Raw genomic sequence first — 288,358 nt, 5'->3', positions numbered from 1 at the left:
TTCAGATACTGTTGTCTCCCATCCTGGGAGCTTGTTTTTGTTTTTGTTTGCCTATTTGTTTAGTAACTAGGCTGGACTATATTAATCAAGTCTATTTTCCTACAGTGTGAAGCCTGTGATGTTGCCCCTCAGAGGGCATGTCCTTGAGCATGTGAGCAGTCCCTGGGATGATAGTGGGTTTAGCAGTGCACTCCTTAACTATCTCTTCCCTTGATCTCTCTATTGCACCATCTGCCTCTGTCAGTATCACACCTAGCTGTTAGGCTCCGTTAATTTCTGGCTGACTGCTTTATTGTTTTCAGCAATATCCTGGGGCATAAATTTCTCCATAGTCTAACTCAATTACATCCAAGATCCTTTGCAGAGGTAGTTTTTGAGACCAATTTTTGAAATTTTTTATGAAACCTAAGAGTTCATAACTGTGGTTTTCTCTGGTAAACCAGCTGGCCAAGATTTAGCTTCTTGCTCTCATGGAGCTACCAGCTTTCTCCTAACTGTTTACCACCAAATTGTCTATTGTTTTCAAGAGTACCCATATGCTCTTTGTTTCAAATAAAGTTAGTTCCTTTGGGCAGTACTTCAGAGCTCTCTTTTCTTATGGACTGTCTACCTCCTAGGCAAAATGTCTAAGCCACAGCTCCAGAGCTGGGGACAGGGGCAGGGGCCCACTTTTATCAGAGTGACACTCCTAATTTATGAGTAGGGCATAGAGGGAGGGGATATTCTCCAGTGAAGTCAATTGGAAACCAGTATTCTCGGCTTGCCATCATCCCTCGAGTAGAGCTTCCACCATATATGTGGAGGCTGGATGGAAGAAGGGAGCCTTCACTCTCTTAGCCACACTCACCAAGGAACTTGAATCTGGGAGGATTAGAAATTCTGGTGGGCCTGCCTCTCCCAGGGAGACACTCAATCCCTTAACTAGTTGCTGAAGGTAGGGGCAGCCCCGTCTTCTTGACCATACTCACCTGGATTGGAACATCTTGCTGGAAGGTGGGAGTGTGGAGGAAGGGAATGAGTCATAGTTCAAGTGTCACAGACTTGCTGTTCTTATGGCGATTCAGTAGATTTTCTTGAATTAAGTGTTTCTTTGCTGTATGCATTTAGGGCAATTTCCAAAGACTTAAAATGGCTGTTTATTTTATAATTTTCATAAGATATAGCTGTTTTTCTGGGGCCTGGGTCAATGGAGCAAATTCTTCCTCCATTCCAGAAATGGAACTCCCAACAGTCATCACATTTATGAAGAATATTTTAATTACATAAGAAAATGGTCATAATATAACAGCTGATAAAGGTACAAGTTAAAAATATTTTCAGTATAGCCCCAAATTTCTATATCATGCATATGTACAGGGTTTTTTGAATACATATATTTTATATATTAAAAGAGAAAAGACTGGAAGAAAATAAGCAAAGTCTTAACAACTGATCTTTTAGTTATTTTCCAAATTTTGTTTAATGATTATGTATTGTTAATATAATAAAAAAATTAAAATACAACACAATACAATATCTTAGTAGTTTTAGCTTAAGTATGTTTTCCCTGACATGCCCTCTTGGCTGCCTATAGTAATATTGGAGGAACAACAATATTGTAGAAAAGTTTACACCAGTACATTACACCAGTAAGTACCAATACGTTATAATAATGGGTCACTGGTATAATTGTATGAATCAAATGACAGAGACCTAACTTTAGTTTACTTTGGGCAGTCAGAAAATAGAATTATATTTCAAACACTTTCCACATGGTGATGATGATGATGATGATGATGATGATGATGATAGACAACTCTGTGCACTTACAATGTGCCAGACCCCTTCCCTTTATTATTTGATATAATCTTCATATTCTTATGAGATACATACTGCTATTATCTTTATTTCATATGTGAAAAAATTAGGGCATAGATAGAATAAGTAATTTGCACGTTTCAATTAGGAAGGGGAATGGGAATAGAAACCAGTAACAAAAAATCAGATTATCATGGGCTGAAACATTTAGCACTTAATTTTTTTGCATATTAACAGAAATCAAGAGGACTGGTACTCCTTGCATTTTTGTTCTTTTCCATGCTTAGTGTGCAGCATTTAGTCTCACAATTACAAGATCCTTTTAGGCCTCTAGACATTGTTTCTTGGAGGAGAGAAGAGTAGAAGATGGAATGCAAAGGGTAAAGGGGATATATGCCAAGTTTATCCCTTTAAAAAATCTTTCCCCAGAATATCTTCCTTGTAAATTGCATTTCCTTCTCATTGGCCAGAACTCGGTCTGTGATCACTCTCATCTTCAAAGGAGGTTGAACTAAATATCTTAGTTCTGGAGCTTCTATAGTTGAAAAGACAAGGGGGAAGACAATGGCTTTTGGACCATCAATCCATTGTGTTACACAGCCCAAGGTCATATAGCTAGTAAATGGTGCTAGTAAATTCTCTTAACCTCTCTAATAATCTTCCTGAAGGTATTCAGAGATTCTATTTGGAATATAGAAATGATTATTATAAAATTTTGCCATTGGTATGACTCTTAGATTTGTAGTCACAGACCCAGGCAGAGGATTGAAAAGAATTTATGATCTAAGAGATGACATCAGCAGGGCTGGAGAACTGTTGTCTACAAAAGATCTAAAAAGAATGTAAACTTAATGATGCAATGAAAGGATTAGTTTAATTCAGACAGGGTTAACAAAGGAATGGAAAAGGTGGTTTGTAGAATTCTATCTACAAAAATCAAGACATAATGATGATTAAAAAAAAAAAACTGAAAAAAAATAAAAAACAAACCCAGGGAACAAGTATTAGAATTCTCTTTTGTCACATTTCTCTTTGCAAGTGTGTATCCTCAGGTTTGTATCCCTGTCTTGGAGATCTGGTTGATAAGCAACCATCTCAGGGTCTCAGGGCCAGTGCAATCACCTCAACTTTCCTGGGATGTTACAATTCCACTTTTGTCCAGTTAAGTGTCCTTCCAACCATATGGAGTTTTAGAATGCAATTTAGATGTAATAAAATTAACCATCCCACAAATAATACTTTTATGTAACGTATAGGAAGAAGTTATCACTGGGTAATATCTTTTATTTGTTAAAGTGTAATACTTAAGACAGATTACCCATGTGCTTTTGGCTTTACCCACATTATTGATTTCAGACTTATAGTTTTAAATTGATAGGGATAGAATTTGGCTAATTTTATCAATAGATCTTAAATTAAAAAAAAATTTTTTTAACATTTATTTATTATTGAGAGACAGAGAGAGACAGAGCATGAGCAGGGGAGGGGCTGAAAGACAGGGAGACACAGAATCTGAAGCAGGCTCCAGGCTCTGAGCTGTCAGCACAGAGCCCGCCGCGGGGCCTGAACTCATAAACCGCAAGATCATGACCTGAGCTGAAGTCAGATGCCCATGATGGAGGCACCCAGGCGCCCCAATAGTTCTTAAATTTTTAAGAATTATTTGAGATAACTTTTGAGATTCACTGTATATATGCGTATGTTCCATTTATTAACTTATGGAATTGTTTTGCTCGTAAGGATTGTTGGGTTTACCCTGCCAAGCATTTGAAGTTGTAAAAGAGAATAGTAAATACATGAGATTTGTGAATGTAGTTAAGGAATGTATTTAAGAAAGTAATTAAGGGAGGGGCGCCTGGGTGGCGCAGTCGGTTAAGCGACCGACTTCAGCCAGGTCACGATCTCGCGGTCCGTGAGTTCGAGCCCCGCGTCGGGCTCTGGGCTGATGGCTCAGAGCCTGGAGCCTGTTTCTGATTCTGTGTCTCCCTCTCTCTCTGCCCCTCCCGCGTTCATGCTCTGTCTCTCTCTGTCCCCCCAAAAATTAATAAACGTTGAAAAAGAAAAAAAAAAGAAAGTAACTAAGGGAGGATACAAGATGGCAGAACAGCATGGAAGTTTTTTGTGTGTCTCACGTCCATGAAATACAGCCAGACCAACACTAAACCATCCTACACACCTAGAAAACTAACTGGAGGATTAACAGAACAATCTGCACAACCTGAACCACAGAATTCAGCAGAAAGAGAAAAAATTCATTTTTATTTTCAATTTTTATTAAAAATATTTTTCTTTAATTTTTATTACCATATTTTTTACTTTTGTGAATTTTTTTTTCAAATTATATTTTACTTCCATTTTATTTTATTCTACTTCAGTGTATTCATCTTTTCAAATTTTCAAATGATCTCCTTTTCTTTTTTTTCTTTTTTTCATTTCTTTTCATTTTCTTGAATACAGAAAGAGAAAAACTTCCTTTTTACCTTCAATTTCTATTAAAATATTTTTCTTTAATTTTTTACTATATTTTTTGCTTTTATGTAAATCTTTTCAAATTCTATTTTACTGCCATCATTTTATTTGTCTACTACAGTGTATTCACTTTTCCAAATTTTCAAACGATTTCCTTTTTTCCCTTTTTCCCCTTTTTCTTTTTTCTCTTTTTTGTTTCCTTTCTTTTTCTTGAATATAAAAAAGAAAAATTCATTTTTATTTTTAATTTTTAGTAAAAATATTTTCTTTAATTTTTCTACTATATTCTTTACTTCTATGTATATTTTTTCAAATTCTATTTTACCTCCATCATCTCATTTTAGTCTATTTTAGTGTATTCATTTTTTCAAATTCTCAAACGATTTCCTTTTTTTTTCTCCTACCCCCCTTTTTTTCTCTAATCTGTCAAACCACTTTCAACACCCAGACCAAAACACACCTATGATCTAGCATCATTTATTTGATTTGTGCGTGTGTGTGTGTTTAATTTTTTAATTTTAATATTTTTAAAATTTTAATATTTTTAAAATTTTAATATTTTTAAAATTTAAAATTTTCTACCTCGTTAATTCCTTTTCTACCTTCAAAATGACAAAATGAAGGAATTCACCCCAAAAGAAAGAGCATTTAGAAACGACAGCCAGGGATTTAACCAACACAGATACAAGCAAGATGTCTGAACCAGAATTTAGAATCACGATAATAAGAATACTAGCTGGAGTTGGAAATAGATTAGAATCCCTTTCTGCAGAGATAAAAGAAGTAAAAAATAGAATGAAATTAAAAATGCTAAAACTGAGCTGCTATCACAGATGGATGCAGCGGCAGCAAGGATGGATAAGCCAGAACAGAGAATCAGTGATAAAGGGGACAAACTTATGGAGAATAATGAAATGGAAAAAAGAGGGAGATTAAGGCAAAAGAGCACAATTTAAGAATTAGAGAAATCAGTGACTCATTAAAAAGGAACAACATCAGAATCATAGGGGTCCCAGAAGAGGAGGAGAGAAAAATAGGGGTAGAAGGGTTATGTGAGCAAATCTTAGCAGAAAACTTTCCTAACCTGGGGAAAGACACAGACATCAAAATCCAGGAAGCACAGAGGACCCCTATTAGATTCAACAAAAACCGACCATCAACAAGGTATATCATAGTCAAATTCATAAAATACTCAGGCAAGGAGAGAATCATGAAAGCAGCAAGGGAAAAAAAGTCCCTAACCTACAAGGGAAGACAGATCAGGTTTGCAGCAGACCTATCCACAGAAACTTGGCAGGCCAGAAAGGAGTGGCAGGATATATTCAGTGTGCTGAATCAGAAAAATATGCAGCCAAGAATTCTTTATCCAGCAAGGCTGTCATTCAAAATAGAAGGAGAGAAAAAAGTTTCCTAGACAAACAAAAATTAAAGGAGTTTTTAACCACTAAACCAGCCATGCAAAAAAATTTAAGGGGGACTCTCTGAGGGGAGAAAAGAGGAAAAAAATATATATATAGTAATTAATTAATTAATTAATTAATTAATACCAAAAGCAACAAAGATTAGAAAGGACCAGAGAACACCACCAGAAACTCCAACTCTACAAGCATCATAATGGCAATAAATTCATATCTTTCAGTACTTACTCTAAACGTCAATAGACTCAATGCTCCAATCAAAAGACATAGGGTAACAGAATGGATAAGAAAACAAGATCCATCTATATGCTCTTTGTAAGAGACCCACTTTAGAACTAAAGACACCTTCAGATTGAAAATAAAGGGATGGAGAAACATCTATCATACTAATGGTCAACAAAAGAAAGCCGGAGTAGTCATACTTATATCAGCCAATCTAGACTTTAAAATAAAGACTGTATCAAGAGATGCAGAAGGGCATTATGTCATAATCAAAGGGTCTATCCACCAAGAAGACCTAACAATTGTAAACATTTATTCGCCAAATGGGGAGCACAAAAATATATACATCAATTAATCACAAACATAAAGAAACTCATTGATAGTAATACCATAATAGTAGGAGACTTCAACACCCCACTCACAGCAATGGACAGATTATCTAATCAAAAAATCAACAAGGAAACAATGGCTTTGAATGACACACTGGGCCAGATGGACTTAACAGATATATTCAGAACATTTCATCCTAAAGCAGCAGAATATACATTCTTCTCCAGTGCACATGAAATGTTCTCCAGAATAGACCATATACTGGGACACAAATCAGTCCTAAGTAAGTACAAAAAGATCGAGATCGTACCGTGAATATTTTCAGACCACAACGCTATCAAACTTGAAATCAACCATAAGAAAAAAATTTGGAAAAGTAACAAATACTTGGAGACTGAAGAACATCCTACTAAAGAATGAATGTGCTAACCAAGAAGTTAAAGAGGAGATTAAAAAGTACATGGAAGTATCAATGAAAATGATAACACCACAACCCAAAACCTCTGGGATGAAGCAAAGGCGACGGTCATAAGAGGAAAGTATATAGCAATCCGGGCCTTCCTAAAGAAGGAAGAAAGATCTCAGATACACCACCTAACCTTACGCCTTAAAGATCTGGAAAAAGAACAGCAAATAAAACCCAAAACCAGCAGAGGACAGGAAATAATAAAGATTAGAGCAGAAATTAATGCTATCAAAACCAAGAAAACAGTACAACAGATCAATGAAACCAGAAGCTGTTTCTTTGAAAGAATTAACAAAATTGATAAACCACTAGCCAGTTTGATCAAAAAGAAAAAGGAAAGGACCCAAATAAATAAAATCAAGAATGAAAGAGGAGAGATCACAACCAACACAGCAGAAATAAAAACAATAATAAGAGAATATTATGAGGAATTATATGCCAATAAAATGGGTAATCTAGAAGAAATGGACAAATTTCTAGAAACATATACACTACCAAAACTGAAACAGGAAGAAACAGAAAATTTGAACAGACCCATAACCAATAAGGATATTGAATTAGTAATCAAAAATCTGCCAAAAAACAAGAGTCCAGGGCCAGATAGCTTTCCAGGGGAATTCTACCAAACATTTAAGGATGAGTTAACACCTATTCTCTTGAAGTTGTTCCAAAAAATAGAAATGGAAGGCAAACTTCCAAATTCTTTCTATGAAGCCAGCATTACCTTGATCCCAAAACCAGACAGAGACCCCACTAAAAAGGAGAACTGTAGACCAATTTCCCTGATGAACATGGATGCAAAAATCTTCAACAAGATATTAGCCAACCAGCTCCAACAATACATTAAAAAAATGATTCACCACGACCAAGTGGGATTTATACCTGGGATGCAGGGCTGGTTAATATCCACAAAACAATTAACATGATTCATCACACCAATAAAAGAAAGGACAAGAACCATATGATCCCCTCAACAGATGCAGAAAAAGCATTTGACAAAATACAGCATCCTTTCTTGATAAAAACCCTCAAGAAAGTAGGGATAGAAGGAGCATTCCTCGAGATCATAAAAGCCATATATGAATGACCCAATGCTAATATCATCCTCAGTGGGGAAAAACTGAGAGCTTTCCCACTAAGGTCAGGAACAAGACAGGGGTGTCCATTCTCACCACTGTTATTCAACATAGTATTAGAAGTCTTAGCCTCTGCAATCAGACAACACAAAGAAATAAAAGGCATCCAAATCGGCCAGGAGGAGGTCAAACTTTCACTCTTTGCAGATGACATGATACTCTATATGGAAAATCCAAAAGAGTCCACCAAAAAACTGCTAGAATTGATTCATGAATTCAGCAAATTTGCAGGATATAAAATCAATGCACAGAAATCAGTTGCATTCCTATACACCAACAATGAAGCAACAGAAAGAATTCAAGGAATCAATCCCATTTACAATTGCACAAAAAACCATAAAATACCTAGGAATAAATCTAACCAAAGAGGTGAAAAATCTATACACTGAAAACTATAGAAAGCTTATGAAAGAAATTGAAGAAGACACAAAAAAATGGAAAAAGATTCCATGCTCCTGGAGAGGAAGAACAAATATTGTTAAAATGTTGATACTACCCAAAGCAATCCACATATTCAATGCAATCCCTATCAAAATAACATCAGCATTCTTCACAGAGCTACAACAAATAATCTTAAAATTTGTATGGAACCAGAAAAGACCCTGAATAGCCAAAGCAATCTTGAAAAAGAAAACCAAAGCAGGAAGCATCACAATCCCAGACTTCAAGCTATACTACAAAGCTGTAACCATCAAGACAGTATGGTACTGGCACAAGAACAGACATTCAGATCAATGGAACAGAATAGAGAACCCAGAAATGGACCCACAAACGTATGGCCAACTAATCTTTGACAAAGCAGGAAAGAATATCCAATGGAATAAAGACAGTCTCTTCAGCAAGTGGTGCTGGGAAAACTGGACAGTGACATGCAGAAGAATGAACCTGGACCACTTTCTTACACCATACACAAAAATAAACTCAAAATGGATGAAAGACCTCAATGTAAAACAGGAAGCCATCAAAATCCCAGAGGAGAAAGCAGGCAAAAACCTCGTTGATCTTGGCCACAGCAATTTCTTACTCAAAACGTCTCTGGAGACAAGGGAAACAAAACCACAAATGAACTATTGGGACCTCATCAAAATAAAAAGCTTCTGCACAACGAAGGAAATAGTCAGCAAAACTAAAAGGCAACTGACAGAATGGGAGAAGGTATTTGTAAATGACATATCAGATAAAGAGTGATTATCCAAAATCTATACAGAACTCACCAAACTCAACACCCAAAAAACAAATAATCCAGTGAAGAAATGGGCAAAAGACATGAATAGACACTTCTCCAAAGAAGACATCCAGAAGGCCAACTGACACATGAAAAAATGCTCAACGTCACTCATCATCAGGGAAATACAAATCAAAACCACAATGGGATACCACCTTACACCTGTCAGAATGGCTAACGTTAACAACTCAGGCCACAACAGATGTTGGGGAGGATGCAGAGAAAGAGGATCTCTTTTGCATTGTTGGTGGGAATGCAAGCTGGTGCAGCCCCTCTGGAAAACAGTATGGAGGATCCTCAAAAAACTAAAAATAGAACTACCCTATGACTCAGCAATTGCAGTACTAGGCTTTTATCTACGGGATACAGGTGTGCTGTTTCGAAGGGACACATGCACCCCCATGTTTATAGCAGCACTATCAACAATAGCCAAAGTATGGAAAGAGCCCAAATGTCCATCAATGGATGAATGGATAAAGAAGAAGTGGTATATATATATACAATGGAGTATTACTCGGCAATCAAAAAGAATGAAATCTTGCCATTTGCAACTACGGGGATGGAACTGGAGGGTATTATGCTAAGTGAAATTAGAGAAAGACAAAAATCATATGACTTCACTCATATGAGGACTTCAAGAGACAAAAGAGATGAACATAAGGGAAGGGAAACAAAAATAATATAACAACAGGGAGGGGGACAAAACAGAAGAGACTCATAAATATAGAGAACAAACTGAGGGTTACTGGAGGGGTTGTGGGAGGGGGGATGGGCTAGGGCTAAATGGGTAAAGGGCACTAAGGAATCTACTCCTGAAATCATTGTTGCACTATATGCTAACTAATTTGGATGTAAATTAAAAAAATAATAATAATAAAATTAAAAAAATATAAAAATAAAAATAATAAAAAAGAAAGTAACTAAATAACTTGGGGAATAAATGGGAATAATTATTACAAAGAATTTAGCCTCTTTGTCTACCATGGATATATATCTACTGTGGTAGATAAAAATGTGGTATAGGGGCGCCTGGGTGGCGCAGTCGGTTAAGCGTCCGACTTCAGCCAGGTCACGATCTCGCGGTCCGTGAGTTCGAGCCCCGCGTCAGGCTCTGGGCTCGGAGCCTGTTTCCGATTCTGTGTCTTCCTCTCTCTCTGCCCCTCCCCCGTTCATGCTCTGTCTCTCTCTGTCCCAAAAATAAATAAAAACGTTGAAAAAATAAAAATGTGGTATATATATACAATGAAATATTACTCAACAATCAAAATGAATGAAATCTTGCTATTTGCAACAACTTGGATGGAACTAGAATATATTATGCTAAGCAAAATAAGTCAGACAGAAAAAGATAAATATCACATGATTTCACTCAGATGTATAATTTAAGAAAAAAAAACAGATGAACATAGGGGAAGGTAAGGAAAACTAAGCTAAAATCAGAGAGGGAAGCAAACCATAAGAGACTCTTAAATACAGAGAACAAACTGAGGGTTGTTGGAGGGGTGTTGGGTGGGGGAATGGGCTCAATGGGTGATGGGCATTAAGGAGGACACTTGTTGGGATGAGCCCTGGGTGTTACATATAAGTGGTGAATCACTAAATTCTACTCGGAATTTCATAACCATTATGACACTATATGTTAACTAACTTGGATTTAGATAAAATTCAAAAATAAATAGATAAAAATAAAATATCTCTTGTAAAAAAATAAATAAAAATAAAGAAGTAAAAACAAAGAGATAAAAAGTAAAAAAACAAAAAGAATTTAGCCTCTTTAGCTTGAGTCAATCAAATATTAGTAAAAAGAGTAAGTAAAAATGATTCATATTTTATTAGAATTATAAATAGAATTACATGACTGGTAGATTGCACTTAAAATGTAAGGAAATTAGATTTTGAATTTTATAATGTTAATCAGTAAATATTAGTTTAAAACCAAAGTGACTATAAGTAGTTCTTTCTCTGCACAAAGGCCCCTCTTGGACCTTAAAAGGCTGCACATTGACACATTTTCATTCTGGATGAATAGAGGCTTTATGTAGCAATTCACTGTTTACACAGCCCATAGCACTTGTCTAGACAAGGACAATAAGCTGGTTAATGCCAAATATGAAGGGAGCAGCAGGTTCCAAGAACTCGTGTTGTACTCTGGTTATTGGAAGGGATCTTTTTCTAAGATGCCTGCCAATTCTATCCCTTGCATAGAATTTATTTTAAATGATTTTTTTCCAAAAGAATAAAATAAATATAGAAAATAAAATGATTTTTTCTTACTATAAAGAGAAATCTAGCCTTGGATTAAGGCAAACAAAGGGTGTCCCATTCAGCATGTTTGGTTACTCTGACAATGGAGCCAACCTTGTACTACTGCTCACAGGATCCCTAACCACATGAATTTGGGCCTCCAGAAAAGGGAGAGTTTTATATTTTCTGTAAAACAAATGATTTTAAGTTGTGTCAGCATCCCTCCTTGTCCAACAGAACTTCAGTTTATTTATCTTGGTTATGTCAAAATTGCTGGATTGGGAATTCATCTGCTGAAGTATCATTTGATTAACTGTCCTGTGTAAAGTTTTCCCCTTTCTATGTGTCTAAAGTAATCATCAGTAGAATAATATCCTGTTTTGTCAGGAGGAATGGAGGGCTCACTTGTTTGTTCTTATTGGCATATCCCTTATACAGGGCTGCTGGAGAAGGCAAGGGGATTTCAGGAGTTTCAGGTTTATTGGTAGATGTATCCATTGGAGGAAACAGCAGTGGCCCTGTCTTTGACAATGAGTTGCCTATTCCTCTGTGACAATCTGCTTCTCAAGTAGTAGTAAAGAGCCCTCTAATGCACTCCATTCTAAAATCTCTGTTACTTCAGCATAGTTGCCTTTGTTAACTGGCTTTATTTTAATTTTAAAAATTTCACCTGATACTTTCAAGAGTAACCTCAGTTCCAAAGCCCTTTTGTGTGAGGAACAGAATTCACAACAAAATTGCTTCTCTGATAACCAGGCAGACACACAGGGAATGTATTACTCAGTCCTTCAGCTTCCAGAGGTGATTTCTAACCACAGAGTCCTCAGACCAGAAGGGATTTGGGATTGGTTTCCAGCCACATCTCTGGGCACAGGCTTCAGTCCCATGGCCTATGCCTTCTGTTGTGCCTTCCATGTAGCCAGGATATTGCCTATCCTGGGCCCCATGCCTGTGCCCTCTCTCAGCTCTGTTAACCTCCCTGCCTCCTGAGTTTGGCACTTAGCCTAGGCTGTCTTTGCTTTCTCTAGCTGGGGCACTAGATCCCAGTGTGGAGGAGAGTGTGGCTGAGGCCCTGCCACCGTCTGGCCTTGGTACAGTTCTGAAACACAGTGCTGTTCATATTTTAATACACTACAAAACAACTGGATGATGTTATGAAAATGCAGATTTGAGGGTGCCTGGATGGCTCAGCTGGTTAAAGAGCAGACTCTTGATTTCAGCTCAGGTTATGGACTCGCAATTGTGGGATCTAACCCCACACTGGGTTCGGTGCTTAGCGTGAAGGCTGCTTGGGATTCTCTCTCTCCCTTTCTCTCTGCCCCTCTTCTGCCTGCTCGCTTCTACTCTGTCTCTCTCTCTCTCTCTCTCTCTCTCTCAAAAAAAAAAAAAAAAAAAGGCGGATTTTGATTCCATAGGTCTGGTTGTGGGTAGAACTAAAAGTTTGCATTTTTTATCAAGTCCCCAGGGATTTGAATTCTGCAGTTCTTGGACCAAATTTGAATAATAGAGATTTAAAAGACATTTAAGGTATAGGCCTTGGAGATACTGCAGGTTTGGTTCCAGACCATGATAATAAAGCAAATATCACAATAAAATGAGTCAAATGAATATTTTGGTTTCCTAGTGCATATAAGAGTTATGTTTATACTTTACTGTAGTCTATTTAGTGTGCAACAGCATTATGTCCAAAAAATAATGTACATACCTTATTGAAAACTACTTTATTGCTAAAAATGCTATCATCTGAGCTCTCAGCCAGTCATACTCTTTTTGTTGTTGGTGGTGGGGGGGTGTCTTGCCTCAATGCTGATAGCTGGTGACTGATCAGCGTGGTGGTTACTGAAGGTTGGAGTAGCTGTGGCAATTTCTTAAAATAACAGAGCATTGGGAGTGCCTGGGTGGCTCAGTCAGTTAAACATCCGACTCTTGACTTTGGCTCAAGTCATGATCTCACAGTTTGTGAGTTCGAGACCCCCTTCGGACTCCACTGACAGTGTGGAGCCTTCCTGGGATTCTCTCTTTCCTCTCTCTGTCCCTCTCTCTCTCAAAATAAATAAATAAGTAAAAATAACACAGCAATGAAGTTTGCTGCATCAGTGGGCTTTTTCTTTCATTTGAACACATAGAGACCATTGTAGGGTTATTAACTGGCCTAATTTCAATATTTTTGTGTCTCAGGGAATAGGACGCCTGAGGAGAGGGAGAGAGACAGGTGAATCACCTCTGGGTGTGTCAGAACACACATTTATTGATTAATCTCACCACCTTAGGTGGGCACAATAGTGGCACCCCAAAATAATTATAGTAGTAATATAAAAAATCATTGATCACAGATCACTATAACAAAGATAATAATGAAAACAAAAAAAACAAAAAAAACCCAACAAAGATAATAATGAAAAAGTTTGAAATATTATGAGAATGACTAAAATGTGACCCAGAAAGACAAAGCAAGCAAATGCTGGTAAAAAAAATGGTGCTGATAGACCTGCTCCACGCAGGGTTGCCACAGTCTTTCAATTTGTACAAAATGCAACATCTGTGAAATGTAATCAAGTGAAGCACAATAAAAGGAAGTATGCCTGTAATTAATTAATTAATTTCTGTCTTCTATCTCTTTTCCTTTCTTCATTCCTTCCTTTTCCTCCCTCTTGTTAGCAAGAAACCTGTGCCTGATTAAGGTTAATGTAATTTCTGTCTGTTCTCCAAACTTGAGTTCACTTTAAAACATCCCCTTCTACACCTTACACCAACATTCAGGAAAAAAGATGGACCATGATGGTGGTGATGGTGTGGGCTTAAAACTCATTTTGTCATTTAAATGGAAACCTTTTAAAATGTCTTTCAATTCAAGTCTTCTGCCTAGATTCACTGTGGAAACTTGTTTGTAGTGTGTCAAATAAGACTCTGAAGATAATTTCTTTATCTCACTTCTTGTCATTACTTCCTTTTGAAAAATAAGGCTTAGTATTTTTTTTACATACTCTTTAGAAAAAAGAATTCATTTTCCTACTAAATTCTGGAGACACTACTGCTTTCAGATCTCAGAATTCCCATCGGTAGTTGTCATTTATAATAAGACTTATGTGGGAAAAAGCTTGCCTTTTATGCTGTGATAGGGAACAAATGTTTTTCAAAACTAATAAAAACAACAAAATCAAAAGGACATTAAGTTTCTAGTCCTTAATTTTAAAATTAAAAACACCACAGTAATTATTTTGTGTGGTGTATGCTCTGTACATTAGGGTGGCTTTTTATTCTATCCTACTAATTTTTTTTTTTAACTCTTGTAGCAGCAGCTGGCCTCATGAACACTTACCAAAGGAACCGAATTTCCTCTCTGTGTTGTCATGTCAGATGTGGTCAATGATATCCTGTTTCTGAACGAACCAGTACAACTTCCTTCGTACTGCAGAAGCAGGAGCTGCCTCTGAGAATGAATAAATTCCACACAGAAAAATATTCACAAAACTATCATTCTAACTTAACTTTAAAAGAGAGGAAGCCCTAATGACAACTAAACATTATTATTACTTCATGTTAACTTCCAAGTTCCCAACCTTTGCTAGGAGAGCTGTAATAAGATCAAAAAGATGTTGATAACGTTGCTGGGGCTGAGGCTTCAGTTTACCTGTTAGGTGCGGTTTAGCTTAAATCTGCTCGGCTGACTCCTATTAATTTCAAGGATGGGGAAGATGCTTGCTTGGGTTTGGGTGTTCACTAGAGGCAGTGGGGTGATCCCGGACCCTCATAGAAACATATATTCCCCAAAGTGAAATAGTAGGTCAAAATTGCACACGACACTTTGTCACACATGGCCAGAATTCTCTCCTAAAAAAGGACCCATTTATTATGCTGCCAGTTTCTGGTTCTGACGACATTTCTATCACTTCCCTGGCTTAACTGATGTCATGGCACCTAAATATCATTTATATGTTAATACAACAATAGCACTGCTAAGCATTTACTACCTGCCTTAGACAGTTTTTCTTTCAACAACTCCATCTCCATCTTGTGAATAAGGAAACTGAGACTCCTTCTTGGAGTTACTTAACTCCAAGAGGTTAAGTAACCTGCCCAAAGTCCAGGAGAACAACAAGGGATGGATGTGGATGTGGTTTGCCCTGCATGTAATTTAAATATAATAATAAAACTAGCTAAAAATCAGAGTACCTTGATTGCTTTTTTAAATAAAGCATTTGAAAAATTTGTGATAAAAAGATACATGACAAATTTACTGTCTTAACCATTTTTAAATATACAGCTCCGTGGTATTAAGCACATTCACACTGCTGTGCAACCATCACCACCATCCACCTCCAGAACTCTTTTCATCTTGCAAAATTGAAAAATTGAACCCATTAAACAATAACTCCTCATTCCTTCCTGCCCCCAGTCCCTGACAAACACCATTCTGCTTTCTGTCTTAATGGATTTGACTACTCTAAGTCCCTCAGATAAGTGGGTTGTCCTTTGTGACTGGCTTATTTCACTTAACATAATGTCTTTAAGGTTTATCCAGGTTGTAGCACATGTCAGAATTTCCCTCCTTTCTCAACGGCTGAATAATATTCCACTGTGTAGATGTATGACATTTTGTCTATCCATTCATCCATCAGTGGACACTTGGGTTGCTTCAACTTTTTGGCAATGGTGAATATGCTCCTATGAACATGGGTGTATGTGTGTGTGTATCGTGGGTGTATGTACTGTGTGTGTGTGTGTTTAAATCATTACGTACCAATAATTCTAAATAATGGCAGCAATAAAATAATCCTTCCTGAAAAAAACATTTTTTTGGTTCAAGTTTTAAGCAACTATTGTGGGAATTATTGCATTTTAAAAACAGTGTATGCTTCAAAATTAGGACATTTTACAGATTATTTTTCCTTTAATAAACACTGGATTCTACACAGAAGTTAATTCCAATAACAGGAGTTATGGAGTCCATCCTTATTCATTTAGAGAATAAATTTGTGAGGGTTTGAAATTTTTTGACCTTGCTTTGACTGCAATTCATATCTTGAACCCCTATTATGCATTCCTCTGTTTAAATAACTAAATTTAAAATAAACAACGATAGTAAATGATTATAAAGACAAAGAACAGAACCTGAGTTACCAGTGCTATCATTCTATGTGAATAATTTTGAGTTTTGTTTTTCTTTAAGATTTAAATTAATAAAACAGCGGTCAACTGTGTGGTATAATCTTTTTTATTAAGTACAAATATTTGGATGAGTTTGAATACCTCTCACTTTGAAACTTACTTTGTAAAATTGTTAATTGTTTTAAAACTGAAGAATTAATTTGAGAAAATAATGGTCATTTACCAATTATTACATGAGGATTACTGAATATAACTGTTGTATGGAGGAGAGAATGTTAAAGATAATGATTACTCTGGTTGTCAAATGCTCTGGAAACATCAAAGTCACAAGCTTGTAAATAGCAAGGCATGTGTGTTCAAATCCAGATTAGTCTATTTCATGCTATTTACCCCTACTTTATGCTATTTAATTATTAGCCAGTTTGCCCATTTTCTAAAGACAGTTTGTTATCTACCAGTGCACTACAATGGTCAAAATAGCTACTACAGAGCAAGTACTTCAAGGTGAACATGGTATTCTCTTTCTCCTCAAGAAACTTCTACTCTTAGTGAGGAAGAAAACCTGTATCATAGGTTGAGTGTTTTCAGAAAATTAACTGGAATTTTATTTTTTGTATTGCTCTTGTTTTGCAGCTTTGGAGAATGTGCAGTAATGAGAATCAAGATCTTTTTCCATTTCTACCTAGGTGAGAGCCCTATGTTGTGCTTATAAAATCCAATCATGTTATACCCATCCTATGCCATGTGGTATTAAGGGCAGTTCCTTGTTCTCCAGAGAATCAGTACCCAACAGGTCAGCATGCGCCTTTTCTGCTGCTAGTGGACTGAGGAGGGATATTTTGGTTTGACTCAGGGCAAGGAATAGAGACTTAAGTGGGAAAGACAGGAATGCTTAGCTGTATATGCGTGCAAGGAGAGAGGAAAGAACAGAGGTTTCCCTAGAAGTAAATGAAACTAAGGAGTTTGAGGGGTTTCTGTGTATGATGAAGTGAGCCATATAAGGTGGGGTGAATCTCTGCTTTAGTAGGGAGTCAATGAATCCTGGCCAATCCATGCTAAGGCTTTGAGTGCCTATGAAGGCTCTGTATCCTCCTGCAGCTGGTGGAGGGGATTGCTATAGTGGGGGTTGGTCCCTGAGTTCACCAGATGACCAGTACCCAACAGGTCAGCATGCAACTGCTACACCATGCAGCTGGAGAACCGGTTTTCTGATATTGCCTGAATTCAGAATTCTTGGGTGATCTCATGGGAGGAAGGAAGGGAGGCAGGAAGCCCATAGACTGAATTCTTATGATTCAAGAGAATGAGAATGAGAATGAGAATGAGAATGAGAATGAGAAGCACATTTAGTTTAATTTTAGAAATAATGGAATGTGACATTTTCTGCACCTGAGTAGTGAAGAGTAAAATCCCTACTTGCTACACAAATAAACAAGCAAGTGCAACAAAGGGATGAGCAATGCTGGGCCAAACAGTGAATGCACAGAAATCACTTGGGGATTGGGGGAAAGGGCTCCTGGGAAGAGATTTCCAAGTCAGGAATGAGATGCATTAGCCAGGAGAAAGGATACTGTGATGCACCAGGAAAAGAGGAGGAGGAAGAGTGCTCCAGGCAGAGTGCGTAAAAGCACAAAGGCCAAATGGGAGAAAGAGCAGGAGCACCCAGAAACATAGATGGCTAGAGGGTTGGCACCAGGTGCGGTAAGTTGGGGGTAGATCTGGAAGACCCCACGATGGGAAATTGGGGTTTTATCCTGAGGGTTATAGGGAAAACAATTGGTGTGTTTTATGCAGAGGAATGAAGAGATGAGATTTAGGCTTTTAGAAAGATCATCTTGGCTGCCAAGAGGAGAACAGATTGTAGTGGGGCAAGACCAGCCAAAGTGAGGCAAGATGGGAGGCTCTATCTGTTATTCTGTGAAGCCTCATCAGATCTTTATGAAACCCTAGGGGCACCTTGAATTTTTATTTTTCACAAATTCATAAGATAAATTATTCTCCATAGGCACCTCAGGTTTTATATTAGTTTCCTAGGGCTGCAGTAACAAAGTATCACAAAGTGGATGGTTTAAAGACAATAGAAATGTGTTCTCTCACATTTCTGGAGGCCAGAAGTCTGAGATTAAGGTGATGGCAGGGCCAGGCTCTGTCTAGGCCTTTAGGAGAATCCCTTCCACTCCTAGCTTCTGATAATTATAGCAATCCTTGGCATTCCTTGGCTTATAGATGCATCGCTCCAATCTCTGCCTCTGTCATCATGTGGCTTCCTCCTTGTGTGTCTCTGTCTTCACATCATCTTCCCTCTGTGTGCATGTCTGTGTCTCTTCTCTTCTTAGAAGAACATCAGTTAGCTTGAATTTAGAGCCCACCCTACTCTAATATGACCTCATCTTAACTAATGCTTTTTCTAGATAAGGTCACAGTCTGAGATTTTGGGAGAGACATGAATTTGGGTGGGTTGGTGGGTGGGGGAGGTCATTATTCTACCCATTATAACTTTCATGTGAGCACACAAAAGCTGATCACTACTGGCTTTGAACCAATAGGCCTGGACCACCACCTCAACAGTTACTTTTCCTTCAGAAGTTAAACCCACTGTAAGGATTGTTTATGCATAGATTATTGTGTAGATTCACTTGGCTTTTTCATGTTTGTAATGGCTTTTATCGAGATTCCAAGAGTAGAAAGATTGTAGCAAGTATCTGCCTCACTGAAGTACACCCTATATTCTCCATTGACACAACATATATTTTCAGCTCAGCATAACCTGTCTTCATGAAAACAGAATCAAAGACATTTTTGTTTAAGGCATAATACTATGCAATCATCCATGTCAATTTTATTAAACACTAAAAGCAAAGTTTGAGTAATCAACTGGTTTAGGAGAAATACTTTTAATTTTGAGGGTAAAGTCTATGTATAATTTCAAAGATTATCAAAAAATTCAAAGACAAAACTTATATTTTGTTACCAAAATGTAGCTTTAGTTATTTACCAAAGTGATAAAACTGGGACATCAAGAAATTCTTATTATGAGTTAAATTCTTATTATATCACATGCATATTAGTATAACATAGTGACATAGTGTAGGAGTTGCAGCATGGTCTTTGTGTAGAAGGAATACATCTCTAATGTAATGTGAGATGGGTAGTTTAACATTTTCCTTGCTTTTAGTCTGTAGTAGAGTACTTAAGATTTATTGTTTTTTCTATGAATCAGACCATGGAGTCTACAACAATCATGACTATTTTGAAGATTACACATAGGCAAAAAATTTAAGGATCCTAGATTTGTTTTTCTGGTCTATGGAGAGGGCTTCTTTGGGGTCCTGAACCCATCATGGAACATATTACTTATCTCTTCTAATGAGAAGTCATATTTTGTCAGACTACCATCAAAGGTCTTTTTAAATTTGTTCATAAAATATTGAACTGGAAGGGCAAAACAATGGCCATATACACTTCTCTTCAGGTTTATATCACTCTTTGGTAAGAGTCATCAACCACAAGCAAAATCCATCTAGCTGTACCATCACCTGGCTTAACCTACTTTTCCCAAATTCCTCACGGAGTAGTACAGGAGACTTTGCTGTGTGCTTTGTGAAAAGCTACTAACACTATGTTCACTTCTTTTTTTTAATGGTCATTTATTTATTTTTCAGAGAGAGAGAGAGAGAGCGAGCACGCAGGCATGTGCAGGTGTGAGTGGGGGAGGGGCAGAGAGTGAGGGAGACAGAGAATCTCAAGCAGGCTCTACACTCAGTGCAGGGCCCAATGCAGGACTTGATCCCACAACCCCTGGGATCATGATCTGAGCTGAAACCAAGAGTCAGATGCTCAACTGACTGAGCCACCCAGGCATCCTTTAAGTCTATGATCTTAACTACAGTTCTGGTCACCTGATGGTATCCTGTGCAAATCAATATCATTGTACTTTCCAAATGTTTCTTATATTAGTTAAGTATCTCCCTTCTTTAGGAATCATGTCTTACTTCTTTTTACCCCCAGTACTTAGCACAGTGCTTATTACATAACAAGGTTCTCAATAACATTTTGCTAAATAAATGCAATAAAATATCTTTCTATTATCCATGATCTTCCTCTGTTTGAAAAACAGGAGACCATTTGCCCTTATCTAACACCTATCTTCTTGCTCACAGTGATTATAGATAGTGGCACAATTATGTCTGTGTTTCTGGCAGTCAGGGGTTCTCATAATATCCTCTCTTAACTAAGGCTTAAAGAGAGTCTTTGTATTAGCCTTTCCAGTCTGATGATCATTACCTGGGCAGAGAACACAAAGCTAAATGGAAAATGAGTAGTTCCCTTTTAAATCTGTGAACTTTTTACCAACTGCCAGATATGAACTTATAACTGCTATATTCTTTATCTCTTATCTCTAAACATAAATTACTACTCTTATTGCCCTTAATATTTTTCTTTATGAAATGGAGTCTGTCTTTAGATCAATACTATGTTGGGGTAATACACTTAAAACTGAATACTTCTAGGCCTAAGGTCTCATTCTTTCATTTATTCATAAAATCACATTTAAAAAACAATTTTAATAATGTCAGAATACTGAGAGAAGAGTAAGTTAATAAATGTTCCTTAATACTTTAAGAATTTTGAATTATTTGTGTATGTGTGTGTATACCTATATATATAGATATATAGATATATATCTATATATATATGTGGCAACCTCAGAAATGGGGAATAAAGCAAAAATAATGATTTTAGTCTTTAAAGTGGACAGATATTCTATTTTGGTTTTGGCTAACATCTGCCAATTCTTGCTCTTTTGCCTATTCTGCCTACAACACACACACACACACACACACACACACACACACACGTACCATACTATACCACACCACACCACACCACACCACACCACACCACACCACACTGTAATACATGCTCAGCGAATATGGTTTGGTAGTTATCTCTTCTCAGCCAAGAAGTCTATGTTTTGGTCAATAATTTGGAATGGGCTTGACATTCAACTAAATATGGTCCCTAACTTATTAGTCCCAAGGGAGGAAACTGAATGGCAGAAGTCAAGATCTTTACCTACTCAAGGGTTGCATGCATCAAATAGACTTAGCAAGTGCCAGAAAACAAGGTTGAACTTGATAGGAGAGCCATTTGCTGAGATCCCCAAGTAGGAAAGAACAAGGCTGGAACATCTCCAAGTCATAGAAGAGCTGGATTAAAGCCAGATGTGACTCTGGGTTAAAGAAGATACCACAGCTCACAAATGGAATGAGATGTTTCTAGACAGGATCTGTCAACTGATCTCATCAGGAAGGTCTGTCCTTTTTGTCCATACTGTATATTTCATAAAGTTCATTGCCTCCTTTTAGTGCTATTTATACAGCTTTTCAATTCATTTAGTTAATTCATTCAGCATCATTAATAGGACATTATTAGATGTTAAAGATGCAAAAATGAGTTAGGTCAATATGTTTTCAGGGTACCAAGTGAATCAGGCATGCCAACCAGCACACGTCTTCTGTACCATAACATAAAATGAAGCAATTAGCAAGTTCTATCTCTAAATCACCAAAAGGAAAAGGGATACATTATGACATGGTATGCATGCTTATTTAAGTCCTTATCAATGTAGCACAAAGTGTTATAAACATATGACTAAGTGTATACCAAGATGTGATTACCAAATGAAGTTGTCTGTATGTCCCAGGCTTTGCTAAGATGTACTTAGCAAAGTATTTTTGCAAAGATGCAAAGTATTTTGCTAAGATGTACTTAGCAAAGTATTTATTTGATGTATCAAATAAAGTCACACTTCTGATAATAAATTATTTTGCATTGAGTTCTCACTCATGAAATTATTGCTCTTCAGTGCCACATTTGATTTTTTTCTCTCTCCTTTTCTATATACATACACATATATATGTGTGCACAAACACACACACATTACTACTATTAATCTTGTGGTTCAACCATTTGAGAATAAGTTGTAAGTATCATGACCTTTCACTTCTAAATACCTGATAATATCTCCTAAATACCTAAATACCTCCTAAGGACAAGAACATTCTCTTACATAACCACAATTCACTAATCAAATTCAGGAAATCTAATAGTGATATATTACTATTATCCAACATACATCCCCCTTTAAATTTCACCAATTATCCCAATAATTAAATGTCCTCTATGGTATTTCTTCCTTTTTTTTTAATGTTTATTTATTTTTGAGAGAGAGACAGAGAGAGATGGCAGTAAGGGCAGAGAGAGGGAGACAGAGGATCCGAAGCAGGCTCTGCACTGAGAGCAGAGAGCTCAATGCAGGGCTGATACTCACAAACCATGATATCATGACCTGAGCTGAAGTTAGATGCTTAACTAACTGAGCCACTCAGATGCCCCAATGGCATTTATTTTTTTGATCCAGGAGTCAATCCAGAATCACACATTTCTTTGGTTGTTAGGTCTCTTGTCTCCTTTATTCTAGAATGGTTTCTCAGCCTCTCTGTGCCCTTTATGCACTTCACATTCTTGACTATAGGCTAGTTGTTTGTGGAACGTCCTTTAGTTGGGTTTCTCTCATTATTTCCCCAGTTATTTTTCAGAGTACCCCAGGGCACTGCCTCATGTGTGATCTGAAGCCAGTCCTTCCAGTTCTGTCTGTCTGTCTTCAGAAACTTCACTGCCCACCACTTCTGCTCCTGCATGCTTCGAAAGAAGGCCCAGCTCTCTCTCTGCTGACAGCCACCATTCAGATCCAATCAGACCTCTGAGAAAGTGCACTGCAGCCCCATGGCCTGTCACTCCAAACCCTGAATGGTCATTCCTTAATTCCTCACAGCACACCTGAGGCCAGGTAGTAGCTTTTCAACAAAACTTTATTCAATGCTTGAGGGTAACACAAACATAACACAGAGAATAAACTGCTACTAAAAGTTGGCTACTCTTAGAGCCCACAGGCTAAAACGTGACCTCAGGGTCTTTAAATAAAATGGTTCCTGCTTCCATATGGAAGGGTCAGTTCACTCCATCACAAATGCTCCCATAATGTCCATGGTAGGGAGTCCAGAACCAGGGGGTACCCAGGCCTGGAGGGAGTAAACCATTGTCCGCGATATCCTCATTTCCTGATTTAGGATAGGAGGATTGTCTTCCCATGTTAAGAGATACTAAGGACATCCATCCCCTTACCTGGGAACCTCGCTTCTAAGTATTAATCAGGCTCAATGGCTCAGCAGGTCCAATCTTCCTAGACCACATTTACTAAAGTTAGACTGTCTAGTTTTATATTACCACAGGTGGGCCACCAAGAATGCAGCCTGGAAGCATTACCGCAAGCCAAATACAATTCCTTTACAGCCTTTCCTCCAGCATGCAGTGACGAGAAGAATGGTCCTTCATACCCCTACTACAGCCAGGTTTTCATTCCTGATCTCCTGTAAACTAATGCTTGGGTAAGAATCAATCACCACATCTCCCAAGACCAACCAGCAATTTTCAGACATAAGAAATTCTAAATCTAGATTGAGAAAAAAATTATAACTCTGCAGGAGCATAAGTGAGTTTAAGATACACCCAATTTACATTACTAAATAGACTATTCAAGGCATTTGCATTTGGGTCACTTCATCGCATTTTGGCCTTAAGAAAAACAGTGAATACTTACTTGCCCTTATACCTACACAATTAAAAGGCCCATTGAAGTGATGTTTACAAAACCTGATTTAGCAGTTTGGCCCCAAAGGTAAATTCCAGTGTCTATCCCAGAGGTGAAACTGCTTATAACGTCAAGACTGGAAGGTTTTCCACCCTCAACTATTTTTACTATTTTAAGGCAGATTTTCAGCATCTTCAAATGTCTTAACTTTCCAGCCTTTTCACCCAAAGTCCTCTCTCAATATCCTGTGTTCCTGACAAACAAGAGCACTTTGCTGATCTCTGATTCTACCCCTTACTTTTGCGCTTCCCCACTCTTGCTTTTGTGGGCCTCTCATCTTGACTACTCTCCCCATCATCCTGAACTCTCAAACTTTTACTTAGCCTTTAAGGACTGACTCTAATGCCGTCTCCCAGTCTTCCCAACTGGATGTGATAGATCTTTCCTCTTAAATCTCATAGCACAGTATTTGTAACTTTTTCTTTCTTTCTTTTTTTTTTTTTAATTTTTTTTTCAACGTTTTTTATTTATTTTTGGGACAGAGAGAGACAGAGCATGAACGGGGGAGGGGCAGAGAGAGAGGGAGACACAGAATCGGAAACAGGCTCCAGGCTCCGAGCCATCAGCCCAGAGCCTGACGCGGGGCTCGAACTCACGGACCACAAGATCGTGACCTGGCTGAAGTCGGACGCTTAACCGACTGCGCCACCCAGGCGCCCCTGTAACTTTTTCTTTCTTTTGGCAGCTATGTTCTACCTTATTTGCAGTTACTAGGTTCATGTCTTATATGTCCTACCCTAGGCTTCCTTCCAGAGCCATACTGTCTTCGTATCTCTCCCATCATCTGGCATGGTGCCTTGCAAATAGCAAGCATTCAAAATATTTGTAGAGTTGAATTGAATTAAAGCCTAGTGAATACAATATTCAATTGATAGCTCTGACCTAAATTACATCACATGGCAAATCTGAAAATACTAGTTCAAGAGTGAGAGATGAAATGTTTCAATTTGTTGTTAATTTGCCAACCAAGGCATTGGTTAATCATTAACAAAGACAGGCACTGTAAATGAAGCCCTGTTTAAGTGAAAACTTATGGACATTTGATGACACAGGGTAGAACAACTAGTTATGATTCCTAGGCTGTAGAGTTTGAGGTTTATGAGAAAAGTACACTCCCAGCTAAATGAGAAGTAAGAAATTGCTATTGCTGTCTCTACTATTTGGTTGGCTATACTGAATGGAAAGTTAAAAGTAAGAAAAAAAAAAAGAATGTAATAGACTAAAAGATCTTTAGTGACATTTCTGGTGATGTTTTAGTCATTATATTACTGTTCTCAAATATAGTCACTGAAGGCCTATTAGAACATGCTGCTAGTCAGGTAATTCATCACAATATAATGAGATGGAAGAAACAGGTTTCCCTTGGGGGAGACCCACTTTTCTTATGGATAAAGCCTTGAGAAACCTGTAAAGAATGAATACTTCCTTGCAGAGTATAGATTCAGATGGTTTGAAGTCTTCTGAGGAGGAAGAGAGACAAAAAGAGAAATTTGCATTTGGGGTGGGGCAGAGGGAGAGAGAAAGGAAAAGGAGGACAATAGACATGAGCAAATGTCATGTTAGGTGGAATACCATGAACTAAGCAAGGTGAATCTTGTCAGTGATCTCACGCACATTCAGGAAATTTTACAAAATCACAAAAAGCTTGAGGTGGATTGGATTTCTTCTGAAAACCAATAAAGTGGTCAAGTTCTGCATCATGGTTTTTGTGGTAAATAAAATTAAGACAGTAAGCTTTTGTGCAGGGGCCTGAGTCAGAGAAGAGCTGGAGGCCTTAAATTGGTGAGAGTCCCCAGAAATCCGGGGGACTTCCCCACCCCTTGGAAATTAGAGGCTTTGAGAAAATTTCCCCCAGAGAACAGAAATAGAGAGGCCCTTAGATAAATTCAGCATTACAGCAAGTTTGGTGGTCACAGGCTTATAATCTAATATTCTAGAAATAATAACCCATGACTTATTTACATTACCTCAGTTTATTTATAAGAAAAGCAAATAATTCTTGAGGTGGCATAATGTAGCATTTATGAGGATAGATTCTGGAGCCACATGCCTGGGTCTGATCCTTGGCTCAACTTTTTACTAGCTATGTGATACTGAGTATGTTATTTGGCCCTTTGTGCCTCAGATTCTTCATTTGAAAAATGGAGGAAATAAAAGTACTTACCTGTGAGCAAAGGGTTTAACAAAACTTATTATTCCTCTGTGAGACTTAACCATTGGTTGACTACCCTGCTCTGTTCTGCTAGCAACCTGGAAAAAGTAGAAATGTCATCTATGTTACTAGACGTTGTTTATGGTAAAAATGAGTCCTGAGTGGTAAACTGCATCTGGACTGAGAGGAATTAGAAAGGAACTATAAATAACTGAAGGGGATGCCAGGCTTTGGGCTTCTGTAAGTATGGTGACTCTTAAAACTAGGCTTGTACCTTGCAGGGTCCTTGTATCTATAACACAAAAATCCCACAGAAGATATTAACATATGACCCAGCACTTGTGCTGCTTGGTATTTACTCAGATGAATTGAAAACTTATGTCCACCCAAAAATCTATGCATGAATGTTTATAGCAGTTTTATTCAAAATTGCCAAAACTTGGAGGTAACCATGATGTCTTTCATTAGGTGAATGGATAAACTAACTGTGGCACATCCATATTATGGAGTATTACTCAGAAATAAAGAGTAATGAGCTAACAGACCTGGAAAGACATGGAGGGATATTAAAGGCATATTGCTAAGTAAAAGAAGCCAGGCTAAAAGGCTGTTATATGACTACAACTATATGACATTCTAGAAAAGGCAGAACTTTGGAGACAATAAAAAGACTAATGGTTGTCCGGGATCTGGAAGAGGGAGGGAGGGTGAGTAGGTGGAATACATGGGGTTTTTAAGACAGTGAAATTATTCTGTATGATACTATAATAGTGGATATGTGACATTACTCCTTTGTCATAATCCACAGAATGTACAGAACTAAGAGTGAACCCTAATATAAGTTATAGACTCATTGGTTCCTCCATCAAGTGTAACAAATGTGGCACACTAATACAAGATTTTAATAATAAGGGAAACTGTGTGTGTTTAGAGCGTTGAAGAGGTATATGGAAACCTCTGTACTTTCTGCTCAATTTTTTTCAAAATTGGAGAAAGAGGCTTCTAAGCCAGGTGGATCCTGAACGTACCCCATGTGGGTCTTTTTCCTGCCCTGAGCTATAGGCCTGCTTCAAGAATTGCCACTGAAAAGAAATTTCTGAAGCTGACCTGCTGGCAAGCTTTGGTTCCTCTCCTATATCTTTCTGAATAGGCTGGTGGCTCATGGTCACTTGGTCTGAGCATTTGTTGGAGCCTAAGATCTCTTGGTGGGCTATGCACTAACTATCTCATAAAATTGTGAAAATTAAATGAGGTTAACGTTGGTAAAGCACTCAGAGCAGGGTTTGGGACTTATAAATGCTACATGATTGTTAGTTATAACTTCTTATAGGAGTGGTTGTCATTAAACATTTTAATAATTACATCCAAAAATTATGAGTAACACATGCCATCTGTGATATCAGATCAATAAACACTGTATATGTGGATCTATCCATATGGATACATATGTGATAACATATGTATAGATACAACATATGTAATCATTATGTAATGCTTTGCACATAAATTGGTGTTTGTTTTGTATTTTTTCTGAGGTGGTCAGTCAGGCGCAGCCACAAGAGGAGACACAGGAAATGCTCAGGAAAAAACAAAGTCTATTATACTCAAAGTCCTAGAGACAGAAGACCCAGCACACCATGCAGAGTCACAAGGGTACCGGGGTGGTGAGGAGCCAGTAGACAGGAGCAAGGAGAAGGTTTAGGCCAGGATCTTTGTTGGGATTTTCCCGGGAAAGGTGAGGCAGAGCAGGGTAACAGTTTAGGATTGGCTAGTTTGAATATTTTCATGGACTTTGGGCTACAAGGATGGTTCTTAGTTGCCTGATACCTGGCCCTGGGATGAGTAAGGCAGAGGAAAATTGCCTCTTGAGGTGCCAGGCTAGATATATGAGGTCTGACTCTAGATTGGTTAGTTTGCACGTGAAAGACATGCTTCTGGCTGGGCCCTTTGCTATCTCCAAGAATTGGCTAGGTCAGAGAAGAGCAATCTCTCCCCTGCTAGAAAGGTTTTTTAAGATGTCAAAATATTATAACAGAAAACCAAAAATATATATACAATACAGTGATCTTCAGGCCATCCCCCAAATTCTATTATGTGGAAATGTTTCAGTGATGACAGCTTGGAACCCAAGTCAGGACTATATCTTCAAAAACTCCAGCCTGCCCTCAGCCCAGTTAAGCTCCCTCCAAAATGAACTAACTGATCCCTGACCTTCCTAAATGAATTTATCTGCTTGAAATCTATGCTTTCCTTGCTGTTGTGTCCCCAAACACATAACTTAATGTCTTGCACTTATTCAGTCACTTATTTATCTACATTTATAGAGGGCCTGCAATGTGCCAAGTACAGAGCTAGCCTTGCAACTTCTGGGCCCTCTGTCACTTCTCTTCAGCTGTTTCTGTAGCAGTCAGCTCCCTCCCTGAGTTCCACTCAGTCTATACTGTTTTACTGCCTGAGGCCAACGTCCAGAATCTTTGCACCTCCCACTACCTCCCCACATGCACATGGATGAAACACCATGCCATAGGTTAGATAAATCTCGCTTCACACACTGAATGGGCCAGGCAACATCACAGAAGTTTAGGGGAGTTAACTCTATGGGGACACACTCTGAAGGCAGATAAATTTCTTCTCTGTCCCTCCCTACAATGGACTGTTCTGAGCTACGGCATTCCAGTGCAGTATAAAGGAGATGTCCCCTTTATAGAAGAGGTCCTCTGTGTCTCTTCACAAAGAGTGACACCTCTTGTGTCGGCTCCTATAGTCACTTCTGTTCTCCCTTACTTTTGCTGCCTGGTGATTGCATCTTCCAATGAAGCATAAGCAATTAAGTGTTGCCTTAGGCTCTGTTTTCTGGCGAACCTGGGCAAAGCCTTACTCACAGATCCATGCCCTTAACAATCCCAGTTACCAACCCTTCTGCTTATTGAGCTATATATGGGTCCTCTCCTTGCCCTTCTTATTTGATTCACGTTCCAATTTCACTCAGCTCAGTACCATGACTCTCCTGACTGTATCTCTATTTTGGCCCCATGTACACCCATCTTTATCCCAGTTCCCTTGTTATCTTGTATTTCTTTTTCCAGGCTTTGTTCCTCCTTCTCACTATAGTTAACAATATTTTAATTTTTCTTTTGGGAAATTACTCTTCTCCTTTCCTTAGGCCATGGTTCAGGTGAAACAAAACTTCTTTCCTATACTGTTCAGGATTGGCCAACCAGTGTATTCCATACCCTTAATCATAATGATTAGTTTGCCCATAGCCATATGAGCCATAAGTCCAAACAGAGCCAGTCTTGAGAACTTTGTTGGAACTACTGAGAAATAAAAGCTCTTTTTTCTCTTTAGAAGAGAAATGAAGTAAGCCTGGACATGGGGACAGTCTGTGAATGAAGGAAGACCCAAGGAAAAGAGGCTGGCTTTTGATGAGGAGGTTTGAGCTGTAGAACATTCATGCCTGAAGTTTTCTACTCTGAAACCTTATAGTTTTTTGAGGGAATAAATTGTATTTTTGCCTTTCCATTTGTTTGAGGTCTACAAACAAATATAGTTCTTTTTCTTTATAAATGCCAGGGTCCTGGGCATTAATATAAATACCTGGGGTATCCAACATGATATAATAGCAGACCTCCCTAGAACCTTGTGATCTCTATATATCTCCACTACAGTGTTGGGGGATGAACCTAAATGAATCATTTGGTAAAGACAAGGATTGAGTTACTGGCCCTGAGGGCAGACACTCCACACCTGGTACTCATGTAGCCATTCCACAGTATACTGTCTTGCCACATCTTGCCTTTCCCCTTTCCCTCCTGACCTATGTTTCTATCTGAGTGCCTTGCCAGAAATCTGATGCAACTTCTTAAATTCTTAAAACTGCAGGGGAATTTTATGGCCATTCAGGCACATAGTTCTTAAGTAGAGCAGAGCAGGTGGAATTTCTGGCACCCTACCAGACTGGAGGTACAAAAGCAGGTATCCTGCCCTGGGATGTGGAGGCAATTCTAGGAGAAACTTCCCAGCTTGACCACATTGCACCTTGCAAGGCTGGCCCATGTTTACCATTTCTACTTGACTCATGTTCCTGTCTCTCCTGACTCTTCATTGATTGGGCCTCTCTTCCTAAGATGATTTTACTTCAACACTTTGCATATACTCTCATACTGCTGTAGGTAATATTTCCTTAGCTTCCCTTGATGCTTTGGACCCTCCTCCTTCCTTAAGTTGCCCCTCTGAGAAGGTAGGTCTCATCAATTCTGTTCCAGTCTCATGTATGGGACTCTGACACTCTAATTACTATGGAGTAGAGCTGTTCACTCTACTCTGACTCAAGCTCAGGCTGTACCAGTGTGTCCCCAACCAGCACCAAAGGACGCTTTGGGAACTCTTTCTACCTTACCAAGCTTCCTGCAGACCCCCAGGATTTATGTATGTCCTGCTGTGTTCTCAGAGGAGGGTCTTCATGCAGTGATCAGATATGCATTGAGCAAGGTCTAAAACATATGCAGGGGATTTCTCCTCTTACATGATGAGTAAATTGCTAATGAATGAGGTCTTGAACTACAGACTGAAAAATATTCCCACTTATGTGTGGGGCAGTTTTCTCTAACATGTAAACCCCTTCAGTCCAGTACAATTTCTGGATATTTTCTTGGTGACTCTTGTAGAGGCCATACCCTCAGTCTACTGAACAGACACACTCTAGACAATCAGGTGACTTTTTGGCAACTATGATGTTGGAATTCAAGTATAATACAGATGGAACAAACAATAACAATAAAACATACTGAGTGTCTTCTATATGCAAGGCACAGACTAGGCGCTAGTAGTTCAAACAAAAAAACATTGAATTAAGACATTATTATAAATTGTGAAATGTACTTTGAATGAAATAAGCAAGAGGCTGAGACAGAATAATAGGGGTGAGTGACCACTCAGGAAAGGCCTTTCTGAGGAGGTGACGTAAGTAGGACCAAAAGAGGGAGAGAGAGCAAGAGAGACAGAGAGACAGAGAGAGAGAGAGAGAGAGAGAGAGAGAGATCATGCAGTGATCACGCAAGCAGTTGAAGGGAGAGTGTTACAGCCAGAAGGAACTGCATATGCAAATTTCCTGGAGGTCAGTATGTTAAAGAAATGGAAAGAAAATCAGGGTAGCTGATGCATAATGAGCAAGGGGGAGAATAGTATAAAATGAGAACTGAGGCACCTGGAAGCCGTGGGTCTGATCTGGAGGCAGGGATCTGGGGGTTGTCAGCATACAGGGGGCATTACAAGCCATGGGAATGAATGAGGTCCCCAGGGCAGTGTGTGGTAGGGAAAACAGAGGACAGAAGGCCCTCCACTCAAATGTTTTCCAGGAGTCCTCATCCTCCCTTCTTTAGGCTTCATAAGCAAGATGCAGTACACTTTTTTCTTCTCACTAAGAAGCCTAATGGCCTTTGTGCAAAGTGAGCCAACTCCATTTGTCCTCTCAGAAAGCCCAGTCCTTAAGCCTGTCCCCACACCTCTGTCTTACACTTTCAGATGAGTTTCCTACCCCTACTACCCAAGTAAATGAATGATCTTCGTGCTAAGATAAAAGGAAGGAAGAAACCCCGAACAACACTACCATCACCACCCAGCCAAGCAATGTAATCAACAAGCAAAACTATTGTGTGAGCTCTCAGGAAGGAGATTACCCTGTTAGCCAGGTCTTGAGAGATAATTTGCTCTACTGCTGTTAGCTCTGGACTGAATAATGCTTCCAGACTGCTCTGCTTTGCCTGGGCCAACCACAATCACTCCTGGATGAGCATGTGCTCCATTGAAAATGGGTCACGAAGCCAACATGCACCTGTAAAGACATCACATATCTTTCTGGGTGGTGCGTGAGCTTCAAAGACCTCATGTGTAATTATCTGCTCTTTTAATATGAAATGGTCAAGATATTCTCTCATCTCTCTGTGAATACTCCCTACTTCTGGCAGATTTATCCTCTTACCTTCTCTCACCAACAGCTTCCAGACTAAGCTGGGAACTAATTCCTACACCAGAAAAAAGCAAACAGGAAGTGTCCTTGTTGTGGCTGTAGATTACCCGCAACATTGAGGTTTCCTTTTAGAGATTTGCACCTCTCCTTTTGTTCATTTTGCCCTGCCCTTTTCCTTCCGGTGCAGTGTCAGGCCACTTTCCTGGCCTTTCTCTGTAGTGCTTAAGGCCACTTGTTTGTTACCTTCCTAACTGGTGTTTAGCCCACTATTTTGCCAGACTAATAATTGCTGTGCTGCTCAGACTGGTGGTCTGATTCACAACATTGCCCTGAGGCTTGATTTGTACATGCATCTGGGCCCCTGCCTCCCCATCAGGTTGCAGGCCTGCTGTGCAGCCCAGATCCACAACTTCTGCATGTTCTTTGCTCTCCTAGCCCAGCTTCCTGCTTGTCTTTATGCTAAGTCACCACACCCACAGTTCCTCTGCCGACATATAAAGCACACATGCAGTCTGCTTTTTGTTTCGTGAGTGCTTTAAATACCTGGACGCTGTGGTTTTATGTCCTTATTTATATACTTCATGACATTTTGGCTCACCGATATCTATTCCATCTCTGATTGCTCCCCACCAAGAGAGTCTGCCTCCTGCATCTTTTACCCTGTAGTCAGCATTAATGTGTACCACTGCTCCTAAGCAGGTTTGCAGTTGATTCTTAAAAGTGTTTCTTTGTCTTGTCCTAGGAACATCTGTTTCACATTAGCTCATCAGTCAGAGTTTCTCAGGAAACCTGCATTCGGCCAGAGGATGTAAAGAGTAAGGCAAGGGTTGAGAATGATAAACTGATGAGGTTCCAGCCTTCACTGACATTTAATATTAAGTCTGTTGCATAGAGAGAATTAATAAAATTGTTTAAGGAAGGAATCCGTGGCTGCCATTTAGTGCTGTAGACTAAATCATTCTGGGTCTCCTGAGTGCATATGGTTCAGATATACTTCCTCTTTTCTAAAAAAGTCAGGTATGACCATGTGACTTGTTTTGGACAAAGAAATATAAGCAGAAGTTATATGTATTACTCCCAGGTACAAACTTAAGAATGAGTGTACACTTTGGCACATTTCCTTTTTTCTGGCCAAGACCAGCACCATAAGAAACATATGTAATGCAAGCTATATATAGAAGTTTAAATTTTTTAGTAGTCACATCAAATAGTAAAAAGGAAAAGGTAAAATTAATTTTAGTGATAGTTTTATTTAACCCAATATATAAAATATATCATTTCCATAGGTAATCAATATTAAAATTACTGGGGCCTGGGTGACTCAGCTGGTTAAGCTTCTGGCTCTTGATTTCGGCTCAGGTCATGATCTCACGGTTTTGTGGGTTCGAGACACATTGGGCTCTGCGCTGACAGCACAGAGCTTGCTTGGGATTCTCTGTCTCCCTCGCTCTCTGCCCCGCCCCACTCATGCTGTCTCTATCTCTCTCCAAATAAATAAACTTAAAAAAAAAATTACTCTTGGGGCGCCTGGGTGGCTCAGTTGGTTAAGCACTGACTTCAGCTCAGGTCATGATCTGGCAGTTCACCAGTTCCAGCCCTGCGTTGGGCTCTTTGCTGACAGCTCAGAGCCTGGACCCTGCTTTGGATTCTGTGTCTCCCTCTCTTTCTGCCCCCTCCTCCACTCACGCTCTCTTTGTCTCTCAAAAATAAATAAATGTTGGGGCGCCTGGGTGGCGCAGTCGGTTAAGCGTCCGACTTCAGCCAGGTCACGATCTCGCAGTCCGTGAGTTCGAGCCCTGCGTCGGGCTCTGGGCTGATGGCTCAGAGCCTGGAGCCTGTTTCCGATTCTGTGTCTCCCTCTCTCTCTGCCCCTCCCCCGTTCATGCTCTGTCTCTCTCTGTCCCAAAAATAAATAAACGTTGAAAAAAAAATTTTTTAAAAATAAATAAATGTTAAAAAAAATTTTTTTAATAAAAAAATAAAATTACTCTTAAAACATTTTTACATTCCTTTTTTTTGATATCAAGTCTTTGAATCTGGTATGTATTTTACACTGACATCTCAATTCAGACTAGCTACATTTCAAGGACTCAGTAGACAGATATGGCCAGTGACTACCATACTGGATAGCACAGACTTTAGCCATCATGAAATCACAGAGACAAGGCCTCTGTTTACCTGGCTTTCTAGAGAGGGTGACAGAGAAAAGGCCACAATGACACACAATGGATATTTAGGCAAAAGTGATAAGGAAGCCTTTGTTGTTTTTAGTCCTTGAGACTTGAGGGTTGTCTGTTACAGCATAACCTATCGTGACTGATGTAAAAGTTGGGGAAAGGTCTGTAGTACTGGTGTAACAATATATTGAAATACACGGTGTTATCTCAGGGCCCAAGCAATAGATAGCTAAGAAATTAATATCCACTAGAAGGATAGTAATTCATTTTATGTAATGGCAAAACATTTGGTAAATCTCTTACTTTTTTTAAAAACTTAGAGGATGTATGACATGCACTTAAAGTTTTAGGGAAAAAGGTTGGATGACAAAATGTTAGTAGCATGTGTTAATTGCTGTCGACTATATTTATTAAGGTATTGCCAAAAAAATGAGCTCAGAAGAGACTTGAAAGTAGAAATAAAAGGAAATAAAGATTGCCCAAATTTTGGAGACTTATATGGCAGAGGTTTATTAACTGCTTATCAATACCAAACATAGAGATAAATTTAGGAAATGCATTTGACAGGGAAGATTCATATTCAGCCTTACCATAACTAGCATATCAAGGCACAAACAAGACACAAACACAACATATCAAGGCTGAAACTAGTTTTACAAGCTTGAGATCAAACAAGGTTTCTCTTTTCTGTCTCTCAACTTGCTTATCATGAGATGAAACAAAAATATGCATGTGGGGGCACTCGAGGGGCTCAGTCCATTAAGCATCCTACTCTTGATTTCATCTGAGGTCATGATCTTGCAGTTCATGAGTTCCAACCTCCAAGTCGGGCTCTGCACTGACAGTGTGGAGCCTGCTTAGAATTCTCATTCTCTCCCCCTCTCTCTCTCTGCCCCTTTACCCCTCCTGTTCTCTCACTCTCTCAAAATAAATAAATAAAAACTTAAAAAAAAGCGGGGGGGGGGCAGTGTGGGGAAGAGGGGAAAATGGGTGGTGGGCATTGAGGAGGGCACTTATTGAGGTGATGACTGGGTGTTGTATGTAAGCGATGAATCACAGGAATCTACCCCCCAAACCAAGAGCACACTGTATATACTGTAGGTTAGCCAATTTGACGATAAATTATATCAAAAAAAAAAAAAAAAAAAGCACATGAAGCCTGCTGCACACTCCTGGCCATTGGTAGGCAGCTACTGGATTCCCTTTCCTGACCTTCCCTGGTGCTCTGACTCAATAACGGCTATAGCTCTCATGTCCACTCCATCATTAATCCTACAGCTAGTTCATTTAACCCGTTCAGCGTTGTTCACGTTAGCAAGGCCATTGTTCCCTGGTTAGTGCAATGCGAAGCGTGTGAGATACAGAAACTGATTGAGAAGCTGGAAACAGCATCCACTTTTCAGAAATCTCATCACATCTTTGAATGTCCCACTTCTTGACAGAGGAGTTCTGCCAACGAGTGTCTTGGACTTCAGGCCTGCTGAATCTTCCGGATGCTTCCATCGGAGCCTTCTCGGGGGCAGGGGGGCCCAATTCTCATTCCTGTTTCCAGACTCATGCCGCACATATGTCATGCACACACGTGTATACATGGGTACAGTTATGGTCTCTTCAACCTCATTTAATAAACTGTCCTAAATTTGAATTTTTTTCTGCATCTGTCTGTACCCTAATGTGTTTGATTATTCTAGCCTGACTGGTCCGCAGTCATGTCCTGAGCCCATTTCTTTAGAACCCCCTTCTCTTACGTCTGAAATCCAGGTACTGACAGAGATGAATAAGTACACATTAAAAATGATTTCTTACAGCCATCTGCGTTCTCTCGGGAATGCGCCCTAAACAGCCCTGTACTTGAGCAGTGTTCTAAACTTTCAAGTTCAGATCACAAAACACTCATATGTAAAGGAACTTTAGAAGATTAAGCATTAGTTTTCTGGTCACTATTAGGATTTCTTTGTTTCCATTTAACAGGAGCATCTAGTTGGACTGGTTTATAAGACTTGATAATGGTTGGTGAAGGTTTAATCTCCTTAATATGAACAATCTACTCACCACCTCTTTTTTTATGTAGATCCCCCTCAAAGGATTTTCCTTATTGAAATAAAATGCTGCTTCCAATTGGTCTAAGCAAAAATATTACTTTATACTGCTCACATAATTTTTCCAGGTCACAGTGAATTATTTTCTCGGGTCAAATGCCCTGAACAGCCAATAAAAGCCCTCCTAGTACATCTTACTATTGGAAGCATAGACTCTGAAACCTGGAAGTTCATACAGATGCCACGGCAGACCAGCCCCTAAGCCCAAAAGTGAGGAAACCAAGATTTCACAGCTAATAAATGGTGAAGCCAGAGCTGAAACAGAGCTCTCATAATTCCTGTGCGATGCTCTTTCTATCAAAGAAAGGTTATTATTATCACCAGCTTAAATCCCAGAGAATTTAGGCTTTATGGATGCATAAAAGCATAAAAGTATTTTTATACAATTGATTTTTAGTGCACTGGAGAACTCATTTACCTAACAAATATTCATTGAGGTGTATGTGTCTGGCATTGTACTGGGCACAGGGATAGAAAGGTGTGGAAGACACCACCCTCAACCTAGGAAAACTCCGGGTCCTCCTGGATCAGCCTGTAGAACACAATGTTACCAGGCCCGTCTGCATTCAAGGCAAGGAATGCACAGATGAGGTGCGTCATCACTGCAGACCAGTGGAGATCATGGAGAGAGTAGAATGCACGCACCATGGTTCTGGATCAGAAGACCTAAGTTGAGTCCCAGCCTCCCACTTGCTAGTTATGCGACCTTGAGCAAGTCTCTTAATTTCTCTGTGTCACAGTTTCCTCATTTGTAGAACAAGGGTCAGAGTAGCCAAGTGCTTCTGAGGGCTAAATGACATAATACATGCAATGTACCTTGACCAATGTCTAGTACTCAATAATTGTTACTTACCTTCCCTGATGTTGAAAAGCAGAGGTGGAAATCACATCTACCCTCTGCACCTCAAAAGACTTCTTACAGAGATTGAATGAAACAATGCATTCTAAAACAATTTGTAAAATATTATTATGTTTCTTTTACCACAATATTATCATGACTACTATCTTACTCTTTGTTTCTTTCCAGTTCAAGCATTCCAACACACTTAAACAAAACCCATCTGTGTGGTCCCAACCAACTTCCAAAACCCACAAAGACCAGAGTAAGGAGAAGATAGTTTAAGGAAGAAGTTATGTTTCTGTGTGCCCGACCCCACTGGTTCACTTATTTTTGCATTCATTAAGCTCCCAGAGAAGTTAGTAGTAATTCCAGTCTTTAATTGTATCTAGAGGTTGTTTTTGTTATATCTATCTGTCTCTATCTTTGCGTCTCCTACTAAATTTTAACTTTTACAGCTAGAGAACCACAAGCCAGAACTTTAAAAGTCTGTGACTTTCAAGACTTGGAATGACTTAAAAAGACCTTCCCCACTTTTTGATAGGCAGGAGACTATGTCCAAGGAAAGCATATTCTCCAATGCTTACTTCAGATATGGCCAAGGAAGAGGATAATGGAATCAAAATACATTCTTTGCCCCTGTGTAGGAGACCTTTACATTGATCCAGTAAGATTTCAGAATCTAAATGACTTCTGTGTATCTACCACACTTTCCCAAATTTTAGTGGAGCGATAATATTAAGGCATAAAGAGAAAATATTAGAGCAGCAGAATGATGGTAGAGATATTGAGAACAAAGGGGATGAGAAGTTATGGGTAACCAATTAGATTCTCCTTGGAATTAGTTAAGGATTAAAATTTGGAATTACATTTAGGTACACTGTTATTGGACTATTTCTCAGAACATAACCCTTTATGGATACTTCTCTCACCAGGGACATGACACTATGTGTTATAGTAAAACAAATCAAACCTGGTATAGGTCATTATTAGAATATGCCATATCTGTCCTCCACATATCAACCAGACTGATCAGACCTTGCTACTGAAACAGTTCTGTAGCCTCCCATTCCCTCTAAGATAAAATTTAAGCTCTCTTAATATGGTATCCCAGGCTATTCATGATATGACTCCTGTTTTCTTTTGCAGCCCCATTTCTTGCCACTTTCTTATGATTTATGTTTCAGGAACACCAAAGTATTTTGAGTTTCTTGCTCATACCATGCTGCTTCTCTTTATTCATAGTTTCCTGCAATCACCTCCTTCCTACTTTTTGCCTGGCTAACTTCTACTAATTATTTAAAACTTAATTCAAGTGTCATTGCAGAGAAGTCTGTGCTGACTGCATGGACGATTAAACATTCCTACTTGACCCACCTCCAAACCTTGCACATCTATCATCCAGCTTATCACTTTTTTAAAGGTTATCACTTTGTATTAAAATGATTTATACGTAGTTTGGTCTTGAGGGCTTAGGAGATGCTCAATAAATGTTTCTTGAATAAACATTGCTTAAATAAATGTTTCTGGAAGACAGAGCCAATGATCACACAGCAAAATGGATGAGGGAATCCTTCCCTGAATGCAGGGCTTAATAAATGTTTCTTGAATAAGTGACAGTTGAGTGGTTTGTTGCTAAAACAGCAAAATCTAACTATAGTTTACAGTCCTCACCTGTATGGCAGTGGTATTTTTGTGCCAATAATGGGTCATAATTTCCAGAATTTCTTCTTATTTTTTTTACCTAATAGGCCATTGAAATTCTGATGTATAAGCGAGTCAGCTTTTCCTTGCCAGAACATCAGAGAAGAATCCTAAATGCCTAATCTTTTACCATAGCTTGCTGACTTCCTAGCCTTAGAGATAGAACAGTGAGACAGGGAGATTAGAAGCCCAGGCAGTAGTTCCTGTGGTGGAGGGAACTAGTTACGTGGTAACTGTGATAATGTCTTGTCTGATTGTGCAACCAGTGCTAAGGTCTTAATGGTCCTTGACACAGATATGACATTAAGAGTATATTTTTATGAGGCACCTGGGTGGCTCAATTGGCTGAGTGTGTGACTCTTGATTTTGGCTCAGGTCATGATCCCAGGTCATGGGATCAAACCCCACATCGGTCACCATGCTGAGCATGGAGCCTGCTTGAGATTCTCTCTCTCTCTCTCTCTCTCTCTCTCTCTCTCTCTCTCTCTCTCTCTCCACCCCCTCCCTCTACCCCTCTCCCCTGCTTGTGTGCTCCCTCTCTCTCTTATAAAAAAAAAGTATATTTTTGGGCTATGATATGAAGTAGCAGACACTTGTTAAGTAACTTTTTGTCAAATACCTAGATTATTAGATATTTATAGGATTGTCTTCTTGGGAAACCACTTCCAAATCTCTTTCTCATCTTATTACTTACACTGTGTCTTCCTTGTGACTACTTTGGAAATCTACAATGCTTTTACATGACCTTCTGGCCATGTTGGATTGGTTTGTCAGTGGAAGCATGAACCCAGCTGGACCAATTAAAAAACTCCTCAACTTCAACTCATATTTGATTGCTACAGAAATTGTCAACTGACCTAAGATTGACAAATAAAATCCAAGATTTTTGGGCTTGGAAAAAGAAATATTGAAAGTTGTGAGACGCAAGACTTGGAAGATGAATGCAATCATTTCAAAGAGAAAAGAAATGAAAGATGTAGTTCTTCGTAGATATGAGCATTTCCAGCTATTCCTTTGATACAGCTGCTCTCCCCACAGTTGTATCACACTTTCATGGATACAGTGAGGCAAGAAATTCCCATTCTTGCTTATGCTTATTTGAATTGGATTTCTTTCATTTTCAATAAGAAAATTTTATACTAACATGGGCCAAGCAGTATGCTTTGTACTAGTGACACAGACAAAAATACTATGGTTCTTGTCCTGAAGAATCCACATTTTAGTGAAGCAATAGTGTTTTCAGTTAACTGATTACTTTTATATACATTTTAGCAACTCACACATTATCTCAATTTTAATTTTAGATGTATCATTTTAGTAGACCCTTTCATTCACAATAAATACATGTGGAGATCTTTGTGAATTCCAAAGTTGAAAATATAGTAGAGAAATAGACTCTTCATTATATGTTTTATCTATCTATCTATCTATCTATCTATCTATCTATCTATCTATCTATCTATTTAAGAGAGAGAGCATGTGAGCATGGGAGGAGTAGAGGGAGGGGGAGAGAGAGAACCTCAGGTAGGCTCCATGCCCAGTGTAGAGCCTGACACATGGCTTGATCTCTTGACTGTGAGATCATGCCCTGAGCCAAAATCAAGAGTCAGATGCTCAACTGACTGAGCCATCCAGGCACCCCTCTTTATGTGTTTTAAATTAACAGACAAAAATTTTCAAAAAAATTTGTATTTTATTCTATTTTTCCCTTTTTATTTAAATTTTAGTTAGCTAATGTACAGTGCAATATTGGTTTCAGGAGTAGAGTTCTGTGATTCATCACTTACATATAACACTCAGTGCTCATCACAACAAGTGCCCTCCTTACTGCCCATTACCCATCTAGCCCATCTCCTACCCACCTCCCTCTGTCAACCCACAGTTTATTCTCTCTCATTAAGAGTCTCTTGTGGTTTATTTCCTTCTCTTCTCTTTTTATCCCTGACTTCTCATATGTTTATCTGTTTTGTTTCTTAAATTCCACATATGAGTGAAATCATTTGGTATTTGTCTTTCTCTGATTGAATTGTTTTGCTTAGAATAATACATTTTAGCTTCATCTATGTCATTGCAAAAGACAAGATTTCATTCTTCTTGATGGTTGAATAATATTCCATTGTATATATACACCACATCTTTATCCATTCATCAGTCAATGGGCATTGGGTCTCTCTCCATAGTTTGGCTATCATTGATAATGCTGTTGTAAACTTTGGGGTGCAGGTACTCCTTCAAATCTATATTTTTGTATCCTTTGGGTAAATGCCTAGCAGTGCAATTGTTGGATTGTAGAGTAGTTCCATCTTTAACTTTTTGAGGAACCTCCATACTGTTCTCCAAAATGACTGTACCAGTTTTCATTCCCACCACCAGTGCAAGAGGGTTCCCCTTTCTCTGCATCCTCACCAACACCTGTTGTTTCTTGTGTTGTTAATTTTAGCCATTCTGACAGGTGTAAGGTGCAATGTCATTGTGGTTTTGATTTATATTTCCCTGATGATAAGTGATGTTGAACTTCTTTTCGTGTGTCTGTTAGCCATCTGGATGTTTTCTTTGGAAAAGTGTTCATATCTTCTGCCCATTTCTTAACTGGGTTATTTGTTTTTTGGGTGTTGTTTGATAACTTCTTGAGAGATTTTGGATACTTACCAGATATATCATTTGCAAATATTTTCTCCCATTCTGTGGGCTGCCTTTTAGTTTTGTTGATTGTTTTCTTTGCTGTGCAGAAGCTTTCTATCTTGATGAAGTCCCAATAGTTCATGTTTGCTTTTGTTTCTCTTGCCTTTGGCGACGTGTCTAGTAAAGAAGTGTCTCCAGCTGAGGTCAAAGAGGTTACTGCCTGTGTTCTCTAGCAATTTGATGGTTTCCTGTCTCACATTCATGTCTTTCATCCATTTTGAATTCATTTTTTTGTATGGTGTAAGAAAATGGTCCAATTTCCTTCCTCTGTATGTTGCTGTCCAGTTTTCCCAACACCATTTGTTAAAAAGACTGTCTTGGGGCGCCTGGGTGGCGCAGTCGGTTAAGCGTCCGACTTCAGCCAGGTCACGATCTTGCGGTCCGTGAGTTCGAGCCCCGCGTCGGGCTCTGGGCTGATGGCTCAGAGCCTGGAGCCTGTTTCCGATTCTGTGTCTCCCTCTCTCTCTGCCCCTCGCCCGTTCATGCTCTGTCTCTCTCTGTCCCAAAAATAAATAAACGTTGAAAAAAAAAAATTAAAAAAAAAAAAAAAAAGACTGTCTTATTCCCATTGGATACTCTTTCCTGCTTTGTCAAAGATGAGTTGACCATATAGTTGTGGGTCCTTTTCTGAGTTTTCTATTCTGTTCCATTGATCTATGTGTCAGTTTTTGTGCCAGTACCATACTGTCCTGATGACTACAGCTTTATAATGTAGTTTGAAATCCAGAATTGTGATGCCTCCAATTTTGTTTTTCTTTTTCAGGATTGTTTTGGCTATTCATGGTCTTTTGTGATTCCACACAAACTTTAGGATTATTTGTTCTAGTTCGTGAAAAATGTTGGTGGTATTTTGATAGGGATTGCATTAAACGTGTAGATTGCCTTGGGTAGTATGGACATTTAACCATGTTTGTTCTTTTAAACCATGAGCATAGAATGCTTTTCCATTTCTTTGTGTCCTCTTCAATTTCTTTCATAAGTGTTCTATAGTTTTCAAAGTATAGATCTTTTGCCTCTTTAAAGGTTTATTCCTCAGTATCTTATCATTTTTGGTACAATTGCATATGGGATTGATTACTTGATTTCTTTCTCTGCTGCTTCATTATTGGTGTATAGAAATACAACAGATTTCTTCACATTGGTTTTATATCCTAAAAGTTTGCTGAATTCATGTATTAGTTCTAGCATTTTTTTTGGTGGAGTTCTTTGTTTTTTTTTGTTTTGTTTTGTTTTTTACATAGAGTATGTCGTCTGCAAATAGTGAAAGTTTGACTTCTTCCTTGACAATTTTGTTGCCTTTTATTTCTTTTTGTTGTCTGATTGCCAATGCTAAGACTTCCAGTACTATGTTAAATAGTAATGGTGAGAGTGGACATCCTTGTCTTAAGAGATGAAATATTGAATTTGATGGCATATTCATTCTTGTCATAGCACTAGAGACTCTATCAAATTAAACATCCTTCTGTTTCATGTATTCAAAACTGTCAAAAGCTGAATATTTTATTTGTCTTTGGTTTTTCTTCCATCACCAGTATAACTTAAAAAAACTTTTCGTCCCTAAGGAACAATGTTTTAAAATTAACCATGAAAATTACTGCTTAAGTGACATCAAAGAGAAAACAAAGCTCTAACGAGTTGTATGTAGATTTTTGTAAGTTGACCAGGATCAGCAGCCTCACAATAAATATGATTTAAATGGATATTTTGAACAAGTGACAAAACATTTCATGTCCTGAACCTTCAGGATGATTCTAATATGAATGTAGCCATGAATATTAAATTATGGAATATTCGTGTCTTATTGTATTTACAGATGAGAAGACTGAGAATCAGAGAAGGAAAATGGAAGCAAGATAATAAACACATCAGTAAAGGAGACTAGGTTTGGGCATCAAGAATATTGGCTGGTCTGATTTCAAATCTCCTGGTTTGTTAAAGTATGGAGATCAATAGATTCATCTTTATGGTAGATTAAAGATGGTTACAAAATCTTTGACACTTCTCCCATTGAGAGGTGGAGTTTATGTCTTCTCCATTTAAAACTAGGTGGGCTCCATGATTGCTCTATTGCATAAAATATGGTACAAATGATACTCTGCTAGTTTGGGGGCCCTGGCCATAAGAGACTGACAGCTTCTACTTCCTGCTACTTGTAACACTTATTTGTGGAAGCCAACCTCCATGAAAAAGTATGACCATCCTAAGAATAATGTGTTGTGAGAACCCAAAGCCTATGAAAAGGCCCTCAAGGATGAGATACCCTGTGGAGCAAGAGAGACAAAGGAGCACTGAAGTGTTAGATGTATTCATGAGACATATGTGCCATCTCTGAAATGGATTGCCAGCTCCAAGGACCCCAGCTGATCAACAAATGGATCAGACACAGGTTGCCCAGCTGAGATCATCCTGAAGGTGCCTGAATTCTCAACCTCCAAAATTTGAGCAAATGAAATAGTTGTTTGGGATACTAAATTTTGTGCTAGTTTGTTAAGCTGCAACAGATAATAGGGAAAGATATATAGGTACCTAGAAAAGGTGTGTCACCATTATAAAAACCTATAATTTATGGCATGGATTTTGAGACTAAACAGTGGGCAGAGACTAAAAAGGGCTCAAGGAGATTGTTAATGGATACCTGAAGGACAGGAGGTTATTATTGAGGCTTGGCATAAGGGCAACCCATTTGTGTAGTTGCAGAAGGTTTAGCAAAACTATCAGCTGAGGTATTTTGGAAACATAAAATGGACCTGACAAGCCAATGGATCCTGATAAGTAGGTTATTAAAAGTGACAACAGGTTCCTGTATCTGCATATGATAAAATATGCATAGGGAGAAATAAGCTAAGGAAGTTATTCAATTTTTTTGCAGAACTTATAAGAAATATATAGGAACGAAGACTTGCTGGCTTCGAAAATGTAATTATTTCTTATCTGTTTCCCAGCTAAGAAAACATTTTTAAAGCACAAAATAGCCTCAGGTAAAGATCAAAACCAGGATAGTAAAGCAAAGACTCAGGGCAAAGGTAAAGTCAAAGCTGTAAGTATAAATATCTTTGATAAGATCTCGGAAAAATTTAAGTTGATGTGTCATATACTCTATCAGCTAGACAAAAGATTTTAACAGTATACCTTTATAGGCCCTCTGTTAAACAAAAGAGTTTCTAATAATTTTAAGGATATTGTCTCATCCTTAAGCAATTTTGCAGAAGGCCAAGAGAATCCAAAGCAGGCTCGGCACTGACAGCAGGCTCTACAGAGGGCCTGATCTCACAAACCATGAGATTCTGACCTGAGCCAAAATCAAAAGTCAGATGCTTAACCACCTGAGCCACCCGGGCACCCCTGAATTCACTATTTAAGCAAAACCGTTTGCTCTTCACATTCATAAAAATTATTATTTATACAACATTTGAATCTATTTGACCTTATGATTTCTGGCCAGTAGAGGTGACAGAAGTGATGTCTAAGTTCTGACCCTGGGCTTCTACTTTCTCTTCAAAACCCTGGAGCCTGAAGAAATGAGTCATCCCAGGGGCACCTGGGTGGCGCAGTCGGTTAAGCGTCCGACTTCAGCCAGGTCACGATCTCGAGGTCCGTGAGTTCGAGCCCCGCGTCAGGCTCTGGGCTGATGGCTCAGAGCCTGGAGCCTGTTTCCGATTCTGTGTCTTCCTCTCTCTCTGCCCCTCCCCTGTTCATGCTCTGTCTCTCTCTGTCCCAAAAATAAATAAACGTTGAAAAAAAAAAATTAAAAAAAAAAAAAAAAGAAATGAGTCATCCCAGATGACCTTCTAGCTGAGCTCCTGGCTAACCACAAACTTATGAACAAGCTCAACTGAGATCAGCTTAGCCCAGCCCAGACCAGAAGAACTCTCCCAGTTGGACCCAGCCTCAATTGTCAACTCAAAGAATCATGAACTAAAAAAGGGTTGCTGTTTAAAGCTGTAAGTTTTGAAGTGGGTTAAATAGCAATAGCTAACTGGTACAATTGCATTCCACTTGATTTACTGCTAATTAAGAATGAAATGAAAAAGTATTGGTTGTTCTGCCCACTTTTAGGTACTTTTCTTTATTCTTGTTTATAAATTTGAGGATGAAACCAATAAACTAACTTCTAGTATTTCTCTGTGGCATGATATAATGAAAACACAGTGACACTGTGACATTCCTGCCCCCAAATCAAAACCTGAATCTAATTATAAGTATATCAGGCAAACCCAAATTGAAGGAAATTTTCCAAAAGTGTCAAGGTCATGAAAGACCAGGAAACATTGAGAAACGATTCTAGTTTGAAGAAAATTAAAGAAAGGACAACAAAATACAACATAATTCTGGATTGGATCCTTTTGCTGGTGTAAAATAATGGATTAAAGAGTTTAAGAGTATACCTTTATAGGCCCTCTATTAAACAATAGAGTTTCTAATAATTTTAAGGATATTGTTTCATCCTTAACCAATTTTGCAGAAGGCCAAAGGCAGAGAAGAACTTACCTCAAAATGATTTGTGGGAATGACTATTATCTAATAGAATGGATTATAGTTTTACACAATGGACAAAATTTAGATAGAGTCTATGGATTAGATGGTAAATCAGTGTTAATTTACCAATTTTGATGGTTGTATTATGGCTATGTAGAATATGTCTTTGCTTATAAGAATTACATATTAAAGTATTTGGAGGTTTGGAGGCATCATGTAGGAAACTTACTCTCCATGGTTCCGTTTTTAAAAAGCTTGAAAAAAAATTTAAAGTAAAGAATATTAATGGTAGGGGGCAGTTCCGGTCCTAGAAGACCATAAAGAGCAGGTACCTCCCACTTAGGTTAATGATCTGTTCCTGATAATCAGACTTACTGCCCCTGAAGTGCTGAACAGGAGCCTATTTTCCATTATTTTAGATGAGAAAAATTATATGGTCGGCACATCAACTTAACACCCAACTTGAATGCCTGGCTGACTCAGTCAGTAGAGCATGCAACTCTTGATCTCAGGGTTGTAAATTCAAGCCCCACATTGGTTGTAGAGATTACTTAAAAATAAAATCTTAAAAAAAAAAAGCCCACCGAAAAGCACCCAACTAATTTACTTAACAGGGAATCAAACACAATAAAGTGTGCATCTCTGTATAAGAAACATGTTAGTACATAATACGGTTAAAATGTCACTTTCTGATAACAAATTAATATAGTTATTAACAAACTTTTGCTTTGTATGTGACATCCAAGATATAATCCCCTTTGCTGTCACTTAGTGTACTTTAAAATCATCTATACATTATGATGATGATATTCTAATTGTATTCGATTCAAGACTTATTTATTTTTATTACTTCACTAACTTAAGACAGTCTATCTAGACTTTTGTTAAAAATGTCGTATTGAGTTTTGCAAACAATATGAAGTTTTTCTATAAGCAGTGGTGAAAAAATATTGTACTGATAAATAAGTATGTTCAATGAAGTTTGTGTAGTAAAATTCAAGAAGCATTCTTTTTTTTTAAGATGTATAATACGTTAATTTGATACATTTATACACTACAATATGATTATCACTATAGCATTACCTAACACTTCCATCAGGTCATATAATTTATCATTTCTTTTTTTTTAATGTTTGTTTGTTTGTTTGTTTGTTTGTTTGTTTATTTATTTATTTATTTATTTATTTTTAATATATGAAATTTATTGTCAACTTGGTTTCCATACAACACCCAGTGCTCACCCCAAAAGATGCCCTCTTCAATGCCCATCACCCACCCTGCCCTCCCTCCCACCCCCCATCAACCCTCAGTTTATTCTCAGTTTTTAAGAGTCTCATGCTTTGGTTCTCTCCCACTCTAACCTCTTTTTTTTTTTCCTTCCCCTCCCCCATGGGTTTCTGTTAAGTTTCTCAGGATCCACATAGGAGTGAAAACATATGGTATCTGTCTTTCTCTGTATGGCTTATTTCACTTAGCATCACACTCTCCAGTTCCATCCACATTGCTACAAAGGGCCATATTTCATTCTTTCTCATTGCCACGTAGTACTCCATTGTGTATATAAACCACAATTTCTTTATCCATTCATCAGTTGATGGACATTTAGGCTCTTTCCACAATTTGGCTATTGTTGAGAGTGCTCCTATAAACATTGGGGTACAAGTGCCCCTATGCATCAGTACTCCTGTATCCCTTGGGTAAATTCCTAGCAGTGCTACTGCTGGGTCATAGGGTAGGTCTATTTTTAATTTTTTGAGGAACCTCCACACTGTTTTCCAGAGTGGCTGCACCAGTTTGCATTCCCACCAACAGTGCAAGAGGGTTCCCGTTTCTCCACATCCTCTCCAGCATCTATAGACTCCTGATTTGTTCATTTTGGCCACTCTGACTGGCGTGAGGTGACATCTGAGTGTGGTTTGGTTTGTATTTCCCTGATGAGGAGCGATGTTGAGCATCTTTTCATGTGCCTGTTGGCCATCTGAAAGTCTTCTTTAGAGAAGTGTCTATTCATGTCTTCTGCCCATTTCTTCACTGGATTATTTGTTTTTTGGGTGTGGAGTTTGGTGAGTTCTTTATAGATTTTGGACACTAGCGCTTTGTCCAATATGTCATTTGCAAATATCTTTTCCCATTCTGTTGGTTGCCTTTTAGTTTTGTTGATTGTTTCCTTGGCTGTGCAGAAGCTTTTTATCTTCATGAGGTCCCAATACTTCATTTTTGTTTTAATTCCCTTGCCTTTGGAGATATGTCAAGTAAGAAATTGCTGTGGCTGAGGTCAGAGAGGTCTTTTCCTGCTTTCTCCTCTAGGGTTTTGATGGTTTCCTGTCTCACATTCAGGTCCTTTATCCATTTTGAGTTTATTTTTGTGAATGGTGTGAGAAAGTGGTCTAGTTTCATTCTTCTGCATGTTGTTGTCCAGTTCTCCCAGCATCATTTGTTAAAGAGACTGTCTTTTTTCCATTGGATATTCTTTCCTGCTTTGTCAAAGATTAGTTGGCCATACATTTGTGGGTCTAGTTCTGGGGTTTCTATTCTATTCCATTGGTCTATGTGTCTGTTTTTGTGCCAATACCATGCTGTATTGATGATTACAGCTTTGTAGTCGAGGCTAAAGTCTGGGATTGTGATGCCTCCTGCTTTGGTCTTCTTCTTCAAAATTACTTTGGCTATTCGGGGCCTTTTGTGGTTCCATATGAATTTTAGGATTGCTTGTTCTAGCTTCAAGAAACATTCGAATGAAAAACTGTTACCTGTGGATACATATGGGTTATGTCTGTATTTAAAGCTATAATCATTTCAGCTTTAGTCTTAAATTGATAGTTCAGTAAAACAGAATGGATTGAACCTCAGATGTAAGAATTACATCTATACTATATAATTTTATAAATATTCAAAAGAATGAGATCACTGGCTAGTAATTGAGAAAATAGTTTAGATCTATACATCTACATGAACACTAATTCAAGATAAATTAAAGAGCTAAACACTTTAAACAGAAAATCTAGAAGAAATGGAATCACATTTGTCCATTTTGTGTGTGGAGTAGAGTTTCCTAAGTTTAGACGAAACAGAAGTCAGTAAGGGGAAAATACACAGATTTTGCTACAGGGAAATTTGAAAATTCTGTGTGTATAGTTTAAAAGCAAAGCAAATGTTTATAGCAAATAAGGATACCAAAGTTTTAAATAGTAAAAGCTCTCACAAATCTATAAGAAAAACATGAAGACACTGATAGATATGTGGGAAAGAGTTCAAAGAGGCAGTTTATATGAGAAGAAATACAAATAGTAAACCAAGTTTTGAGGAAAAATAACTTTGCTAGTAGCCAAATTATGGAAACAATAACTTTGCTAGTAGTCAAAGAAATGAAAATCATAACTGGGAACTATCACCAATATCTATTAAATTAGATAAGTCATTAAAAATACCACAAACTCCACTGGCAATGAAAGGTGTGGTAAACTAACTGGGTACTCTGCACATAACTAGTGTCTGTATAAAGTAATAGAACCCTTTTGGAAAGTTATTTGGAATGCTGACCCAGGAACTATAAATATAAATATTTTTTGGCTCATTATATTTTTGGAATTCACTATTCTTTTTGCATAGAGACAATCATTACAGAGTTTTAATAGCAGAAACAAAGTGTGTTGGAATTGACAGCAAACTAAATAGCTAATGGTTAAGTAAGCTATGGTGCCACCACTTTATACAATAGTATACAGTCATTAAAATAACTAAAAATGAACAAAAGTGATGAGAAAATGTTTTTTTTTTTTTTTAAGTAGAACACAAAATCGTATACTGTGTGTAATTACTCAGCATTGTCACATAGGAACTAATGCATACAAGTGGTGAGATTATATATCAGGATATTAACTGTAGAGGTAAGCAGTGATGAGGTGATAAAAGTTTCTTTAAAAAAATCTTTTTTGGGGCACCTGGGTGGCTCAGTTGGTTAAGTGTCTGACTTCGGCTCAGGTCATGATCTTGCGGTCTGTGAGTTTGAGCCCTGTGCTGGGCTCTGTGCTGACAGCTCAGAGCCTGGAGCCTGCTTCAGATCTGTCTCCCTCTCTTTCTGCCCCTCCCCTGCTGATGCTCTGTCTCTCTTTCCCTATCTCTCTCAAAAATAAACATTGAAAAAATTTTTTTAAATAATACCTTAAAGAAAAAATCTTTTCTGTGGGTGGGTGCCTGGGTGACTCAGTCCGTTGAGCATCTGACTCTTGATTTCAGCTTAGGTCATAATCTCATGGTTCAAGAGTTTGAGCCCCACGTGGGGCTCTGCACTGACAGTGCAGAGCATGCTTGGGCTTCTCTCTCTCCCTCTTTCTCTGCCTCTCTTTCTCTCTGTCCCACAAAAATAAATAAATAAACATTAAAAAAATCTTTTCTGTGTTTTTCCAAATTAAAAAAAAGAATATATATTGTCTTTATAATTAAAAGGAGAGGAAGGAGGAGGAGGAGGAGGAGGAGGAGGAGGAGGAGGAGGAGAAGGAGGAGAAGAAGAAAGGAATAGAGGGTCCCTGGTTGGCTCAGTTGGTACAGCATGCAACTCTTGGTCTTGGGGTAATAAGTTTGAGCCCCACGTTGGGTATAGAGTTTAATCAAGTAAAATCTTTAAAAAAAAAAAAAAGGAGAAGGAGGAGGAGGAGAAGAAGAAGAAAGGAAGAGAGGAGAAACTATATTCTGGTGTTTGTAGTCAAATGAAAAATTTTCCCTATATAAGTACTCAATAAGCATCACCATAAATCCGTGAAACAATCATACGGATGCTGGTGACTGCACTCTGGAAAGCATAACTGGATCATAGACCGCTCTTCAAAGCCAGAATCCTACAAGGAGTTGATGACAACACTACTAAGACTGAGGTCATGTACTAACATGCCCAAGGAGACTTTCCATATAGTCATAGCTGCTGTAATACTTTACAAGGCTTCATAAACACATCAAATGCTTATTGGCCAGGAAATAAACCTGGTAGTCAGGTATTTTTGTTTATGCTCAATATAAAGTGTGTCTGTGTTTTTAACTTTTCAAAAGGTTAAGGTCACAATGTTTTTCCATTATAAAATTGCTCTTGGAAGAAAAAAACTAGCAGTCCCACCATTCAGTGTGTTTTTAACATAGGAGCAGTCAGTACAAGGATCCATTTTTCGTTTTTCAAAGATCATTTAAAAAGTTTAAATTGAATTTATGCTGACAGTATTTTAAATCAAGGAAGTACATTGGTGATATCATTTTACTTGCAGTTTTGCTATTCTTCAAGTGGAGGATGCTTAAAATGAATGTAATATAGTAGGGGGTAATCTTCCATTTAGCTTTACAATTCTATCAGCAAAACACCAGGGGAGAAGGAATATCATGTTCTCTTTGAATTGCGTTTTTGCAACCTGAGCTTCCAGTTCAGGTTTCTTGACGTACCCCTGGGCATTGAATCTGAATTAATTATTGTGTCCAATTTCCTCTACCTAGCCCCCAAGACAAGTGCAAACAAGCCAGCAATGGTTACCCTCATGGCCACTAGAGATCATATCAAAGGAAAGTGCAGAGCAGTACAATGCTCTACTGGTAAGAATTCATCCATTGAAAAAGATCGAAGGGAGAATCAGGTTGGCACAAATTGAAAGTTATTGGATACACTTAATATTTTCTAGTTTAATCCACACCTTCCAGGTATAGATTAAAATACATCACAAAGAATTTTGCTATAATGACTGAAGGAACTAGTTTCCTTTTTTTTTTTTTTTACTCTAGGAGAAATTAGCTGGCCACTGTCTCCAATGTGGAAGGCAGGCCTCATGCCAGCTTGTATGTATGGCAGTCAGGATACCACTCATTCTTATGGGGAAAATGGTTCTTCAAGACAGGTCTAAGATTTGGCCACCTTAAAGAATGACTCATGAAAACAAAAAGTAGATGAAGGCTTTTTTGAAGCTTCTGCTTTTCTTAATATTAGAAGGAAAATGTTACCAATCCTCAAAAATGTGATTTCCTATGGTATAAGTTCCCCAATAAATAATGAGTGGATTAATAGAGGAATTTCATAATTTTGTCCTCTAAAAAGCATGTACTTGCTCTCCGATGTTCTTTTTGTTTTGGCTGTTAATCTTCATAAAATCTATTAAGTCCTGAAAAGACCTATCCTAGGGGAAGTAAAATAGAATAGCTTTTCTTATTCTGTTTATTAGAGACATAATTTCCTCCAGTGTAATTCAAGTTTTGGGGCAAATATTTGAGAAGGACTTTGCAAATCACCTGTGAATTAAAGAGAATGCCATATTGAGTTTAATTTTGTACAAGGGAGTATTTTTATTTTTTTAATTTTATTTTTTATTCTATTTTTTCTACAAGGGAATATTTTTAAAATAAAAAATAAGTAAGTATTACAATTAATAAATAAAGTAATAAAAGTCAACTACTGGTAGTGAAGTTAGTCCTTGAAACCAAGTCTCTGGGTAGTACATTTTAATAAAGTTACAAAACATTGTGTCTGTCAGTTGTGAGTTAATAATACCTATGATATTTTCTTAAAAAATAATTAGAACAGATTCAAGATTAACTCTATACTAACATAAGCCTTGCTTGTGTTCCAATGTTGCCTTCTTGAATCACAGAGAAAGGCTCTTAGCTAATATTCTGGGGAATTGTGACTAATCTCAGATACAACCATTGTCATGAGTTGCATTGTGTTCCTCCAAAAAATTCTGGTTGTAGTTCTAACTTCTACTACTGCCCAATTCGATGACCTCGTTTGAAAATAGTCCTTTTCATGTAATTGGTTTGATGTAATTGATGTAATAGGATAGAATAGGGTGGGCCCCTAATTCAATACAACTGGTGTCCTTGTAAAAATAGAATGTCATATGAAGAGATAGGAACACACAAAGGAAGACAGGTGTGTAAAGACAGAAGCAGAGATTGGAATTATGCTATCACAAGCCAAGGAATCCCTAGGGCCACTGGAAGCCAGGAAGAGGCAAGGAAAGATTCCCCACTTAGAAGGCGTGGAGGGAGCACAGCCCTGCCAACATCCTAATTTCGACTTCTAGCCTCCAGAACTGTGAGATAATAAATTTCTGTTGTGCTAAGCCAAGCCACTGAATCCATGACACTTTGTTCCAAATGCCCCAGGAGATTAATAAATCTGTAGGGGTATGTCAATGCTTGGGTGAGTCCCATGTAGTATCCAGTATGAGATACGTCTTCTGCAGAAAGAGAATGGAGATAAAGAAAAAAAAAAACATCTATTTTTTTTCACAGCTATATAGAAATTTGGGTTGCTGACTGTGAAACTTTGTGACTGGCTAGACATCTGCAAAGTTCATCACCAAGTTTCCTAATCTTCACTAAAGGTCCTGATGTCTTAGCCATGTAATCTGTGTTTTGATAAGATTGTTTAAGATGGAATGTATGACCAGAGTGACCAAGGCACTCATGCCCTAATTAAGGGCCTGAGTCAGGAGCAATAATTGCTCACAGGAAATCATGATTGGGCCCTTGTAGGGAAATGATTCCTGTGTTAGCTCTGGCCTGAGGATTCTCAGTTGGAAGTGGGGCCCAGGTGTTGGCCTAGGATTCTTGGCTGTTCCAGCACATCCTATGCTGTGCGGATGTGTCCTGGGCATGACAGATATCAAGACAAAGTGAAGGACTGGAAGATTGGTTCTGCTTTGGGGTTAATGCCAGAGAGGCACACAGTTGACTGTTCCTGACTGCTAAGAGCTGGGCTGTGTTGGAAACTGTTCTGGTGCTGTGCCAGGCCCTGTGGACAGAGCAGTGATTGATGGGCTCTCATTAGGGAACGCATACAAGGGTATGGGAATGAGAAATGGTCTTGAATTTGCTGACCCTGGGCTAAGACTGGTCTCTTAGGCTAAACTGAAAGATTGAGAATTCTTGTTTCAAAGTTGAGTACTCCAGAATATTTAGCAGTTTATTTTTAATTTAGATACTTAGATCTCAAGAGTCCTGGTCTAGGAAAGATTCACAACCCTCACCAATCACCTGGGAACTTGTAGCAGTCAGAATTCTGAGAGAAAGGATTCTCTCTAGCTGAATAATTGAGGTGATTTTAGTAAAATGACTATTTGCAAAGGGTGTAGAGAGGGAAAAACAAAAGATGTGGCTTACTTTATGCTAATTAGAATAGGGAGCCATTTCTATACTTCAGTGGAAAGGGTCAGGGAAGGGAGCAGTTGCCAAAGCTGGGAGATTGTTGTGTGGACACAGCTCCTGATAGAAGCCATGAGTTCAGGAGAGGCTTGCAGGCAAACTGCATGGGCTTGGCCAGAACACAACCAGGGGAATAAGTGACAAGCCTCACTCTTTTCTCTCCATCCATCTCTTGCATGACTCCCATTGGAAGCAGGAGGATAAAGGTGCCCATGGATGTAAACCACACAGTCAGCCTTTGGGGACACAGAGCTGAGTGAGGCCATGGATTGAGGGACTGCCAAGCACAGACATCATTTTGTCAGGATCCTTCTGATTGTAAGTAACAGAACCTATTCTTATTTAACTGAGACAAAAGAGATTTATTGGAAGTCTCAGTGGAAAGTGCATGAGTGCATTTGAACCTCAGGAAAACCCACATTGTCATTTGGGTTCTTAGCTCTACTCCCCCCATGCCCAATTTCATCTTTATTCATTCTCTCTCTCTCTCTCTCTCTCTCTCTCTCTCTCTCTCTCAGGAGGGGCAGGGAGAGAAGGAGAGAGAGCGAATGCCCAGTGTGGAGCCCAACCTCACAACCCCATGAGGTCATGACCTGAGCTGAAATCGAGTCAGATACTTAACCGACTGAGCCACCCAGGTGCCACTCAGCTTTATTCTCTTAAATCAGTTTCATTCATTAGCAGCAGCTTCTACCTTTATACCTTTAACACCAAAGAGCCAAAATCCCTTTGCCTATGTCCAGTGTGAAAAATCTCAGGACTGGCTTGTCTCACATTTGCGGAGTTCTAACAAACCAGCTGTGCCCAACACTCTGGAGTGCTGGGACTGGCTGACTCCATTAGATCCACGTGCTTAGAGAGGTGGGAGGAAGAATTCCCCAAAGAGAAGGAGGAAATCCCAGAAAAAAGGGCCCTGGGCAGAAAAAGAGACTAGGTGTCCACTGCAGGAACAACATGGAAGCAGCAGTGAGGATGGGGAAACTGAGGAGGTGGAGGGACATTTTGTGCTATATACCATAGTAAGGGCTCAGGCTGAGACCACAGAGAAAGGGCAGGGTAGGGCTTTAACCAGAAGCTGTAACCTTTGCTCAAATTATTCTCCTTCATGCTGAAATGGCAGACACCTTACCTTTCAGGACAAAAAAGGATGAAAGTCTCAGCCTAGCATCTGACTTGAGCCTGGCTTTCTCACTGGATCATTATCACTTTCATGTAAGTTGTGGCCCAGTTTGACAGTACGTTTGCCGTTCTCCAGGAATGACCCACACAGCCATGTCTGGCTGATTGCTTTTCATGTATCTCCAGCTTTGATGATTCTGCTCATCATTCAAGACCCTGCTAAAATTTCACCATTGCCATCAGAACATCCTTGCTCCCACCTGCAGGAAGGAAACTTTCTGTTTTCTGGTTCTTCTGTTACCATCAGAAACCTATTTAAATATTTATCAAGGCCAGTTCTCCATCAGACATCTCTATCTAGGTCAGCCTCCCTCACCAGATGGTGAGACCCTAAAGAGAAGAGGTCATCCCTTTAACCCCCATACACTTGTGCCTGGCACAGGGCTTATGGATTTTTGAATTGATGAAAGAACTGCAGGAGAAGTGGGAAGGAATGGAGATTTGAGCACTGCTTTGTGCTTTTCCCTCCTACTTTACATATCCCCAGTTGCTTTCTCCTTCCTCCCCTTCCTCCCTTCTGCCCTTGGTTCTTCATTTGTTGGTTATAAATATGGTCACTTTCTTATACACAATGGGATATATTTAAGATTAGAGTTTGGCTTGAAAAACAATTTTTTATTTGAGTATAGCTGACACACAATTTTACATTAGTTTCAGGTCTACAATATAGTAATTCAGCTTCTCTATACATTATGCTATGCTCACAAGAGCAAGTACCATCTGTCACCATACAACACTATTACAATATAATTGACTACATTCTCTATGCTGTGCCCCTTATTCCTGTGACTTATTCATTCCATAATGGGAGTGGGAGATAGAACTTGGCTTTTAAAAGGATGCACTGCCTAAAACACTGAGCTCCTAACTCTACCATGGTTAAATGTGTGATGAGTGTATAAAGGAAACGTATTTCCTTTTAGAAGATGCTGTGCCTCACAAATGCCAGGGTTGAAATCTTTTAGGGAATATTTTTACAAGGACTTTTAGAAAAGTATTGATCATTAAGCCAAATTGGTCAAATGTGCAAAGGCACCAAATAGTATTTGCCTATCCAAAGGGAGAGCTTGATCAATTCTTGTATTTGGACATTTTACTCCAAAACTGGTTTATACTTTACAGTTAAGAAAGAGAAGTAAAACTGTTCATTGAGTGGATTGAAGGTCAATGGGCTTTCCTTCTTTCTTCTTTGGTGTTAACCACAGGTGTCTTTAACTGTACATAGCATTTCCAAATGACCCTTTCAGTTTCTATAGCTACTAGTTTGTGAACTAAAGTTCAACAGTTTGTGTATTTGACAATTTGACTTGGTAATCCCCTAAGCAGAATCTGAAAAAAAACAACTTAACATCTCTGTGATGATCTGCTGAAATTTAAGTAAATAAGAAATCTTCAGTTTTATGACTACAAGTTAATAGCACACCTGTGCCAGGCCATAATCAATTAAATAAAATGTAGCTTCTAGTTATTAAATTTGACATTTAAAAACATTATCAAAGGTAAAGGAGAGGACTTAAACTTTTCTGTTACTTCTAGGACATCAAACAAATAATCTCACCTCCCTCCTCTTTTCCCCATCAAACTAAAGAAGGAGAAAGGAAGGGAAAAATAGAGGGAGGGATGGAGGAAGGAAGAAAGGAAGGAAAGAAGGGTGGAAGGAACTAATGATTGAAGAAAATGCAAACATTTTTAACAGTCAAACGAGGAACAATTTAACAGTGTCTCAAGAATAGGTACCATGTTTCTTAGATGAGAATCTTTAATCAAGCTGAGTAAACTAGAAACTGTAACACTACTCCTCTTCTGGTTCTAAGCCCCATCATGACATTTCATTGAATCCATATTTTTATGCTAATTACTATAATTTCTCTTGAAGTAAAACAGAACAGTAGTACAACAGTGTGATGACATTCAAAGAGTTCAACTGTGACATATAATGACCCAAGTTATAAGTGAGGTTGGCAAAAAGGATATTAAATGCTTTCATCTTCTATAGCAAAAGATGACAAAAGAAAAAAGGAAGTTAGGAATACAACTCGGTTAGCCAATCAGGTGAAAGAAATGGTTTGGGGGTGGAATGTACAGGTATGTTGGAGGAAGGGCAAGTAGATGATATCTCACTGGAGCTGAGGGTAGAAGAGAATTAAGAGATGAGATTAGAGAAGACAGGCTGGCACCAGGACCCCACCTGCCAAATGGAGTTTGGAATTTATCCTTTTAACAACGGGGACCCACTGGAAATTTGAGTAGAAGAGTGACATGCTTAAAGCACTGTTTGAGCACCAATAATCTGGCCAGAGCATTGAATGTACTGAAGGAGAAGGCTAAGGGACCATGGCAGTGGTCCCTTCATGATGTGGACATGAATGGGAATAGTAGCCCTCATATGGAATAAAAAGTATGACTATGGAAGAGATCATAACATATGAATGGCCAGGACCTGTTGACTAATAGAGGACCAAGAAGAGGGAGCATCAAAGATCACTTTTCAGCTTAAAGCCTGGATAACTGGGAAGATATGTAATAGATACAGGAAATCAAGAATGGAGCTCATCTTAGCAAGAAGATTAGTTAATGTTTAGATGTTGAGTTTGAGGCAGAGGTGGAAGGATGTGCAATGGAAACATATAACAGACATAATATACAGACCACAAGACACTGGACATTGAATAATCATCTCTGGTGCTGGTTCCCAGGTTGTATTTGGCAGAGGAAATGTGATAGTGTTTCCTTGGGGAGAGTTTACAAAGTGTTGCAGAGAGAGGCAAATAATTCTCCATATAGTCTGTACTCAGTACAAGTGAGGCCTGAAAACTTTTTGAGATTAGTAATAATGGCCCTCAAAAGAAGTGGACATTTCATGACAGTAGGATGAAATATCCAGAAGTATATCCCCAAACTAGGGAGAGGAGAATCCCTATAACAGCTGAGACAATTCTCACAAACACACCAACTAATTGTTATCACCAATTTCTGAGTGAGAAGTAACTAGAGAGTATTCAGAATCACCTGTATTTTTATATCTAAGTTACTTGCTTAGTAAACTTTAGGAGTAGTTCTCTTTCTAAAAGGTATCGTCATTCCAACAGACTGTCAGATCCCTAAGTCAAAGAACTTCTATATTAAATTGTTACAGATAGATAACCAATCTGGGTAGAAGGGAACTAATATAGTCAAGATGTGCCAGAATTGACACACTCAGAACAGACATCTCAGAATGCTTTCTTTACAAGGCCTATTTTCATCTGTCCATGCCTGTTGCTGCAGAGGTGATGCTGCCTGAAGCTTGAGTTGAGCTAAAGATGATCTCCCTGCATGGAGTCATTAGGTTTGAGGTTGAGAGGATTCAGTTAAGAGGTAGAGGAAATATACGTGTTCATCAAATTTTCTGTATAAAGTAGGATTCCCTTTTTACTTAGAAAAAGAGTTAATAAGAAAAACTTCTGAGCACCCCAAATAAGAATATTCTTATTTTTTTGAAGGAGACAGAACAAGGTGAATGTAATCCTCCTTATAACAGTGTAGTTTTTGTTAAGTCAGTGTGAGTATCTCAACTTCTTTCCAGAGTTTTCATCTTCTCAGAGTTTATCTGTACACTGAGTGGCCAAGGCAACCAACAAACATGTAGTAGGGACTCAAACACCTAAACTAATTTTATGAATGTCAGCTACCAGACTTCTTTCACTTCATTTTATATAAAGCCCAGAGCCCAGCATTCACATCCTATTTCACTTTATATTTTGAGCCCTGTTTTCATGTCATAGGTAAGGATGGTTATGAATGTGTATAAGATACGATTGTATATGGATTTACATGATGCATTGTTTATGTAAAAGATATAAAATGTATGTATCCATGTATGGGGAAAAAGTGTGTGTGCCTCCTAAAAATCTAAATGGGGCAAAAGTTACAAAAAAAATCCCAAAGAACAGAAAATAACAAAAAATCTTGATTATCCATACGTGAATTAAAATTAAAGGCTAAGTTTTCTGGATTTTTTTCTAGAAAAAACACACATGTAGAAAGGTCCAATTGATATCACAGATTTCTGGGAAATGCCATTATTTTGTACTCTGGCACTTTCTACAGTGAGAGTAGTTGTTAAGGGCATGGGGGAGGAGAGATAGCTGGGAAAGAGGGTATAGACAACCGACAGTGGTGGCCTAAGAGACCTGTGAGGACATCAGAGGACACCAGTGCTAGAAAGCAGATGGGTCCACTTCAGGAAATGAGTCCAGAACTAGGCAATTCAACTTAGCAAACATGCATCAATTCAAACTATGATGAACAATACAATCAAACCCTGGTTTTCACCTTTTCAACTGTGGGCTAAGCACAACAGGAAAATTAAGATCTTGTCCTTTGGCCCTGACAAAAATGCTTGAGAATTCCCTAGGCCGAATCTTGAATCCTATTAGTGAACAGGCTGTTTCAGCTCCTTTCTTGTGGTGGGTGCCTGCTGCCTTTCACGTAGATCTCTTAAAGCTGACTGAAGTGCTTGGCAAGGACTCCTGCCTCTTGGTACCCAAACTCTTTGCCTGGTGGGTCACGGACTTTCTAGCCAATAGGTTTCCTCATATGATTCCTCCTCTTTGTCCTCTCAGGGTCTGGAACTTGTCTGCCCACAAACCTTCCTTGATCCTTTCTATCACTGACTTCTCAGGATCCACCCTCACCAATCCCTCTTCCTAGTTGAATTCCCAATCCTGGCTCCTAAGCCTTTCCATACTGTATAATGAAAATTAAGATCTCAAGGAATGCAAGTTCTTCAACTGTACACTTGGTCAAAGTTGGAATACATCTGTGATGGTCACTGCTGCTTGCCTGGCACCTAATAGTGTCCACATATGCTTGGTATAGAATAGACATAAAAGAAAGAAAAAATTGAAATAAGTTGTAATGTATTATTTACCCAAAATAGGAAACTTAGAAAAGATCTTTAATATGGTTGACACAAAAAGATGTTTCTGCTTAATCAGCAGTTTATTAAAAATTTTTTAAGTGAAAATATTTATATGTTTATAGTTAATTGGGATTTAAATCCTAATAACTGTTCTACCCTGGCTTCCTCAATGTCCCTCAAACACACCAAGTGGCATCCTACTTTAGGACCTTTGTATTTGATATTCCCTCTGTCAGAAATGTTCTTCCATTAGTTACTGCATGGCTCATGTGTTCTGGAAGGCTTTTTTCTCAGTTTCTTGAATGGCTTGTATGTTCACTTCCTCCATGTCTCTGATCATATGTCACCACAACAGGGAGGCCTTTCCCTGAGTCCCCATCTAGAATAACACCACCCCACCACTCTCTAGATCTTTTGCTTTGCTTCATTTTCTCTCACCTGACACATCATATGTTTATGGGTCCATTTTTGTCTGCTCCTGCTAGAATTTATGAGCTTCATGAGGGAACACCTTTGTTTTCTTCACTACTGTATCCTCACTCACTGGAATGGTGCTTGGTATAAGGCAGGTGCTCAGTAACTATTTCATTGAATGAGTAATTCAAGGTGGAAACTTAAATATGCACTTTTTAATCTGATGCTTAAAATTACATTCTTTTAAAAAAATGTTTATTTATTTTGAGAGAGAAAGAGAGAGAGAGAGGGAGAGGGAGAGAGAGAGAGAGGCAGAGAGAATCCTAAGCAGGCTCCATGCTGTCAGCTCAGAGCCAGACAATGGGGCTTGAATTCATGAACCATAAAATCATGACCTGAGCAGAAATCAAGAGTCAGATGCTCAACCAACTGAGCCACCAGGCACCCCCAAACTACATTCTTAATCAGTACTTCAGTTCAATGGGTAACCATTATTGTTGGAACAGATAAGGAATTATGAAGAAAATAGCCTACTGTATTTAATTCTATTATATTTAACTACAGACTATGCTTATATCTATGTATCTATCTATATAATCTATCTATCTATTATATATGTATAATATATATGTATGTATATATATATATTATTTTTTTTTTTAATTTTAGAGAGAGAGAGTGTGCACACGAGCAGGGGAGAGGCAGAGAGGGATAGAGAGAGAATCTCAAGCAGGCTCCACTCTCAGCATGGAGCCCAATGTAAGGCTCAATCCCATGACCCAGGGATCATGACCTGAGCTGAAATCAAGAGTCCAACACTCAACCAATTGAGCTACCCATGTGTGCCAACTATGCTTATATTTATAAACATTGTGATATGGAGTACATTTTCCTCATTTTTATTTACCCTTTTGAGCCTCATGAACCTATTCTAAAACATGTTACTGCTTACTCAACAATCTTTTATCTGTAGGCTAAATAAGAACATCTCCCTCCTAGATTACATATAATAAATCATAAAAGTATAAATAGTATAGACACATGTTAGGAATAGCAAAAGCAGACCACTTTAAAAAACACTCATGTTTAATGTTTAATTTTTAAATGGATTTTCTAGTGGGGCTTTTGACAATCTGATAGCCAAAGTGCATTTATGAACTAACGCTTTTAAAGCCACCTACTACTCATTCGTGGATAATTTTATTGAAAATTTTTTTGCCACATCTAATGGTAAGTCCCAAGCCCAAACCATGGGAAAGGATGCATTTGTCATGATACCATATAATAGATGCCAGATCCTAATCTCTGGCTTCCCTGCTAAGTCAGAGCACCCAGAAAAGTCACTCCTGGAAGTTAATGATCAAAATAGATATAAAAGGATTATAAACAAAAATCAGGACAATTGAAGTGCAGAGGGAGCAAGAAGGGCAAGTAATAATGGTGATCCTGAATGTCCCGAGAAAATTGTGTGGGTGGCTGAACGGTGGTTAGGTCCATAGACTTCTTTTAAGCCTCCAAAGCAAGATTAAAATTTTATTCCTTAGTTATTGAAACAAGGCAGGAGCCACTCTTTTTCAAGTATACACTGGTAGTAAAATTTCTACAGGGAAGATGTGAGGCCTCTCCCTCTCTTCCAGAAGCTAGATTTAACAAATAAGAAGCCTGGTCTGAATCAGAAAACCACTTCCTTGGCCTTAGGAAAGTTACTCAACTTCCTGAGCCTCACTCTCCTCACCTGTTAAGCCAATATAATATTAATGTATATCATAGGTCATTGTAAATATTAAATGAGATAATATACATATGTGCTAAACTGGAGATTAATCATATTAATGATTATTTCTTCCACATTCTTTCTGCACCCTCACTTTTTCTCTCTGCTCCATTTTCTTTTCCTTTATTTTTCCCTGACCACAAAGCCCAATTATAATTATTACTTGTAAATATTTATTGAGCATCAATCAATTATCATCAGACAATAGTTTCAGAAGAGTCAACATGTATTTGTAGATTTACTAAGCAATTATCAGAAGCAACAGGATGGAAGAGACTGTGTGTGTGGTCCCTTGCCCAGTTGGGTGTACAATCACACAGCAATGCAATGCAGGCTGTTATTCCATACCTTGGGGAACCATTGCTGTTGAACTGATGATGGTGGCTGGTCTTGATAGTCTAAGAATAAAGACCTGAAGTGTTTGGATTCTTAGGAAGCCCATTCCTATGTGGGATTAAGAAGGTTCTGGGTGGGGCGCCTGGGTGGCGCAGTCGGTTAAGCGTCCGACTTCAGCCAGGTCACGATCTCGCGGTCCGTGAGTTCGAGCCCCGCGTCAGGCTCTGGGCTGATGGCTCAGAGCCTGGAGCCTGTTTCCGATTCTGTGTCTCCCTCTCTCTCTGCCCCTCCCGCGTTCATGCTCTGTCTCTCTCTGTCCCAAAAATAAATAAACGTTGAAAAAAAAAATTAAAAAAAAAAAAAAAAAAAGAAGGTTCTGGGTATGTACTTCCTGGGGTGGATAGTGTAAGGGGGCTCATTTCCCTGCCTCCTAGAGTCCCTGAGCTCAGAAGAACAGGCTCTGTGAACTTTGGAGCATGACTCTCTCAGGACAATTTCTGAGAAGTGGGCCTATCTAGAAAAAGGCTGTGTCCCATACATTTGGCTCAACCAAAGCTGGACAGAGATCTTTGAAAGTAGTTTTATGGAACTCCTCTCTGTGCTTTCCTTGCTCATATCTTTGTCCTACCTGATCTGCTCCCCATCCCTTCACAGGACTACTGCTCCCAGCTCCCAAACTGAAATTTTTACAATTCCCTGAAGGAGTCTTGTCTTCTCTCCTTTGCTTATTAAAGAGCTGACCTCTCTGCCTTTATTTTGCTTCTTAGCCTATCTCTTATTTGTCAAGACCCAGCCCAAATACACCTCTGGGCAGTCTTTCTTCATCCCCATCCTACAACAAGATGTCTCTCAATATGTTCCCATGGTCTCAGTGCTTGGAGCCATGATGGCCCTCATCAGTCAGTCAGTATACAGCTGTCATGACTCTCCATTCTTCTGAAAGTGCCTTGATAGTACAGACCAGATTTATTTGTTTCCTCTTTGTGTCCCTAGTACACAGTACATACTATGTGTATATACTATAGTTCCTGATGCTTACAAAGTGCTTAGTAAATGTTGTGGAACAAATTAATAAGAATCTTCATTACATTCCCCTACATACTCTATCTTCAGGTGAGCTGCTAACTGCTCTCCCCAAATAGTTTGATGAAATAGTGTTGACAAAGTTTACACTCTCACCTGTTTCCTTGGGTATTAAAAAGATTAATACCTATTTGGCAACAAAAGTTTAGTGAGGAGCCTTAGTTCCTTGGAGGAAAGGGGTCATGCATATTTTAAAATTCAGTAACAACTCTGATCCATGGTTATTGCTACATTTCTCCTTGTGCTCTGCTTATAGAGAATTTGGGTGCCTTGAACTACTTAGGAAAGTGGCATAATTTAAATGACTAAAACTGACCATATATTACCCAACATTCTTATCAGATGAAATAAAAGAGATACTTAAGATGAGTAAACAACAACAACAACAACAAAACCAAAATGACCATTGATTTGATTCACATACTCTTCACCCTCCATTTGGGGAAAACCAACTGTTTTATTTTATTTTTTAATATTTATTTTTGAGAGAGAGACAGAGCATGAGTGCTGGAAGAGCAGAGAGAGAGGGAGACACAGCCGAAGCAGGCTCCAGGATCTGTGCTGTCAGTACAGAGCCGGACATGGGGCTTGAACCCAGAGGTCATGAGATCATGACCTGAGCTGAAGTCAGATGCTTAACCTACTGAGCCACCCACGTGCCCCTATTTTATTTTTTTTTCTTAAAACACAGTGTGGACTGCCAACTGTTTCTGCTTTCTTTCTGAGATAATATGTCCAGACATCACATGCTACATTGCCATAGGTAGCAATTACAGAAGATGAGTAGAATACAGATTCAGAAATGAATACAAGAAAAATATTCACTGGGCATTGGTGGTGGCTGCTTTTGAGAAATCCACAGAAATATCCTTGCTGAGTAATAGTGAGGTTTTATTGAACACTAAATCCACCCTCTCTCCCAAAATTGGTTCTACTATGTCCCTTAATTTTTTCAGAATAAACTCTTCTAGTTACCTTTGCTTCAGGTTGCCCTTGGTATTGATGACTGGACTTCCAAAAATGACAATGGATGGAGCTAGGGGATTCCAACTCTGACCTACTTTCCACCAATATCACCACCTAGGGTTTGTAAAATAAATGTAGAAGAAAAGGCATTAAAAGCTTGATTGGGGGAGGGGGGACTTCAAAGATGAGCATAAAAATATGTAATGAAAACAGAATGATTGAATGCCCTAAAATGTCACCATAAAGAGACATTATCACTATCAGTGAAGAAAGTATATGTATGTATAAACTTCAAAGAAAGTGTATGTATGTATAAACTTCTGAAGTGTGAGAAGAGCGACCAGCTATGAGCTAGTACAATTGTTGTAAAAACCGACATGGACTTTGTAGTAACAGACCAGGTTCAAACTCTGCTCTCTCACTTAGTAGCTATGTAACACTGAGCAAATTATTTAACTTCATGAAGTCTACCTTCTGTTTAATTTGGATTCCTAACTACCTTACAAATTTACTGTTCACTCATTCAAATAAGTAATAAATGTTTGATTTTTGAGCAATTCCCTAGAAACCAGATACCATGCTGGGTGCTAGAGATTCAACAATAAGACACAATGTTTTTCCTCATGGATTTCATTGTCTAGGAGCAGAGATAGTATAAAATAATTATAATACATTGTGACAACTGCCTTAATACTGTTAAGTTCAAGATAGTACAAGGTGATTGTGTCCCCTTAGGACAATCAAGGAAGGCTTCAAAGAAGAGATGAAGTTTAAGCACCAGTGAATGTTTAACAGATGAGCAGAGATAGGGAATGGAAAGACTGCAAGTGCAAAAACAATGAGTAGCCAGTGACATGATGTGAAAAATTTAGAAACTTCACGAGTTCGGGAAACATCAAGTGGCTCAGCTTGTCAGTATATTTAAGAAGTAGAAGAGGATTGGTGACCATCTGAATAAGAAGGTTTAGCAAGGAGAAGGATGACACCAAGGCTTCTGTAGCAAAAGACTCAGTGGACGTTGATGTCCTTTACTGAGGGACACAGAGAAGGGATGTTAAGAAGAAGGGATGACGAAGATAAAGAGGCAATTTTGGGACAGGTTGACTGTGAGGGTTCTGCGAAACGTCTAGATAAAATGTCTTGTAAGCAGTTCAATGTACTGGTCTGGAGCTCAGGAGAAAGAACTGACCTGGAGATTCAGGTTCAGAACCCAGAGCCTCAGATGTAAGACCAGATGAGCACTCGGATCTTTCCTTCACATAGGCTGACCTCAAGGCAAATGACAAAGTGTGGGGTGTGGGGTGGTGTCCAAGGGAAATCCACAATTTGGTTCAGAGTCTTTGTGGGGAAGAGTGGTATGCTTGGGAAACCCTCTGGTCCGTCCTCATAGCAGAATTACCATTGAGGAAAACCTGCCATAAACCAAAAAAGTACTGTCAAAATTATATAAGTTATCTTATTTGCTTGCATTTTAAAAGACATTTTGAATGAATACAAAAGACCACAGCAGTACTTATTAAAATCCCTGTCTCTTTCTCATTTGCTTCCCTCTCATCACATACTGCTCCTTCAACCCTCCTCCATGTCCTGAAAAACCTTCCCCTACTTCCAGCCCCCACATTTCCTATTCCTATGTCCTTCACACTTTCTCTTATTCTACATCACAAAATCCCCAAATATAAGTCTGATAAGGAAGAGCTTCTCTGGATGGTGGGGAAGGAGAACAAATGAAACCTGCAAAGTCAGTATCGTTTTAGAGGCCAGGAAGAGGAGAAAGGTTGGAAGGACTTATGCATTAATAATTTTGTTCTTGTTACAGTAGACTCAAAAGCCAGGCTGATCATCTAAATAAGTCATGCATGCAAAGAAGCTCAGCAGAGAGCAAGGATCCTTGTTCCAGGAAATGGGATGGAAACCAAAAAGTGAAGAAGGTTCTAAGCCATGGGTGAAAGGTGTTTCCTAGAGAAATTCCCTGGGCTGCTGCAACTGCTGCAGCAACTTGGATATGTTGTAGTCATCTCTGGTACAAGGCGAAAGAAACTATTAAAGTTTCTGGTAAGGCCTGAACATCATTGGAAGAAGGTATAAAGTGAGAAGAAAACAAGAGCCAGGACAGAAGCTTAGGGAGCAGGTTGAAGGAGAAAGTCCGTAAAGGATTCTGATGAGAATCTGTCAGGAGGTAAAAGAAAACTGGGAGTGTGTGGTGTCCTGGAAATTAGGATGCATTTTTTCAAGGATACGGTGTCAAATGTCTCATAACCATCAAATTTGATATGGAATGGAAAGTAATCATTGGATTTGGCAATTGGGAGGTCACAGATAACCTTAGCAAAAGCATATTCAATGAAATGGTAGAGGCAAAAGGCAAATTGCAGTGTATTCACAGTGAAAAATGAAAAACTGGGGACATGAGGACAACTGTCCTGAGAAGATTGTCTGAGGATAGGAGACAACATAACAGCTAGAGGAGTTTGTGCCTTCCCTTTCTCCCTCTCCCCTCCCTCCTTCTCTTTTTTTGTCTCTCCCTCCCTCCCTTCTTTCCTTTCTGATAGGCAAGACTTGAATCTCTTTAAATGCTATTGGGTAGGATCTTATGAAAAAGAGTCTACAAGTCCAGAAAGGAAATTATAGAGAAGGGGTTGGGGGGGGGGCAGGTTTAGATTGAAGGATTCACCTGGAATAAGAGAAGTAGGATTATGCTTTCTTCTGAGAGTAGAGGGAAGGAAAGTTTTAGTAGGAAAGCAGGAGGTCATCAATCAGGAAGTTGAAGGAGTTTCTGTCTGCTAGCCCTCAAGTTCTCTGCAAGAAGTTGGTAAGGTCATCCACTGACAGTGAGGTATATATAAGGAGGGAGGAGTTGGGTAGAGGGACATAGGGGGAAGTTTGGAATAGTGACAGTATAGAATGGGAGAGGGGGACAAGATAAATGGCACAAAGGTTCATGTTTATAAGACCACATGTTGGAGACACCTAGTATATTTGAGACTCATAGGATATTTTTCTCAGTTGCAGCTGCATGAGGTACAGAGATGCTATCATTAGATGTATTCAAGGATAGCAGTTTGAGGCAGGTGAGGCATTCAATGCCTGCTTCCTCGCAAAAGAATATAGGTTAGTAGTACAGAAAATCATGCAGTTGTGATTTTCTAGCAGGAAGAAATGTTTTCATTTAGTGAAGTTTAGTCAAATGAAGTCTAGTTATGGCATTTAGTCAAGGCCATGAAGGTCTTCTAAAATTGTTGGTTTTAACTTTGGGCAAATAAAGTGCAAAATATCAGGTTAGTGCCACTTGGTTAGTTATCTTGAGGATACAGCAGGGGTAATCAATTCCCTTTTTGCCCTACCCAAGTCACGGGGGACAAAAGAATTCCAACAGGTATAATCCTCTTGCCCTTGCAGACAACTTCTAACATACCAGGAAGTAGTAGAACAGTGACTTTGGGGAAATTGCTTACAAAGTGTCCACACACATGAGATTATTTCTTACAATTTTTGCATAAAGGCAGAAATATTTTTTCTCAGAAGAGAGATCTGAATTCAGACAAGGTGGAAGCAAATATAAAAGAGCAAGAGCCAGAATCAACCAATTTGTCCTTTTTTCATCCAGTTAAGAAAGCAAACTAATCTTCCCAGCAGAGAGGAGTCAAAGCAGGCAAGAGAGATGGAGTGAATCAGAAAGAATGCCCAAGGATTCATGGAGGTCATAGCTATGCTCCTTGAAATTGCAGTGTTTGTGTAATATTTCAGTAAGAAACCTGCACCTGAGCCAGAGCCCATCTTGAGGCATTGATTGTGGAATGAATGGGAACACAGCTTGTGTGTGTGTGTGTGTGTGTGTGTGTGTGTGTGTGTGTGTGTTTATGTGTGTGATGTAGTACAAAGTGGAAGGAAAGGAAACTAACATTTGTTGGATCTTTACTATGTGCTAACACCTCACTTTTTCTCATTTAATTCACATATCAACTCTGTGCCAGGGATGTGATTTTCCTTATTTCACAGAGGAAACAATCTGGGGCTCAGAGTGGTATGAGAACTTGTTCAGGTTTGCTTTCAGAGACTGCACACTGTATGGCTGCATGGGTTGTAGAGATAGGCAGAAAAAGCCTGAGGACTTGGCTCTGCCACTAACCACCTCTGTCACTTGGGGAACTAGTTAAGAATAATTGTACCTGTGATAATCAGTTTTTTGTGTAAACTTGTCTAGGTTACAAGTCTTCAATTATTCAATCACTATTCTAGGTGTTGCTATGAAGGTGTTTTGCAGATGTCATTAAAGTCCATAGTCAGTTGACTTTAAGTAAGGGAGATTATCCTGGATAATCTTCACAGGCCTGCTTCAATCAGTTGAAAGAACTTAAAAGTAGTGCTGAGGCTTCCTTGAAGAAGAAGAAATTCTACCTGTGGACAGGAACTTCAATCCCAGACTACTCTTCTCTACAGATTTTGGACTTTCCTTGTCAGCCACCATGATCACATAAACCAATTGCACCAAATCTCTTAAATTTGTGCCTCCTACTGATTCTGTTCTCAAAAGGAATCTTGACTGATGCAGCATCTCCCTCTGGTGGGTTGTGAAGATTAAATAATGTATTCTCTATGGGAAGTGCCTGACATGGTTGCCAGAAACACTAAAAAGTGGTTTGAAAAATGGCAGTTACTATTATGATGACTTGGCAAACACAGGTTGAGTATTCATCTCGTTGACTTACATACAACCTGACATTTTACCCAACAACTTGGTCAAGAACTGTAGTTACTGGTCTGGGTTCAATCCCTAATTCAGGGTGACCTCAAGCAAGCCACAACATCGAAGGGCCTTGGTTTCCTTTCTGTAAAATGAGGAGCTGTACAACAAATGATTTTTTGTACAAACTCTTCCAGCGTTGATGGTCTCTGGGTCAGTTTTGACCTAATTTATTAGTTTTTTATTAGGCTGGTCTATTTCATCCAACTATCAGATAGGATCTATTCCATTACAGTTACATTCAAGGCTGCTTCTACACAAATAACTCTCTAATTACTGCGTAGTTTATGGCCCGAGAATACAAACTAAGTTTAATATTAACCTGAGCAACGCATTCCTGGTCTTTTAGCCAGTGGTTATATAGCTCTTGCTTTACCCCAGACTACAAGCCATGGGGAACATAAAAGAGCATTAAATCTGGCTCCTTCCCTCAAGGAACATAGGGAGACATATAAAAATCAGATACTATTATGAGGGACTATATATTTAAGTCAAAGCACTACTGGAGTTGAGAAAAAGGGGAAAATAAGATCATTCTGAGTTGGAATGATCAGAAAGGCTTAATAGAAGAGGCAGGAATTCAGATAGATGAGATGTCTATGTAAGAGATGAGAAAGAAGTTAAATCTTCCACTCTTACTGTGTGTTATTTATTCCACAATTGAATGCATGAGATTTGGGCATCTCTTTACATTGCTGCTTGCCTTTGTGGACACAGATGATTTTAAAAGTGGCTCCTTCATAACTTCAGGCTTTCTCTCCTATTCTCCATGGCATGTTCTATGCAAAGATAAATGGACAGCAGGTATACTCCCTTGTTCTCATTTACACATGGATACCTGCAAACACCATGATAAACCCCATCATCCATGCATTAGGGTACCCCCTCATTGGAGATTAAGCTCCATTAAGGTGGGGACCATGCTTCTCTTGTCCACTGTATAAATATTCATGGATAAAACAGTGAAATCCTTGCTCTCCAGAATACAGGAAACAGACAGGGGAAGTTTCCCTATTTGAAATTTTCAATGGAATTATACCCTTAAAACAGGGATTTTTTTAAAAAAAATGTTTATTTAGAGAGAGAATGAGAGAGTGAGTATGCATAAGCAGGGGAGGGGCAGAGAGAGAGAGAGAGAAGAAGAGAGAGAGAATCCCAAACAGGCTCCACACTGTCAGTGCAGAGCCCGACTCAGGACTCAAACTCATGAACTATGAGATCCTGACCTGAATTGATATCAAGAGTCAGTCGCTCAACCGACTAAACTTCCCAGGCATCCCAGGGATTCTTACACTTTGGAAATTCTTTGATTTTCAATGTCAGCCCAGTCCAACTCCCCACTCCCACTCTTTGCAAAATGTTGGTAAAGCCCTACTGGCAGAGCTTCTTATCCAAAGAAATATTGACAGAACTACTGCCAAAAACTTGATGGAGCTAAACAAAAAAACCAGTGGCTGTGGGTAGAAGAAAAGTTATGCTTGAATAACAAGCAAACACCAGAATGATTAATTTTATAAGCACACCTTTGAGATCAGATAAAGGCAGCTTGACTTTTAAAAGACAATATTCATTTTTATCGGTTTAATAAACATCTCTTAGCAATATTGATAGTCATCTTTAATGGGCAGGAACAAAGAAACCTTTAACAGTTAAATTTAAATTGTTCACTAATCTTACTTCAGTTTATTGCATCTCTCATGATGATCTTTTGCTAAATGAGTCTAAAAATATACTTGGTGATGTGTATAAACAAGCCAGAAATTCTCAAGACTGTGGTCTAATGAAAGCAAACAAACAGGGTTTACAAAATAATTCAGAACACTGAAAGAGGCAGTGTTTGAGATATAAATATAGATTTCTACAAACAAGAAGTTAATAATCATAAGTTAATATCCATAAGGATCACTATAAAGATTGGAGTAGAAAAATATCCTCCATATTCAGAAACATTTCCTAGTCAATTGCAAAATAATTCTGTCCATCAATTATTAACATTTATATTCCAAAAAATTTTTGTAAACATTGATTCAGTTACAACTATGTACAATGAATAGTTCTCAAACATACTGTATCCAATAAATGCAATCAATCATTACATATTTACCAAGGACTGAACTATGAATATTCTGGGTAACGTAGTGTATGTACACTGTTTTTGTCTGTCAGCTTCTATGTATTCTCCCTTCTTCTGTTAACAACACCTGAACTTGCATTTGGGGGTTCACTCTCTCCCATTTAACACTATGTGTTTCTATGGGATTGACCCCACTCTGCTAGCTCCAAGGATATTTAGGTAATAAAGACCTGCTTAGTTGTCCTTTGGCCACAGTGATTGATTTAGAGATGGCATAAGTACAGATAGAAATAGAGGTGAGTTTGGTTATAAAAGCCAGGCCAGTGAGATTAAATTCTTGGGTTTTATTAGAAAAACTTGGGCAAGAGAAGCTCTCCTTCTACGGATTGAAAGCTGTAAGGGTGATGAGCTGAGATCCTGTTAGAAAGACATCAACACAGAAGGTAGAGAGCAAGACCAAGTCTTAATGGTGGTGTTGCCTTTTTCCACTTGCCCCCAGATCTTCTCTCTCCTCTTCACTACTGGATGACTAAATTAATTCTATCAATCGCTCTTCCCCACTGACTCTAGGTGGGAGTGCTATGAAGAGATCAGGGACATTAGGTTATTTCCCAGTCCCTTTCTGTGGGGTTTCCTCAGGATGGCTGTCCCTCTATTGGAGGCTACAAGTCCTGTTAGGAAATCCTCTCCATCCAACTCTCTGCCTTCAGGTTCCAGTAACCACTCTTGGTTTGCTCCTTCAGGCCTGGAGATGGTAACAATGTCCCACTATTACTTACTCTGATATATCAATATCCCTTATAACTTTCCTAAGTTCTGCTTCCATTTTTGTAATTAGCCCTCTTTTTAAAACCCAGCTGGATAGAGATGTCTATTTCCTGCCAGGACCATGACAGATAAAATGACATTATTATAGTTCTTAATCCAGACATGCCTAAAGATAGTGATACTCCTGATTTGTCAGTTACTTGAGCCAAATAAATTCTCTTTTTCCCAAAGGCTGTTTGAATTGTATTTTCTGCCTCTGATAACAGAAAGTCTTAATATAGTTTGTCATGTTGTTTTGATTGTATAGACACAAAACACTTAAATAAAAGGGAGAGGACACTGTTATCGACTGAATTGAGCTGCTCAAATATTTATGTTGAAGTCCTAACCCCCAATACCTCAGAATATGATTCTCATTTGGATACAAGTTCTTTAAAGAGGTCATTAAATTAAAGTAAGGTCATTATCAGGGGCCCTAAACCAAGCTGATTAGTATCCTTATGAAAAGAGGAGATTATGGGGCGCCTGGGTGGCGCAGTCAGTTAAGCGTCCGACTTCAGCCAGGTCAGGATCTCGCGGTCCGTGAGTTCGAGCCCCGCGTCGGGCTCTGGGCTGATGGCTCAGAGCCTGGAGCCTGTTTCCGATTCTGTGTCTCCCTCTCTCTCTGCCCCTCCCCCGTTCATGCTCTGTCTCTCTCTGTCCCAAAAATGAATAAACGTTGAAAAAAAAATTTAAAAAAAAAAAAAAAGAGGAGATTAGGACACAGACATGCACAGAGGGAAGACATTGTGAAGACACAGGGAGAAGACAGCCATCTTTTTTTTTTTTTTTTTTCAACGTTTTTATTTATTTTTGGGACAGAGAGAGACAGAGCATGAACGGGGGAGGGGCAGAGAGAGAGGGAGACACAGAATCGGAAACAGGCTCCAGGCTCTGAGCCATCAGCCCAGAGCCTGACGTGGGGCTCGAACTCACGGACCGCGAGATCGTGACCTGGCTGAAGTCGGACGCTTAACCGACTGCGCCACCCAGGCGCCCCAAGACAGCCATCTTTGATTGAAGTAGAAACCAACCCTGCTAATATCTTGATATCAGACTTCTAGCCTACAGAATTGTGAGAAAATAAATTTTTATTGTTTAAGTCACTTAGTCTTTGATACTTTGATATGACAGCCCCAGCAAAGTAATATAGGCATCTATAAACTAGAACTGGGAAAGACACTTCTAGAGGCCAGGTCTCTCCAGGTCTCTGATTCAACATGGTCTCTTAGCTATGGCATCTGTGTCTCTCTGCAAATTCGTTTCATTTACATTTATAACTCACTGGCTACTCCTTCAATATTTCCCAATCCAAATGATCCTAAACTAATTGACTTGGTTAACTGCCATTCATACTATTAGGGTGAAACCTTTGCACTGAGTCAACCTCATGAGTTTCTAGCCAGCAATGGATAAGCTTCCTTTGGATTATATGTCTTTATCTGGTTCTACCAGTGGCTGCTGTGTGTAAGGAAAAATCATATGCTGGTTCTCTGCACAGAAAGTGGTGGGAGGGCCATTTATAGAGAGAAAGAGAGGCTGGATACAGCTGGCATTTGATAAGTTCAGCATTTGGTCTCCTGAACTAGTGGCATTAATAATTTTATGAAAACATCAACACCAACACATACTGCTCAGATCTGGCTTCAATTTTTACTGTATTAGTCAATTCCTCATTTCAGTTACTTACAAGACCCACTATCTTGACCTTGAGTCTTATAAGACACCCTAGAATCCTTACAATAACCACACTGCTGTGCTTGACTTAGTTTGGTATGTGTTTGTTACTTGAAAACAAAAAATCCTTGATTAAAATAGTTTCAAAAGAGAAAAGCAATTTTGTTCAGGGAAGAGAGATTTGTTTATGTTTATGTTTAATTCATCCTGACAGTTATATCAACTTTGTGACTATGCTAGTGTCTCTTCACCTCTTCATATACAAGAAACAGAACTGATACTGAAGAATGGCTTCTACCTCCCAGTAATGCTGCCAGAGAATCTTAAGAAGGTACCTCATGAGGTCATATACTCTTACCTGAGGTAGGAATTGTTATCTTTTAGTTTATGGAACCCTAAAGAAGAGAATTATTTCAAATTTCCTGAAATGTTAATTTTTTTTCCGGCTCCATGAACTTCTCCACAGCTCTTTACTTACTTCCTGATACCACACAGACAAGATCAAGTAGATGTAGGAATTAAGTTTCACAATTTGTGGAGCTGATATCATGTGTCCAGTTGTTTGAATAAATTTCTGTCTGCAGTTATTTCCCTCTTTGGGGAAGTCAGGGGTGGCGCATGGAGGAACTGGGTTGGGATGGGGCAACCTTGTGGGAACTTCAGCTTTCAGGTCTATTCTGCTGCCCAGTAGGCCCATCCAGCAGAATTACCAGGAATATTTCACTTTTATTCAAAATCCTGAAGGTGTGAGAGTCTGAGTGGGTGGGAGAAGCTTGATTTATTTTTACCAAGGCTGAATATTTTGGGACAAGAGGGGGCATACATGGAAAAGCCCCTTTTTATTTACTAGAGACAAAATGTAAAAACACTGAATGATTTAAGACAAGAGGGCCACAAGATCAAATTTTCATCCAGAAAGACCACTCTGAATCACTTTGAGTGGAGAGTGGTTTGGAGGTGGCCAGGCTGGAGTAGAGCCAGGCTCAAAGGCTGTTGCAGGAAACCAGGCTAGAGATTTTGATGGCCTAAATGAGTTGGAGTCAGTGGGAATGAAAAGAGGAAGCCAATGAGAAAAATGGAAGGATTACAAGTGTGGCTAAGGCCTGCTGTCCAATACTCCAGGAGGAGCAGGTGTAAGGGTACATCTGTTGTACTAGGACTTTGGCATTGAAGAAAGGGATGGGATGGTTAGGACCATGCCTGAACAACTCTGCTTTCAGTTCTTCTCTCTGCTTAAAGCCAGTAAAGAACTTGGAGACTTATCAGGATATTGTAAATTCCTTTAAAAGACAAAAGGATTAGCTGTCTCATCTGCTGCAGAGGTAGTAGGGTTGGAAAGAGCAATCTCTGGGTCATTAGGAGCTGGACAACTGGTGAAGAGCAAAACAGCTGCCCTTGGAGAGCACTGAGGAGCATCCAGCCATGGAATTGGAGTCAGATATTAGGGATATTAAGTACTAATGCAGCCCATCCCTAGCTGGTCTTTCAGGGAAAGGAACTATTTAATGGGGAGGAAAAAGGGGGCTTGAATTTTAAGTGGGTGTACATTAAAAAAAATTTTTCCCCTAACCATATTTCATCCCTCACCTTCCTGCTCCTCATACATTTTAGTGACCACCTGAATGATGAATAACAGAGGCCAGACCTTTGCCTGGTGAGGTAGATGGTATTATTGTCATATAAGTATTTGCTATTTCCTCTCCTCCCTCCATTGACATTAGGTCTGGTCACATTTGACTTGCTTTGGCCAATAAAATGTGCATAGGGGATTTAAAATGTGCTCCTGTGATTTGGTGTGGCCTTTTGCATTCCTGCCCTTTGCCACAGATAGAGGCCTCTCCTTAAGCCTGGGTCCCAGAGTGAGTATAGAAAAGCATACTTGAACCACCTGCAGGCTGGAGCAGAGCCATTGCAGGCAACCTCAGACTCATGAGCAAAATATCTTTGTTTTATAAGTCATAGAAATCTGGGGGTTGCTTATTACATAGCATTATTACAGCAAAAGCTGACTAATATACAAATTATTCCCTAAAAGTATGATGCTGTTGTAATAAGAACTTAAAATATTGTCCTTGCCTTGGGACTGAAAAGCAGGCAGCAAGAAAGTGTTGAAGACTGGAAACATGATGATCTTGTAGTAGCAGCAAGATTATGTAGAAGCAAAAATTTGGTAAAACCTGCAATAATTTGAAGACAGAAAACATACCTCATGAGTGGGTGGTTTGGGGTGACAAAATTTTAAGACAGACTGTTATTAGCATGAATTGGTTCCTGTCTTCGATTAAAGCCTTTCAAGAAAGAACTGGCCTGCTTGTAAGCAGGGATGAAAGAGTAAAGAGTGACTCCAGAAATTCCAGGACTTGCAAATTTTAAAAATAGAACTGTTTCTCATCTTCAAATAGAAAAATGAAAACATGAAAAATGCTAAAAACCACAAACTCTGATTGATGCTAGTTAAGACCAAGTCTCAAGACAAAGATCTAATAAATATCACTGTCATATGTTTTGTTAAACGTTTAAATGTATTAAGAGAGCACCCAGTAAATTCTTTCATCTGGACAAAATGGCTCATAGAAAAGAGATGAGGACTAAGTTCCACTAACCTAATAAGCTCAAACCCTCTGTAATTACGCCTAGAGAGAAATAGAGGCATGACTTGAAAATTACTGTGGCTATGGTTGTCTCATGGAGTTAACTAAATCACACACAAAAAATTAAAAATAGTTTCTGGGGAGGAATTTAACTCCCAAAACACCGTTGCCCTGATTAAAAGAGACTGTGACTTAGGGATGCCTGGGTGGCTCAGGGGGTTAAGCTTCGGACTTTGGCTCAGGTCATGATCTCCTGGTTCAAGAGTTTGAGCCCCCCATTGGGGTCTGTGCTGACAGCTCAGAGCCTGGAGCCTGCTTCAGATTCTGTGTCTCCCTCTCTCTCTAACTCTCCCCCATGCTCTCAGTCTCAATCTCTCTCTCAAAAAAATTAAACATTAAAAAAAATTAAAAAGAGAGAGAGAGAGAGAGACTATGACTCTATTAGCCATGAAAAAGACCTCAGGATAATAATGTTTCAAAATTGGTTCATTAATTGTAACAACTATACCAGACTAATGTAAGATTTAATAACAGTAAAAGCTAGGTGTTGGGTACATGGAACTCTGCAACTTTTGTGTAAATCTAAAACTATTTTCAATTAAAATTTTATATAAAAAACAGAAAGACTAAAAGCTTTTCCTCTAAAATCAAGAACAAAACAAGAAAGTTGATTCTTGCCACTTTTATTCACCATAGTACTAAAAGTCTTAGCAGCAGCAAGCAGACAAGAAAAAGAAATAAAGGACCTTTAAAATGGTAAGGAGGAGGTAAAACTCACTATTTACAGATGTCATGATACTATACAAAGAAAACCCTTAGAACTCCACCAAAAACCTATTAGAACTAACAAATGAATTCAGAAATTTGCAGGATACGAAATTAATATACAGAAATCTATTGTGGTTTTATACACTAATAGCAAAGTGGCAGAAAAAGAAATTGAAGAAACAATCCCATTTATAATTGCATCAAAAACAGAAAATACCTAGGAATAAATTTAACCCAGGAGGTTAAAAACCTGTATTCTAAAAACTATAGGATATTGATGAAAGAATTGAAGATGACACAAACAAATGGGAAGATATACCAGGCTCATGAATTGAAAGAATTAATATTGTTAAAATATCCATAGTACCCAAAGCAACCTACAAATTTAATGCAATACCTATCAAAATACCAATAGTATTTTTCAGAAAACTGGAAAAAAGTTTACTAAAATTCATATGGACCCCCAAATGGCTTAAGCAATCTTGAGAAAGAATGGTATCACACCTCCAAATTGCAAACTATACTACAAAGCCATAGTAATCAAAACAGTATGGTATTGGCACAAAAACAAACACAAAGATCAATGAACAGAACAGAACAGAGAGCCTAGGAATAAACCCATGCTTATATGGTGAATCTATGACAAAGGAGGCAAGAATATACAATGGGAAAAGGACAGTCTCTTCAGTAAATGGCGGTGGTTAAACTAGATAGCTAAATACTATCCAAGTCTTGCAAAAGAATGAAACTGGACCACTTTCTTACATAATATGCAAAAATAAATTCAAATGGATTAAAGACCTAACTGTGAGACCTGAAACCATAAAAATCCTTTTTTTAAATAAAATGTTTTAATGTTTATTTATTTTTGAAAGAGAAAGAGACAGAGAGAGACAGAGCGTGAGAGGGGGAGGGGCAGAGAGAGAGGGAGACACAGAATCATAAGCAGGCTCCAGGCTCTGAGCTGTCAGCACAGAGTCCGACATGGGGCTTGAACTCACGAGCTGTGCAATCATGACCAAAGTCAGACACTTAACTGACTGAGTCACCCAAGTCCCCCCATAAAAATCCTAAAAGAAAACATAGGCAGTAATCTCTTGGACATCAGCCTTAGCAACATTTTTCTGGGTATGTCTCCCAGGCAAGGACAACAAAAACAAAAGAAAACCTACTGTGACTACACCAAAATAAGCAGCTTTTGCACAGTGGAGGAAACCATCAACAAAATGAAAAGGCAACCTACTGAATGGTAGAAGGTATTTACAAACAATATATCTGATGAGAAATTAATGTCCAAAATACATAAAGAACTTATACAATTCTGTGCCAAAAAACCAAACATTTGGATTAAAAAATGGGCAGAGGACCTGCATAGAAATTTTTCCAAAGAAGACTACAGATGGCCAACAGACATATGAAAAGATGCTCAACATCACTAACCATAAGGGAAATGCAAATAAAAACTACAAGAAGATATTACCTTACACCAGCAAGAATGACTAATATCAAAAAGAAAGGAAATAATAAGTGTTGGTGAAGATTTGGAGAAAAAAAGAACTCTTGTGCAGAGTTGCTGGGAATGTAAATTGGTGCAGTCACTGTGGAAGAGTATGGAGTTCCTTAAAAAATTAGAAATTGATGTACTATATAATCTAATAATTCCACTACTGGGTATTTACCCAAAGAAAATTAAAAATAAGATAAAAACACAGAGGGAGGCAAACCGTAAGAGACTCTTAAATACAGAGAAAAACTGAGGGTTGCTGGAGTGGAGGTGGGTGGGGGGATGGGCTAAATGGGTGATGGGCATTAAGGAGGGCTCTTTTTGGGATGAGCATTGTCTGGGTGTCATAGATGAATCACTGGGTTCTACTCCTGAAACCAAATACTACATTGTATGTTAACTAACTTGAATTTAAATAAATAAATAAATAAAACACATCAGATGTCAACTATACTTTAATAATTAAAAAAAGAAAGAAAAATGAACCATTAAAACTTAAAGACCTTAGGGTCCCCAACATTCTGCAGGCAGGTAGCAGGATGAGGAAACTGCTCAGTGGCCAGGGGGTACCTATTTTCCTTCAGATGTGCCCAAGAAGGATAATGGAAAATTACCTCTCAGAAGATGGAGCCAAGAGTCATGAGAACAATGAAAAGGAAAGCTATTCCCAAGGAACAGAATTGGAGCCTAATCAAAGCACACTTCCTACCTCCAGGTTAGGAACTTGGCAACATTTGCAGAGTGAGATTTCAGAATTGCTACAGACCAGTGACTGCTTCCCCCTTCTCCAATGGCTACTTGTTTTTCCTCTCCTGTCACTGTCCCAGTATGGTATGTTGAATGGGGATACTATTCAGCAAATATTCACTTCTTTCTCCTCTTTCTCACTTACATAAAGAGTATTCTATCCTCTACATTGATGTTGGCCAAATGAGCTGTTTTGGCCAGTGAATGTGAGCAGAAACTCTGGACGTGCTTGCACCATTTGACTTGACCCCTCTGCCTTCTGTGTTCCCACCCTCTATTTTAAGAAGAGTTTACCCAGAAGCCACTGTTCCTTTAACCTGAGTCCTAGAATGGAGACTCATGGAATATACTTGAACCTGACCCACAGCTCAGAACAAAGCTGCTGTAGCTGCCCAGCCAACCTGTAAGTAGAATAAAAATGTTTCGTTATTGGAAACCACTGAGAAATTTTGGTACACAATAAAAGCTGATTAATACATATAGCAAAGGTTCCCAAGAACTGAGGAATGGCTCTAGATGGGACTTGAGCATAATAAAGGTAAGGGAGTAGGTGCAAGAGAAAGTTGTAGGGCATTTCCAGATAATAATCCGTTTTATCTCCAAAATCAGGGTAGATATTCCAGGGTAGAATATGTTCACAGGAGATATTAGAAGTGTCTCAAATAGGGGCGCCTGGGTGGCTCAGTTGGTTAAGCGGCCCACTTCGGCTCAGGTCATGATCTCGCGGTCCGTGAGTTCGAGCCCTGCGTCGGGCTCTGTGCTGACAGCTCAGAGCCTGGAGCCTGTTTCAGATTCTGTGTCTCCCTCTCTCTGACCCTCCCCTGTTCATGCTCTGTCTCTCTCTGTCTCAAAAATAAGTAAACGTTAAAAAAAAAATTAAAAAAAAAAGTGTCTCAAATGACTAGAATCCAGAATTTTGTATGTCAAATTTTAATAATTAATGATACCATTAAAATCTAGATAATAACTATAGTCCCAAATAAGCTCTTATAATGAAGAAACCCCTTGGAAATGAGTTTGAGATATAGAATGCTAATGAATACTAGAACCTCTTAGATCATTTTAATGTAGAGTATACAAATCTTAATGACACAATCTCAACTGTGTTTTTCTGATAATATCTTGAAAACAATTATTAAAATAGACATGTGAGGCAAAAATTAACTGCTTACATATCAAAGAAACATTTAAAAAGAACTTGTTCATTTTTTGAGCCATAAGTTTGTACCTGCTAAGATAAACACAGGTAGAATTAAAACTCCTTTACTGCAAAATTATTTGCCAACAATGACTTAATTAATAATAATATTGATATTTATTTTGCTGTGATACAACCTTTACATATTTAGTTTCATGCTAAGCAATATTTGATACAACAAAATACCAACACAACAAAATAATTCACTTACCCATGGAGTTTGTTTTAATGGGAACTGACCTATGTTCAATGACTGCAAACCACTTTAACAGGTTTTACTTGTTTATATAAGAGACATTTTTAAAAAGACATTTATTTTCCATTTTTCCTGGCATTAACTAGGGACAATCTTGCCACAATTCTAGTTTACAAAACTACAAGGAAGGAACACTCAATTTGATGTTCGTGTGAAATATAATTACCCACTTTTCTTCCTTTACAACATTTACTCTATAGACAAGATGACAAGCAAAAAAGTACATAATACATTGCCTGCCATTAATAACAAGCATGCTCTTTTGAAATTATTTCACAATAACACTTATTCAAAATATCCTTAACTTGCTTTTTTGAATATTATATTAGAGCACCTCAATAAGCATTGCCTATTTCAAATCAAAGATAGAAACAGGAATTTATTGAATTAATTGACTAGGTGCAATCATAAATAAGTACTATAACTTTTAACATGTACAAAGTTTCATCTCTGCCTATGTCTCTTAAAGTAGTTACACTGGCAGAGTCAGGGTTCATGTGCCAAGGTTGTAAAAAAATGCAACTCTTCCATCTTGCCTTAAAATACATATCAGGCAAACTTCAAGGCTCCTCACAAAGGCCACCACTTAATAAAGACTTTGTTGAGTCTCCCAAGCACATATGATCTATTTTTCCTTTAAATCCATAGTGTGTAGTTTCTCTCTCTATAATAGTAACAAAGCTAATAATAGCCAAAATCACACTGACTTATCACTGAGAACTTCCATGCTTCAACCATGTTAAACTCACCATCTCATTTTTTCTTTGCAGCTCTCCTGCAAAGCAGCAATCTTTATTTTCACTTTCTAGATGAGGAAACTCGGAAAGAATTTGAATTCAGGATTTAACTTAAAAAATGATAATCTTAATAACTCTGCTGGAAATATAAATATTTTCTTAAATTTCCTAACATGTTTGTTATCGGTCCTCTATGTAACTTCCTGTTCTTCAGAGAGGAGTCACACAGCAAAGGAATCCTATAGGGATCACCTTACAGGATCTGAACTGAGAAGTTCCTGAGGCTTTAATTACAATACAGAAAAAAATGTATCTGGTAATAACTTTAGCATTGTATGTTTTGGATCTGTGATCATTTATTATTTTAACCTTTCAAAGTCAAAAATTTTAAAGTGTTCAACTCAAAGTACTTTCATTGGGCTGGAAATATTTTATTGCAGTTTGGCTGACATTTTATTTTACTAATGTCATTAGCACTGCTTAAAAATGAATTATGTCGAACAGAACAGATGAACACAAGGGAAGGGAAACAAAATTAATATAAAAACATGGAGGGGGATAAAACATAAGAGACTCTTAAATATGGAGAACAGAGGGTTACTGGAGGGGTTGTGGGAGAGGGGATGGGGTAAATAGGTAAAGGGCATTAAGGAATCTACCCCTGAAATCATTGTTGCACTATATGCTAACTAACTTGTATGTAAATTTAAAAAATAAATAAATAAAATAAAATGAATTATGTTGAGGTGTACAGCACGATCTTTGTTTCAAAAAAATATTATGATTTTGTGAGTACATGAGGTGGGCCTCATGGCAACAAACATTAGAAATATGTATCTTTCTTATTTTCCAAGCATGCTTATATTTCTATTTAGCATAAGTAGTTTGGCTTCGAAAAAGACATAGATTTAGATTTACTTTTCTGGAATTATGTTGAATTCTCATAACATCCTTTAATTTTTTTTTTTAACATTTATTCATCTTTGAGAGACAGAGCATGAGTGGGGAAGGGGCAGAGAGAGGGAGACACAGAATCCAAAGCAGGCTCCAGGCTCTGAGCTGTCAGCACAGAGCCCGACCCGGGCTGGAATCCACAAAGTGCGAGATCATGACCTGAGCTGAAGTTGGACGCTTAACCGACTGAGCCACCCAGCCGCCCCTCATAACATCCTTTAAAGAAGAGTCCAGTAAGGCTTAATTAAAATCTTGCACATAGGCTGTTCAAATCCCTTCCCTATTTTATAGCTTTAGCTCTGGTAACTGTTGTTAGGCTAACACTGGTGTTCAGTGGGTCACTGAAATCAAATTAATGCAGGCATCTAAAAAATCAAACATCAATTGCATTCATTTATCAACATTCTCAAATATAAAAGGTACAAATGAAGGGAAAATGATGCTATTTAGCCTTGGAGAATCCTGAATGGATGGACATAGACTGAAAGCATTTTATGTGAAAAAATAAACATTATTTGTGGGGGAAAAAACCTGATTAAAATAAAAACCAAAGTAAGGACAAAATTCTTTGACACACAAATTCTTTTCTGAGTCTTTAATAAAATGACTCAAAGTCTCAAATTGCATTTCCTAGGTCTCTGGAAATGCCTTTAGAATCTCCCTAATTTCCTGGGCTGAGCACAGGGGTTCTCAAAGTGTAGTCACAATCCTAGTCATCATCTGGGAACTTCTTAAAAATATAAAGTCTTGGGCCTCTCCTAGGCCTCCAGAACTAGAAACTTGAGGGTGGAGTAAACAATCTGTGTTTTAACAAATCTGAAGGATTTGTTAAAACTCTGACATTCTGCTCTAAAGTTTGGGAACCTCTGGCCTACAAGCAATTGTTCTCAAACATTTCTGTGCAGTTGAATCCCCTGGAGGGTTTGCTTAAACATGGGTCCCTAATCCAGCCCCTAAGATCAAGTGGCAGTAAATCCAGGGAGTTATGTGGGAATATGCATTAATTTTTAAAAATATAGTAGATAGTTCTGATTTAGGTGGCCCACAATTTGAAAAATCTGGCTTGAAGCGAAATTCAAGTGTCGACAAAATGAGTATTTTTTTTCCCCATAAAATTCCCCTCCACAACTGAGCAACAACATTTGAACTCTGACTTCCAATCATCTATAACTTATTTAGTCTGAAGAATGCCTGCTTCCAGTGGGATTCCCTCATTACAGGCTTCCCTCCTCCCACTGCCTGAGGGACTTGAAACCTTTGTGGGCTCCATCTGTGAGGTTTTGCCCACCTCTTCCACAGGTGCAGTATGTGTTTCATTACAGAAGCTTACACAAAAGAAGTGATGTAGTCCATACATCTGCAGAATGTAGAATACTAATTCTATGCTCAGACAAGATAAAACACAAGTGAGGATCTAATTTTTTTCCCTGAGATAACTAGAAGGAGATCACTTTAGGAAAAGGGAGCTCAATCCTTACATGTCCTGCCATGAGAATACTTTGTTCTAAGAAGGTGACTTTTAAACTAAGTTTTGGAAATTACTTATTTAATCCATGGACACTACTAAAAATACTAATGAAAGGAGGAAAAATGTTGGTTCACTTTATGCTTCTTCTAATGAATCTTTGCTTGCTCTACAGGTCTTCCCACTTTGTGTGGCAGGATAAATATGGTAGTGTAAATTTTTGGATACCAAATAAATAGAAAGACGTATGCTTATACTGGTTTCGTACTACACTGTTTAGCTAGTTATGATATAAAAATTTATTACTATAATATTCCTGGTTCAACTCATTCATTATATTTACAAGTATATTCCTTTCAACATTTTTGTGTTTTATTTTTCATTTTATTAGACTTTTTATTTTTTTTTTATTTTTTTTTTATTTTATTTTATTTTTTAATTGTTTTTTCAACGTTTATTTATTTTTGGGACAGAGAGAGACAGAGCATGAACAGGGGAGGGGCAGAGAGAGAGGGAGACACAGAATCGGAAACAGGCTCCAGGCTCTGAGCCATCAGCCCAGAGCCCGACGCGGGGCTCGAACTCACGGACCGCGAGATCGTGACCTGGCTGAAGTCGGACGCTTAACCGACTGCGCCACCCAGGCACCCCACATTTTATTAGACTTTTTAATAAGAAAAGTAATGCTTGTTAAAGAAGACAAACATGACAGAGATGTATATATGAGTATATGCGACCCATAGCTCTCTCCAATTTTATCTCCAAGTATATATATTTCAGATAGCCTATTTTTCTTAATTTAAGAATAAACGTCCTTTCTAAAACATTTAGAAAAGGTAGACAAGCAAAAGAATTGAATCACACATAATCTCCCATTCTGAGGTAACTACTGTTGATATTTTGGTGTAGCTCTTTCGAATTTTACTCAAGATGTGTATTTATGAAAATTGGTAACTATTTTTTACAGCTTATCCTTTTTCCTCACTAATATCTGTGGGCATTCTTCTCTACCTTTAGAATTGGAAACCCTGTATTTCCTAAAGCATGATATGTAATACGTGCCACAGTTGATGTGTGAGATTATTTTTTGGTGTTGCATGAACACATTTTAAACATTTTTAGTGATTACATTTTTTATGAGTAACTGAAAAATATAGAATATTGAGCCTGTAATTTTACAGATAATCTTTCTTATAACAAGGCTAAAGAAGGAAACACAGTGATAATCAACTTTATGAAAAATGTGTGGATTACAGTGCAATCTTTTTTGTGTTTGTTTTTTCTTCAGCTGGACCTGACATAATTCCTGATGGCAGAATATGGATGTTTGGCTTCAATCCCTACTATTTCCAGCACAGTTCCCCCAAAGTACCCCCAAAAGGGTTGGACTTCAGGGCTGTGCCCAAATGGATTTTCTTGTATTGTTTATCATGCCACTTTTTTTTTTTTTTAATTTTTTTTTTCAACGTTTATTTATTTTTGGGACAGAGAGAGACAGAGCATGAACGGGGGAGGGGCAGAGAGAGAGGGAGACACAGAATCGGAAACAGGCTCCAGGCTCTGAGCCATCAGCCCAGAGCCCGACGCGGGGCTCGAACTCACGGACCGTGAGATTGTGACCTGGCTGAAGTCGGACGCTTAACCGACTGCGCCACCCAGGCGCCCCTATCATGCCACTTCTGATCTTGTCAGTGACTACGGGAACTTCCTGGCAGTACAAAGACCATGACACTTGCCCATCCTGCCTGCACCATGGGCCTGAGCACAAGAGCTATAACTCTTTTCTGTTCCTTTCTTCCAGTCTGGTCTTTTCCCTTGTGATTTGGTGATTTTTCTTAAGTGTTATGTTAAGATTTCTCTCTTTATTTATTTATTTATTTTTTTTGTATCCATTACAGGTTTTTGGCTTATGCTTATCATGAAGTTTATATGTAACTACCTATGTATATAGTACTCTAAGTTGGTGGTCACTTTAGCTGGAACACATTATTAAAGCACTACTTTTTTGTGCTCTTTCTACCATGTTTTATGTTTTTGATGTCATATTAGACATTTTTATTTGGTGTTATCATTATTGCAGTTAAGCTACTTTTACTACTTTTGTTTTTTAACCTTCATACTAGCTTTATAAGTAGCTGATCCACTACCTTTACTGTATGTTTGCCTTACCAGTGAGGTTTTTTTCATATATTTTATTTTTTTCTTTTTATTTTTTTGAAATTTATTGTCAAATTGGTTTCCATACAACACCCAGTGCTCATTCCAACAGGTGCCCTCCTCAATGCCCAACACCCACTTTCCCTCCCCCCCCCCCCCACCATCAACCCTCAGTTTATTCTCAGTTTTTTGAGTCTCTTATGGTTTGCCTCCTCCCCTCTCTGGAATTTTTTTTTCTCCTTCCCCTAGCCCATGGTCTTCTGTTAAGTTTCTCAGGATCCACATAAGAGTGAAAACATATGGTATCTGTCTTTCTTTGTAGGACTTATTTCACTTAGGATAACCCTCTCCAGTTCCATCCATGTTGCTACAAATGTCCAGATTTCATTCTTTCTCATTGCCATGTAGTATTCCATTGTATATATAAACCACAACTTCTTTATCCATTCATCAGTTGATGGACATTTAGGCTCTTTCCATAATTTGACTATTGTTGAAAGTGGTGCTATAAACATTGGCGTACAAGTGCCCCTATCCATCAGCACTCCTGTACCCTTGGATAAATTCTTAGCAGTGTTATTGCTGGGTCATAGGGTAGATCTATTTTTAATTTTTTGAGGAACCTCCACACTGTTTTCCAGAGTGTCTGCACCAGTTTGCATTCCTGCCAAAAGTGCAAGAGGGTTCCCGTTTCTCCACATCCTCTCCAGCATCTATAGTCTCCTGATTTGTTCATTTTAGCCACTCTGACTGGCATGAGGTGATATCTCAGTATGGTTTTGATTTGTATTTCCCTGATGAAGAGTGACGTTGAGCATCTTTTCATGTGCCTATTGGCCATCTGGATGTCTTCTTTAGAGAAGTGCCTATTCATGTTTTCTGCCCATTTCTTCCCTGGATTATTTGTTTTTCGGGTGTGGAGTTTGGTGAGTTCTTTATAGATTTTGGACACTAGCACTTTGGCCAATATGTCATTTGCAAATATCTTTTCCCATTCCGTCGGTTGCCTTTTAGTTTTGTTGACTGTTTCCTTTGCAGTGCAGAAGCTTTTTATCTTCATGAGGTCCCAATACTTCATTTTTGCTTTTGTTTCCCTTGCCTTTGGAGATATGTCAAGTAAGAAATTGCTGTGGCTGAGGTCAGAGAGGTTTTTTCCTGCTTTCTCCTCTAGGGTTTTGATGGTTTCCTGTCTCACATTCAGGTCCTTCATCCACTTTGAGTTTATTTTTGTGAATGGTGTAAGAAAGTGGTCTAGTTTCATTCTTCTGCATGTTGCTGTCCAGTTCTCCCAGCACCATTTGTTAAAGAGACTGTCTTTTTCCATTGGATATTCTTTCCTGCTTTGTCAAAGATTAGTTGGCCATACTTTTGTGGGTCCAATTCTGGAGTCTCTATTCTATTCCATTGGTCTATGTGTCTGTTTTTGTGCCAATACATACTGTCTTGTTGATTACAGCTTTGTAGTAGAGGCTAAAGTCTGGGATTGTGATGCCTCCTGCTTTGGTCTTCTTCAATATTACTTTGGCTATTCGGGGTCTTTTGTGGTTCCATACAAATTTTAGGATTGCTTGTTCTAGCTTCAAGAAGAATGTTGGTGCAATTTTGATTGGGATTGCATTGAATGTGTAGATTGCTTTGGGTAGTAATGACATTTTAACAACATTTGTTCTTCCAATCCATGAGCATGGAATGTTTTTCCATTTCTTTGTATATTCTTCAATTTCCTTCATAAGTATTCTATAGTTTTCAGCATACAGATCTTTTACATCTTTGGTTAGGTTTTTTCCTAGGTATTTTATGCTTCTTGGTGCAATTGTGAATGGGATCAGTTTCTTTATTTGTCTTTCTGTTGCTTCATTATTAGTGTATAAGAATGCAACTGATTTCTGTACATTAATTTTGTATCCTGTGACTTTGCTGAATTCATGTATCAGTTCTAGCAGACTTTTGGTGGAGTCTGTCAGGTTTTCCATGTGTAGTATCATGTCATCTGCAAAAAGTGAAAGCTTGACTTCATCTTTTCCAATTTTGATGCCTTTGATTTCATTTTGTTGTCTGATTGCTGATGTTAGAACTTCCAACACTATGTTAAACAACAGTGGTGAGAATGGACATCCCTGTCGTGTTCCAGATCTCGGGGGGAAAGCTCTCAGTTTTTCCCCATTGAGGATGATATTAGCTGTGGGCTTTTCATAAATGGCTTTTATGATGTTTAGGTATGTTCCTTCTATCCCGACTTTCTCAAGGGGTTTTTATTAAGAAAAGATGCTGAATTTTGTCAAATGCTTTTTCTGCATCGATTGGCAGGATCATATGGTTCTTATCTTTTCTTTTATTAATGTGATGTATCACATTGATTGATTTGCGAATGTTGAACCAGTCCTGCAGCCCAGGAATGAATCCCACTTGATCATGGTGAATAATTCTTTTTATTTATATGCTGTTGAATTCTATTTGATAGTAGCTTGTTGAGAATTTTTGCATCCATATTCATAAGGGATATTGGCCTGTAGTTCTCTTTTTTTTCTGGGTCTCTGTCTGGTTTGGGAATCAAAGTAATGCTGGTTTCATAGAATGGGTCTGGAAGTTTCCCTTCCCTTTCTATTTTTTGGAACAGCTTGAGAAGGATAGGTATTATCTCTGCTGTATATGTCTGGTAGAATTCCCCAGGGAAGCCATCTGGTCCTGGACTCTTATTTGTTGGGAGATTTTTGATAACTGATTCAATTTCTTTGCTGGTTATGGGTCTGTTCACATGTTCTATTTGTTCCCATTTGAGTTTTAGAAGTGTGTATTTAGGAATTTGTCCATTTCTTACAGGCTGTCCAGTCTGTTGGCATATAATTTTTCATAGTATCCCCTGATAATTGCTTGTATTTCTGAGGGATTGGTTGTAATAATTCCATTTTCATTCATGATTTTATCTATTTGGGTCGTCTCCCTTTTGTTTTTGAGAAGCCTGGCTAGAGGTGTATCAGTTTTGTTTATTTTTTCAAAAAAACAACTCTTGGTTTCGTTGATCTGCTCTACAGTTTTTTTAGATTCTATATTGTTTATTTCTGCTCTGATATTTATTATTTCTCTTCTTCTGCTGGGTTTGGGTGTCTTTGCTGTTCTGCTTCTAGTTCCTCTAGGTGTGCTGTTAGATTTCGTATTTGGGATTTTTCTTGTTTCTTGAGATAGGCCTGGATTGCAATGTATTTTCCTCTCAGGACTGCCTTTGTTGCATCCCAAAGCATTTGGATTGTATTTTCATTTTCATTTGTTTCCATATATTTTTAAATTTCTTCTCTAATTGCCTGGTTGACCCATTCATTCTTTAGTAGGATGTTCTTTAACCTCCATGCTTTTGGAGGTTTTCCAGACTTTTTCCTGTGGCTAATTCAAGTTTCATAGCATTGGGGTCTAAAAGTATGCATGGTATGATCTCAATTCTTTTATACTTATGAAGGGCTGTTTTGTGACCCAGTATGTGATCTATCTTGGAGAATGTTCCATGTGCACTCGAGAAGAAAGTATATTCTGTTGCTTTGGGATGCAGAGTTCTAAATATATCTGTCAAGTCCATCTGATCCAATGTATCATTCAGGGCCCTTGTTTCCTTATTGATTCCCTGTCTAGATGATCTATCCATTGCTGTAAGTGGGGTACTAAAGTCCCCTGCAATTACCACATTCTTCTCAATAAGGTTGCTTATGTTTGTGAGTAATTGTTTTATATATTTGGGGTCTCCCGTATTGGGTGCATAGACATTTATAATTGTTAGCTCTTCCTGATGGATAGACCCTGTGATTATTATATAATGCCCTTCTTCATCTCTTGTTACAGCCTTTAATTTAAAGTCTAGTTTGTCTGATATAAGTATGACTACTCCAGCTTTCTTTTGACTTCCAGTAGCATTATAGATAGTTCTCCATCCCCTCACTTTCAATCTGAAGGTGTCCTCAGGTCTAAAATGAGTCTCTTGTAGACAGCAAATAGATGGGTCTTGTTTCTTTATCCATTCTGATACCCTATGTCTTTTGGTTGGAGCATTTAGTCCCTTTACATTCAGTGTTATTATTAAAAGATATGGGTTTAGAGTCATTGTGATGTCTGTAGGTTTCATGCTTATAGTGATGTCTCTGGTACTTTGTGGTCCTTGCAACATTTCACTCACAGAGTCCCCTTTAGGATCTCTTACAGGGCTGGTTTAGTGGTGATGAATTCCTTCAGTTTTTGTTTGTTTGGGAAAACCTTTATCTCTCCTTCTATTCTGAATGACAGACTTGCTGGATAAAGGATTCTCAGCTGCATATTTTTTCTGTTCATCACCTTGAAGATTTCCTGCCATTCCTTTCTGGCCTGCCAAGTTTCAGTAGATAGGTCTGTGACTACCCTTATGTGTCTACCTTTGTATGTTAGGGCCTGTTTATCCCTAGCTTCTTTCAGAATTCTCTCTTTATCCTTGTATTTTGCCAGTTTCACTATGAGATGTTGTGCAGAAGATTGATTCAAGTTACATCTGAAGGGAGTTCTCTGTGCCTCTTGGATTTCAGTGCCTGCTTCCTTCCCCAGATCAGGGAAGTTCTCAGCTATGATTTGTTCAAGTACACCTTCAGCCCCTTTCTTTCTCTCTTCTTCTTCTGGAATTCCTATGATACAGATATTGTTCCATTTGATTGCATCACTTAGTTCTCTAATCTCCCCTCACACTCCTGGATTTGTTATCTCTCTTTTTCTCACCTTCCTCTTTTTCCATAATTTTATCTTCTAATTCACCTATTCTCTCCTCTGCCTTTTCAATCTGTGCTATGGCTGCCTCCATTTTATTTTGCACCTCATTTATAGCAGTTTTTAATTCCTCATGACTATCTTTTAGTCCCTTTATCTCTGTAGCAATAGATTCTCTGCTGTCCTCTATGCTTTTTTCAAGCCCAGCGATTAATTTTATGACTATTATTCTAAATTCTTGTTCCGTTACATTGCTTAAATCGTTTTTGATCAATTCATTAGGTGTAGCTACTTCCTGGAGTTTCTTTTGAGGAGAATTCTTCCATTTCATCACTTTGGGTAGTCCCTGCAGTAGCTCCAAACTGCAGTGCACTTCCCCTGTGCTGTCCAGAGTAACTTGTGTTGGTGGGCAGGGCCGCAGTCAGACTCGATGTCTGCTCCCAGTCCACCACTGGAGCCACAGTCAGACTGGTGTGTACCTTATCTTCCCCTCTCCCAGGGGCAGGACTCACTGTGGAGTGGTGTGGCCCCTGTCCAGGCTGCTTGCACACTGCCAGGCTTGTGGTGCTGCTTCGATGGTATCTGGCCAAGGGCATATTAGACAGGGTGGATCCGCAAGTTGCACAGGGGCAGGAGGGGCAGGCTTAGCCAGCTTTGCCATGGGTGGTCCCCTGTGGAAGGGGCCCTGCAGCACTGGGAGAGGCAGGTCTGTCGGAGGGATGGATCCACAGAAGCATAGCATTGGGCATTTGTGCGGTGCAAGCAAGTTCAGTGATGGGAACTGGTTCCCTTTGGAATTTCAGCTGGAGGATGAGAGAGGGAAATGGCACTTGCCAGCACCTTTGTTCCCCCGCTGAGCTCTGTCCTATGGGGGCTCAACCACTCTCCTTCCCGGCATCCTCTTGCCTTCCCTGCTCTCTGAGAGCAGAGCTGTTGAGTTTTAACATTCCAGATGTTAAGTCCCGCTGGCTGTCAGAATTCACGGAGTCCAGCCCCTCCACTTTTGCAAGCCATACTTCAGGGGCTCTGCCTTGCCTGGTGGGCTGCCCCTCCACTGCCCCTGCTCCCTCCCACCAGTCTGTGTAGCACGCACCGCCTCTCCACTCTTCCTACCCTCTTCCCGTGGGCCTCTTGTCTATGCTTGGCTCTGGAGAGTCTGTTCTGCTAGTCTTCCGGCTGTTTTCTGGGTTATTGAGGAAGATGTGGGTGGAATCTAAGCAATCAGCAGGACGAGGTGAGCCCAGAGTCCTCCCATACTGCCATATTCCCAGAACTCTCTTTCATATATTTTCTTAATTCTAGTTTTGGCCTTTTATTTTCCACTTAAAGAAGTTCTTTAATATTTCTTACAATAAAGCCTGTTTAGTGGTGATTAACTCCTTCAGCTTTTGCTTATCTGGGAAACTCTTTATCTCCCCTTCAATTTTTAATAATAAACTTGCCTGGTATTCCTGGTTGTGTTTTTTTTTTCCTTTCAGCACTTTGAATATATCATGTCACTGCTTTCTGGCCTGTAAAGTTTCTGCTGAAAAATCAGCTGATACTCTTATAGCAGGTTCCCTTATATACAGCTAATTGCTCTTTTCTTGCTGCTTTTAAGATTCTCTCTTTGCCTTTAATTTTTGACATTTAAATTATAATGTATCTTGGTGTTCATCTTGTTTGGGACTTTCTATTATTCCTGGCCTGGATATCTGTTTTCTTTTCCAAGTTAGGGAAGTTTTTAACTATTAATTATTCAAATAAGTCTTCTGCCCCCTTCTCTCTGTCTTCTGTCTCTGGGACCCCTAAAAGACAAATGTTAGTATGCTTGATGTTTTCCTAGAGGTCCCTTAAACTATCTTCACTTTTAAAAAATTCTTTTGGGGCGCCTGGGTGGCGCAGTCGGTTAAGCGTCCGACTTCAGCCAGGTCACGATCTCGCGGTCCGTGAGTTCGAGCCCCGCGTCAGGCTCTGGGCCGATGGCTCGGAGCCTGGAGCCTGTTTCCGATTCTGTGTCTCCCTCTCTCTCTGCCCCTCCCCCGTTCATGCTCTGTCTCTCTCTGTCCCAAAAATAAATTAAAAAAAAAAAAAAATTCTTTTTTCTCTTGTCTTTTCAGTTTGGGTGATTTCCACTAAATCTTCAAGACTATTGATCCACTGTTCTGTATCACTTAATCTGCTGTTTATTCCCTCTGGTATATTGTTAATTTCTGTTATTGTATCCTATAGCTCTGATTCATACTTTCTTATACTCTGTCTCTTTATTGAAGTTCACACTGTTTTCATATAATCTTCTCTTGAGCTCATAAAGTAAACATGGCAATTACTTTGAACTGTATTGGATAGATTGTTTATCTTTGCTTTGTTCTGTTCTTTTTCTGAGGTTTTGTTTTATTCTTTCATTTGCAAGTTTTTCCTCATACTCCTCATTTTGCCCAAATCTGTGTTTGTTCTTCTATATTAGGTAGTCCAGCTGTAACTCCCAGACTTAAAGGAGTGTCCTTATGTAGGAGATGTCCTGTGGGGGACAAGAAGGACAATCACCCTGGCCATCAGAACCAGGTGTTCCAGGGGTATCCTATTTGTGGGCCATATGCACCTTTCTGTTGTGGCAGAATCATGACTGCTGAGAGGGTAGTGGTGGGTGGGACTGACTCAGAGCCTGACTTTGTTATATTTGTTTTTATGGTTATCTGACATTTAAGGTAATTGTACTACATTTCTACCTATGTAGTGATAAAAAAAAATTACCTTTAAATTCTCTTATTTCAGTAAAATATGAGAGTTAATTGAAAGAATATATTAAGTAGAACACTTATGAAAGAAGTTGAAGGGGACACATAGAAATAGAAGAGCATTCCATGATCATGGATTGGAAGAACAAACATTGTTAAAATGTCTATACTTCCCAAAGCAATCTACACATTTAATGTAATCCCTATCAAAATACCGACAGCACTTTTCACAGAGCCAGAACAAATAAACCTAAAGTTTGTATGGAACCACAAAAGACCCCAAATAGCAAAAGTTAATCCTGATAAAGAAAAAAAAAAAAACTGGAGGCAACATGGTTCTGGATTTCAAACTACATTACAAAGCTGTAGTCAAGACAGTATGGTACTAATACAAAAACAGACACACAGATCAACAGAATAGAAAATTCAGAAATGGACCCCAACTATATGTTCAATTAATCTTCAACAAAGCAGGAAAGAATATCCAATGGAAAAAAGACAGTCTCTTTAACAAATGGTATTGGGAAAACTGGACAGAAACAAGCAGAAGAAGAAAACTGGAACACTTTCTTACACCATACACAAAGATAAATTTAAAATGGATGAAAGACCTAAATATGATACAGTAAACCATCAAAATGCTAGACGAGAACACAGCAGTAACCTCTTTGACTTCAGCCCGTGGGAGTAACTTCTTACTAAACGTATTGCCAGAGGCAAGGGAAACAAAAGCAAAAAATGAACTACTGGGACTTCATCAAGATAAAAACCTTCTGCACAGTGAAGGAAACAATCAACAAAACTGAAAGGCAGCCTATGGAATGGGAGAGGATATTTGCAAATGACATACCTGATAAAGGGTTAGTATCCAAAATCTATAAAGAACTTATCAAACCAAACACCCAAATAACAATCCAGTTAAGAAATGAGAAGACACTTTTCCAAAGAAGACATCCAGAGTACTAACAGACACATGAAAAGATGCTCAACATCACTCATAATCAGGAAAATACAAATCTAGACCATGATGAGATACCACTTCACAACTGTCAGAATGGCTAAAATTAATAACACAAGAAACAACAGGTGTTGGTGAGGATGCAGAGAAAGGGGAACCCTCTTGCACTAGTTGTGGGGATGCATATTGGTACAGCCATTTTAGAGAACAGTATGGAGTTTCCTCAAAAAGTTAAAAATAGAACTACCCTATGATCCAGCAATTGCACTATAGGTGTTTGCCCAATGGATACAAAACACAGATCCAAAGGGGCATGTGCACTCCGATGTGTATAGCAGCATTATCAACAATAGAGCACAACTATGGAGACAGCCCAAATGTCAATCAACTAAAGAATGGATAAAGAAGAAGTGGTATATATATGAAATGGAATATCACACAGCCATCAAAAAGAATGAAATCTTGCCATTTGCAATAACGTGGATTGAGCTATAATGTATTATGCGAAGCAAAGTAAGTCAGGCAGAGAAAAACAAATACTATATGCTTTCACTTATATGTGGAATTTAAGAAACAAAACAATGAACACATGGGAAAGGGGGGAAAGAGAAGAGACGGAAAGAAAACACAAGAGACTCTTAACCATAGAGAACAAACTGAGGGTTAATGGAGGAAGGTGAGTGGGGGATGGGCTAGATTGGTAATGGGTATTAAGGAGGGGACTTGTTATGATGAGCACTGGGTGTTGTATGTAAGTGATGAATCACTGAATGTTACCTCTGAAACCAATATGTACTGTATGTTAACTAACTAGAGTTTAAATAAAAATTTGAAAAGAAAAATAAATTAAAAAATAAAGAAGATATTCTAAAGATAGCACATGAATGATTAAAGTTCTGGAAAACTTCACCAACAACATTATTTTCATGAGTTAAGCATAATCCATTTTACCACTTTTCTAATATTGAGCTTTTAATTTGTTTTCTATTATAAACAATGCTTCAAAGAACCTCTTATAGCTAAATATTATTCATATCCATGATGATTCCCTTAGGAGAATTCTCAGATGTGGAATTGTCAGGTGGAAGGGCAATGATTATATTATTTTAAAGTTTGAAATTAGTGTTCATTAACCATTTCTCTAAGTTTTTATTGAGACATGTAGGAGGTTAGCAAAGCAACATTTATGACCCAGAGGAATAATTTCTTGTTAATCAAAAGGTTGCTTAATGCAATTACCTTCAAGTGTGTTCCAGGACCACATGACAATTCCTCCCACCCTGGGGAAGTCCTGTGGTAGGGAAAATGGTTGGTTGGAAGATCTGATTTGTAGTTGATGTTACTGTTTCCACTTAATTAGCTTTGTGATCTTGTGCAAGTCACAACCTCTCTCTGAGCTATAATTTTCTCACTCATAAAGTCATACTAAAAATAATACAGTGTTTACCTCACTGAGCTGTGAAGATTAAATGAAATATGTGGAAATAGCTTGTAAATGCTAAAACATGATATAAAATGTTAGTAGCTGGTGTTATAAAAGTACAATATATGCTCCCCACTTGAGAGATTTTGCAAGTACAATTCTCAGGCTTCACAGATACAGGTCATCTCGTGCAATGCAGACAATTTTTTAATGTCATATGGGGACAGTATATAGAAAAAGTGGAGGGTATGAAAGAGAATTAAATTCCAATGAAAGCCTATTTCGTTACTGATTATTCCTTCCCATTCTCTCCTCAGCAAGCACTAGAACCTTGTATGGCATTGCAGCCAACACTAATCCTGGGTTGAGCATTCTTTCTTATCATTAAATCTCATTGAAAGCATCAGTTACTCAAAAGTCACATTACTTGTTAATCTAGAATTTGTCAGGTGGCTCAGAATTTCAGAGTTTGGGCCAGAACCAAAGTTAGCTATTTCCGGTACCTATAGATTTTTTGAAAAACTAATGATCTTCCCTGAGACTCTGTTCTCCTCCCATGATGCACGTTATTTGAATGGTCTCTTGTCATGGGTAGATTCAGGTAAAAATCAACCAATGAGCTGCCTATCAGAGAACAATGATGTTGAAAAACCCAGAGAGCAGAGCCCATTGTGAGTGCAGTGTGTTCAGAAGGGTAGGGGGCTGACCCTGAAGGCAGCTGGGTTCTAGATTTAGCTCTGCCATGAACTACCTAGAATCTGAATGTCCGCATCTGTAAAATAAGTGAGTTAGATTAGAATCTAGTCACAAGGTCTTTAAGGTGTCTGTTCACAGTAAGATTCTATAGCTCTATAGGTCAGTTAACAAATAAAGGGATTAACCTTCCCAACCTTCCACCATGGGCAAGACAGAAAATACTGAAGCCAGAGGGTCTCAGCTGGGAGTTTGGGAGGAGCAAGGATTCTACTCTGTGACATCACAATATTCAGCCCAGGCTCCAACTTGGCCACTGAGAAGAAAGTAACAGGAGGTTCAGCTATTGATATATTAGAGGCAGGACACTACCGGACAGAGCTAGAAGGAAACAGCTAGCCATGCCTCCAGTTCAGGTATGTAACAATTGCTAAGCTTAGAACAGAAATTGCTGTTATCTAAAAAAATAGAAAGAGAGGACCAGGAGATGAGTATATCTCCAGGCTTAGGAATAAGATAAGCATAGAGACTACGCACCACATACTTTATGGTAAAGGTTCCCAATGATCAGAAAAAGGCCAAAGGCAGTCCCACCAGAAAGCGAGTTGTGTTATGTCTTCTTAATAGCCAGACTTCTTTAATGTCATGAAGCCAGATGAAGATATTTCCAAGACTTTTAACCCCTCACCGGTCTATCCCCAACCATGGCAAAAATGCAAAAGCAACAGTTACCTCGAGGAAGTCAGTGTAAAATTACTTTGTAGAGTAGTTTACATTTATTGCCTGGTGGTGTTTATTCTTTTAATAGCTTCTTCCCAACACTGAAAGGGAAGAATAGACTTAACAAAAAATAAGTTAACTGAAAGAACTGAAAGAAGTATTTTCATAGAAGATAATACAAAGATAGAAATAAAAGTAATAAAAAGAGGAGAAATAAGTTTATTATGGGTTAGCAACCAAGATTAAATTTAAAGCCTTGAAATTTCAAGGCTTAAAAGGCAAAAGGCCATCATCTCCTATAAACAGTGAAAGAGAAGGGCCTTATGGTTGAGAAGTAGGTAAAACAGTTCAGCTGGAACCATCTACAGCTCCTCCCCCTCTAAAGAACTCATGCCAGTGAAATCATCGCTGGGGATGCAGACATTTCTGTTTTCTTTACCTTGCCTTGGGGTTTTGGCTTCTAAAGTATTTGTTTCTTCCTGGAGTCTTGGGGCCCAGAGAGGCTCAAGTGACGGCAAATAGCTGTTCTGTTTACCAGTAGGGCGGAGCATGGGGTGAGCGCCAGGTCCTGACTCATCTCCATTGGCCTCCCTCCGTGTCTCAACACACTGCGACCCCAGAGCTGAGTACAAGACTGTTCAGGCAAGCACGCTGAGATTTGCCCGCAAGAGCTAAGTTTATTGCCACATTCCCTCAGTGGAAGCAGCAGTCCAGTGTTCTGACAGATAGATTAGTTACCCACAGGGGACTCCAATAGCAATAGACCAGGGGACGGGAGATCCAATCTCTAACCACAGGACACAATTTTAACACACTATGACCTCCAACATCAGGAATAAATATATCTCAGCAGTAAGACCAATACTCTATACACTATAAAAGTAGTAATAACCTAAAGCATGTCAATAAATCCGGAGGTCCAGATGAAAACAAAATGTACTTGTACATTAACTCTACTATATATTCAACCTCCCTCTAGAGAAACCATCATGATTTTTACAATTACAGTATTTATTTATTAAAAAATGTTTTTTTAATGTTTATTTTTTGAGAGAGAGACACAGACAGGGGTGAGTGGGGGAGAGACTGAGAGAGATGGAGACACACAATCTGAAGCAGGCTCCAGGCTCTGAGCTGTCAGTGCAGAGCCTGATGCCGAGCTTGAACCCACAAACCATGAGATCATGACCTAAGCCAAAGTCAGATGCTCAACCAACGGAGCCACCCAGGTGCCCCTACAGTTACATTATGATCCAACTTCTTAGGTCCTTGAAAATTAAATCCTCAATGGTCCAACTTTTAGACTTCATTAATAGTTATTGAAAACCAAGTTTAGGTTTAACTTAAAATAATATCCAAAAAACATAGTGTCCTAACTTGTCTACATTTATATTCCTTGACTATAATGTTCTCTGAGCATTGTGTTAGTCACATACCATGGAATTTTAGAGTTGGAGGGGAACTAAGAGATCATACATTCCAATGTCCTCATTTCTACAAGAGGGAACCAGCACAGAGAGGTTGTGTCTTGACTTAGGTCATTAAGCTAGTTAGTGTTAGCTTGGGGAACATAGTTTAAGTCCTCTTACTTTCAGCCAGGTGTCTTCAATATTCCCTGCCCCTAATTCATGCTGAAAGAATTAACTATTCATATCTGACCTATTTTAGAATATCCTAAGAAAGGAAATCTCATTTTATACCCTTGGAGTGGTTATTAGTAAATTCAAGTACTCTATATAGGTGGCACCAGTCACCAAAACTCTCCTACCCTTTATAGCTCCAAATAGAACAAGCTTTGGTCAAGGTCAAGAAAAGGCAACCAAGACCCCATCCAAAAGGCTGAGATAACAATTAAAATAAATCCAGGGAAACTGACAGGTTATTCTGCCTTGAGGCCTGATTAGAAGTAGTTCACTGAAAAAAAAAAAAAAAGAAAAAGAAAAGAAAAAAGGCATTTATAACATTAACAACCTTTCTGCTTTTTAATAAATATGCAGACTTTCTGTGGCCTTGCCTTTTCCAGTTTAGCTAGATCACTTTGTTTATGTGTATGAGTGTGTATACTCTATATATATATCATATATATGTATACTCCATAGATGTATGTATGAGTGAACACTTCATCTGGCAGGTGTGGCTATTACATCATGTGTGGTAACCTATCCTTACTACCTAATATACCTCCTTTATGAGCCTCTCCTGACTCTTCCCATGAATTAATATTTTATTTGTAATTATGAGCTGCCTTAGATTTTTCCAGGGTTTGTTTTATGTAGAGCTGTATATGTCTTGCATCTCTAATTAACCTGTAAGTCTGAGCCCAGGCATTCCCTGGATACAGATATTCACAGCTTTTTCCTATTCAATTCATTGCAAATATATTAATATCTGTCTAAAGTCCCAAAATCTGAAAGGAAATGAAATTGCTAAATATAAATATAGATCTCATTTTCATAGTCATCAGTGCCAAAGATCTGATGAATATTTTCTAGGCTGCTAGACTGTTTTTTAACCAACTGAAAAGTGTATATCCTGTAAGGAACTTCCATATGTTTCTAGCTATCCATGCAGATTATCTTTCATAAAAGAGAATTATTAAATGATCACTAATAGAAAAGAACATTCCATCATGACATAGGGTTTAAACGGGTTGTAGTAATGTCTTTCAGCTTCCACATTAATTTCAAAGGTTGTGTAATATATTGAGTAACTTTGCATATACTACAGCATAAAACTTCATGAGAAAGCTGATTGTAAGAAATGGAGGGTTTTATAAAAAGAGCTTTAATTTCAGATTCTTCATTGTGGGTTTTGCATTTTCATCTCTACAGTAAACTGAAACACAGGTATGCCAAGTGAACTTTTGAAATGTTTTCCATCAAATTACCCAAGAAAATGCATCCTGATCAGTTTTATTTAACAGCTTTGGGAGGAAAAAAAAGCAAAGAAATCTACCTTGCCAGAGATCAAGGCATTTGATTCTTTCTCTTGCTGCCACCACCTGGGGTGCCTTGGCATCTGGCCACACCTGGATCTCTGACACATACAGGACTCTCCTTTATCCCAGCCCAGCCTCCATGCCCACTCTCCTAAGAATTGTGCAATGAGACCTTTGTAACCTGAGGCTTGTGAAGTCTGGAAAGGAATGTGACACAGAGCCAACAGACGTTGCTGCCACCAGGGCTTAGAAGGAGCTTTCCTACCTGTTCACCTGGTGCCTGGGGGAATCTCAGAAGGGGAAAGGTATGCTCTAAAAGGAGTGGGAATGGAGCCTTTGGCAAGACAATGAAGCAATCACTCGAGTGTCTTTTCCCTGTTCTCTTTGCCAACCTTCAGAGTCATGTTTCATGCTGCTCCCAAGAGTAGTCTCAGATCCACTTTTGAACCACTTCCTTTCCTACTCCTAATTACACTCCCTGCTGAAAGCTATGAGTAGTAGGTTCATTCTTCCAGCGGCTCTATAAATGCTGATGGGTGATCCTAATGGGGGTTCTATATTAAACAGTGATATTGATGACAGATTGGTGGGAGCTGTTGGCGGGACAGCTGGAGAGATCTTTGTGATCAGAGCCCTACCCTATTGGTACTTGTCAGTTAGCAACACAAAACTTTTCTCCCCACCTCCCCCACATACATCTTCCTCCATCACGGCAAATACACAATCTGCCCATTGGCAATACTTGAGGTTGCTCTACCTCTTCTGCCCAGGGAATTCTGTCATGAGCTGAGTCAGGAATAAGCGTCTTTTAAGTTGCCCATTTATCAGGGCATTTGGGTGGCTCAGTCGGTTGAGTGTCCGACTCTTGATTTCAGCTCAGGTCATGATCTCAGGATTGTGGGATTGAGGCCCATGTCGGGCTCCATGCTGAGGATGGAGCCTGCTTAAGATTTTCTCTCTCTCTCTCTCTCTCTCTCTCCTTCTGCCCCTCTCCCTTACTCACACTTCTCTCTCTCAAAAATAAAATAAAATAAAATAAAATAAAATAAAATAAAATAAAATAAAATGTTAAAAAAAGTTGCCCAATCATAATGGTCACACAAGTAGACCTCTAAAAGGAAGAACTAAAAGAAAGTGAAAGACTTACTCTTCAGTCTTATACTGTTTAGAACAACCAAATATAATTAATTATAAAGGACAAGTTCTGTATTTTATCCATATTGCTTATAAACAAAAGGTAGTCCCTGAAAAACAGATTTTTAGCGAGTTGAGAAGGTAATTTACTTGACAATTACCAGTATTTTCCTTTCTTTAGAACATATTTAGAATGCAAAGTCATTTTTCTTAGAAAATGGAGGAAGGATTTCTTTTATGTTAGAATAGGTTCTTTTCTATGTTAGGAACTGATACCACCTCACACCTCTAACCAACATATCACCTCTTGCTGTACTCTGTCCTTTCAAGGTGGTTCTCCTTTCTTCCCCAAATGAATTCAGTATCAGTTTCAATCCACTTTGTGGTTTTTGAAAACTCAATATGTACCATGCTCTGTGACAATAAAAAAGTTAAATGTCTGGCATAAATTTGGCTTTTTAAGAATTAAGAATTTAGTTAGGGAGACAAGATATACACCTTTGAAGAGTTCAAAAGCAAAAAGGAGTTTAAAAACTGCATAACTATGAAAAATATTTGTATTGTGGACTTCAAAGTGTCCAGGGGCTAAGGGAAGAGTAGAGGTGAAGTTGCCCCAGGTTGCTCATCATAGCAGAGTTGGGACTTGAAAAGAAATAGTAGCGTGCTGTTTAAGTAGTAGGCTTAAAGAGAAAAACCATTTTCTAGATTTTGGTCCTGGAACAACAGGTCTTCTCCTATTCACAGACCTTATCTCCACTCTCCCTGTACTTCTACAATTCCGTTTTTGCATGCAAGGCGAACAAACAATTCACATGGCTTTGTTGGGATATGGAAAATAGGAGTCATGGAAACATGCCACACGAGAAAAGATTAAACCAACCTTAACATGTGGTTTCTGTGAAAGGCCCAGCATACTGTACCCTGAACTGTGTCTGATTTTAATTATGGACATGGGCTTCCTGATCTCCTACCCAAAAGTTGGCATGTTCCAGACCTAATTCATTGTATTCCTCCAAATCTTCTCCCTTTTTTGTGATTCCCATCTCGGCCAATAACCTTACCATATTCCCAGTTATTCTGATGAGGTGGTGAGTCCTTTCTGATTCCTTTGACTCTCCTCCCATTCACTTGGTTATGAAGCCCAGGAGGTTATCTCCACATCTCTTTCAAGTCCATTTCTTCTACCAGTTCTGCCTGCTGTTGCCCTGGGCCAGGCTCTCATTCTCTTTCCCTAAGATTACCCATCTCCCCAACTTCATTGCTCTGATCTCTGTTGTTTACATCTTTCTAAAATAAATACTGGAGGTCGTCACTTGCTAGGTTAAAAATGGTTCAAGTTTTCCCACTGTTTAAAAAATGAAGACCAAACTCCTTATCTTGGCTTTCAAGGTCTTTCACTTTTTCTAGCCATTCTCCACCAACCATTCACTCAGTCTTCCCCAGTTTATTAACCAGATGGACTCCTCTACTTTCCATTCTCCAGACTGCCCAGCCCTTTCTTTCCTCGATGGTCTTACTCATACAGTTCTCTTCTGACAGCTGAATTCCTACAGGATTCCTCCTCAGATTGGTGACTTTTTCTTTCTTCCTTCATTTATGATTTTCTCATGGAATTCTTTTTTTAAAATGTTTATTTATTTTTAAGAAAGAGAGAGAGTGTGAGTGGAAGGGGCAGAGAGAGAGAGAGAGAGAGAGGAAGACAGAATCTGAAGTAGGCTCCAGGTTCTGAGCTGTCAGCACAGAACCTGATGCAGGGCTGGAACTCAAGAACTGGAAGATCATGGCCTGAGCTGAAGTCAGATGCTTAATTGACCAAGTCACCCAGGTGCCCCTCTCATGGCATTCTTATTTTTATGACCCTTTTGGCTGAAGGAGTGAGCCAGGTGGGGTTGGAAGACCAAGAAGAAGAGAGAAGAGTTTCTTAAGACCCAAAATAGCATGTGCAAAGACTCGGAGTAAAGAGAGAATGGCATCTTCAAGGAACTAAGCAGTGTACAGTAGTTGGTAGAAATCAAATCAAAGCAGAGAGGAAAGAACTGGGGAGAGATGGCACTGGACCTGCTACGGAGCTGGGGTTTTAACTTAAGATCAGTGGGCAGCTTTCTTTCTTCTTTATAAAGTTTATCTATCTATTTTTAAAATTTATTTAGTAATCTCTACATCCAACATGGGGCTACTCACAACCCCAACATTAAGAGTTGCATGCTCTCCTTACTGAGCCAGCCAGGTGCCCCTGGTGGGTAGGCAGTTTTAAAGGGTTGGTATAAGCAGGGGAGCAATAGATATTATTTGCACTTTAAAAGAAAGTAATTTATGGAGAACAGATGGGAATGGAGAAAAACTGGAGAAAAGACTGTCAGTTAGGATCCTGGTAGGGTAATCCAAGGAGATGATAAGCTTGGTCTAGGGTAGTGACAGTAGAAAAGAGAAGAAGGCAGTGGACTTTTGGAAGGCCCAAGAATGATACTGTACTAGGTGCAATAACACTTCCCACTAATGCCCCACTAAGCAGATCAGACTTTATCTTATAGGAAACAGGAAGCAACAAGGATTTCTTAGCTTAGGTAAATCTACATTTTTGAAAGAGAACACTGGAGATGGTATGGAAGAAGGCTAGAAGGGGAAGACTGGTTGCAGATGGACAGGAAGCAAAGTCATTGAGGTGGGTGTTAAATGCTGATGGCACAGCTGCTCAAAGCAAGTGAACCCCTCTCAGCACTGGTGATCCTGCCCCAAGTGCAGTTAAATAAAAATAAATACGTTTTAATTGAAAAGTTATATGTGCATGCAGTAGAAATTTAAACAGTATAAACTTTATGCCATGAAATAATTCTCCCTTGTATCCCAGTCCCCAGTCCTTTCCCTCCATGGAACTTGAGACAAATTTTACATGCTCTCCAGAAATTTTCTACGCATAAACAAACATGTACAAGTATGTATTATGCACATGCTCTCTATGTATATATGCACACATATGGATCCACTTTTTAAAATAAGATTACTATACACATACTTCTATGCCTTGCTTTTTTATAAAAATGTGAAACTGCATTTTTATACCCTTTTTTACATCACCTCATGGAGATGTGTGCTTCATTCTTTTTATGCCTACATTGAAAATACTCCTACAGTTAACTCACAAGTTTCCCTACTTATGAACATTGAAGTCAAACATGGCTTCACAGGAGGAAGTCAAATTTTCACTCTTCACAGATGACAAGATATTCTATATGGAAAAACCTAAAGGTTCCACCAAAAAACTCTTAGACCAACCCGTGAATTCAGCAAACTCACAAACTATAAAATCAGTGCACAGTTTAAGGAATCCACTCCTGAAATTATTGTTGCACTATATGCTAACTAACTTGGATGTAAATTTAAAAAATAAATAAATAAAAAGAAAGTAAAATCAATGCACAGAAATTGGTTGCATTTCTATACACCAATACTGAAGCAGAAAGAGAAATCAAGGAATCTATTCTATCCCATTTACAATTGCACCAAAACCCATAAAATACCTAGGAATAAACCTAACCAAAGAGGTGAAAAATCTATACACTGAAAACTATAGAAAAGCTTATGAAAGAAATTGAAGAAGACACACAAAAAAATGGAAAAATATTCCATGTTCATGGATTGGGAGAACAAATATTATTAAAATGTCAATACTACCCAAAGAAATCTACATATTCAATACAATCCCTATCAAAATAGCACCAGCATTCTACACAGAGCTAGAACAAACAATCCTAAAATTTGTATGGAACCAGAAAAGACCCCGAATAGTCAAAGCAATCTTGAAAAAGAAAACCAAAGTGGGAGCCATCACAACCCTGGACTTTAAGATGTATTACAAATCTGTAATCATCAAGACAGCATGGTACTGGCACAAAAACAGACACTCAGATCAATAGAACAGAATAGAGAACCCAGAAATGGACCCACAAAACGTATGGGCAACTAATCTTTGACAAAGCAGGAAAGAATATCCAATGGAATAAAGACAGTCTCTTCAGCAAAAGGTGCTGGGAAAACTGGACAGCAACATGCAGAAGAATGAACATGGACCACTTTCTTACACCATACACAAAAATAAACTCAAAGTGGATGAAAGACCTAAATGTAAGACAGGAAGCCATCAAAATCCCAGAAGAGAAAGCAGGCAAAAACCTCTCTGATCTTGGCCACAGCAATTTCTTACTCAACACGTCTCCAGAGGCAAGGGAAACAAAGGCAAAAATGAACTATTTGGACCTCATCAAAATAAAAAGCTTCTGCACAGCAAAGGAAACAATCAGCAAAACTAAAAGGTAACCAACAGAATGGGAGAAGATATTTGCAAACCACATATCAGATAAAGGGTTAGTATCCAAAATCTATACAGAACTCACCAAACTCCACACCCAAAAAACAAATAATCCAGTGAAGAAATGGGCAGAAGACATGAATAGACACTTCTCTAAAGAAGACATCCAGATGGCCAATAGGCACATGAAAAGATGCTCAACATCACTCATCATCAGGGAAATAGAAATCAAAACCACACTGAGATACCACCTCACACTGGTCAGAGTGGCTAAAATGAACAAATCAGGAGACTATAAATGCTGGAGAGGATGTGGAGAAACGGGAACCCTCTTGCACTGTTGGTGGGAAGGCAAACTGGTGCAGCCGCTCTGGAAAACAGTGTGGAGTTTCCTCAAAAAATTAAAAATAGATCTACCTTACGACCCAGCGATAGCACTGCTAGGAATTTACCCAAGGGATACATGAGTGCTGATTCATAGGGGCACATGTACCCCAATGTTTACAGCAGCACTTTCAACAATAGCCAAATTATGGAAAGACCCTAAATGTTCATCAATTGATGAATGGATAAGAAAGATGTGGTTTATATATACAATGGGATACTACTTGGCAATGAGAAAGAATGAAATCTGGTGCTCTTAGCCTGTGTGGTAGCTGCCTCCCAGTGCTGTTGCATCATTCCCCACACGTACTGAGATGCCCCCTTTGTATTTGGACAGGTCTGAAGGTATTAGTTATTGGTCCAAGCTCAGGGGCAGCAGTGGGGAGGGGAAGGCTCATTTTTGTCTTCACATGTCTGAATACATTGAACTTGAGTGCAACCTGGAGCTACTAGGAGAGCTTTACTTTCCTTTGCCTTTGAAGTAAGCCACAGAACATTAACAGTTGCTACCCTTTATTGAAAGTTATGTGCTTGTGCTTTGAGCAGGATAATTTCATTTAATGTTTGCAATGACCCTGTGCTCTTCCCACCACCCCACTCTCCCATGGAAGGGTAGGGATGACATGGTCACCGTGGGCTTCCAAGGGCAGGGACTGTGAAACATCCTTCTTAAACCACTGTCCTCAGAGCCACCAAGAGCACCCTACATTGCCTTCAAGGTCCCCATGGGCCAGAAACATTCTGTTACACTCATACCCAATTATGTCCATAAAAACAGCTTACAACATGCATGAATCAATAATTCTACAGGTGTGTGCTGTCTGCTGATTCACCCATGGAACAGGCCTGGGCTTTCCCTTCATTTGGTCTGCTCTTCGTAGCATAACTAACATGTTGCTGCTCCTCACTTTCCATCTCCTCTGGCACTTTCAGGAAACACTGTCCAGTGGCAAACTTATTGTAAGTCCCTAAATCAATCTTATTTAAAGGAGACTCCTCTGTCCTCTCTTCCTTCATCACTTTCTGGGTTCTTCCCTGGAAGTTCTCTTTGTGGTGACAGCATAAGCAGTTTTCACAGTGTTACTAAGTTAGCTTTGGCCACAGCAAACCTCTTGTCTGAGAGAGGAGGAATCAAGATCAAGAAGACATGTGTCTTATCCAGGTTCACAGTTAGATGCCAAGTCATCCATCTCCCAGTCCAGTGTTTCTGGTGTACCCCACAGATATCAGTTCTGATGGGTGGGGTTCAGTCCAATCCATTGGAGGCAGGCTGAAGAGCAGCATATCTCCAAGGTGAGAGGCAGATATGCAGGCTGTACCAGATGACAAGGGAGGTCAGTAACTCTTTTGCATGGCTGCCTCTATGTACAACCGTGTACAATGATGTAGGTACAGCACGAACAAAGCAAGGTATTGGTAGAACAACTGGGATAGAGTAGTCCTTTTTTATCAACAGAAGCAAATTCCCTTTGGTTTTCATGCTTCACTGGAAGGCCCAGGAAAGATCTGAGACTCTTATCTGTCTGGAATTGCAACAAGTGATTCACTATGGCCCCCATTCCCAATGGAAGTGGCTTTGGCTTGTATCGTGTGTTTATAGAAAATCAGCTGGTAAGTCTGCATGGATTCACCCAGTGAATTCTCCATGACATCTTTGTAGGCCAATAGGCAAGCATTTGGGCTTCATGGGATGACATTTCCAGATCAGAGCCCTGGTCTGGTTCCATCTCATCACCAGTGTTGTTTTGAGTTTGTGAATTATACGAAAGGAGCTGAGAGTAAATGGGCTTGTTTCAGCCAAGGTTCTGAGAACTCCCTATCAGATAAACACTAACATAAGTAAACAATCATTGGTGGTAACAACTCACAAAAGAAAGAAAAATAAAATTGTTTTCAAGATCATCCTACTTTTTATTTTTATACAAAGAATACATGAATTCCAGGTGCTTTGAGAGCAAAAAAGCAATTGTTGAGAAGGCAGCACACTCTAGAGGTGGGTAAAGACTTTGGAAGGTACCCACAGACATGGATGTTCATCCTGGCTGCCAAGACCTCATTGGTGCCCTTGGGCAAATCACCTACTTCACTGCTTGACCTGAGATTCTTGGAACTGGGAGACCTGTGATCCTACCCAGGCTCTGTTAGTAACTATTTGATGTTGACATGTGTTACTTTTTTGAACCTTTGTTTCTTGATTTGTAAAATGGGAATAATAACATTTTCCCTGCCTACCTGTCCCTGTTGTTGTGTACGTTAAATGAACCTATGTGAAAATACTTTGTTAATAATAGTGTGCTCTCTATATTATATTTTCCTGTGATGCAGACATAATGTCTTTTGCTGAAAGTGAAGCAGGAGATTGGTGGAGAATGTTGGAGCATGGTAAAAAGACTAGGGTCTTCTGGGACACAGAGAAGCATGCAGGGCAGGGTTGCAACTGGGTTTGGAGATCATGGATCTGTGATGGCAACATTCACCTCACCAGTGGATGTTCAATTAAATATTGGTTGGGGCAGTAGAAGGAATTAGGGGTATTGACAAAGGAATAGTTACAATGGTGATGCCAGAGTCTAAGTTGAACAGGTAAAGGGTTAAAGAAAGGGACATGGCTGATAGATTTGGGGAATTAGGAGGTGTTAGTGAGATGTAAATGCTGTGTGTACAGATGAGCTAGCTGGTGAGGTGAGCAATGATGGGTTTAGGGTGTGAGGCTGGAGTTCAAGGTTTGAGAGCTGGAGGACATCCAGCTATCCTAGTAGGGCAGCGAGCCATGAGGGAAAGGGTGCTGGCTTGGAAAACCACATGGGAACTGAAGGGCCCCAGGTCAGTGACAGGACTTGGGTTAGAGAGAGCTGATTGCCAGAGTCCTGAGAGAATACGAGCGAGGTGTCAGATATAGGAATAGATATGGGGAGGACAGGGAAACTATGGATGGCAGACAGATCAAATGTAAGGGATAGAGTGTCTGGAAGGGATTGGAGGAGAATGTTGAAGCTATTTCAGGGTAAATGAGAACCAGAAAACAGAATGACCCAGAGGCATGTTTGACTTAAAATTTGGTATGAATTATATATAAACCAATCATTTTACACATATATAATCAAAAGTTGTAGGGGAATCTTGACCTCAATATGCAAATATTTAAAATAAATTTTAATGGGAAACTCCTTTTAACCATTAACATTTTTAAAAATAATAGGCCCAGTGGCATGCTGGAGCCAGTTAGTTAGTACCAGTGGATGGGAGCCACATATTGTTAAATTCTCTGGAATTCTGCAAGCGAGGTGTCATGTTGGTAGCTTGAAATAGGCCTGGGAGGGAATAGTTACACCATGAAAATCTGCAAATACTATGAACTAGGGCTTTTTCTTCCCTGAAAAAATCTGGTTCCATCGTATCACTAGTGTTGTTTCCAGAGTTTGTGAATTATATGACAGGAGCTGAGAGTAAATGGGCTTGTTTCAGCCAATGCTCTGAGAACTCTCTATCAGATGAACACTAACATTTCCCAGCACTTCAGCCTAAATATAAAATCCAAATCTGCCCAACTTTATAGCCCTGTCATTGTGGTTTAATTGTATTACTAACAGAGATATGTCCGAACCCTTGGTACCTGTGATTGTGATCTTATTGGGAAGTAGTCTTTGCAGATGCAATTAAAATGTAAGTTAAGGTACAGTCTACTGGAGTAGGGTGGGCCCTTAATCCAATTTGACTAGTGTCTTTATAAGAAGAGGAGACCCAGATACAGACACACAGAACACCGCATTAAGACACAAATGCAGGGGAGAAGGCCATGGCTATGGGAGCAGAGACTGAGGTACCCTGAGAATTGCCTGCAATTCCAGAAGCTAAGAGGAAGTTGTGAAACACATTTTCCCTGAGAGCTGCCAAAAGGAAGCAAAAATGCCAAGACCTTGATTTCAGTCAGACTTCTAGCCTCCAGAACTGTGAGAGAGTACATTTCTGTGGTCCTAAGTCACCCCGTTTATACTACCTTTTTACAGCAGTGCTAGGAAACTGATATCTGTTATGCTATCAAGTTTGGACACAAAATAAGTGGAAGTTCCCCAATGTGAACTACAAAGGGAAGGTCCCTGTTCCCTGTGCTCTGGTTCCAGGGAGAGGATCCTCCCCTCCTACGTTCTCCAGCATGTATTTTCTGTACCATCCTCTGGTCCTTCTTGTTAGCTGCCTTGTATTGTGGATTATGCTTTTAAGTATAGACGTGTTGCCTCCTCCTCTTCTAGGTGGTAACCAGAGGTTGTAAATTCAGATGCCTCATGGGTCAAAGTTGCTAAATGTGATGCCAGGGGAACCATTTCTGGCTGGAATGTGTGTCTGCCTTTAAATAAAAACACCTCACCCTGCTGGTCAAGGAAAACTTGACTAAGACCTGCCATCTGGGGACTTCTGGGATGTGCCTGAGGGAGGGGGAATGTCTCTTGGCCTTTGCCTCCGCCCAGTAGCAGCTGGCTGGCACATATTCACTGTGAATTTGCTGCCTGGATCCCTTACATCTTCTGTCCTGACCCAGCCAATGAGTGGATGGGTCTGAAACCTCAGAAGTTCAACAACTGCCCCAAAGTTTCTGCTTCCAAACAGAAGCTTCAACACAAATTTTTGTCAGGTTATAACGTAAATCCCCCAACTGACTAACTACTTGACACTATTGCAAAACTTCAGCCTCAGAAGAATGCAGTAAAAGGGCGGCGCCCCTCTAGACACGGCCCTACCCTGGTGCTTCCATGAGTGTTTTTCTCACAATTCTTGAAATCTCAGGTGGCTGAGAGAGAGGCATCAGGGATACTGAAAATTGAGGGTGATTTGGGGTGAGGAATATTTTGAAGTTGAAACTCCTGTTTACAGTCCATTTCCTTTTGAACAGCAGAGGGCGATACATCTACACTGAATAGCCAGTCTGCCTTGCTTCAGGACTGAAATCCTGGGAACCAAGGATTTTCTTTTTTTAATATGAGAACAAAGGCTGAATTGAATATTTGTTCATTTGACTGTTTTGCTTAGGCCTCTGAGAAAGTTACAGATAAGGCCTTTGAGTCGCTTACAGAATGTTCAAGCCCTGGGACCTGGGGCAGGGAGACCCTCTGAAGGGTTGTTGCAGGGTTGGGCAGGGTTGCTGCTTCCCTTATGGGTAAGCACTTGTCACACTCTCACTCCACCTAGAGACTGTCTAGTTCTGGTCAGTTTTGTGAAAGGGTTTAGACTCTGTCTCAGGTAAGACCAACCTTGTATAGGGACCCAGCATGTCACTTCCAGAGCTATCCTTTTTAAATTGGTTCCATGGGATTGTTCTACTTAGTATCTGGAGGTGAGGCCTGGCCCTAAGAGAATGAAGAAGACTGAGAGAAGGAGATGCTGTGAGGAGGGTGAAGGAAATGCAGAGGTCCTAACAGTTATTACCTAGATGGTAGCAGAGCTCTAGTGATGGTAGCCACTGACCAGTCTTTGTGTCTTTGGTCTTAGACCAGCTCTAACCAACCTCTGATAGTGAGGACATCCAGCAGAATGTTCATGTTTCTGGAGCAACACAGAAAACTCTACAGTGCATTGAAGAGTCTGGAAGGAGCAGGTGTAGAGGAGTTGGGGAGGCTAGGAGGCTTGCTTATGGAAGTGGTGGTGAAGGCCCTGGGAAAGGGTGACTAGGTCAACATGTAGGTGAGGGCTTGGCTTTGGAGCTATGAGGCCTGTAAGGAGAGCCCAAGTTGGACAGGTGCTCACCTAGGTGGCAGGAGGGAGAAGACCACCAGCATCAATTCTCATCTAACCTTGCATATCTGGAATCCATTCACATGTGTGTGCAGTTGCAGAAAAATCTGCACCCAATTACATGATTCATTCAAAATGGGATCTGTCTACTTTTGCCACCTTGGAGAGGTTGGCTAAGCATTAGCTATTCATCTCTGAGCACCTCCAATGGCACTCAGCAGAGATTAAGACTGCTCTTAGCAATGATGTGTTGTCTGGTATGTTGTCAACAGCAAGGCACCATTTACCTTACAAGATACAAGGTCCTGTAGACCAAAAGTTGTGCTAATGGGTTGATTGGAATTTAGTAGGCCAGCTGAAAAAGAATACTTTGACAAAATGAGGGAAGAATGTGTATCTAAAATAGAAGGCACAAGGTAATTGTTATTATTTTGATGAATAAGTTGAAATGTACCAGTGAGAAGATCCACTTTGGACACTAGAAATTGGTGCAAGGCCATAATCTGCCTGGTGCAGTGGACCCAGAAGGCAGAGAGGACTGCTCTGCTTCCTCAGGCCTGTGACCAGATAAAAAAAGATTATCTTTGTCATTTACAATTATATTGCTCAATACAGCCTTTTTACTTAATGAGGATATAAAACCACAGAATTTGGAAGCAGTGCACTTAGATTTTACTCCGGTTCCTGCTTCTTACCACTCATCATTGTAGGTATTCATTCTTGGGGGAAGTCACATGACCACACTTAGCCAGTTATCTCTTTCTTAAAATGAACATTGAGTATCAAATAATGTAATGACATGTGAAAACACTTAGGAAATTACCAAGTGTGATATAAGTGCAGTTACAAAGTCTCTAGAGGGAGTCCTTGGCAATTCCTTCCCTTTCAAATATTTGTCTGTTACCTGGGTGGGGTGAGGCTTCACTTGAAAGGGGGCTTCATTAGCGTTAAGATAAAGATTTATCTTAAGGTCAATACTATTAAATTACCATCTAAATGCTAAACAAATAGGAATGACAACTATTTTGGTTTCAGTGTACTCTATTGTTTTCATAGGCTGTTTAGCCACATTCAGATGACAATTTGTAGAATGATCACTTATTGAAAACTCTACTGAAAACGACTTTTGCTTCAAGCAAAAGTTTTTGTCTTCTATCTTTTTTAGCTAATTAACTTAACAGACATCTTGGGCTAATGTGAACAGGGAATAATTATTGGTAAAAACAAGGATCAAGAGTCTGCTTACAGACATTTTGTTAAAAAAAATACTTCTGTTGGACCTGAAGCCTCCTTGGTTATTACAGCAATTGTTTACTATAAGTGAGTAGGTTTGTTTGTCCTTTTTTTAAATGTTTATTTATTTTTGAGAGAGAGAGAGGGAGTGGCAGAGAAAGAGAAGGGGAGAGAGAATCCTAAGCAGGCTCGGCACTGTCAGCACAAAGCCCAATGCAGAGCTTGAACTCATGAACCATGGGACCATGACTTGAGCCCAAATTAAGAGTTAGATGCTTAGCCGACTGAGGCACCTAGGCACCCCGACAAGGTGTTTAAATTTCACACCTGTGAAATACATATTGTGTTTCCTACTCAGGGGACAAGACTTTGTTGATATATATATTTTTTCAGTAACACAGGTCTCAGATTCAGGGCTTTACTTAACCAAATAGATACCCACCTAATACTTTTGTAGGATTTTAATGAGATAATCTAGTTAACAAGTTAATTATCATCATCATCATCATCATCATCATCATCATCACCACCACTACCACCTCTGAATCCCTCACAACCTCCAATATAGTACTCTGCACTGTGTAACAAGGGAGCAATTTCCCTTTGTTGTACAACTGATTCTACCTACTAATGAATTATAGATTTCAGATGAAATCTACCAGGATTGCACATTCAAATTCTTAAAGCACTACCAGTGTACTGTGTTCCAATTTTAGGGGGCAAGAGAGTAACTTCTTAACAGTTGCTCAAACCCTAACCCTAGAAAACAATCATTAGTTCTGTATTTATAAAAGTTCCTGGCATAATGTTGGCACACTGTAGACTTTGATAAAAGGTCTGAGAAGTACAAAGGTTCATATTTCATTACTGTTTTACAGAGAAGACACAGGCTTAGAGTGACTTTCCCAAAGTCTAAGAAATAGGAATATTGTCTTTATTGTCTTTGGATAGTTCTTCCTAAGTTAAATTAGGCAAAGTCAAGTTCTATTTTGTGTTTAATAACACAGATACCATTATCTTTAGTAAATGTTTTCTTAGGATATCCAGGGAATGGAAAATCCCTCCAGAGAGCTGCTTGGTTGTTTTCCATGTTACTTAACTGAGGAGTCTCTGCCCATAAGATCTGGTGTATAAGGGAAGTGATGAACAGTGGCTCTCAACCTGAGCAGCTATTTAGAAACACCTAGAGTCCTGAAAATGCCCGAGTGTAGCCCAACTCTGAAATTTTACTTCAAGATAACTCAGAGATTTTGCTTTGGAATAATCTGGTGGGGCCTATGCACCAGAATTCTTAAAGTCTTTCTAAGCTATTCTAGAAAGAGCTTCCATCTAGTTCTTCCTCCATAGTCTCCTATGATTCTATATTCTAATGCTTTCTATGTAGATTATAGATTTAGGCACATTAAAATGCCATGCCCTTTGTAACTTCTGTATAAAAGGGACATTTTTAAATTTTGGAAAATTATGAAACATGACAGGAATTAATTTGTTCCTCTAAAACATATATAAACACTTGATTTTACAAAAGAAATTCCAGGATTATTCCATAATTATGTTTGAGATACCACTGGTGTGGTAGCAAACAGCCTCTTCATTTTACATGATCAAGCAATCAACTGTCTTTTTCCCTTCTAAATTCACTTAACAGAATGAAGCTTGCCCCAGAGACTCTTCCCTTTGAAATTTACAGAATGAGGGGTGCCTGGGTGGCTCAGTCAGTTGAGTGTCTGACTGGCTCAGGTCATGATCTTGTAGTCCATGAGTTCAAGCCCGGAGTCGGGCTCTGTTCTGACAGCTCAGAGCCTGGAGCCTACTTTGGATTCTGTGTCTGTCTCCCTCTCTGCCCCTCCCCTGCTCAAGCTCTGTCTCTGTCTCTCTCTCAAAAATAAATAAACATTAAAAAAAATGAAATTTACAGAATGATAGCCTGAATTCCATACACTGTAATAACAATACAATGTAGAGAGGTAATAAAAATAGTAACCATAATATTGATAATTCTCCTTTTGTTCATTGTATTGGGCTCTTTCGATTGGATTTGTTGGGGCTATGTGCCCTTGCACATCACATGTTCAAAAATGAGTGATAGTTGCACCTGTAGAGATGTGAAGTTTAAATGAAATACTGTGTACTCTAATTTTTATATTAAATTTTTTTAAATTTTATTTATTTAAGTATTCTCTACATCCAGCATGGGAGTTGAACTCACAACCCTGAGATCAAGAGTTGCATGTTCTTCTGAATGAGCCAGCCAGGTTCCCCTCTAATTTTTATGATTGATAGCTTATTTTGGTTGAATATCCAAAGTCATCTGGTACCTGCTGCAGATTCTCTGTTGATGTACTAGTCATTTCTTATAATAACACTAACCCCATGTAGTAACAGAGAGAGGTAGGTAAAAGGTCTCTAGGAGCACCTCAGGGAATGGTGAAGACCTCATAAATAGAATACACAGGGAAAACTGGCATGTAAAGTACTCCCTCTTCACCACATACATGGTTCTCTTTCCAATTTTCTACCTTCCAGAGAGACCACTTTTGTCCAGTTGTGGAATATCTTCTAAGCTCTCCTCTTCAACCTTGAATGATTCAATTGGCAATACTTTTACAATACACTTAGTGTATTTTGCATCAAGGAATTATTTGTGTGCTTGCCATGAGTTATTTCCTTTTACAAACATTATTTGAAATTCACCACTTCTAGAAAGCCTTCCCTGGTTAAGTGGTATATGATCCCATTAACCTTTGGCTATATTTTTAGATGATATATCAGAAACCATATATGTATAGGTATGTGTTCATATCCTATGTATGAGAGCGCATGTCAGCATGTTTCTTTATTTCTCCAATTTAAGCACCAAGAGACAATATGTTCAGTGGAGAATACTCTTCCAACTGCCCAGAATATATTTTGTTTCTACCAGCAACCCCCTCATCTAGTTCTTTTCAGATCTCTGTTTGGTTATTTTTGTTCAGGGAAGGTTTCTTTGACCTCTGGTACACTGATTTACATGGTCTTGTAACATCTCTCCAAAGTTTCTTGTATATACTTATTTGGATGATCATTTGATTAATATCTGCCTTTCTTGGTAGGCTGTAACTTTGTGACCCACAAACCCCGAGCTTACATTTGATTTTGTTTACCAGTGTATTTCTACTATTTAGCCCAGTGCCTGGATCTAATAGGTGACTAATTGCTAAATGACTAGATGAAATAGAAACTGTGTTTTCTCTATGAAGCACAGCTACAGTTCTACTTCACACAGGAGTTTTGCAATACTTACTTTTAGAACTCATGGCTTAGGCAATACATTAAAAAATTAAAAAGTAATGATTAAGAAGACTTAAGAAGTGGTTAATTATACAAAAATAATGAATTTTACCAAAAATATTAAACTGAATTTGAAACATAAAATGTACTTTTTAAAAACAGTCACCCATAATCTCATAATATTATTATAGCCATTATTTTCATTTCATCAAAGGATGCTGTCCTTAAGCTGATGTGATTTTAGTTTTAAATGTCTTTAGCTTCCCTTTCCCCACCCACTTCTCTGAGTGATGACAGGCTGCTTCCTAAACTCTGGCTGGAAGTCAGGATCTATGGGAAATAGCCTTTTATTCCTTTGTATCTAAAAAATCAATACTATCTAGAGACAAGACCGCTCTCTGAAATGTTCTCACAAAATAACCCTAGGCTTCCTACCTGTTGTGCCAAGCAACACGCTTAAACTCTGCCTTCAGCCTTAGGAACCAGACCCCATTGTCCCAAATTCAGAGTAATACCTGTCTCATTTAAGACTTTTTCAGTCATAGGATCTTAGTCAAAATCGTAAGAATTGTCCTCGTGGGTTGATCTTTTGTTGCATATGAAAGAGCATTTTTAATTAAATATTTTTTAATGTTTATTTATTTTGAGAGAGAGAGAGAGAGCAGGGGAGGGGCAGAGAGAGAGGGAGACACAGAATCCAAAGCAGGTTCCAGACTCTGAGCTGTCAGCACAGAGCCTGATGTGGGGCTTGAACTCAGGAACCATGAGATCATGACCTGAGCTGAAGTCAGATGCCTAACCAACTGAGCTACCCAGGTGCCCCTACAGCATTGTTTTAACAAGAGATTCCTTCATTCTTTTTTTAAAAGTTTATTATTTATTCATTTTAAGAGAGAGACAGAGGGACACCTGGGTGGTGCAGTCGGTTAAGCGTCCGACTTCAGCTAGGTCACGATCTCGCGGTCCGTGAGTTTGAGCCCCGCGTCGGGCTCTGGGCTGATGGCTCAGAGCCTGGAGCCTGCTTCCGATTCTGTGTCTCCCTCTCTCTCTGCCCCTCCCCCGTTCGTGCTCTGTCTCTCTCTGTCCCAAAAATAAATAAATGTTGAAAAAAAATTAAAAAAAAAAAAGAGAGAGACAGAGAGACAGAGAGAGAGAGAGAGAGAAAGAGAGAGAGAGAATGCTCCCATGCACATGGGAGTAGGGCACAGAGAGAGGGAGAGAGAGAATCTCACAAACCATGAGATCATGACCTAAGTCAAAATCAAGAGTCCAAGAGTTGGACACTTAACTAACTGAGCCACTCAGACACCCTAATTCCTTCATTCTTAAAACTACCACATTTACCACTATGGCTCAGTGCCTCTTGACCAAGATTCAACTAAAATGTTCAAATATGAAAACAGTTGGATTGATGTAGTGAGCAATTAAAGTCTCTTCCTTATTGATGTTACATGTTCTTTCCAGTATTTCTTAAATTATTGTAGTTGACATACAATGTTATGTTAGTTTCAGATGTAGAATTGACAATTATATACTTTATGAAATCGTCATAATATAAGTGTTGTTATCTTCTGTCACCATATGACGTTATTACAATATTATTGACTATATTCCCTATCTATACTTTTCATACTGTGACCTTATTTATTTTACAATTGGAAGTTTGTACCTCTTAATCCCCTTCACCTCTTTCACCCATCTCCTTATCCCCTCCCCTTTGGCAACCATCAGTTTGTTCTTTGTATTTATAAGTCTGTTCCTGTTTTAATTTTGTTTTATTTTTTTAGACTCCACATATAAGTGAAATAATATGGTATTTGTCTTTGTCTGACTTATTTCACTTAGCACAATACCCTTTAGGTCCATCTATGTTGTCATGAATGACAAGATTTCATCACTTTTTATGGCTGAGTAATATTCCTCTGTGTGTGTGTGTGTGTGTGTGTGTGTGTGTGTGTGTGTGTGTTCTTTATCCATTCATCTATTGATGAATACTTAGGTTGCTTCCATATTTTGGCTACTGTAAATAATGCTACAGTAAACATGAGGTGCATCTTTTTGAATTAGTGTTTTAATTTTTTCTGAGTAAATATAGAAGTAGAATTACTGAATGGTATGGTATTTCTGTTTTTAATTTTTTGAGGAAACTATAATGTTTTCCATAGTGGCTGTAACCAATTTAAATCCTCACCAACAATGCACAAAGGTTCCCTTCTCTCTATATCCTCATCAACACTATTTATTTCTGCATATTCTCTTAATTGGAAGTTCTGAGGAAAACCTGGAGGCAGTTCCATAGCAGCATTTGGTTGAGCCAAGTACCAGTTGACTAATGATCAACAGTAAATGTAGCATATATTTTGGTATCAGTTGGTGCCTTGTAATGGCAGCCTTTACTATCATGCATGTTTTATTTTCTCTTTGTTATGTTTTCCAGAGGGATAACCAATTGGCTGATGAAGTAACAAATGAAAAGTAATCTAACTCCACTGACCCGCTTAACCCTGGATGAGAACAATGGAAAGGAGTAGCCTTTTGCTTTGAAACAGTGGAACAGGTATGGAATAGCTCCTTTCATTGTTGCCTTCCTTTATTTCTTTGCACATCTATTTCCAGACCAGTTAAAAACAGCAAGTTGTTCCTGTTTTGAGAACACAGAATCGGAGTTATAGGAACAGGTACTGTGGGTTATTTCTAACATTTCCAAGTGGTCCCATCTTCAAGTCGCTGTTTATATAAGTATCAATGTGATTAAGAGATAATTATTTTTCTATATTGAGTAATTATGCTAGGGAGAATTATTACTTTTAAACATAGGCTTAGTTAGCATTTTGGATATGTGTTTAGCTTTAAGATACAATGTTATTTGAATAAGGAAATTTTACTTCACTAAATAGATTTCAATGGAGGAATCACAAAAATAATAAGAAAATGGCAAAGCATGTTGGTTTCACCAATGACAGCCATTGAAAGTGTTTTTGCTGCATTTAATGATCTAATTTTCCTTGCCCACCATCACTTTCTCAGTCTTGAAGGAACGCTTTCAAGAAAGGTATAGCTTGATTTTTTCCAATTTTCAGAATTGACATAATAGATATAGGTGAAGCATCTTTTGCTTTGAAAAGAATATTTTATGTCAACATGAAAATTTTAAAACAGCATTTGTAAAACTCCTGGAATTAGAATCTTTGAAATAAGTATTTATATTGAATTGTATACCCATCATCATCGGAGTGCTGAACCTTCTTTCAATTATATCTGTTATCAAAAGACAGATGAGCTATATGTGACTGAATAGTGGTCAGTGCTTTAAGAAATTATGATATTAATGGAATTGTAATGTACCAAAAAGTAATTTAAGTTCAGAAGATTAAATATCATGTACTAGATGATCAAAATTAAATTACTTAATAATTTTGCATGACAACATTTTTTTCTACATTGGATGGCTAATAGATGAGGGACTATGAATAAATAATAAAGACCTGAATTTTACATTGGAGTATTAGAATTCAAAAGGCTACAAAAAAAGAATTCATAAATATTATATTTTACATAAGGAATTTAAAAAAGGTATGGCTCCATTATTTAGTTTAAGGTTATTTAAGGAGAGTTTTTAGATGTTTTGACTATCACTCTGTAGTTAGTATGTTCTCAGGGCATATATCTATATTTATACATTTTTATACAACTAAGTTTTTCACTGAATTACACTGTTGCATTTGAAACTGGATGTCATCTACATCAATAATGTATGAAGTCTGGTTTCTATATCAGCATAGAGACAGGAAAGGAGCCATGTTGTTGCTATTTGGTGTACAGAAGGCAAGTTTGCAGTTTTTTGGTCCCTTTATGTTATAGTCTGTAGAGTCCGCTAACAACTCACCACAGTGACCAACTATTGACCAACTATCTTTTTCTTGTGTTACAGTACTGATGTAAAAGTGCTTTTTTTTTAGTACTTTAATCAACAGACTTCATCTGTTTGAAAGGCAATCTTTTGGGAATAGGGCAAAGAAGGTGAAATATAATAATTTCCAAACTCTTTACAACAACCCACTCTGAATATTGTTCAATCCATACCATAAAGCAAGTCAGCTACTGGATTTTATTTAGTAGGAATAGATTACAGTGTTATTGGATTTCTAAAAAAGAAAAAAACATGATTTGAAAAAAATACATAAACCAAAGTAATAGCAAGTTTTCCTGGTGAGTTTCTATGTATGAAATTATTTGAGAGATAGAATCTGCCTTCCTTTTTTCCATTAGGAAGAGGAATGTGTATAGAAGGATAGATCCTAGGCTGTTTCCATGACTATTCTCTGGAAAGGATTAAGGGTAGCCCCCAAGTGACCCCATCTCTCTTTTCTATACCTGGGATAAGTTTGAAGGGAGTAGTCTTAGAAAAAAAAAGTCCCAGTCACAATGTCAGAATCTCCTGCCTCCTCTTTCAGCCCCCAAACCCAGAAGTCTTCTTTTCTGTTGATTTATGCAAATAATGGTCAAGAAAGGCAATGGCTACCACGTCTATGCAGATCCAAGGTTAGGCTTACATGCGAGAGCTATAATAGAAATATATGCTAAGTTCTACAGAAATAAGTGGTAGTATTATTATCAGCTCAGATTTCATCTTTTCTGTGAAGTTCTCCCTAACATTCTCATTCAAGTTAACCACTCATTTTTGATTTAGTTACCCAACAGACATTTATCACACACCTAATATATCCCAGGGACAATGTTGGGCCTCTGTTGGCAGAAAACAGAATCCCTGTCTTCCAGAAAATTCCTTCATCTATCCTCAGTACTTGTTCAACCTCTAAACAGTAGTTTCATTATTGGCTTACAGTTTTGTATCTCATGTTAGTCTGAAATCTCCCTAAAGACTTGGCCTGCGTTGCAGGCTTTGACTAAACAATTGAACTTCTGCTGTGAGTATTACCATAACCTGTTTAAAAGATTATCTTCCGTAACCTGTAAATCCTTTTCCTGGATTAGTGACAGCAAGACCCAAGTAGGAAGGAATCAAAGCTGGTCATGCAGCATGATACTCACAACTGTGGAAATTGTGCATGTTTTGTTAAAATTGATTTTAGGACCATCTGTTGATTTATGGGAGCCATGGCATCTGAGAGATGGGTGAAGAGTGAATACATTTTTTCCCTCAAATTGAAACTATTTCTTTGGAATGCTGAATACAAAGATAAATAGATAAAACAAAAATAACTATTTGTCTTCTTTTTATTTCTTCTTAGTGTTCCTGAATAGCTCTCCACAAACTTTCTTTATGAAAGGGTCTTAGGATAGATTTATCACTGCTCCTTTTATCTGTACTAGTAATGTTTACACAATATATATAAATGAATCTGTTAGAATATCTTAGTAGATTATTATTTCCCCCAAAGTATTAATTCCCAAGTATCAGGAATCCACATTCACTTTAAAGGATGAGTAGGTGCAATAATTTAAGATTAGCCTCCTTTGGAAGTGTTTGGGGAAGCCCTGGTGGTGTTTAATTGAGAGAGTACATGACACTTAGGAATTTTGGTTAACAGTGACCAAAACCTAGTTAAAATATGCTCAAAAGAAAAAACATGTGTGTAAATTTGGGTATGGGGAGGAATTTTATTGGTTCCATCTGAGGAAGAGTTGATTGACAAGCTGTGGGAGTGGAAGAGTTGCAAGTGCACCCTGAAACAACTAGAACCACGGGATTGAACTCTACTGGCTCTGTCTCCCCATCTTCTAGCCACTGCTCCTCTTCTTCAAATCAGTTTCAATTTCTCTCATTTCAGGCCAGCCAACAATACCTAAATTTTACATTTTACTGATTTTACCATCTGTGAGGTTGTCCTATATATAAAAAAATGCTAGGGGAGGACTCTGATTGGTCTGCCTTGGTACCCACTCTTGGTCTACTCAACTGAGATCAGGTAAGACTGAGGCAAGTGTCAGGAAAGGCATATGTTGCAATGGGGGCCTAAGCATTCCTCAGAGAAAGGACAACTAGTACACTAATAAGTAAAGTCTGCTACAATGATCTATGGCCCAAATTTCCCAAAAAGCATTTGTTAAGTTGGCTTAGATGATCTCTAACTCCATATCTTACAGTCCTAAAATTTCAATCATTAGTTGATATATTCTTAGTTTGTGACTCTGGGGATCTTGCTAACCAGTGACATCTTAAAATCTCAGAGAGACAAGTAGGATGACTGTGGCCCTACTCCTTGTCCACAAAGCCACACAGAAATCCCTACCTTCCAAACCACTCATTTGTGGCATTTAGTATGACTTGTAGAAGCCTACTGGTTGCCTTGATTCCTGGCAACCACAGGTGTATGAATGGTGCAGAGCATCAGTATCCTGAGCATATCTCTGTGTGGTGGCAGTAGGACAGAGGAGACAGAGAAGGAAGTAGGGAGGGTGTCAGTTACTCAGGCAATTCTTCCTTCAATTGTGAATAATCAGCTGGTCTGTGGTTGCAGGATAGGGCTGACCTGTCAGCCTGGAATACAGAGATGAATGGCATACCCCAAGTCTTGAATTGCTTACTCCCTAGGAAGTTGTAATGGGTAGACAAGAAAGGTAAACTAGCACAGCAATGAAAATAAGTGCTATAATTTACTGAATGGCTGCTAGTCAGTATGAGCATCAGTTAGATTTTGTTTTGTAGCTCGCAAAGTAAGGATTCCTTTTCCTCTTGGTGAAGGTCCTTGGGTGAACCAGGAATTTGGAACGCGGCTCCTTCTGGCCTCTAGGGACACTCTTTTCACAGGTTGCTAATTGAGGAAGGAACAATGAGCTGTGCCACAAAGCAAGCATTTGTCCTTGGTGCCTCTAGGCAAGATTTTTGCCTCGGTCTTCCTTTTCTTTCTTTTTTTTTTTTTTTTTTTTTTTTTTAAGTTTATTTTTTTGAGAGAGAGCGCAAGTGGGGTAGGGGCATTCACTCTTACGGCACTTGCTGTACAAGGCCCAACGCCAAGAAATGGACAATGATTTTCAAGGAACTTCTAGTCAGGGGAGCTTACAATCTAAGTAGCTTTTATTTTCCTTATTTTGTTTTTGTGGCAAAATTTAACATTTACTCTTTGAAGTGTTTTTAAGGGTACTATTTAGTGACATCAAGTACAATCACAGTGTTTTCTAATCATCACTACTATTTCCAGAACTTCTTCATCATCCCAAACAGAAACTCTATGCCCATTAAATACTAATTCCCCATGTCCCCCAGCCCCTAATAACCTTTATTCTACTTTGTGTCTCTATAAATTTACTTATTCAAGATATCTCATATATGAGGAATTATACAATATTTGTCCTTTTGTAATTGATTTATTTCACTTAGTATAATGTTTTCAAGGTTCATCTGTGCTGTGGCATGTGTCAAAATTCCATTTCTTTTTATGGCTGAATAATATTCCATTGTGTGTATGTACCATATTTTCATTCACCTGTTGATGGACATTTGGATTGTCTCTACCTTTTGGCTATTATGAACAATGGTGCTATGAACAATGGTTTATGTCTTTGTTTCTTAATATATGAATACACTGAATTATTACAGCAACTCCATGATTTTAGGCACATTTCTATCTCCAGTTTACAGATAGGGAAGGTCATGCAGCTGGTCATGGCCAGGCCAAATCGACTACAGTGCACTCTCAGAATTACATACTGAGCTGCTTTTAATAAAAGTAGTTATCTTTTTCTATCCTGTGATGTGGGCTTTATTATCCTTTTATAAATGAAGGTTTAGAGAGATTAAGTGGTGGATACAGGTATGCCTCCAGGTATGCTTGCTTCTCTTCACCTTCCCTAGAGCCAAAGCATGGCAGGTAGATGGCTCCTTGGGTCAGATAGCCCAGCCCCTTCTTTATAAACCATAGGGAAAGGATCTATCTCAAGTGCAAAACCCATGAGCACTGTGGGGTCTTTGGCATCCATAGCAGCAGAGAAGTTCTAACCTGGCACTCAGATGATTTTTCCCCCTGATATTTATAAAAGTTGTCTTTTATTGTAAAATGGAAGATTATTTCCATTGTCTAGCTAAATCGGGAAAACATACATAAAAGGAGCTATGCAAATTCTGGCAAACAAAAAAATCTACATATGCCTGACCTGTGAGGATTCATTTTCAACAATTCTGAACTAGCTGGGTATTTAGATTACATTTCTAACCATGTGGACAAAGCCATATTCCATTTGCATGGCTGCCTATAGCCTTTACCACCCTGACTTGAAGCTCCACTTTTGGCTCTCCTAACCCTTTTCTCCTCTTCTTTTGTGGCTGGCACAAAAATGTATTTCAGATTGTCATTTTACAAAAGGTTAAAAATAAACTATCTTTTCTTTAGAGAGTGGGATCCAGTATGCATAACCTTCATGGCTATTTCCCCTCTTTGTTTTGCAGCCTGAGAAAATGGCATGTAACATACCTAACCAAAGACAGCGGACTATGTCTACATCTGGAGAAGCTCTATATGAAGTTCTTGGTCTGCAAAAGGGAGCATCAAATGAAGAAATAAAGAAAACTTACAGGTACAGAGGAAGTTCAATGATGACATTTCTTATACTACTAGTGATAGTTATTTTGTGATAGGCATGTGCTCCCAATTAAAGACATAAGCTTCTTGCCAAAACCAAGTCATCAGTGTTTTGAACCTGATGTTCCCTGTTCTACAAAATAGGCAGTTAGGAATAGACAAGTGTGACACTGACTTTTAAAAACAATGCTCTCATGATTTGGGGCCTTAGGAAACAGAAGCCTGTGTTCTAGGCCTGCAGTGTCAGAGAGAGAGAGAGGTCACGGAGAATGACCAGGAGTTTTAACTTAACCCAAATGATAGACCATCATGGAATCTGGTAGAGGGATTTTAAAAAAGCTGGAGTGGGGGGAGCAGGGAGGGAGGCTTGTCACTATTCCTGTATTATACAGTATACTTTTCAAGTCTTCAATTTTGATTTTTCATACCTGATCTTGTTCCAAGTTAGCTATTTTTGGGAAAAACTCAAATATGTTTTTCTTTAAAGCTCCAAGGAATGAATAAAAAAAAAGTGTTGATTACAAAATAGTTTACTTACAGCACAAAATTTGGAAATTATTCAAAATGAAGACAATAACATTTATCCATAATTCTATCTCTAGCAGTAATTATTGATATTTTGGTTTTTTCTCGTTTTTTTTTTTTTTTGTCTAGAAAAAATCAGATTGGATTCATTGATACCCTCTATCTTTTCCAAGGTTCTATCATGAAAATATCTTGGTATTATTAAATATTGATTTTTTTAAATGACCACAGCCTATGGCTATTCTGTAATTATTTTATGAGATATTTTTTGAAGTTTAAGTTCTTTTAATTTTCCCCATACTTAATATCCCTGTACACAAATCATGATGCCTATTTCCAAGTATTTCATTATTTTCTTATTGAGAAATAAAGATCTGCCTTTAGAGAGAAAAAAATAAATGAAAATATAAAAGAAAGTTTCTCTTGATTTGACTTTGAATTAGGTTTTTAAAACTTATTGTACTTTATTTGACATATTGCAGTTTAGAATTTTTAAGTAGGCAAATTTCCTTTATGGATTCTGTTTTATTTGTCATGTTTAAAAAGCCACTCTCAATTACAATAAAAATACTAACCCATGTCTTATTCCAGTACATTTATAACTTATTTTTATATTAAATCTTTGATCCATTTGGAGTTTATTTTGATGTAAGTAGTGAAGGTAGGAGTCTAGATTTATTTTTTCACAAATCACTAGCCCACCAATATTTATTGATTTCACTGTTTTTACCTACTGATGGGAAATTCTTTGGCTTTGGACTGGAACCTTCACCATGTGCTAAACTGTGGTACCTGAAATGCCTTCAAGAAGCATGTGCTGGAGAATAAATGACAGAGGTGAAATTGCCATTTGTATCCAAATAGTTACATGAAAATGGTCAAGTTACATAATCAAAGTCAATATCAATCTTCTAGTTTACATTTCACTTAAGGTGCTGGGGACAGTAAGTCTTCACTGTTTCACTGCTCCCCAGAGTTATTTAGGAGTGTGCCTAGGAGCTGCTCAGCCTCCTGTGGGTGGAAACCCATAGCTGAGAGTTACTAAACTTGACCCTTAAGGCTTCAGGCTGAGACACTATGCTGGAGGTGGGGGCTTGGAATCAAAGCAATTGCACGGCAAGCTTACTACCTCTAAAGATGCTTCCCAAAATGAGAAAAAAAGTGATATCTAACTACCTTGTAAACTTTAAAACCCACTTTACTTTACAAATGTGACTTTTAATTGCCTCAATTAATTTTGTAAGCTAAAATTTCAGGTCATATCCTAATTAAGGCACTAATTATGCTGAGTTGTTCGCAAGTTTAATAATTACAACCTAAAGTCTTTTCATGTAATCAGCGTCTTGCTATTAATTTTGTTTTAATGTCATACAAATATCATTTTTTTCAGCTGATTAAGGTGATAGTATGCTGCCAAAAGCATCTACTTCTATCTAAATTACACATTTGTATTCTGCAAGTTATTCAAAATGTATAAGTAGGCTGAAAATCCACTGAGAACATTATTCTTACATTTAGAAATCGGGATCAAAGCAGTCACAAATACAGTGAAATTAAAAGTCAGTGAGGGGCGCCTGGGTGGCGCAGTCGGTTAAGCGTCCGACTTCAGCCAGGTCACGATCTCGCGGTCCGTGAGTTCGAGCCCCGCGTCCCGTGAGTTCGAGCCCCGCGTCAGGCTCTGGGCTGATGGCTCAGAACCTGGAGCCTGTTTCCGATTCTGTGTCTCCCTCTCTCTCTGCCCCTCCCCCGTTCATGCTCTGTCTCTCTCTGTCCCAAAAAAAATAAATAAACGTTGAAAAAAAAAATTAAAAAAAAAAAGTCAATGAAAGTTGGGGCACCTGGGTGGCTCAGTCGGTTAAGGGTCCGACTTCAGCTCAGGTCACGATCTCATGGTCCGTGAGTTTGAGCCCCACATCAGGCTCTGAGCTGATGGCTCAGAGCCTGGAGCCTGCTTCCAATTCTGTGTCTCCCTCTCTCTATGCCCCTCCCCCGTTCATGCTCTGTGTCTCTCTGTCTCAAAAATAAAAAAACATTAAAAAAAAATTTTAAAAAGTCAGTGAAAGTTAATAAAATTACAAATTATTGAATCCATACACTGCTTGACCACTGTTGCAATTCTTGGTTGTGCCCCTGAAAGCAAATCTGAATTAGAAGATTTCCTTCTTCTTTTACATTTTATTTTTGAGTAGATAATATATTCATCTGATTAAAATGAAAATATGCAAGCACATATACAAAAAAGAGTTTCTCTCCTGCCTCATATTCCCCAGATTCCCTCCTCAGGGAAGGCAATTTTTGTGTACCTGTCTAGAGAGATTTTAGGCCTATATAAGCTTACATAGAGACCTTCTGATCTGAGCAAAATGATGTAGACTTGTTTGTCTCTGCTTCTTCTTGCCAAGCATGACTAAAAGCTTTGGAAATAACATAAGAGACAACTAAAAGGTAGAAGGAGGAAGATGAATTAGTTAGGGACCAGAGGACCAAGGGAACAACACAGTGGCATGGCATTCAAGAGAAAGTAACCCAGACCCAGCCTTTCCTGACACCAAATCTAGCAAGAGAAGGCGGCCAAATAGCTTTATGCTTCCTCCAAACTGAGTAAGAGTCCTGCCAATAAATCTAGCCTAGAGGAAATAGCAAGGGGAACCAACTAAATGTTTCCCTAACAATAACCCACCAAAGAACTTTCCCACCAGGCAGAGACTCCCCTCTCCCAACCCAGAGACTCCACTTGACAGGGGACATTAGCAAGCAGGTTCCTGCCACAACAAGCACCCAGTCCCAAAAGTGCTTCTTGTCTCTGCAGGCTGGAGATTCCCTTCCCCCACCTAAAGGCACCAGGCCACTCATCTCAGAAAACTCCTTCACTTTCTCAACTAGTACCAAGTACCAGTGGGGGTCCCAGAGGCAGGAGAGAAACCAAGAAGACCAACATAGTACTATCAAGTCTCTGAAAATTAGACTATCAATGGAACCACAGCCCATAAAAAGTAGGCTATAACCAATATGTTAAATCTAAACAGAGTAACGGTCTGTTAAAATAAAAAATTTAAGTAGGACCCAGAGTCTCCTCATTTAATAGCCAAAATGTCCAGATACAATTAAAATCATTTATCATACAAAAAAATAAAACAAACAAGAAAATCTCAACATGAATGAGAAAAGATAATCCTCTGATTCCCACACTGAGATGAACCAGAGATTAGAATTATCTGACAAGTAGCCATCATAAGAAAAATTCAACAAGCAATTACAAATGCTCTTGAAACAAGTGAAAAGGGAAAATTTCAGAAAAGAGGTAGGAATTATAAAAAAGGACTAATGAAAATTATAGCACTGAAAAATAATAGAAATAATAAAAACAACTGATGAGTTCAATAGCAGAGTGCAGCTTACAGAGGGTAGAATCAGTGAAGTTGAGGACAGATCCATAGAATTTACGCAATCTGAACAACAGAGAGAAAATAAACCAAAAACAAACAAGCAGGGCCTCAGGAACCTGTGAGACCATAACAAAAGATCCAACATTTGTAACATTGGTGTCCTAGAAGAAGAGAAAGATAATGGGACTGAAAGAATATTCAAAGAAATAATGACTGAAAATTTCCCAAATACAACAAAACATATAAATCCACAGATCAAGCAGCTAAGTGAATTAGAAATAGGATGAATTCAAAGAAATCCATGTCCAGACACATCGTAATTACACTTCTGAAAACTAAAGACAAAGAAAATATCTTGAAAGCAGCCAGAAAGAAACAACACGTTACCTATAGGGGGATGCCAATTCAAAAGACAACAGATTTCTCATCTGAAATAACAGAGGCCAGAAGAAGTGATACACTGTTTTTCAAGTGCTGAAAGAAAATTACTGTAAACTGCAAATTCTGTATTTGATGAAACTATACCTCAGGAATTAAGGGGAAATAAAGACATTCTCACATGAAGGAAAACTAAAAGAATTTGTCACTTAGCCAGATTTACTCTTCAAGAATGGCTAAAGGACATATTTCAAAAGAAATAATAAAGGAAGAAATCTTGCATCATTAGGAAGTAAGAAAGAGCAATGGAAAGGCAGAAATATAGGTAAATACAATATACTATCTCCAGAAATTTTCTAAATTATATATGACAATTGGCACAAAAATTATAACACTATCTGATACTCAAGACAATGATATTTAAAAGTGGGGAGGATATGGAAACCTAAATGAAAAGTTTCTGCACTTCACTCAAATTGGAAAACATTGCTATCAGTAGAATGTGATGAGTTGTATATATATATATATATATATATATATATATATATATATATATATATTCAACCACTAAGAAAACTATACAAAGTAATACACTTCAAAACACTATAATAAGGCTCTTCAGCTCTGGGAGATTTCATTGAGGTTCTAGCCACCAGATTTCCAAGGATGCCCTTATGTACCCAGACTCCCAGCCCTGAATAGTAGACTGTGGTGGCTCAAGATGCATCCCTATCATAGCCCTAAAACAAAGCTACCTGATTGTGTTCTCTTTGGTAACTTGAATGAGGTAAATATAGTTCACCATTCTACTGCTGCTCAGCAAGCACTTCAGGTGTGTAATTAGATCCTTCTTTTTTTGGTACTGACTGACACATAAAAATCCTTCACTCCAAATCCAGTAGATTGTTGATCTACACATACTGTTACCCAATTATAATGAAGCCAGGAAGGCTGATCAGAGCATGTAGCATGTAGTATGTCTAGACTCTCTTAGATTCTTAATGACTTCATAACAACAAGTCTAGTTCATTATTCAACAAATATTTATTGAGCACTGTTTTAGGCACTGAGAAAAGTGCAGTGAAAAAAGATGAAATCCCTACATTCTTGAAGCCTATATTCTGGGCTGGGGGAGTAGGGAGGCTTAAAAATAGCTAAATAAACTATACAGCCTAGTAGATATTGGCAAGTACTATGGAGAAAAGCGAAGCAGGTAGTATTGATTTTAACACTAAAATCCCTCTGTTGCAGTGCATTTTAAGTATAAAGTAGCAGTTAAGAATGTAGGGTATGAAGTCAGAAAGACCTGGATTCAAACCCTTTCTCTTAACCTCATTTTATTCATAAGTAAAATGCAGATAACAGTACTGACCTCAGAGGGTTGTTAGGTTTGAATGAGGTGATACTTATAAAGTGTTTAGCCAAGTTTTAGGACACAGTTACTGGGCGACACAAAAAAATACATAAGGCATCAGAGAAAAAGGCCTATAGAATGGCATTCTTCAAAGTTAGCTGGGGTATGAATACAAGGAGACTCTCCAAGGAATATGTGTGTGTGTGTGTGTGTGTGTGTGTGTGTGTGTGTGTGTACGCGTGTGCACGCTTCCAAGTGCATGTGTGAGAGTGTGTGCATGTGTGTATGTGCATATGGGTGACTGTGTGTTTAGATTCTGTGACATTTAAATTCTAGTGAATACATTTAAAAGAGTGTTAACAACTATTTTAACATGTTAATGTCTGTAATATGCTGAAAATTACACCTTTGCATCTGTTTTATCTTACAAAAAATTTAGATACCAAGTTAAAAATGTTGAAGGGACAATTTCTCAAAATTACTTTAAGGAACACATAAGCAAAAAATTAGAATCTAATTGAGAGAGAGAGAGAAAGAGAAAGAAACCTAAACATCATACCCAAAATGATTACAAGGAGCCATTTAGGTAAATTTGGGAGAGAGGCCTGAGGGCCTTTCCTGAGGCCCTTTGTAGGTCCGATGTTGTTCAATCAGAGCATAAAACCCTCACAGGTTGTGAAATTCACTCTTCTTTTCTCCCTCTCACATTCCATGAATTCCCTGAGGTCAGGCATTATGTCTTGTCTTCCACTGCACTTTTATTAGTTCTAGCTAATATTTACCAAATTCAAAAATGCTTTGGTCAACAAAATGATTTTGCCTGTGGTATATGTCTGTGTCTCTTTAATTATATTCTCAGCTTCTTCAGGACCATTTCTCAAGGGTTTTCTCACCTAGATGAATGGAGAGTCATTCACTGACCCAGTAAAGAGAGGGACAGCTCACCAAAGAAAGACCATAGTTTCAGATTGGGACACGGTGCATTTTTTTTATGGCTATAAGACCTTCAGGTAAAATGTAGTTAGGGGATAAAAAAGGGAAAACTCTGAGAAAATAGAGCCAGTTATGTAATATAGAGAATATGAGTCTTGAGTATTCAAAATCTCATATGCAGCTTAAATGTTAGTTTTTATTTACACTGATGTGTGCATTTTTGTAACAAGATTAAGTTACAAGATTAAGTAACAAGTTAAAAATGTTGAAAGGACAATTTCTCAAAATTATTTTAAGAATAGATTAATATGCCCAAAAAGGAAGCCACCTGGTTCTTCTAGTGTTTTGGGGACAAGAGCCTAGCAAAGTGCTGGCCTACTAGATGAGAAATCAGACAAAGATCTAGCCCTTCCTTAGCCTCTCAGAATACCACAAAATCAGAGTGAGCTAGTTTTATACATTAGCACCTGGGTTTCTGTGCTTCATGAAAATGCTGAATTTATCCTCGTTGATGAGGTACCAAATATCCTGGTTCACAGGGCAGCAGGGACTTGATTTTTCTATTGCATTCAATTTCACATGGAACATTCTGGAAATCATCCTCCATCTCTGAAGAGGTGAGTTCTCAGAGTAGACCAACATGAGGCAAATGTTATGTTCACAAGAAGCAGGAAAGTGTGTCATTTCCATAGTGATCTATGGCAACCTCAATCTGTGGTGCTCTTATCCATCTTTATTAGCAATTATAGGTCAAAACAGAGGCTGCTTATGAATAAAGTGTAAATGTCAGGGGAATGCATAGCTAATAGAAGAATTGTAAATATTTACAAGGCAAAGTGATGATTCAAGCTCACAAGATAAACTGAAATTAATCTCTATCAGTACTAATTTGTTTCCTGAATTCTAAAACCTTCCACTAAAAAGAAGAGTATATGAGGCTATGTCAGTTATCTTTCAGGTCAGGGGCATATCCTCCCTTCTCCCATGGAAAGTCTACTTGGTCCTCCCAGTTCTTCATGCAACTTCATTTGTTCCTGGGCACTACAATCATTATGATCAATGACTTTTCTTTCCATTCATTCATTCAATGCCTATTTGTATTGGATACTTATTTATATTATACTATGAGAAAATGAATATAAATACCTATCTATATATCTGTAACTACCTGAATACATGTAATTTGTACCACTTAAAAATCTTACCTTATAAAGAGTTAGACTTAGTAAGGTTAAAAGATATATACAGAATGACAAGCAAAATAAGGGAGACTGTGGTGAGTAAAATAGACTGACTTGAGTATAGAGTTCATATTAATCATTTAAACGAAAGTGAATGCTTCATTCCATCATTCATTCTTGTCCTAGGTACTGTGCCAGTATCTATAAGGAAATCATTGTCACTGACCTCATGTAACTTGAGATATAATGCAGGAAACAGAAATGAATCAAATGTTGATAAAAATTAGTATATAATTACCAATGAGATAAAATATTTTGGGGAAAAAAAGCATTGCTCCATGAGAATTTATAACAAAGAAGCTAATTTTGGACTCAGGAGTATGGAAGTCTTCCCTGAGAAAGTGAATGCAGTCTTTCTTCACTTATTCATTCTTTTTTCTTTTTGCTCCTCTGACTGGATAATTTCCAATGTCCTATCCTCCAGGTTGCTGATTCTTTCTCCTACATGGTTGAGTCTACTTTTGAACTCTCTATTGAATTCTTCAGTTCAGTTACTGTATTTTCAACTCTAAGCTTTCTGTTTGGATTTTTTGATGGTTGCTATTTTCTTGTCAAATTTCTCATTTTGTTCATGTGTTGTTTTCCTAATTTTGTTTGTTTAGGTTTTCTTTTAGTTCACTAAACTTCCTTAAAGAGATTATTCCAAATTCTTTGACCATTCATAGATCTCCATTTCTTTAGGATCAGTTATTAGAACTTTATTAGTTTCCTTTGATGGTGTTATATTTACCTGATTTTTCATGATCCTTGATTCCTTTCTTTGGTACCTGTGCCTTTGAGTAGTGGGATTCCTATTCCAGACTTTACAGGTTTGCTTTGGCAAAAACAGTTTTTCACCAGTCAACTAAGTTTGGGTGTATCTGATGATGATGTTTTTGAGCAAGTGGGGCCTCCTATTATGGCCTATTTGGGGGTAAAGCCACTGTCTGGGCTCTGAGGACAAGCAAGAGGGTCTGTGCCACTGGCTAAGAACAGCTGAATGGGACCATTGGCTTGGTTTCCTACCCAATCAAGGGGTGTAGAATAGGCTCTGCAGTTGTCTGAATTTTCTGGTCAGGCTTACTAAATGGTCAGGACTGGGCATTGTATTCAGTGGTAGATGGGTTTATGAATTCGCTTCCCTGACCTGGCAGAGCAGCAGACCAGGGCTCAGGGCTTATACAGCTCTTTTGGGGGCCCAAATCAAGCCTGAGTGTGCACTGAATTCCCTGGTTATGTAAGGCCACTGGTTTTGCTCCACAGATGATAGAAGTTTCAGGGTATGTTCCCTTTTCAAGTGCCACTGTACAGAGGGCTATTCAATGTACTAGGCAACTTCTGTGTGCTCTGGTTAGCTTCCTTGGTAGGACAGGCTGAATGCTATATTTAGTGATGAGCAGGTCTATGAATTAGATTTCCTGAACAGGCACAGTAGGGGGAGTAGCTCTAAAATTAGTACATTTCTTTGTTGTCTTAAGTCAACCTAAGCTCCCCAAGCTCCCCGGCCAAACAGGGCTACTGGATTTACCCTGCAAACTATTGTCTCTGTCTTCTCTTCTCTCTGCTCAAATGGTGCTAGGCTGCACAGCTTCAAGTTGTTGCTGGCCCTCTGGTCAGATGGGGCTGGAGAACTTTCTCCACAAGGGGTGGGGTTATATCTCAGCCCCCTTGCTGAGACAGGTGGGAATGGGAGTGGATGATCCAGGCTCCTCTCAATTTCCCAAACAGACTAGTTGAGAGAGGCCAGGTACTACCCTTAGCCTTTCCTTTCAATTAATATGCCTGCCTGTGCACAACACAGGAAGCCTCCATGCCTGGTACTGGCATTGCTCTGCAGGTGATCAGCTCTGCCTGTCTACTTCTTGGCTCGAGTGCCACTGGGCTACACAGCTTTCAGGAGTTGTCAACAGCCTTTCTGATCAGATGGGGATGAAGGCACTCCCCACAGAAAGTGAGGCTGTGACTCAGCACCCTGCCTGGGTAAAAGCAAACCAATCTCTAGGCCTGGCAAAACTCCTCATTTGAGGATCCAAATCAGGCAAATCTGGACCCTGCCAGGTTCCCTGGTCAGAGTGTACCCCCAACTTAGTTCTGCAGATGAGCAAAACTGCTGGTTAGGATTACAACTTGGGCACTGCAGGTATGAACTCAGTCTCCCAAGTTCTATGTGCTGGTTGTTGTAATTCCCTTACTCCTTCATCATTACAGTAAGATTCCCAGTGCCTGGGCCCCAAAGAATCCCTTGCAATACTTGTGATTCAAGACTAGAGGAGAGCTCCTATAAAGTGACCCACAAGGCTGGGGGAGATTGGTTGTCTCCCCCTGGGTTCTCTTCATCCACTGGAGGAACCTGAGGCTCAGGGAGACCTCTCCACTTGGGGTTGTGCTGTCTTAGGGAGGGGGCAATGTGGTTAACGTGTAACCACTTCTCTTCCCTTCTAATGAAGTTTGTCTTGGTCTGAGGTGCAGGGGAGTGCTTCAGCCTCACCCCCATGTTCTAGGATTCTCTCAGTGTTGTCTTTTTTTAAAATAGATGTTAGTAGTTGTTCTTTCAAGGGGAAGTGAAGTCAGGAACCACCTATGTCAACATCTTGGTGACATCACTTCTATACTGCCTTGATTTTATTACAATTTACACCAATTTCTTGAAGGTAACAAAAAAAAAAAGCCAGAAGGGCAAGGCCAAGAGCCACAATGAAGCAATGATAACAAGAATAATAAAAATAACCAATATAAATGGAATACTTATTATGTGCCAGGCACTGTGTTCAGTGATTTGTATTCATTTTTCTATTTAATTCTCACATCTCTAGTGTAGGTACTTTGTTATATTCATTTTACAGTTTTCTCAACCTCCTATAAGGGTAAGTTAAGTAGCTGTCCAAAGTTACACAGCAGTACATAGTGGAGTTAATACTGGCACTGGGTTGTCTTACTCTAGAACCCACTGCTTTCAATTACTACATCTTTGATTTTAGAACAGCTCCCATGAATCCCAAAGATTCAAAGACCAGATTCTGAGTGATGAGTCATTCTGGAAAATGGAGTAAAGATTAATGTCTGAGAAGAAAGTCTAGGGATGAAATTCAGGGTTCTTATCCTCAGTTGGGATTTAAAGATGGAAGTAGGGAGAGGAATCCAGAATGAGCATAGAGGTTTAAGTTACAAACAATGTGGGTAAGTGGGTCCACTATTGGCACAGCCTGGGAATGACTGTACATCCCAGCTAATATGATATCTGTCCTTTCACTAGACAGAGTAGCTTTTGGCACTGACAGCAAGGTTCTCTATATTTGATAGTTAAAAGAGTAAGATCTGCCAAGGAATCCTTATAGGTCATAAGGTAAGGCAATGCACCTTTTCCTGGCAATACTATTAAGTCCAATTGCTTCTTAAGTCATCTGTTGATAAACTAAAATCATGTCATCATTCAGCCTATGCTACCTTCCAATATTCTGCACCTTTAGCTATGCCTGATGGACTAAGTGCTTAATAAATAACTGGTAAATAAATGCATGAATAAAATCATAAATGAGAAAAAGCAATGTTTGCCTTCTTGTGTGCTTTAGCAATGGGCATTGAGCCAAATAATCTCATATAGTAATTGAAAGAAATTACATGAACATAAATTTAAAAGTAGGGGTATGAAGGTACAACACTGTTAGACTTCATTAAAAATTGTTAATCTATTAGGTACGAAAATATTCCTTAAATCTTCTTAATGTCTATCAGTATTCACCTAACAGAAGCATAAATAATCCAAGTATACTTTCAAATGAATATGTTTTCCATAAACTTCAATACATTTTACTGAAATTGGTATAGATATTAAAACTATCAGTAGATGATTATGACAGTGAAAGTGGTGGAATAAGGAACTCTAAAAGTCAGCTCTTCCATAAAAACAACTAAAAATCTGAAAAGAACTGTCAGAATCAAACTTTTCAGAATCTGGAAATTAACCAAAAGCCTATGGCAATTGAGCTGTACTTACATATATATTTTAACACTAACTATTGATAAGAATGGTGATTTTCAGGGCATTTTAGGTTGCCTTAGTCCCATACCCTGCTTCTCAGCTCAGTGGTAAACTTGAAAATAACTGCTAGCACTCCCAGTAAGAATATTAGTAGTGGTACCAGAGGATTGCAAAAAGACCTAATTTTCAAATAATTATCAATTTGTTAATCTGTGTGGGCTCTCTGAAAAACCCACTCAAAAGGCTTGTCTTTTCTCACCTAAATCAAATTGTGTCAGCGCTAAAGCTGACATGAGAGGGCAGGGGGGATATTTGTTGAAAATATTTATAGGAAAATTTTTAGTTATTGATACCTGAGGTAATGGATAACAGTTGGCACAACAGTAAACTTACTAAAAAAAACTTGGGAGAAAAGGCTGAGGAATGAGATGTTTTGGGGAAGTAGGGCTTTGAAAAGTTCTGACATATCCCAGGGAATCTAGAAGCTCCTCACCTGCTCACAGGTGTGCACACGCTCAGGAAAGACCGGAGAAAGAACTCAAGAACTAGGGTTGCCTGGGGGGCTCAGTCAGTTAAGCGTCCAACTTTGGCTCAGGTCATGATCTCATGGTTTGTGGGCTCAAGCCCCATGTCAGAGTCTGTGCTGACAGCTCAGAGCCTGGAGCCTGCTTCAGATTCTGTGTCTGTCTCTCTCTCTCTGTCCCTCCCCCACTCAAGCTCTGTCTCTCAAAAATAAACAAACATTAGAAACAAAGAAATATATATATATATATATATATATATATATATATATATATATGTATGCATATATGCCTAACAACAAAGCCCCAAAATGCATGCAGAAAAACCTGATGGAACTAAAGGGAGAGACAGATAGTTCAACAATTGTAACTGGAGACTTCAACACCTCACTTTCAGTAGTGGACACAACAACTAGGCAGAAGATCAGCAAGGAAACATAAGACTTGTACAATACTATAAATCAACTAGAATTACTAGACATCTATAGAACACTCTACCCAATAATACAAGTACATGTGGGATATTCTCCAAGTTTAACAATGTTAGGCCACAAAACAAGTATCAATAAATTCAGAAACATTTAAGTCAAACGAAGTATGTTCTCTTGTCACAATGGAATAAAATTTGAAATCAATAACAGAAGGAAATTTGCAAAATTCAGAAACATGTAGAAATTAAACAATACACTCCTCAATAACTAATGAGTAAAAGAAGAAATCACAGGGTAAATTGGAAATACTATGGGATCGATGAAAGAAAAAACATATCATACCAAAACATATGGGATGCAGTGAAAGCAATTCTCAGAAGGGAATTTAGAATGGCAAATGCCTACATTCAAAAGGAAGAAAGATCTCAAATAATTTAAACTTCCATTTTAAGAAACCAGAAGAATCACAAACTAGACCAAAAGCAGGAGGGAAAAAAGAATAGTGAATATTAGAGTGGAAATAAATAAAATAGGGAATAGAAGAATGAGAATATCCACAAAACCCAAAACTGGTTATTTGAAAATACGGACAACATCAAAGTCGTTGCAAATGACAAGATTTTCTCCTTCTTCCAGACTATGGAGAGAGCGCCAATGTCCATCAACTGATGAATGGATAAAGAAGATGTGGTGTATATATACAATGGGATATTACTCAGCCATCAAGAAGTATGAAATCTTGTCATTTGCAATGATGTGATGGAGCTTGAGTGTATTTTGCTAAGTGAAATAAGTCAAACAGAAAGACAAATACCATATGATTTCACTCATTTGTGGAATTTAAGAAACATAAAATATTGGGGCGCCTGGGTGGCGCAGTCGGTTAAGCGTCCGACTTCAGCCAGGTCAGGATCTCGCGGTCCGTGAGTTCGAGCCCCGCGTGGGGCTCTGGGCTGATGGCTCAGAGCCTGGAGCCTGTTTCCGATTCTGTGTCTCCCTCTCTCTCTGCCCCTCCCCCGTTCATGCTCTGTCTCTCTCTGTCCCAAAAATAAATAAACGTTGAAAAAAAAAATTAAAAAAAAAAAGAAACATAAAATATGAATATATGGGAGAGGGAAAAAAGAAAAGAGAGAGAAACAAACCATAAGAGACTCTTAAAGATACAGAACAAACTGAGGGTTGATGGAGGGAGGTGGGTAGGGGATAAGCTAGATGGGTGAAGGGTGTTAAGGAGGACACTTGTTGTGATGAGCACTGGGTGTTGAATGTAAGTGATGAATTACTGAATTCTATTCCTGAAACCAATATTGCACTGTATGTTAACTAACTAGAATATAAATAAAAATTTGTAAAGAAAAAAAGAAAAAGATATTCCATGCTCATAGGTTGGAAGATTTAATACTGTTAAAATGTCCATACAACTGAAGGCAATCTACAGATTCAATGCAATACCTATCGAAATTCCAATAGCATTTTTCACATAAATAGAACAAAGAATCTTCAAATTTGTTTGGAAGCACAAGAGATGCATAATAGCCAAAGCAATCTTGAGAAAGAAGAACAAAGTTGAAAGTATCATGCTTTGTGATTTCAAGCTATGTTTACAAAGCCTATAATAATTAAAATAGTGCAGTATTGGCATAAAAACAGACACAGATTCATGGATACAATAGAGAGCTCAGGAATAAATCCAGGCACATATGGCCAATTAACTTACAACAAAAGAAGCAAGAATATACCATGGGGAAAGAACAGTCTCTTCAACAAATAGTGCTGGGAAAACTGGAAAGCTACATGCAAAAGAATGAAACTTGACCACCATCTTACACCACACACAAACATCACCTCAAAATAAATTAAAGATCTGAATGTAAGACCTGAAATCCTAAAACTCCTAGCAGGAAACTTAGGCAGTAAACTCTTAGACATGGATCTTGGTGATGCTTTCTGGATTTGTCAACAAAAGCAAAAGCAACTAGAGCAAAAATAAACAAGTGGGACTACATAAAACTAAAAAGATTTTGTATAGCAAAGGAAACCATCAACAAAATGAAAAAGTCAACTTACCTAATGAAAGAAAATATTTGCAAATCATATGTCCACTAAAGGATCAATATCCAAAGTTTATAAAGAAAATGTAAAACTCAATAGCAAACAACCAAACAATCTAATTTAAAAATGGGAAGAAGATCTGATTAGATAATTTTCCAAGAAGATCTACAGATGGTCAACAGTTATAGGAAAATATGCTCATCACTAATAATTGGGAAAATGCAAATCAAAACCACAGTGATATACTAATAACAAAGTAGCAGAAAGAGAAATTAAGAAAACAATCCCATTTAAAATTGCACCTAACAGCCTCCCCAAATCTAGGAATAAACCTAACCAAGGAGGTGAAAGACCTTTGACAACTATAAAATCTTGATGAAAAAACTGAAGATGGCACCAAAAAATGGACAGATATACATGATTATGTATTAGAAGAATTAATATCATTAAAATGTCCATACTACCCAAAGCAATCCACAAATTGAGTGCAATCCTTATCAAAATACCAACAGAATTTTTACAGAACTAGAACAAATAACATTAAAATTTGTATGAACTATAGACTCCCAAATAGCCAAAGCAATCTTGAGGAAGAAGAACAGAGCTGGAGATATCATAATCCCAGATTTCAAGATATACTACAAAGCTGTAGTAATCAAAACAGTATGGTACTGGCTCAAAAATAATACAACATAGAACAAAATAGAGTGCCCAGAAATAAACCCATGCTTATATGGTCAATTAATCTATGACAAGGGAGGCAAAAACATACAATGTGGAAAAGACAATCTCTTCAATAAATGATGTTGGGAAATTAGACAGCTACATGCTAAAGAATGAAACTGGACCATTTTCTCACATCATACACAAAAATAAACTCAAAGTGAATTAAAGACCTAAATGTGAGACATGAAAGCATAAAACTCCTAAAAGAAAATTAGGCAGTAATCTCTTTGACATGGACCCTAGCAACACTTTTCTACATATGTCTCCTCAGGCAAGGGAAACAAAAGCAAAAATAAACTACTGGTATGACGGCAAAATAAAAAGGTTTTGCACAGTGAGGGAAACCATCAACAACATGAAAGGGTAACCTACTGCATGGGAGAAGATACTCACAAATGACATTGGATAAGGGGCTAATATCCAAAATATATAAATACTTATGCAACACAACATGAGAAAACAAATAATCCAATTAAAAACTAGGCAGAGGACCTAAATAGACATTTTTTTTCCCCAAAGAAGACCTACAGATAGCCAACAGACACATTAAAAGGTACTTAACATCACTAATCATCATGGAAATGCAAATCAAAACCACAATGAGATATCATCTTATACCTGTCAGAAAGGCTAGAATCCAAAACACAAGAAATAACAAGTGTTGGCAAAGATATGGAGAAAGACAGCCCTTGTGCACTGTTGGTGGGAATGTAAATTGGTACAGCCAATGTGGAAAACAGCATGGAAGCTCCTCAAGAAATTAAAAATAAAAATACAGTAAGATTCGGTAATTCCACTACTGGTATTTATCCAAAGAAAATGAAAACAATAACTTGAAAAGACATGCATCCCTGTTTACTACAGTTATTTACATTAGGCAACATATGGAATCAATACAAGTATGCATTAATAGATAAATGGATGAACAAAGCTGTAATAATCAAGACAGCATGGTATTGGCACAAGAACAGACACATAGACCAATGGAATAGAATAGAGACTCCAGAATTGGACCCACAAAAGTATGGCCAACTAATCTTTGACAAAGCAGGAAAGAATATCCAGTGGGAAAAAGACAGTCTCTTTAACAAATGGTGCTGGGAGAACTGGACAGCAACATGCAGAAGAATGAAACTAGACCACTTTCTTACACCATTCACAAAAATAAACTCAAAATGGATGAAGGACCTGAATGTGAGGCAGGAAACCATCAAAACCCTAGAAGAGAAAGCAGGAAAAAATCTCTCTGACCTCAGCTGCAGTAATTTCTTACTTGACACATCTCCAAAGGCAAGGGAAACAAAAGCAAAAATGAAGTATTGGGACCTCATGAAGATAAAAAGCTTCTGCACTGCAAAGGAAACAATCAACAAAACTAAAAGGCAACCAACAGAATGGGAAAAGATAGTTGCAAATGACATATCGGGCAAAGGGCTAGTATCCAAAATCTATAAAGAACTCACCAAACTCCACACCCAAAAAACAAATAATCCAGTGAAGAAATGGGCAGAAGAAATGAATAGACACTGCTCTAAAGAAGACATTCAGATGGCCAACAGGCACATGAAAAGATGTTCAATGTCACTCCTCATCAGGGAAATACAAGTCAAAACCACACTGAGATACCATCTCATGCCAGTCAGAGTGGCTAAAATGAACAAATCAGGAAACTATAGATGTGGAGAGGATGTAGAGAAACGGGAACCCTCTTGCACTGTTGGTGGGAAGCCAAACTGGTGCAGCCACTCTGGAAAACAGTGTGGAGGTTCCTCAAAAAATTAAAAATAGATCTACCCTATGACCCAGCAGTAGCACTGCTAGGAATTTACCCAAGGGATACAGGAGTACTGATGCATAGGGGCACACGTACCCCAATGTTTATAGCAGCACTTTCAACAATAGCCAAATTATGGAGAGCCTAAATGTCCATCAACTGATGAATGGATAAAGAAATTGTGGTTTATATACACAATGGAATACTACGTGGCAATGAGAAAAAATGAAATATGGCCTTTTGTAGCAACGTGGATGGAACTGGAGAGTGTTATGCTAAGTGAAATAAGCCATACAGAGAAAGACAGATACCATATGTTTTCACTCTTATGTGGATCCTGAGAAACTTAACAGAAGACCATGAGGGAGGGGAAGGGGAAAAAATAAAGTTAGAGAGGGAGGGAGCCAAACCATAAGAGACTCTTAAAAACTGAGAATAAAATGAGGGTTGATGGGGGGATGGGAGGGAGGGGAAAGTGGGTGATGGGCACTGAGGAGGGCACCTGTTGGGATGAGCACTGGGTATTATATGGAAACCAATTTGACAATAAATTTCATATTAAAGAAACTCAAAAAAAGAAGATGTACTATATATGTATATATATATTATGGTATATATGTATGTATGATATGATGCATATATAATGTGTATATAACATATATGTATATACATATATAATGGAATATTACTCATCCATAAAAAAGAATGAGATCTTGTCATTTGCAACAACATGGATGGATCTAGAGGGTATTATGCTTAAGGAAATAAGGTAGAGAAAGACAAATACTGTGATTTCACTTATATTTGGAATCCAAAAAACAAAACCAAACAACAAACAAACAAAAAAAAAGAAGCAGAAATAAACCCCTACAGAAAATGAACTGATGATTGTTGGGGTGGGGGGGGAGGCATAATGGGCAAAACGGGTGAAGGGGAGAGGGAAGTACAAGTCTCCAGTTATGGAATGGATAAATCATGGGAATGAAAGGCACACCACAGGGAAATAGTCCATAGTATTATAACAGCATTGTATCGTGATAGGTGGTAGCTATACTTGTAGTGAGCATAGCGTAACATACAGAGTTGTCAAATCACTGAGTTGTACACTAGAAATTAACATAATATTGTTTTGTAATGTTGTGTGTCAAACACACCTCAATAAAAAATGTTTAAATCACAATGAGATTACTTTGTGCCTATCATAATGGCTAGTATCATAAAGACAAAAGATGAGTGTGGTGATGATGTGGAGAAAAGGGAACCCTTGTGCATTGTTGGTGAGAACGTAAGTTGGTGCAGTCACTATGGAATACATTATAGAAAGTCCTCAAAAAACAAAACAAAACTACTACATGATTCAGCAATGCCACTTCTGGGTATTTATCTGATGGAAATGAAAAAACTAACTGGAAAAGATATATGTACTTCTATATTCACTGCAGCATTTTTTCAATACCCAAGACACGGAAACAACTTAAGTGTCCATTGATGGATGAATGTATAAATAAAATGTAGCATATATATACAAGGGAATATTGTTGGGCTATAAAAAGGAAGGAAATCCTATCATTTACAACAATATGGATGAGATTTGAGGGCATTACACTAAGTGAAATAAGTGAGACAGAGAAAGACCAGTACTTATGGTCTCACTTACACGTGAAATAGAAAGAAGAAAAGAAAGAAAGAAAGAAAGAAAGAAAGAAAGAAAGAAGAAAGGAGAAAGAAAGAAAAAGAAAGAAAGAAAGAAAGAAAGAAAGAAAGAAAGAAAGGAGAAAGAAAGAAAGAAAGAAAGAAAGAAAGAAAGAAAGAGCCCTAAATACATAGATACAGAGAATAGATTGGTGTTTGCCAGAGGTGAGGGGTAGGGGTGAAGGTCAAAAGGTACAAACTTACAGTTATAAAATAAATCACTCTTGTATAAAAAAAATAAAATAAACAAAAGGAGGCTATACATGTTTAATAAAGATCAAATTGCCATAACATGATGGTATGTGTATGCAATGCTATGCCATAAATATTGCACAATATATTTAACTACCATGGAGGGGAAAAACATCAAATAATTAACAGTATAATCACATTCCAAAAAAGTTGCCAAGAAAATGTTAAATAGCTTTGAAGCTGACAATTCAGTAGTATATTTAAAAAAACAGAAAACAGGGGGGAGAGAGGGAAGATGGCGGCGTAGGAGGACGCTGGGCTCACCGAGCGTCCTGCTGATCACTTAGATTCCACCTACACCTGCCTAAATAACCCAGAAAACCACCAGAGGATAGCAGAACGGAGTCGCCGGAGCCAAGCACAGACGAGAGGCCCACGGAAGAGGGTAGGAAGGGCGGCAAGGCGGTGCGCGCTCCACGGACTGGCGGGAGGGAGCCGGGACGGAGGGGCGGCTCGCCGGCCAAGCAGAGCCCGCGAGACTGGCTTGCAAAAAGCGGAGGGGCCTGACGGACTGTGTTCCGACAGCAAGCGCGACTTAGCGTCTGAGAGGTCATAAGTGAACAGCTCTGCTCAGAAAGCGGGAAGGCTGGAGGACAAAGGGAAGGAGAGCTGCTGAGCCCCCTGATGACAGAGCTCAGTTTGGTGGGGAACAAAGGCACTCGCCAGCGCCATCTCCCCCACCCATCCCCCAGCCAAAATCCCAAAGGGAACCAGTTCCTGCCAGGGAACTTGCTCGCTCCACGCAAACACCCAACTCTGCGCTTCTGCGGAGCCAAACCTCCGGCAGCGTATCTGACTCCCTCCTGCTGCCACAGGGCCCCTCCTGAAGTGGATCACCTAAGGAGAAGCAAGCTAAGCCTGCCCCTCCTGCCCCCATGCACCTTGCCTACCCACCCCAGCTAAGACGCCAGATCCCCAGCATCACAAGCCTGGCAGTGTGCAAGTAGCCCAGACAGGCCACCCCACCCCACAGTGAATCCCGCCCCTAGGAGAGGGGAAGAGAAGGTACGCACCAGTCTGACTGTGGCCCCAGCGGTGGGCTGGGGGCAGACATCAGGTCTGACTGCGGCTCCGCCCACCAACTCCAGTTATACACCACAGCACAGGGGAAGTGCCCTGCAGGTCCTCACCACGCCAGGGACTATCCAAAATGACCAAGCGGAAGAATTCCCCTCACAAGAATCTCCAGGAAATAACAACATCTAATGAGCTGATCAAAAAGGATTTAAATAATATAACAGAAAGTGAATTTAGAATAATAGTCATCAAATTAATCGCTGGGCTTGAAAACAGTATAGCTGACAGCAGAGAATCTCTTGCTACAGAGATCAAGGGACTAAGGAACAGTCACGAGGAGCTGAAAAATGCTTTAAACGAAATGCATAACAAAATGGAAACCACCACGGCTCGGATTGAAGAGGCAGAGGAGAGAATAGGTGAACTAGAAGATAAAGTTATGGAAAAAGAGGAAGCTGAGAAAAAGAGAGATAAAAAAATCCAGGAGTATGAGGGGAAAATTAGAGAACTAAGTGATACACTAAAGAGAAATAATATACGCATAATTGGTATCCCAGAGGAGGAAGAGAGAGGGAAAGGTGCTGAAGGGGTACTTGAAGAAATAATAGCTGAGAACTTCCCTGAACTGGGGAAGGAAAAAGGCATTGAAATCCAAGAGGCACAGAGAACTCCCTTCAGACATAACTTGAATTGATCTTCTGCACGACATATCATAGTGAAACTGGCAAAATACAAGGATAAAGAGAAAATTCTGAAAGCAGCAAGGGGTAAACGTGCCCTCACATATAAAGGGAGACCTATAAGACTCATGACTGATCTCTCTTTTGAAACTTGGCAGGCCAGAAAGAATTGGCACGAGATTTTCAGTGTGCTAGACAGAAAAAATATGCAGCCGAGAATCCTTTATCCAGCAAGTCTGTCATTTAAATAGAAGGAGAGATAAAGGTCTTCCCAAACAAACAAAAACTGAAGGAATTTGTCACCACTAAACCAGCCCTCCAAGAGATCCTAAGGGGGACCCTGTGAGACAAAGTACCAGAGACATCACTACAAGCATAAAACATACAGACATCACAATGACTCTAAACCCATATCTTTCTATAATAACACTGAATGTAAATGGATTAAATGCGCCAACCAAAAGACATAGGGTATCAGAATGGATAAAAAAACAAGACCCATCTATTTGCTGTCTACAAGAGACTCATTTTAGACCTGAGGACACCTTTAGATTGAGAGTGAGGGGATGGAGATCTATTTATCATGCTACTGGAAGCCAAAAGAAAGCTGGAGTAGCCATCCTTGTATCAGACAAACTAGACTTTAAATTAAAGGCTGTAACAAGAGATGAAGAAGGACATTATATAATAGTGACAGGGTCTATCCATCAGGAAGAGCTAACAATTATAAATGTCTATGCGCCGAATACCGGAGCGCCCAAATATATAAAACAATTACTCATAAACATAAGCAACCTTATTGATAAGAATGTGGTAATTGCAGGGGACTTTAACACCCCACTTACAGAAATGGATAGATCATCTAGACACACGGTCAATAAAGAAACAAGGGCCCTGAATGAGACATTGGATCAGATGGACTTGACAGATATATTTAGAACTCTGCATCCCAAAGCGACAGAATATACTTTCTTCTCGAGTGCACATGGAACATTCTCCAAGATAGATCATATACTGGGTCACAAAACAGCCCTTCATAAGTTTACAAGAATTGAAATCATACCATGCATACTTTCAGACCACAATGCTATGAAGCTTGAAATCAACCACAGAAAAAAGTCTGGAAAACCTCCAAAAGCATGGAGGTTAAAGAACACCCTACTAACGAATGAGTGGGTCAACCAGGCAATTAGAGAAGAAATTAAAAACTATATGGAAACAAACGAAAATGAAAATACAACAATCCAAACGCTTTGGGACGCAGCAAAGGCAGTCCTGAGAGGAAAATACATTGCAATCCAGGCCTATCTCAAGAAACAAGAAAAATCCCAAATACAAAATCTAACAGCACACTTAAAGGAAATAGAAGCAGAACAGCAAAGGCAGCCTAAACCCAGCAGAAGAAGAGAAATAATAAAGATCAGAGCAGAAATAAACAATATAGAATCTAAAAAAACTGTAGAGCAGATCAACGAAACCAAGCGTTGGTTTTTTGAAAAAATAAACAAAATTGACAAACCTCTAGCCAGGCTTCTCAAAAAGAAAAGGGAGATGACCCAAATAGATAAAATCATGAATGAAAATGGAATTATTACAACCAATCCCTCAGAGATACAAACAATTGTCAGGGAATACTATGAAAAATTATATGCCAACAAATTGGACAACCTGGAAGAAATGGACAAATTCCTGAACACCCACACTCTTCCAAAACTCAATCAGGAGGAAAGAGAAAGCTTGAACAGACCCATAACCAGCGAAGAAATTGAATCGGTGATCAAAAATCTCCCAACAAATAAGAGTCCAGGACCAGATGGCTTCCCAGGGGAGTTCTACCAGACGTTTAAAGCAGAGATAATACCTATCCTTCTCAAGCTATTCCAAGAAATAGAAAGGGAAGGAAAACTTCCAGACTCATTCTATGAAGCCAGTATTACTTTGATTCCTAAACCAGACAGAGACCCAGTAAAAAAAGAGAACTACAGGCCAATATCCCTGATGAATATGGATGCCAAAATTCTCAGTAAGATACTAGCAAATCGAATTCAACGGCATATAAAAAGAATTATTCACCATGATCAAGTGGGATTCATTCCAGGGATGCAGGGCTGGTTCAACATTCGCAAATCAATCAATGTGATATATCACATTAACAAAAAAAAAGAGAAAAACCATATGATCCTGTCAATCGATGCAGAAAAGGCCTTTGACAAAATCCAGCACCCTTTCTTAATAAAAACTCTTGAGAAAGTCGGGATAGAAGGAACATACTTAAAGATCATAAAAGCCATTTATGAAAAGCCCACAGCTAACATCATCCTCAACGGGGAAAAACTGAGAGCTTTTTCCCTGAGATCAGGAACACGACAGGGATGCCCACTCTCACCGCTGTTGTTTAACATAGTGCTGGAAGTTCTAGCATCAGCAATCAGACAACAAAACGAAATCAAAGGCGTCAAAATTGGCAAAGATGAAGTCAAGCTTTCGCTCTTTGCAGATGACATGATATTATACATGGAAAATCCGATAGACTCCACCAAAAGTCTGCTAGAACTGATACATGAATTCAGGAAAGTTGCAGGATACAAAATCAATGTACAGAAATCAGTTGCATTCTTATACACTAACAATGAAGCAACAGAAAGACAAATAAAGAAACTGATCCCATTCACAATTGCACCAAGAAGCATAAAATACCTAGGAATAAATCTAACCAAAGATGTAAAGGATCTGTATGCTGAAAACTATAGAAAGCTTATGAAGGTAATTGAAGAAGATTTAAAGAAATGGAAAGACATTCCCTGCTCATGGATTGGAAGAATAAATATTATCAAAATGTCAATACTACCCAAAGCTATCTACACATTCAATGCAATCCCAATCAAAATTGCACCAGCATTCTTCTCGAAACTAGAACAAGCAATCCTAAAATTCATATGGAACCACAAAAGGCCCCGAATAGCCAAAGTAATTTTGAAGAAGAAGACCAAAGCAGGAGGCATCACAATCCCAGACTTTAGCCTCTACTACAAAGCTGTCATCATCAAGACAGCATGGTATTGGCACAAAAACAGACACATAGACCAATGGAATAGAATAGAAACCCCAGAACTAGACCCACAAACGTATGGCCAACTCATCTTTGACAAAGCAGGAAAGAACATCCAATGGAAAAAAGACAGTCTCTTTAACAAATGGTGCTGGGAGAACTGGACAGCAACATGCAAAAGGTTGAAACTAGACCACTTTCTCACACCATTCACAAAAATAAACTCAAAATGGATAAAGGACCTGAATGTGAGACAGGAAACCATCAAAACCTTAGAGGAGAAAGCAAGAAAAGACCTCTCTGACCTCAGCCGTAGCAATCTCTTCCTCGACACATCCCCAAAGGCAAGGGAATTAAAAGCAAAAGTGAATTACTGGGACCTTATGAAGATAAAAAGCTTCTGCACAGCAAAGGAAACAACCAACAAAACTAAAAGGCAACCAACGGAATGGGAAAAGATATTTGCAAATGACATATCGGACAAAGGGCTAGTATCCAAAATCTATAAAGAGCTCACCAAACTCCACACCCGAAAAGCAAATAACCCAGTGAAGAAATGGGCAGAAAACATGAATAGACACTTCTCTAAAGAAGACATCCGGATGGCCAACAGGCACATGAAAAGATGTTCAGCGTCGCTCCTTATCAGGGAAATACAAATCAAAACCACACTCAGATATCACCTCACGCCAGTCAGAGTGGCCAAAATGAACAAATCAGGAGACTATAGATGCTGGAGAGGATGTGGAGAAACGGGAACCCTCTTACACTGTTGGTGGGAAGGCAAACTGGTGCAGCCGCTCTGGAAAGCAGTGTGGAGGTTCCTCAGAAAATTAAAAATAGACCTACCCTATGACCCAGCAGTAGCACTGCTAGGAATTTATCCAAGGGACACAGGAGTACTGATGCATAGGGGCACTTGTACCCCAATGTTCATAGCAGCACTCTCAACAATAGCCAAATTATGGAAAGAGCCTAAATGTCCATCAACTGATGAATGGATAAAGAAATTGTGGTTTATATACACAATGGAGTACTACGTGGCAATGAGAAAAAATGAAATATGGTCTTTTGTAGCAAAGTGGATGGAACTGGAGAGTGTGATGCTAAGTGAAATAAGCCATACAGAGAAAGACAGATACCATATGGTTTCACTCTTATGTGGATCCTGAGAAACTTAAGAGAAACCCATGTGGGAGGGGAACAAAAAAAAAAAAAAAAAAAGAGGTTAGAGTGGGAGAGAGCCAAAGCATAAGAGACTGTTGAGAACTGAGAACAAACTAAGGGTTGATGGGGGGTGGGAGGGAGGAGAGGGTGGGTGATGGGTACTGAGGAGGGCACCTTTTGGGATGAGCACTGGGTGTTGTATGGAAACCAATTTGACAATAAATTTCATATATAAATAAAAAAATAAAAAAACAGAAAACAAAACAAAACAACAAAAACAAAGTTCTATTTAAATAGCCAAATTCATAGAAACAAAGTTAGAATTATGGTTTCCAGGGGTTAAAGGGAGGGGGAAATGGGAAGTTGTTCAACAGATACAGAGTTTCAGCTTTGCAAAGTAAAAAAGTTCTAGAGATCTGTTACACAACAACAGTAATATAGCTAATGGTACTGATCTGTACACTTAAAAATGATCAAAATAGTAATTTTATGTTGTGTGTTTTTTTTTACCACAATTAAGGAAGGAAGGAAGAAAAAAGAAAGGAAGGGAGGGAGGGATAGAGGGAGGGAAAGAATTTAAGAAAGGACGGGAAGGAAGGGAAGGGAGGGAAGAAGGAAGGAAGGTAGAAAGAGAGGAAGGAAAGAAGGAGGCAAGGAAGGAAGGAAGGAAGGAAGGAAGGAAGGAAGGAAGGAAGGAAGGAAGGAAGGAAGGAAGGAAGGAAGGAAGGAGAAAGACAAAGAATCATGTGTCAAGTAGAATAGCAGCAAAACTTCAAAACCAGACTTTGATGCACAGCCAAATCAACTTTGGAGCTTTTGTAAGCATACAGATGTCCCAGACCTACAAAATTAGAACCTCTAATAGTAGAGCCATGACACATGAGTTTTTAAAAACAACATCCCATTCACAGATGATTCTGAGCATCAGATGTTGAAAACTACGGATTTAACTGGCAAGCACAGGAGAAATTATAAACATACATGACTGTAGCAACACATTCCGATTGTCTACTCTGTTCCTTGTCCTTTTTATGAGAAGTGGCCCTCCTTTGGTTTATGAAGAATGAATAAAATCTTGTCTCTGACATGTCCACTTTACTCTCAAGTTCTTGCTCCTGGCTTCCCAGTTGTTTGTCTGCCTTATCCTTACTTGGTGTTTGACTATTTGCTTGCTTTTGCTGCACTGGTCACTTTGGATAAGATGTACTCCTTCTGCCAAACTTGGCCCCAAGGGACCCACATATGTCTGAACTACCTTGCGCAGCCCCCCAGTCAGGGCAGGAGAAGAATCAAGGAAGACATCCTGGAAACCAAAGGAAAAGAAGGTGTGGTCAACAAACCTTGCAGAAAAGTCTGATAGAATGAGGGTTAGGATGTCATGGAATGGAGAGCAAGTTGAGAACTAGAAATTAGATTACAGAAGGTTGAAGAGTAAATGATATTGAGGATGCAACCTTTTTTGTGTAAACTTTGCTTTGAAGAAGTATTATGAAGAAGGGAAGGAGGAGATAATTAACAGTCCAATAATTTGAAGGGGAGGCAAGGACATAAAAATAGGTTTCCTTTTTAAAAAATGATGGGCATGGTTTTTTGCTGAAAACAAAGAGAAATTACTGAAGGTACTGAAGTTGAGGGTAGGGATTGATGACCGATGGACCAGGATTCAGGAAGGTGCAGAGGTAGATCCTAGAAAACACTGGAAAGGTTAATCTTAAAGAGAATAGTTTCTTCTTCCCTCCAAATAAGGGCTAAGTCTTTGACTAAGCCTGCTAAGGGCTTTGACTAGAACAAGTGGTGGGAGCTGCTGTTGGTAGGAGACAAAGTTTGTATAGCTGTTTCTTCTACATTCCAGGTCTCTCCCTTGATGATTGATCACAGTTCTGTAAAGATTGCTGGCTTAAAAAAATGCAAACATTTCCCTAAGAAACATAGTAAGATTAGAGGTCCAGAAACTTTTGTTGGAAACCTGAGCCAAATACAGAGATCTTAAGTTCTATGCAGCTCTTAGATTCTGGACAAGCTTTAGGCTGGTAAGAAAAAAATATTTTAAAAATGTAACACACAGAGATCTTAGTGGCTTGCTGAAGGTTTGAAGGCTTATAGTGGCCTACTGGTTTCAGAATATCAGGTCCTCATTCTTTAAGGCAGTACTCTTATGACTGGTGTAGATAAATACTTCTAATATTGGGCACAGTTTATCTGTGTTTGTACAAATATTCTAGTCTATTCTACCTTATTAGGGGAGGTAAAGAGCTGGCTCTTAAAATTAGCCTAAGAGTTCTGACCAGAAAACTATCTAAAACAAAGATATATCAATTAGCATTTAAACTTTTCAAAAGTTTAAATATTTTTAACTCTCAAATTAAAAAAAATTCTCAAGCATAATGCCTCATAAAGTCAAATTATTACATAGTCTAGTAAAAACTTGAGATTATTGTGAAGTGATATCAATGCATTGACTGCCACTAGAGGTCAGCACTTGACTCTCCATCAGGTTTTATGTGATGGGGCGAAAAGGTCAATTCTCTAAAACAGATCATCATTTATGGTTCCTATTGTTATCTCATGCCATCTGTCTTGAATCACGAATGTGACTGAGGATCACACAGAACTAGAGAACACCCTGACAATTGCTGGGGTGAGCTGTTCTGATATTCCATCTGCAAATGTGAGGAAATCATAGGACTGTGTAATGTGGCCTTCAGAGGGCCCTGGGTGGCTTGGTGATCAAAATACTTGAATCATATACTATGGCAGCAGGTGTTTCAGAAATAATTACATGGCAGGGGTAGCACTGGCATCATTATTTGCAATTTGAAGCCAAATGGTGCCCTGAAATTGCTATTCTGTCCCTTTTGCAGGACTCTGTACTAATCCTCACCCAGTGGCTCCTCTTCCTTAAGCCCCAATAACATTCTTGTTCTGGCCTTCTTTCATCAGTAGATTGTATCAAGTTTCTTGTGGGGAGAAAAAATGTGCTGGGTACAAATGCATGAAGTGGTTGTAAAGTGTTCAAGGGATTCAGAGGTTGACCAAGAGAAAAGATATGACCATAAGAGGCAGTAACCCACAATAAGTTTTATTGGGTAGGGCTTTATTGCTTGAGAGGGGAAGATGCTCACAGCATGAAACAATCCAGATGTTTTTAGCTAGGGAGCCACTTACAGAAGGGGAGCAAGGCAAGGGAACTCAGTGAGAAGGGAAGGTGGGGGCATTGGCAAGGGGGCTTACATGTCTAGGTGATGTCACTCAGGAGCATAGTGGGAAGTCTCTGAGCCAGACAGCTCCAGAGGGCCATGGCAGGTTGGATTCTTAGAACCTCAAGGCTCTTAAGCACATATGGAGCAAGGTCTTGCAGATATATAAAGTAGGTAGGCTCCAAATGGCTGATAATCTGCTTCTTTCAGCTATTTTTAAAATAATTAAACATGTAAAAATTTGAGTCTAGCTTTGGTGGGCTTTTGAGCTAATGGGTCTCAGCTTGCAGTAAAGAAACAATGGGTCATTTACATAACAGTGGTATAGAACAGAGGCCTTAGGTAGAATTAACATATATAGTTGACCCTTGAACAACATTGGTTTGAACTGTACTGGTCCACTTTCATGTGGATTTTTTTAAGGTAAATACAGTATGGTACTATAAATGTATTTTCTCTTCCTTATGATTTTCTTAATAATATTTTCTTTCTCTAGTTTACTTTATTGTAAGAATATAGTATATAAGTTAATTGACTATTTACTTTATCAGTACGGCTTCTGGTCAACAGTAGGCTATTAGTAGTTAAGTTTTGGGGGAGTCAAAAGTTATATATGGATTTTTGACTGTGGGAGGTTGGCACCCCAACTCCTGCATTGTTCAAAAGGTCAACTATACTTGAAAGAGAAGAATGGAGACATAAAAGATAACCAAGAGTTTCTGGTTATCATTGACTAGGTAATTTGGGTCATTTTCCTTTCCCCTGAGAGAAACTAGAAAAACTGGATAAAAATTATCTTTTAATATATACATCTGAAAAGCACTTGATATTAAAGAATTACTGCTGACTAGGTCATGATAAGGAAGAAGAGAAGCTGAAAGGCTGAGCAGGACTCTACAGAGAAAGGAGAAAATTTTGGGACCCTAGCCAACAAGAATGAGAATCTTGCAATTCTATTTATACTCTGAAGTGCTGCACCCCAGGACAAAGGACAAAATGGAAGTAAATCATCTGTGGTTCACTATTACTTTTGTGGTCCTCTATAAACTATATTTCCTGGTATTCATGTCCTTGTATAACCCTCTTGAATCTGGGCTGGCTCTCTGATCTAATTTAACCAATAGAATGTGGCAGAAGTAATGGTGGACCTAAATCCTAAAAAGGCCTAGCAGCTTCTGCTTCTGCAATATGGTTTAAGTTAGCCACTTTTTAAGACGTACGGATATCCTCAGATTATCATACTTTGGGGCTCCTCATTTAGCCATGTGGAGAAGCCCCATGAAGAACAGAGTTCCCAGCCAACAAGCCCTAGCTGAGCTCTCAGCCATAGCTATTGCCAACTTACCAGCAAGTCAGTGAGGCCATCTTGAAAGCAAATCCTTCAGCTCCAATTGAGCAGTCCTAGCCAAAGCAAACAGGACTTGTATCCACTAAGTTCTGCCTAATTACAACATTGTAGGCAAATTAATAAAATTTTTGTTGCTTTAAGCTATTAAATTTCACTGTAGCTTGTTACCCAGAAGTAGATAAAGGAAAACACCAGTTTTGTATGGATTATAACTGAACTTGGAGCCACCTAGGTGACTGAAAAAATCTCAATCCCTAATATTGGATTAAGATGACCTCAGTTTAGTAAGTGCTTCCAGGCATCTGAAAATAGGAAATAAAAGTGCTCTCTGGTATAAGACAATATTCTCTTGGCAGTCCAACTATTTCTTTAAAAATTTTCCTAGTTTTATTGGGAAATAATTGGCATACATCTTTATATAAGTTTAAGCTATATAGCATGATGGTCTGATTTACATACGTTGTGAAATGATTATTGCAATAGGCTCAACTAACATCCATCATCTCATATAGATACAAAAGAAGAAAAGAGAAAAAAATTTCTGCTTACCATAAAAAGTCTTAGGATTTACTCTTTCACAACTTTCCTACATATAATACTCTTTTTACAGTTTTAAAAATACAGTATTTGGCACACAGAGACAAGCACAGAAGTCAAGACAATATGAACAGGAATCAGCAGAAATGAGACAATAGACACAAAACCACAGACAACCTCAGGTATTAAAATTATCCAATACAGATTTTAAAATAACTATGATCAAAAGATAAAATATAAGATTGAGGATTTTCACAGAAAACTGAAAATTATGAAAAGGGATATTTCAGAATTTTTAAATGAAACAAGTTTCACAACTAAAAAATACAGCAACCAAACTTAAGAACTCAAAGGCAGTGTTTAACAAGTTAGAGAGCTGATTGGATGATAGACCAGAAGAAAATAGCAAGAAAGAATTACAAAAGGACAGGAAACAATGCAAGAAGATGAAACACATAGAAGAAGATCCATTAGATAAATGCAACTGGAGTCTGAAAAGAAGAGTAGAAAGAGAATAAGAGGAAACTTATTTGAAAACAATGTTTGTGAATTTTCCAGGCTCATGAACAATATCAATCCATTTATACCAGCAGCCAAATAAAAGCCAAACAGAACAAATAGAAAGAAATCTGTATCAAAGCACATTACAGGAAAACTGTTGAAAAATGATGTAAAGCTTTGATGGCCACCAGAAAAAAAAAATACAAACTATCTTCAAAGAACAACAATAGACTTGTAACAGATTTTTTAACAGAAATAATGGAATCTAGAAGACACTGGACTGAGATCTTCAGTGTGAAAAAGAAAACAGTTGATAACTTACAATTCTGTATCCAAGGAAAATGCCCTTCAAAAATGAAAGTTAAATAAAGACATTTTTAAGTTAAACAAAAATCGTAAGAATTAATTATCAGCAGATCTATACAGATATACTAAAGGGTATTAATATGCAGGAGGAAAATAATTCCAGATGGATAGTCAGAGATGTAAGATGTTCCAATCAATGGCAACATAGTTGGAAAATATGCGAGTAAATGCACACAAACACTAATTGTGAAAAAGATCATTAAATAATAATTGTATTAAATAGCAATTCTTGAGGGACTAAGAGACTTAGAGAATTAAAATACATGCTACCAAGAACACTTATGTTAGGAGGAAAGTAATAGTGTTCATGTCCTAAGACTTTTATATTCTCTTGAAGGAAGACTAAAGTATCTTGATATTGGACTTTGATAAGGATTTTCTAAGAGAAATTTTAAAAATGTATAATTTCCTACAAATCAAAACCACACTCAGGTATCACCTCACACCAGTCAGAGTGGCCAAAATGAACAAATCAGGAGACTATAGATGCTGGAGAGGATGTGGAGAAACGGGAACCCTCTTGCACTGTTGGTGGGAATGCAAATTGGTGCAGCCGCTCTGGAAAGCAGTGTGGAGGTTCCTCAGAAAATTAGAAATAGACCTACCCTATGACCCAGCAATAGCACTGCTAGGAATTTATCCAAGGGACACAGGAGTACTGATGCATAGGGGCACTTGTACCCCAATGTTCATAGCAGCACTCTCAACAATAGCCAAATTATGGAAAGAGCCTAAATGTCCATCAATTGATGAATGGATAAAGAAATTGTGGTTTATATACACAATGGAATACTACGTGGCAATGAGAAAAAATGAAATATGGCCTTTTGTAGCAACGTGGATGGAACTGGAGAGTGTGATGCTAAGTGAAATAAGCCATACAGAGAAAGACAGATACCATATGGTTTCACTCTTATGTGGATCCTGAGAAACTTAACAGGAACCCATGGGGGAGGGGAAGGAAAAAAAAAAAAAAAAAAAAAAAAGAGGTTAGAGTGGGAGAGAGCCAAAGCATAAGAGACTGTTGAGAACTGAGAACAAACTAAGGGTTGATGGGGGGTGGGAGGGAGGAGAGGGTGGGTGATGGGTATTGAGGAGGGCACCTTTTGGGATGAGCACTGGGTGTTGTATGGAAACCAATTTGACAGTAAATTTCATATATAAATAAAAAAAATAAATAAAAAAAAATAAAAAAATAAAAATGTATAATTTCCAAAAGCAACCATGGAAAAAAGTAGAAAAACTATAAAGACTTAATCCAAAAGAAGGCAAAAAGGAGGAAAAATATATTTTTATATGGGCAAAAAAAAAATAATGATGTGGTAGATTTAACCTGAATTATATCAATAATTATATTAAAAATAAACATAGGCTAAATGCTTCAATTAAAAGAGAAAGATTGTCATTGTAAATTAAAAAAATAATATGGGATTCACAAAACACACATCTAATACATAAGTATACAGAAAATGTGAAAATAAAAGTAAAGAAAAATATATTCTAGGTAGATGCCTACCCAAAGAAAGCTGGTGTTGCTTATTCATATCAAAGTAATGACAAAAAGTATTACTAGAGGTGAAGAGGCATATTTCAAATGATAAAAGTTCAATTCGCTAGTCATGTATAACGGTTGTTAATTTGTATGCTTCAAAAACCATGGCCTAAAATACATACAGCAACAAGTGACAACTATAAGGAGAAATATGCAAACCTGCAGCCATAGTGGGAAACATACCTTGTTTGGTAGATCAGTAAAATGGTTAAGAATATAGAAGATGTGAACAAAAAAAAATTAGCAAATAAAATCTAATACTCTCCTACAAGAACAAAGCACTCAACAGGTATGGAATATATATTCTTTAAAGTACACATGGAACATTTATAAAAATTGAACAAATAATGAGACATAGAGCAACCCTCAAATTTTGAAGGACTTAAATCAAATAAAATGTTTTCTCACAGCAATAAGATCATGATAGACAGTAAGAATAATAAGATAACTAGAAAATTCCCATGTGTTTGAAAATCGGGAGGCACAATTTAAACTAACTCATGGGTAAAATAAACCACAATTAAAATTAGAAAATATCTAGAACCAGGGGCACCTGGGTGGCTCAGTCGATTAAGCGTCCAACTTTGGTTCAGGTCATGATCTCATGGTTTATGGGTTCAAGCCCTGCATTGGGCTCTGAGCTGTCAGCTTTGGATTCTGAGCTTTTGAGCCTGCTTTGGATTCTGTGTCTCCCTCTCTCTGCCTCTACCCTGCTCATGTTTCTCTCTCTCTCTCTCTCTCAAAGAATAAACATTTTAAAAAAGGAAATATCTAGAACTGAATGTCACATATTAAAACTTGGGAAATGCAGTTTAAGTAGTACTTAGAAGGAAATTTATAATTAGATGCACATTTTAGAAAACTGAGTCTAGCAATAAATAAAAAATAATACAAAATGGCCAAGTTGAGTTTATCCAAAAACACAAACTTCAATTAACATTAGAAAATCAATCACATAAACAGATTGAAAGACAAAAAAAAAAAAAAAGTGTCTTCTCAACAGATAAAGAAAAAGCATTTTATAAAATCTAACATCCATTCACTGTTAGTAAATTAGTAAAAGAGAAGGATGGCTGCTATAATCACTTTTATTTTTTTAACTTATTTTTATTTTTTGTATTGTTTATTTTGAAGAGAGAGAGAGACAGAGTGCAAGCAGGGGAGGAGCAGGGATAGAGGGAGACAAAGACTCTGAAGCTGGCTCCAGGCTCTGAGCTGTCAGCACAGAGCCCTCAAATTCATGAGTTGTGAGATCATGAGCTGAGCTGAAGTTGGATGCTTAACCAACTGAGCCACCCAGGCACCCCTGATACAACTGCTTTTATCTGACATCATACCCAAGGTCTTAGCCAAAACAATAATAAGAAGAAAATGTTAAATGATATAAGGACTGGAAAGGAAAGAGACAATTTTTTATATATTATATAACTGTATATGTAGAAAATGCAAAATAATCTGTAATTTATTAACATTAATAAATAAGCTTAGGAACATCAATATATAAAAATCTCTTATATCTGCAATGAATTAAGAAAACATTTTTAAATGTCAAAACCACACACACAAAGTATAAGTTCCTAGTAATAAATCTAATAAAATATATGCAAGACATAAATGGTAAAATTATAAAACTTTGAGAATCTTTCTGAATTCAGACTAAAATTGATCAATTCAACTAAATTAAAATTAAGAATTTCTGTTCATCAAAAGAGTCCATAAAGAAAATAACAACAAGTTCCCAGAATGGGAGAATATATATGTAATACATATAAGTGACAAAGGATTCATATATAGAACACATATTTTTTAAATACTACAAATTAATTTAAACATCAAACTAAACACTGGCAAAAGATTATGCACTTAAATAGAGGATATCCAAATTATAATTGCAAGAATATATATATCACCCTCATTAGTAATTAGGAAAATACAAATGAAACTACAAAGAGATGTATATATGTATATATGTGTATACATATGTATATATGTACGTATATACATATATATATATGTATGTATGTGTATATATGTATGTATATATACACATATATACATATATCTATATCCATCCAACTGTCAAACATTAAAATGTCCATCACTACCAAATGTCAGGGAGATGTGTGCACTGGGATTCCTATGTTGGTTTCTTATGTTTTCACTTGGTGTTGATTTAGTCCAAGAGGGCACAGGAGGTCCACCAAACTTCCAATATTATGACAGCTATCAAGTTCCATTATGCAACACTTGCCATACATCTAGGGTTACTAATCTAGGGGTTGTTTTCACCTTCAAACTCTGGTTTATAGCAGTTAATTTTCCTATTTACCACCAGTCTCCTTCCCATTATAGCCAATTTTTTCTAGAAATAATTATCTGAGAATAATATTTAAGAGAATATTATCTAGAATATTTCTAGAAAGTCTATCTCTGAACTCAGATTTTGCTTTGTTTTGCTACCTGAGCTTTTTCAAACTCAGATTTTGTTTGGGTTTTTTGTTTGTTTGTTTGTTTTGTTTTGTTTTGCTATCTTTGCAGTAGATGCTAACTTTATTTTAAAGGTTCTAGGAGATGGGAAGAAATCATGCTTCACTCTTCTTCTACTCTTTCATCTTAGGCAACAGGTAGCTTCTTCTGGGACACCGGAGGGGAAATAAACTTTGTGGCTGAGAGAGTTTAACAGAAAGTCACACTGCAGTGGAGAAATTTTGAAATAGGAAACAACAGGAGGTAATTGGAGAAAGCAGCTGAAAATGTGTTGAGTGGGGAAAGGCAGCTTATAGACACAGCCATGCCAGGATGGAACTTAATTCCCTGAAGTTCAGATGCCACCCTTCCCAAACAAGGTCTCCTCTGATATTTCAACCCCATGGAGATAGATCTGGCCTAGAATTGAGGCAACATGGTCAGAATCAGGTCTTAGGTGACGTAGAGACTGGTAGAGAGTAGTAGGTAGATCTGATCTGAGTGTTAGATGTTAAGAGGAAAAGAACTGGGCAAAACATCATAATTCTTAGAAGTATGCCACTGTCTCAAAATAGGGGCCATAAGTAATTACAACTATAAACCCCACGTTCATCTTCTCCACCACTCAACTGAATTCACTATGCATTTCAGTTTACGGTTGTCAATGGATTGCAAAGTGGAAATGAGAGGCATTGATGCTATTTCTAACATTAGTTATAGCCATACCAGATTAATTAGGTGATTAAGAGTAGAGAGAGATTTAGGATAAAAAGCACACATTCTGGTTAGAATTCTATTACTTTTTAAGTTTAAAATGAGAAATTATAAGAAAGATCTTTAAAATGAATTAGGTGAATTTTATATTTAAACGTACTCCAAGCACTTTCTTTCACCCTAAATTCCACACATGCTTCCTTGGTCTATAGGCAATTCCCAAGTGTGGGTCATTAACCAATTACTTCCTGAGCAGTTGTGTAATTTTGGTAGCTGCCTCTGCTAGCCATATTTCCCAAGGATTCCTCAGAGCCAAGAGCATCTGCCAAGAGGAGTCAAAATGCTGCTGACGACCAGGAATTGGATTTGTTACAAATGGAGATGCTCCAGCCCTCTGAACTTGCCAGTGCTATTGTTAGAGGAGTGTAATAAATGGCTGGGTGCATCTGCCCTTGTAAGCTGACAAAGATCCGAACAGCTTAAAATATGACAGGAAGCTAGGCTTCTCTGGCTAAGTCTCGGGCAGTATATAATCAGTCTACAACTGAAACCTAAAAAGAAGCAAATGTATGCAAAGAGGCACTTTGCAGGGGTTTCTTTTTTCAAGGCAGAATTAATAGCTCTTGTATCTGATTGGCTTGAATTTGATTTCTGGAACTAGTAGGGGGAAATGCTGTAAATTGTACTCGAGGGCATGGTGTGAGAATTCCAGGGATATCATGCCATTAAAATTAATGTGTTTAAAGAATCCACTTGATGTTATTTGATGATGATCATTGTATCACTGAAGTTAGAGGACTTTTTTCTTTCTTCCTTTTTTACCCCTTCTAATTTGTCAGTGGGTCATTTAAGAGAACAAACTCTAAACTTTCAGCTATTAAAAGAGAACAACATTTGTAACTGGACCTTAACAATGCTTATGGAAGGAAACTACACAAGTGATATGTATATTTTTTGTAACAAGCAAAAACAAAATAAAGAATCACCTATAATCCCAATGTGCAGCTATAAGCACTGTTAATTGTGGTCATAACCTTCCATTTTCCTCTTTCTTCTCATTTTTCTGCTTTATTTTTCCTTATACAGACATATATACCACTGTCTATATGTATGTGCATGTGTGTGTGTGTGTGTGTGTGTGTGTGTGTGTGTGTGTGTGTGTATCAAGGTCACCAAAGATTTCTATATCACTAAACCTAGTGATCAGTTCTTAGTCCTCATCATATATGACCTGTTAATAGTATTTGACACAAATGACCACTCTCTTCCTTGAAATACTTTGTTCACTTAGATCCCAAGACCCCATATTCTCCATATTTTTCCTTCTGCCTCATTGATCTTTCTTTCTTCATCTCCTTTGCTTGTTCTTCCTTCTCAAAGCCCAGTTTTTGGACTTCTCTTGGACCCACTCACTTGTGAATCTTTTCCACTTCCATAGCTCTAAATACCATCTACTTGCTGAGAACTCCCAAACATGCATCTCCTACAGTAATTCTTGCCTAAACACCAGGCTCATATATCTCTCTTACCTCCATCTCCACTTAGAAGTCTAATAGACATCTCAAATGTGTCTAAAATACAAACTCTAAATCCTAACAAACCATTCCCTACTGCCAAAAAAAGAAAAAAAAAATTCTTGCCAACTCATTAAGTAGTAACTACAAACTGCTATTTGCTCAGGCCAAAACTCTGGTGCCATCTCTCATTTCTTTCTTTTGTATCCCACATCCAATTCATCAGCTAGCTTTCAAAATATATCCAGAATCCAACCACTTCTCATTATATCCTCCACTACCACACTGATCAGAACCACCATGGACTTTTCCTAAAAGAGTCTCCCTGCTTTGGTCTTTGTCCTCTCCAAGAGTCAGTAATCCTTCTAAAACTAAAGTCAGATCATACCATTCTTTTTCTCAAAAAAAACCCAATGGCTTCCCACATCACCTTAAAGACCAAAAGCCAAAGTCCTTTTATAATGGTCTACTAACACTGTGTGCCTTACTTTTTAAATTTAAAAATATAAAAAAGCCAGCCTAGTGGTGGTTAAGAGCATGTGCTCGAGGTCAAATTCCCTGTGTTCAAAGCCTGGCTGTAATTATTAGCTGTGTGATATTGGGCAAATTACTTAACTTTCTGGTGGCTAAATTTCCTCATCTGTAAAATGGGATCATGATAATACCTATTTCATAGAGTTGTGATAAATATTAATGAATTAATATTTATAACATGCTTACAATAGTGCTAGCACATACTAAACATTATAAAAGATCTTTTAAATGACAAAATAGGCATTTTATGCTATTAGCACAAGATTTCATTATGAATTCTGCACATAAAAAAACATAGATACCCCAAACGTCTCTCAAAAAGCATGAAAATGTTTTAGTTAAACAAATTTAAAATGAACTATCATTGTTTTATTCTTTTTGTTTATTCTGAGTTCAGAGTTGAAATCGCTTTTACACCATGATTTACACTTTTAAGTATTTTGGTACTGATGCTGAGCTGCTTAATCATCTACTTCCTAACCAGCAGTACTTTAATTCCTAAAATATATGTGATTTTTTTTCCAGCTTATTGTATAGATTGACTTATAAAGTAGACTTTACTTTTCTGTTCTACTATGGCCTTTTATTATTGCATTAAAATGAAACCGTTTAATCTAAACCAAAATAAAAGCTTAAGGTATATTCGTACATAGAGCTATAAAGGACACAGCAGAGAGAACAAGTCACATAAAATTTCCAGTACGGAGTCATAAAATTTGTTGACTTTTTAGTGGAAAAATTACTACAGACTCAATTTTGAACACAGCTTTAATCATTATTTAAATCTGTCTGCAAAGGGAAGTGAAGGAAATGGCCACCAGCCAGACCCTGACTATCATAGCCCAGTTCTCACATTCGTGTTATAGGTTTTTTAATACTTGAGTATAACAAGAATAAATTACCCTCAAATCTCTCTCTCTCTCTCTCTCTCTCTCTCTCTCTCTCTCTCTCTCTCTCTCTCTCACACACACACACACACACACACACACACACACACACACACCACTGCAACACAACACATACATATATTCATCAGGAACTGATTCATGATCCACAGAGAACACAGGCCCTTTTACTCACAACTAAATTTCTACAGATTATTTGAAGTGGAAAGACCTATTTTAAAAGAAGTCAAATAGGGACACCTGGGTGGCTCACTTGGTTGAGCATCTGACTCTTCATTTCAGTTCAGATCATGACCTCACGGCTCATGCAATCTAGCTCCATGTTGGGCTCTGCGCTGACAGCACAGAACCTGCTTTGGATCTGTCTCCCTCTCCCTCTGCCCCTCCGCTGCTTGCTCACTCTCTCTCAAAATAAATAAATTAAAAAAAAAAGAAGTCAAATATACATTTGACAACAAGGAAAGTCACAGTATCTGTTCATAAAAACAAAAGGGAGTGAAAAAGGGTTTGTGGAAGATTTGTGAAAAAGGTCATAATTTTATTCAAGGGAGTATGAATCAGATATTTTTGGACAATTTTTCATTTAACTTTTAGAATATGTGGTGTGAACTTTTGTTAATTCCAGAAACTTGTTCCAGTTCTAAATGGAATTTTGGTGTAAACTTACTCTATTGCTCTAACACTTGAAAGGCCTCTGCATATTGAAGTGGGCCACTGATCAGCTGCCAGGTGAAAATAAACTTCACATATCTGCCAACAGCAAAATGGCTCAGACTCAACAACTACGCAGCTATTGAGAATTCCTTTGAGGATGTGAGGAAAGAAACAATACTACTGTGCCTGCACATAGAAACAAGAGACAACATCTAATGGAAACTTGCTTAGTCACATCAACATTTTTGTGAAACTTATCATTTCACAGTAATTGCATGTAAAAATGATGAACAAATGAATAATGCCCCCCTAAAATGTCATTGCAATTCTTGTCAAATAATACTTTCCCTCACTTTTTTTATTTTAAAAGAAAACTGGCCTTGAAACATCATCCAGACAAGAATCCAGATGATCCAGCTGCTGCTGAAAAGTTTAAAGAAATCAACAACGCCCACACAATACTTACCGACATGTCAAAGAGAAACATATATGACAAGTATGGATCACTGGGACTCTATGTGGCTGAGCAATTTGGAGATGAAAATGTTAATACCTACTTCATGCTGTCAAGCTGGTGGGCAAAGGTAAATCAATTTTTTCTTCAAAAACAATTTCCTAGAAAAACCATGATATTATTCACTCTTTTAGGCTCCATCTCAGAGAAAACCTAAGCTTACTACATTATTAAACTCTTATAAATAAAAAGAGGTATCACTTTAATCAAAAGCTATTATTTGAGGATCATTTTTTGCTTTATCTCATTAAATAATCATAAAATACAGCATGACTTAAAATACCTCTAGACATTAATTATAAATGAATTTGAGGCTTCAGGTTAATTCTGACTGCCCCCCCCCTCGACCCATGACTAATTAAGAACTGACTCACTGCTCAAAAACAAAAATAATTTATTAGTGTGACAACTGCTTAGTAAGTTATTATAGGACAAATTTAGCCATGTACTTTACTATCTATAGCATAGGCTACATGAACAAACACAGTACTTGGGAGAATGTGTGGTAATTATGTCATAGGCTCACGTGCAGCCTGACTTGAAGTAGTGGAGAAGGAAATGAGGAGGAAAAAGTGAGAATTAAGTAGTGTTGAACAGGGTGTTGGAGAGACATAGAGGCAAAAGGGGTAAAAAGGATATCTGGTCAGGAAGAAGGCAACATTTTTAAGGACTTAGTACAATCAGAATTCACTTTTAACAATAAATTTTGGGTGGTTTCCTAGGAATACCTGGTATATGTCTGGTGATGGTTATGCATTTGTTCATGAGTTTTAATGTCCTTACCTTTTTTTTTTTACATTTATTTATTTTTGATAGAGAGAGACAGAGCACAAGTGGGGTGGGGGCAGAGAGAGAAGGAGACACAGAATATGAAGCAGGCTTCAGACTCTGAGCTGTCAGCACAGAGCCCGACGCGGGGCTCGGGCTAACAAACTGTGAGATCATGACCTGAGCTGAAGTTGGATGCTTAACTGACTGAGCTACCCAGGCACCCCCTTATCTTTTGACAAAAGCATATTTACATACAAAGCATTCATATGATCCATCAGGATATTTTTGGACAATTCATACATTTTGTGAAATCATATGAACTCACACTCATATGAGAGGTAATTAATTTAAAAAACTGCAGATCTCCAAAAAAAGGGGTTGCATGGTCAATAGGATTCTGATTGCTATTTTCTTCCACTAAAATAAATCTTGCTAAATTGAGGAGTTTTATATATGCAGAGAAAGAATATATTTTTGCACATAAGCATGGAGAGTCTATAACCTAAAGCCACATTTGTCTTCTACAGTCTCCAAAAATGTCTTCTCCTAGAGATAACTGGGATTCCCACTTGAGATCTCCTTTCTCTATTGTTGAAGACCTGGGAGAGAGACAAGTTCCTGCTGAGTGGATTTGGACCTTGGAATGAGAGTGTACATACTGACAATATCACTTATGATTGACTTAATGTTCACATAAAATGTAGGCTTTAGGGGGCTTGCCTGGGAACCTAACCTCCAGGTGTGACATTCTCTCCCTGGGAAGGTATATCGGACATTCTAGATAATTTACACACTAATACCTGGTTGCATATTAGGGCTGGCCTGCATAAAAACAAATAGGTTTCCTTACTGAGGAAGTTGACAAAGTTGATAAAAATTCATATAGAAAAACAGACGCTGTCCAGCAGTATAAGAAATATATGAAATAATTTCTGATGTGGCTCTTTAAAAGTAAGGCCACAAAAAAATGTACCTTCTTCTGTTTATGTCAAAAGCCTAACTGCACCATGTCCATCAGAGTGGTTCAGCGCATATGATCATGTATTAAGTATGCATTAAATGAATGATTTATTGTACCACTGAAAATATGTATTTCAAAAATATTGAGCTCCTGGGGCACCTGGATGGCTCAGTCAGTTAAGTGGCTAACTTCAGCTCAGATCATGATCTCATGGTTCATGAGTTTGGGCTTTTTGCTGTTAGCGCAGAGCCCGCTTTGGATCCTCTCTCTGCCCCTGCCCTGCTTGCACTCTTTCTCTGAAAAATAAATACACATTTAAAAAAATAAATAAATCTTACCATTAAAAAAAAATAGTGGACTCCTACTTATGCTCAGTAGTGTGCTAAGTACTATGAGTATGTAAGTCAAGGCTATTTGTGTAGCAGGCAACCAATCTAGTTGGATTAATTAAAGAACAAAACAATATATGAATTAAAGAAAATTTTCAGCGAAGAGTAAATATGGGAATTGCATGGTAAAGACATAAGAGGACAAAAGTAGGTAGAGAAAGGAGGAGCTGGTTGAGGCAATAGCTCAGGAATACTGCACAGGAAGGTTTTGGAGGCAGCTGGTGAGGACAGTGTTGCAGCTTTTTTCGCAGAGTAATTTTCTTAAGTCTATGAAAATATAGAGTATCCACAGCAAAAAGATTATAGGTGCGAGAGTGTGACTAAAGCTCCCTCACTCCAAACCACTGTAGGCTCCACCCCATAATAGGGCCAGAGTCAGAAAGAAGCAGGAATGAGCCAGGTGAGTTTCATCAACATTAAAGATTTCTACCATAAGTTACTGAAGAACTGCATACACGCAAGGTGATCTTTATCCTCTTTGTTCTTTTTAGATAAAATCTGCATTCTTATTCAAAACACTTCCTATTTCAAATAACATATTTTTTACAACCATTATATTGCTGAATTAAAAAATTTGGCTTATTTTAACTTAAATTGAGGGTTGGTAGAGTTTCTTTTCATTTTAGCTATGGCAGACTTAGTAAACAAATCTTTCATATGCTTGTGGGGAAATCCTGGTTCTGCTGTTCACTAAAAGGAACAAATTATTCATCTATCTATTAATTACTTTATACATTCATTAATTCAGTAGGTATTTATTGTCTCCCACATGCCAGGTACTAAATCCTTAGGTAGGAGGGATTAAAAGATGACTAACATATAGTTACAGCCTTCAAAACTCTCGCAGTCTAATGTGACACAGACCTGTAAACAGATAAATGTCCTAAGGTGTCAACAACATCAACAGAACCATGGGAGAAATTTCTGTGGAGTACAACTGGGGCACAAAGGAGGGAGTAATTGTTCTAGAGTGGGGGGATCAGGAAAGATGTCAGAGAGAGGATCTTTGAGATGAATCTTAAACTCAGAGTTGGCATTTGTTAGATGGCTGAAGAATGGAAGGAGCCCTCTGGGAAGATGAATCCACAAGGAGAGCAAAGCTATGGAAGGTATGGCAGGAATAGGGCTGTGCTAATTAGGGAAAGGTTTGAAGCCAGATGACCATTAATAAGGAGTTCCAGTCTTTCCTGAGAGGCAGGAAAGTTGCCGCATAGGTTCAAGAGAAATGTATTTCAGTAAGTTCCAACGACAATGTGCAGAGTAGAATAGGAGGCAAGAGTGGAGGCAGGGAGGCTAGTTAGGAGGCTACTGATGTGTTAAAGGCAGAGATAAGGAGATCTTTCTAAAGTCCTTACCAGTCAGGAGAGAGACAAGGGAGAGGGTGTAAGAGATCTTAAAGAGACTCTGGCAAGACTTAGTGACTAAGGGAAATGAGGAGGTGCGAGGGAGAGCTATCAATAGCTTATCTTTGGTGAGAATGACTCAATCCCCTTGGTTAGCTCATTTGACCTGTAGAGGTTGTCTGTTTGTTGTTTTGTTTGTTCTCCTCTTAATAATGATCACCATAGCTTATGAATAAAGAAGAAAGTATCACACCTCATTACTGTGGCTACAAGTCACTTCCTGTGAACTTGTTAGGCAAAACTTTATAAGGAATTTGTTTCCAAGGCAACTAAAAAGCTAGTTCTTGCATGGAATAAGGATGCGGGTGAATATGTAGTCCTCAGGGGGAACTGCAACATCTTCAGGTCTCTGAAGATACATGGATGCACACTTAATTTCTGGTTTCTCCCACACGCCACCATTCCTCACCCCTATTTTGGTTTGTCTCTGTTTCCCCTAGACCCTGTTTGTCATCATTGGACTCTTTACTGGCTGTTATTTTTGCTGCTGCCTATGCTGCTGTTGCAACTGCTGCTGTGGACGCTGCCGGCCCAAATCATCAGTGCCAGAAGAGGACTTTTATGTGTCCCCAGAGGATCTTGAGGAGCAGATCAAGACCGACATGGAAAAAGGTGGAGTAAGATGACAGCAGAGCTAGTGGGTGTCCCTTCACAGGCCTGACCAAGCACAAGGTCCCTGGTGATGGTTATCACTGAAGTGACAGAGATCCAACAACCCAATGAGGGGAATCCCACAGATTGTCAGCTTTTGGTACCTCTTTTGGGTGAGGATAAAGGAACAGTTACCTTTCCTGGCCACAGAGAAAAGCAGAACCTGACACCATTAGAAATAAATCACAAAATATGCTGATCACAAAGCAAAGCCAGTACAATTCATGATGTTGTTACAAGAGTGTTCAGGGAGGTTCAGGGAGGTTTGGGTGGGAATACCCAGAGATATGAGAACCAAGCCTGTTAACAAAGATCTCTATTCAAATAGAAGAAAATGGACATCAATAACTCTGGACTTTTTTCTTTTCTAATTACTTGGTAATGCGTTTTGGGTAGAGCTGGGGAAGGGTGATCTTTCTTCCCTGGAAATGAAGCTTCCTTCCAAATCCATATATTCAGAGCTAGCCTCAACCAGCATCAAGAGAAGACTGAGGGATTTTCCTGCAACGTGTGACCCCTTCCTATGGGGAACACTGGGTGGCCTGGCAAATAGGTGGGTTACTGTAACAATTTTTTGTTATTGCCCTTGGAGACAAACTGTGGGCCCATGGTGAAATACAATTACCATTGTCTTTTGCCTCATTTGGGATATAAAAGGACAATTAATCTTTTATTGAGGACATACATACCAAAAAGAACAAATAAGCAGCACTACTCAAAAATGGGTTAAACAGAAATGTATAAATGTAAACCCTTCTCCATGGAAGGGCCAGTGACCTTACATAACTTGCTTAGGAATGATGATCCCATCTGCCTTTGTAAGGGAGATAAACTGTTTTAAGATCTCATTAGCTGGCTCTGTTGTCTATAGGATCTCCCATAACATCCATCAATCCAGTACAGTACTCTATCATTGACAGAGGATAGGAAGGGATGTGAGATAGGAGAGTATTGTCATCATCATCCACTGTGTCAACCTTATCTTAACTTTTCCTGTATAGTGCAGAAACCAAAACTAGGTGAATTGAACCCAGATATCCCAAATCCACTGATGCACACTTCTCTGAAAAGCCTTAAAATCTTTTCTATTTTAAATTAGATAAAAGCTCTACCAGGTCATTTCAGCAGACCTCCTTTGCAGAAGATTTCTTTTCTGGAACAGAAATTTACACTCAGTGCCAAATTCCACCCAGGTTTCCTTCCTGCAGGGTGACTAGTGATAAATCTGTGTGCCTCTCACTGTTCTTAGTTCTGACTCCCCAGAGCTACCAATTCCATTGCAGAGGTCATATTCTAGACTAAGTCTGATTGTGTTACGAAGAATCCTTAAGCAAAAGGACAAGCTTTATTCTATGGCTAAATATTTAAAAGCTCTATGCAGAGTTGATCCAGGTTTTTTGGGCCTGACACACTATTTGGGCAGTCCTCTTAAGAAAAAAAAAGCACGAAATTACAAATACAAAATTAGATCTGAAAGTGAATATTTATTTGGAATGAGAAAATGAAATCACAACAAATTTAAAAGTTTAAAAACTGAAAATATCATGTATCAGAAAATCTAGAAAAATAGCGAATAGTTTAATTAACTGCCTGACACACCTCTACAGTACTTTCTCCTTATGTTTTTGGGATGCATTCATTATTCTTTGCCTCTTCATTTAATAATAATATTGGAATGTCGTTTTCTGTAGGAAGAGTAGAAAACTAATTGTTTTTCCTCTAGCATGTTTGATCAAAATTTGTTTTCTCTCATTGGTAGAGTAGAAAAATTTCTTTTGGTTTTACAACTCACTAATAATAATGTCTACATTTTTAGGGATTGCTTTAAATTTGGGAAGACTAATCTAGTCTATTTCATATATAAGTTGTAAGATTTGGAAGAATTTTTCACAGACCACTTTTTAAGTCTGCACGTTTCCAACTTTGTTGCCTCTACATCACCTAATACTTCCAGTATCAGAGCCCCCTGGGCACATTCATATAGTGTGACATCACCTGTGGCATGGATCTTCATGTCTCCTCAGCAAGTGAACTGGCATAGGGAGCTATAGTATTCCTCGAGCCATTCCCATGCCAGTATGGCTAGCAATAATTAACTATAAACAGAGTTGCTGCAAACCACAAAAACATATCCCTCTAAGTCTAAATGAAACTTATCATTTAACTCTATTTCCTCTTAACTGAATCCCTCAAAACATCCATAGCCCCTCTGCTGCCACTCATTAAGAAGAAAAGTATGATGGAGGGAAAGTCAAAGTGAAAAGAGACAGTGTTTTTGCTAATTATGATTAAAATATCTTACTTTTGCAAATCTACAAAAATATAAGCACATTGCTAGGGCCCCAAAAGGCCCTTAGAAAGATTTGCACAGATAGAGGTCCATGAAGCTAAAACTCATTAACCATCCAGTAAATTTACCACTGCTCTTCAATCTAACATTTCATTACAAAAATCTATGCCTTATTTGTAGCTAGCTGCACTAGTTAATTTCAGATTTTTATTCACTAATTCAGAGACTTTATGTTTACAGATAAAATAAACATTAAGACTTGTAAAGATGAAAAAGCAGATTCCATGAGAAGACTCTGCTTTCTGGACTATGATCCAATAAACATAATGTGGTATCTTCTATTCTGCAAAAGAAGGGGGGCCATTTAAAGTTGTTAAAGAAAATATTCTTGAAAGGTGCTACTAATCATGCAGATATCACGCTACTCATGAAAAATGATAGGCAGCATACATCAATATCTGAGTCCATTAGAAGGCACTGGTGAGATATTAGCACTTCAAGATTTTTTTTCAGTGATTCTGAAATTAAATGAAACATGGCAAACATTTTCTCACTTGGGGAATTATTACCTTATATTGAATCTAATCATAAAATCCTAGGATTTTAGAGGTGGAAGAAATCTGAGTAGTCAACCCTTACCTTTCCACAATTTTTTATCAGACTGCTGCCTAACCTCATTTGAAAGCTGCCAATGGTGAGGAGGTTTGGGACTTTGTATGAAAGTGAGAGATACTCAAAAATTCAACAACCACAGAAGGATTATAGAGTCAAAAGCAAGTTTATACCAACCTTCTGGCACCAGCTCTCTAAGAATAACAACATTAAAAAAATTTTTTGTGTAAATATTTATGGGTTTTGTTTTACAAAACTCTTATCCTGGCTACATATTTTTTGCTGCTTCTTTGCATAGCAAAAATTTTGATGAAAAATTTATCAGATTTTTAAGTGGATTATGATTTTAATGTCATGTCTAAGAACTTTGAGCCTAACCTTATGTCATAAAGATTTTCTTCAATGTTCTCTTCCCCTCTTTTAAAGTTTATTTATTTTGAGAGAGAGAGGGAGCATGCACACACAGGAAAGGAGAAGAAAGAGAGGGAGAGAAAGAGAATCCCAAGCAAGCTCCTCAGGTTCCACACTGTCAGCGTAGCGCCTAATATGAAGCCTGAACCCACGAACCCATGAGATCATGACCTGAGCCAAAATCAAGAGTCAGACGCTCACCTGACTGAGCCATCCAGGCACCCCTCCAGTGTTTTCTAAAAGTGTCATAGTTTTATGTCTAACATTTAGATCTGTGACCCATTTTAAGTTCATTTTTGTTTACGGTGTAGACTTAGGTGAACTTTGGTGGGCTTTTTTGGCACATGGAGTTTAATTGTTCTAACACTATTTGTTGAAAAGATTATCCTTTCTCCATTGAATTATCTTTGTCCCTTTGTTAAAAATCAAGTGACTATATTTCTATGGGTCTATTTATTGACTGTATTCTGTTCCATTGATCTATATCTATCCCTTCACCAATAACACACGCATCTTGCTTTCTGCAACTTTAAAGTAAGTCTTAAAATCAGCTAGTGTGATTCCTCTAACTTTATTGTTTTTCAAAATTGTTTTGGTGATTCTAGTTTGGTTTCCTTTCTGTATAAATTTTAGTATCAGGTTGTCTAAATCTACAGAAAAATACCAATTTTTAAAATTAAAATTGCATGAAATTTGTATATTAGTTTGGGAAAAATTGAGATCTCTACTATGTTGAATCTTCTAATTCAACAACATGGGATGTGTCTCTACTTATTTAGGTCTCATTTGGTTTCTTTTATGAGTGTTCTGTAGTTTTCAGAATACAGAGATGGAATATGTTTTGTTAAATGGATACCTAACTATTTCATTTTGGGGAGAGCTATTGTAAATGGCACTGGCTTTTAATCTGGGTTTCCAGATTAAATACTTAAATACTTGTTCATCACAAGTATTTACAATTATTTTGTGTACTGACTTTGTATCCTGTGTTCCTGTTAAGCTCACTCATTAATTTGTATTGATATGTGTGAATTCTTTGGGATTCTCTATGATGTCAATTATGTCCTCTGCAAATAGAAATAGTCTTATTTCTTCCATTCCAATCCACATGCTTTTTATTTATTTTTCTTGCTTTATTGCACTGGCTAGAATTCCAACACTTGGTTTATTACTCTGCTGTCACCATCTTCAAATTGTTAGCTTTTAAAAAAATTTTTTTAATGTTTATTCATTTTTGAGACAGAGAAAGACAGAGCATGGATGGGGGGAGGGGGGTAAGAGAGAGGGAGACAGGATCTGAAGCAGGCTCTAGGCTCTGAGCTATTAGCACAAATAGCACTGTGAGATCACTACCTGAGCTGAAGTTGGACACTTAACCAGCTGAGCCACCCAGGTGCCTCACTTCAAATTCTTAGCTTTTGAATCACGTATAACACATTTTTCATTGTGCACTGTGTTTTGCTAATTATGCAGCCAGTACTGATAAAACATTTCTCTGAGTGGACTATAAATCCACATTTCAAGCTTGATACTCATTGGCGAGTAATAGAACAAAATGCCTGTGAAGCATAATACCCTACTTTCAGGGAAGACTGAAGCTAATTGAGATGATACAGTGGGATGGGGAGAAGCAGGTGGAGCAAGGGTTTTATATTAATTATCAATGTAAATGCTATGCTACAGATTATACTGTACTTAGAGATTTGACCAGTATATGAATATTACAAATGAAAATGTATTTTTCATATTTGAGTATTAATTTTCAAAGAAGTATGGCTAGCATATCTTATATTATTCTAAGTGCAATTCTCAGAAATGCCAAGATAAAAACTATAATAAAACTAATACGAGATTATCTTCTCTCCAGATTAAAAGTTATAGCTCCTTAATACTTTATTGCCTCCTTATGCCTAATTAGACTAATAAAGAAGAAAGAAGCTAACTAGAGAAATACATTTGTGATTTGAATTCAGTGAATAAACACCTCAAACTTCTCTTTTAAGGACACGTTATAGAACACTAGATATTTCTTAATTTATGAAAATCCAAATTTAAAATATCAAACTCTTTTTTAGCCAGCTGACTTATTAAAAAACATTACAGATGTTTTTTACTTGACTTGAGATAGTTAATATTCTAGTTTTATATTTAAAGTCTACAATTTTTCTTGGATATATTTTTTATTATGTACATATTACAAACATACCTACTCCTTGACACTGGCTAAAGCCTAAGATATGTTTTGATGCTGTAAATGGTACCAGTTTCTATTTGAGAGTAGTGATACAGGGTGGGATTTGGTAGTAGAGAGGAAAGATTAGCTTTAGTTATTATGTCTCTTTCAACTATGTGAGAAGGTATAATCCAGCTTCTACACTTAAGAAAGGGGGAAATTCCAGTGGACTCTTCAATATTCACAGGAAACTATAGAATTTGTAAACAGACATCCATCTCTTTTCAAAATAAAAATATACTCCCAGTGGGATCCTAGGAACACAGAGAAATTCTATTATTCTTATGAATCAATTAGGATCAAACAGAAGAGAGAAAGTATCTGGGGGGAGCCCATCACCCCCTCTTTTTCATCTTGGAAAATTTGAAACTTGAAAGGTAAAGGTAATAAATACCAGGTGATTTCCCTTCCTTTCAAATGTTCACAAATTTGAAGTTCCACTTTGTGAATTTTTGAGTGGTATACTTAAAACAATCTCATTTAGACCCAGTATACTCCTCTGTTAGCTGAAGACCACAATGAAATCAGAATACTACTGCTAGCTAAGAGAACTCTGTAGACCATCTTCAGATACCCTGTTTCCTGGAACTCTGCGTGTGTGTGTGTGTGTGTGTGTGTGTGTGTGTGTGTGTGTGTGTGTCTGTGTGTGTCTGTGTCTGTGTGTGTGTCTGTGTGTGTGTCTGTGTGTGTCTGTGTGTGTGTGTGTGTGTGTGAGAGAGAGAGAGAGAGAGAGAGAGAGAGAGAGAGAGAGAGAGAGAGAAAGAAAGAAAATACAGAAGCAAGAGCATAAGTGAGAACCAGTTATCTCTAAACACCCTGGTAAAACAATCCAAGATTACAACAGCTAAATTCAGTATTGGTTTTTTTCCCCCAAACTGAAGGCAATGGACTGAAAACTCCCAGTTAAACCCTAAAGATTTTTTTCATGCAATCACGATTTCCTCATTTTTTGGAAGGAGAGGGAATAAGATATCTAAGGAGAAGATTTTATAGAGTTGACCTTGGTTCTAAACATGTGATATTCAGTGATAGAAAAATCTATTGATTGCTTAACTGTTCTTGTTACTCACCTGGATAAAACCCAAATAAATTCACAGCCACTGTGCTGAAGAGGCCATATGGCTTGTAATTAGACTCCTGCTCTCAGCCAAGATATTGAGACATTTATTACATTTGCTCTGTAGCATTCATCACACTTTGCTGCTCAGGTAAAGGGCATCAAGGAAGAGATTAAATTCACCTTCTCTCTTTTCACCAACCCCCACTCAATCTCCCTCCTACCTTCTTCCCCCCAACCAAAAGGGACCCATTTCTAAAACTAATTCATAGAAAAAAAAATTCTTGCAACTAACTAATCCAAAGTCCTTTACTTCTTCTTTATATAAATACATCAAATAAGCATCATCAAGGTTCCAGGCCAGGGGACCAGGACAAGTGAGTCAGCTCAGAATGCTGACCCAAAAGAAACTCAAAGTGGATCCAAAGTTTCTTCAATTTTTGGCTGCCAAGGTTCAGTGAACAAACAGTGTAAAAACCTGTTTACTAGACAGGTTTATTAAGATAGTTTTCTCACAGCAAACATTTATTGAGCACTTAATATTTGTTAGACACTGTGGTAGGAGCTAGAAAAAGAAAATACATGGACTGGGCTATCTTGGATTTTACAATTTAGCAGAGGAGATGGGAGACAAATTGAAATAATGACACTAAAGAGCTAGCTAATTTACAAGTATAAGCACACCAAAGAAAAGGCACAGGGGCTGTGATAATAAACACTAGGAGGCCTGACTTGTGAGACAATGTAACAAGGAACAGAAACAAGAGCATAAATGGGAACCAGTTATCTCTGGCAAAGCAAACCAAAGGATGCAGGTAAAGATAGCTTCCCTGAGGAAGTGACATTTAAAGCTGAAGACATAAAGAAGGAGAAGTTGAGGTATAGGAGATTATGGGGATGGATAACCCTAGAAGGGATGAATCTTGATACCAACAAAGCGTTTGGCACAGTATCTCCCTACACCCTGTAGATAAGATGGCAAATAATGTTCTCCATGCCAGACAAAGCAGTTAAAATCATATTGGGCTGTTCTACCGAACAGTTTTATCAAGGAATTGAGTAAAGCAGTAGTTGTACAGAGATCACAGTTGCAAATAACCCCAAAATGGGAGTTGTTCAGATAAGGGCTCATCCCATCAAAGTATGATAGAGAGAAAGCAGCTAGAATCTTAGACATTTTGCTAGAGAAGAGCAAGAGCCGTAAAATTTAACTAGATAAAGGGGAAAAGGAGTTAAGAGAAACCCAGGAGGTTCTGAGGAGGAAAGGACAAAAAGTAGAGGAGAGGTGGAATTTTATTCAGCCATAAAAAGAATGAAATACTGACACGTGCTACAATGTAGATGAACCTGTAAACATTATGCTAAGTGGAAGAAACCAGACACCAAAGGACAAATATTGCATGATACATTTATATTAAATAACCAGAACAGACAAGTCCATTGAGGCAGAAAACTGATGGTTGTCAGGGCCTGGGGAAGGGAGAAACAGGGAGCAACTGCCTAATAGGTACTGGGTTTCCTTTGGGGGAAATGTCTTATAACTAGATAGAAGTGGTGAATTATACTAAATTGTTTGCTTTTTTTTTTTTAATTTTTTTTAACCTTTATTTATTTTTTTAAAAAAAAATTTTTTTTCAACGTTTATTTATTTTTGGGATAGAGAGAGACAGAGCATGAACGGGGGAGGGGCAGAGAGAGAGGGAGACACAGAATCGGAAACAGGCTCCAGGCTCTGAGCCATCAGAGCGACGCGGGGCTCGAACTCACGGACCGCGAGATCGTGACCTGGCTGAAGTCGGACGTTCAACCGACTGCGCCACCCAGGCGCCACTAACCTTTATTTATTTTTGAGACAGAGAGAGACAGAGCATGAATGGGGGAGGGTCAGAGAGAGGGAGATACAGAATCTGAAACAGGCTCCAGGCTCCAAGCTGGCAGCACAGAGCCCGACGCGGGGCTCGAACTCACGGACCGCGAGATCATGACCTGAGCCGAAGTTGGCCGCTTAACCAACTGAGCCACCCAGGCGCCCCTAAATTGTTTGCTTTAAAATGACTAATTTTATGTGAATCTTACCTCAATTAAACAAATACACAGGGGTGCCTGTGTGGTTCAGTCGGTTAAGCGTCTGACTCTTGGTTTCAGCTCAGGTCATGTTCTCATGGTTCATGAGTTCAAGTCCTGTATCAGGCTCTCTGCTAATAGTATGGAGCCTGCCTGGGATTCTCGCTTTCTCCCTCCTTCTCTCTCAAAAATAAATAAACTTAAAAAAAAAAAAAAAACATAGAGGAGAAGGGTAGAACAAAATTTGATTAGAGAAAGAAATTACATACCCTTCCTACAGAAAAGGAGAAGGTTCTTTGTTCTCTGCAAATTCACCCATGGCAGGGAGTGGAAGATGCCACAGGCCTAACCAACTCACAAAGTAAGGGAAAATGAGAAAGTGGATTATTAGCCTTTTATGCCAACTACTTTGAGAGCAGATACTATTATGGCTACAACCAAGGGCTTTGGAGTCAGACAATTCCATTTCAAGCCCTAAATATAGGTTATTGGTTGAGGTTTGGGGGTAATTCACTTAATTCCTTAATCTGTTATTGTTTTTATTAAATACTAAATACCTACAAATATTATGACCTGACTTTATACCTTTTATAAAAAGAATATGCCACTACCTTTTCAGTTCCTATTGACTTTTCCCTCTGCTATCTTAAATCCTTTGTAATCATTTTTTTCCTTCAGTTTTATTGAGATATTTGATGTACAGCATTGTTTAAAGTATACAATGACCTGACTTATATATATTTATGAAATGATTACCACAATATGTTTAGATAACATCCATCATCTCATTTGGATACAAAAAGAAAAAAGAAAAAAAGGTTTTCCCTGTGATGAGAGCTTTTATGATTTACTCTCTTGGCAACCTTCAAATATACCATATAGCAGTGTTAACTACAGTCATCATGCTGTATATTACATCCCCAGAAATTATTCATCTTATAGCTACAAGTTTGTACCTTTTAACTACCCTCACCTCTGGTAACCACAAATCCAATCTCCAATAAGTTTTATAATCTACATATAAGTGCGATTATACAGTATTTGTCTTTATCGGACTTGCTTCACTTAGTTTAATGTACTCACATTCTATCCATGTTGTTACAAATGGCAGGATTTCTTTCTTTTTATGGCAGAATAATATTCTATCACATACACACTTTTTCTTTATCCATTCAAACATCGATGGATACTTAGGTTGTCTCCATCCATGTCCTGGCTATTATAATGTCATAATTTCCTTAATATTCTTTTTAGCATTACAAATAAAGAAATTTGCATTCCTAATCCATATATTGCTTGGTTTTGCATATTTCTGAACTTTAAGTGAATGGGCTTATATTCAACAATTATCCTCCAACTTGCTTTTTTTTTTCAAAACTCAACATCCTATTTCTTTTTCTTTTTAAAAAAATTTTTAATGTTTATTTCTGAGACAGAGACAGACAGAGCATGAGTGGGGGAGGGGCAGAGAGAGAGGAAGACACAGAATCAGAAGCAGGCTCCAGGCTCTGAGCTGTCTGCACAGAGTCCAACGCGGGGCTCGAACTCACAAACCATGAGATCATGACCGGAGCCGAAGTCGATTGCTCAACCAACTGAGCCACCCAGGCGCCCCTCAACATACTATTTCTAAGATCCATTCACATTATGACTGCCTTTCATTCATTTTCACTGTTGTATAGTATTCTTCTGTGAGAGCATCCCTTAAATTTATTTACCCATTCTACTGCTAACAGATATTTGGGTAGTTTCCACTTTTTTGTCCATTAAAAACAATGCTTCTATGAATGTTCTTATACATATCTTCTGGTGCATAAGTGCTAACAGCAAATACCTTAGTCAAAGTGTTTGTACATCTATACTTTATTACATAATGCCACGTTGTTCTGCAAAACTATTGCACTAATTTCCATTACTACTAAAAGTTAATGAGAGTTCCTGTTGTTCCACATCCTTGTCAACACTTGATATCACCAGACTAATTGTGTGCCAATCTGGTGGGTGGGAAATGGTATGCCATTGTGGTTCTAATTTTTATCTCTTTTCTTATGTTGTTAATTTGAGTTTTTCCTTCTATGAAATGCCTATTCAAATCTTTTGCAGGTTTTCATTATATCATGTACTTTTTTCTAACTGATATTTTTATATTTGGGTATTAACTCTTTATCATGTTTGTTTAAAATGTATTCTCTCAGTTTATGTCTTGGTGTTTTTTCACTCTATGGTATCTTTTGATACACCAAAGTTCTCAGTTTTAATGTAATAAAATGTCAATTGTTGTCTTTATCTTTGGTGATTTTTGTATTTTAAGAAATCTTTCCCTATCCCAAGGATATAAAGGGGTTCTTCTATGTGGTCCTTTCAAAGTTTATAGTTTTGCTCTTCACATTTACATGTTTAATCATCTGGACTGATTTTTATATGTCATATGATGTATGGTTCCAGTTTCAAGTTTTACATATAGAAAAAAATTGTCAGAGCACAGTGATTTCTAGTCTTGGTTTCAGAATACACTAAGTTTCAATAGATATATGGAGGACTTTCTGGTCTTTCTATTCTGGTTCACTGCTCATTTTGTCTATCTGTATGCAACGCCAGGCCCATTTATAAAATTCCTGGTACTGTTTAGGCAAGTCTTCCCGCTCTGTTTTTCAGGGAAGTCTTATGTATCCTTGGCCTTTTGCTTTTCCATATAAATTTTGGAATCAGTTTTGTCAAGTTTTTAAACAAAAGATATTTAAATAAAACCTTTGAAATCTTGTTTAGAATTGCAGTGACTCTGTAGATCAGTTACATACTATTGACATTTTAAAAAATGTGTCTTCTAACATGTGACATGGTATATCCCTTCTTTACTGGCTTTTGCTAAGGATATCTTACGTATTTTTGGCTACATTTATTCCTGAATGCTTTATCCATTTTTATATAGTTACAAATAAATAACATTAATTTTCTACATTGTTTTGGTATACAGAAATGTGCTTTTTTTAAACATTGATTTTGAATTAAAGAAACTAGTTAAGCTCTCTATTTCCAATTATTTATCTGTAAATTCTTCAGGGTTTCTACATAATTGCTTGTATCATGTATGAACAGTGATAGTTTTTATTCTTCCTTCCCATCTCTTATAATTTTTTTTCTCTGTCTTGCGTTCTGTTTTTGCTGAGACTACCGGTAAAATGTTGAAGAGAAGATGCTTTCAAGATTGCATCTTAACTATGAGGCTTGCTGTAGGTTTTGTCTCTGTTCCTTTTTGTTAGAACTTTGTCACGAGTGTAAAAGTTTATCAAATATTTTTTTCTTCATCAGTTGAGATGATCACGATTTTTCTCCCTTAATCTGTTAATGTGAAGAACTATATGTTATTTTCCAATGTTAAAACAATCTTGCATTCTTGAGATAAACCCAATGCAGTCATGATGAATTAACTTTTTTGATAAAATGGGTTTGCTAATGTTTTGTTTTAGATGTTTGTATCTATATTAATGAGTGAAGTTGGTCTATAATTTTCCTTTGTCAAAATTTCCTTATAGGGTTCTATATCAAGATTATGCCTCATGAAATAAATTAGAAACGATTCCTTCTTTTTAAACTTTTCTTAAAGAGTTTGTGTATTATTACATTTATTTCTTTCTACAGGATTTTGTAGGACTTTCTGGGCTAATGTGTGATTGTACAAATTTTAAGTTACTGATTCAATGTAGTTAATGTCTATAGGCCATCTAGATTTTCTTTATTAAAAAAATAGTTCTTCAAAATTTCTTATTACCTTTCATGTATTTGCATTACTGTCCCATTTTTCACTCCCTGTATTGGTTATTTCCATTTTTTTTAGCAGTTCTACCAGATATTTGAAAATTTAATTGGTCTTCTCAAATAACTTTTGGTTTTGATTCTCTTGTATATTTGATTCTATTTAATTTCTATTCTTTATTATTTCTCTTAATTTATTGTTAGTTTTCTAACTTCTTAAATTTTATACTTCTTTTCATCCTTTCTTCTTTTGTGATATTAAGCATTAAAGGCTATAAATTTTCCTATAAGTAACACTTTAGTGTCACACACACACATTCTTATATTGTTCTTATAATCAGAGTCCTAAATATTTTCTCATTTCCATTATAATTTTTTCTTTGATCTCTAAGTTAGGCCTAAGTTTTAATTTGTAGACCTGTGGGGTTTTTCAGGTTTTTTATTATTGTTTGCATCTATAACTTAACTGCACTGTGATCAGAAATTATGGAGAGCATGATACAATAGTTCAAAATGTCTTCAGGCTTGCTCTGTATCCTAGAACTTAATTTTTATAAATGTCCCACATTGCTTCAAAACAATACATTCTGCATTTGTTAGGTTCACCGTTCCATATATGACTGTTAAATAAACCCAACTTATTGTATGTACTAGTTTGCTAGGGCTGCTGTTAACAAAGAACCACAGACAGGGTGGCTTGACAACAGAAATTTATTCTCTCACAAGTGCGGAGGTTAGAAGTAAAAGATTAAGGTGTCATTAAGATTGACTCCCTCTGAGGCCTCTCTTCTTGGCAGGTAAATGGCCATTTTCACCTTATGTCTTCACATGGTCTTCCCTCTGTGTATCTGTATCCTAATAACCTCTTCTTATAATGACACCAGTTATACCGAATGAATGCCCACCCTGAAGATCTCATTTTAATTTAATTACCTCTTTAAGAACCCTCTCTCCAAATCTGATTCATATTTGAGGTACTGGGGGTTAGAACTTTAACATATGAGCTGGGGCAGGGGGAAGAGGTATGTGTGACACAGTTTAGTCCACAACATTGTACTTTTCAAATTCTTTGAATTTGATTTGTTTCACCAGTCAGTTACTGGAGGAAGCATTCAAATCTTCCACTATGATGATGGATTTCTCTATTTTTCTATAAAGTCTATCAGTTTTGCTTCATATATTTTGAGGCTATTTTATTAGTGTATATAAGTTTAGAATTTTTATAGTTATTTGGTGAATTGAATATTATATTATTATGTAGTTACTCTTTAGCTCTATCAATGCTTTTTGTCTGTTAAAGTTATGTTAGCTTTCTCTTATTTATTTATTTATTTATTTACTTACCTACTTACTTATTTAGAGTGTGCGCCTGAGCCAGGGAGGGGCAGAGGGAGAGAGAGAATCTCAAACAGGTTCCATGCCCAGCTCAGAGCACAATTCGGGGCTCCATCGCATGACTGTGAGATCATGGCCTGAGCCAAAATCAAGAGTCAGGCACTTAACCAGCTGAGTCATTCAGGAGCCCCACATCAGCTTTCTTTTTATTAGTGTTTGTGTGGTAAGATGCCTACATCTTTTCACTATCAACTTTTTTGTCTTTATGTCCTTTGATGTGTGTTTTATAAACGTGGTGGGGGGGGGGAGGGATTTATTCAGTTTGAGAAAGTTTTTCTTTTAAATAAAGTATTAAGTCCATTTGTATTTGTTATAATTAACTATATATTTCAATTATTCCCTACTAGCACAGGAAGTATATATACTTCCTTTTTTGTGTATAGCACAGTTTTTAAGAGAATAGACTCTAAGAAATACTGCCTACGTTTGATTACCAGCTCTATTACTTACTACCTGAGTAACTTGGGCTACTTACTTATAATTAGTTATATTTAATTATCACTTTAAATTGACTTTTTTTTCTGTTTCTCTTTTCTTTTTTCTTTCTTTTGTAATGATAGATTTTTTTTTCATATTTCATTTCTTTTCCTCTCCAGTTGGGAAATTATATTCTTTGATCTGTTCTTTAAGGGTTATTCTAAACACTTATCAGGCATACTTAAGTTATCAAAGTTTAAAGTTAATTCTTATCTTTACCCCTCCTGAACAATACAAGACCTCTGTAATACCTTAATTCTGATCACTCCCTTTCTGATTTATACACCATTGCTGTATTCTAGTTTGATCTTAACTTAAGCCTCATAAATTATTATTGCTGTACATAGTCAATAATCATTTAGTTTTATTCACATATCTACCATTTTCTTTACTAATCATCATTCCTTTTTACAGCACAAATTTTCCATCTAGTAACACTTCCTTTGTGCCTGAATCACATCGTTTAAATTGAGTCTGTTGGTAACACAATTTCCATTTTTATTGTCTGAAAATGCCTTTATATTATGGTTTTTAAAAAAGTAACAATAGCATAGTTTGTAAACAAATTTAGTTGATAGATACTTCTTTTAACATATTAAAAGTATAATTCCATAGTTTTCTGGCCTACACATTTGCTATTCAGAGATAAGACTGCTGTTGAAACCACTGGTTTTCTTTAATGTCACTAAGATGTCTTAGATATAACTTTATCTTTAATTTATCCTGGCTTGTTCTTGAATCTGGGGATTGGTGTCTTTCTAGAGAATTCTTAGCCATTAAATCTTCAAAATATTGCCTCTAATTTTTTTTGAAAGTCTTATCAGATATGTTAGACTTTATCACTCTATTCCTCATGCCTTTTAACCTCTTTCATATTTTATTTCTTTGTTTCTCTATTACATTCTGGTTAACCTCCTCAGATCTGTCTTCCACTTCAGTCTCTCTTTAGCTATAAACCCACTCATCAGGTTTTTAAATTTCAGATGTTTTAATCTCAACTTCTTTTTTAATAGTTTCAAAATCTACTTGGTCACTTAAAAAACACATGCAACTCTTTTTTATTCTATGTCTTAAAAGTGCAGGACTTGAAGTCTTTGTGGGTCTGATTTGGCCTATTGTTTCTACTAGCTCTCACTCAGTGTGCATTGTTTCTGTGTGTAATCTTTCACTCCCTCCTTCTCAATCTTTCCATCTCTCTCTCTCTCTCTCTCTCTCTCTCTCTCTGTTTTCACTATGAATTATGTTTCTTGCAATTTTTTAGTTATTTTTTTGAGGGTCTTTCTCTATTTCTCTATATCTCCCCGATCTCTCTATTCATTTTTACCTTGAGTTCATGTATTTAAGCAATATTTTAATGAATCTTTGAGAACTGTGTTGAAGGTGGAGCCATTCTCTTCTGCTAGGTGCTTGGGAGCACATCTTATACTGGACCATTTTAAACTAAATTATCAGCTTGAGGTTTCCTAGAACACATAGATATTTAAATTTGGTCTGCCAGTATGTATGCTCATTGGCTTGCCATTAAGTATTTGTAGGGGAGCTCTTTCCTCTTTCACCTCAGCACCAAAACGCAAGCCTAACAAATTTCCTTATAGATTTAGGGGTATGGTGACTTAGAGTGTGATAACCATTTTGGGTACAGCATTATGTGGGAAGCTTCCTATTAGACTTTCATCTAAGCAAGCTCCAAGTTCTGACCTCTCTCCCAACCAGGACCATATATGTAATTGTGCACTGAACAACTTTAGGGGGCATTTTGCATACAGATATACACTAGAGTCTATATGACATATGTGGTAGACCTGTCCTCATCCCCACAAGATGGTTCAAGTTCACCAGGTTCAGCAATTGCTTCAAGTTGAAAGCTGGGTTCAGTGCTTTTGTTTTATAATTCTATAACTGACAGAACTTAAATGAAGAGTAAAGATAGTGTCTCCTCCCTTTTGAAGTCCTTTAAAGGGTAGGCATCCTCAATATCTTATGAACTGAATTGGTTTGCCAATCATCATTTCAACAAAAATATCTACCACTTGCCCCATTAAAGGAAATGTAACATAATAAGAGGGTGTTTATTGCTTTGCTTTGTTTATTTTTAGATGTGGACTTTCCAGTTGTTCTCCAGCCTACAAATGCAAATGAGAAAACACAGCTAATCAGAGAAGAACCTCGAAGTTATTGCACAGACTCTTAATATTGAGACCACTGAGGGTCCACAATACATCTTTTTGGTTCAACCATGTCTCCAGGTGGTCATGGGAGGGCAGGGTAGGGGGCATGAAATGCTGTGAAGTTTTCCACATTTGTATTTTATTTTTTAGGTTAGGGAAAGATGATTGCTACATAATTTTCTCAGTAAGCAGTCTCACTCTTTGAGTAGAATTCCTAATGAAACACATTCCGTTTTGATGAATAAAAGCCTGAAGAGTTATTTTATGCTCCTTGCATGAGGTAAGACAGTAGTACTGGACAGGCTTCATGAGCCTGCCCTTTATGTGACCCAGACCTAATTCCTTACTGTAGTATTCCAAACAGAAGCCACTTTTCATCTATTTAACTGAATTGCAATATTCCTATCTGCCACAAATATCATCAGCAAAACATATATGAGAATTTAAGAGGAATCTTGTGTATGTGTGGAGACTTTTCCCTGTCAATATTCAATATGGCTAGAAAAATATTTCAAGAGGCAGGAAGAAATTATTAGGTAAAAAAGACAAATCACTTAATTTTGAAGTATATCTTTGAAAGATTAAAAACTGTCATTTGCTAGAAATTGTTGAGTAAAACCAAGAAGAAAGGTTTTGTGTGTACTTTTAGATTGGCACAAAAACAAAAACAAAATATCAACCTGGTTAAGTTTATGGTTTTTCTGGATCCAGAAAAATTCCCAAACCAGCTCTAAAAATGTGTTGACCATTTTTTTAAGTAAAAATAATTTTTCTACAACTGACCTAAATTAGACAAAGTGAGGAAAAGAAACATACAGGGTAAAAGGTAGAATTCTGAATTCTACAGCCTAACTTTAGACTTAAAGGCATATCAGTTACCCCTTTTTGGGTGGGATTAATTACACTGATCAGAAAGTGCTCAGCTCTGTGCATGTTGAACAATTAAGCTCAAAGGTCATGTCTGCATTTACTGTTGGATCTTTATATTCATTATGTGATCAAAACCATGTGCTAAAACCATGTTCTAAAATAGTACAGAAAGTGTTTGTTTTTTCTTGGTTCTTTATATAATATTGCAGCTTTCAAGATCTTATTATGTTTTTATATAATACTGCATGAAATGCCATTTTCTTTTTCTGTTTCTTATTCTCCCCTACCACCAAATTACAGTCAAATGAGCCTAAATATACATTGTAAGTGAAAATTGGTATTATAACTCTGACAGTTATGAAGTCATTAAAACTCTACTTTAACTCTTGAGTTACTGGATTTTTTTTTAATTGACATAATCAAGTAGGAAAAGCCCTGGTTTGAAAGTTAGGAAAGCTGGTTCTAATCTAAACTCTCACTACCTAGCCCTGTGACCAAGTGAGATGAGAATATGGCTAATTGCTCTGTGTCTCCATTTTCTTATCTGCTCTGACCACCTTCCAAGTTACTGTGAGACCAGATGAAATAGCTGAGGTGAAAGAACTTTACAGTATCAAGTATTTGGCAAATATGAGGTGGTTTTATGTGAATTTGTATATGTTTGTATAATGTGACTTCTTACATAGATAAACTCTTACCCAACAAAACCCAGGAAGATACCCAGTACTAATGGCTCCAGTGATCAGCAAGTACTTGGAACTCTGCATTCAACAAACAAGTGCTATTTTCCATTTGATGGGAACCTAAGATAAATAGCCCTGTCTGTGGATAATTTCAGCTACTACATTTCCTTCCTGAAGTCTTTTAAAGCAAAAGGTCAGGCCTATTTTTGAAGAGCAACTGTAAATCACAAAGTTCCTTTCTTTCTCTCCCAGACCTCATTTTTCTTTCTCACATGGAATGTTTTACTTCTACTCACAGCTTATCCAGAGAGCTGGTACAAGAGTAGAAAGATGAGAACAGGACATGAATCAGAATCAGAATCAGATGGTCGGATTAAATTCATGAAGGGGTTCTTGTTAATGTTCCCCACAAAGGGCTAATTACTGGTTACAATGCTGAATGTGTACGAATGAGGAAATGAATCTACAGAATGTCCATTGGCTACATAGAAACAAGGATCAACTCTTCATTTGAGGAGAGGCTATTTAGGCATCTTGTAGAAATCAACAGAAGCTGCCATCCAGAGTCACCTGCAGGTCTTCTAAATTCATAAGCATCTTAGCAGAGAAGCACCAAGAGGAAACATGCTCACTGTGATCCTCATAAAGGGTCAAATGAACCAGCACTTCAGTGGCTTTACACCTAGTCCTGGGCTTCAGGTTATCAGAGTAGGTGATTTCATATAAGGTTTCAAAGTCCATCTATTTATTTTTTCCTCTTTTACATAAGAACATAATAAAATACATATATGCATTTTTGTTTACCAAAATACACATATTTTAATTCTTTGAGAATAAATGACATTCTATTTCTACATTTTAAATGGTATGTATGCTAAAACACATCTGATGTGGCCTAAAATACACCCACCTGTAATGCACTGCCTGATCTTCTGATCTACAGAGAGGGTTCCACTTAGGGCTACATAATCTCTGTGGTTGGCACAATGATGACTCCTCCAAGATGTACTTATCCTAATTCCCAGAACCAGTGAATATATTACCTTTTACAGTAAGAGGGACTTTGTAGACGTCATTGCCAATGATTCTGAGATAGGGAGATTATCCTGGATTATCCAAGTGGGCACAATCTAATCACATGGCTCCTTAAAAATGGAGAATTTTTCCTGGCTATGAGAGAGATGTGATGATTGAAGAATGGTCAGAGATATGCTCTGAAGTTAGAGGAAGAAAAGGGCCATAAACCAAGGTATGCAGGCAACCTCTAAAAGTTGGAAATTTTAAGGAAATGGATTCTTCTCTAGAGCCTCCAAAAAAGAAATACAGCTCTGCCACCACCTTGATTTTTGTCCCGTGACACACATCAAACTTCTGACCTTCTGATTGTATGAGTTTAACACTGAATCAGTGCTCCTCACTTGTTTCTTTATTGTCCTTACTCCTTATTCTAGATTTCTTTTTCTTTTTCTTTTTCTTTTTCTTTTTTTTTTTATTCCTTCATCCTGAGTATCTAACTTCATTTTCTCCTCGGTCTCTTCTCTTCCCTGGTTCTCAATACTCCATCTCCTTCCCTGTTCTCCTCCCTTCTCCCACTCCCACCTTTCTTCCATTTGACATTTATTCCTTTGTTTTAGTCTCCTAATCTCTCTGCTGGCCACTACCAATGCCATGTCCATGTTTACTGGTCTTTTACATAAACTGTTATAAATCTACCCCCAACCAGCGCAGGAGGGAGAGATAGCAAATAGTCTGGGTAACAATATTCAGAAAGGTGAATATTTTCAAATTCAAGCACAGATACTCATAATGATGATAGGTCAGAGAGGAACAGAAGTATTTTTCCAACAATTCTCTGAGTGTATTGACAGAAAAATAATTCATAGTGACCACATTCATTATTTGAATGTATGGCAAGGTAATTTATTGAGACATTAATTGTGTTTTGTCCTTAGTGAGACTCAAAGGAATGAGGGCTGTCCTTCTGAGATTCATCTTATAAAGGTCACTCCCTTGCTATTGTGACCTTGGAGGTTAAATATAATGGTAGAGAGACACCTAGAAAACTACCACCCAGGCTTTTGTTTGGGTGCTTGGGCTATTATAAGGGCTGTTAGAAAGAAATGTGAGGGAGAGAAGTAGCCCTGTTATGAGGGCCTTTGGACTAAAGATGGGTTTGGAAGTTTGGAGGGGAGCTCCCAGAGTAGCCCAGACTTGTGCCTCTGTTAGAGTAAGCAGTTAGTTAGATTCTAGCAGGATACCCAGAAGCCAGCAAAGAGGAAGTCATGGCCACCTATCAGGGAAGTCAGAGGCCTGTCCTGGCAGCACTCCACAAGAAGCCAGATCAAACCAGACAGGCCCAAGAAGGTGGGTGTCATGACATGAAAACCCTGGCCAAAAAAGGAAGAAAAGGCCAAAACCCAGCTTCCAAGAAATCCCTGCCCCTAGTAATGAATATTCCACCCCTAGTTTGTAACTGTCAATAAAAGATAGAAACCCAAACCCCAGTGCGCATAGCTCTTCTTCTCTTTCTCTAAGTCACCCGCTGTCACATCTGAAGAGTATACTCTAGCTTTAATAAACTTTCCCACTTGTGTCATTCATCCCTGTGTTGTGTCTGTCCTTGAATTCTTTCTCGTGAGGAGACCAAGAAGCTTCAGCGACACCTTTGGGACAGGCTGGGTCAAGGCTCCAGGGCCCAGGGTCTCCCCAGTTTACTGGCAATATCTCCACAGGGGAGAGCCCCTCTGATGAGACAGCACTTGGATGCTGGGTGACAGACATATTTAAGTCATGGCTTCTTAGCCATAACAAAAGATTCCTTTACCCACACCTGGCCCCTCAAAGGAATCCTACGGGGTTGGACACAGAGACCCCAGGAGCAATGAGGCTGGAGCAAGATGAAGGGCTTGAAACTCACTTGGAGGAAGAAGACAGAAAACCTGAGGACCCCATACATCCCTAGGAAGTGGGGAAGACTCTAAAAATCTGGCTGAGGTGAAATTTCTTGCTACCTTGTTAAACTGCAGCTCTGAGTCAGAATTAAATTTAGAACATATAATGTATTTAGATGATGAAGAAACTTACCTAAGATCTTTTTTCAAATGTCACTTCTTCAAAGGCTTTCCCAGACTACCATGCCTAGAACTATAACCCACCTCATGCTTCCTATTCCCTACTTTTTTCCTTCATACCTTTCACTAACATACTTTTTAGTCTTGATTTATTGTCTGTCTCCCACACTGTGAAGGCAAAGATTTTGGGCTATTTTTGTGTTCTGCTGTATCCCCAGTGCTTAAAATAATGCCTGACACATGGTAGACAGCAAGGAAATATTTGTTAAATGAGTAAATGTTTAACCTGTATCACAGAATAGAGAAATTCCTACCTGCTAGAAATGCAAAAGCTGTTAGAATCTTTAGCCTTTAGGAAGGCTTAGTATATTAATTTTTTTGCATATTAATATGAACAATTTGATTAATATAAAAATTAATGGTAGCTTGGCACCCAATAAGGCCTCTGACTCAATTACAGAGCTATCTTAAAAAATTTTAGCAGCTTGCCCTCCCTTACTCCTCACTGATGTGAAGGCAAATCCATCCCCAGAGCACCAGTCCTTCCCCAACAAAGAAAAACCTTTATCCGAGAAACACAAGTCCACTTCTCCAAACCCCTCTTTTTCCAGCCGCCCCTCTTAAGCACCTAAGTAATAATTATCTGTATATTATTCTTGAGCTGTTCTAGAGTACAAAGTATAAACTTAGATTAAGTTATGTATAACCAGTTTCTGTAAAACAAAGCCATTTCCAAATTGCAGATGGCTCAAATTAGCAGTGATTTCCAGAATGACATCTTAGAGTCAGAGTCTACATTTGTATTTTTCCCAGTGCTAAAAATGAAGTAGGAACTAACAAATATCTTTTGATTAACTGGTTAATTCTTACAACACATGTCATTTCTGAGAAAAGCCTTTCTCCAAAAAGAGGCCTAAACATGCTCAGTATTAAATGGGTGGGATACAGCTTTCTGGAACTTTCATGCTGTTCCCGGGCTGTCCCCAAGAAGCAAAACTAAATTCCCAGAATCCAATCAGCAGTAATAGGACAGCTGTTAACACTTTCTGCTCGCTACTGGGGCTGCCATCTCAGCTTTGTAATAGCGGAAAAATCCCATTACTGTATCAACTTCTTCAGCTCCTGAGAGCCCCCCCACCCCAGGCAGGTCCTTGTTCCCAGGCCCAGAAAGAGGGAATCTTACCTCGTGAAGGTTTTTTCCTTCTGAGTAATCTGTCCTGGTACCCAAATATCTCTACTCCCGAAACATTGTCCAGAGTCATCTATAATGCACTTATTTTATTTTCTGGTGAAGAATAATTGGGGAGAAAATTTTTAGTGAAAATTTTCACTTTGGGAATGAAATTCCAACATTTTCTTAAATATTTTTAGAATGATCTATTTGGGCATGTTAATTATTAAACTGACATTTTTCAGGATTATTTATTATAATTGCAGAAAGCAGTATTTTAAAGCTAACCTAGGTTTAAAAGTAACAAATGATAGCCATCAGGAACAGAAAAATATTAAGTCTACTTATTGATTAACTTATAGCATAACAGTTTTATATAAAATGCCTTCATTTCAAAAGTTGCTTCATTGTATTTAGCATGGAATTTGTTTTTTAAACAATACATAGTATACTCAGAAAATAAAATTTTAGCTACCGAAACCTGAAAGATGCAGGTTATTCTGAGTAAGAGGGTAAAAAGAATAAAGGTGATTCACTTCCCTTCTTTCTACTTTTCTTTGTTCTCTCTTAAGTCTTTTCTCAGCACATGCCATCCCTCAAACTAAAGGATTTGAAAGGAGGTGGGAAGTGATGGCTTTTAGGATCACAGGAGCATTTGTATTTTTACAAGATGATTCATTCTTTCATGAATTAAAAATAAATCTGTCGAATGAACAATAATAACCAATAGTCATAGTGCTTACTACCTAAAGCTGCCCTAAGAGCTTCTTATTAACTTGATATATTTTATATTTATATATTCACTTAATACACCATCTAAGGGACAAGTACTATCAGCATTATCACTCCCCCATTTCCACACTAAGAAACTAAACCACACAAAATTTAAATAAACTTGGCCAACATCATCCAGTTAGTAAGACGTAGAACAGGCTTGTCCTCAAATCCATGGTTTTAACAGCTGCGCTATATTGCCTCTCCATGGTGATCTTAGATTTCCAACTACATTTGTCCTTCCTGAAAACTAACCCTCTCCATGTCCTGCCCAACTCCGTCCCAGAGCTCTCATTTTCAAAAGAATATTCATTTCTGTCACTCTATTATGTATCTTTCTCTTTAACTGCCCTTTGTAGTAATCATCCTCACTTAATTCTCAGGGCCTTCTTCAAAAGCAAATCCTCAAAGACTCAAAATCCTCAAATTCTGCAAGAGCAAATTCCCAAACACTTGCTCTGTTGCTGCTTCCTCCTCCTCCTCCTCCTCCTCCTCCTCCTGCTCCTATTCCTCCTCCCCCCCCCCTCCACTCCCAGCTCCCTGTAGCATTTGTTTACCTGGGAAGACTGTGTAGCCTTGGTAGCTGTCTGCCACTTTCTCTTGTCTGACCAATGAATAGCTGCAGCATTAATCAAGTGAGTGAAAAGTTGGATTTTTTTTTTTTAATTTTAAAAGTGATTCTAGAGCTGTGGATATTACTAAACAATCCTGACTAAAAATTTTGGTAAAGTTCCTGCCATAATTTTACAGGATAATAGACAGTGCTAAGAAAACTTTTAATATATTTTTAAATAGTATTTAGTACACAGTAAGTACTAAATATATATATATAGTATATTATATATATTTAGTACATATATGTATTTATTGTGTGTGTGTGTGTGTGTGTGTGTATATATATATATATATATATATATATATATATATATATTTAGTACTTACTATGTGCCAGACACTATTCTAAGTGTTTAATATAGATTAATTCATTTAATCCTCACAGCAAGACTCTGAAGTTGGTACTATTATTTCTCATTTCATAGATGGGAAAACTGGAGCTGTTAATTAACCTGTGACTTTAATAACAAGAGAACCAGCATTTGGACTCAGGTAGTCTAGCTCTAGGGTCTGTCTGCCTAATTATGACACCACCATAGCACCATAAGACATTTGAATTGTGTAAAGTCAGATATAACTACTTATTTAATATCAAAACAGCATTTATACTCAGTATACTCAAATTTGTTCCTCCCCTATTAAAAGTGAATACCATAGGTCTATAAATCCAAGTTAATACATTCTATTCCATTATTCTGATTCCACAAGATTGGGATGAGAACATTTGCTATTATATGTAAAAACAAGGCATTTCGATATCATTTATACAATAGGATGTATAGTTTTCCATGACTTTAATTATCTATTCATAATAAAAGAAATTATACTCAATTTCTCCATTGTACAAAATAAGGTACAATTTTTGAAGTTTCTATTAGTAAAAATATACCATTATTATGTCAGATGACTAAATTAATAACCCTTTATTATTTCTTCATAGGAAATACAACATGGCAAACTAATTTTTCCTAAAGGACCTGGAATTTTATCTCCCATCATTTAAAATAAACGTGTGTGTTCCACAGCAATTTATTTTGTTTCTGGTAGTCTGTGTATGTCAAATTGCCATTGTGAAAAGCACAGTAACCTCCACACTCTGGACCTACCAGTCTTTATTTTTTCCTTTGGCACTCCCCACTGTTAAGCCTACTATAGATATTATTTATTGTCAACCTGTTGTCTGTCTGTCCCTTCAAAATATATGCTCCGAGAGCAGAAATTTGTGGCTGTTTTGCTTACTGCTGCATCCTCAGCACTATAGTAGTGCCTGGAACATAGTAGAGACTGAATAAATGTTTATTAAAGGAATAAATATGAATCTCTGAAGAAAATCTCCCTGCAACATCTTTTCCCAGCCCTAGTCCTCCAAATCTTACCTTTGGGAAAGACACTGTATGAACAAGATGATAGCTCTACTTTTCCTGAGTGTGAAAGACTGCAAATGAACTTGCAGTCTTATGGAGCCCTGGGAATTGGATGGGTCAGTCTTGCAATCTCCCTGTAGTGCAAATGGTTCCTTTTAACCTCCTTAAGAGAAGTAGGGGGCCAAGGGTTGCTCTCATTAAAATCTTCTGATATAGTGATTTGGCTTATAATTCAGGATTTAGCTTGGCTTAATCATCCTGATTCCATATTTGCAAATTTTCCTACTTGCTAAAATTTATTTCATGGTCATTTACAATAATATATATTAAATAAGGTATATAAACAGTAACACACAAAACACATATTGATCACTTAAGATAATGTTGTGAACAGAGGCTCACAGGAACTTAACCTTGTATTTTTCCTAAAAGCAAAGGTTCAGTATTCACTAAACCACTGTTTGTGGTGACTATATAGAACCTAACTACTGCAAATAACACAAATGAACTGTATCTCCTGGAGTTATCCGGAATAGTTCCCTTTCTAACCTTGAAAATGCTATCTCTGTGGTTTCTCATAACAAGCAAATGTTCTCATTCCAATCTTTTGGAATCCTTCTTGGAAACAGTACACATTTACAGAAAGCCATGGATGAGGAATCAGTAAACCTGAGTTCAGCCCTGCTCCCCCAACCTGAAGAGTTATTCTGAAGAAATTATTTAACATTTCTTGGTAGAGCTTCCTGCTCTGCAGAACCGTTTCAACTGAAAGGAAGAACTTGAAAGTTCTTTCATATGCATATTTCAGCAGGTTTGATTTCTTCTGAGGCCTGTCTCCTTGGTTTGCAGATGGCCACTTTCTTGCTGTGTATTCATGTGGTTGTCTCTCCATGCATGCACATGTCTGGTGTTCTCTCTCCCTGTGTCCTAATCTAATAAGGACAGTAGTCATATTGGATGAGGGCCCACCCTAATGACCTCATTTTAATCTAATTATCTTTTTAAAGGTCCCCATCTCCAAATACAGTAACATTCTGAGGCACTGGGGGTTAGTATTAGAATTTGGAGAGGGGTAGGAGAAAATTAGTCCATAATATACACCATCAGTCTCTCAAAATTGTGCCAGATTTTGGTTTGCTTTACATTTGCACCATGAATTTTTTTTTTTTCCCCTTCAAGCATTTTATTTTGGCAAAACTTTGCAGATCTGTAATGAATATTTTTTAATGCTGGATGCATGCTAGAAACCATGTCAAGAATATAGATATTAATAAACATAGGTACTAATTTCAAAAATAACTCATGAAATAAGGACATTATATTAGTGCCAACTTTAGATCAAACACTTAAGTGTCTGTCATTGTACTAGCTGCTATAGGATATTATTTTAATTTCCAAAAATATCTTCTTTTTATGAAATTTATTGTCAAATTGGTTTCCATACAACACCCAGTACTCACCCCAACAGGTGCCCTCCTCAATGCCCATCACCCACTTTCCCCTCCCTTCCACCCCCCATCAACCGTCAGTTTATTCTCAGTTTTTAAGAGTCTCTTATGGTTTGGCTCCCTGCCTCTCTGTAACTTTTTTTTCTCCCTTCCCCTCCCTCATGGTCTTCTGTTAAGTTTCTCAGGATCCACATCAGAGTGAGAACATATGGTATCTGTCTTTCTCTGTATGACTTATTTCACTTAGCATCACACTCTCCAGTTCCATCCACGTTGCTACAAAAGGCCATATTTCATTCTTTCTCATTGCCATGTAGTATTCCATTGTATATATAAACCACAATTTCTTTATCCATTCATCAGTTGATGGACATTGAGGCTCTTTCCATAATTTGGCTATTGTTGAAAGTGCTGCTATAAACACTGGGGTGCAAGTGCCCCTATGCATTAGCACTCCTGGATCCCTCAGGTAAATTCCTAGCAGTGCTATTGCTGGGTCATAGGGTAGATCTATTTTTAATTTTTTGAGGAAACTCCACACTGCTTTCCAGAGTGGCTGCACCAGTTTGCCTTCCCACCAACAGTGCAAAAGGGTTCCCGTTTCTCCACATGCTCACCAGCATCTATAGTCTCCTGATTTGTTCATTTTAGCCACTCTGACTGGCGTGAGGTGGTATCTCAGTGTGGTTTTGATTTGTATTTCCCTGATGAAGAGTGATGTTGAGCATCTTTTCATGTGCCTGTTGGCCATCTGGATGTCTTCCTTAGAGAAGTGTCTATTCATGTTTTCTGCCCATTTCTTCACTGGATTATTTAATTTTTGGTTGTGGAGTTTGGTGAGTTCTTTATAGGTTTTGGATACTAGCCCTTTGTCAGATATGTCATTGGCAAATATCTTTTCCCAATCCTTTGATTGCCTATAAGTTTTGTTGATTGTTTCCTTTCTCTTTATCTTCAAGAGGTCCCAATAGTTCATTTTTGCTTTTAATTCCCTTGCTGTTGGAGATGTGTCAAGTAAGAAATTCCTGCAGCTGAAGTCAGAGAGATTTTTTCCTGCTTTCTCCTCTAGGGTTTTGATGGTTTCCTGCCTCACATTCAGGTCCTTTATCCATTTTGAGTTTATTTTTGTGAATGGTGTAAGAAAGTGGTCTAATTTCATTCTTCTGCATGTTGCTGTCCAGTTCTCCCAGCACCATTTGTTAAAGAGACTATCTTTTTTTCACTGGATATTCTTTCCTGCTTTGTCAGAGATTAGTTGGCCATACTTTTGTGGGTCCAATTCTGGAGTCTCTATTCTATTCCATTAGAATATATATATGGAATATATATGGAATATATCTATTCCATATATATTCCATATATGTCTGTTTTTGTGCCATGGACCATGAATTCTTTATAAAGCTCTTAGTATTTTTTTCCAATAATTTCTAATTATCTTTGGCTTGCTTTTTGAGAAAAGTGACAAGCCGTTATTATATCTCTAAAGTCTTCCTGGTCCTTAATCACACTGTTATGAAAGACTCCCCTTTCTTCTTAGAGCCCTCTGACACACCTTTTGTTTTTTCCTAATTTGTCCTGATTGCTTTCTTGGCTGGTTCCCTTTTTACTTAAATTCTATGTACTCCTCTTCTTGGATTTTTTTTTTTTTTTTTTTTTTTTTACTGAAGTACATCTATGGCAGACACAGAGATTTGCTGCTAGATTGATTGCCTTTCAAGAAAGAACTGCCCAGCTGCAGAGAGGATAGTTAACTGAGAGCCTCCAGGTGTTACCTCCTTTAGGGTCTACCTCAGCTTTCCAGAGGAGGTATTCAGTCTTTGGCCTATGACTGAGCAAAGTGATGGTCTGAAAACCTAGTCATTCCTACCCAATTCAGGACTCCTCTGAAGGGAAATCTTTGCTCTGCAGGTACCAAGCCTATCAGGTCCACATTGCTGTCTAACTACCCCTACCTAATACCGTGTTCTCTCCTTTTCCATTCACAGATGTTACTCCCCACTATAATTTTATACTCTAGTTCTGTGTCAACTCCTGCTTCCTAGAGAACCCAATCAGTATAACATCTTCAAGTAATGTTTATTTTTTTGTTTCAGAAAGGAATCATAGGATTTAAATTTTATGACACCTTGCAAGTGTGAACTATTTATTCTCATATGTGATTGCTACTTTGATTGTTTATACAATTCTGGGTTCAAATTATTTCCCCAGAGAACTTCAAGAATCTTGCTCTGCTGTGTTCTAGCACCCAGTATTGCTGATAAGAAATCTGATCAAAATCTGATTTTCATTCTTTTGTAGCTAGCCTGTTTTTTGTTTGTTTTGTTTTATTTCTTTCTGTCCCCATCTCTGAAAGCCTAGGCTTTCATCTTTATCTTCAATGATTTTACATTTCACTAGGCTGTCCAGGCATGGTTGTTTTCTGTCACAAGTAAGAGAGCCAGAAATCACCCACCATCTTGGCCCTCTTGGAGGGTGTTACTCTGGTCTGGCTGACTGCTGGGGAAAGAGTGCAAGAAGGGGATACATCAAGAAGCTAGAGTTTCTCCCACAGTGCAATGATGTCCATGACCGTGACCTCTGCAAATAATCAACCCCTTACTTGTCACCCTTGTAAAATGAGAAGAAAGTAAGAATAAGATGGAGGCTCTTTCCTTGGAGACTCATTTTGAAAGTTCTGTCAACAAACTTGGGAGAAGGCCTGCAACATATGGCCGCAACTTCCCACAGAGGTAATTTTTTTAAACTCTCAAGAATACTATGTAACTTGAAACAAATATTAGCTTGTTACCTGCAAAAATGGCAAAATGTTCACTAGGAAACAAAAATAAAACCCACCATCATTTTGTTCAAATTGTACTTGTCCCCCCCCCCCCCAATTTTTAGCTTCCTTTAACTGTTTATGTGACCTTAAGGAGACTGCTTTCCCAGTTAAAAACTAGTCCTTTCTCCTAACCCCACATTTTGTCCTCCCTAACTTATATCTTCCCGAATTTCACATTTTTTTTTAAAGCTTTTACTTTTGGAAATTGCTATTTTCCTTGAGGAAATTTAAGAGAATTCTAAACTACTCTCCACAAATAAGATCACTTCAAAATAAAAATCCAATGTATTCAAACCAACATTATGCCCTCTCGGTTAAAAGACCCTTGAGAACAGAATCCAAGCTATTCGATGGTTTTTATGCTATGCTTACAACCTAGGAGGGGCTCGATACACTAATTAAGATGAAATGTAAAACAGGAACCGAATCAAAAATACCTTAACTTTCTTTCGTCAGCACTGTCAGGGCGTGTGCGTGGGCAGTTTTCCTCGTGACTTTGGTGACTAAAGTCTTCAACTATTTTACAAGACCCGACGAATGAAGCTGCTGCAGAAGCAGCCCTGGCATTTCAACCAGCTTCCTCACTGGGACTGCGGGCTTCACTTTCCCTAACCCAGCTTCCTACCTGCAGTTCCTGAGCGGCTGATCTCCCCAGCTTTCCCCAGAGCCTCCCCCCGCCCGTGTCGGAAGCGCTCTCGCGGGCAGTTAGCCGCGCGGCCGCGGCTGCCTCTCCATAGTGCTCGAGAGAGTTCGACGGGGCGGCACTGGAAGCGACGCACAACAGATTTCTGGACTCGAAGTGGAGTAAAATACTCTCGGCATTTGTGACTTGAGGAACCCTGAAGAAGTAATAATCTTTGCTTTTAAAAAAATCATTGTGACAAAAATGCCGAGCCAGGCAGGAGTCGAACCTACAATCTTCTGATCCGTAGTCAGACGCGTTATCCATTGCGCCACTGGCCCTCCACACAAGGAGAAACCGAGGGGACATACAGATTAGAGTGGTAAGGCCACACTCGGGCAGTCACTCCCAATATAGGGTGGTAAACGAAAAGTAAAGGAAGGTGGTGTCGGAGTTGCTGAGTCTTGGTACCACTAGCTCTAGGACACACGCATTGGGGGTCCTTTCCGGGGTCTGTCAGGATCCCCCGAAGGGGAGCCAGGTTGTGTTTCTGCGCACGCGTGAAACAATACACAGGCATTTACTCCCTTCCCCTCCCGGTTCCGGAGTACGCATGCTCTATTCAGTCTCTAGCCCGCAGCTGTGCTCGCTCGGGTTCTTGAACATTGAGTCTCAAGGGGCACGGACAGTTTGCCCGTCCCTTCGATAGCTCAGCTGGTAGAGCGGAGGACTGTAGCTGACTTCCTGGCAGGAGACATCCTTAGGTCGCTGGTTCGATTCCGGCTCGAAGGAGACAAGTATGCTTTTTGTCAACTTTCTACGATTTACGGCCCTTTCCACGGGTCTCCTTTCCTAGTATAATATTCCAACGAACACTTGGAGATTCTGGTACTTTCGCTCCAGTTTTGGCCTATGGCAGCAACCCCCGTATGAAATATTTTGTGAATTACCCAAGCGGGGACGTGCTGTCCTAGTAACAAGCGCCAAAGTGAGTCTGCGCTCTGCGGGGCGGCTGCCAGGTCCCGGCCTTCTGCTCCTTTCTAAATCGTCTTTGGCGTTTCCCGAGTCCCCTGAGCATACAGAGAAAGGTCCCGAGCCAGCCAGCCGCCTGCTCTTTTCCTCAGAGCTCCGGGGAGAGGGGGCAACTCGAACGCTCTTTCCAGCGGCCATGAGAAGATGGGGGTGGGGGGGGTGGGGTCACCAGAAGGATACCTTGTGATGGGCAAACCTGGGAGTCGGGAAAGAAACGCGGTAGAAAGCACACGAAGCTTAGAAAATGAGTAAACATTATAAAGAAAAGTCGGCACTCTGTCTCCCCGCTCCCTTCGATAGCTCAGCTGGTAGAGCGGAGGACTGTAGGCCCTGATGTCCCTAGCCATCCTTAGGTCGCTGGTTCGATTCCGGCTCGAAGGAGAGTGTTTATTAATTTTTGTTACTTTGGCCTCAGCTGTGACGCAAGATCAAGAACATGATTAAGAAAAACATTTTTTCCATTTCTAAATGCTCTGACCTCTCTCTAGGGGAAGAGATAACCGGCTGTGCCCAGCGGTGGGGGATTAGCTCAAATGGTAGAGCGCTCGCTTAGCATGCGAGAGGTAGCGGGATCGATGCCCGCATCCTCCAACCCTTTTCTCCTCATTCCGTGTAATAGTTTTTCTTTCGATTCTCATTCAACTCAAGTAGAACTTGAAATCAGCTCTCAGGCAAGTGAGAGACAAGGCGAACTTGAGGTTACCGTTTCCTAGAACTCCCCAGACGAGGGATAATGGGTGCTGACGGAGTTTATTCTTACAACTTAAAATTTTTAGACCCATTTACTTTGGGAGGTTCACGAAATTGGTTCTTTTTCTGTCCAAAAATGGTTACAGATTGCAGTCCCATCTGTTCCCACTTTGTGATTTGTACTCGATCGCTGCACTTCCAAGGACCCATTTGATACTAAACTGCCCGGATTTAAGGGGGGACTGACAGAAAAACAACGCAAAAAACATTGAACTTGGAAAAGGACGCTGGCTACTTTAAACTTAGCGTTAAGCCGAAGCGAGAAGTATTCCGCTCCACATCAACTTTCAGTGGGGTGACCAACTCTGGGCCGATCTACTAAGGTAGGATAAAGATACCTGAAGAGAGGTGAGGAAGCGGAAGGGTTTAAACCTAGAAGCTGGCTACTGAAGGAGGGGTTCTAATGCCCTTTTCCTCCTGGGGAGTAACTGTGGAGAACTGGAGACCAGCACTGAAAAGGAATTAAATGGAAAAAAGTTTTACTTAGGGCTGATTTTGAGCATAGTCTAGTTTGTTAAAGACAAAACAAAAACAAAATAAATACACACACACACTCACTGAAAGATTCAGAAGTTGAGCAGAACACACACAAAGGCTTTTCTGGAAATATATGCTCCCTATCCTAATTTACTAGAATATAGCCTTTAAAAAGCTGTTGAAACTATACTGTGGTTCTCAACACAAAACATAAATTTACAAAGACAAAGGCAGAAATACTATCTTTTTTGAGGATTACAATTAGTAAATGATAATTCTTTTATCTCATGTTCATTTTAGGGTTCTAGGCAACCTGTATTTTTTTGTACTAATGTATACAACCTGCTGCATTTTATTGGTATATCTTTCATTTTCTAGGGCAGTCTCCATTTTTATCTCACTTTACTCTTTTCAATAAAGTCTTTAATGGAGATGTTAGGTCTCCATTTCCAGTTGAGATTATGAGTACTCTAACTGGCTGACTGGAGGAGCTGACAGTGAAATTATAAATGACTAAAAGATCAAGAAATGGGTAATAAGTGGAAGGAATGCTCTCCAAATCCAGGTGGGAGCACATGGTTAGGGCAGGTGAGCTGGGTAAGAACTCAAACATCTCAGGATCAGCAACTTAGGTATGGAATGGAATTCTTATTAAAAAGTCTAAAGGGGGGCACCTGGGTGGCTCAGTTGGTTAAGCATCTGACTTTGGCTCAGGTCATGATCTCACCATTCATGGGTTGGAGCCCCACGTTGGGCTCTGTGCTGACAGCTCAGAGCCTGGAGTCTGCTTTGGATTCTGTGTCTCCTTCTCTTTCTGCCCCTCCCTGGGTCATGATCTGTCTGTCTCTGTCTCGCAAAAATAAATAAATGTTTAAAAAAAAGTTTTTTAAGTCTAAAGGTATAAGCTGAGAGGCACTATTGCATAGTGGTTAGTCACATGGGCTGTGGAACCTGATGGCCTTTCTTGGCTTTCACATTCCCTACGTAGTTACATTGGGCAAGTTGCTTGGCATCATGGGACTTCAGTTTCCTCGTTTGTTAAATAGGGATGATAATGATGATACCCTTATTACAGTGCCTAGTACATAGTGAACACACTGTAAACATGAACTGTTGTCAGAGTATGTTAACACTACCATAAAGGGAAGGCCTGGAGGGAATATTCTGAGGGTTTGCATGTGTGTTTATATAAATATATATGGGAGTACAGGAAAGAGATGCTTGGATCTACTGTGGAGGGAAAGTAGGACAATTCTAAAAATACAAAATGATAGTTAAATTATGTTGTGACCATATAATGGAGTATATGTAGCCATTGAAATTATACTTATTAAGAACTATTTACATGGGAAATGTTAATCAAATGCTAAGTTAATAAATTGCATACAGGGCAATATAAATAATAACAATATAAACAAGCATTAATTTGTGGAAAAGACTGAAGAATGAATTGAAATGTTAATAGTAGTGATCTTTGGACAGTAGCATCACTGTGATTTTTTTCTTCCTTAAAAATTTAAAATATTTTCTAATTTCTGCAGTACACATTATAAGCTTTAATGGAAAATATAGACACATTTAAAAAAATTAACAGCTAACAGCACTTCCTGTAAGCCAAGCACAGTTCTAGTTACTTTACTTGTATTAACCCATATATTTTTCTCATAAAAAAAGCACTAGGCCCAGATGGCTTGCATGGTGGATTCTACCAAACAATTAAGGAAGAAATAATACCAATTCTACACAGACTTTCAGAAAATTGAATAAGAGGAAATGCTGTCCAACTTGCTATGAAGCCAACATTGTCCTGATCCAAAACCAGGCAAAGACATTATAAAAAAAAAAAGAAAGAAAGAAACCAACAGACCAATATCCTTCATGAACATAAACGTAAAAATTTTAGTCAATTAAATCCAACAATACAAAAAAGGAAAATACAGCATTGACCACATGGGATTTATTTCAAGAATACAAGACTGATTGAACATTCAGAAATCAACAATTCATCATAATAAACAGACTAAAAAAGAATAACCACATGATCATCTTAGTTTGATGCAGAAAAAGCATTTGACAAAATTCAACATCCATTCCTGATTTTTAAAACCATCAGCATGGGGCACCTGGGTGGCTCAGTTGGTTAAGCGACTGACTTCAGCTCAGGTCATGATCTTGCACTCTGTGAGTTTGAGCCCTGCATTGGGCTCTGTGCTGACAGCTCAGAGCCTGGAGCCTTTTTTGTATTCTGTTCCCTTTCTCTGACCCTCCCCCGTTCATGCTCTGTCTCTCTCTGTCTCAAAAATAAATAAACGTTAAAAAATAAATAAAACTATCAGCAAACGTGGAAGGGAACCGAACTCCTTCAACTTGATAAAGGGCCTCAATGAAAAACACACACTTAACATTATACTTAATAGTATGAATGCTTTCCTCCCAAGATCAGGAACAAAGCAAGGATATCCATTCTGAGGTGTCTAGCCAGTACAATAAGGCAAGAAAAATGAAGTAAAAGGCCTCTAGATTGGAAAGGAGAAGTAAAACTATCGCTATTCACAGATGTCTCATTTTTTTAAATATTGATTACATGTTAAAATAATAGTTTATATTTTGGGGGGTTAAAATATATTAATAACATTAATATCATTTGTTTCTGTCTTTTAATGTGGCTATTAGAAGTTTATAATTATATATATGTATATATATACACTATATATACATATATATATACACATATATATACATATATATATATATATATATATATATATATATATATATATATGTATGCCACATCTTATTTCTATTGGATATTAGGTCAGAGAGGTAGGTAGGGGCAGATCATGTCAGGCCTTAGAGACCACAATGAGGATGAACATTTTTATCCTATGGGTAATATGACCATTAGTGCAATTTAAATAAGGACTGACATATGAGAAACAGATTGCAGAAAACAAGAGTGAATTCAGAAAAATCAATCAGGGGGCTGAGGTGGAGGGAAGGTGAGAGGGTTGTGTGTGCTGAAGGTGGAGTCAAGAAGGGCCTGGAGCCTATATAAGTTCAGACATGGCCATTGGGAAGGCTTTAGGCTAAAGGATTTATTTGTTGGGGCTGTCACTATTTATTTCTGGCATTTGAATTATGCCAAGAAATGTTCAGAGGAAAGTAAAATATGTTAATTTTCTAATATATCCTGAGAGATATTTATGATAAATTGAAATGTATAAACAATGGATTTGGAGGAGTAATTATCAAGAAGAAAAGCTTACAGCCAGAAGTTTGCAAACTAATGAAAGAAATGCCATGTTATTAGCTTCTGTAAAGTACTTTTCAAGTTAACTCACTTGATTTTATATTTTGTAAAATGTTTCTTTTCATTAAAAATTTTTAAATCAGATATCCAACTTACCTATTGCCAGATAGCTAAATTGAAGAGACTGACAATGTAGACAGAGGAAAAATGTTAAGTATTTTGTAGATGTCATGAGTTGAGTCCTTGGTGTAAAAAGATTGCAAGAATCCTTTTACTGGAAATAGAGTTCTGGGTTATATTTTTTTCAAGTAACTTGTAAAGTTGCTATATGGTTAAATAATGGTTCAAAGGTGCTTTTCCAGATCACACCCTGAACCCCAGAATACCAAAAGAAATAACATTATACTCTACATACGCCTCCTGTGGTCAGATGAGTTATATCTAACCGGACTGATCAACAGAGCCTGGCTCTTGGAACACCAGCTCATCTAAATCCCAAATGAAGTGCTGCCTTATCTCCACTGGTCAAATATTAGTGCTCTCACTAATAGAGGGAAGAATGGTGAGAGGGAGAGATGGATGGATGGATGGAAATTGCAGGGAACAATTAATAACCTCAATGTCTTGGTTTTAAGAGGACCTGGTCTGCACAATATTAAGAATGGGTCTTGTTTTGGGATGGAATTAAATTGACTTTCAAGAGATGTGTGACTGGTGCTGGAGTTGACCTGAAGGTCCTGGTCCACTCATGCCCTAGAGTTCCAGGCTAAATAAACCTCCTTCTTAAGCAGTCCCTAATTCTCTGCTTCCACATCCACATCATCCAGTGTTCTTTCCCTGTTTTAATGATTTAGTCAGCCACCAACTTTCTCACCTCTAGTGGGTAGAAGAAGTAAGAATTCTCCTCCCTCTCTACCTTAAACATTGAGCCAGAAGCAAGGTCAGCATTCTAGTGCCTTTCGTTTTCTCTTCCTTCCAGCAGGGCTACAGTGTCTCTGCTTCACTGCTTTGCTTCAAATCAATTTTTTACTTCCTCTTAGCTCACCTTCCATCTGACCATAAGTCTGCTGCTCTGTTTGATGAATGACTAGCTCCTTGAGTTAAACCTTGATGATTTTCAAGTACCTGGATTTTCAGTTACCTAGGCTAAAGAGACAAAGAGAACATGGGTAAATGAAATGCTGAGAAAATTCTGGAATCCTCAGGAAAGTTAGCACTCCTGACACTGATTTCCTGGGACTCTTCTAATGCCTCCTATTCCCAGGATGGTTTCTCTTGTCTTGTAAGTTGGGATGAAGAGTTGATGTTGCTCTTGTAACTATTCTAGGCTTAGAAGACTTTCATATCACTCTGACCAGAAGGTATAAAATTCATCAAAAGAAGGGGACCTTGTTCCTATGGGAGAATCCTTCAAATACACTGCAATTTTCCCCAAGATTTTTTCATATCACATATTTTAGAGCTGGTTGTTCAATATGGTAACCACTAGCCACATACGGTTGTTTAAACACAAGTTTAAATTAATAAAATTTAAAACTCAGATCTTAAATTGCATTATACGCATTTCAAGTACTCAATAGCCACCTTTGGATAGAGGTTAGACAGTACAGATAAAGAACATTAACATCACTGCAGAAAATTCTAATGGATAGTGTGCTATAGAGCAGTGTGGTATAGCTTAGCCGGTGAGGTCATGGTCTCTGTAGTCAAAAGATGTGTCTCTAAATCTGCTTCACAGCTAGCAGCCATATGACTAGGCAACTACTTTGTTGAGTTACAGTTGGTTCAGTGGAAATAATACCTATTATAAAGAGCTATTATAAGTAGTGATTGGTACTCTGTACAGATTTATTATGTTTGTTGTGGCAGTATACAGTTGACCTTTGAACAATGTGGAGGTTAGGGGTGCTGACCCCCCGTGCAGTTGAAGATCCACATACAATTTTTACTCCCCCAAAATTTAACTACTAATAGCCTACTGTTGACCACACGCCTTACTGATAAGTCAATTAACATATATTTTGTATGTTATATGTATTATATACAATAAAGTAAGCTAGAGAAAAGAAAATGTTATTAAGAAAATCGTAAGGAAGAGAAAGTATATTTATAGTACTGTACCATAAAAAAAAAAACACCTAAGTTATTGTTCAAGGGTCAACCATAGTACTAAAAGTAATAGGCTTTAGAACTCCCTTTTCTTCCTTCCTGAGATGAGCGACACACTGAAATCCACATTTCACTCCTATGCTCTGTCCTCTGAAGTCTGGGTCCATTTAGCCTGGTAGCTAGAGGTTGAAAAAAGTCAAAAGTCTTCTCTTTTTGTTATCATGCCTTAATGCCAAGTCTGCTGTTGGGCATATAGTCAGGTTCTTAGGGACCCATCTTACTTCCTCTGACTTATCGGGGGGATTGGGAAACTGCTGGTCCTCCAGGAGGTGACAGCAATGGTGGTTTTGCTTCATCTCCTCAATGTGTGTAAACATACCCCTGCCCTAGTTTGGTGGGACTCAGGAATGAGGAGTGATTGGGGCTTCCAACTAAACCAATCCCCCATGTAAAATTGCCCCAACTGGTTTTAACCCCCTGTCCTAATTGTGGCGGGTTGGGGTACAAGAAGCAGGGAAAGTTGTACATCACTCCTACACAGTAAAGACAACTTCGGGAAACTAAGCCGGCTTTCACGTCTGTGGAAATCCCAGAGCCTTGAAGTTAGCTTCAAATCTCATTCAGCTTCAGAATTTTCAGAATCATTCAGGGAAATTTGTGAATGATTTGGGAGCAGACTAAAATTTTCTGGTTCTTCTTTAGAACAGAATGCTGCTCCTACGTCCCACTCTTAATTCACATGCCCACCTCATGGACTCCTCATGGTCTCTGAGATTGGGGAGGAACAAAGAATGGAAAAAAGAAGATAAAGAGGGAAAGGCGATAATTTGGGCATATAGTCGACTTGATTTGACTCTTATTCCTATGAGATTCTTGCTAGTTTCCTGGGTAGTCTCCTAGAGGCAGTTCTACGAAAAAGTACAAGGCAGAAAGTAGGAAACAGAAAAACAGAGGAGAGGAGAGGATCAACTTAGCATCACATAATTGAATTGGGGATTCTCAATGTCAAAATTAATATTTCAAGGGTTTTTCTTTCTTTTCCCCTAAAAATACTGTTAAGCCTAGGTTATGAACACCACTCACTTACAGATTAAACAGAAATCCAGCTAGGTGAGGTCAGTTTCCCAAGATGACAAAGCAAGGTAGACATGGAAACTGGATAGAAGGCCTGTCTCCTGACTCACTGTGCACCTCTCACTGCATCACCGGTGGTTGCTCATACTCAGACCATCTGAGTCACCTCTGTGGATTCTAATTTCATAGCCTCAGAGTCCCTTTCCTCTTTTTCTTCCCCACAGCTATCGCCCAGTGCCAGGGCATCATGACCTCTCACCTAGGCATTGGCAACAATCTCCCATCTGGTCTTTATCTAGGTCACCTTCAGTATTCTAGCCACCACTGTGATACTAATCTAACCAATGCACAGCTCTCACAGAAATGTTTCTGTGAGAAACTTTCAACAACTTCCTGTTGACTAATTTATTAAGTGTTAAAAACTCTTTAGCCCGGTATTTGTGACCTGCTCATGTGCCAGCAGCATGCTCTGCACTCCAGCCCAAAGCACCATACGCTCTGAGCATTCCCCACACTCCTGTGCCTCACTGTCTTTGCTTCTGTGCCTTTTCTTAGAAAGCCCCAACTATGCCCCACATAACTACACATCCATTTGTCCAAGTTCTTAGTGGATCATTCAGATACCATCCCCCCATGAAGCCCTCCTGATGAATCCAACTCTGAAATTTTGTGGCTCTTTATCACATTTTGTTTTGTACTGTGGTTCTGTACATGCATGTCTTATTTCTGCTGTTAGACTGAGCTTCTTGAGGACAGTAACCTGTGTCTTGTTTGTCTTTCAATCCACAGAGCTGAACACAATGGGGATACACAACAGACACTCAATGAATATTTTTTGAAAGAATGAATTCCTCTAATAAGGATGGGCTTGGCTCATTGTACATTATTAGTTTGCTTGTTTTTTTTCTTAGATTGATGAGTCTTTTACAGTAGAAACTTTATCTTTCCTAGAAAATAACCTCCATAGCCCATGTGATGATAAATACTGTTAACTGCCTGGGCTAGGTGAACTGAATTAACTCAATAAAAAAATGTCACCCAATTCCCTTCTTTACTCAATAGATATTGAAAGAATAACAAAATTCTCCTAAGATCCTTGAAATGTTTACGAACACATGTAACTTATTACTAACCAATAGAGTTTATTAGATTCTCAATAAGCTTTCAGTGCACACAGCAATAAGACCATACATAACCAGTCACACTGGCCTACTGTTTACTGGTAATTAAGTGCACATTGGGGTATGTTGACAAGATGTGCTCAATGTTTGAATATTTTTAAATCAAGGAGAAATAAACCTGCAAGTAAATCACATATAAACAGATACTATTTCATTTTTGATCTGATTTTTTAATTTTTAAATAACTCTATATTGGTGAAACAGTTTCACAAAATTCTGGCAAATATCAAAATTGTTATTTGTGACTCAAGAGCAGACCAAGAATATCAGAAATGACTAGGGAAACTATCATTTTAAAAAATCAACTTGGAAGAGGAGGGGGCAAATGCAAAGAGGTGTAATAGGTATTTCAGACCAGATGAAACCCGGGTATGGAAGCAGGACTCCATTTTCACTTCGGTTGGCAACAGCACTGATATCTGTTCCCTGCTTTATGGAAAAATGAAACAATGGGTCTGTTATCCTACATGCCATTACTACCTCATTACTGATTATTGTTGCAAACTAAATTTATATTTTAAAAGATTGCCAAATTTTCTTTGTGTTTTTGGTGTGTGTGAGGGGGAAGGTGACTGTAGGGATACAGGATGAAGGAGGGAGTTAGGGAGGAGGAAGAGCAGTGTGGAAGAAAAAAGAATTTACTAGAATTTTATTCACAACATAAAAACATGGGATCATCAACTGGTGTTTGGATTTTTTTTTCGTAGATACTTTTATGGTGAAAAGGATTGAAATCAGTTTTTAAATTTGAATTTTTCCCAGACCGCCATTCTTGCAAAGATGAAAAATTTAAAGTGAAGCAAATCGTTTTAGTTGATTGCCCTAGTGAAGTCAGGAAAATGATTTTTGAGACATGTTTTGTTTGTTTTCATGTAAGATGGTATGATCACACTACTTTTGGTGACCTGCTTCCTCAATTCTCCAGACAGAAATGCATTCGTCATACAGTTAGACTCTTGGGCTGCATTCTCCCCAGTCCTGGAGAAACCCGTCACCACGTTCTTATTGAGTGCTCACAGAGGGCATGGCTCAGTGACTAGGCATGCATATTTGCATTTGTTGTTGACAACTGTCAGCTTCAACATCCCTCTCCTCACAACTCTGTCTAAATGGGGTTTGTAATCCTTCTTCCCACTCACTCTCTTCACTCCCTGGGGCAGGAATGTTGGCTCCTGTTCTCTGTCACCTGTCAGAATCCATCCTCCTGTCACTGGCTTATATGGACAAGTCAGCCCACTGTCACGTGACCCCCCCTGCTGCTAAAAACAGCTCAGGCACCCCCTCTGAACCTGGGCCTGAAACAATGTCTTCCATCGAAAAAACCGTAAAGGACACTTGATCACCCAATCCTTGGAATTATTTCCAGGAAACACTTGCAGAAACCATTCGGAGCACCCTTTCCCTGGCAGTGCACACGGGGACGGCCAGGAGATGAGCGCATCTTTGAATTATAAGTCTTTTTCCAAAGAGCAGCAGACCATGGATAACTTGGAGAAGCAACTCATCTGTCCTATCTGCTTAGAGATGTTCACGAAACCCGTGGTCATTCTCCCCTGTCAGCATAACCTGTGTAGGAAATGTGCCAGTGATATTTTCCAGGTAGGTTTGTTTGGAATTTAGGGGGTAAAAAAGATTCTCTCTTCTTGGAATCAAGTCCTTAACGTGTAGGTGAATTCTTTCAGAAAACTTTATAAGGCTACATTCGTTTTTAAGAAAACCATTTTTTTAAATGATTTGCTTTGTGCTTTGCTGTCTGCCTCCTCCTTACTCCTCCTTACTCCCAAATCTAGTTTTAACTTAAATACTAAGAATCCTATTTGTTTAAAAAAAAAAACAAAAACAAAACCTTCAAAACATTGAATCTGCTTCAAAATTGTAAATGAGTTGCTTCCTAAGACATTAATGTTAGAGTTTCTGGCTAGAGCTTTTGGTAATAAAAATGTTGGATGGAAAAGTGCCTCATGCTGAAAATGGTACATGGCAGTTGACTGTGGATAAAGTGCTGGGCCTGTATTTTAGGACCACTTGCTGCTAAAGCCCTAAGGGATTATCTTATGGCCAGCCTAAAGTAGAAGTTGATCTTGTTTGTAGTAACAGAGAGTGAAAAGAAGTCTCAGAAAAGCTACCTGTGGCATTACTTAATTCCTCTTTTCTTGCTTGGCAAGAACAGGCCTCTAACCCGTATTTGCCCACAAGAGGAGGCACCACTGTGGCATCAGGGGGCCGGTTTCGCTGTCCATCCTGTAGACACGAAGTGGTTCTGGACAGACATGGGATATATGGCCTTCAGAGGAACCTGCTGGTGGAAAATATCATTGACATCTATAAGCAGGAGTCCACCAGGTACTGTCCCTTCATGTGTCACACCCATCTGAAGCGTGGTTTTGTGTATTTGTTTGTTTGTTCTAACAGATCAATCTATCCAATGCTCGTTTGCCAATCACAGACACTGTCTTATAGGAAAATGTTTTTCCAAGTGAGTCCTTACCGGTGTGAGAATCACTCATGGAAAGAGAAGGGAGCTGGTGCCCAAGACTTTGCATCAATTTAAGAATGAAGTAATTCATTAACACTAATCTGTTCAGTAATACTGAGAGAGGCATAATGCGGCCTACCCCTCTCAGCCCTGTATTACGCATATTTTAGACATTTCTGCACCTCACAGGTTCTTCGTAGCTCCCAATTCTACATAGCAGAAAATTCACAGTACAAAACTTTAAGGAGAACTAACAGAAATGGCATTTTCCAAAATAGTCCAGTTCCTAGTTTAGACAACAGTCTCACCTTAAAATTGTCTAGATGATCATAATAAAAAACAAATTTCTCTAACATAGTTAATCATTGTATGGACTCTGGGAAGTTACAAAGCAATGCATAGTCCTGCCCTTCAGCAACTTAAAGTTTAGTGACATGGGTGGGTGGGGGGAAGAAGATGGCATTTGGGTTATGTTTCTCTACTCTCTAGATTGTATTTGCTGCATACTCTCAGCATTCACCTGTTGGATTGATACTCAGTATATGCATCCATTCATTAAAAAAAAAAAAAAAAAAAAAAGGCTTCTTCCTCATCTAATCACATTGGCCATAGAGTTCCTTTCCTAGAGACAACACCGTAGTAGTTCATTCCTAGAAGTCATGGTGTGAAGAGCCCTTTTTCAATTGTACACAGGTCAGTCCAGTCCACAAAGCTTGATAGCAATATTGAGACCATCTGGAAATGAACTCATTGTGATTCTTATTAGGAGACATGTATTTATGGAACATCTGCAGGGCTTTAAGAGCCTAGCACTCTTAGAAGGAAAGCTGTTCCATAAATCTAACATATAATTATTATAATCATTATGGCTATTAGTTTCTGCTTAAGATTCAAACTAAATTAGATAGTGCCAGGATCTAGATGGAAGTGGGGGAAGAAGAGTAATTACCGATGACATATTACAGAGATACAGAGTCAGCTATTTCCTTTGCTTCCAAAGTGTCTGCAGAAGAAGGAAAATACTGTTGTTGCTGCTGTTGCTTCACAGATCTGATTTCATTGTTTTACATTACTTTAAAATGCAAATACACACACACTGTCTCTTTAAAAAAAGTCAACTAATAACCAACCAATTATTAAGGGTGTTGATATAAGAGCTGATTTAGTGCCTAGTACAGTGTCTTGCATAGAATAGTTGCTTCATAAGTGCCAGCTAATTAAGCAACACCAAAAAGCTTCTTACATGTTCTATTTATTGCAATAATTTCCTTTTGCTACTTGCTACAGTGAGAGCTTGAAACATGGGAAATAATAACAATGTTATGAAATCCAGAGAAGAAAGATGTTAAAACTTGTAGCATTAGCAAAACCAAAAGACATGTCCTTACTTTAACTATAAAGTCTACATGTGCATCTGCCAAAAAAGTGCCCAGGTGCACAAATGGTATAAAGGTAATGAACCAAATTTCCAACAATGAAGCTTATAGCTGGGTGGACCAGTGGTGTTTTTCTGATTATCAAGCTCTTCTTACACTGTTATTTCTTGAACTTGAGACTCGCCTTGGGACATTTTTACTTGGTAGTAAAATCACAAGTTGCACAAAGGGCCCAGGTACATGTTTGGGCATACACCCAGGTGTTCCCTGGAGGCTGTCAGCCTTGCCAGCCCAGAACCCTGCGCCTCAGAGAACATTAGGCAACCTTAGAATAACCTTGGATATTCAGAGTGAGAGGCACCCATCTCTGGCTCACAGTCATTGGTGTGGGGGCAGAAAGGAGAGGGGCTGGTCAACTCTGACCTCCCACAGAAAGACCAGACATTGTAGATCTCAACAAAACCTGGCCTTATCTAGAATAATTGCCTGGTGCTGAACTAGCCACAGTTTGGAGAGGTGGACACAAGAAGGAATTTATTTCATTAACAGTAATCACAAAAATCATAATTAACTTTATAATAAGTAAAACTAATATGTGCCAACCACTGTTCAGGGTGCTTTACACATGAATCACATGTAATTCTTTAATCTGCACAACAATCCTGTGAGATTGTGATTATTATCATTACCTTATTAAAAACTTTGAATATTCTACTCAAACTAACTCATATACATAATTTAAACATTCAAATAGTACTAGGATACCTCTAATGAGGCCCACGCTCCCACCCCACTCTCCACCCCCAAGTCTCACTCCCCAGAGCCAACCACTTTTAATTGTTTTAATTGTTTAGCTTTTAACTGTTTTAGGTGACATCTGTATACTACAGATCTGTGTACTCCTATTTCTGATTTTTCAATTTAGACATTCTCTATGGACTTTTCACTGCAGAAAGTCAGGACAGTGCCCTCACGTCGTTGGGCTTCACCTACTTTTCCTCTTCCCTGGGTTGAATCCTTATTTCCTAGAGCCTACGTCTTTCTCTTTGTTGGTTTGTTCTACTGTTTTATATGGACCACATCCTCAAGCAATCTTCCGAAATATGCAAAAAAGTGCCCCGCTTTTTAGCCTCCCCCCACACTTCTGCCTTCAAAATACCTGGCTGCCACAGTTGCAGAGCCTTTCTGGGGTCCCTCAGCTCAAGTCAGCTTGCTCCTCTCAGCCTTCTCCCCCGCAGGCGCTTAGCAGAAAGAAGAGTCACTTCCTTTCATCCAGAAGTTCTCAATTTCCCACATGTGGTTGACATCCCTTATCTGCTGTCATGTTGCTCGTTTTTTGTCCTTCTTGACCTATATTAGAATGCGATTTTTAAAATTTCCCCACTCTCATTTTAGTGGGATTTCCACAGGAAACACAAATAAAAAAGGCACATGTTCATTCTGCTGTATTTAATTAGAAGACCCTCAGGCCAATTTTCAGATATGAATAAAAGCTGAGCCTCAAAGAGGTTAAGTAACTTGCCTGAGGTCACACAACCACCACACGGAGAAGCTCAGCTGGAATTAAGCTTTGAGATAAGTACCACCTGTAATGCCTCACCAAGACCAGATGCCAACCCTTCAGGATTCACCAGGATGGTTCCAGGAACCTGAGACCAGAGACAGCAGGCTACAGACTCCTGGAGACTAGGCAGCACTGAGTGGCTAGGGGCCACTGCCAGCATCTGAAGCTGAGTCCTGAGCCACAACTGTGAGCTCAGCTACCCTCACCTCATGAAAGTGCATTTACATCTTTATTCTACATACCTGTTTGACCTAAGTCTGTCATATGTTTTAAGTTGTCTAAAGGTCTCTATTATACACCCGCTTTTAAGTAGGGACGACTCTGGGCCTGTGTAACCACCTAAACAAGAAAAACCTAATAAGGAATATGGGACATAGTTCTCAGTCTGTATTGCATTATGGAAAAATAATCACAACCAAAAACTAAGCATACAGCCTTATGGCTGTTGCCACATTTTCAAAGTGTTCGCGCGTACTGTATACATACACACATATATATATTGTATACATACATATATGTACTCACAGACCTGAGCTCTGGTCCAGCTGCTGACATCAGAACAACACACGGATGCAAGCTGCCCTCAGGAAATGCTTCAGGGAAGTGAGCCACAGAGGCATCACCTGTGCCATTTTCCAGTACATATACTCCAGATACATGCTTGACATTTATTATTATGAGGTGGAGATATATGGGACAGTAGGTATAGGAGGTGGAGAAGCCTTTGAACAAGCGAAGAGCAAACCACTTCTAGTCTCTAGAGAACCTTAAAGGGTTTTGTCACTTATAAATGGAGTCTTCAGAATGTTGTCTGGTTTCTTTGCCACTCATGAGTGCCAAGTGACCCTGGTTTTCCCCCATATTTCACATGCTTTCCCCAGATGAATTAGAGTACAAGGAATACTGTTCATTCATCTGGCAAAGTCTCTTTCATTTCTCATTCATTCAACAAATATTTACTGAGTACCACTCTATGCAAGGCATTGTTCTGGGCACCAGGGATCCAGCAAAAAAAAAAAACAAGACAAACCTGCCCTCATGGAAATCACATATTTGTGGAGGAAACAGATAGACCTGGGAAGGAAGATATATTTCTTCGTTGCAGAGTTTACTTTTCTCAATTGACTTCCAAGGATATGGCAGAATTTCAAGTTAGGAAGCCACAGATTTCATGGAAACCATATTGTTACGAGACCAGGTGAAAATTCTTTTCACAAAAATCTCAAAGCTGGAAGCCCATACAATTTCCTCACCAGACCCAGGTCTTACCCCCACAGCCCAGTCTCCTTGACTTGACTCCTACCTAGTGATTTATAGATATAAATCAGTATATTTTATGCCTTTCTCTGAGTTCTGGGGCTGCAGGTATGTGGTACCACACATCAGTATCAATAGTTTACAAACCATTTTATTCATGTCTCACACTAGAAGTACATTTTACATTGTGATCCAATGACCATTACATACATGGATGGATATAGATATATAGACATGAAATATATACTTTTTGTTTCCAGTGCACTTAAATACATGTACATACATAAGCATGTAAAACATACACATGTGTCTATGTACACCAGAAACAAAAGTTTCAGGTATCATTACTTATTCTTACCAGGTGTAGCCCATGTATTTACTGTCTATTTTAGTTTGAGTTTAACAATGCTGGCCATGACCTCTAAATTGATTTCATGGCCCATAATAATCAATTTCACAGCCCATAAATACCTGCGGTTTTTTAAAAAGTGGATCTTGGTAACAACAGAAAAATTCAGTCCCAATCTTTTAAATAACGATGCTTATAAATATGTGTTTGGGAATATGAAGAAAGGTTTTGGATTTGTATTTACATTTTTCAGGTACCTCTGAAAACTATTAACAACCTTGGTCTTTAGATAGGATGTATAAGAATTCCAGGTTTTTGCGAGGCAGGCTACACCCACATCTCTCACCATGTTCTCCAGAGGGGGCCTAGAGCACTACAATTTGACATAATTTTGATCTTGATCATCACACATAAATCACACTGATCATTAGGAGAATATACAGGGCCCCACCACACGCTGTGAACTTGGGCCGTTCCAGGTGATTCCACAGCAAGTTATTCTTAAATAGTAATGACTTGTCACTCCCCTTTCATGCTTTCAATTCTTCATTGCTTGGTCATCGTCTCACTAACACATACAAACCCAATGCTCCATTATTACCTGTTGCAGTTCCGAAAAGTTTTGGCTGGTGCTGAACTACTGGGAAAACTAAAACCTGGGGATTATCTGTGAGGTCCTTACTTCCAAGGTTACCACCATGTCCCAGAACAGCATTTTGCATTTTTCTTATTGCTTAAAGTACTGTTCACAGTCACTGAGCACACAATACCCACTCAGTCCCTGCCAAGTCCTCAATCGGGAAATTATTTACATTTAATTTTCTTAATGGCAGGAAGAGACCCAAACAAATTAATGAAGCACACACGGACATGTTCCTTCTTACACAGAGCTATTTCCATCAGTGCCTAGACTAATAATCAGAGATTTGGACTCCTCCAGCCCACCTCTATCTTCCTTTTGGTGGGAGAAGTGTTTGCTGGAGGTTGTAGAGTTGGGACCTAGTGTTTCTGCAAAGCCAGCATAAACTTGAGATTTAGCTTATCAGCAAATACTCCTTTTTTTTTTTTTCAACGTTTATTTATTTTTGGGACAGAGAGAGACAGAGTATGAACGGGGGAGGGGCAGAGAGAGAGGGAGACACAGAATCAGAAACAGGCTCCAGGCTCTGAGCCATCAGCCCAGAGCCTGACGCGGGGCTCGAACTCACGGACCGCGAGATCGTGACCTAGCTGAAGTCGGACGCTTAACCGACTGCGCCACCCAGGCGCCCCAGCAAATACTCCTTCTTTACCCATAATTGGAAAGTATCTCAAGAGACTTGTAAGTGTGTGCAGACAGTGCTGGAGCACACTCCTCACAATTTTCAGGAATTTTACTAGCTGTGTTTTAAACCGTCAATAAGTTTATTTTTTTTTTCAACTTTTATTTATTTTTGGGACAGAGAGAGACAGAGCATGAATGGGGGAGGGGCAGAGAGAGAGGGAGACACAGAATCGGAAACAGGCTCCAGGCTCTGAGCCTGACGCGGGGCTCGAACTCACGGACCGCGAGATCGTGACCTGGCGGAAGTCGGACTCTTAACCGACTGCGCCACCCAGGCGCCCCAAACCGTCAATAAGTTTAAACCAGCCATGATGGGAACCCTCACCACAGAAATTGTCAAACACTACAGATCAGAGTGTCCATGTCCTATCCCCTACTCCAGGCTGGTCGTTAGATACCTATCAGCACACCACTGCTAAGCCCAAAGGGCAACTGAATTTGGAGGTTTCCGAGGACAAGAACAGGACCTTGGAAGTTTTCTGGAAGAGCAATACTAATCCCACCCCCCCCACCCCCCACCAACCCTGCTTTGCTGCAATGGGAGCTGACACATTTATCTGCCCACCTCCTCCCAGACCAGAAAAGAAGTCTGACCAGCCCATGTGTGAGGAGCACGAAGAGGAACGCATCAACATCTACTGTCTGAACTGTGAAGTGCCCACCTGCTCTCTGTGCAAGGTCTTTGGGGCACACAAGGATTGCCAGGTGGCTCCCCTAACTCACGTGTTCCAGAGGCAGAAGGTAACAGAGCCTCTCTTCCTCTTCTCCAGCCCCTTCCGAATTTCTGTGTGATTGGCTCTCTTTGCCGAAGGGGACTGCCCAAGCCACGTAGCCCTGAGGCCTGGCGGCTCAGAGCAGGGAGTGGTGTAGTGCTGGTGCAAACATGGCCACACACTAGATCCCCAAGAGAGTAAGGGGACTGCTAGCGAGGGAAGGGGTGCCGAGGCTCAGGAAGGTGCGCAGAGGGCAAGGGTCGCTTGTTATTTGTGCATCCGGGAGGTTGCTGAAGACAAGCAATGTGTTGGGACCTGGTCAGAGCTGTTTGAAGTTTAGACTATAGATAAGAAAAGGATTAACTTTTCACGCCAGTCACAGGAATTTTTCTTCATTCACTAAAAAAAGCTACTGTTTCCTGCACCCTTCCCAGGCCTTTGCTCCCCCAACTCCTACTGTATTAGCCTTCAAGTCCAGGTTAAACTGGCTTCCTAGGGTTTCAACCTAGGCCGCTTGCTAAAAGGACTCCTCTCAGTTTGACACATGTCCCCACCCCCCCACCAGGGCGTCAGCCTCCTCACCCTGACCAACCACAGCATGTCCCCAGCTTATCACTAACCTGCCAACCCAGTTTCATCCACTGGCAAGTAGCAACTTGCCCATTTGATGCAAATAAGCGTGCAGTTGTGTGCTCAAATAGATGCAGCCACTCCCCACACCTAGAATTTGAGGAGTTCCATATCTAGCTCCTTTCTATGAAGAATCACACATCCCACATTTGGTAGATATTTTACTGTGAGGGTCAGAGTTGGAATCAAATGTGAAAGCCAAACTTCTGGGCAATACCAGTCATGACCAGTGAGTGCTAACTGCCAAAAAAGCAGAATTTAGCAAGACATCTGTAACATTTATTTATTTTTCAATCCATTTGTGGTTTATTTCCCCTTATCCTTCCACACCCACCCATCCCCCTCAAGTTATGGCATGTTAGAACCGAATGGTACTTGTTTCACACGATTTCCCTCAGAGCCCTAGGAACTCGCGTGGGATGGACAGGACAGACTGGCAGGACTTCTACCCCACTCCTGTTTGGACAGAGCAGCTTCACTCTTATCTACTGTGATTCCACATTAGCTTCCTTTTTCTGAAGAAAGGGTTCTGAAGCTTTACAATGTTTTACAACCACTGTTCTGGTCCAACCTTCTCACTTTATATCCAAGAAATTTAGGGTCCACATTGATTACATGTTTGGCCAACATCATAACCAAGTTAAAGGCAGAGTTGGATCAAGCAGGTAGGTCTCCAAAGTCCCCATTCAGTGCTCCCTGATAGCCAGTCTTGGAAAGCGGAGAGGAATTTCAAGTTGAAAACCCTCCCCTAGAACTAGTCAAATGCTAGAGTTTCAAGTTTGTAATAACTTAGTCTAGTACGTATGTATTTGCACACCTAGCACATAGAAGGTGCGTATTACTTGAGTCAGTGATATTTACTATTCTCATTTCCCTAGTAAAATGGATCCTGAGCTACACTAGGAAAATAATTCATTTCGGGTCTCTGAAGTCACATATTGGACTCCACTGAATTTATAAACAATATTTATAATTACTTAGCTTGAATATGCTATTCTCTATAATCTATAATTCAGTGTTTATGATGTTATTACCAAGGTCAGATCTCAGTCTCCATTAAGAATTTGGTGAAAACTATGAAACTTCTTCCCAAATACATTTATATACACATCTAGACAGAATTTTATTACAAGACCAGGAGGTTCACAGGCCTTATAAGCCTGTTACTCCTATGGGGTTCAGTGGATGCTGGATTAGGAATCCATGAGGATAATACTACAATTTATCTACAATCAGGGCTGACTAGAAAACTCCTAAAACTTTGCATCCCTCCTTTCTCTTCATTAGTCTGAGCTCAGTGATGGCATTGCTGTCCTTGTGGGAAGCAATGATCGAGTCCAGGGAGTAATCAGCCAGCTGGAGGACACCTGTAAAACTATTGAGGTAAGTCAAACAACTCCAGCTGAATACACACCAAGCCTGAACTCCTGGGGGGTTGTGGCTGCCTCAGTGCCACACAATCTTTCCTTATAGAATGACCGCCTTCCTCATATGTCTCTAAAACATTCTCCTCCTGGCTCAGGAAGAGAAGTTACCATGTGAGTCAACAAGGCAGATTTTACCACATCTACTGGGGTGGTTGTTACATTTGCTGTTTTTTGTTGGTCAATCCATTTTAAAAGATTAGTTAGAAGAAAAATCAATTCCCAGTAATGAAAATAAGTGTTATCCACCATTATAGTACTATTTCTTTGTGGAAATCCAAATGTCTTAAGGAGTACTAGTTAGTGCTTTGGAAAATCATGTGCAGGTTTGAGCTGCATATCTACACTCTGACAGCGGGGTCACAAAGGGGATAGCAGAAGGAGGAAGATGTGTCTGTGGTTATAGAATGATTTAGTCATGGATTTCATTGAGACTAGAGCTCTGGCTCATTCATATCTGCCCTCTGCCTGGCCCAGTGCCTGGAACATAATAAACACTTGATACAAACTTGGTGAACAAATGCATAAATGACTGGCTGTTTAGCTCACACTGAAGCTTGGCATATAAGAAATACTGTAAATCCACCCTTCCTCAAGATCAAGTATAAACTGTGTAATTGCTGAAGGCAAAAAGCTGAAACCTAAAGAGATTTAGCTATGTGGCAGATACCTTTTCAAGAACTGAAGATTCACAGACTAGTTAAGCCAGGCTGCACAGAGGACAGGTGCAAGACAGCTGGGTTGAGTGCAGGTCTCTGGATCTGTAACCTGGAGCCATTTATTACTCCCTGCTTTAAGTTTTGGGGTTGTTGGTTCTTGTAGTTGGACCTCAGATGCAGTGTTGAGGCACTGTACTGTTCAGTCTGTAGCATATTGTCTGTATTGCTGTAGGCAAGGCCCCTCTTGTTATCTACTTATTTCTTTTTATCTCCATATTCCACTCCTGTTCTCTTCTCTGTACATAACCACTCTAACATGTTTGGTGTTCTGTTCACTTATACTCTTATAAAATCTTGATTATTTTATATGCACGTCTTTTACTTTTATAAATGGTATTGTGCTATATTTCTCGTTCTGCTTTTTTTAAATTATGTATTATGTTTTAAAGATCCCTTCTCATGTACATTCAATCCTTCATTTTTCTCCTCTGTAAAAATGGGGCATAGTACCCACCTTATAGAGTTACTGTGAAAAATTAAGCATAAGCAAAATGCTTAGCACAGTGCCTAGTATATGGTGAGTGCCTGATAAATACCCTGTTTTCATTATTTTATCATTAGAAAGGCAAATTCTATCAGAAGCCAAAGGCTGGTTCCTGGATGATCACTTCAACACATTGGCCATAACCATCTCATTTTAGATTTCTACACCATTAAAATCAATGTCCTTTCTTCTCCATACATATATTCCTGTAAAGATCATGATAAATCTGGGATCCATTTACAGAAGGGAGGTTTTCTTTTGGTGAAGAGCCCAAAGAGATTACAAAATGGACAATATAAACTCTTATCTTTTTACTTATTTACAGTAAAGGCCAAATACAACTTAATCAGTAAACCATGAATCAGCACTCCAGTGTGGTGCCATGTTGAGTCTTGGGTGTATAAATAGGAGTGGGTTGCTTGTGGGTAAGTGAGGTAATCTCTATACTCATCTCTGGTCAAGCCTTCATCAGAGATCTCTGTCTGGGACATCAAGGCTGCAGAACACATACAGGAGAAAAGCTCCGGGGGTCACATTTGGCCTTGAGCAAAGAAATGCAAACAAACCGGGCTCCCTGTAGCCAGCATGCGGCGGGGGGGGGGGGGGGGGGCGGGCACTGAGAGGGCGGGGAGAGATTTGACAACTGGTTTTCTTCTGGAGGCCGGTCAGGGTCACAATAGGGAGCAGCTGTTTTTTCTTTCACTGAGAACAAGACAAGCCGGAACAGGTTTGAAATTAAGTCAGGAGAAGGGATTTAGTGCAGATATCAGGAGGAACTTCCAGGCAGTGAGGTTTAGGACTATTACTCCTATTATTACTGATAAAAGTATTCATCAAACATGACACACTTTTATAAGTACTTTCACAGGCTACTAGACAAATGTAATTGTTCCCTGTAGGGCTTTCAGATGAAGCTGTAAATTGCAGGAGTCTTAAAAGTGTCCATCCCTTTTACCTATTTATTTCACTTCTGAGATTTTACTGTAAGGAAATAAAACAGTATAGAATGTATATATTCATAAATAACCCCTATATATATTTATATGGGGAAAAACTCCAGAAACCAAAAGGTTAGGAGTAATGAACAGTGGGACTACTGTCTTCCTTATATATTCCTATATTTCGCATTTTTGTAAAGAGACCTGGACATTTTTTTAATAATCACTAAAATAAATATAGAATGAATGTTGCTCAGAAAAGCACAGTTCTTTCCGATCAGTTTAGGTGGCTCATCTGCAGATGTAGGTATTGGCTCAGAGCCTCATGGAGGTCTCTGATTTTATGATCCCTATTTGATGCAAATATCCTCCATTTGAAGAGGACAGAGGACAGAGACAATGCCACAAATGGCCACATGGTGCACCTGTAATCACTAAAGTGCTCTCCCACAGAGCCTGGGCAAAACACCAGAGGCTCATTTTGTGAGCACTAGCCTGCAAAGCTGCATGTAGTGAAGCACACGAGGTTCTTGGCTTAGAGTGAAATGATCCTACCTTGCAGAGCAGGTGAATTCTGTACCAGAGTTCAGGGTCACAGAGCAGAGCTCCTGTGTCTCCCATTCTCGCTGGGGTAGTTGTTTTCCTTCCTGACTTTGCTCACCACCTGCCTGGAAACATTTTCTGGGAAGCCATTGGTGGCTCCTGGCCAGGGGGTGGGGTGCTGTTGTTTAAAGAAGTCGCTCTTCTGATTGGTGAAGAACCCCTTAGGGATTGGAAATGGAGTAGTCCCTGGGTGGGCACTATCCTTCCCCAATTACCTTGCCTCTTCCCACATGGGGCCCAGACACCTGCCCTTTGGTAGGAGTGCCCATCCCTTGTACGTGTCTAATTTTGTCCTTGATCGTGTAATGTCTTGCAGGGCTGGTCTGGTCAGGCACCTGGCCCAGGATCAGCCCTGGAGAGCTGCTGAGCTTAGGCTAAATCACACTGGGGACTCCTTGTTATCATTTAAAAATAACGTATGCTTTCCCTTTCTCCCTCTCTCTCTGCTGCTCCCCAGTTCATGCATGTGTGCTTGCTCACTCTCTCTCAAAATAAGTAACATTTTAAAAATTAAAATTAAAAGGGGCACCTGGATGGTTCAGTCAGTTAAGTGTCCAACTCTTGATTTCGTCTCAGGTCATGATCTCCCAGTTTGTGGGAAGGAGCCCCGCATCTGGCTCAGTGCTGACTTTGCAGAGCCTGCTTGGGATTCTCACTCTCTGCCCCTCCCCTGCTCTCTCTCTCACTCTCTTTCTCAAAACAAATAAATAAACATTAAAAAAAAATTTTTAAATAATGTATGCAATTGATATGAGTTTACAATGATTATGAGAGTGGCTTTGAAAAGGGCTGTAGTCATGAAAGGGCAATCTGAACTGTGTCAAAAGGAGGAGTGGCATTTTTTTTTCTCTTTGCTGTGGATCTGACAGTGGGTGAAGGAGCCTTCAGCCTTTTTACTATTCCTAGCTGAATGTCGCACAGGCTGAGATGTTCCCAGAGCTCTCGACTGCAGGTTGGAGGGCCTTCTAGGCTGTTCTATATAAGCCCAGCATGGTCTGGAGCTATACTTGCCTTTCCAGCCCAGGAAATGTTCTGGGATAGGCTAGGACTCAGAAAGAGGGCTGCTGGTTGGAGTGGACAAGTGCACTGCCTTGGGAGCTCTCTGTTTCCAGAATACTGTGCTTGGCTTTCCTTCCTCATTGCTAAAAATCAAAACCTCTGTGTCCGTCTTATAGTCTTTACAAAGGGCATTTATCCTATGTCACTAGATACCCAAAGAGTAGGCTATTAATTCCGGTCCTCCTGAGGCTGACAGACAAGCAGGCCTAGAAATAATCCTGTTTTGTATGGATGCATGTCTAAAGGAAACAGCTACAAGTTGAATAATAACTATTTGATCTTGAGCATTTCCATTATCTGAAAAATGAGGACTTTAATAAGATCCGCCAATGATTCTTCAATGACAACAAACCTATTGTATTTCCAAAACAATAATTTTACCCAAATAGCTTTTAGGACACTGTCCATGAAGTTACAAATATGACGTATAAATATTGTAAGAATCACTTTAATAAGCATTCCAGAATTTTTAAGGCAACATTTCAAAGGCAATAGAACATATGCTTAAAAGAACAGGTTTCAGAGTTAGACTTTTAGCTGTCATTTAACTATATGACCTTGGGAAGTTACTTAAGCCCTTTGTCCCTCAACTTCCTCACTGGTACACTGGGGTTAATACTACATTCTTCACAGTGTTATTGAGATGACTAAATTGGGGTAAGAGGCACATGCCAGGGGCTTGATAAGTGTTACCTCATATTATTCTCATAGTCAGCTTGGAAAGACCACACTTATTGTAACAATGCTAATAATAATTTGAACCACTGGAGCATCTGGAGCATCTTTTAAGCAGTATCAGAGTAAGACCTTCAGGGTCCTGAGTAATTATGATGCAGAGCTAAGCAACCCCCTTCAGATGGAAAAACTGAACATGAATGGCAGGAGATATTAGCCCTATTATTTATCTAAGAGGCAAAATACTGGCAACCAAGGGAGGCTGAGGCTCTTCTGGGAGACGAGTTGACTCTCTACTACGTATGGGAGCAAATTAAATAACTTCTCAGCTTGCCATGGGCTTGTGGCTTTCACTGAACCAGAGGACCCAAGTCAGTATGGCTCACTGGGCTCTCTGCTTTAGAGAGTTTGCTCAAGGAGCTTTTAAATGATCTGGAGAAGAACCCCAGGAATAAGTTTTAGAGATCCATTGATTAGAACATAATTGTTCTTCTAACATGAAGTGGGTGGCAACGTGATATGGTAGAAACAGCATGAGTTTGGGAGTCTGGAGACCCATGGCTGCTGGGTAGAGTTGCTCTGCTGAGCACTGCACAAGGGGACCCCGCTGATGGGAGAGGAGCTGAACTCCAGTTCATGTGCCTGGAAGGAACACGTTACCCTCATTTGTCTGCCTCTTTTCTTGTATAGCCCGGTGGAGACCCACTTTTTCATCCTAGTCTGCACTCGTGGAACTTCTCCCAAGTGCTAGAAATTGGGGCTTTACCAGTAAATGTTGACTGATTTCCTCAGGAGAATCTTTCTACTTTAATACAGTTCTCTCTTTAGTAATATTAATCTGCTTCCCCCCCCTTCTTTTGGGGGTGGTGGGGAAAGGAAACCCTATTTGGCTTAATGAAGGGAATTCTAAAGTACTGTATTTCAAATGTAGCTGACTGAGCACTTCCAGACCCAGAGCTGCAGCCCCAAACGAGAGTGTGTGGATGAGAGCTGGAGGTATGCAGTGCGTATGTGAATGGGCTGGGTAGAGCCACAGTTGCTCAGTGACAAATGGTGGGCTAAGAGCTTATCTTCAGCTCTATTTTGGTCACAGAGGCATGTTCCTTACATGGTAAGAGCAATGGTTACAATTGTCTTAGGTTTTCCTGTCATAGCCCTGGCACATTCCCAAGCTGGGACTGACATTGCAGGGTCCGGACATATAATTTATGTCTTAATACTGTAGATAACCACTCTGAAACTTGCCAGGAATAGGAAGAGGCATTTTAGAGCCTTAAGACACTGAAATATCCCCACATTTATCTGAAGTCATAGAGTCTTGGAACTGTAGTCAAAAGGGACCTTGGCAATCATCCAATCCCAACCCTTATTGTACAGATAAGAAAATCATCCTGAGATTAAATGGCTTCCCTAAGGTTGCACAGTTTTCTTTTGAGCACTAAACGAAGCAGAGTCTTGGAGTATCTACTTAAATATCTATTTTCTGGGAACATAGAAACTTTTGAGGACTGAATATCCCTAGATACAAATCATATTTCATTCATTCACTCAGTCATTCAGATCATATTTCTCAGGTGTGCATTATACACCATATTCTGCACACATAATACTGGAAAATAGTGATGAACTAAACAGAAAAGGTTCCTGCTCTCAGGAAGGTTTTATTCTAGTACAGGAGTTAGACAATAAAACAAATAAATAACAAGATCATCTCAGAGAGTAATAAGTGCCTGGGGAGAAGGTGAGCCACTGAAAATCTAGCCATTAAAAACAACAGGATGACGGTACTTTGCTTGTCTAACTATCTACTCTTTAGTATAAGATTGTCTATTGTTGATTTTTTTCCATGGAAAGCTCCTTTTTGCAACTGCATATCTTATATCTTATTACCATTAAAATATAAACCAGGCTAAAAATTAGAACTTGTCAGTTTTAACATTTCTATGAAAGCAACAGCTAAACAATGGGCTTTAGATGAATATTAAAGATTACCTACTCACTTCGAAGGAAATGACCAAATGATTACTTGATTTTTTTCTTTTTAGCCAAATATTATGACATTGGTTAGAAACAGATATTCTACCTGTCATCATTTTGCCTTTTTAATATGGGCAGCATAGTTTTCCCTTTATAAAATCACCCCTTTTTGGTATATTGCATCCATACTGGGTTCACCTTAGAGATGGGATGGATTTTATTTTCATTCAAGGATCACGGACAACTTTTATTTTGTTCTTCTAAGAAGCCAATACATATAACTGTCCTGGCAGACCCAGGAGGTAGGTCATGTTGCAGCTGGAGGCTATGCATCAGAATATGCTTGGAGGCCAATGCCTAGGGCATTCATGATGGAAGTTACTTCAGTTGCTAAACACACTCACCCAGGTATGCATGCATGCACATGTGCATGTGTACACACACACACACACACACACACAGGACATAGGAACCACAGATATCAAAAGGAAGAAAATGGAGAATATTTGAAAACATAAACTTGAAAGTTTAAAAAGTATGTATCTTGATTCAATTACTATCCAGAGATGTTGGGGGAGGGAGAAGGTACAGAGCCAAGAATTTTTACTGAAGACTTTTTTTTAACCCAGCCTTTTTACTGAAATAAGTAAAATAGAACATTAAAAGCAAAAAGAAATCTTTGAGGTGAGGAAGTTTTTGTGGAGAAGAGATAAAGACGGTTGCTATCACGCTTTTGCAGGTAACAGTCATCCTTTAAAGTGTGCTACCTGCAGACATTTTGATAATGCAGAAGTCCACGTTTTTCCCATTCCATTTTTCAGGTTACTGGAAAGTCACTGTTGAAAGCATTTCAGGTCCACATTTACAAAGGCACAGTAGGTACTGAAATTCAGAGTAATCACTCACTAGTGAGCTGGCCTCTAAGAGCATATTTTTCTTTCATAGCATATACTTGTTCCCTAATTACCTCGGAGGAGGGAGTTGATAAGCTGAGGCGTTTGTTGTTAACTGACCTTCACAGCATTTTGAAGGTCTTGTAGTCCAGAAAGATGGAAGGGTGCCCACCTTAGTCTTCATGTATTGCTTCTACCTCAGAGAGAATAAAAAAAAATAGAAGAATTTTAATTTCAGGGAATTATTTCTCATTTTAATCCGACATTAGGTTAACCTGAACATCTCAAGTTCATTTCTAAAAGTCTGTAAGTACTAGTTTCATAATTCCAAGAAAGAAGCATACTTTCTCTATTTCAGAAACCGATTTGTCTGACTCTTAGCATATTTTACACAGAATTATACTAAAGGCACATTAATGAAGAAAAAAAAGAAGTTAAGGTTTTTTTTAAATTAGAGATTAGAAAATATAATAATTTTTCTACCCTTCTTATGAACACTGGAAAACTACGGCAGGTTTTCAGATCTTCTAATGCCTGGTACATAGTAATTAGTGAATTTTGCTGAAAGAATGAACTAATGAATATAATTCTGAAACAATTGGAGTTTTCTCATCTTTAAAAACCTACTTACTACAGAGTAGATTTGTTAAAAGACATATATTCAGTTCACAGTACTTCACATAAAATTTTTTTCAAGTTACTTTCAAGTATTTCACAGAAGGTGTGGTAGGAGTAACAATGACCCAGGAGTTCAAAGTCTTTGGCTATAGGCCAGGAACTAACAATAAATGGCAGAATGCCTTGAGAAAGTGATTTAACTCTGCTGGGTTTCAGTTTCCACATGAGTGAAATGATTGGTTTGGAGCAGGTTACTTCTGATATTCCATGCAGCTTCAAAGTTCCACAATTAAATAATTCAAATCAAGGAAAATTGGCTTCAGCACTTCTTTGTTTGAGAGACCTGGGAAGTATGGATCCCCCTACTTCTCTGCCAAGTTGACCCCTCCCTCAAATCAAGGAAAATTGGATCTAAATTTAATAAGCACTGATATAGTACCTATAATATGTCATTTAATATTATAAGTGCTTTATACAGTATGTAGTCATATAATAATAATAATAATAATAATAATAATAATAATGATAATCAAGCATATGCCATGCATAGGATAGAATTTCCTATACTGTAAATAAGTAAATAATAGATGCTATTAAAATGATAGATTCAATATAGTACAAATCAATAGAAAACCAGAATGTAAATAAAATAATACTTGGAGTTGAAAATAATGTATAAATAAAGTGGCTATTTCACTTAAACCACTAAATCAAACACTAGCCATGACACATGACATCAGTCTCATAAATAATTTGGCTTACAAGAAAACGTTTGAGAAACAAAGACATCGTACCAGTATCACATCTTAATACTCAGTATATATGTTTCAAGTGCACAATTCATAAGCTAGAAACCATCATATGTTTGCAGTAAACAGTAGAGCTTCTGAATGTCAAAGAGACATATTTCAGGAATGCAGTGGGCTCAAGTTTGCCTGTAAGCTTAGAACAGAAAGCAGTCCAGTGAAAGAAAGTTTGATTGGGAAGCTACTAATTGGCTTCAGTTCTGAGGCCTCGTAATAGTCCAGATCTCATGCTAAAGGGCTGGAAATAGACGCAAATTTGGCAAGCCCAGCAATTTCCATGTCTGGACATGCTGTATGGACCCTAGTACTATTACTTTGACCACTGCCAAGGCGCTCCATGGATTTTCATTCCCTCCTCCAACCTCCTCTGTTCCTGCTCTTCCTTTAGTCAGGCATTACTTCCACTAGGAAGCTTTTCCTGAGCCACCCACCCACCCCAGCTCCCTTTGAATGGCCCCCATCCACATACTTCTATAAAACCTGGTATAAAGCTCTAAGATATTTAAATTATTCAGCCTACTAGGTTATTATTGTATTATTGGCCCATAGTCTTTCTCATTCAGTGAACCTGAGCTCCTTAAGAATAGGAATTATGCTTTAGTTCATTGTTGGGTCCCCAGAACCTTGCATAGTGCTTGACACAAATGACATGCTTAAGAACCGATTGCTAAATGAATGAATGGATGCGGGATGATAGCATTAACCAGTAATTACTATTAAAGTGGTTAGAATCATTGGATCTCCATCATGCTTTATTATTGGTCAGAAAATGTGATGAGAATTGTGTTCCAAAGGAGGCAGTGGAGTGAGGGGTGTTATTTCTTGTTAGTTTGTGGAATATCTTCATAATCAACAATTTGCTTTAGGTTATCCATTTTTTCCCTTACTCTGAGAATAGTAGAAAAATTGTGGAGAAATGAAACACATTTTTAAAAACACAGTTTTAAAAAACCTGTTCAACAATATATACTGAACATCTATTGTCCGAAGTGGTATGTGTCTCAGAGAGACTCAGATTCTATCCTTAAAGAGACTATACTTTAGATATTTAAGAAACTCATGTGAAAGAAGAAAGTGATACTTGACATCTAAGAGACCAATGTTTACTAAAATGAAAGAACATGTAATAAGGGTTACACAAAGTTCAGAGATGTCAAATCAATTGGCTGCATTCCCAAGAAGCCCCCACCAGACAGGAAAGCTATGTTGGGTCATCAGGTCTCAAAACTTGCTGTTAGCTATAAAGTTCCTGGACACAGAGATGGTCAGGTCCAATGATACTGGCATGTATACATAACAAGCTTACTGGAACTTGAAAAAGCAAAAGGACAATGACCAGGCCATCTGGAAAGTTAATGATGTTTTAAACATGGACTCAGAGAGAAGGGAGCTAGATGGTATTGGAGGTGCTTCCAGCACACAATGCAAATGCACAAGTTTGAATTCCCATACAGCCTTTCTCTCCAGGAATCAAAGACCAGATCCCATATTTCTCTGTCTTAGACAGTATTGGATAAATAGAGGACCAGGCGAATACAGGTGTATGGCATAAGTGGTAACTATTATGGGATTTCAGAAGAATTAAAAGACGGCATTCAGTCATTGAGATCAAAGACAGTTTTATGGAAGAAGTGGTATTTCAACCATGTCTTTAAGATTACTTAGAGTTTGCAACTATGAATTGGGAAAGAACATTCTATACAGAGGGATGATGATGAGCAAAGAAAATGAGTGGTTCGTTTTTGCTGGACACAGGGTATGTGATGAAGAACAGTGCAATGTTATGAAGGAAAGTTGGAACCGGGTCATGGAGAAGCTGGAAAGCCAGTTATGAAGTTTAAATATTATTCTCTGGACAACGATTAGTCAGAGAAAAACACTATTCCCCAGATAAATGTACTCCAGGAAAATGAATTTGTTTGTAGTGTATGAGTTTGCTTGAAGGAGGGAATTCCAGATGCAGAGGCTGGTGGGAAGCTTCCGAATCTCCAAGGGAAGATTGAAACTAGAACAGCAGCAATATAAGTGGAGCAGAGAGAGACTGAAGGGTACAAATCAGGAAGTACCATAGTTTTTCCTTATACACACACATATACACACACTCACTCTAAAGCAAAATATAAGCCTTATATTATATATATATATAACCTTATATATATATAATGTTATATATATATAAGGTTATATATATATATATATATAAGGTTATATATATATATATATAACCAATATATATGTATTTTTTTAAAAAACTGTTTTAATTTCTATGAAATTCCCCATTTACATAGAACATATTGAAAATTCATTGGTCCATTTAGTCAATTTGGTTGATTTTAGATTGTCTGAGTATCAAAGTGAGATTTTCAAAACATCAGCACAATGGGAATCTATACCCAAAGGACAACTTCAAGGAAAAGAAAAAATATACTGTATAAGTAAATTTATCTCCCAAAGTATCCAGGTGATTTTTAAAAAATATTTATTTATTTTTGAGAGAGAGAAGGGTGGGCAGAGAAAAAGGGAGAGAGAGCATCCCAAGCAGGCTCTGTGCTATCAGCACAGGGCCCAACAAAAGGGCTCGAACTCACGAACCATGAGATCATGACCTGAGCCAAAATCAAGAGGCAGTTGCTTAATCGACTGAGCCACCAAGGCACCCCAAGGTGATTTCTCCAAATAGGCACTCTTTTAAACACTTTCTAACATGAGCTAACTTCAACTAACAGGAATGCTGTAAAAAACAGAAACAGGAACTTTGTGAGAAGTTTGATTACCTGTATGGCATCCTGGAGGAAAGGAAGAATGAGATGACCCAAGTCATTACCCGAACCCAAGAGGAGAAACTGGAACGTGTCCGTGCTCTGATCAAAAAGTATTCTGATCACTTGGAAAATGTGTCAAAGTTGGTTGAATCAGGAATCCAGTTCATGGATGAGCCAGAAATGGCAGTGTTTCTGCAGGTAAGTATTCTTTCAGTACCTGATGGAACTAACCAAGAAGGTGGGTGCTGGAGAAGTAGTTGTCATCATATTTTTGTTATTTTATGCACACAGCATTTTGATTTATTTTACCAACTAAACTATAAGCTCATTATGTGTTCATGTCTCCATCTGTTTAAACAATTTCATAAGCATATATTTAAGGGACCATGATATCGCTTAAATATAAGAGGGTTCCGGTATAAAAGAGCAGTTATTCATGGCATTTAGAAACTAAGCTCTGAGATTTTCAGAGTCAGCGGAGGAAAGAATAAAGTCTTTGATGAAAAGAATTTAAGTAGGTCTGTCTTTTGTTTGCTTTCACAGAATGCCAAAACCCTGTTACAAAAGTAAGTAATTTTCATTTTATGGAAAAATGCATACTTTTCATTTTTACCCAAGGCTATCAAATGTTAAACGGTGACAAAAAGTGGCAACTTGTCTTTGTTGCAGAATTTCTGAGGCATCGAAGGCATTTCAGATGGAGAAAATAGAACATGGTTATGAGAACATGAACCACTTCACAGTCAACCTCAATAGAGAAGAAAAAATAATACGCGAAATTGATTTTTACAGAGGTTTGTTATTCTTGTGACCATTTGGCCAAAGTTGCAGGTGTGTGAAAGCTGCAGATGGATTCAGCAGGAGAGAAGGGGGATTCAGAATCACCTCCAGAATGGATGTCGACAATTATACAAGGATCATAATCCAATGTGAAACTCCATTTCATTACAGATTCATAGAGTTGGTTGACAGTGTTTATTTGGCTTTGCACATCACAGTGCCTATTATAATGCCATTACTGGGCATTTGACTCTGGGTAGTCAAATACTTAATAATTGATAGTGATGATGATGTCTCAACATCAACCCTACACAAGGTATTGACTACAATGATGTGAAGTATCATGAAGTGCAAGGTTAAGGATGAGATAAAAATAAAATGTAGATGACATTTGGATAGATATTGTAGCACATCCACTTAATCAAACATCAGAGGGCAAGAATAGTAATGAGTCATAGAATAAAAAAAATCTGGAAATAAAACTGGCTCTATGTGACCAGCTATATTTCATGAGTTATAAATGCACCCCTACCATGTGGTCCAGAGACCCTCCTGGAAATTTGTCCTCATGAACTAATTAAAAAGAGGACAATTACCTTGGAGCTGATCAAAACTTTGATTGTCTTGATTCATCCTAGCCCATCTAGGTCACAAGACTCCTTGGCTAGACCTCTAATAATGCCATGAAGCTGTATTAGTGTGTACAGATGTAACTTCAGAAGCAAATCTTCAAGATGAATCTTCCTAAAATAATTACTTAATATTGTCTCTCCTTAATATTGCCTGAGGGAATATTAAGATCAATGTGTTAGGAAAAGACTCATGGTATAAACTGTGGCAAAAGTCAGCGTTCACTGAACAGAGGAGGTAAGAAAGTAAAAGAAGACAAGGGTAATGTATGCGTTCTGAGATAGGGAAGAGAGTTGCATTTCCATTTAATTTGGCAGAGATACGTTAGTGACAATCCCAGTCCTCCAGGAGCTTGCAGATGTGACAGAGCATGATATAAATGTGACCAGGCTCTGCACAGTGGTACTGAAGACGCACTTTGTACTGGAGAGGGAAACAAGGAGGATGGTGATGATTGGGCCCATCATCACATTTCTCCTACCCACATTTAACTAGAAGCACAAGCCCCAGCATGACATACTTGGGCCACAGTCCAGTATCTGATGGAGAAGATTTCCCTAGCCCTGACCTTAATCTGGGCTGGAAGTACTGGCCATTAATTGATATCATAGCTGCAGTGGTAGTTATAATGATTTTAAAAACACGTTACCTTACCAGAAGATGAAGATGATGAAGAAGAAGAAGAAGAAGGAGAAGAAGAAGGAGGAGGAGAAGGAGAAGAAGGAGGAGAAGACAGAGAGCAAGTAGAAGTGGAAGAGGTAGAAAATGTTCGAACAGAGTCCTCAGGAGAGGATGAAAGTCCAGAGAAAGCCTCGGAGCCCTCTCAGCTGGCCTCAGAGCTCCAGGCTGCCCCAGGGGCGCTTCCAGTTTCCTCCCCGGAGCCACCTCCGGCCCTCCCACCTGCCACAGATGCCCCAGGGACACAGGTAATTGTTCACAAATGCCTTCCTACAGGATTCACAGGTGTGTCCTTGCTGAATAGGCTAAACAATTTATTCTGCCTTAAGAGAAAGGTCATACAAGGCCAGACATTTGTATCTGGAAAACCAAAGAATTCAGCACAGGCAGTGTCAGGGAGAAAAGTCCTCTAGATGATTCAACAGGTTTGGTGTTATTATAACTGGTTGGCAAGACCTAGTTTAACACAATTTTCCCACTAGAATCTGAGGCAATCTTTGGAAATTGTGTGTGCATGGGGGAGGGGTATGTGTATAACATGTTAGTTCACAGCCATGTCACGCAGATTGGGTCTGCTCTGGATACAGAGATGGAGTACAGAGTAATAAATAATCTAAGGTGAGAAATAAAAATGAATGTCCCTTCAGAACTTTGAATTTTCTGTAGATAAAAAAGGAAGTAAACAGAGAAGCCATGTTAGTTTATGTCCCTATCACCTACCCTGAAATATAACCATATCTTTCATTAAGTGGGCAAACAAATGCCATCTAGTTTTCTATGTATCTGTCATTTGATGAGATTATGTGTTAATAGAATTGTTTTAAAATTTTCTTAGGAGATAACTCATCCCAAATTCTGTATCTGATTGGCTGACTCTTAGCTTCTAAGATGTCACTGTCCAGTTTTCAAGTCTTTGTGCTGACTTCATGGCACCTTCAGCAGAGAGGTCTCAACCTATGGAGTTTGTGGACAATGTAGATTCATCAAAAAGGAATCCTGGTTTTGCACCTGCTTTCAAAATGGATTGAGATTATCTATAGAAACAAAACCTCAGAGAGGAAACTCTGAATTACAGAATTATATTCTATGCTCTGTCTCCATAGGAAACCAGACTGAAATACTGTTAATGGTTCCTAGAATCTTGAAATCAAATTGCACTGAATTTGAAAGAGGTGTGGTAACTTAACAAGACTTGGATTTGATCAATAAGACCAATCTGGGATTTTAGGAAAGAGGTTTGGGGAGCCCACCAAGAATGTAAAAAAATTAATCGTGGCCAATAATTTGACCTTTCTCCTATATCTGATATTTTATAAGCAACCTTCATTTTAGTCGTCCACTGTCTTTCTGCCCAGGCTGCCATCTAGGGAAGGACAAGCCCAGAAAAGAGAAGGCACATGCAGGTGCCCAGAGAGAGGAGTGCTATCATCTTTCCTTCCCTTAGCACTTGCAGAGGGTGGGATGAACTAAAACATGCGCTAAATCAGACACTGCACAGAGAGCTCACAGTTTTCAAACCCAAAGGGAACTAAAATCAACTGCATTTTCTTCTTCTTCTTCTTTTTTTTTACTTTTGAATTTATCTGTCCTGATTAAGGGGGAGGTTGTGCCCACTGGCTCTCAGCAGACCACAGAGTCTGAAACTCCAGTCCCTGCAGCAACGGACACTGCGGATCCCTTGTTTTACCCTAGTTGGTATAAAGGCCAAACCCGGAAAGCCACCACCAACCCACCTTCCACCCCAGGGAGCGAAAGTCTGGGACACATAGGGCCTCCTGGTTCTGAGGATTCGAATGTGCAGAAGGCAGAAGTGGCAGAAGCTGCAGCCAGTGAGAGGGCAGCAGTGAGTGGTAAGGAAACTAGTTCACCAGCAGCTACTTCTCAGGTTAGTGTTGATGCTCTTGTGTCTGAATGCTTCCCCCTGCCATCTAGCGTCCTGCTGGAATCACAGCAAGAAAGAAGGGCTTCCAAAGGGGCAGAAAGAAACCATGGCCTTGGGAAAAACACAGAAACAACTCATTCCCCAATTTTGGTTTGTTTTTTAAGCCTTGTAAAACAAAACAGAAAAAAAAATTGACTTCACTCTACCCATATGTGGTGACCTCACACCTGGTTCCCCAGGGAGGTGGTCCACGCAAGCCTGGCCCTTAAGCATGCAGTTTAAAGCTGCTTTGTCTGCAGTGACTGGTTCCCCTTTGCAAAGGCCACTTGCCCTTGCTCAGCCTTTTGTGTCCTCCTTGGGCTTCTAAACACTAATCACCTGCTTTTGTGTCATTCCCAGCAACCCTGAAGGAGCACCTTTGAACGGAGTTCTAAGTCTGCTCTGGAAAATAACCTCTGGTTAATTCATGGATTCTGGGAGTGTGTTGGCTATGGCTAGACAAAGATAGTCTTGCTTGATTAAACCAGTGCTTCCTAAACATGTGCTGCTGGGAGCAGAAAAGCACAGGTTTTCCTACTTTTGGGGTTTTAAGGGTCACTTAATACTTTTTTTTTTTTTTAATATAATATACTTTGAAGGCCATGTCTTTTTCTTATAAGGAGTTAAGAAACTCCTAATGTTTGCATGGCTCAAAGATTCCACAGAAGAAATATTCTACAATTTCTTTACAAGGAAGGATGCTCATGGTTGCTCCGTACCCATGAACATTCTTAAATGATGTGTGGATGTGAGTGTTGCTCAGACAAGGGATGTGAAAGAAATACTCTGTTTCCATGCTCCTGGGTCATCAGGTGATTATGAACAACAAACAGCAATTTTCAAAAATCAGAAAAGTGCTCATTGTCTTGACTATCTGCTCAAGTAAACCTTAATTTCATGAGATAATAAAAGGAAATTATGTTTAGAAAACTAAAAGTAACATGCTTTTGTGTCATATATTTATTTTCACAAATGAAAAATGACAAAAAATAATTGGTATGAGGAAACATCTTGAGGTAGTTTTTAGGTTAAAAAATGGAGTATAATGTTTTCTAGAAAATTTATGGGAATTTTATTTCTAGAAAGTTAATTAACTTTCTTATCTATTTAGTGGAAGTTGAGTCAGGAAGAGCTGTTTTCTGAAAACCGTGTGAAATACCCCATAATAGGAGCATATAATAGGGCTCCAAACCAAAATGCAAAATCCATCTAAATGATGTTGAAAAATATTATTTGTGATAATATCAGTGAAGCTTTCTTCTTGTTTTCTCACAGGAGTTAGCAATCTGCCTAGCACTTTTGGCTTTTCTTATACTTCACTACATCTGGCGTCAGATTCAGTGCTTGGTTTTTACTTTAATGGGTAGGAAATATTTTCTTTTCCCTTAACTAACATCTCATATAGTTTCTTCCATAATGTCCCTACTCTACAGGCTCAGAGATAAATTTCTCCCCAACTTTGAGGTTCAGCCATCTAAAAATTTGAACCAAGTTCTAGATAATAGTAATGGCTTCAAACTCTCTACAACGTAATCATCTCAAGGTGACTTCCGGAGGGGTAATTGCTCCATTATCTAAACCTGCATGGAGGGGCAAATCCTCAGAATAGAGACTCAGTGGGCAATTATTCAGTAATCCAGTATAAGTGGACCCTCCAAAATGGCCATTAGACAGGCCAGTTTCAAAAGTTGTCAATAATGCCATGAGGATTCACGGCTTTTAAAGTAGAGGGAGGACCAGCAAAGGACTTGTTCAGGAATATTCAGGGTTTCCACAGATTAAGAAACCTCATTTCATTTGCTTACATCAGAGGCACCCAGGAGGCAGCCGGACGACTCCTGTCAAAGATACATAGGAAATTCTTGGCACTGGTGGGAATGTGGGCCAGGTGACTTCTCAGTCTCTTTGAAACCTCTACAGTCTTTCCTGAGAGAGATCTCTGAAAGATATCCTGGGTGCAGCAACATCGAGGGGATTTCAGCCAGGTCAGATCTGAATGAATAAAAAGCAGAAGGAGCAATGTTCATCTACCAGACACAAGGAATGAGAACCAAAGAAGAGTCATGAAGCCAACACCCTTTATTTTTGAGACACCATTCTCAAAGTCAAGCATTTTCTTAATTACTGTTATAAGATTTGCTTAGGGATGAACATCTTACTCTTTTAATAGCCTTTTGAATATTATCAGCTTAACAATATTTAAAGATTCAAACCTCACATGCTTTTGAGTAAATGACCCTGCTGGACCTCATGCCCAGCTCCCTATGCCTGTAGCTCAAAAGCAATTCAGGGTGACTGGTACTGAAAGCCCTCAGCTATTTCTGGCTCATTGACTTTTTCCTGCGTTGACATCGACTCTTCTGGAAGCTCCCATCATAGCTCCTTTCTGCCTCATTAGCTGTCTGTTCAGCAATGACAGTAGGATCTCCATGGGTCCCTGTCATGTCTGCAACTATGTGTGAGTAGGATCTGCCCCCAATGTCTAATAGCCAGACACCTTGTACCCTAGAATGTTCCTAGTGTCTTTATAGTCTGCTCATTATTTGCAGTGAAGAGCAGTGGGTAGAAGTATTGGCCATGGACTCAGTGGGGCAAATGGAGAGAGAGAAAACTCCATATTTTATTGGAATATCCTGAATAATTGTGGATCTGAATAATTGTCTGAAGAGTTCAGTTTACATTCTGAGAATTCAGGTTTGGGGCTTTGTTGCCATACATTTTGTAATGCGTCTCAGAGGCTGCAGGGGGAGAGTCATGCTTCTCGTCTGCCATCCGCTGAGCCCATGTTGTGCACCTTCACATTCACATGCCTGCAAGATAAGGGTGAGGCAGATGGGAGAGCAGTGGAGTAGGGTGATTGACATTCAGTACTGCAAAGAATATGGACAGGTTGATAGAGATCTCACCATAGTATCAGATATTGCTGGCCTCTGTGAATTTTTTGCCGGCCTGATTTACTTTCAACACCTCAGAATCCAACTCACTAGACTAGTATTTGTTCAATGCAAAGTTAGCTTATTGGAATTTCACACTTTATCATTAGTCGTTCCCTGGATACTTAGGATGCGATACAAAAGTTCTTGATTTCACTGATGGTCTCAACTTTCTTTATTATGTCAGGGAATAATGTTGCCTTAGAATCTCAGAAGCATCTCAGGCCCACTTGCTGATTTGTGAACTCACTTCAGTCACCTTCAAACTTTTAAGAAGGCAAATGTTCTGTTCCCACATGCTTTCTTCATAGCCATCCACATAGTGAAACCTGCTCTTGCTTTTGCTGCCTGTGATTTCTGATACCATATAATCTCTACTTTATCCTGTTTATTTTAATGTTTATTTATTTTTGAGAGACAGAGAGACAGAGCATTAGAGGGGAAGGGGCAAAGAGAGAGGGAGACACAGAACCTGAAGCAGGCTCTGAGCTGTCAGCACAGAGCCTGATGCAGGGCGCAAACCCACGAACCGCGAGATCATGACCTGAGCTGAAGTCGGATGCTCAACTCACCAAACCACCCAGGCACCCACTACTTTAACCTGTTTACCTTCTCTCTTCACCTAATCATATAGGCAGATTATGTGTTAGAAACTGGTCATGGCAAAAACTAGACATCAGCAGTCTCCACCAGTGGCGAACTGGGATTTTGCTTTTTGTTGGATCAGAGGAGCACTGTTGTCTTCCCTGCCTTCATTCTTGAAAAAAAAAATTTTTTTTTTCTCAACAAGGTTTGGGTTCAGCCTTGTGGAAAAACTGAATCTCACAGAAGAGAGATTCTTCTGCAGGATGCACTTTGAGCCCTGTTAACATCAGATTTCTCCCAGGAACCCCTGTGAAAGAGGTCACAGGTCACATTGTGCAAAGCCCCTGTGCATGAACTACAAAATTGCCCTCTAAGTCTCCACCTTTCTAGGCTGTACGCTCCCTCAATGCAAAGAGAGTTTGGGGGAAATAACATTTGATCTACTTCATGTGTTAATTTTTAAATTTATTTTGCAAAAGTGACATCCCACCCTAGTCAATCTTAGACAGCAGGGCAATAATAAGGTGGGAAGAAAGCAGGTCAGCTGTCCTTGGAAAGCAGTCTCTGTGAGCCTCATCTCCCAGGCATGCCTTGTTGTGGCCATTTCTGGGTCCAACCTGCTTCCCTCCATTGCCCTTCCTCTTCCTACACAACTTTCATGCAAATTACACCCAGGTGTTAACACAGGGACCACTCCCATCATCGATACCCGTGGACAATTAAGTATTTTATCGGGAATACATGTGGCAGTGTGATTTTTCTAGAAGTGGGAGCAGCAACAGTGAAAGATAACCCCTGTTTCCCTTCCTCCCTTCCTAATGAGGGTTAGCAGCCTTGCGTGGAAGAATTGGTCCAAGCTGTTTAATGGGAGCTATTCAGGGCACAAGACTTTCCAGAGAAATGTCTTCCTATTTGGTGGATTAACCTGGCAGCTGCCTCAATCAAGGTCACAGGACCTCCCATTCCCCCCCCCCCCCCCCCACCACATCCCAGTGAGAGTCACTTGCTTTGGAGATAGGGACTTTCACATTAAAATCTCTATGATTTCTGTCTCTATAGAGAACCACAACTCATATATTTCACCAGACTCTGAAGTTACAATTATAAGAGAACCTAAAAGTTTTACTATATTATAACTATTTGTTTTTTTAAGAATAGAATATCTACTTTTCACATTCCGTTTCTCAAGCCTGAAAACAGACAAACAAGTTGGGGAGAAATTCTGCTAAGTCTCGGGCACTGGAAAGATCAATGAAGTTAAAGTTAGTAAAAAGGACTTAGGTTCCCATCCTGCCGCTTCTCTGCACTGACTCTGGGCATTTACTTTTATTTACTTTCATCTTCCCACTGAGAAAAGGAAGCAACTACTCAATGAAAAGATTCATCTATTTACACATTAGAGAGTGAGAAATTTAGTACTGAGAACTTTATAAATTGTTTCAGGATGTTTTCATTGGGAGGGTTATGGAGTCAGGCCTGACACAAACCATGCTGAGTGACAATAATAACAAGTTCTCAGTGAAATAGCCCATTGCATTTCTCAAAATATGTCTTGCCTTGAAGCTCTTATATAAATGTCCATTTCCCAAACTGTTTTCTAAATCTCTTCCTAGGCACCCCTTTGGCTGAGTGTTTCCACAGCTGCACTTATCCCCTTCGATGCTGTAAACTCCATAAAATCTATGATGGTTCAACTCTGAAGTCCATCTAAAGGCACTTACAGCCCTCACTGCCCAGTATAGCAAATTATTAGGATATACAGGAAGTAACAGAACACTACATGTATGAAGAGATGGAAGATATGTGGTTTAAAAATTTACTGATTTTGGGGCGCCTGGGTGGCGCAGTCGGTTATGCGTCCGACTTCAGCCAGGTCACGATCTCGCGGTCTGTGAGTTCGAGCCCCGCGTCAGGCTCTGGGCTGATGGCTCGGAGCCTGGAGCCTGTTTCCGATTCTGTGTCTCCCTCTCTCTCTGCCCCTCCCCCGTTCATGCTCTGTCTCTCTCTGTCCCAAAAAAAAAAAAAAAAAAAAAAAAATTTACTGATTTTAAGTGTTACACAGTACAATCGCTTTTGACAAATATGTAGCCTTAGATAGCCACTACCACATTAACATGTAGAATATTTCCATCTCTCCCCAAAGTGCCCTCATATGCCTTTGCAGTTAATCCCCTCCCTGCATCCCAGTTGGTACTGTGTCAATCTTTTACTTGGTAGCCATTCTAATGGATATATATGGTACATAGTTTTAATTTGCCATTTTCCCAATGACTAATGATGCTTAGCATCTTTTCATGTGCTTCTAAGTCAGTTTAATATTTTCTTTGATGAAGTATTTGCCCACTTTCTTTGGGTTGCTTATCTTATTAGAGAGTTGTAGAAGTTCTTTATGTTATTTTGCATAAAACTCCCTTATCAGACATGTTTTGCAAATATTTTCTCCCAGTCTATGGCTTGCCTTTTCATGTTCTTAAGTGTATTTTGAAGAACAAGCATTTTTAGTTTTGATAAAGTTCAATTTTTCATTTTCCCCTTTATGCTTTGTGTTTTAAGAAATCTTTGTTTAACCCAAAAACCACAAGGATTTTCTCTCACATTTTCTTCTAGAATTTTTATAGTTTCAGCTCTTAGGTCTAAGATCATTTTAAGTTAATTTTTGTATTGTGAGATAAGGATCAAGGTTTTGGATCTTGTTTGCTTATTTTCTATATAGATATTTGTTTATTCCAGCACTATTTATTAAAAAGGCTATCTTTTCTCCCCAGTGAGCTACCTTGATGATTCATAGAAATTCAAATGACCATATATGCTCAGGTCTACTTGTAGACCATCTGTTTTGAACCATTAATCTGTATCTTTGTCTCTCTACCAATACCACACTGTCTTGATTATTATAGCTTTATAGAAGTCTCTAAATCGGGTAATGTAAGGGGTGCCTGGGTGGCTCAGTCTGTTAAGTGTCCAACTTCAGCTCAGGTCATGATCTCGCAGTTTGTGAGTTTGAGCTCTATGCTGACAGCTCAGAGCCTGGAGACTGCTTCAATTCTGTGTCTCCCTCTCTCTGCTCCTCCCCTCCTTGCATACTCTCTCTCTCTCAAAAATAAATAAACAAACAAAATTAAATCAGGTAATTTAAGTTCTCTGCTTTATTGGTTTTATTTGGCTTTATTGGTTTTCCCTACTTTTTTAAAAATCTATTTTCTATTTCATTCATTTCTGCTCTTTATTATTTTCATCCTTATACTTACTTTCGATTTGATTTTCTCTTCCTAGTTTCTTAGGGTGAAAACTTAAGTTATTGATTTGAAATCTTTCTTATTTTCTAATACAAGCATTTAATGCTATAAATTTTCTTCTAATCACTGTTTTAGCTGCATCTCACAAGATTGATATGTTGTATTTTCATTTAATTCAAAATGTTTTCTAATTTACCTTGGGATTTGTTCTTTGACCCATGAGTTATTTAGATGAGTAGTGTTTATTTTCTAGATATTTGGAGATTTTTCCAGACATCCTTCTGTTTGATTTCTGGTTTGATACTGTTGTATAGAGACAATACTCTTTATATGATCTCAGTCCTTTTAAATTTAAGATTTAAATTTAAGAAGCTTAAGGTTTTATGGCCCAGAATATGATCTATCTTGGTGAATGTTCCAAGTGCACTTTTGAAAACATAGTATTTGTTTAGATAAATGTTCTGTAAAGGTTAATTAGGTCAGTTGATCAAGTCTCTGATATCCTTATTGATTTTCTGTTGACTTGTTTCATCAATTACTGAGAGAGGAAGTTTGAGGTCTCTGATTATAACTGTGGGTTTGTCTATTTACCTTTGCAATTCTATCACTTTTGCCTCATGCATTTTGAAGTTTTGTTTAGGTGCATTCACATTTAGCATTGTTACATTTTCTTAAAGAATATATCCCAAGATAAGTGTTAAACAAAATCCTTTTCTATCTCGTGTGTGTGTGTGTGTGTGTGTGTGTGTGTGTGTGTGTGTACCTGCTTTAATGGGTATAAAGAAGGTCCTTATACACATGTACTATCATTTAAAGTAGCTTAGCAAAGTTAGAAGGCAGGTGGGGAGAGCCTGGAGGAGAAAGGTGCTGATAATCTTTAAGATGTTCCAAGTGTCTGGCAATGGGAAAGGCCTCATAGCCCAAAACCAACAATCCTGTCTCCCCTTCCTCACCTAGCCATGCCCGGGGCCAAGCATAGCAAGAGCTGAGATAGCTGAGGTACCTAATGATTTTAAGTGACTAAGCTGAGCTTAATGATTCAATGACTAGTCGTCACTGGTCTGTGGTTCCCTATTTTTAGTTCTGATATAAATTGCTCTATAAGCTAATGTCTCTGTATATTTTCATGACACACTTATGCCCTAATTCACTCCTTATCTTACCTAAACCAGATTTTACAGAACTGCAGAGGCCACCCTGTCATGGCCAAGGACTTCCAGCACCAAGCTGTCTTCTTGCTAAGAAGTCCAAGATTCCCAAGCCAAGTGTTAACAAGCAGGTGTACATGGTACAAGTGTTTCCAGATTCTTCCTATCTAGAGTATCATGAGCTCAGACACAGAACATCAGAACCACATTGGCCCCCTACACATTTGAGCTCTTTACTCTAAAATAGCAAAAGGGATGTGTGGAAGTCAAGGCCAGTGGGAAAGTGTCACCAAGGAACACCAGCCCATACTATCTTAGTTCCCAACCCAGGCACTATAAATGTTGTCCTATGAGGTTACAAAGGTGCTCCCAGAGGAAAATAAAAAAAAAACATTTCATGAGAGAGAGAGAGAATGGGGAAGGGGAAAGAAGGAAGAAAGGAAAGAGAAAGAAGAGGAGAGGAAAGGAGAGGAGAGAAAAAAAGGAAAGGAAAGGAAAGGAAAGGAAAAGAAATGGAGATAAAGGAGAAAAATAGGAAAGGAGAGAAGGAAGGAAGAAAGAGAGAGAGAAGAGTGAAGAAAAAAAATCTATGGTTTAAATGGTTAAAAGGACAGGCAGCAGCTAGCAAAGAGTCTTTTCCCTTCTTGAAGGGTTTGTTTCCTAGGTTCTCAGAAACCAATACATGTGTCCCCTGATTTGAGACCTTATCAAATTTCTCATCATCCCAAAATTCAGTCTCCTTGAAAATATTCATATTTTCCTAAACCAGGATGAACACTAGGCTAGAGTTCCAAAGAAAAGCAGCCAGGTGGAGCCCTGGGTCTCCATAGGCATCACAGGCCAAAAGATAAAATCATTTTCACACAAATGACCTCTGAGATCAAACCATTCATCCTGATTTCAGGGCAAGCTCTGCTTGCCACTTGAGACTGAGAGGTGAGAGATGTTGGAGGCTAGAGGACTGAAAAGCTGCTTTTCTGAGTGAGATTAATCTCACAAAGTATTATAGAACATTTTTAAAAATAAAGCAGGAGACTAAGAACATGATTTCCCATGAGTGTGACTATAGGTCCTGTATTCTTTGAAATGATCTATTTAATTTTCCAAAACAAACTGAAATGAATGAAAATTTAACTATGTTCTCTCAATTTAATTGAGGGATTCAAGGTGTCAAATTATTTTCAAACAGAAATCCCTGCTGAGAGTGACTGCTTGTGTTTTACAAATTAGGAGATTCGAGCTTACAAATCGCTGATATACTAGCGCCCTGACTGTGCTGGAATTTAAGCTTGGTAAAAATAGAAAATTAATCAGTGCTCAGGACTGGCCTACATTTACTGCATAACACTATCCAGGACTTAATAAACCTGGCAATTATAAGAAGTTATGATAATAAAATGCAGTCATTTTACATAAAAAACTATAGGAGAGAGCAAGCCATAGGAGAGACCATTACATAAACATTATTAATGCTTTTTCATTTGTATCCTACAACCGCAATTCTTTCTCTGGCTTTTTTTTTCCTGTTGGGAAAGTGACATTCTAATCACTGTCAATTTGGGGGCTTTTCTAGAAGGGCAAAAAAACCCCAAACAAACCCTACACTAAAACTGTAGGCTGTATTTCTCAGGATCAAATAGCATCCTTAGTAAAGGTTACTTTAATAGGAAGCTAAAATGGATGTATCCATTTTAAAGAGGGAAATGTAATATAAATTGTTTGTGAGGGGTGTAATGAATTCATCCCCCCTGGCAACCTGTACCTGCAGCTCCACAATTCCATGAAAACAGTAACGCAGGCACCAGGGAGAGCTCTCTGGGGGAGTTGTTATGACACAGCTAGTTGAGTTTTGCTTCCTGTGTTTGAAACTGTTTATTATTCGGATTTAACCTTAAGACCCTTGTTAGTGTTGTACATCCTGTGGATTTTTTCTGTCTTTATTTACATATCTCAGTGGATTCCATGAAAAATGCCTTTTTCCCCAGTGCAATCCACAAAGCAGGGAATTCATCCACCATCGTTAATGCATCTGAAAAACCAATGCCGAGCGGCAAGACTGTAACCAATGTGTGTACATGACTCTATCATTTAGTCTTTCACAGAGGTCCTCTCAGTAATACCTCAGGACAGTCTTGTAAAGTAGGATTTGTTAAACTTGCACATTTTACAGTGGAGGACCAAAGAGGAGGAGTGACTTGCTCAAGGTCACAGAACAGCTGGAGCTTAGGGCCCAGCGACCCGCTGCCCTCCGCCATGGCACAGAGTGCGCATGTGCAGTGTACTGTTCGCCAAGCCCGCATCTAGGAAACGTGAGTGAATCCCCACTTTCCCCGGGGTGATTGATGACTGAGGCAAAAATAGTAAGACGAAGGGCTCCCCTGCTTTGACTGACCACTCTTGGCGCATCGGCACAGCCTCACGGGGCGGAGAGAGGACGTGTCTAGGCCTCCACTGCTTGCAGGACTGTGGCTGACCCTTGCAGTGACAGCACTCCAGTCCCTTAGTTGCACCCGTGCTACTGCTGGCTCTCAGTCTGACTTCCAAGGGTGGAGCTGGCCCCTCCCTTGAGTCTCACATGCTCAACAGCTCTAGCTTTGTTCTTTGGATTTGTAGTCATTTATATTAATAACCCTCAGCTCTCTCGTTAGAGTTACTTTGAGCAAGTTCCTCAACCTTCCTGAGCCTGAGATTTCTCATCCATAAATTGGGCATAATAATACTATCAACCTCCCATTGCTCTTGAAGACAGCCTGTTTGGCCTGTTTATCTAACACAAGGCAGGAATTAATGATCTAACTAGCAGCTCTCTGTAATTCAGTTCTGTCAGAAAGGGTGAGAACATACACTCTATATTGAACACATAATCGGCAGGTCCATATCTGAGAAGAATGCTGGCTTTAAGTTTGTGCCAGGCTGTGATACCAATGTTTTAGCTTCTTCCTGCTCCCCACCCCATCCATTGACCTCATCGATGCCTAAACCATGTTTCAAAACACACCAAACAGTATACACCATGAATCTGACTCTGGGTTATGAAAAAGCGAGTGAGGTTAATTTCTTCTTGTTTCATAGGCCTGAGGAAATTACTCTGGTTTCTGGCCTTACCTCAGCAAAAAGGAAGCAGTTAGTGACAATGAAGCCCCCAAATCAATTCCCTCCCCCCATTTCTTTACTTAGTGTATACAGTGGCAGACTCCCAACAGCAACAAAAAAACGCTTTTCAGTGGGTGTTTTCTTTCTAACCTCTTTTCTTCTTCCTCTAGCACTCATGGAGAGTGTGCTATATTTACACAGCTCTGTGCTTCCTCATGTATCCCAGTTGCTCCATCACGAAGCAGAATGTCTGTATTCCTGTGAAAGAAATGCCCACAATGGAAAACCTGCCCAGCAGAACTTCCAGGGCTTAGACCCTCAGCTGGGAATTACAGACCATGCCTCACTTATTCTTCAGACACTGCTGCCTGGCTCAGGCTTTTGGTTGCATTCTCTTTTCCAGGCTGGAATCCATAATGTTTAAGCTATCCAAGGGCCTGTGGTTCAGGAATGCTTTGTAGGGGGCAGGCCAGTGCTTGAGTTTAGTCTTTCTGAATAAGCACTCTAAGCATGACCTCAGCAATCCTATTCACACCTGTTTCTAGCATCTGGCTTTGAGCCTCTAACCTAGCCTAGCAGGTTCAGGGTAGAGACAGGGTGGTTGCCCATTCAGCAGCCTCAGGTCTAGTTTTACCCCTTCTATCCACATTCCTTTAAGGCAAATGAGTTTAATTATAAATGTGCAAGGGTCTTCTTGAATTGGCCAAGAAAGACTGGCATTTAACCGGTAGTAATAACCAGATCCTTCTGTCAGGTGGAATTTGTGATTGGCATTCATAGTGGCAGAGAGCAAATGGAGCCCAGTGTGGAGGCCTGGACACAAATGTCCTCACTGCCCCCAATATCATTTCAATGGCCTGGCATAGTGGCTCCCATGTCCACCACAGTTATCCCTCAGGATAAGACATGGACATTTCCATGCTATGTGTGGCAGGGGTGTACATTAAGCCATCATCATCCATTAATGTCTTAGCTGTAATTCAGTTTATCAGATAAATTACTATCACCTGGATAAGCTGAGGAACTGGAACACAGGCAAGTAAATGATAACGGATCAGGATCATGGGTGGAGTAGAGAACGATCATTTGGGGAAAGGCAGATGCTGGCGCCTCATGGAACCCCTGGGAAGCTTAGAGGAGGCCTGAGGGCATTGGTTACTGGTCAAAGAGCTCACTCTTTTACTTTAGGTCAGCTAAAAAAATATTTTCCCTCCTAAACGTGGCTACCCAGACTTGTGCCAGAGTGAATATCAGGAAAGCATCTGTTTAGTTTTGTTCAGTCAGTGAATCATGTGGTGCAGGATGCATTCAGTAGAGGGGGCTGCTAGTATTGCCCCCACACCAAAATAAGAGCATGTTCACGAAACTGCACCCAGTTATATCCCTATGCTAAGTGCCCAAGGACACACCTGGCTTCAACTGAGCACTAAAGGCAGTTTCATGCTTTAATTGTCAAGAATCTTGCCAAAAGAAGCATGCTGGCTTAAAAAACAAATCATTACATTTAGCATAAAAATGAAGCCAAAGACCCCATTGATCATTTCTCTCTTTTCTTTGACACTTTCCTACTAAAAACTAGCCTACCCTTTGGTTAACAGCAACAAGCTTGTGTGCCCATAGAGACCAAAAAGGTAACATTAATGAAAAAGCAAGCCAGGTAAAAGAAAAATGTTAATAAAAGCATAAATACAAGCTATAGTTTGCTTTCCTCTTAATTCTGAGCATAGCAACTATAAATGAAAAATGGCCACCGAAACCAGCCTTGCAGCAGAGGAGGGAAAATGGAGTGGTGGGCATAATGGAAATCAGGAGATAGAGGGAGCATACCCAATTTATAGGGACAGGGCTGCTCAGATCTCCATGTAGGTTCTGGATTGCTACATTTCTTCTTCGTCAAGAGAACCTGCAAATCCAGATTTTAATGTGAAGTCTCCTATTTTTTTTTAATTTTTAATTTAAAACTCACATAACATAAAAATTACCATCCTAACCATTTGTAAGCATACAATTCAAGTGTTCAGTATATTCATATTGCTATGCAACCAATCTCCAGAATTTTTTCATCTTGCAAAACTTAAACTCTTGTACCCATTAAAAAACAACTCCCCATTGCCCCCCTTCCCCCAGCCCCTGGCAACCTCCGTTCTGCTTTCTGTTCTCATGAATTTGACTACTCTAGATACTTCTTATATTCTGTAAGTGGAATCACAAAGTATTTGTTGTTTTGTGACTGGCTTATTTCACTTAGCATAATGTCCTCAAGGTTCATCCATGTTGTACCATGTGTCAGAATTTCCTTCCTTTCTAAAGCTGAATAATACTCTATTATATGCAAATGCCACATTTTGTTTATCCATTCACCCACTGATGAACACATGGGTTGCTTCCTTCCACCTCTTGGCCATTGTGAATACTGCTTCTATGAACATAGGTGTGCAAATATCTGTGTGTCTCTGCTTTCAACTCTTTTGGGTGTGCACCCCAAAGTGGAAGAATTGCTGGATCATATGGTAATCCTATGTTTAATTTTTTGAGGGACTGTCACACTGTTTTCCACAGCAGCTGTATCATTTTACATGCCTACCAACAGTGCACAAGAGCTTCTATTTCTCTACCTCCTTGCTCCTGATTTTTTAAATGTTTATTTATTTATTTTGACAGAGAGAGAGAGAGAGAACGAACAAGCAGGGGAGGGACAGAGAGAGATAAGAGAGAGAATCCCAAGCAGGCTCTGTGCTGTCAGTGCATGGCCCGATATGGGACTTGAACTCACAAACTGTGAGATCATGACCTGAGCTGAAACCAAGAGTCAGATGCTTAATCGGCTGAGCCACCCAAGCACCCTTGGTCCTGATTTTTTAATGTTTGCAACTAATTGAAGTTTTTGTCAGAATACCACTCAGCCACACAGTTCAGACCAAGTAAACACTGTCCATAATCTGGAACTGTCCTGTGCACGAAGACAGATGTCTGCAAACCTCTGACAGAATGCATATTCCTTAATCCCCATCAACAAGAAATGATTCTAGATGACCTAACTTGTCAAGGATGATGCCAGCACATTATGCAGTTCTTGGTGGAAGAACCTCTCATCTATGACCCTACTCATCTATGGAGTAAAACCCTCATACTATAATCTGACATTAATTTTTTTTCTCTCACAAAACATTTGGTAGTAACAGGGAAAAAATTCAAGATTCTGTTTCTGAGTAGGTTGGGTTCATGAATATCCAGCATTCTTAATCAAGTTCATCTAAAAAAAATAGTCTTTCCCTGAGCAAAGGTATGCCACTCCCTTCTATAGTCTTTTGTGGATCTTGACTAAATTGCATTTCATGGTTGAGACAGGGGAAAATGCTGCCTCCCTATTCCACTTCCTGCTTTTATTTTATGACTAAAACTCATTTCTCAAATTATCTGAAGCCCCATAGTGATATGGCCCAGTGTTAAATGATGCTTGTAAGTTGGGTCACCTCAGGAAAATGTGTAATATTTAGAAATAATATAAGACTAATAATCATTTCTTCATCTTTTTATACATCTCAAACTGAAGTGCAGGACAAGCTCAAAAGCAGAGGGAAGTTCAGTGCTTGTTATTTTCTGTCCTTTGTTTGGCTTCAAAGAACATCTATATTCCTAAGAAATAGCATTTCCTGTATGGAGGAGAACCAGCATTTGGAAAACTATTTAAAGGAATACACATATACAATTACATTTGAGGAAGGCTATAGGAAAAACGTCTGCTTATGATTTAATGGGCTGTACTTACAGAAAGAAGGTTTCTAAATCTTTAATTCATTCTTCCTTTAGGAAAGAGCCATATATAGTGTTAGGCCACTTGGAGATACACAACAGGGTCATAGGTAATCATGATTACAATATGCCACAGGAATTAAATCCTATAAATAATATCCAATTCTGAAAAGATGAGCATTGCAAATATAATTGTCTTTCCTTACTGAGGGTCACTACTGCTGTGTATAGTTCCTCATAAGAAGTCCCAGGCAATTCTGCATGGTAGAGGAGGCTCTTTACTAATGTAAGAAAAAAGGAAGAAAGGAGGGAGGGAGGGAGGATGAGAGGAAGGAAGAAAGAAGGGGGGGGAAGGAAGGAAGGAAGGAAGGAAGGAAGGAAGGAAGGAAGGAAGGAAGGAAACACATTTTTAAAGCCCTTAATATAAGTGAGGTATGTACAAAGTGCTTTGGGTGTATTTATTTATTCAGTACTTACGACAGCCTTGTGAGATAGGGTCTCATCTCTGTTTTACAAAAGAAAACACTAAGGGCTTAGAGAGGTTGACTGACTTGTCCAAGTCATACAGCTAGGAAGTGGTTAGTCTGGGAATCAAAACCAGGCTAAACCTCTTGGCACAGAACGTTGCTGAGATGGTTGGTGGGTCCTCAAGTTTACATAAACAAGACCAAGGGGATGGTATAATCATCTAAAAATACTCAGGATAAATCTCTGCTTTTGGCACCCACTCTGACACTGGCCTTTCTTCTCTGATAGGTATCATCTGTCCATATTGTTTAGAGGAAAATCTACTAACTGCATGAAAACATGGGGATGTAAAAGCAACAAACCAAACTACATGATACCAAGTTTTGAAGGTTGTTAGGTAGTAACAGCTAGAACGGTTTAAATGGAAGATAGATTTTAATCTCAAGTACAGAAAAGTATAAAAATACATACAAATCCCAAAGCAGTACCAAATGGTTTGTTAGCTACCAGAAGTTTTGCAAAGATTATATCCCTCTACAGAAAATACCTTACCCAACTAGTTTTGCCCTTTAGATATTTCAGAACAGCTGTCATGGAAGATTCCTCTAGATTCAGGATTGCTTTCAAGGAAAAGAGGCTACAACATGAACACTGATGGTCTGTTTAGGCAAAATTCAGTATTCACACCTAAAGGATGCTTAGAAATCATCTGATCTTTTACAGAACAATTGATATGCCCAGATCATTTGGTTTGGGTTTTTGTTGTTGTTGTTGTTTTTTGTTGGTTTTGTTTTAGTTTGGTATGGACTTTTTGTTTTTAGGATTAGAGTAAGGTGACTACGGTAGGGAAGAGAAGAGTTTGAGGTACATAAATAGGCACAGAATTCTGTCTGGATGTTGTTTTTTCCACATTAACTTGAAGGACACTGAGGTATCTAACCTATTACCAACAGAATCTAATAACATAATAGCAGCCTTTGTTCAATAGTCCAATTTCATTTGACGTGTCAACTATTCCTTCATGGAAAACTACATGCATAAGTTTTATTCTACTGTATCTAATATGATTTCATGGCCCTTTTAAACTTTCTTTTTTTAAAAAAAAATGTTTATTTATTTTTGAGAGAGAGAGAGCAGGGAAGGGACAGAGAGTGGGGGGAGGGGAGGACAGAGGATCTGAAGCAGGCTCTGTACTAATAGCACAGAGTCCCATGTGGAGCTTGAACTCAGGAACCTTGAGATCCTGACCTGAGCCAAAGTTGGACACTTAACTGACTGAGCCACCCAGGCACCCCGGCCCTTTGAAACTTTCTATTGAGGAACAACATGGCAGTGGGAAGGATAATCTCAAGGACCTGGGACAAATTTATTAAACTTGAAACGTTACCCCCAAACTTATATTTAGGGTAAAATCTGGGAAGGTGTAGGAAAAATACTCCTTTTTCACTCAAAACTATTTTAACTGGCAACAAAACACTATACTTACCAAAGTTCTGCTTTGTCATGCCAGCTAGTGTCCATTCATGTAGCAGCTTCATAAAATCACTCAGGGCTTCAGAGTTGAATGCATGTGCCTACCTCATTGCTTTGAAATCAGTGGCATTCTAACCCAGTGGGATAATTTTACCAGTGAAGTCATCAGAACATATTAGCCCATCTTCAATAGTTCTAGGAAGAACTGTGTTTGTCAGAGTACTTTTAAATGTATGGAGTTTGAGTTTATACATCACATTGCATTTCAGCAAGACTGCTTTATAATTGTCCCCCATTTCATTATTTTTTAAGCTTAAAACAACAGAAATAAATTTCACTTACACGGTTAGATTGATCAATTACTTCAAAAATCACAGCTGTATCTGTCTGGTATCTATAAAAGATAGGTACCTTTTAAAGAGATGGCTATATAAAAAATAAAATTTTATGTTATTAGATTTTATTACCTAGAGAAAAAAAGTCCTTTCATTCATGATTTGCTCAAAACTAAGTCTGCAGCATTGCAAAAATTATACTATTTACATATGTAATATACAGCACTGTATAAATTTAAGGTATAAATAATTTGACTTACATATATTATGAAATGATTACCACCAAAAGTTTAGTTAACATCCATCATCTCATAGAGGTGCCAAAAAGGAAAAAAATGTTTTTTTCCTTTGTGGTTTTTTTTCCCTTGTGAGGAGAACTCTTAGGATCTACTCTCTTAACAACTTTCAAATATGTCATACAGCAGTATTAACTATAGCCATCATGTTGTATGCTGCAGACATTTCTAAATCCTAATTCCTATTAGTTCAATGCCACTTTTACCTCAGTAAATTATGCATAAGTGAACTTAAAAAAAAAAAAAAAGAATAGCCTGGACTCTTTCCCAAGAACTTCCCTCCACTGCATGCATTATTGCTGCCCCTTTTTGGATCATGAGCGTGAATTACTTTCAGGACTCTTGGCCATAGCCAAGAGGGCCTGAGCTTGCTTTCTATCCCTAATAATAATTATGTCCTATATAATAATTATTATTATCCTTTCTCCTAAGTAGAAAAGTGACTGGACGAACCCAAAAGGACTAGGCTCTTCTTCCTCTGATTCAGATTTTCTTCTATTGCAGACTGGATTTGAGGACCCTCCCCTCCAGGTACAGGCTGCAGCTTCGGGGAGTGGGAATGGAGCTGATTCTGAGCCAGCTCGCCACGTCTTCTCCTTTTCCTGGTTGAACTCCCTGAATGAATGATGTTCATTCCAACTGTTGCCCTCTGTCTGCCTGGCTGAGATGCACACCAGCAGCAGGGAACCTAGATGAAATTAATACAATGCAGGTGATGAAAGGGACCTCTGAACAGGATTTCTGCAAAAAACCAAACCAAAACAAAACAAAAACCCCTTTAATTCCAGATGACTTTCCAGAGGGAAAACAATTTTGAAAAGCATAGTTGCTGAAAGCATTGGAAAAAAGAAACTTGATCTTATGAAAATCTTTTATTGTGTGGGAAACATTATAAAGAGTATGTAGGTGTGATATGTGTGCGTGTGTCTGTAACAAGTGGCAAGTGTTGAAAAAGTATACACTACACTCTTGTCTCTAATAGGCATTGGCTTTTGTTATTATATCATAGTAGCTCTTATTCTTTCTTCTTTAACCGTGCAGTTGGTCAGTGAAATTCAGTGTTAATTCAGAAGTGACTGATTTATCAATATATGGACAAAAGGTAAATCATTGACCAAAGATATGAAACATTTTCCAAAGGTTTCCTCATTTCCGTAACAGATGTCACTCATATATCCAGAAATGTTCTTTAACTCTGGTGATATTTCCATAGTCCAGAAGGCTGAAGGCCTGGGACATTTCTTGTGACATTTTTCTAATCTTAGTTAGATGTGCAGATATCAAGCAATTAAATTGAAAAAGAATTTCCATCAGCAATTGTCTACTTTCCTTATGTATCTACTGAGGCACCAACCTGGTGAACTATAGAATAACTGCATGTATTTAAATATATGTACACATACAATACACATATAAAATACATGTATATTTAAATCATGCTTTATTTGTCCCACCATGATGCCTCTTTCAAAACATAAGTATAACTTTATTCTGTATGAACTCTTAAATAAATGCTGTTTTTAACAACTTAGTCTTATAATGACTTATTCAGTGTTTCATGTTATCTTATTAATACATCAGTCAAGTGTATTTAAGGGGTCCCACGGGAAGAAGCATCTACAGACATCCAAATTAATTTTGAAGTATTAAACATTCAATTGAATTTCTGTAAGTTGTAACTCAACTACCAAAGATAAATGCATTATAAAACTAATTGGCTGCACCTGTTCCATTTTAGAAATGCTAGAGATAATTTGTATCCTTAAGAATTAAACTAAGATTGGTATAGACATAAATGAGAAGCGCACTTGTGAAGTTATTAAAGTCAAAATACTTTTTATATAAAAAGTTTCCCAAGTGCCATTTCACAGCATTATATTTAAGTGTAGAAACTATTGAGTTTCTCCTATTAGAAGTAGGCACTGGCAAATAGCATAGAAGAAGTATATTTTATGGTGCTAATGTAGTAGCTTCATAAAGTGAGACTTTCTCATACCAAAAAAAAAAAAAAAAAAAAAAGGCAGCATGTTGGCCCTAGAGTTTGGAGGAATGCCCTGCCTCAACATTTCTCTTTTCCTTTCCTCCTTCCCTGCCCTTTCCAATTATTTAACATCTTATAGTTAATCAGGGTTAAATGTTATTTCTATTATGAATTGATCTACCATTCATAGAACTACCAAGTCTTAGAGCTGGAAGCAACTTCCCAAATTATTTAACTTAACCTCAGAGGAGTAACCTGAGGTACACAGATGAGTCCAAGGCGACTGCAGTATCTGTGTAAGCCACTTGACATATGTTTGTATTTTTAGTAGGAAATTAATGCAAAGAGTTTTCAGCACTTCTTGTGCTGCTGTCAGGTCGAAGGAAGCCAGGGGCTGGAAGTTTTACTCCTATGAATACTGAAAAGGAAAAATAAAGTCATGATTACCTTTGCAGCTTTTATTAAAAATATAAATGTTCGACATTCTCTTACACAACCAAATTGACCAATGATTGGTAAGATGTTTTTATTACTGAAACGTTTACAAGGAAAGGTTGATTCAAAGAGCTTACAGATTTTGTTTCACCTATCCAAGAGAATGACACTCTCTTTGGCTCAGACCACAACAAAATAAATTGAGTGACTTCTGCCTGCTTCAAAACATTTCATTCTGGGTCCATACTTTCTAAACACCATTAAAGACACCTGGAAATGGAAACTAAAAGTAGACAATACAAATAACATTTTGCTGCTGTTACTGTGTGTGAATACACTTTGTGCATGCTAATTAAGGAGTATAGGCTTTCTTGCTATACATCATCTAGGCTTCAAGCTATAAAAAAAAAATACACAAATGGTATCAGAGCAACGCTATGGTACAGAATACTGTATTTGATTTTTTTTTATTATTATTTATTATTATTTTTTTTTTTTTTGCGTGCTAAATACTGCATCCTTTCGGCCAAACGCACAGTTTTATTTCCCAATAATCTCCATCAGTTTCCTGTTGCTGTGAGCTTGCTGCGCTAACTGCTCAGCCCTGGCCATTTCCAAGACTTCTCGGAGGAGGTGGAAGGTGAGATCCAGCGAGATGGGAGGTTCCTCGGATCGCCTCTGCCTCTCGAGTGTCTCCTGGCGGCTGCCGAGGGCGTTCTCGGCTCCGTGCTCAGCCGGACCTGCGGGGCTGTCGAGCGGGAGCGGGCGCCGGGGCAGCGGCAGCTGCTGCAGCAACGCTCGGAAAAAGTTGGCGGCCGCTTCGTCCGGTGAAAGGTGGCTGCCGCTGCCGCCAGAGACAGGTGAAGAGGCGGGCAAGAGGGGAGCGGCGGGGCTCTTGTTGAGGTTACCCAGGCGGAGGAAATATTCCTCTCCCATGCGGAGCAGGATGGGCCGAGCCTGTGGCTGTTGGGGCTGCTGGGGCTGCGGCGGCAGCTGGGAGAAATCCAGGGGCTGGGGCTGCTGAGGGGCCTGCCGGGCGCGCGGGATGGGTCCCCGGCTGAGGAGGGCCCTGCATGGCGGGCAGGGCAGGAAAGCCACCAGCAGGACGCCCGCGGACAAGAGAAGCGGCAGCCGCATGTTAGGGGCGCTCGCTGCGGCACAGAGGTGGGCGGAGAGCGGAATGAGAGAAGGGAAGAGAGAAAGAAAGAGTTGGTCAGAGTTGAGCTCAAACGGAAGGTGCGCTTGGGGGTCTTCCTACACTTACACCCGTGGACCTGCCGTAGGCGTTCGGGCAGGCACTGTCCGCGGTGCTGAAGCGCCCGAACTGGGACTTCTAGAGTTGGGGGGCGGGGCGGGGCAGGAAAGGGGACGCCTACAAGGCTCAGCACCAAAACTCAGCCCCACGCCAGGCTGGAGTGACCCTTCTCCTTCTGAGACCCTCGAAGGGTCTCTGAGTCCCCTTTCTAACGATCCCCAAAACTGATTCCCCGAGCTCTCGAGAAGATCTACAAATTTCATATCTCACCCGCTGTAAATACCCGCCCGCCTTCCGGATGTTTCAGCGTTGTCCTCCCAAATGAGAACTGCCTCCTCCTCCTCCTCCACCTCCTCCTCCTCCTCCTCCTCCTTCTCCTCTTTCTCTATCCTAGCCCTGAAGTCCTTCTCTCAGGGGTCGGGATCGATGGCGGGGGAGGTGGGGGCTCGTCTACACCGCCAGTGACGAGTAACTGGCAGTTTGAAAAACGATTACCAACCGTCTAACTTTGCTTTTGACACATCCCAGTTACTATCAGAATCTTGAGGCACAGTCAGCAAATACACGCACACACTCAACATTCGGCCCCACCGGGACACCTGGCTCGGCCTCGCACACCGTGGCAGCCCAGGCAATGCAAAGTTGGAGGCACATTTCCGTCTAGGCGCTCCCTACCTTCTGAGGTGCTTCTGCAGGTGAGTGGGGCGCTGCCGCCTCTCTGCAGAGGAAAGTCTCCGGGGCTTTTTCAAGGGTTTTCTTCTCTTCTCCTTTCTGTCTTCACTCTCTTTTTCTTCTCTTCTCCTTCTCTCCAGTCTCTCAACCGATTTGGGCTCTGAGTTTCTCCACACCAGAGCCTGGAGTGGGATTTTATAGCGTCGACCCTCTTCAGAAACCACGCAGCATTTGCCTAATAAGCTGACGCTCTCTTGACAGCTCGATTGCGTGCTGCCTCTGCTCCTGCATAAATCATAGGGCCCTGCCAGAGAACGAGGGGCAGAGTTTTGCTATCTCAACACTGAATCTCACATCCAATTATATCAACAGATATTTATCGCCTCCTTGGTGACGTCAACGAGCCCTAAAATGGAAGGGCTTCTTATGACTTGTCCATTGACAAAAATTCTTGAATGAGATTTCCCAAGTATGAAAACATACTGACCTCTTACTATGAAAGGTGAAATTTAGGGTCAGAAAAGAGACATCGAATGAGAGGGGAAGAGAAGAGTATGGGACAAGAGGTCTATCAATGCAGAGTCCTGTGGGGAAAGCAGCAAGCAGTTACAGGGGATCTGGATCCCGCTTTTTTCCCTCCCCCTGACTTCTCTGACCAGTTGTCTCTGGAAACACCTCAGCATCTAAACATTTCCTTTTGCTAGAGACAAACTGTCCCATCACCTTTCTGCCTGGTTAAGGATGATGAACAAGGAGATGGAAGTGCAGGGACATCCAGCTTTTAAGCTTCTACCTGCGTTTTCTTCCCAAGAGTAAATAAAGGAATTGTGAGTTTGCAGAAGCAAGACCAGTAAGTCTCTTGAAACAAGACTCAAGTCTTTTAAATGATTGGCAGGAGCTGCTTCCATGATGAAGGGGCCCAAACCAGGGTCAGTTGGGGATGCAGCAAGATTTTAAATTCCCCCAGAAACTCACTGCTCCTCCTTTGTCTCTGTCAGAATCCAAAATTAATTGTTGATTTTTCTGTTCCCAAATTAGAGAGAGAAAGGACAAGCCAAAGGTGCATGAGTTACACAATCTTCATTTGGTCTACTTGATGAAAACCCAATGAGAGAAGAATCCATTCTAACTTCCTGTTCTATATTGGGAGAGGCGTAAACTGCCTGATAACAAGGCTGAATTCATCATTTGCATATTTTCACTGATGAATACTGAGTCTGTAAAAAGGTAATCTCATTCATTTTACTTCTAAATACTATCAACATCCATTATGGTATCCATATCAGGACACCCAGGTGTTTGTTTGTTTTTTTTAATCATTTCTTTTTCCAAATTTAAACGTGCTCCATGGAAGCCTGATAAGTAAATAAATGTTCTCTGCACTAACACAAAATGGAATGATAAGTCTGTAAAACCATACTCAAATTCCACATTAAATTGACACTATCATATAAGTGGGAGGAAATTACCTCTAATTTTGCCATTCAAAATGCAATTCCAAACTCTGGTGTCTATGATTTAATTCAGCTTATAGATAACCATCAGAGTTGTTTATCAGAAATCTCCCATGGCTCATTTCTGGTTAGCTCTGCTGCTTCCTTTGTAGCTACATGACAAATGATGCAATACATATTGCAACTCCTATTTTGGGTCTATACTAATTCACAACTGCTCTTAGAAACAAAAGGAAGGTAGAAAGAGAAATGATGGCAGTTTCCAGAGAATTCAGCCCATAGTTGCTCATTGTGCTATGGAATGTACTTTTATACGGAATGTACATAAGAGAACAAAAAAATGTGTCTTCTAGGAAAGATGCAGATTGTTAAAAGAAAATCAGAATTATAGAAAATGGGTGAGCTTCTATAGGAAAGCAGTGTTTTATGTTGGTAGGGGGCATACAGAACCTTGGTTTTTGTTATTGTGGGCTTCCCCCCCCCCCCTTGAATGGATATTGACTTTTTTGCTTACTTTCCTTTATGACCCCTTCACTGTCCCCATTGGCAGAATCAGCTTAGATATCAATCTGGAGTTGAAAGTAGATTTGGAAGAAATTGTTCAGGTAAATGGATTCAGAAGAAGAACTAGGAAAAGGATAAGAGCATGAATTTAGCTAGGGAGGCCTGAGAGCTCCCTCCAGAGAAGACACGTTTTGGACTCTAAACCCATACCCCTTAAGACCTCTCTCCTTTGGGCCATATGGAGGATGTTGTTTTATTATAGCTCCCTCATCACTGTTGAATCCTTGCTGTGAGATTTTCCTGAAGTAGGTAGTTGGTAGAGGACAAAGTGGCTCTGAATAGGGGTGACGACAAAAGGCCTGGATCCCAGAGGAGTAGGAACTGTGCACAGTAGCCTTTACTCTCCACAATTTATCCAAAAGTTAGATCTCATCAAATCACTGAACATTTACATTAGAAATGACTTGAAGAGATCATTTGTTTTATTTTTTTTTCCTTTTTAAATCTTTTATTTTTTTAATATGAAATTTATTGTCAAATTGGTTTCCATACAACACCCAGTGCTCACCCCAACAGGTGCCCTCCTCAATGCCCAACACCTGCTTTCCCCTCCCTCCCACCCCCCATCAACCCTCAGTTTATTCTCAGTTTTTAAGAGAGATCATTTGTTTAAATGAGAACCAGAGAAGTTAAGTGACTTAACTGGTTAATGGTAAAGTCAGAATCAGAACCCAGTTCTTTGGACTAGCAGACTGTACTATTTCCATAATATAACAATACCCTTTGGAAACCCGCCCCCCTTTCTAGCAGAGACACATAAACAAACAGAAGTAAGAAGATGAAGTTAGATAAAGTGACGCATTTATACACCATTCCTACCCTTTCTTTATATTAATAAATCTCCTAAGGAATGAGAACACAGGAGATTTTCTGTAAGTGCTGATGCCCCTGGAACATGATTTTATATTAAAATTTTTTTTTTAATTTTTTTTTTCAACGTTTATTTATTTTTTTTTTGGGACAGAGAGAGACAGAGCATGAACGGGGGAGGGGCAGAGAGAGAGGGAGACACAGAATTGGAAACAGGCTCCAGGCTCTGAGCCATCAGCCCAGAGCCTGACGCGGGGCTCGAACTCACGGATCGCGAGATCGTGACCTGGCTGAAGTCGGACGCTTAACCGACTGTGCCACCCAGGCGCCCCTTAAAATTTTTTTAATGTTTATTTCTGAGACAGAGAGACAGAGCATGAGTGGGGGAGGAGCAGAGAGAGAGGGAGACACAGAATCTGAAGCAGGCTCCAGGCTCTGAGCTGTCAGCACAGAGCCCGACTCGGGGCTCAAACTCACAAACCGTGAGATCATGACCTGAGCCAAAGTTAGTCACTCAACCGACTGAGCCACCCAGGCGCCCTAACCTGGAACATGATTTTATATTTTTATTTTTATTTTTTTTATTTTTTTTTATTTTTTTTATTATTTTTTTTAAATTTTTTTTTTTCAACGTTTATTTATTTTTTTTGGGACAGAGAGAGACAGAGCATGAACGGGCGAGGGGCAGAGAGAGAGGGAGACACAGAATCGTAAACAGGCTCCAGGCTCTGAGCCATCAGCCCAGAGCCCGACGCGGGGCTCGAACTCACGGACCGCAAGATCGTGACCTGGCTGAAGTCGGACGCTTAACCGACTGCGCCACCCAGGCGCCCCTATATTTTTATTTTAAAAAAAAAATTTTTTTTTAACATTTATTCATCCCTGAAAGGCAGAGAGAGACAGAGCGCGAATGGGGGAGGGGCAGAGAGAGAGGGAGACACAGAAACAGAAACAGGCTCCAGGCTCCGAGCTATCAGCACAGAGCCCGACACGGGGCTCGAACTCACGGACCGCGAGATCACGACCCGAGCCGAAGTTGGCCACTTAACGACTGAGCCACCCAGGCGCCCCTGGAACCTGATTTTAAATCTCTGGGTGCACACACTGCAATTTACCTTTCAGCTGAATCTTATAGTTATAACATGAGGTTTTTATATATATTGCCAACTTAAGATACATTAATTTGATTTTCCACCTTAGTTCATGTTGGAGAAAAAAGATCTTTGGATAAAATATAGTTATGTGGTTCTCAAAGTAATGATATACACGTGCGACTGAAGACATAATGTAAGGCAAAGGACGTATATGTGCAGTACACTTAATGTCCAAGTCCATAAAAATTACCACTGACAGATTTGATTTTACATGTAGGAATAACTTCTTGAAAGTAGTCACGGAAAACTAATCTAAATGCTTTTAGAACCCAGGAACACAACCCAAGGAACATGGGCATAAAAACAAGGATTACTTTACATTTTAAACCACATTTTTTCAATAAAAACATACTATAGGTTATAGTTAAATTTTTAGAGGCATGGCACAGTAGCCCAATAAACAAAGAAGTATCAGAAATAATAGGTCACTGCTTGGCTTATTCGTGTCATCTGCATCTCCTTGCACTTTTGAGGAGTATCCCAATATGTGCTTCTATTAGCAAAATGCAAACAAAGTCTCTAAGTTTGCTAACTGGAATATTTGTTGAAACGAATCTACCATCTCCAGTGACAGCCTTTAGAAATGCCTAAGGTGGGGCGCCTGGGTGGTGCAGTCGGTTAAGCGTCCGACTTCAGCCAGGTCACGATCTCGCGGTCCGTGAGTTCGAGCCCCGCGTCGGGCTCTGGGCTGATGGCTCGGAGCCTGGAGCCTGTTTCCGATTCCGTGTCTCCCTCTCTCTCTGCCCCTCCCCTGTTCATGCTCTGTCTCTCTCTGTCCCAAAAATAAATAAACGTTGAAAAAAAAAAAAAAAAAGAAATGCCTAAGGTAGACAGATGTTTTGGCAACTGTAATTGTGCTTCAGATAGATTAGTAACTGCCTTCGGCTTCCATAGGCAGTACTAGGGAACGGATCTCCAAGCACAAATATGTAACTGCCTCACCAGTAACAATAACTTTTATTATCAAAGCCATTCATCCACTTAGCAGAAAACTTGGAAAAAATCATAAAAGTATAAAGAAGAATACAAAATTCCTCAGATTCCAGAATCTAAATATAATCTCAGTTAATGTTTTACTGTTTCCCTTGAGAATTTTTCCTGAGCACATGCATTTATGTAACTGAGATAACAATATGTTCCTATCTTTGAATCTCTGCTTTTAATTTATTTTTTTTTTAATTTTTTTTCAACGTTTTTATTTATTTTTGGGACAGAGAGAGACAGAGCATGAACAGGGGAGGGGCAGAGAGAGAGGGAGACACAGAATCGGAAACAGGCTCCAGGCTCCGAGCCATCAGCCCAGAGCCTGACGCGGGGCTCGAACTCACGGACCGTGAGATGGTGACCTGGCTGAAGCCGGACGCTTAACCGACTGCGCCACCCAGGCGCCCCTGAATCTCTGCTTTAAAAAAAAAAAAAAAAAAAAAAAAAAAAAAAAAAAACAAATCTCTCTCATTTAAAACTTAAAAGAAGTTGGTTGAAGCAATCTTTTCCATGTTCCTAGATTAGGTTTAGGACTTGTGCTCAATGCTCTCCTAACATCATGATTGTCTTCCATCCATAAAGCTCACATTTTATTTTATTTTTTTATTTATTTTTGAGAGAGAGACAGAGCACAAGAGGGGGAGGGGCAGAGAGAGAGAGGGAGACACAGAATATGAAGCAGGCTCCAGGCTCTGAGCTGTCAGCACAGACCCCGACGTGGGACTCGAACTCATGAAATATGAGATCATGACCTCAGCTTAATTCAGTCGCTTAACCAACTGAGGCACCCAGGTGCACCATAAAGCTCACATTTTCAAATCGTTACTTGTACAATATGTATCTTTCTTGCTGGACTATAAGCTGTGTGGCAGAGACTTAAGTATTATAAACTTCCATATTCATTACTCCCAGCCCCTAGCATAGTGCTGAAACATATAGCTGATAATCAATAAACCTTCTAAATGGATGAACTATATAGAAAACTTGTTGAATGAATGTATAGAAAATGACCTATAAGCCTATCATCAAGAAATAACTAGATGAACATTTTAAAACTAAAATTTTATATTTATTTTTTTCATTTAAAATATCTCAGACATGTTTCTGTATCTAAATGATACCCATTTTATTGACTACAAGGAGATGTACCACAATTTCTATTCATTCCTCATTGTAGATCACCATCCTAATGACCTACTTTTTAATTTTTCATCTACATCTGACCCTTGTACCTTTAAGTACATCCACAAAATCATTTCCTGATACTTCAAATATAAACAACACCTCTTAACCCTCCAGACTGTAAATGAGAATATTAGTATCACTTCAGCTTTTCACATAGCTTTCTGCACCTTGATCAACCAGGCTTTCTCATCTGTAGATTGTCCATGTTAATACTTGCCTCACTTCTAGATTGTCCATGTTAATACTTTTACAATCATTAAGTCTTCTGTATTTTTACTATAGATTGATCTAAAAGTTAAAAAGCAATACAGTTTGTAATTATTGACTATGTAAAAATTGTTCACTGAATAAAAAAGTCATAGACTTTGATTACATTTCCTTGCCTTTGTTTTATAATACCAAATCACCTTTTTTTTATATTCAGTCTGATTTTTCCTAGAGTTACTAGAATTTCCTAGAATTACTGACTTAATTTTGTTCCCATTTTTCTTTTAGATTCTCAATCATGACAAATCTGTTCCCTGTGTTTTATCATCCAATGTTGCTGATGAGAAATCCAATGTCATTCTGATTCTCATTTCTTTATAGGACCCTTTTCCCTCTCTCATTCTCACTTGAAGACTTTAGTATTTTGTCTTTGTCGTTGATGTTCTGAAATTTCACAATGCTATTGGGTCTTTCTTTACTTATCCATTTTAATTTGGAGATTCTTGCTCTTCAAGTGTAGGAAAATTCTTGCATTACTAACTTCTATGATAATTTCCTCCACTTTCTGCTCTTTCTTTCTGGGACTTCATTTTTTTTTTTTTTTTTTTTTTTTTTGAGAGAGAGAGAGACAGAGAGACAGAGGCAGAGAGACAGAGACAGAGAGACAGAGAGAACACGAGCAGGGGAGAGGCAGAGAGATGGAGACAGAATCTGAACCAGGCTCCAGGCTCTGAGCTGCCAGCACAGAGTCCAACCCAGGGCTCAAACCCACCAACTGCAATATCATGACCTGAGCCTAAGTCAAACGCTCAACCGACTGAGCCACCCAGGCACTCCTCTTTCTGGGACTTCTATTATAAGATGTTCCCCCTCTGCTGGCCCTCTATGTTTATTATATTCTCTCCTTTTAGGGCTCTTTCTTTTGTGTTCTACTTTCTGGGAGGGCCTTAAATATCCTACGGTTCTTCAATTAAATTTATTTTACAACATATATTCAACTTCCAGGCTTTTTATTCTTTCTCCATCCTTTGTTCATAGCTCTTATTTTTGCTGTATAATTTATCTGTTTCTCAAATTTCTTTAAGAGTATTAAGTAGGAAACATTAACCTTCTTTCCCTGAATTATCTGTTCTATCCACGGTCATTTTTAAAAATGTATTTTCTTGGTTTCTCTATTTTATGTTGGAGACTATCCTTAAATCTCTTAAGGTAAACTATGTATAAATGGTGGCACTCTCATATTTAAGAATTTGGTGATACAGGGGCGCCTGGATGGCTCAGTCAGTTGAGCGACCAACTTCGGCTCAGGTCATGATCTCATAGCTTATGAGTTCAAGCCCCCTCATTGGGCTCTGTGCTGACAACTCAGAGCCTGAAATCTGCTTCGGATTCTGTGTTTCCCTCTCTCTCTGCCCCTCCCCTGCTCATGCTCTCTCTCTCTCAAAAATAATAAATAAACATTAAAAAATATTTTTAAGGGGTGTCTGGATGGCTCAGTCAGTTGAGCACCGATATTGGCTCAGATCGTGATCTCACAGCTTGTGAGTTCAAGCCCCCCAATGGGCTCTGTGTTGACAGCCTGGAGCCTGCTTCGGGTTTTGTGTTTCCCTCTTTCTCTGCCCCTTCCCTACTCATGCTCTGTCTCTCTCTTTCTCTCAAAAATAAACATTAAATTAAAAAAAAATTTTTTTTAAATAATTAGGTGATACAAAGCTTACTGGGAACTCTCTGTGAAGAACAAGGATCTTGTCACCAAGCAGCCTACCTCTTAGGGTGATCAGATAGTGAAACAGTCACCCATCAGTGTCAAATTACAGAGAACTTTTATCTGGAGCTATTCAATTTCAGTTAAGGAAAATACATGTATTAGTCTGTTAGAGTTGCCAACATGAAGTGCCACAGACTGGGTGGTTGAAACAAACAAAAATGTATTTTCTCATGTCTCTGGAGGCTATAAGTCCAAGATTAAGGTGTCGGCAGGGTCAATTTCTTCTGAGGCTCATTTCCTTGTCTTGCAGATGGCAGTCTTCTCCCTGTGCCTTCGCATGGTCTTTCCTCTGTGCACGTCTCTCTTAATCTCATCTTCTTATAAGGACTGGGGTCATACTGGACCCCATACAACCTCATTTTACCTTAAGTACCTCTTTAAAGGCCCTATCTCCAAATACAGTCACATTCTGAGGTACTGGGGGTTAGGACTTTAAGATAGGAATGTTGGGGGGGATGCAATTTGGCCAATAATAACATACTTTGCAAATGTTTCTTTTCTTTTTGCCTAACAGGTAGATGTTTGAATGTTCAACATTCTCCACAAGGGATGAGAAATGTTGCTAGAGGGCTTGACTCTTCCAAATATAGACCTTCAAGTATCCTCCCTATTTTGACCCCTTTTCTCCTTCTTGCCTTTGGTGATACTTGGAATTTCTAAGTCCTGAGCCCCTCCTTGGTTCTGTAGGTGGGATCCTTCCTCAGCTGCCTTTCCTTTGTGTGCCTCTGCAATAGCTTCCTTACCTTCTTCCTCAGACACCACTCCCATCTTCTGTGTTCTCCTTCCTCAGCTACCCCCTTTGCAGACCCTTCATCCTCTCTGCTCCACTTATTTCAGAAGTTTGTTAAGCCCTCTTACCTGCATATAGTCCTCATCCTAGTCTATCATTTTGGGTTTATACTATCACTTTGATGGAATCTCAGAGGGAGGGGAGGTAAACACACATGTGTTTTGGAAAGACTTCTCTGAACACAGTGTTGGAGAGTAGATTGGAGGGGCATGGAGGCAGACAAATGAATTATGGTCTTCAGGTCATTAACACTGGGTCTCTGTAGCATGAACATCACATGCCAGTGATGACAGGAGCTGTACAAGACAATGGCAGGGTCTCCCGTGAGTGCTCCAGGAGCCTGGGACACTACCCATGGGCAGCTACACTCCTGTTTGGGGGTTTATAGGGGCAGGGCTTCCTTTCAGTTCCCCATCAGTCAATAATTCTCTCAGCATCCAGGAATCATGGTGTGCTTCATCTCCTTTCCTCAGAAAATGGCAAGAATTTTGTTACACATCCCTTTATTTTTCCAAAAGTTAGGAAGTTAGTTACCCTGGAGAGATGACTCAGAGCAACAGAAAAGGGGCACGTTTCTGCTTCTCTAACAAGGCCTTGTGTTGATAGACAGGACTGACCTTTCTATTTACATCATAATACATCGAATTTTCTGTTTTAGGCTCCGGATAATGGATGGAGGGCAGTGAGAAGATGTGTGTGAACTTTCTGTCACGAAGGGCAATTTGCAGGAACTAATCATCTTACAATGGTTGGTCATAAGAAAGAAATCCATCAACCAAGCATCCTGCATAGGTATTTATATTCATGAACATCTCTTGCCTCTAAAGAAAGATTTCTCAAAGAACTCTCCTAGGAATTTACTGGTGTTCCATAGGGAAAGACGGAGGAGGGGGATGTAAAGAAAGGTTAAACACATTTTTTAATGCAGGATTTTCTAGTATTTAAAAATTTTTCTGCAGTGTAACTCCTCAAGTCTTCAGTGTTTCCCAGACTTATTTGACCACAAAGCAAGTTTATTGTGGCACTAGTTGGGAGATACAATAACTCAAGGCATTTTATGTGGAGTCCAGCTACACTTTCTTTGGCATCCATATTAAAGTCCATGATTACAGCTACTGAGTCATTTTCTACCACTCCTGGAAGAAACTTTAAAGATAACTTTTTTTTACCCTTGAAGAGAGGGTTTCAGGGTATGGGGAAATGCCATTTCCAATGCTTCTCAGGATTACCTGCCCTGGGAAGGGTCACCTGGGAAAGAGCTGTAGAGCTCTCTCTCACCACCCATAAATGGTCAAGTACACTTCCTGGTGAGAAGAAGGACTTGGTCTCTACAGTAATTTAGCCCAGTCAAAATCTGTGGGCCTATCTTGCAAAGGAGGAACTTCTTTGAGTGTGAAAAGGCATTAGTGTCCTAGACAAAACTGATTGTAATGGGTGATACTGGGTTTTTCACAAAAAAAAAAAAAAAAAAAAAAAAAAAAAAAATTCAGTCACTCAAGAAGTAGTAGGCAGTGAGGACCATAAGGATGGACAGAGATGACAAGGAGCCAACCTTTAGCAGCTGTGGATTTCAAAGATGCTGTTTCTCATTGTGGGTGTAGACCTTTTTTGAACTTTGCTGCAAGCTCTTTTCATCTCCAAGGCTTCCATCATCCATTTGTGGGAAATGTGATGCTAGCTTTCATTATGAGAGCTACAGTTATTTTTCTTATGTGTATGTGCTTGTTCATCTGTGTTCTAGTTCTTTTTGAGATTACTTCCCACCTTGTAGCCCGTAACTCCTAGTACACTACTTACATGTGGTGTTTGCTTGGTTGTTAGATTGACTATGTCCTACTTAAGAGGACATTAATTCAAGGTGGTCTCACAACTGTGAGTCAACAAACTCTTGAAAGGATGGCTATATGAAACCTGTGTGTGGGAAAGTAAAGGATCTGTCTCATTTGCCACAGTCACTGTTCTCTTTTCCATGAATTTTAGAAGTGATCTGAGCAATAGTGTTCCCAGGATAATGAAAAAGATTTTAATGGCCTCAAGCGGCGGTGAAGTTTAATGCTCCTCTTATTCATATAAAGTTAAATATAGATACATACTTGAGCCTCACCTCATTTTCCAACTTGTTTTCCTTGTAGTTTAAGTCTCAATAGCTGTAAAGTTCTGTCTTGTGCTAATGTACTCTTCGCAGCAACAACAATAATTGCAATAAAGGGATTTTTCAAATTTGAATGGAGAAATACAATTATATAATCTGATAGATTTCTTCTGTAAAAAGAGTTACTCAGCTTTTTGAGGCAGAACCATATCACATTCCTGTTTATAATGGAATCTGTTCTCTTTACTTGGAGATTTCCCTAAGAACAACAAAACTCTTCAAAGCAGCCTTGCAAATAGAACACCTGGCTCCGTGTTCCTGTGGGGATATACCCTAGAGTTCTGTACGGCAGTTGTCAGATTACCTCAATACAGTTTTGACTCTATTATTTCCTAGGTGGGTGACCTTGGGCAAGTTATTTAAATTTCCAAAACTTATTTCCTTATTTGTCAAGCCAATATAAAACGTAACTTTCTTTATTTGCCCCTCTTAGGGTTATGGAATTAAATGAGAGTGAATTCAGGGCCTAAAACAGAAGAAGCAATCAATAAACATTAGTTATTGCTGTTGTGGGCTAATGATGTGGTTACTGTTACTGCTGAAGGCAGTGATTCTATTTAATCTCAGCTCCTCAGAGCCTAGCATTAGCTCAGTATTTACTAGGCTTATGTTTATTAATGAAATAAAATAAATGTAATCACTGAGATTTTCTTTTTCTAATACCGGAGGTTTTTCAGCCACCCAGATGATTTAGAAAAAGAAAATTTGGGGGGGGGGTGCGCCTGGGTGGCTCAGTCGGTTAAGCGTCCCACTTTGGCTCAGATCATGATCTCACGGTTCCGTTCGTGGGTTCGAGTGCTGACAAAGCCTGGAGCCTGCTTCAGATTCTGTGTCTCCCTCCCTTTCTGCCCCTCCCCTGCTCACCCTCTGTCTCTCCCTGTCTCTCAAAAACAAATAAACTTGAAAAAATTCTTTTAAAAAGAAAAAAAATTTTAATCAACAATTTTTTTTTTTAAGAGCAGTTTTAGGTTTACAGAAAGAAGTGAGCAGGAAGTACAAGGAACTCCCATGTACTCTCTCCCTCCACCTAAGTTTTCCCCCATTACTACCAATATCTTGCACTGGGATGCTACATTTGTTACAACTGATGTGCCAATAATGTTGATACGTTATTACTAATTACATTATTACTAATTACATTACTATGACATTATTACTAATGTAAAGCTACAGTTTACGTTAAGGTTCACTCTTTGTGTTGTATATTCTGTGAGTTTTGACAAATGTATAATGTCATGTATCCACCATGACAGCGTCACACAGAGTCATCTCACAGCCCTAAACATCCCTTATGTACCACCTATTCATGCCTTCCTCCCTCCCCCTCTACCTCCAACCCCTGATCGCTTTACTGCCCTTATGCTTTGCCTGTTCCAGAATGACATATAGTTGCAATCACACAGTCTGCAGCCTTTTCAAACTGACTTCTTTCACTATGCATTTCAGGTTCCTCCTTGTCTTCTCAAAGATACACTTTTACTTCGGAATAGCATAATTTTGAGCTGGGAAATATCTGTTTGGCTGATGTCACTCTATTTGGTAAATGTCTGCTCACTTAAGGATTATTTCTGTGTTGAAACTTCTATTCTTAACTTAATCATTTATCCATTTAACTGAAACTAGGTGTACTCAAGGGGGAATTTTACATTATAAGGAGGGGTTAAAGACAACAATAAAATTCCTAATAAAAAATAAAATACAAGAATATAAACATCCCTTTTCTATACTAAGATCAGTGAGTCCTTCACTTCCCAGTGGGAGCTCCATTGCCCCACAGGCTGCTACAGACCTGCCAGGTTCTCCAAATTTGACCTGGATGGCCACTTGCATCAAGGTAGCTGAGAGTCCATTTTTTTCTCCACACCCTAAATGTTCTTGGATGACCTTACCATTGTTCATTCTTAGTTTCTGCTCTAAGGTTAGGCAATAAAAAATAATCATTCATCACAATTTTTAAAAATCTTCTTTTACTCATCTGTTTTCCTGCCTCAATCCCCAGATGACCCCTCCACCCCCTTCTTCAGCCAGAGGGAGGCAGTGGGGACAGCATAGGTGCAGATGCCTTCACGTCTTCCCAGGAGGCCAGCCCTAGACTAGCAGGCCTCTTCCAAATATCATTTCTTTAATAATTGCATGTTCATCCTGTTCCATCAAATATTCTGAGATACAGTTTCTTGTGCACCCCTTCAGCTTCCTCTTACCTCCACAATGTTTACACCTTTCAAGCACTTATAAACAGTATGTCTCTCCCCACTGGTCTAAATTTAGAAAATACATAAATATATTTATTTGGCTCCTTCAGTGGCTTTCTTAAAAGCCACCTTCCTGGGTGCTTGAACTTTCCGTAGGGCTTTTTGTGGGGGAAGATGGCAAAGAGTAGGCTTTTCACCAAACCTCCTGAAGCTACGTCATTTAGATTTCTGTAAAAGAGCTGTCATTTTCCTCCTGCTCCTATTTCTGTGTCTAATCGTGGGGGCGGCTCTTGATCTTGAAGCAGAGTGCCACTGAGATGTCCATTCCCATATACACAGGTGGCCTCCTTGATATAGGGCCAGGGTGGTGAGACTGGTTGGATGGGGTTGGGAGTACCAAGAAGGGGATGGCTCAAAGAAGCGCCCTTGTGTCTATCCTAGTCTCAATTCACATCCCCAAAATAAAGGCAGGGCCCCTGAAGCCATGTCAGTTCTCTTCAACACTGAGCACCTTCAGTGGGTCATGAATAAACATAAGAATAAACATGAACAGTGGCTGAAAATTGGGGCTTTGAGATTTTAATGAAATATAAAAATGTCAACCCATGTTTGTATCTGTTGGGATTTTATCAGAAATCTTCTGTGGGTGGATGGGTACTATGAAAGGAGCTGAGCAGGTTCTCAGAAATTAGCCACTGAGACTTCTCATCTGGACCTTTGAGACACTGCAGCTCCTTCCCTTTTGGTCAAGGAAAGTGTCTCCTTTTTATGCTTCTTCTAGAAGTCTCTACCTTCCTTATCTCTAATCTTCATTGGAACCTTGTTAAAAAGTAGATGTTATTATATACAGTCCGTAGATGAAGAACCAGAGGCTCAGAATGGGCAAGTAAGTTGGCTGGTGTCTCCCAGCTAATATATGAAGGGATGCTGGGATCCCCAAAGAGTTTCTCTGTTCTTTCCTCCCCTTTCTTATTCAGGCCTCCCAGGAGCTCTAGGGAGGGTTGAGGTAGGACACATGGTTTTGAAGGAACAGGCCCCATATTTACCCCATGCTCCTGGTTTGTCTCTTTCTTTGGCACTAACCACAAGGTGTGATTATGAGAAATATCACTGCCTGTGTTCATTACACTCAAAAGAACAGTAGCTAAAACATCTGGGCTCAATGGGAACATCCTTGGAAACTTACCTAGGTATTATCCATAGTTATTTGCTGTTTATTCTTGTTTTTTCCTCCTTAATTTTAATCCTCACACCTCTTCTATATAAACCATGCTGAACATCCCATTCCATCCACCCTTTGCTGTCATCCCCAGGAGCAAGGGGGACAATCTACTAAAAAAAAAAAAAAAAAAATGTGTTTATCCAGATCTTCAAAATAGATTACAACCTCCCATCTATCTGGACCTTGAAAACATTTATATCATTTCTCATTCTATAATGGCTGTTATTTTGATGTTTATGCTTCACACCAGTTTCTAAATTAATATTTGCTATATGGAGGCCTGCTAATTAATATGTACCTCTCCTGAAATTTCAAATCAGCTATTTGAAATGGGAGGAAGGCAGAAAGCAACTTGCAAATTCTGTGCATAATGAAGTGAGGAACAAGCTCACATAATGAAGACAAACAATTATACAACATTTGCATGATTCTTTTTTCTTACAACATGAGATAAGACACACGGAGCTGATTAGCATGCTGCCTTTGCCGTGAGTCTTGCTTCTTATTTCCCCACCATTTGGTAGAATTTTCAAAGCCAAGAGCAGATCACACTGTTTTGTGAAAGTTTTCTTATATTATTCTGTCAGGCAGGGACTGTCAGGCAACCAAGATCACCTTGCCAAATTCACTCTGACATAAGTGACTGTCCCTGGGGGTGTGTCCCTCAGCTGACAAACATATGCCCAGAGGAAGACCCCAATTCAGGTTCTAACCACTGAACTCAACTGGCCAAAGAGTACTGAAAATAATTCTTTCTAGTCCCCAAAATATTTACTGAGCTTCTACTATGTCTTAGCCCCCATACTACATGCTGGAGAGAAAAATGAACAAGTAAAATCCCCACTGTCCTTGAAGTAGTCACTGCTCATCAAGGAAGACGTGTTAACAACAATTATGGTAAGTGGGGTCTGTAAGTACAAAGAAGGGAGTCTACTCTGACAGTGGGGAGGAGGAAGGTTTGGGAAGAGCTCCACAGAAGGAAACTGATTCAGGCAAGCTGGGGATTCACCCAAGGTGCTTGAGAGGCTGTTGTGCAGCATGGTTAAGAGCCCACCTTCTTGAACTCAAATCTAAGCTCTGTAACCTACTAGCTGAGTGACTGGGTCGGTCACATAAATTTTCTATACCTCAGTTTCTTCGTCTGTAAAATGGGGATAAAAATGGACTTACCCCATAGAATTACTGCTGTGAGGATTAAATGAGTTCTATACAAAGTCCTTAGTATGGCTTCTGGAACACATTAAGTGCTGTGTGTTAGCTCTCATTATCTGAACTATGGCAGGAGCTGGAGAGGGAAGTCAAAGCCTAAAGAAACGTTAAGTGCAAGTAAAGGCAGGATGTAGGGCAGAGGGAGAAACCCAAACAGATCTTATCATTTTGTCTTAGGCAATGGGGCAGATGGTGAACATAGCAGGAGAGCAGTTTGGGATAAGAAGATGACAAGATTTATTTGACAAATACTGAGACTAAAGAGCCTGTGAAATATTCAGAAGAAAGATCTAACCAGCAATTGTAAATAGGAGTGTGAGCTCTAGAGAGAAGTCTGAACAAGCCTGGAGAAATGGAATCCTTAACAAGAGGTTGAAGCCAGGGCTTGGAATGGAGCAGGGTAAGAAGAGAAGCCAGGGAGGGAGCTCAGGACAGTCAAGATTTAAAGGGTAGCCAGAGATCATGGGGGAGACTGAGAAGGGGCAGTTCAAGAGTGAGAAGGAGAACCAGGAAAGAATGGTCTCAAGAGGCAGAAGGGAAGAGAGCTCTTGAAGGAGAGAGCCGTCAGAAAGGTAAAATGCTACATGATATAAAAGATGGAGAGAGATCCATTTGCCTTGGCAGCCAAATCCAGGGGTTAAAGAGCTGAAAATGCAAAAGGGAAGACTGAGAAAGCACAGAGATTTGAACTGCAGGAAGCAATCACCTCCTCTAGGGCCAGGGAAACAAAGGCAGAGGTGGGAGCCATTCGAATCCAGGCCCTTGGAGCAGAGGCCCCATGGAGCTGGGCTCTGGCCTCAAAGGAGGGAGTGCTGCCCAGCTGCTTCTGATACCTCTGGAGCTCATTTAAGGGCCTTGGGGAGCTTGGACTCAGGGGAGGGAGCCTACTCAGGTAGAGCTGATGCCTTAGAAACTTGAAGGATGGGCCCAGCAGAGCAGAGGCTGCGACCTCTGAGGAGAAGGGCATGAGGGTGCTGGCAGAAGCAGGGGACTGGAGCCAACAACTCCATCTGGGGTGTGGCGCTGTTTCTGGGGAGATGCTGACCAAAACAGCACGCAAATGGGGAAGAACAAACCCTTTCCACCTCCTCCTGCCTGACAGTCTCCCTCTAGTGTCCCCTCTCAGCAACACCCAGTGGAAACCAGATGACAAAGGACAAATGGAGTTTGCAGACTCCTGGTCCCAGGATCCCAAAATGGAGTCTAGAAAGGTGGTCTGAGGCTGAGCAACTGGCTTTTTAATCTGCATAGTGACCCTCACAAGTAGAATTTTAATGGTTTGGAGGAAAGCCATCTAACAATGGGTTGAGAAGCCAAAGTCAAGACAGTAAATCAGGACCATTTTCTCAATAAGTTTTGCCATAAAAGAGAGAAGAGAATAAAGTGGTGGGCAGAGGTAAATACAATGTTCAGGAAGGGAATTTCATTGTTTGTTTGTTTGTTTGTTTGTTTGTGTACTAAGAAGGAAGACCCTAAAGCAAGTTTCAACCTGAGCCCATAGGAAGGTAAGTTCCATACTGATGAGTAAAAGCATTTCTAGGAGATAGGAAAGATAGAACCCAGTGCATATGTGCAAGGATTGGCCGAAGGCAGAAGCAAGAAAACACTGATTCCTGTGAGAGGTGAAGATGTTTCATAAAAAAACAAACAAAACACCCACTTTGTAAGTGATGTGCTGAGTCCTACAAAATGATCTAAACAGAAAGCACCTCTCCTCTCTTCCCCAAGGTCTTTCAGGTCTTCACACAGATCATCACTGAGGCCTTCTTTGACCACTCTATCTAAAATTTTAACCCATCTTTCCCACATACATGGAACCCCCCCTATTTGTCCTCTTTAATGTTCACAGTCTATCTTAATTATCAGATTTATTTGTTGTCTCTCCAAAAGGCAAGGATTTTTGTCTGTTTTGCTCATTGTTGTAATCCAGAATTAAGACAATCCTTGGCACAAAGTAGGCACTCACTAAGTATTTGCTGAATACATGAATGAATGAAACCCCCATGTGTAAGTACTACTGAAACAGAGAATGGAATACACATATCACTCAACTAGTATTCAGACACTTTCTGATGGGCCCTATGGCGGACATGGGAAAAGAATATGGAGGAGTCTCTTCTATCATAGAATTTATAATATTTGAAGAAATGAAACAAATTTTCCCATATGGTAACAAAAGAGTGACTGAACCCTGCCCTCCTTCATCCCAGACTTCACTTTCCCCTTCAGATTGGTCTCCAATCATCTCTCTCTCTCTCTTGGATCCCTGACTCACAGTCCACAGCATTCTTTCTGCTCCCAAGCCCAGGATTCAGTGTCTTCAGCTGGTCAAGGTCATGGGCTCCAGTGGGCAGAGTTCTTGGCCCCTCCTGGGAGTAAGATTAGAAGGTCTGGGCCCACTTGTGAAGCTCTTTCACACCTGACACGTGTGTGTCTTCAAAGCCTCATCAGAGCTGACTTTGATGGGCAGCAGAAGTCCTCCAGGCAGCAGACTGCCAATACTGTCAGCCCAAATTGGGTGATGGGGGGTTGGGGGTCAAATCACCATCTGTCAAGGTGTTAGAAGAGATCTCAGAGTGCTTTGTGGATGCTAAGGATGAAAAATCAGCAACACCAAATGAGTGTGTGCTGTTCTTAGAGGAAGCATTGGGTAATACTGCTATACTCTGGACTATTCTGATAAAATTCTGTTTATTCCTTTTTGAGCAAACCCAAATTTAGTGCACCCAATGTGTATGCATACATACACATGCCACATGGAAATGCACAGACATCACACACACCCACAATACACAAATACAGGCAGGCACTCAGTGTGTGTGCGGACACACACACACATACACACACACACACACACACACACTGCAATGCTTGTCCTCAGCCAGAGAGTTGGAAGAAATAAATAATACACGAATGAATGAATGAAGCCGGTATTTTATCTGTAATCATTTAATAGAGGATAGAACACAGTAGCCATCTACTCTCAACCTCCCAGTTTAAAGCAGTTTCTTACTGAGATCAGAGTTTAATTTCTTTTTTAAAACATGCAAAAGTTTGAGGTAAAGGGTTCCTCCCAAAAGCTTTTGCTGTTACTAGAGTTTATTAATTCAAGGAATTCAGATAATCTGTTGGGGACTTTTTCCTTTAAAGAGGAGAAATCTCTCTGAAGAGAACAAATCATGCTGAAGCAGAAAAGTTGAGTTCGTGGAAAGGGCACGAGACTAGGAGTCAACTGAACTGGATTCCAATCCTGTCTTTTCTACTACTGTTAGATGCAACTGTGTGCAAATTACTTCTTCTCTCAAAGTCTCAGTTTTATCATTTATAATTTATAATAAAGGTGAGGTAGGAGAGCCTTTAATTTACATATAGTGCACTGACCATCCATACTCCTCTATATTCTGCCCTTAGACTTCCTAAAATAGAGAAAGCCACAGATTGATTCTCAACTGGGTAGGAATTTTGCCCTACTCCCCAGGGACATTTGTCAATGTCTAAAGATACTTGGTTGTCATGACTGGCATCTAGTGAGTAGAAGTCAGGGATGCTACTAACCATCCTTCCATGCACAGGACAGGTCCTACAACAAAGAATTATGTAACCCAAAATGTTAGAAGTGCCAAATTTAAGAAATCTTGCTCTTGACCCAACAGTTGATCTCACACTTTAAAACCCTCTTCTTATTGGCAGACTGACAGATATCTATCTACCCACTGTTACGGACTGAAAAGTATCCTCCCCCAAATTCATATGTTGAAGTCCTAACTCCCAGTACCTCAGAATGTGAATGTATTTGGAGATGGGGCCCTAAAAAAGAGGTAATTAATTTAAAATGAGACCATTAGGGTGGGTCCTAATCCAATAGGCCAGTATTTATAAGAAGAGGAAAGAACACCAGAGATACACACACTCAGAAGAAAGGCTATGAGAGGACACAATGAGAAGATGACCTTATGCTGGCCAAAGAGTAAGGCTTCAGGAGAAACCAAAACCTGCCAACACCATTATCTTGGACTTGCAGGCTCTAAAACTGTAAATAAATACATTTCTGCTGTTTAAGCCACGTGGTCCATGGTATTTTGTTATGACAGCCCTAGCAAAACTAATATACCCATTATGTAAGTAACAAGAGGATTCTTTTCCAAAGCAATGGAATGCCCACAGAGAAAAGACCTCAAACCTGAGAATTATGGGTCCCCAGGATTATTGTCCACTTCTGCACATCACATTAAAGGCAACTGCCAACCTGAAAGCATTGACCACTGCCCTTCCCCTTACACACACACACACACACACACACACACACACACACACCCCTCAAGATCAGTTTATTGTCTGGTTCTTAAATATGATGCAATAGCCAAATATCACGGGACTTTTCGGGAATTCCATAACATAAGAGAGAGGCCAAAATAAACAAGCAGAATATGTCATTCTGAAAGGAACAGGTATACTTTGGAAAAACACAATTTAAACTTTAAAAATTTTTCTAATTAATATTTTTAGAAATAGGGGCGCCCGAATGGCTCAGTCAGTTAAGCGTCCAACTTCAACTCAGGTCATGATCTCACAGTCCATGAGTTCAAGCCCCGTGTCAGGCTCTGTCCTGACAGCTCCAACCTCGGAGCTCAGAGACTGGAGCCTGCTTCGGATTCTGTGTCTCCCTCTCTCCCTGCCCCTCCCCACTCATGCACGCATGCATGCACACACACTCTCTCTCTCTCTCTCAAAAATAAACATTAAAAAAATATTTTTAAAAAGGAGTAAAAAAAATTATTGCATCAGCAAAATATAAATAGCTAATGAGGAGGAACTATTGTAAAATGAAAATATGACTCTGAAATTCAAATAAATTATGGATACAATCTAATAAAATCACCACGAAGTAGAACAAAGAGATGTGAAAAACTAAGAGAAAATCTAAGATATATAGAGAATCAGTCTAAGAAGCCTCATGCCAAATCAATGGAGTGACAGAGAGAGAAAACAAAGAGGAAGTAATCATCAAGGAAACATCAAAATGGTTTTCCAAAAGTCAAAGGACATGAGTGTATAAATTCAGATGCCAATCAAGTGCCCAAGGCAATAAGCTACCTAAGTCGCATAATGCATGTACACGTGCATACATACACTCTAGACTCAGTATTATAGAAGTTTTTTTTGAGATTTGACATTTATTAATTGATGAAATACTAATTCTAAATTCCTATGTTGAAGCTGTCAATCAAAAGAAGTCTTCTCAAAATCTTTTGCAGCAAAGTGGGTATTTGAATTATATCTGAAAAAAATTGCCTATATTTTTGAGGGTTATTATAATACACTGTGCAGAATTGGACAGATGTTCTGTGGTTTGGTTTCTCTTTCTTCTCTCTCTTGCTTGCTCTGTGCGACAGTGGCAGCTCATTTCTCTAAGGCTGGAAAGCCCAGCTCTTGGAAGTAACATCCCTCCCACACCTGGTTACAAGTAGTGGTTGTGCTATACACAGCATCATGCTTAATCGTGTGGTCCCTCCTGGACTTTTGTACTGAGTTTCCTTTTTAAAAAATAGCTCTTGTAAAAAGGCACAATAAATCATTCCATGCAGGTGATACTTCAGTGGTTCCTAGGCAGTCTGTTGCCCGCCCTGGACATCTCAGCAACACCCAGTGCCAGGCATTTCAGTAATAAAGAGAAGATACTAAGAAGCTTCAGTAGGAAAAAGAGAAATTTAAAAGATACTTATAAAAAATTAAAACTCTGACCAGCATCAGACATCTTATCAGCTACACCAGATCTGCGAAGAGAATGGACCAAAGGCCTTCAAAGTTCTGAGTTAAAATGACTGTCAAACTTGAATTCCATACTCAACCCAACAATCAAGGATTAGGGTGAAAAGAGCCATTTCCACAAATGCATAAACTGAAAAATACCACATTTCACACTTGTCAGCAATACAACCCTGAGATCCCTGCCCTACAGGAATGCAGTTCCTTGAAGTTCTAAGTCCCCTCCTGGTGTATGGGAGTTAATCGTGCCAGATGGAGAGAACCGAGCTCAGATCTGGTTTTGCATGGGATCTGGTCTCCAGAAGTGTCTTCTTTGAAACTTCCTAAGGCCTCCTCCAGTGCCTGGGACCAGCCAGGTTCAGCAGAACCCTCCTGGGAGGCACCCTAGCCCAGACCAGGATCCACATGGGCCCTAGTCCTCTTTCATCCCATTCCTGGTGCTCTTCCAACATCTTACCCTCCCCATATGCCAAAAGTTCCTGAGGTCCTGATTGACCCTGCTTCCAGGAGGACATCCTAACAAGTGGAATGCTCATGCTACAAGGTTCAAAAATCCTTTCCTAGAATCATGTAGATTGGGTTGTCAGAATGGCAGTGATGTGATGATTTTTAGTGACTTTCAAACACTGGACATAGGACAACGTTTGTTCATCACCAACAGACCCTTGACTTAAGCTGCATGTGTGAACCCATGTGTCAGTTCTTGTCTGGCTTTGTTTTATGGTGCTATGTCTGATCATTAGCACCCAAGGGCAACCCAGGGTGGCAGCAGGTATCCTTTATTCTAAGTGACCCTGGTTGATGTCCTCTCCTGCTTCCATTGGTGTGAGGACATCATGCTTTTCCAGGTCAGCTAAAGCCATGCCTGCTGAGAGACAGACATTCCTTGTGCGAATAAGACCTCTTTTGTCATTCCTTCTACAGTCCTCTCTGCCTGTGGCAATGAATGGAAGGTAGGGTGCACTTAACATTAACATAATCACTTTCTAGGAATATAGTGGTTGCTGCATAAAGAATTCAAGAGAAGACAGAGTTGAAAGATATATTGTTCTATATTTATGTTATAAAATTCCAAGTGGTAAATTCAACACAACCAGAACACAATTATTGTTCACATTTTCCTGCATACTCTGGATAAGAAATGCATTTGTGGTCATCATCAATGAAATGCAGCAAAAGCCTCTGAGGGAGTCATTAGAAGCCAATATTCACAAGTGCCTTGATGGATGATACAGTATCATAAGTAACAACAACCAGCATTCAATAATGGTATTACAGAATTTCAGAAATACGGATCTATATTGCTTCAATGTATAGTATTGTGAGTATCATGAGTAATAAGAGTATTGCTATTTTTTTCTCATGGTAAGAGATAGAAATAATGCACTTGACAATAAAGAACATGGAGAATAAAGAAGAATCTTCACATATACTGATTGAATATTAAATATATAAGGCTCTATCCAGTATTCTAAATTAGATCCAATAAAACACTACATTTGACATGTGCCTATGAATTTTATAATACTTTTTAATACAATTATTTATGCAGAAAGAGGCCTCAAAAATTATTTGTCTGCGGCCTCATATACCTAGGCGCAGTCCTATATTTAGGAAATTCTTTTTAGGATCTGCATTAGACCATCAAGTAAATTTGAAAAATGTAAACAAAAAAACTGAAGTCTTGGATCCAGGACATAGGAGATTTAACCCAGAAAAGAAAAGAGAAATCTCAAAATAACAAATATGAACACAAATTTGGAAATCAGTTAGTATAGATCTGAAAAGAATGGATTGTTTCTGGGAGGAAAAAAGAGCACTTGAAAAATAGCTAATTCAATTCTAAAATTTTGAAATGAGAAAATAACAAAAGCAAAATTTTGATAAAAAAAAAAAAGTCAATGAGAAACTTGTGGAAGAACAGAATGCTGGTGAGAGGCAATCTAATCATTGTCTTCTACCGGGCTCTACAGTAAACCACATTTACTTAACCACACTTGCTTGTAACCTTTTATAAACATCTTATAAACAAGACATGAGACACTTAATTATGATCATAAAACAGAATGTAAATGTCATCAACTTTAGCAACACACACATAAAATTTCAAATGATAGAAACTGAGAAGTGGGAAGAGGGGTAAAGGAAAAGGTGGTGTGCCAAAGGCTTCATCTTTTATTTTTATTTGTTTACTTTTTTGAAGTTTATTTATTTATTTTGAGAGAGAGACAGCATGGGAAGAGCAGAGAGAGAGGGAGAGAGAGAATCCCAAGCAGACTCCATGCTGCCAGCACAGAGCCTGACACAGGGCTCCATCCCATGAACCCATGAGATCATTACCTGAACTGAAATCAAGAGTCAGTTGCCCAACCAACTGAGTCATCCAGGTGCCCCTGGCTTCATCTTTTAAAGTGTGAAGTCAAGGATTACAGATTACAGCCCCATGATAAATTTAGAAATAAAATGGTATACTTTCTGCAGTCACAAAGTTACCCCATGAAGAAACTAACAAAAGTGATAAGACTATATTGGGGGGCTGGATAGGAATGTGGTAGGTATAATGAACTAAATTTTCATATATTAGAGCACTAGATACAAGATAATGTCTAAAATTGAGTTCAGCAAGATATTATCTTCTAGAGTGGGATCTGAGATGGAGTGGAGGTAAGAAACTTATTTTTCACTACAAATATTTTATTTTAAAACTATATGAAGCATTTCTTTTATAAAAAATAAATTTTATGCACAGTGAAGGAAACAATCAACAAAACTAAAAGGCAACCGACAGAATGGGAAAAGATATTTGCAAATGACATATCAGATAAAGGGTTGGTATCCAAAATCTATAAAGAATTTATCAAACTCAACACCCAAAAAACAAATAATCCAGTGAAGAAATGGGCAAAAGACATGAATAGACACTTCTCCAAGGAAGACATCCAGATGGCCTACTGACACATGAAAAAATGCTCAACACTACTTATCCTGAGGGAAATACAAATCAAAACCACAATGAGATACCACCTTACACCTGTCAGAATGGCTAACATTAACAACTCAGGCAACAACAGATGTTGGCGAGGATGCGGAGAAAGAGGATCTCTTTTGCATTGTTAGTGGGAATGCAAGCTGGTGCAGCCCCTCTGGAAAACAGTATGGAGGTTCCTCAAAAAACTAAAAATAGAACAACCCTATGACCCAGCAATTGCACTACTAGGTATTTATCCAAGGGATACAGGTATGCTGTTTCAAAGGGGACATGTGCACCCCCATGTTTATAGCAGCACTATCAACAATAGCCAAAGTACTGAAAGAGCCCAAATGTCCATCGGTTGATGAATGGATAAAGAAAAAAGTGGTATATATATATATATACAATGGAGTATTACTTGGCAATCAAAAAGAATGAAATCTTGCCATTTGCAACTACGTGGACAGAACTAGAGGGTATTATGCTAAGTGAAATTAGAGAAAGACAAAAATCATATGATTTCACTCATATGAGGATTTTAAGAGACAAAACAGATGAACATAAGGGAAGGGAAACAAAAATAATATAAAAACAGGGAGGGGGACAAAACAGAAGAGACTCATAAATATGGAGAACAAACTGAGGGTTACTGGAGGGGTTGTGGGAGGGGGGATAGGATAAATGGGTAAGGGGCACTAAGAAATCTACTCCTGAAATCATTGTTGCACTATATGCTAGCTAATTTGGATGTAAATCTTAAAAAATAAAAAATAAAGTTAAAAATAATAAATTTTAAATATAAAATAAACTAAAGTATGATGGCTGGACAAGATGATTTTTAAGATTCTTTTAACATCTAAAATCCAAGGGAAGTGCTTCCAAATCTTAGTCCTCTCAGAAGGAACCCTGGAATTTTTCTCTTCAGAAAGTCTATCTATCTTCTGAAGAGAAGCTAGTCCATGCCATTGGGAATCTCACAAACATTATTTTGATATATGTCAAATTTCCACTCGTGACCTTATTTTATCTTCTCAGTAGTTCTATGAAGCAATTATTATAATCATCTGGGTTTTAGAGATGTGATTCAATGAGACTAAATTAATTTTCCTGAGTGATGTGAGCTTTAAATTGCTAGAATGCAGTTGAATTCATGGTTTCCTCATCACTCTAAGTCCTTTTCTTTCCCATGATATTATGCCTCTTGTTGGGCAGAAAGAGAAAAATAAGAATAATTTTCTGCCCAAGAGCCAGTAGCTCAGCAAGATGTTTACATAAATGCACTGCCCTGTGATTACAGGTTAGCTCCTTTGGGAATCCAATGGAGAAGTCTGGTAAACTAGAGCCTCCTTCTCTACTTGGGCTCATGAACATTGGCAATCTGTCAGCACACTTCACCAAAGCTTCAAGAACTTACCAAAAGACCGACCTGGAAAGGCCCACCTAAGTGATTGGCACCATTGTAGTGTAGAACATCCAGAGGGCACTAGCTATGACCACTTGGGCTCCCCAACTGCAGCACTTTTCCTTATGTTGGACCCACTTTGACTTTTGCAAATCCCAAGTCATGGTGATATACTCCTACATTTCTTTGTCATGCTGCAATCTGGAGGATGCTTCCAGGACAAGTGGTCAGGAGTGGGGGCACTCCAGGAAGATTCTGGGTGAGATGCAGCTCATGCCTGCCAGAGAGAACTTCCCCAAACCTGTCTTCCCAGGGAGCACTAGACCACTCAAATTATCTGCATCAGACTCCTGCTTGGTGCCACAGGGCTACGGAGTTTCTGAAGAGGGTGTGTTTCATGTTATTATAATAATAGAGTCCCTGACCTGTAGGAGAGAGCTTATATAAATTTCCCCTGAAAGTATTTTTTATTCCAGTGGCTCTGCCAAATTGCAAACTGCAGCCTCGCAGCAATTTTGTGAAGTCATTGTGGTCCCCTGGTCCCCACCTGATTCCTTCTCCTTCCTTTTCTAAGTGTTCTCCTTTCCCCTCCCCCAACACTGGCTTTCCAGAGATGGAACTCCACAGTGCACCCACCATTTGGGCCAGAACAACACTGCCTCTCCAGATTTCCTCTTCCTTCCCTCTTGTCTCATTTAGGAGACAGGCCAGTTAACTTGATAACTAATGACACTGTATGCTATACATTGATGTACTGTCCCTCCCAGTAACACGTTTGCATTCACAAGAGGCTTTCAGTGCCTAAGTCTAAGTGCTTGACAGATAGAGGAACATGTGGGCTCTGGCAGGTCTACTGATGTAGTGGCTATTTTGAGGCAAATAACTCAGAACTCCTCAAATCACCTCAAAGAGCCAACACCTGATGTCACTGATGCAGTGTTCCAGAGCCATCCTGGGGCACACTATGAATGACATGGGCCATTTAAAAGTCCCATTGTCAATGGTATTTTACAGATATTGTTCCTTGGCCTCTACGTATTTCTTAATATTACATTTAATATTATTTCAGTTTCATAGTCAGGTCTCTGGCCACAGTAAGACCCAATTTACCAAAATTACACTATTTAGTAAAATAAACTTAGAGTATTGATAGTGATTATTTTCACATTCCAAAGAAATAAGTCGACAGTTTCCTTGATATAGGGACTTATATTTTTAATTCATGTTTTTAAAAATACAAAAAGACATAAAAGGAATACATTCAAAGGCTCAAATTCAGACCTAAGAAAAACAAGACATAAAAAGGTAGTGAAATAAATATGAGGAAAAGAGCAACTTACATATAAATCTTATAGAATCATGTTTCATATTCTAAATGAAACAGGAGCCACACAATGTTTTAAATAAACATATAGGCTCTCTTTTAATGGCTAGGATATACAAATTTAGCCTAAATTTCGTGAATGGATATGCAATAAACTATTTATAACATTTTCTCTGTTCTACTTAACTTATGACTAATCCTAAACCATTAGAGAGTCAGATGGCTGAGTATTTAAAGAAGCAAGCATCCCAAATAAATAGAGGGCCATTTCTATTAATCCCGGAGCCCCAAGCCCCTTTAGATATATGGCTATAGGGCCACTCACCAATAGCTACAAAAGGAGGCTGCAAAAGGAATCCTATAGAATCCTGTAGTCTGAAAATAAAGAAAAACAAAGAGGCTTAGGATCTGGATAGCATGGTCATCTGGTGGGGACCAGAGGACTCCCCAGGCACCTCTAATAACTTCAAAAGCAATTTTCAATTTTCTATATACTGCATGAAATTCTACCACATGGACCCTTCTCTCGAAAATTTCAGAAATAAAAACCTGCATCAACTGCTGATTTTTTATGACACCAACATCTCAGAATCTCTCAACACCTCCTCCCCCCACAAGAGAAATCTCTTATAAAACAAGGCTGGGTCTGCCCCCAAAGCCTATCATTTCACTAACACTTAAAAATATTTTCTCCACATTTCTCAAGCAGTGCTCAAAATCGTCCTGATATATATAGAGCCTCCTTTGTGGAATAACAAGATTATTTTTATCATTTTCTGATTCTCAAAATCTGACCTGTCACCAAAGAACTTCTAAAAATATCAGGATGATAATGATATCTTTCGTCATTTCCCTCCTAGCTAATGGTTGCATTACTAGGGTTGGGTTTTATTTATTTTCTGAGGGTCCTCTCTGATCACAACACTCATCATTTCATTGCTTCAAGATGCAGGACAGAATAGCTATCTTGGGAAAGTAGCTGATTTTTTTCCCCCACCTTTAAAGACAAGGTGTTTTTGCAAAACATTCAGCTCAATTCCCTCTCTGCCTATCTCTTAAATCACATTTTTGAGTTGGAAGTATGTTGGAATGGATCCTGGAAAACAAATGCTGACTGAGGAGAAGCATTTTGTTCTTTTCCCACAGCCAATTCAATTCAGCACAAGCATTACCGAGTGCCTACTATGTGCCAGGGATATAAAGATGAATAAAATACTCCTCAAATAGCTCACAACTTATCAGCGTAGGCGTCCCACTAACAAAGAACAATAATATGCTATGATAAGAGCTATAATTTTATTATTGTTTGCATAAACATACAAGAATGAAAACACCAGTAAGGGAGCAACAAATACTGTCGAGGGAAATCAGAAAGGAAGTGGGAAACCAAATGATATATTAGAGATAGATCCCAACAATCTCTTATTGCTCAGAGATTCTGTCCCAATCTTGATATATCTGAATTTGAAAACAAAAACAAAAACAAAAACAAAAAACTGGTTCTAGAGAGTTGTCAGAAGCATCTGCTTTATGGATCGAATTTGGAATATATCTATGAGGGTAAGTCCTCCCCCATTTATTCTTGGGAGTTCATTTTGGTGTCTTTTTTAGTTATGCATAGATTGAAGTACCTACTCATTGGCCTTGCAGAACCCTGAATGAAGGAGGGTCCAACTGTAAAGGCTTCACATGGAGAGGGCTCATTAGTCTAACCAATGATAAATTCTATCTTCAGACTGGGCAAGATACATCAATATGCTGTCAACTAATATACTGCCTGTTACATTGTCAACAAGCTTTCCCATACTTTGTATGTCTGGAGAGGATAAGATAAAGGAGACTTCTAAGCATGGACAAGAATAGGCCCTTGTTTCAGTGGCAGGAAGCTAAGGCCTACAGAGGAGAGAAAGAACCAGTAGAAGACTGTCTTCATAGGGACATGACAATGGAATCTGAGAATAGTGATATATGGTATCTGATTTAGGTTCTCCTTTTTTCAGTAGTAAGGTTTGTTGAACATCATTACCTCATATTGTTGTCTTTTACTAAGTACTGGTGAATAAAAAGAAGCTTCTATATCCATGCTTTGAAGTAGAGTGAACTAAAGAAGGCTGTGACAACATCAGAAAAATTCTTACGAGATGGCCAGAAGTGATGGTGGAAATGCTGGAAGAGGGGTGGGGCGAGGGTAGCCACCTGGCTGAGTAGCAAGGGAGAGATCTGGGGTCCTAAGTATTCCTTTTACAAACTCAACAAAGCCTCCTGCTTTCAGCCCTGCTCAACATCCTTGCCTTCAACGATTCCATATGTTTCCTACTCTAAGCCTTTCCAAGGTTCTACCTCAGAATTGGCTTGGTCTCATTCCTTCTTGTTGGCTTCTTTCCCCTGCAGACATGCAGCTTTCAATTGTCTCTAGTCTACTAAGCATGTTACTGCCTTTCTGTTTGCTTTCTCGCTTTCAAAATTGAGTTTTTCCCTCTCACCATCTCTCCTTTCTCTTGTTCTTACAGGTTCATGCATATTAAATTCCTTTACTGTGAGATTTTGCACAAGAGTGGAGATAAATGCATGTGTTCAATCTGTGATTTTTTTTTCTCAGCATTTTTTATTTACGTATTCATTAACATTTTATTTACTTGAAAATAACATGACACCAGGACCTTGTTTAGAATTAGCACTCAATCCCTACAAGGGCTTATAAAATCAAGACTCTCAGGGTTGAAATGAATGTAAAGGTCAATCTTTTCTGAGTCTGAGCTTTCATCAGATGTTTAATCTAGGAATCTCCTTAGCTTGCCTGATATAAATTTAATTTATTGAGTAAAAATGCATAATGCTAGTTATTATTTTGCATATCCTTATATATCCTATTTAATAATACTAACAGTATCTGCTACTTAGGATACACTTTTCACGTGCCCCACCCTGTGCTATGGGGCATTTATGATGCCCCACAATCCTATGAGGGAAGTATTATCAGAGTCCACTTCTCCTACCATCCCCAACATTTTGCAGAGAAGAAATTGAGGTTTAGTGAAGGTTAAACTCTCTTCCTGACTTCTTGTAGCTTGTACATGACTGGCAGAGCCTAGTTTTGAATCAGCTTTCTCAGAATCCAAAGCTTATCCTCTTAGCTGTGATGGTTCCAGATTTAGGACTGTAAGACCCTTAAAGAACTTAATTGTTTTGCAGGATGTCTGGTGTGTGCTTTCTGCTTTTTTTCACTTGTAGTTTTTTTTTAATATGAAATTTATTTTCAAATTGGTTTCCATACAACACCCAGTGCTCATCCCAACAGGTGCCCTCCTCAATGCCCATCACCTGCTTTCCCCTCCCCCACCCCCATCAATCCTCAGTTTAGTCTCAGTTTTTAAGAGTCTCTTATGGTTTGCCTCCTTCCCTCTCTGTAACTTTTTTTTCCCATTCCCCTCCCCCATGGTCTTCTGTTAAGTTTCTCAGGATCCACATAAGAGTGAAAACATATCTACCCCAATGTTTATACCAGTACT

General features: G+C 38.9%; 3 protein-coding genes, 1 long non-coding RNA gene and 4 other non-coding genes across 21 annotated transcripts; 6 read left to right on the top strand and 2 right to left on the bottom strand.

Moving 5' to 3' along the window:
* The first annotated feature begins 97,522 nt into the window (after nt 1–97,522).
* Nucleotides 97,523–187,324, top strand: DNAJC5B (DnaJ heat shock protein family (Hsp40) member C5 beta). Of its 3 annotated transcripts, XR_015246494.1 has the most exons (7): nt 97,523–97,655; nt 119,389–119,508; nt 125,359–125,486; nt 165,286–165,499; nt 169,394–169,565; nt 185,993–186,142; nt 186,215–187,324. XR_015246494.1 is itself a non-coding variant. In XM_086694936.1 (6 exons), the coding sequence occupies exons 3-6, from the start codon at nt 125,368–125,370 to the stop codon at nt 186,085–186,087; spliced, it is 600 nt and encodes a 199-aa protein (XP_086551062.1). In that variant the 5' UTR covers nt 97,523–97,655; nt 119,389–119,508; nt 125,359–125,367; the 3' UTR covers nt 186,088–187,324. The 3 variants fall into 3 exon arrangements, 2 of the variants coding, with proteins under 2 accessions (XP_086551062.1, XP_086551063.1); XM_086694936.1 differs by having other exon boundaries at nt 185,993–187,324; XM_086694937.1 differs by lacking the exons at nt 97,523–97,655; nt 119,389–119,508; nt 125,359–125,486 and adding an exon at nt 138,854–138,947 and having other exon boundaries at nt 185,993–187,324.
* Nucleotides 187,325–199,771: 12,447 nt separating this feature from the next.
* Nucleotides 199,772–199,844, bottom strand: TRNAR-ACG (transfer RNA arginine (anticodon ACG)). The gene has a single exon. It is a non-coding gene; the product is annotated as a tRNA-Arg (tRNA).
* A 358-nt stretch (nt 199,845–200,202) lies between these two features.
* Nucleotides 200,203–200,295, top strand: TRNAY-GUA (transfer RNA tyrosine (anticodon GUA)). Its single transcript has 2 exons — nt 200,203–200,239; nt 200,260–200,295. It is a non-coding gene; the product is annotated as a tRNA-Tyr (tRNA).
* A 417-nt stretch (nt 200,296–200,712) lies between these two features.
* Nucleotides 200,713–203,612, top strand: LOC147572074 (uncharacterized). The gene is made up of 2 exons (XR_015246736.1): nt 200,713–201,608; nt 203,437–203,612. It is a non-coding gene; the product is annotated as an uncharacterized LOC147572074 (long non-coding RNA).
* On the top strand, nt 200,826–200,916 carry TRNAY-GUA (transfer RNA tyrosine (anticodon GUA)). The gene is given in 2 exon segments: nt 200,826–200,862; nt 200,881–200,916. It is a non-coding gene; the product is annotated as a tRNA-Tyr (tRNA).
* On the top strand, nt 201,054–201,126 carry TRNAA-AGC (transfer RNA alanine (anticodon AGC)). The gene has a single exon. It is a non-coding gene; the product is annotated as a tRNA-Ala (tRNA).
* A 7,020-nt stretch (nt 203,613–210,632) lies between the features above and the next one.
* On the top strand, nt 210,633–254,883 carry TRIM55 (tripartite motif containing 55). 12 transcript variants are annotated; one of them, XM_086695226.1, is made up of 11 exons: nt 210,633–210,975; nt 211,547–211,719; nt 218,298–218,463; nt 220,353–220,448; nt 231,988–232,221; nt 232,567–232,589; nt 232,693–232,817; nt 234,094–234,359; nt 235,709–235,961; nt 237,308–237,395; nt 253,857–254,883. In XM_086695226.1, exons 1-11 carry the CDS (start codon nt 210,808–210,810, stop codon nt 253,960–253,962), a joined length of 1,698 nt encoding a protein of 565 aa, XP_086551352.1. In that variant the 5' UTR covers nt 210,633–210,807; the 3' UTR covers nt 253,963–254,883. The 12 variants fall into 12 exon arrangements, with proteins under 12 accessions (XP_086551352.1, XP_086551355.1, XP_086551351.1 ...); XM_086695229.1 differs by having other exon boundaries at nt 235,709–235,996; XM_086695225.1 differs by having other exon boundaries at nt 234,091–234,359.
* Nucleotides 254,884–255,776: 893 nt separating this feature from the next.
* CRH (corticotropin releasing hormone) lies at nt 255,777–257,996 on the bottom strand. The gene is made up of 2 exons (XM_086695233.1): nt 257,699–257,996; nt 255,777–256,919 (listed from the first exon to the last, which is right to left on the bottom strand). The coding sequence occupies exon 2, from the start codon at nt 256,903–256,905 to the stop codon at nt 256,309–256,311; it is 597 nt and encodes a 198-aa protein (XP_086551359.1). The 5' UTR covers nt 256,906–256,919; nt 257,699–257,996; the 3' UTR covers nt 255,777–256,308.
* Between the last annotated feature and the right edge of the window lie 30,362 nt (nt 257,997–288,358).

Source organism: Puma concolor, chromosome F2, assembly GCF_028749965.1.
Source record: "Puma concolor isolate L17-30 chromosome F2, mPumCon1.1.hap2, whole genome shotgun sequence".
Taxonomy (NCBI): domain Eukaryota; kingdom Metazoa; phylum Chordata; class Mammalia; order Carnivora; family Felidae; genus Puma; species Puma concolor.
This window is presented reverse-complemented; position numbering and strand designations above follow the sequence as displayed.

Excerpts from the sequence above, each read along its gene's own strand:
- CRH (XM_086695233.1), bottom strand. The coding sequence starts at position 256,905 with ATGCGGCTGCCGCTTCTCTTGTCCGCGGGCGTCCTGCTGGTGGCTTTC.
- TRIM55 (XM_025922639.2), top strand. The coding sequence starts at position 210,808 with ATGAGCGCATCTTTGAATTATAAGTCTTTTTCCAAAGAGCAGCAGACC. Across the intron at positions 232,818-234,090 it reads CGAAATTGATTTTTACAGAG|AAGATGAAGATGATGAAGAA; the intron begins GTTTGTTATTCT and ends TTACCTTACCAG. Across the intron at positions 234,360-235,708 it reads CAGATGCCCCAGGGACACAG|GGGGAGGTTGTGCCCACTGG; the intron begins GTAATTGTTCAC and ends GTCCTGATTAAG.
- DNAJC5B (XM_086694936.1), top strand. The coding sequence starts at position 125,368 with ATGGCATGTAACATACCTAACCAAAGACAGCGGACTATGTCTACATCT. Across the intron at positions 165,500-169,393 it reads TGTCAAGCTGGTGGGCAAAG|ACCCTGTTTGTCATCATTGG; the intron begins GTAAATCAATTT and ends TGTTTCCCCTAG. Across the intron at positions 169,566-185,992 it reads CAAGACCGACATGGAAAAAG|ATGTGGACTTTCCAGTTGTT; the intron begins GTGGAGTAAGAT and ends GTTTATTTTTAG.